Below are 288,358 nucleotides of genomic sequence, written 5' to 3'. Positions count from 1 at the left end.
AATTAAATCATTCACCAGAAGTAGAGATGTAGCTTAGTAGATAAGGTGTTTGTCATGCAAGCATCAGGAGCAGAGATCAGATCAGTAGCTAGGCATGGCGCGGCGTGCATCTATGCATAGTAGCCTCAGTACTAGAAGTGGAGTTAGAAGGTTCCTAGGGTTCATAGCCAGTTTAGCCAGAGTGAGCTCACAGTTCAGTAAGAAAACTTCTCTCTAAATAAATAAGAATAAATAAATAAGTAAGATAAGATAGACAGACAGCTAGATAGATAAAATGAGCCAGGTAATTGAGGAAAACACCCAATGTCAACCACTGGCATGCACAGGCAACTGTGTGTGCATGCTCACATGTATACACAAGTGGGCACACCCATGCATTACTCAAAACAACAATAGAAATGTGGAAGGGGAAACAGTAAACTCTGCCTTCTGTACATTTGTGGAAGGTACTGATGAAGATGCCTTTGTGAGGTAGTCTCCTTGGAGAGGAAGCTGGAGAGAAGCTGTTCCCTTCAAGCAGTCCATCCTATAGACTGGAAGTCTTGTGCTTCCTCCAGGAACACAAATGGAATTGGCAAACATATCCTCTAGCAAACTGCACACAACAATAGCAACCTTGACCTAAATCCAAGACTGTGATATTAGCTTCTTAATAGCTATGTTGCAATTCCAATATGTAACAACTCTTCTGGGTCTGCTGTGCAATATGCTACCTTCTAGAAGCCACTGGAGTGTATTACCTTCCATGCTTCCTTTGCTCTATGATCTGCAATTTTGTATAAAGTGAAGACTCAGTTCTTAGGAGGACCATGAACTCTGACTTAATTAGAGGAAATTAACTTATAACATCTTTTTTTTACATATAAGGAACACCAGAGTGGGAAGTAGGAAGGCCCTGAACCACCATACTCTATTATTTGCTGATTCCCTATGGCACAATAATTATTGTTTGTGGGATCAAAATTGCTTAAACTGTATTGTGAGCAATGTGCAGAAAATCTTAGGTTACACCATTGAAGAAGTTTATTAGTAGGAAGAAAAAGGAGTCTAACAATAGAAAGATACCCTTGGAATGAATTAAAAACAAACAAACAATAGTCTTGGGTGATAAATCGAGAAATTATGCTCCTAGTCTAGATATTTTAATATATCGGAAAGAATATCATAATTGCATTTTGTTATGTATTGTTATTATTAAAGATTTAGAGCAGTAAAAGCAGAAATAATTTTGATTTTATGAAAGTTTATTTTATTAGGTAGTAATATACTTTCAGTGTATAATAACCTCACAAGTATATTTGTGAGCATACTAAAATGAGACAATTAATTTTCTCCAATTATCTCCCCTGCATTTTACAGTTATTTAGAGGAGTAAATATATTTAAATTATGAGAAGATGTGAAAAATTATTTGAACAATGCATATTGAAAACATTGCAACTTTTACACAGCCTTAAAAATGAATTCATTAGTACCTAGAGTTAATGGATTCTAAGTCAGTTTTAATAATTTGTTTGGTTTCTATTGATGCAAATAAGTACATTTATATCTTAATAGATGTAACCTTGAATTCAGTAGTGCTAACAACCATATATGGCAATTTGATCAATATGTAATTGTTCAGAAATGGCCATTCAAAACAGAAATATTAGTTGCGTCAATATGACATTTTTTAATTTGAACATCACTTTGTTGACTTTCAGTTATAAAAAATACAATGATTGTCCTCTAATTGATCCTCAGGTTTCCAATGTTTAAAAGAATTTATCTCTTTATTTCTTCCTTGACCAAGGTATCATTGAGTAGAATATAGTTCAGTTTCCACATGTATGTGGGTTTTCTGTTGTTTTTGTTGCTATTGAAGACCACTTTTACTCCATGGGATTATTTTGGTCTTCTTATATTTGTTGAGGTCTGTCTTGTGACCAATTATATGATTGAGTTTGGAGAAGGTACCATGAGGTGCTGAGAAAAAGGTATATTCTTTTGATTTAGGGTGAAATGTTCTATAAATATCAGTCAAATCCAATTGGTCCAAAGCTTCAATTAGTTTTACTGTGTCACTGTTTAGTTTCTGTTTTCCTGATCGGTCATTTGAGGAGAGTAGAGTGTTGAAGTCACCCACAATTATTGTGTTAGGTGCAATGTGTGCTTTGAGCTTTAGTAAGGTTTCTTTTATGAATGAGGGTGCCAACCAACAAATGGGGAAAGGGTATTCACCAACCCTACATCTGATAGAGGGCTAATATCAAATATATACAAAGAACTCAAGAAGTTAGACCCCAGGGAACCAAATAACCCTATGAAAAAATGGGGTACAGATCTAAACAAAGAATTTTCACCTGAAGAAATTTGGATGGCCAAGAGGCACCTGAAGAAGTGCTCAAAATCATTAGTCATTAGGGAAATATAAATCAAAACAACCCTGAGGTTTCACCTTACACCAGTCAGAATGGCTAAGGTCAAAAACTCAGGAGACAGCAGGTGTTGGCGAGGATGTGGAGAAAGAGGAACACTCCTCCACTGCTGGTGGGGCTGTAAGATGGTACAACCACTTTGGAAATCAGTCTGGTGGTTCCTCAAAAAACTGGACATGACACTTCCGAAGGACCCTGCCATACCTCTCCTGGGCATATACCCAAAGGATTCCCCGGCATGCAATAAAGACATATGCTCCATTTTGTTCATAGCAGCCTTATTTATAATATCCAGAAACTGGAAAGAACCCAGGTGTCCCTCAGGAAGAATGGATACAGAAAATGTGGCATATTTACACAATGGAATACTACTCAGCAATTAGAAACAATGAATTCACAAAATTTTTAGGCAAATGGTTCGATCTGGAAAATATCATCCTAAGTGAGGTAACTCAATCACAAAAGAATACACATGGAATACAACCTCTGATAAGTGGATATTAATCAACCCAGAAGCTCTGAATACCCAAGGCACAAATAGCATAACAAATGACTCCCATGAAGAAGTATGGAGAGGGTCCTGATCCTGGAAAGGATTGATCTAGCATTGGAGGGGAGTATCAGGACAGAGAAAAAGGAGAGAGGTGATTGGAGAATAGGTGGAGAGAAGACGGTTTATGGGATATATGGGGAGGGGGAATCTGGGAAAGGGGAAATCATTTGAAATGTAAACAAAGACTATCGAAATATATATATATATAAAAGGATTTATCTCCTCTGATGTACTTTTGGCAAATGTAAACAATAAAGTGTTATTTCTAAAATGAGGTCATGTTTAACTTGTAAGTGAATGAGGAGGAAAAGCACATATACTGTTAAATGCATACAGAAGTCTTGGAACAGAGGGGTTCTTCAAAATCGCTGGGTTCCCCATTAGCAAGAAACAATAAGCTATCAATGAGAATTGAACTACTTTTAATATCTCAAGTGGAGACAATTGTTTCAATACATCCAACCATGCATAGGCAAAGTTTTGTTGACTGTCAACTAAATGCCAGGTATGCACCATAGAGTGCTGGTTCAGTGGTGAGAGATACACTCTTCCAATCTATGTCAGAGACATGAAGGAAGTAATAATTAATTAAAGACAAAGCTTATTTGAGATCATACATTGAAGTGTAAACAATGAGAAAATAAAGTTGTTGCAGTGTTAGGATGATGCCACTGTTTAATAATTCATACTAACAGTATACAGATATCTTTCACAACATATTGTTTAACTGGTGAGTAAATAACATTCTTCTTAATATCAGAAATCACTAGTCTGAAAATCCTAATATCTTACTGAGGTTATGCTGAGAATTTTTGTACTATGGCGAGAATACCTAAGAAGAAGTCAATAATCTTTGGTAAAAAATGAATATACAATTGGGCAAGTTATAACTATCATTTGTTCAGTAATTTTACTACTATAATACATTTCTATATTGCTAATTTAGTAAAGTTTTTGAAATTTCCAATCTTCTGCCATGGAACTTAGTAATGATATATCTCTCTAACTGAATATCTCAGTATCTGATTTAAATTCTGATTACCTTTGTTTTTAGATTATTTAATATTCTCATTTGTTTCTAGGGAATTTCCACTGATAACCAACATCTCTCTACTTTTTAAAATATTTTTATTTTCTCTATTCTTTGTTTACATTCCAAATGATTTCCCCTTTCCCAGATCCCCCCTGTGTCCTGGATTTCCTGAATATTTTGGATCACAAGCTTTTTGCATTTTGCATTTTCTTTAACTGTTGAGTCCATGGTTTCTATGGTATCTTTAGCATCTGAGATTCTTTCTTCTATCTCTTGTATTCTGTTGTTGATATTTGCATCTATGTCCCCTGATTTCTTCCCAAGGTTTTCTATCTCCAAAGTTGTCTACCTTTGAGTTTTCTTAGTTGTTTCTACTTCTAATTTTAGATCCTGGATGGTTTTGCTTAGCTCCTTCACTTGCTTGTTTGTGTTTTCCTGTAATTCTTTAAGAGATTTTTGTGTTTCCTCTTTCATGACCTCAGCGTGTTGACCAAAGTTCTCCTGTATTTCTTTAAGTGATTTTTGCATTTCCTCCTTATTGGCTTTTGTATTCTCCTGAATTTCTTTCAATGATTTTTGTGTTTCCCTTGTAAGGGCTTCTAACTTTTGATCCATTTTCTCCTGAATTTCTTTAAGTATGTCCTTCATGTGTTCCTGTACCAGCATCATGATGAGTGATTTTAAATCCAAATCTTGTTTTTCTGTTGTGTTGGGGTATCCAGGACATGCTGTTAAAGGAGAATTCGGTTCAGATGATGCCATATTGCCTTGATTTCTGTTAGTGACATTCATGTGTTTGCCTTTGCCATCTAGTTCTCACTGGTGTTAGTTGGTCTTGTTGTCAATGCTGGACTCACCAGTGCAAGCTGCCTCTTCCCAGTTGGCCTCTGGTGCACAGCTGACCTCCTGCACTGCCTGGAGACAGGGTGCTGTGGCCCAGGCTGTTCAGATCCCAAAGCAGAGACCTGAAGGCTTCAGCCTGGGGCCTGCTGGACTCACCAGAGCACACTGACTCCTCCCAGCCGGCCTCCTGGGTTCCCCTCTAGCCTCTTGCAGGGCCTGGAGGTGTGGTGTTGTAGCCCAGGCTGTTCTGGATCCCAAAGCGAAGCGGAGATCTGAATGCTCCCGCCAGAGCCCTCAGGACTGGAACCTATCTCTCTACTTTTAACTATTCTATAAACTTAGTAATATTAGAATGACTTTCTTGATGCAGAAGAGAGAAACATATCATGCTAAATCCAAAGTCTCACAATACTTACAACCAATTTGTATTATCACTGCTAGTAACTTTTTATTGGCTAATGCTAAAATTCTTGAAATCTGAAATGTTTTAATAAAGACTTGAGTAGACTGTCAGGCTAATTTATATTTGATATTGTTTAACACAACCGATCTATTGGTACCTCTTTGTTCTAGATATTTTGACATGTGCACAAACCAACATAAATATAAAACCAATTTCACCAACACAGAAATTTGTCTCTGCCATTTTTGAATGATTAATCTTTTGGTACAATGACTAATTCTCTGCTTGCCATTATTGATTCCATCTATATGCTATGTACTCTGTAGAGATAAAAGTTGTGCCAGTGCAGTATTTCTCAGAATGAAGTATGTAGTACATAATAATTTAACATGCTTGTTTTTACTATATAAGCAGTATATATCAATTCAACATGCTTGCTTCTATTATGATAGGCACCCAATGTCTGAATATAGCATATTTGTTTACCAGTTCATTTCTGATGCCTACTTCAGCAATTTCCCATATTTAACTATTATTAATTCATCTGACATTCACATAATTGTATAAGTAAATATATATTTAATATAGCTTAATTTGCTCTGTATACAAGCCTATCAGTGAAATTTCCAAACTGTGGCAGGGTGGCTACATCTGAACACTCCTAGAAACCATCTTGTATAATGTTTTCAAGTTTCTTCATATGTTTTTTTCAAAACCTAGTACTATTTATTCTAGCCATTCCAGTGAATATGGGAGAGTTACAGCTTGATTTGTAATAATAAGTAATAAAATTGACATGATAACTGTGACATGTAATATGACTGGTGGCTACTTTTACAAACTAAAAATCTAATGTCTTTGGTATAATTTTTTGGTTACTTATTTTAATAGACTTAGAAATATATTACATATGGAATTATGTATATATACATTTGGAAAATATGCTTTATTAGTTTTGCATTACAGGAATTATTTTATTTGGATGAAGTCTAATTTTTTTTCAATTTTTTTTCATTGCTAATACATTTTGCGTTCAGTTTGAAACTTTATTTCCTGTGAATACATTGTTGTTTCTTTTATTAAAAAAAACAGGGATGGGATAACAAATCTGTGTAAAGTAGGTAGGAGTACGGTTTTCATAAAGATCTTCAATTAAGGAACATACCAACTGCTAAAAACAAATATATACATTTTCACCTGTAAATGTGAATGTCTTCACAGATGGCTTATTGAACAATTTGAATAGATGTATTTTTGAGTTTTGGATTTTATTCCATTGACATAATTATAAATAATCATCCAAATATTATGCCATTTTAATTAGTGCGTTTGTATAAACTATATGAAACACTTCAACATCTATTTAAAGATTCAAAATTTCTGGGGCTGGAGAGATTTCTCAGTGGTTAAGAGAACTGACTGTTCTCCCAGAGAATCTAAGTTCAAGTTCCAACACCCACATGACAGATCACAACTGTTTATAATTCCAGTTCCAGGGGATTTGTCACTCACACAGATACACATGCAGGCAAACTGTAATGTACACATAATAAAAATAAATTATTTTCTTAAAATTTCAAAAAAATTAATGACTTCTTCAAATATTTTCATGTGTTCAAAATTATTTTGCATACTAGATAGTCTGTTATGAATTTTAAATTCAGTCAAATTCTCAAGAAGCTATTGCATTACCAATTGGAACTGAAAAGAATATATAGACAAATTTTAAGAAAACTGACACTTCTTGAAATTTAGCATTGAAATCCAAAAAGTGTTATTTCATTCCATTTTTTAACTTTTAAGTTTTCTACCAGCATTATAATACTTTCAGTACATAGTTAATAAACACATTGTTTTGTTTTTAGAGTTTTTATGCTTGTCACAATTTTCTAGTGACCCTTTAAAACATTTGTTTCCAATTATATGCTACTGGAATAGTGAAAGTTAACTCTATAGTTTTCTATTTTTATTAGTTTGAATGAAAATGTCCCTCATAGGCCCATAGGACATAGTATAATTAGGAGGTGTGGCCTTATTGGGGTAGGCATGGCCTAGTTTCAGGAAGTGTGTCACTGGGGGTGGGGTGGGGGTAGGCTTTGATGTTTCAAAAGCTCAAGACAGGCCCTGTGTGGCTTTTTCTTCCTGCTGCCAGTAGATCCAGTAAGTGAAATGTTACTGTAAAAGTAACTCTTATTCTCCAAGTGCAATTGTTGTCTCACAGGCTTAATTCTGAATAAGCTCACCCCTTCCAGTTGTTTCTGAACTCACTGGCTGATTCAACTCAGCTATTCATGTTCAAACTCCTCTCCAAGCTGACTGATTCAATCTAGTTTCTCTCTTGACTTCTCACTGAATCACTCGGCTTGACCTCGAACTAACTCTGGTGATCTGTTCTAATCTACTGTCTCCTTCTGTTTCATTCTGTCTTTTCCTACCATCTGTCTTTGTAAAACTGCTTCTCTCTGCATGAACTGAATGTCTCCCAGTTGAACACACAAAACTGAATCATACAGAACTGAATTCTATTGCTCTCACTGCCCTTTGAATAACCTCTCTTTTTTGTCTGTTCTCATCAAAGATGTGTGTATCCTAACTGAATCATTCTGTCAGGTTCTTCTCTGATTCATCATTTTTCTGCCCCTCAATTAGACATCACTTTCAAACATGGCTGTTTCTTTCTACAAGCTAACTTTAGTTACATTATACAGGACTGAAGGTGTGTACTAAAGGCGTGTTTGTATTCCATACAGAGGGATTAAAGGTGTATCATTCTAGCCAGATCACACAGACTTAGGATTTTGGACTTTGGATATGATCCCTTGCTAGAGCAGCCATGCTGATGGATCAAAATTTCACTACAAGAACCTGTAGCTGCTTCTCCAGCACCATGATTGATTTCATGCTGCCATGCTTTCTGCCATGATAACAATAGACTAAACCTTGGAATCTGCTCTAATTAAATGCTTTCCTTTATAGGTGTTGGCAAGATGAATTAGTCTCTTCCAGTAATAGAAATCCTATCTCAAGAATTCACTTGCTCATCTAGATTTTTTGTAAGTTATTTTTTTATCTTTCACTTCATTAATATACATTTATTTAAAATACTTGTTTCCTGATGGTTATTTTTTTTAATTTTCCAAAAAAATTAAATTTTCCAAATTTCTAAATTTCACTTTTATTAGTAGGAGTACTTGTATGACTCATACCATTCTACTTGTATTGGCACAAGAATATTCAAATATTAATTCTAAAAAATTGGTAAAATTAGTCAAACTCATTCTTCACGAGCCAGTCACTCTACGTGGCCTTAACGTAATGACCAGACATTGTTTGAGGTACTTTGCATATTATTTTCTATTTTCCAGAGCAGAAAATTAAATGAGTTCTCTGAGGGTTTCATTGGTAAGCATGCCATCAGCTCTACTGCCTTTGGGAAGCAGTACTGATTCTAATGCTGAGATATTTAGCTATAATTTTTGATTATTATATATTACATCTAGACCTTGTACATAACTCATTGCTAAAGATAGTCTAGTTCATAGAAAGTGAGTTCCTTCCCCAGCATGAGAAAGAAAGTCAATCTACTATATATTTATTACCTTTAAAAAATTCTTTTTGCCTTCCTATTATCTAAAATCAACTTAAAGTAAATTTGTATTATTTCAAGTGAAAAATACATATTATCTACAAGACAATTACTTTCCCCCTTGTTTTTGTTGAAATCTTAGCACATAAATAATTTAAGCATTGATGGCATTTTAGGGTGTTGTAAACTCTCAAACATATATGTGAGAGCCCACAAATTGTATGTTTTAACAGTTTATATAAGCATGGTTGCTAATTGAGCTGATCTATGTATTGATATTGTTAATAAGAGACTATATGAATCATGATAAACTGTATACAAATTGGTAATTTGTGTATACTGTAGATGAGGGGGAGGGAAGGGGGCTTATGCGACTTTCGGGGAGTGGGGGACCAGAAAAGGGGAAATCATTTAAAATGTAAATAAAAAATATATCGAATAAAATTAAAAAAAACAAAAACAAAAACAAAATTACCAGACATCTTTTTAAGAGGTTGCATAAGTTTCACCAGGCTACACTATTTAATTGACATCTCAAAACATTCATCATGTATCCTAAATTCAGAACTTCTTAAATATGCTGTAGATATTTTTATCTTGATAGTATTGTAAGAAAAAAATATTTTTATTGTCTATGTCAATGTAGCCACCATAGGCTTTTTGCCTCTACTTTAGAATATGAACCTACAGTTGTTTAGTTCACATTTATACAATTTAAATAATTTGGCCAGGAAAGGTAAGATGGGTTTTTTAAATGTGACTGTGTTGAATACAGATGAAAAGCTTCATTTATTTTAGTTTGAACATGAAAGGTTTCCCATAAGATTGTGTAGTACAACACTTGGTCAACACTGGTGGTGGTGTTATGGGAGGTTCAGGAAACATTAAGAAGTAAAAGCTTACTGTAGAATGTGCTTCTTTGGAGACAGTGGGTATTAATGTATTCCTAGCTCTGTTTCTTACTGTCTCTCTGCTTCAACCACTTGCTGCCTTTCCTTACCTGCTACAAATCTCCCTTAAGATGATGGAGAACAATCTTCCTGAATTTATATGCAATGTTAAAACTTTTCTTTATAGAGTAGTCTTGGTCAAAGTTGTCACAGCCAAATATATACTACTTAAGGAACAACTCATTGTCTTCTTTGAACAATGTTCTCCCATAAGACATTATTTTTGTCCTTAAAATATGTATGTAAACATGTTGACAAGTCACATTAAATTATTGAGAAGTCACACATTGAGAAGATATGTCCTACACATTGATTTTCAAAAGAAGTATTATCAACTAGACATTTGTAGGCTTTGGAAAGATGTTTTCTTTGTAGACAAAAAACTTTAATACATACATACATACATACCCACACACACATGTTGTGTGCAAGTATGTGTGTAATACAGCTTAGACTTGTAATAAAGGTTTCACATGTAGGACAGGTAATATCATGGAAAGTTACATTGATTAATATGTTTTATGCCAAATTATTCAGTATTTTAATATGCTAATATGCATGTATATTTCTAAAAGGGAGACAAATAAATTTCCTAGTCCAAACAGCATTTATTATGATAAACATTTGGCAGAATGCTTTATGATTTTTTCTATAGGTTTAGTTTTTCATATAATATTCAGGAAGCTGGTAACATATAGATTTTATATAAATAAAGAAATTCATATTAATTTACAAATAATTTTGTGTCAAGTCCTAGTTGGCTGGTGTTCCTTGGAAGTTTTGATAGGGAAAGAAGAGTTTGTTTTTTGCAATGATGACCTTAGTAGATTGAGATAGTCCCTGATGAATAACCATCCATTCTTTGTATCATTTAACTAACTCATTTTTAAAGTGAACATTTAAAAGAATATTGATAGAGCATGCAATTGCATGTGAAATTTACTTGTCTAAAGCACAACCATAGATACCAAAATATGGGAAAATTGCCAGGCTGTTTTCAAACAGAATCTTGTGAATTGAGAGCCTTTTGTAATTTTGTAATCTGTTATAGTTAGAGAAACAAAAATTAACAACAACAATTTAAAAACCAGATTGACAAATTTTCATTTCTCTGGAAGTACAAGAACAATTGATTCATCATTTGTTTATGAGGAAAACATGAAAAGAACTGAATTGATGGCATTCAGTTTTAATTTTTATAAGATACACACACACTATATATAAGTATATATATATACATATATATATGTTTGTATATATACATATATATGTAAGTATGTATACTGATAAAATCTTCCTCAATATAATGCAGGGGCCCTGTTCTCATTAAATTCTAATAAGGTATCCTGGTTTCTCTTTGCTGTATTTTAGTACACCATAGAACAATTTGAGGGAAACATATAATAGAAGGTATTATGGGTCAAGAACTGAATGATAATTTTTATTGAATCTTGAAATAGCATTGAATTTTAAAAATAAAAATAATATAGCACATGACATAATCAGAATAAATTTGGAAACCACATGAGAAAGAAGAATGGAAGAAATAACTGGGAACAAAAATATTTACAATGTTTCATATCTCAAGTAGTAGACACCAGAACTGAGCCAGGTAGCTGGGCAGGAGGTTTTGCAAAGGGAAATGACAAAACAAAACAAATATTCAGTGGTAGACAGAGAGGGTCAATGGAACTAACTAACAATAGCTTTTAAACCTCAATAAAAGAGAGCCATTTCATATAGGAAATAAGCATGAAAAAAAGCCCTTTGTAGAGAGAGAATAATCTGCTAAGGATGACTGGCAATATCTGACAAATTAGAGAAAGTCCAACAGAAGGTGGAAATGAGGACCTGTGTTATCCAAGGCAGGTGGTTAATAAGTAGGAAGGCATGTGTCATCAGCAAGAAGACGTGGTTGCTCAGTAGTAAGAGCTGTTGAGTCTGTAAGCATTTGTGCTTACATATGGCATATAAGCTATAATAGGGTGTGCACCACTAGATTAGCTATCTTGCATTGATGAAAAGTGATTAACTTCATTCATGGAACAAGATCATAGAAATGAGAAAGAATCTGCTTTGGAAATATTTGTCTAACAAGCTGAGGAAAGTGGATCCAAACAAGAGTCTTCAGAGAAAACAATTAGGAAAGGAAGAAATAAAGGTTAGTAAACAATGGAGCCCTGTTAGCATTTATATACAGAGTAGAAAAGACAGCACAATTAATTACCCGTCGCACTACACTTACCATATGTTTGGTGACTTGTCTCCATACTGTCCTGGGAGGGAACAAGTTAAAAAGAATAACGTGTCTTCTCTCTGAATGTTTCTTGAAATATTTTGAATCCTTATGTATATGAGAGATTTAAAATCTGGATTGATAAAGTTGTGATTTTTTCTATGCAATCACGTGCCACAATTCAATCATGTGTTATAGTGCACTACATAATTTGAAGTAAATTGGTTTCTGGTTTGTCATGATGTAAATGAAGCCTAAGTTTGATCAACTTCCCCCAGCAAAGTGAGGGAAGATTCAAGACTTCATGTTGACTGCCACCTCATTCGTTATCTTCTAATTCCTTTACTAATATCTATTTTATTCCTGCACCTTTGGGTGCAATGGCTAGCTACGGTTCACTCAGTACTACTCTCAGTTTACTCCCATAGTCCATCAAATGACTGGCTCCGCAGCCTACTAGAGCCTATATAACATTCTGTAGAAATTTTTCCTAAATAATTCACCGTCTGCCAATTTCCCTCTAAAACATACCAAGCTCAGATAACTTCCAAAATAATAGCTTTGTTGTAATTTTTGCAATGGGGGTCATCAACCCTTTTGTTGGATAATGGCTGATCATACATATTATCGTAAAACTCTAGTAACACATCTGCCAAGATTCCAGAATAATTGCTTCAATTGAAACCTCCAAAGCAATTGAAGATTAAAATTGCCCTCAAACAACCTTCTGGTGAACTTAAGGTTTACTCAAGGAGGACTTCACTGAGTGCCCAGGTCCTCACAATCTTTAATGTGCTTGGCACATCTTTTCTGAAGACAATCTAAAGCATCTGGATTGATTGTGAATTATAGTAAGCATATACTTTTCAATGTAGGTAATGCCATCTGAACGATATCTGGAATTGGACCTTACTATTGAACCCAAGAATCTGGCAATGGAAAGTAAAATGATGTCGGCACACAGTATCTTTGCTACAAAATCAGTTTGTTCTGCCTATTAATACATATTTAAAATTTATTAGTTTCTGCTGGTATTTATCTAGTATACTCACTGAACTTGAAAGTGGCATATCAGGTTTTATCCAGGTTAGCAAATTAAAGATTTTAATGTATGTTGCTTTTCATGTATACCCATAAGCTTGTTAATGAGATTATAGATGACACATACACATGTAGTTATACTTACACAGGTGTGTGTACATGATGCACTTGATGTTTATTTTGCATGCTCTGTAAAATTCAACACCATCGAATGGTCCTATAACACAGTTGCTGAACCAACATCTTCCCATTCCAATGTCATATCTGGATATATTAAATATGGAAAAAGAATGAGGCTATTGCTAAATACTTTGCATGGTATTTAAATTGTAGAATACTTTTAAATGAAAGTCAATGGATACTGCTAATGTCAATTCACAAATTTGGACAGCAATGCCTTGAGAATATTTTGCAATTTCTATCTAACCTCAAGCTAACTGTAACAAAATGAAACTAAAATTCTCTTGCACCAATTCCTATGACCAATGTTCTACCAATGAAAATTGGTTTCAAAATGATTTTCAGTGTGAGACTAGATTTTAACTTTGTGGAACCAACAGAAAAGTACTAACCAACCTGATTGGGATTTGGTTATTACATCATATCTCTTTACTTTAACCCTAAGAATTATATACATCAGACATTTATCTTGTACTAAAGATTTTATATGCATTTTGAATGGATTTTTCTTTTAATCATCATCAATATCTTGAAGTGTTATGCTATGATTAACACCTTCACTTTAAAGATAGAATAGATTTCCAAGGAGTTAACATAATTGCCTAGGATCACATTGTTGTGATCGGGAATGCAATACTCAAATACATGTTTGTCAATTTTAAAGGCATTGTCATACATGAGAATATTCAATTAAGTTGTCTGGTAGAATTTTTGGTGTCACTATTCTTGATCTTTTTGTTGTCTTATTGTTCTAGCTAGCCCTTTGAGTACTATATTGAATAGATATGGCGAGAGTGGTCATCCTTGTCTTGTCCCCAATTTCAGTGGAATTGCTCTAAGTATGTCTCCATTTAATTTGATATTGGCTGTTGGTTTGCAGTCAATGGCTTTTACTATGGTTATCTCCCAAAAATACTTTTAGCATGAAGGGCTGTTGTATTTTGTCAAATGCCTCTTTTGCATCTAAGGAGATGATCATGTAATTTTTTCCTTTGAGTTTGTTTATATAGTGGATTACATTATTGGATTTTTGCATATTAAACCATCCTTGCATTCCTTGGATTGAAGCCTACTTAATCGTTGTGAATGATGGCCTTGGTGTGTTCTTGGATTCAGTTTGCAAGAATTTTATTGAGTATTTTTGCATCAATATTCATAAGGTAGATAGGTCTGAAGTTCTCTTTTTTGGTTGGGTCCTTGTGTGGTTTAGGTACTAGGATAACTGTAGCTTCATAAAATGAATTAGGCCGTGTTCCTTCTTTAAGGCAAAGAGTATAGTAAATAGGATAAATCAAAAGCCAGATAGGTAAAAAAAAAATCTTCATTTGACCCCATATCTGATAGAGGGCTAACATCCAAAATTTATTAAAAAAAACTCAAGAAGTTAATCACAAAAAAACCAAACAACCCAATCAAAAAACGGAGTATAGAACTAAACCAAGATTTTACAACTGAAAAATCTCAAATGGCTGAGAAGCGCCTAAAGAACTGTTCAAATTCTTTAGTGGTCAGAGAAATGCAAATCAAAATGACTCTAAGATTCCACTTTACACCAATCAGAATGGCTAAGATCAAAATCACAGGTGACAACACATGTTGGAGAAGATTTGGAGAAAGAGGAACACTTCTCCATTGCTGGTGAGATTGCAAACTGGTACACCCACTCTGGAAATCAATCTGGAGGTTCCTCAGAAAATAGGAAATGGATCTACCTGAAGACCCCACTATACCAACTCTTGGGAATATAGCCAAAAGATGCCCCACCATCGCACAGGAGCATATGTTCCATTATGTTCACAGCAGCCTTATTTGTGATAACCAGAATCTGGAAACAACCCAGATGTCCCATGACAGAAGAATAGATACAGAAAATGTGGCTTATTTACACAATGGGATAGTACTCACCTGTTAACAAATGAGGACATCCTGAGTTTTGCAGGCAAATGGATGGTACTAGAAAATATCATCCTGAGTGAGGTAACTCAGATCCAAAAGGGCATGCATGGTATGTCTTCACTAATAAGAGGCTATTAGCAAAAAAAAAAAATACAGAGTACCCAAGATACAGTGCACAGAACTCAAAAGTCTGAACAAACTGAAGTGCCCAAGTGAAGAATCCTCAGTCCTGCTTGGGAGAGAGAAGAAAGCAACCACAAGTGGGGAGGGAGGGAGGAATCTGGGAGAGAAAGTGGATGGGGGAGGTTTCTGGCAGCTGGGGGAGAGGGGAACCTGACCTGGTATTGGGTGAGGACTGAAGCCATGAGGGCCAGCAGAAAGAATGGAAACTGAAAACCTCATGAGATAGGAAGTTGAAGGACCCTCCAGAAAGCGCCAGAGACTTGGCAGATGAGAGAATCTCAGGACTCAGAGGGAGGGACCTTAAATGAAATGCCAGAACTTACAGCCCACCTCCATCAGGAAGACAGGAGGACATCAAGTGAGGGAGAGGAGGGCTATCCGACAGTTACAACTCTGACCCATAATTGTTCCTGTCTGAAAGAATTACAGGGATGGAAATGGAAAGGAGCCTGAGGAAAAGAAGATCCAGTGACAGGCTCAAACTGGGATACAGCTCAAGGGGATGTCCTAAGGCCTGACACTATTACTAAGGCTATGGAGCGCTCACAAAAAGGAACCTATCATGACTAACCTCAGAACGAACCAACAAGCAGCTGAAAAAGTCATATGCAGATATTTGGACCCAACCAAAGGACAGAAGCAGCCGACCCCTGTTGTTGAACTAGGGGAGGCTGAAGGAAGCTGAGAAGGGTGACCCTGTAGGAAGACCAGTAGTCTCAATTAATCTGGACCCCCCTGAGAACCCACAAACACTGGACCAGCATACACCAGCTGATATGATGCCCCCAACACACATACAGTAGAGGACTGCCGGGTCTGTGTTCATTCAGAGATGATGTACCTATCTCTGAATAGACTGGAGGCCCCAAGGAGTTTAGAAGTCAGGAGAGGGCATGGGGACATCCATGTGGAGGCAGGGGAGTGGGGAGAAGGAATGGGATGTGGAACAGTCAGAGGGTGGACTGGGGTTGGGGGGAGAATAAAATGTGGAGTGTAAAAAAATAAATTAATTAAAAATAAATAAATAAATAAATAAATTATTTAATTAAAGGAATAAAAAAGAAAATGCATTTTAAAATCTCAAATATTTGAAATATTGCCCACAGAAAGATGATGAAAAGTTATATAGCCACAGAGAAGAACTAGAAATCAAGTTTAACCATAACACCAAAAATAAGATACATTTAGTATTATTTATGTGTTCTTAAGATAGCTGTTTGGTAGGTATCAAATGAGCCAAGTCCTACCAACACATTGGGTCTGTTATAGCAAAGTATTGATTTTTTCCTTTTGCTTTATAGTTTTATGCAAGTTCAAATATTCTCTCTCAAAACCATATGAATTATAAATTAAAATTTATAAACAAAAAACATATTGAATAAACAACAAGAGATTGAGATGTAAAATCTGGTCAGTCCAGTAAAAAAAGAAAAGAAAAGATAAGAAAAGACAAGAAAAGAAAAGACAAGAAAAGAAGGAAAAGAAAAGAAAAGAAAAGAAAAGAAAAGAAAAGAGAATGCCTGTTTCAAAGTGGTGTTTCTCTTTGTAGCTGATTACAATACTTTATTACTTTGCTAGAGGGCTTCTCTTTTCTGCCTCATTCAAGTTCCTTTACCTTTCAAGACCCTATTTTGAACAAAATATTCTGTAGCAGTCTCCAAATGGCTTTTATCTACCCCCAAACCAGCAGTGCCTGGATAGAACAAGGAATAACATTTTACCCATGCTTCTTTTATTTATTACCTTCCTTGTACTGTTCTTACACAGCACGTGATATGTTATAATAACTAGTGAGAGCAATTATCTCTCTAGTAATTATAAACCAGGTACAAGTAGAAACAAGTCTTAAATAAAGTTGTATCTTAGGGTATTTAAACAAAACAAAACAAAACAAAGCAAAACAAAACAAAACTAGGCATCAGTAAGCACTCTACCAGTGAGCCAGACCCAGCCCTTCCATAGCCTTACTTAACATTGAGTGAAAAGTTTCTTAGACAACACTTCCATATTTTCCAGTAGTTTCCATATTTCCTTTTGAGAATGAGTTTCATAAGCTGAATTCTCTTGTATTAAGTAACCCAATTCTGCATCATTTCCTGTTGGAAGTGCTCCCAACTTCCCATGAGGTTTTACCTTAATAACTAGATGCTACTTTGAAAGAGCTGAGAGTAGAAAATCAAACATATTCAACTTAGACAATTTCCCAGCTTAACCCAGCCTGCCTTAAAGATTCTCAGACCATTTACATTATCCCACAGTGGCTGTGTCAGTGAGGGGGAAAAAGAAACCTAAGACAGTCATTTTCAAAGAGAAAACGATTTTCACTTCTGTTTTTAGAAGGTTAGCCCATGATTGGCTATCTTCAGTGCTTGGAGGATTAGAGCACTGTGGAGCATGCTGGAGAAAAAGATGTGCTGGAGCAAGGCTTCTCACTTCTGGTCATTGGGAAAGGGGAGGTGATAAAAAGGGGGGCTAGATGTTGAAGATAAATGTAGTCTCAAGAGCATGCCACTTATGATGGATAAATGCATTAGATCTCAACATGCTAGTTTTTAATGATTGCCCAAGTGCTCAAGTCTGGACCAATCAGTAATCTGATGGTTCATATGCTCACAGAGCACAATCACTCATCCAAAGCATCAAGTTCAAACATTTCTGTAGTGCAGACCCACTCATGAGTCTTCAGAGGGCATTCTTAGTTCAAATTGGAACAGTCAAGAATGTCTAATACGAAGTCAATTTTATGAGTTGCCAAATGCCTCAAACTTACTGAATACTGAGTTTAGATTGAAAGGTTAAATGGTTAAACTATGAAGTCAAAAATGTCATTCTTAATTTAGAGGAAGCATTTGTAGAGTTCTTTCTGTCCTTCTTTCTTTCTTCCTTTCTTTCATTTAGTACATCAGATAGAATTATTCCTGTTTAAGAAGCATTCTCATTCCCCAAAAGACCACCAAGGAGCCAGCTCTGTTGCAATAGTACTAGGGTCTTTATTGAAGCTCGAGCTTGGACTTAACCACTGTCACAGTCCAGTAAAAAGTATCTAATGCAGAGATAGTTGATTCAGTCTCCATCACTGGCATCAACAAACCAAGCATCCTCAAAACACAGGTGCAAATCAATTTAACAGATGATGCTATACTGGACCTTAACTGAGACTAGGGATACAGGTTCATAATGAAGTTCATTTATGAAAACTATAGAAAGAAGGAAGCTGAATTGATCCAATAGCAGATGAAGTTTTCTGAAGGTTACAGTTGAGTCACTCTGATTACAACAAGAGATACACACATGTCAGCACACTCTGGCAATCACAGAGTCTTAAAATTAGAGCCCCCAGCTTTGAGATCTGCTGTGGTTTGTTTCACCTGTGGAAATCTAGCAGTGATTTGCACAGTTCAAATTGCAGTTTGAAAGTTCTGTATCTGAAATCTGAAGGAAGTCATATTTCCCTATTTTTAACTAAAACTGAAACATGAATGACCTTCAAAGATGATTTCTAAAAACAGAAATTGAAACAAGATCAACTTCATGTGATGTAGGGACCAGACATCTCATAGAGTAGACATGTCAAGAATGAAGATTTGGATTTGAAAATTATCTCAACCATTATCAGAGACATAGGTGGTAAACAGTGACAGAATATGTTGGAGAGGGAGAGCGGATTGGTGAGTGGGGAGCACCCTCATTGAAGCAGGGTAATGGGGAAAAATATAGGGGGTTTAACTGGGAAGGGGAATAACATTTCAAATATAAATAAATAGAATAACGAATAAAAATAAAATGAGATAAAATATAATGTCAACTTAGTATTATACTCCTTTCAGTCTGTACTAAAGAATGAATTAATATTTGTAATAAACAAATTAATATTGTAATAAACATAGATGCCTTTGTTAAATTTTCCACTTCACTTTACAAAATTTCATTACATTTTACTCTCTCTCTCTCTCTCTCTCTCTCTCTCTCTCTCTGTCTGTCTTTCTCTCTCTCTCTCTCTCTTTCTGTGTGTGTGTGTGTGTGTCTACACATATAAGTGAAGGTGCATATTTTCATGTTGAAGATATTTTTCTAACTTCAAATTCTGTATATCTTGATCTCTGATCTCGATTGGTTGACTTTTACATTATATATAGGCTAGTCATCTAGCTTAAAGGTTCTTTAAATTAGATCACAAACATTATCACTGATTTATTAGAAAGGCTGGAAATCCTATTCACCCATCATTATGAGTTTGATTTTTGGAAATCAGAGAACTGATCTCAAATGCCAAAATCCCTGTCTCTGAATGTCTGTTCAGTTATTTTCAGCCTAACTGTAAACTTTAATTTCTTTCCAACAGTGTATATGGGGTATAGTTACCCAGAAAATTTGTTACACATTATACATAATCTTTTGTGAACATGCCCATGGATACATACCATTCTTTTTGGAAAGCCTTACTTCACATATTAGATGTTAAATATATCTCAGAGTAGATTTAGTAATTCTTTAATGAATAACTGTAAATTTCCATATTAGTTTCAGCCCATGTAATACACGAGGGCAGATGACTTAGGCATTAGACTTCTAGTTAAGATGTTGACTTCCTGGTTATGTCTATTACCTTATAAACATCATCACACTCTACTGCCCAGAACACAGTCAAGTCTTTAATGAGGCTCAATAATTATTGAGAAATTGGTGAATAAAGACAAGACCACAAGGAGCCATTGGAGTAAAGCAGATCATAGTTTCTGGTATATATAGATATAGATGCAGATATAGATATAGACAGAGACAGAGAAAGAGACAGATAGAGATAGAGATAGATAGGTATATAGGTATATATAGATAGATAGATAGATAGATAGATGATATAAAATATAGATAAATAGATATATAGATGATATATAGATATATAGATACATAGATGATATAAAAATAAGTAGAGGATATATAAATATATAGATATATAGATGATATAAATATAAATAGATGATATATAGATATATAGATAATATATAGATATATAGATATACACATACATATTGCTATATGGAAATTTATTTTACTTCCCTTTGAGTTTTTCCTTTATAAAATATTAACTTTTCAGATGTGAGTCAGTGACTGAGGCAACTATGTGCTGAGAAGCATTGCAACACTTGCAGGTTCTTGTTTGTACCCTAAGTTTGACTGAGAAAGCTTCAGTGGAAATGTATTCTGTTAAGAGATTCAGAGGAAACACGGATTTAATGAAGATAAGAGACATTATAGAAGGACTTAGTATTTGATGTAAGCCTGAGGGCAAAGACATGATTCAATGTGAAATATTCATTTCTGCTGTTACACAACTATCTACATATGATATCCTTGAATATATCTCAACAAGTACACACCAATATCCATATACCTATATCTCTATATGTATAGAGATAGTTTTGTGTAGAGATACCAATGCTCATACATCTTTCTCCAAATTTCCATATATACCTATTTATATGTGTAAGATAGATGTAAAGAGATCTATTTTCATAAAAGACCACAGATACAGAGAAAGACATAAATGCAGAATAGGCATGTCTATAGTTATGTTATTCAGAAATACATTTAACAATATAAAGAAGTCTCAAAATGTCATTCAAAAATAGGTCAGCAGCAAGGTCAAAAACCCTGATAACTAAGATATTTTCAAGTCTAAATATACCAACAAAAATCATGCAACATATGAGTTCAAAGCACTTCCCAGAATGATAATGCTCCCTCTGTCACAGACATGCTAAAATCAGAATTAGCATCATGTCTGACACTTGGAATTTAGGCACAAATTTCTTTATTCAGGAGAATAACAGAATGTGTGCCTCTAAGCTAAGTTTTGCCAACTCTGCAGTCAATCTGATTGTAGCTCTGAGAGTACTTGAAATTCCACTGGTGATGCAAGAAGAGTTTTCTGCACACAGCATCCAGACCTCCTTCATTTGACACGTCAGAGCAAGCACGACAGCTGGTTTACTAGTGTGTTTTACCAAACTGTGCTCACATAAATGTAAATGCTGGCCATTCAAAGGGGTATGATTTACTTTCGAGGGAGAGATCTCTTACAATTTTTGGCTTCAGCCCAGGTTTAGCTCTTGTGTAGTGTGTCACCTTAATAAAACCGGATACGTTGCTCATTTCCTCCTAGTTAAAATCAGGGAGTGGAGTTTTCTTCTCAGTTCTTTGGCATCTTGCTATGAAAAATAATACCTGACAGAATCAAATCTGGAAAAAAGAGCTTGGTTTGGCTCCCAGTTTTGAGGCCAGGACTTCACTGCAGCAAGGGCTTCAGGCAGCATGTCCCAATGCATCTGCAGTCATGGAGCAGAGGGTGGTGAAGGCTTTGGCTCAGCTGCCTTTCTTCCTCTTATTCAGTCCAGGAAATTCCAGCCCGTGGAACGTTGCAGCAGATGGTCAGGTGGGCCTCACGCCCATTCACCAAGTATAAATAATCAGTGATATCCTAAAAGGCTTGTCTCTTACGTGATTCTAGATCAGATCAAATAGTGTATTGAGGTTATCATTCTTTCCTTCTCCCGGACACACACCAAATGTGAATATAATCTTTCTTTCAGATAGCACTTATAAATTCTGTGAACATTCTGCAAGAACTAAACTATCATTCTGAAATTGACCTGTGGTCATATGGCACTTTAGGAGATGTAGTATTCTAATAATTGAAATTTTTTTAAACAAAATGAGATTATATAAATGAAATTAAAATGAAATGAAGTTATAAAAAAGGAAACATAAACATGGACATATTCTTAAATACTGAGCAACAAAATTTCATGGAAATAATAAATCATGTTTGTCTACAGGAATTACTTTCCTTGGTGAATATATACTGTTAGATTCTTGGACATTGGCTGTGACACATGGATTAATTAGACTTTCTTTACAATTTTAAGTTGTTCCTTCCCGATAATCTCCCTCTTTCAGAAATGTCAAAAGGATGCTTAAAGATAAAATATAAACTCTATTTAAAACTATTTCCATTGACATAACTTAGCTTCATAACTTTGAGATGCCTTTATGACCTTGGGATCAGCTATTAATCAAGTATTAAGTATTTTATATACCCTTTCCCTTTATTACAACAGGCTGATCCATTTATTTTGCCTACATTATAAGTGTTTGTTGTTTGTAAATTTAATTTTAAAGAGGCATTTATTAACTCGGGGTCTAGGACATGGTCTAGCCAGGATCCTTCCCCATCATTATGCTGCAATCTAAATCGGACTCCTACTATTTTTGTGGCAATATTAATCAGTTCTATTTTTAGAACTGATTGCAATGAAGAGTGATTTAAAAATGGTATCAAAGATCCTGATTGCTAAATAAAATTGCAAATTAGATGCTGAGTCTACTTTAAGCAAAGACAACTTTTTATGGTTTCCCAGAACTCACTGCTTCCAGAAAACTCCCCAGGCAGTGTTATTGTCATTGGGGAATAATTCTTGACACTGGAGCTGCCTGTTTCTGTGACCTTGAGCAGATCAACTAGCACATAGCTTTTTTAAAAGTAGCTTTTCTTTATCTATAATAATGAGATCACATTGTCGGTCCTGTTTAAAGTCACAAGATTACTGAAATGCTACAATGAGAAAGATTTTGTGGAAATTATTTCTAAATCATAAAATGATGTTGGAGATGTTTTGTTGCCCTGATTTAGTTTTAAAAATACCAATCAATAAAATCACCTATCAAAAGTCAAGTCTCTATCTAGTACTAATATATTTAAGGAAGATCATAAGTAATTTTTTTCCAATAATAAAATGAGTTTTCAGATGAAGATTTAATCCCCAAAGCATGTAGTGACCTAGACCTTGAACAAGCATGAAAATCTCTTGAGCATTAAACTTTTCACTCAAATATGCAGATATTACCTACTTGATAATTGATTACCATAGAGTAAGTTAGTTTGAGAATGCAGAGACCCTTGCAGCACTCACTCTGTTTGCTTCGCCAGTCTTACACTCCAGCTCAGCATCTTTAAGCATCATTGTGAAGTGTATTATGGTCTCTTCCAGAAACATTTGATGCTTAAGTAGTTCTTGGATTCAATTTTCTTTCATGTTTGTAATTAGCTGATGAACTAGCATATTTCCTTTTGACATTTTTATACATTCTTAATTGGAGTTGAGCCTTGCCCACCTCTCTTCTCTCCTCACACTTCTCCAACTAAGCCTCTTTATTTCTCCCTCTCATAAATCCATTTCTAGTCTCCTGGCCTCTGTTCGCTTCAGCCTCACATAAATACACACATAGAATCATTAGAAGCTAGAAGCTGCAGGTGTGAGAGAGCATGTAGTGTTTGTCTTTCTGAGCCTGGATTTCTTGAGTCAATGCAATATTTTCCCAATTCTACACAGTTTTTCCTGAAAAAAAATTTCATGCTTTAATTTTTCTCTTCACCTAAATAAAAATTCAATGTGTTTTCATTTCAGCAGTTTTATTTTCCATTCATCTGATGCTGGGTTCATTTACTTGTTATTGTGAATAGAACAGAAATAAACATGATGTGAAAGTATCTTGTGGTAGGATGGAAAGTCTTGTGAGTGTGTGCCTGAGGTGGTGTAGCTGGGTCAGATGATAGCTATTTATAGTTTATCAAGGAACCTCTACACTGATTTCCTTAGTGGCTAGAGCAGTTTTATCTTCCCACGTAGAAAAGATACATCTATTACTCTTTCTCCATACCATACCAATATTTGATTTCTTTCTTCTTGATGATATAGTTCATATAGTGAAATCAAACTTCAAATTAGTTTTAATTTTTACTTCCCTCGTAGATAAGAATGTTTAACTCTTTAAAAAAAATATTTACTTGCTATTTCTATTTCTTCTTTTGAGTAGCTGTAGCTGAATTCATAAGACTACTTTGGAACTAGACTGCTTGTTTTCTTATTGTTTGGTTGTTTCATTTCAATGGTGCTTTCTATATCCTAGAACTTTTTTTTATAAATACGTAGCTGGAAAAGATTTTCTTCCAATCTGTAGTGTGCCTTTGCTCAATTAACAGTTCTGCTGTATACATTTTTCTAATTTTTATTAGGTCTCATTTGTTGATTATAGGCCTTAGTTCCTGAGTGAATGAAGTTCTGTTTTAAACAGCCCTTACCCTATACCTGTATCTTGCCATACAAAGTTCCCCAGAGTACTTGGGGGAAGGGAAAATGAGCACTGTCCTCTATGCTAACACTACATAGTATGGTAGTATGTACTCACCAACCAGAAGCAGAGAGGATGATTTTATCGTATATGTTGAATGTAGATTTAGAAATACATGTCATAAGACAGATTACAAATGTTTTATCATATATTTAAGATTCCCCTGTGTGTGCTGCTATCTCATTTAATATGTTTAGAACACAGACATTTTTCTAAGGTTTTATTAATCTAAACTTTCAATGCTTTCACCTGTGGTACAGAAAGCTACATAAACCCAAAACTTGATTTTTAGGTTGTTTGTAATATTAAGCCATAATTTACTTCTCCTAAAATATTTGAATATATATATATATGCCTAAATATACCTCTTATTTATATACCTTGTTCAGGAATCCATTTTCTGAAACTTGATGGCAGTTATTTAGGTTTTTATCAGCCATCCTAGATTGAAGATCTCAGCTCTGTATTTGTTTTAACTAAAATAATGGTACACATGATATTCATAAAGCAAGAATGCCAATATTTATAATGCTGTACAAAAAATAATAAGCGTATTCAACCATGGCATCTATGAAAATTAATGGGTTCTATTTATTTGATAATGTCTCTACTTTTTATCATTTCCCTCCCTCTGAATAACTCTAGCACAGGCTAAAAAATGAGCCAGATGAGGTTATGTGCCACCTACATATGCTATATGGCACATAACTGCAATGTCTACTCTGATCAGGGAACAGACTTAGTGGGTAATAGGGTCATAAGCGAGAAGACAGTGCTGTGAGGAAGTTAGAGATGAGGGAAGAGGGAAGAGGGGAGAGTAAGAGGGGGGGGAAAACTAGAGGGAGAGACAAGGAGAGAGAGAGAGAGAGAGAGAGAGAGAGAGAGAGAGAGAGAGAGAGAGAGAGCGACAGGGAAAGAAGGGATAAGGTACCTGCCACTTATTTACATACTAGAAGTCTAGTCAAGCTCCTATACTGTTACTGCATAGAATAAGCGGTATTCTTAGCCAGCTGAAAATTTGGTGTTTTAAGAGCTGATATTTTATTCCGCTCTAGCAAGCTTCTTTGTATTTTGTAGCATGCCAGCTTCAGGAGCAGATGTATTTAACCATGGTCCCGTTTTAACACGTGCACTGATTTGAGACAGCAATACTTGGTTGCTTTGCAAAGTACTATTTTAGGGGTGTGGGCATAATTGGATATTCAGTTTGGGGCAGGTGTTATATCTCTGACAGCCTTTTCTTTATGTCTTCCTCCCCCCATTTTTCATAAATGTATCTTGTGGAATAAAATTCTAGAATTCTGGCCTCAAGAGCCCAGCAGTTGTCAGTGGGAGAAGGTGTGGGTGGGAACAGATGTATTTTTTTAGTTGTCTCACTCAGCACCCAGAGCATGACTCCTACTGTTGGGATGGATACCTGTGAGCAGTGAGCAGCCTTCTCTCTGGTTTCTGTGCTTAATTTACAGACTTGTTCAGCCTGAATTTAGAAAAAACCTAATGATGCACAATGAAGACTCAAGAAAAAAAGATCAAGTTCTCACAGTAGCTGCTCGCTAATTAATCCCTGTGATTAACCACCTGAGAGAATCATCCAAGAATAGCCATCCTATGCAGTACTTTCTGGGTGCTGGTGTTCTCTCTCTCTCTCTCTCTCTCTCTCTCTCTCTCTCTCTCTCTCTCTCTCTCTCTCTCTCTCTCTCTCCTATCTCTATCCTTCACTCTCTCCTTTCCACCTCTCCTCCCTGCTCTCTCCCTCCCTCCTCTCCCTCCCAAGCTATTCACAAATAGAAGCAAATAGAGAGTATTTGGAACCCAGTACTTGACAATTTAAAGATAATAATCAAGACTGTAATTGTGTTAGTGAATATGTATGTGTATGTGTATGATGTATATGTATATATATGTGTGTATGTGTATGTATATGATGTATATATATATGTGTGTAATGTGTATGTGTATATGTATATGTATATATTTGATTTGCAAGGAAGGAAGACAAGACATAGTTTCCATATTCAACCTTGTAATCATTTTAAAATTGATCAGCTTAGGTATTTTCAGATGTATACATAAAGACTATATTAAGTTGATATTTTTCTTAAAACTCAAATTTCTGGAGGCAGTAGGATAAATTCTAGATAGCATACTCGATCTTACTGTAAAATGTCTACAAAAGTTGAAATAATCTTTCATGTCGGTAAATACTGGTTTAGCTTATTTTATACTATCTAATAAAAATTTATTAGATTAATAGTCTAAAATTTGATGCTAGAGGTATGGCTTGAATAGATGTGTGCACTATACATAAAATGTTCTGATTTGCATGAAGAATCCTCTATGCCATAGATACTATGTTATTTCATACACTCAGATGCTTTATATGTATCATGTTATATATGCATATTCTTGTCTTAAGGTTCTTCATCAATTTCCTCTGAAAATAATCATAGAGTCCAATGATTACATTATAATGATTATGTAGGATCTGATATTCTGCCAGCCAGAAATCTCTTAGAGGATTTCATTTTACATCATTGTTATTATTTTTCATAAAATGTTCCTGTGCAGAGGCTTCAAATATGGGATACATACAAACCTAAAAGTATGCGATAACTTAAAATAATAAGATGTAGTGGTCTTTTTTTCATTTCTAACATTTTATGAGTCCCCTTTCAACTTTGGTACAGTATGAACATGAGACTAATTTATAAGCTTTCTCAACTACTCAACCTTCAAATAGCAGTGCCTCTTTGTGGAACTCATTAGAAACATTCGATGATTCCATTACTGTGGAGGAGTCCTTACTCTTCGTAGCTCTAACTCTTCCAAGAAGATCAGGAATCCCCTTCAAATATGCACACTGCTCTCACTCGTGTAGAACACAATGGCATCCTGTGGGAACACACAGGAAACAGCCCATTTTTTATTCAAAAACTTAAACTTAACTATGATAGATACTCATGATGCAGAGCCACACCTGGCAGATAGTAAGCGCTTAATGTTTGCTTAACAAATAGCTCTGATTTATCTCCTTTCAAAATGCTAACTCCACATCCTAGACTCTAAAGGAGAGAAGGAGGCAGTTATTTCATTTATTAGTCGTAGATAATTGCTACTGATTGAATCTCAGATACAGATATTTAGACATCTCAGAGTCGAATAAGGGGAAATAGTCAAGGCATGCCTTTTCTCTAACTCCAAAAGCTAGTAACTCACTGAGAAAATCACAAGTATGCCTTCGCTATATGAAGAAATAGGATGTGAGAGGACTTGTGTAGCTCCATCCTAGACTTCTCTAGTGGCAGTTCATGGAATACCTATTATATCTTCGGTATTCACCCCATTCAGCAAAGGGGAAAGCTAATATATGCTGCTCAATATCCAATGCTTGTACAATGACATGAAACACAGTCTTCAATCCACACCGAGGTTAGAGCAAGGTTACCAAAAGATAATTTTTCAGAAGACTTCACTACTTGTGATGTTATCACCTGAAATACAATTTCAGAAAACAGTAGCCTTCATAGATCCCAAACAGTATGTGTGCATGCACATGAACATGTGCATGTGTGTACATGTGCCTCATGTGTGTGTATGTTTGTGTGGGGTGTGTGTGTGTGTGTGTGTGTGTGTGTGCATGCATCTGAGAAAATAAAAAGAGGAGGAAGAATTTGTGGTATCTACTTAAATCTTAGTATTTATTGACTGTACTTTAGATACACAGACCCAGAAAGCAAATTGGAAAAGGAAAGATAGCCAAGAAATAATACTGTCCTTTGACTTCAAAACATGATACTTGCCAGCTCTATACTTCCCTTTTAGAAAGAAAAGAATTAATAAGGGGAAATTGCTGCAGTCTTTCTTTTTCAGCCCTGTGCAATCTATTTCTCTAGCTGTGTGTCAGTTTCCAAGGAAACCAAAGTAGATTCACATTTGATTGGCTGTCATCTTAGACTTATCATGAGAGTTTTTGAGCACAGTGTTAAAGTGGCATAGCCCTAGATGAGTTAGTACAAAAATATAAGTGCTCTCTCTGCTTTCTTTTGCAATCAAATGCAAACTATTCTAAGTTTAAGGTGACATCTGGTTTCTGTAAGATCTGTGTGTGGAATTTTGAGGACACTACTAACTAGACAATGTAAAATCAAATGTCCACACATGGTATGTACACAGTGATAAGTGAATATTAGCCCCAAAGCTCTGAATACTCAAGATGCAATTCACAGACCACGTGAAGAAGGAAGTGTGGGTGCTTTGGTCCTTCTTAGAAATGGGAACAAAATACTCACAGGAGCAAATAAGGAGACAGAGTGTGGAACAGGGACTGAAGGAAAGGCCAACCAGAGACTGCTCCATCTGGGAATCTTATCTCTTAACCCAGAAACCATTGTGGATGACAGGACGTGCATGCTAACAGGAGCTTAATATACCTGTCTCCTGAGAGGCTCTGCCAGAGGCTGACAAATACTGAGGAGAATGTTTGAAGGCAATCATTGAACTGAGCACAGGGTCCCCAATGGAGGAAATAGAGACAGGACTGAAGGAGCTGAAGAGGTTTTCAATCCCATAGGAGGAACAATATCAACTAACCAAATCCGCGAGAGCTCCCAGGATATAAACTACCAACCAAGGAGTACACATGAAGGGACCCAGGGCTCCTGCTGTATATGAAGCAGAGGTTGGCCTTCTCAGGCATCAATGGGAGGAAAGGCCCTTGATCCTGTGAAAGTTGGATGCCCCAGTATAGGGCAAGGAGGTGGGAATGGGTGAGTGAGTGGGTGGGTGGGGGAATACCCTCACAGAAGCAGGGGATGGCAGATGATATAGGGAGTTTCTGGGGCCGGGGGAGAACCGGAAAAGGGGATAACATTTAAAATGTAAATAAAGAAAATATCCAATACAAGAAAAAAAGAAAGGCAGAAGAGTCAGTTTGGGAACTAACGCTACAAAAGTAACTACCAGCAATTGAGTAAACCTGCAAAGCTGGACAGCTGGTCCTGCACAGGGAAAAGCTCACTGATTGGCTGTCCAGTGTCAAATAGTCAGTCTTGAAAACATATGTACAATTAACATTATATGGACCAAAACCATTACATTTCTGATTATATATTTATGTACAAACACATACACGCACACACTAACACTTTATACAAAATCTTCGTGGATTTGAAGGACTGCAAGGAAGGGTCTATGGCAGGGTTTGGAGAGAGAAAGAGAAATACATTTAAAATATAATCTCAAGAACAAACAAAAACAAAGGTATTAACTCAAGAAGGGAAAAAAAACAAAAACAAAACAAAGCAAAACTTACATGTACCAAGCTGCTTGTGCATGACCATCCAATTTTAAATATTCTAAAGTAAAATACATTTGTAGGTTTCCTAAGTGTAGAGTTCTTCCAACAAAATTCTAATTTCCATAATCCATTTGACACCATGTTCCAGTTCTCTTAGTTCCCACACGAATCCCAAGCATTTATTTTGATTTTCCTCTCTTTTGTCACATATTTCAGGCCACCACCATTTCTCTATGAGACTTCTAAAAGATCTCCTTAATATTATCTCATAAATGGTATGCTTGCTCTCTAAAATGTACTACTTAAGGAGGGATAAGTCATTTTTAAAAATTTTTAATGTAAGCATTTGAAAAGCAAAATGCATATTCTAAGAAATGCATGGCCATAAACTTATAATTCAATAGGATTAATGTTTATTTAGACCATTATCAAAGTTGATATATAGACTATGATATATAGAATAATAAAAATTTTTCTCTAGTTTCTTCTACCCATATCACTTGGGGCCAACCACCATTTTCATTTCCTTCACAAAAATTTGCTTTTGCTAATTTCAAATATGACCTAATAAGATGAGATCATGGAATTTTGTCATTTTGACTCTGGGTTCTTTCTTCAACAAAACATTTTGAAGTGCAACCATGATTTTGCATGCCTCTTATCTTTGTTATCTTTAGTGTGATACACTATGCGATCAGAAGATGTACATAAATCTGCTCACCCATATCAGTTTCTTTCTCTTCCTTTTGAGTTATTTCCTTTTATTTTATTTTAAAAGACTTTTACATTTACAAAAGATTTGGGATATTGTAAAATGACTCTCCAAATATCCCACATCTAATTTTTTCTATTACTACATAACTTATGATAGTAGATCATAGTGCACAGTATATTTTTATGATTAATATATGGATTCTGATAATCAAGTTACTGAAAAGTCCCACATGATTTATGTGTTGTGTTCTTGAATTTGACTAGTATCACTGTTTTTGTTTCAGGATCTTACCTAAGATAGCACATGTCCTTTCTTGACACGTAAAAAAAAAAATGGGCTTTTGTTGGTTTGATGAATTTGAGAATTTTGTGCTATATTGAAGAGGCATCCTGTAGAACATCACTGAATGAATTGTGTGCATGTGTGTGTGCCTTGCGTGTCATGTATTTTATGTATGTGTGTGTGGTGTGTGTATGTGTGTGTGTGTATGTGTGTGTGTGTGTGTGTATGTGTGTGTGTGTGTGTGTATGTGTGTGTGTGTGGTAATATGTGTGTGTGTGTTCCATGTTGTGTGTGTAGGTTGTGTGTTCTCTTCTTGTAATGATACTTCTGGTGCTGAATCACAGAGCAGAAGTGTCATTGTTCACATATCACTGGCTGGTGGAACCACAGCAGAGGATTCCACCAGCCTGGAAGCACTGTGCATCCAAACTGTAATCACTGCCTGAGGTTCTGCTGGTCAGTTTTATCCTTCATCTGTGTCCTCCCTTTCCCTCTTTTATCTCTGTCTTTGGAGGGAAATCATTATGTGTAGCTAACACTGGGAGCTGAAACCTTTGAGTCTCTAAGTTGAAGGTAGAATGTCTACATAAGTCAATTGGGATTCTCCTAGAGTGCATATTTATCTATTCCTACTTATTCTTTAACCACATACTCACATAAGGATGCATTTGTTGATATTGACTTCATATATTGTATTATAGCCCACTTTTCTACTATCTGTTTCTTGAATTGTTCCCTCTTTGGCCTTGGGAGTTTCCTTCATTCTACTCTGTAGCCTTTGCCATTCTCTACTTTACTAGTGTGAGGTATTTCTTTTCATCTTGTCCTGAAAACGTCCTTGCTTTCAGGCACCACAGAATAGCTCATCCTCATCTTGCATATGCCTAGTCCCAGCCCTGGATCGGGCTTTATTTTAAAAGAGCTGTACATTTTTACTAGAGAGCAGTCTTAAAAGCCAGGAGCCTCTGTAAACTTCTCTGAGCATTCTTCAGAGTGGGTGTTTCAGGGGGAATATTTTTGAGGTGATACTCAAGGTCACAAAAACTTTTCCTTTGTGTCTTCTTAGAGCAGTTTTGAAGTTTTGGTTTTCTACTAAAACCCACAATGCATTTTAAATTAACCTTGTGCATGGTGTAATATCTATGATTAGGTTTATACTTCTTATATAGATGCCCAATTGTAATGTCACCATTTGTTCCAAAGATTATCCTTTCTCTATTGAATTGCCTTTGTGTCTATTTAAAAACGAAGCTGACTAAATTAGTCTTTTTCTGAGCTATTTTCCTGCATTGATCTATGTCTATTCTTTCCCTAGTTACACGCTGCTATGATTATGGGAGCTTTAGTCAGTCCTAAAAGTAGGCCAGTGTCATCTTCCAGTCTTGTCTCTATGTCTCACTGATGTATTATCCATTCCAAACTATTTTCCTTTATATATATATATTCAAAATAGCAATTGTCAATATCTGGAAAGTGACATGCTGGAATCTGAATGGAGATAATAATGAAAATATATGCCAAGTATATATCTGACTTTCTAGATATCTTCTGATATATGTACTTTGAATACCATGCAATTTATTTAGGCTGAGGGTTCATTCATTGGCGTCCTTACTCAAATATCTACTTAAAGATCTTCTGCACACATTGTTAGGTTTGATATATATGTGTGTGTGTAATATATATATATATATATATATATATATGCAATATATGTAATACATATATAATATATTAATATATGTAAATATATAGTTATATAAATATATCATAATATATATTTGGGTTCCAAATATATATGTTTGGTATATATGTCACATTTCTTATAGGTTGTATATTAATGCATCTTAAAACTTAAGTAGTGTCAACATTAATCATAAGACTCAAAGCACCAGCTCTTTATGTTGGCCTATAACACTCTGTCAGTACTCTACACTTTTCTCACATCTGGCCACCCACTGATCAACTCACTTCTATCTCTACACTCTCCATCATCAAGATCTTGCCCTAGGGCCATGGCTGCCTGAGTTTCTCTTCATAGAGATTTCATCTCTCATTTTGTCCCTTTCACCCTTCAGGACTCAACTCAAATTCTGCATGGCAGAGTGGCCTTCCCTAATTTCTATATATAATATAATGTGAATTGTACTTTCTTTGTTGTTGTTGTTGTTTTAATTTAACCTTATTTCATGATCCTCCAGATCCATTGGCATTAACTTGTCTATTTGCTAACCTTCCTAATAATTATGTGTCTTTAAACAAATAATATGTAAGATAAATAACTTTAGGGACTCTACCTTTTGCATTTAATATTATATTCTTATTGTTTATTATCATGTCTAGAATATAGGAACTTATTTAACTATATTAAAACACCAATTTTAACAAGAAAATACACAAGTGAAATAGCTTAACTTCAGAGCAACCACCTTTGAGCTCCTAAACTAGAGATCATTACTCTGCTCCTCGAATCTCTCTTAAGTTGTATTCTTTCTTACATGGCTATTCATTCATGTGGCTTGACACGTGTTTTATCTTCCATTATACATCAAAATCACCAAAAGCAAAGGTTAATTTAATGACCAACTTAGTCTATGTCCATGCTTCCTGAGAGAAAAATCATACTTTTCACATATTTGCCTAGTTCATTAAATATATAGATATTCTGGTAAATGAAAGACCTTGAATCTGATACAAATTTTATCTATTAGTTGTTTAACTATTGGAAAACTATTTACCTCAGTAGCATGATTTCCAGTTTGTAAAATAAGGGACATAGAATAGAGTGAGTACTACTACTATGCTTTTGTAATGAGTTTTGATATTTCAACTGGACCCATATGCAATTTTTTTGTATATGGCACCCTGGTGAGTATCAGGATACTCCGGATGGCAGCTAGAATCTGCCTCTTTATTGAAGAACTCCTCTTCAGCTTTCTGTGCTACGACAGTCTGTGAACTGAAAGAACCAAAATCGGTGCCTCCTCTTCCTGGAGGAAATACAGAGTTAGCAAGGATTAAGTTCTCTCTTTTACATCCTGACTGCTGCCTCCCCTCTTGATCACTGCCTCCCAGAATCCATCCTCCCCTTCTGAATCCTTCTCTGAGTGAGTGGAGATCTCAACTCAGTATCTCCCCACCCTGGTACATCAAGTCTCTGCTGGGCTAGGCACACCCTCCCGCACTGAGGCCAGACAAGGCATCCCCTCTAGAAGAACATATCCCACAAACAGGCAACAGCTTTTGGGGTAGGCCCAGCTCCTGTTGCTCAGGTCCCACATAAAGAGCAAGCTGCATGCCTGCTACATATGTGCGGGAGGCTTAGGTCCATCGCATGTATGCTATTTGGTAGGTGGTTTAGTCTCTGAGAGCCTCAAGGGTCCAGGTTATTTGACTCTGTTGATCTTCTTGTGGAGTTCCTATCCCCTTCATTGTCCTCACTCTTTTCCACAACTTTTCCACAAGAATCCTCAAGCTCCATCCACTGTTTGGCTGCGGGTCTCTGCATCCATCTGCAGAGTGGAGCCCTAAGAGGAGAGCCATCCTAGACTCCTGTCTGCAAGCATAACAGAGTATCATTAATAGTGGTAGAGACTGGTGCTTGCCCATGAAATGTGTCTTTAGTTGGGCCTGATAGTGGATATTGCTTGGCTGCTCCTTCTGTCTCTGCTTCTATCCTCTGTCCTTGTATTTCTTGTAGACAGGATAAATTTTTGGGTCAAAAGTGTTGTAGGTGTTGTAAGTGTCTTGTAGACAGGATAAATTTGGGGTCAAAATGCCTATCGGTGCACAGGCATTCCTACCTGGCTATAGGAGGGGACCTCTTCAGGTTTCATATCCCTAATGCTGTGAGTCTCAGGTAATGTCACACCCATTGATTCTTGGTGCCTCCCCTATCCCAGGTCTCTGACATGTCCTTAAGATGTCTCCCATCCCCCTATAGGGACCTATAGTGGGGGCTCAGGATCAGGTGTGGGGTGGGACATGAGAGAAGACCAGATGACCTTGAGAATGAATGGAAATCTGCAAAGTTTTAAGTTCTTAAGTCCTGAAAATGCACACAACTCTGGGTGAGTCTTACTGGGTCCTCTTCTGAAGGACTTAGTTTAATAGTTCCCTCATTGCCTCCTCATTTTATTTCCTTCAGGAAAAATACTTTAAAAAAAACAGCACTTTTGTATAAATGTTCAAATCAGAACCACTTCTTGGGAACTCAACTGGACTCTTGAAAAAAACATGAGAATTTATGGAATAAAATGGCTCTATTTCAGAAAAAAAAGTGAAGATACTTTTGGAATGCATAGCTTTCGTTGACCAAAAATATCAAAGATGACTTTATATTCTAAAATATATCACACCTTCAAGACAAAAGTTTAGTAGGTGTCTACTGTACACCTGGAGTCATATTAATGCCTTGTGATCTTGGATGAAAACCAACCATCAGGTCCTCTCGAAGCATATTTTCAGATGGAGAAGGGTGATAATCAAAGATTAAAAAGACAAGGTCTTAGGGATGGAAAGATGGCTCAGGAGTTAAGAGTGTACACTGTACTTGTAGAGGACATCAATTTGATTTTCCATAACCCATGTTAGGTAACTTACACCTGCCTGTAACTCCAGCTCCAAGGAAGATCTGATGCTTCTCGCCTTGGTGCAGACTCACACAAATTGGTGGGTACCTACACATGTATATATGCACATGTATGTGGAATTTAATAAGAAAGTAAAATATTTTTAATCTAGGTGATATTTTCTTACATAATTTCAACACCTATCTATAGGTTCATTATGTCTTGGCTCTTTTTTAAAAGAAACTTTTCATAAGAGAAAGAATAAAAAAAATCAGGAAAGTAACTGTTTGAACTAAAAGTCACCTTGGAGTGTGATTAGTTGTTTTTGGTAAGGGATTTTATAAATATTTACACTGTAAAATGAAGCATTTTGAGTTTATTCCATGCAGCATATTTTGATGGTGTTTTTCTTCTCCTCTAATTCCTCCCAGGTCCTCTATATCACCCTACCCCCCAAATTTATGTTGTCTTCTCTTTAAAATATCACAAAGTCACAAAATCAAAAAATCAAAACAAACAGAAAACCAATGAGAAAAAATATCAGATTTAAATAGAAATGATTTTCGTGCATGCATGGAAATCAGGAAATCAGGAAATCAGGCTTCTGCATACATCCAATGCATGCAAACACACACACACACACACACACACACACACACACACACACACACATACACACATACACACACACATACACACACACACACACACACACACACACACAAAGCATGGAATATGTTTTGTGTTAGTCAAGTACTCCAACCTAAAATTCCTGCCCTAAAATGTAGTTGATATTCCCAATTACACCCTCTTGGGGAAAATTGATTTCACATTTCCAAATAGGTATCAATTGCCAATAACTTCTTGCTCGGAGTGGTACCGTGTGTCCATCATTCCCTTTTTAAAGAGATTTAATGTTTCTCTTCTGTCTTCTCACTCTCACATTCTCTAGCTCTCACTATAGCTCTCTCTCTCTCTCTCTCTCTCTCTCTCTCTCTCTCTCTCTCTCTCTCTCTCTCTCTCTTGTGCATTGTCTGTACAACTCAGCAGAATGTTCTGTAGTTACATAAGCAGCATTATCAGAGTCTTAAATCAGAGCAAAAACAAAACATCTACCAAAAAGGACCAAAAGAAAAAAAGCACAGCAAAGTCCCTGAAATATTTTCTTTCAGCTCTTTCACAGGTGCCAATGTGGTTATTTTACAACTCATGCCCCTATCATAAATGTAGTCTTCCTGACAAAGCATGCTTGATAAGACAGCTGGAGTTTCTTGGAGAATGTTGACCATAGTAATTACTAGACTTCTAGCAGCAGCTGTAACTTTATGTTGCTAGGATAGAATTTAACCCCTACCTAAAGTGATTGTGAGAAATTGATGCTTTATCATATTTTCCTAATGTATAGCAGTATTACAATGTGGAAAAACATGAGTTATTTAATTGGATAAAATTCATAACAGTTCTCACCTTGACATCTTGGATTCAAAAGCTTGGCAGAAATATTTATGTTTATGCAACAGATAAAGAGAAAGCGATTTTCTTTCCTGGTCTGCTTGTCCTCACTGTGGTTTCCATAGTTTCAGGTACTTAGCTGACTTGGTAATCAGCAAAAAAAGCTGGTTTGGGATAAGATTAAGACTGACTCACTTGCTTCTTTAAGCATGTTGGAGGTAACACATATTAAATACAGGGATTTCTCTAATCCCAGATTAACAAAAGTATATTGAAGACCATGTCTCCTAATCATCTTCTAAATTATCCCAAGCCTTAGACTTACAAGAGCCAGCCACTAAGTCAGTAAGTATTTAGGAGAATCTCCTGCTTCTGAGTTACCACACGAATGTCATGAAAGAGTTTCCAAGAAGTACAAAGCACAGCTGATGCCTTCAGACTGTATTACAACCCTGAAAAATACAGAAAAATACAAAGAACAGGGATGTAAGGCATAAGCAACATTACACTCCAAAGTCTAGTATCTGGTTCCCATACAGGATGAGTAACAGTATTTAACCTAATGATGCAAACAGCATTGTTGGGAAATTTTGAAAAGACTCTGTGATGTTCTAAATAAGTAACTTCCCTTCTTTCATAGACAAGATTCTCTAGTTTCTGTAACAAGTTTAGGAAACTTGTTTCTCCAGTGAGTTTGAAAATTATATTATTAGGGCTCCCGTGACCAAGGATACTAGAGTGGGTAGACTCCTCACAATTCTAGCCCAACCCTTCTCCACATAGGTTCTCACTGCAGGATGCTTCTTGAGAAATCCATTGATGGCTTTATCATTGAGTTAGACTGTAGAACAACAAAAGCTGTCCTAGGATCTAATTTTAAATAAAGGTACCCCCTAATATGAGGTTTCATCCAGTACTGTGCATCTTCAGTGAAATAGAGGGGGGCAGGTGGCAATAGAGATTACTCAATCATATTAACAAAAATCATATTAACATCTCAATGATATATTTATTGTATATATATATATATATATATATATATATATATATATATATATATATATAAAATAAACCAAAATGAATCAGGCCAAAAGCATATAAGTATTACAGCTCCTCTGTAAGACTGTATTTGTCTGTTTGTCAAATCATAGGTTGCAAGCAAGAGCTAGCACCAACTCCAGCCATGATGTGTGGGAATTTGATAAAGATGTTGTTTACTGCACCCATATCACTGACAAGTGAGAGCAAGCCTGTGTTTTCCCAAGATTCTCAGGTGTTTGGATGTATGCAGAAGGCTGAGAATCATTGCCATGGAAAGCAGAAAGCTCAACGTCAAAAGAGAGTAAGCAGACTACTTGATAGAGTATTTGTAGGAAAAACAAAACCTGTGGATTTCTCTAGATGACTGATCTGGACATTTGAAAGACCTGAAAGCCATGCTTCAAGACAGGGAGGTGATGGAAGTAATCAAAAGTGTGCATAGGGAGTAAAAACAACAGCAGTAGAGGAAAGAGTCTGGGGACATAACACTTCAAACTTTCAGTGCTAGATCATTTTCATTGCATAAACTTTTCCAGGCTGATGTGTGACCTAATGTACTAACATGATACCAAGTTATTTCTGTTAATGACTTAAAAGAACAATTTTAGCCTTTGTGGCACTGAGTTCTACAATGATTCAGTGGGAACCAAACTCCCAGGGTAGAGAACATTCATTGTTTACCGCCAGCTAGAGACTGTCACCAAACAGACAGAAAATGTAGGGCAAAGGAGGCCCTGGGAGCACATTGTTCTGAATCTTTTTGATTCTTTAACACCACAGTTGCTAGCCCGCTTTCACCTGCCCTTTGGCAATCTCAGCACTTGTTTGAATTCTTCCCTGAAGGGGACCAGGACAGGGAGTGGAGCAGTAGCTGGTTGCCCGCCTCAGACAAGCTCCCAGTTAGGTGTTTGCACCATCACTGCACATTAAGATCACCTAGGAGCTTTCCAGACTTCTTACACTAAACCAACATTACAGCTGGTGGCTTTTCCTATCAGGCAGGTCTCAAGAAGCGAATATATTCCCAAAATTCTTCCATTTGTTTGTGTGGAATAAAATGTAATATTTGCTCTCCATTGTCTATATTATCTATTAAAGGCTGAGAGATATGTTTCCTTTGGATTATGTATTAAGTCCACTCTGATTTTTCCCTCCCCCACAGATGAACCACATACAAGGTAATAACTTTGCCAGTACCCCAATATTACAAAGCAATAAACTGAGACTCACCAAAAAAGAAAATACTATCATTTGTGTTTATTCAATTAGGACATTGTCTATCCAATTTTCTACCTAAGAGGATGACTTTCTAAGAATATGTCCTTTGATTGAAGCCATAAACTCTGAGAGTAGCCTATAGATTTATTCATCCCTCCCAACATGACCCACTGCTTGGGTATATATTTAGTATTATGAGGACAATGTATGCAAGGACTCAATGTATGTGACTGTTTAAGTTGGTTTCAGCATGACTGGTCATGTCTAGATGTCATCAAGACAGAGCATATGGACATTCAATGGCTGGTGTTCAAAAGATCTAGCCAATGACTCAATGACTATGTAAATAAATGCAGAGGCATTTCATGTCATTAAGTCTATCACCCACCATTATACATATTGCTATTTTGAGTAGCCACGACCTGCTACTGACTGCCTCAACTGATGCTTGACAAACTTTACTTGAGGTATGTGTTCAGTTTGTTTCCAGTCACTCTTCATCTCAAGATAGAGTTGGTTGGTGTTCTACTCACCAGATACATCTCCCTTTTTCTTTCTGTTCCCCTCTCCATTTCAATTAGAACAACATCACTGCTATTTTACGCCTAGATTTACAGATCCAGGTTCCACTGTGAATGCAATTTCTTCATAGAACTTATCCTGATCTCTCATAAGGAATTGCTCTGGAATTTTGTCTTCCAAACACCTCCCTTTTCTTTAACTCTCAACTCACCCTCCTTCTCCCTCTCCCACTTCTTCTCCCTCTCCCCTCCCTCCCTCCCTCCTTCCCCCCCCCTCTCTCTGTCTGTCTCTCTCTCTGTCAAACACACACACACACACACAAACACATACACACACAATACTCTACATTGTATTAAGTTATACTTTTGCTTATGCAGAAACCAATTCCCCCCTAAAATATGTCTTCCTTGGAAAAACAATATCTGTTTTATCAGAATATCTTTAGTGTCTAGAAAATATCTAGATCATGCATAGTAGGATCTTGGTAAAAAAAAAACATTGAATGTCAATAATGTTCAATAATAATTAGTTAATAATTAATAATTACTTTTTAAGTTACTTCAATTCCTAAATAGGCCATTGGATGTGCCTGCTCTGCCCCACCCCGCCTCTACGGTGTTTGGCCTACATAGGTATACCTGTGCATGCTAGGGCTTGTGCACAAATGTATGGAGGAAGGAAAAGGACTACGTCTGAAGTCAATTAGTTTCTTCAGTCATTCTGCACATTAGTTTTTCAGATAGGGCCTCTCAAAGAACTTGCAGCTCCCTGACTTAGCTAGGTTGGCTAGCCAGTAAACTTCAGGGTCACCTTGTTTCAGCCTCTTCAGTGTGAGCATTGCAGACCCATACTACTGCATCCTATGTTTTATAACGGAGCTGAGGATCTTAGCTCAAGTCTTGCACTTCCATGACATTGACCTCTACAGGAAATCACAGAGAACAGGTATCAAATCAACCATACTCCTCAAATGCAGAAAGTACCAGGAGAATGAGAGTTTCTTTTGAGATAAGAACATTATAACATGAGCAGGTAAACTATTGGTTAAATATTTGACTCCAAATGAACTTCCTGCAAATGATCTTCCAGGAGCCTTTTCTTCAGGCTAATGCTTAAACATATTTAAATTGTTTTATTAGCATTTGTGGGAAGGTGATATTCAATGATCAGTGTCTACTCAGTATTTATTGCAACAGCTGACCCCGTTCAATGGAGAACTGGTATGTTCTTACAAAAACTTTAGAAGATATTTTTCTCTATATGCCACATCTCATTATGCCTTTAATCAATTTAATTCAAAACAAGTAATGGAAATATTTACACCATGTTTTTGATATGTCACATCTCTGTTGGAATGAAGAAGTACAAAACCTATTGTATGAATAAGAGACAGAAAAGCAAGCAAGGCAATGGAACATCATGTCATAAAGTGAGTGTCCAGGAACAATTAAAGGCTGCTCTTTGGGCTCCAGAGGGTTATGTGGCTTAATGACAGGAGGACGCAGTTCCTCTGGATTCTTATTTTTCTGTTCACTGGCTCTAGAACTTTCCCAGTACACAATAGTAATTGCCTCAAAGAGTTGTAAAAATGTAAATGTGTGATGTATGTTAAGTATCTGTTAAAATAATTCTCAGGATTGGGCAACACATAATGCTGAAACAGCAACCAGGAAAAAAAACTCATTGAAAGAATGGAAATGCAGTTGCTCCCACAGTATGACATTTTTATTTCAGACTTAGTGTGTCTGATGTTCTGGATGTTCTTTGAAGAAGATATGCAAGGTATATTAAAAATTTACATTCCAATGCAGGAAGACAAAGAATGAGTAACAAGAAAAATACAGTCCAGATGAACAGACATTGGATAGCTATAACATAAAGTCGAGACTAAATGGTACTGGCCCAGGAAAAGCCTATCTAAACAAATCATGCATAAGATTAGATAACAGTGGGAAGGTGGCCATAGGAGTATCTGGAGGGAGCTATCCTAGGCAGAGGGATAGGACAAGACTCAGAAGCAAGAGCGCTGAGGTGATGGAGTGGCCTCTGTAGATGGACTGGGAAGGAACAGAGGAGACTGAGTTCTGGTCAATCTGGGATGTAACAGAGTTCATGATTTGGATTGGATGCAGTTGTGAAGTGTACTAGAAGCAACAGTTAAAGCAGCAGATACAAGATGCAAAGCAGAAATCCGAGGGCAGGAAATAAGACAAGGACACATGAGCCTGGCTGAAATATAAAGACATCATTTATGTGATGTTCTCAGAACGGGGCTTAAGTTTTAGGCAAAGGGAATTGGATGTCATAGTTACTGGTTATTCTTCAAAGGGCCCGAGGGCTGCCAGCAGAAGTCCTTCATGCTTTCTAAGGTCCTGGAATGCTTGTTTCTTCCACATTTAGACTTTCTCATTGGCAACGTCTTAGAAACCCTTACACATTAATTCCTACATTTTGGATGTAATTTATATAGTACTGCAATCTATAATTCTTTGTCAAGAATCTGCTTAAAGCACAAAGGAGCCACAATCTGCTTTTATTTACAAGTTTATCAACATACCACATGCATGCAGTACCCAGGTTCCCCAGAAGAGGATACTACACCCCTCAGAAATGGAATAAGATGATTTTGAGTCTCCCCTTCAGGTGCTGGGAATCAAAACCGGATCCTTGGGAAAACAGCTAGTATTTTTAACTTCTGGGCCATCTCTCTAGCTCCCAATTTCTGTTTTCAAATAGTCCATTTAAAAGTTTTTACCTTACTTAACCAAAAGTCTCCAATCTATGTTTATTTTAACAGTATACTTCGTTCAGTGAAGAACAGATGTTTTCCCTCAAAAACTTATAAAAAATATTTTAATTCCTTAATAGTTTGTTTGGGGGTGCTCTTTTTCCTCACTCCTGTGTCTGTTTATGCATGTATATCCTATGTATACATGTAACATGTGTATGTATGTATAGCTATATGTATGTAAAGAGTTTTTTTCCCTTACCAGTTTGCCTTGCATTTTCCCCAATGCAGACAGATCAATTATATTGTTGATGAACAGGACCATTTCTCAAAGAAATTTCTAGTGTCTTTGAAGCTTATAATATACGTGGCACATTGAATATAATGTTTACTTCCTTACCTGGCATCTGACAGCACTCTGCGGCTCTTATAGTCATAACACAGGCTCTTCCGTTCCGAGCAACCAAGATCTCTTTGACCCCTTTACTATTTGAGAAATCCTGGACTATTATCTTCTGAAAGTATGCAGTGTTGAATGCTGGAATCCACCCAGATTCCAACCCAGCTGAGGCACCATCTCAGTTCACCTATCATTATTGTGTAATTATAATATCTCATTTTTGGTGTTGTATAAACTTTAGTTGGCCTTTAAGCATTTCGTTAGTTTCCTCATTCAAAAAGTATGGGTGACAGTTGCAAGCTTGAAGTGTTAATGTGAGGACTTGGTGAAGAAACTTCCTCTTGGGCACTCACTGTGTCTAACACACTTAAGACCTTGGGCATTTGGGAAGTAGTAGAAATATAGTTTAAAAACTTAAAAAAAAATAAAGGAGTGGTAAGAGAGCGAGAAGAATGGGAGACAAGAAATGGAGAGGGGGAGGGAGACAGAGAGGGTAGGAAGAAGAGAGAGAGAGAAGGAGTAAGGGGTTTAGTTAAAATATGGACCTAAGGAATGTTAAAAATTGTAATTTCAAGAAATTCTGACCTGGACAGAATTTAGAAATTGACCTTTTTATTTTATTCTATCATTGCCTACTAGAAGTCTGTTTATTATCAATAAGAGAAATAGAGTGAATTTGAATGGGGAAAAGGTGAAGAGAAATTGGGAGAAGTAGAGAGAGGTCAACTAGTATCAGTATATTTTATGTGAGAAAAAAATCCATCTTTAAAAAGGCATTAAAAAAGAAATCATCCTAAAGAAAAACAATAACAAGTAGTCAAAAAGATGTATGCAAGTAAAACAAACACAAATTGCTTCACAATAACAAGTAAACAGTGACAGCAACAAAAACAGAAACTTACCAGTCACTTTACTTCATTAGGAAACCTTAGGAAACACATTACATTACAGCTTTGACAGCCAAAACTAAGTTGCTTGAGCCAGGTTCATACTCTGTGACTATTAAAACCTAGGGAACAGCAAATGCTTACCAAACAGAAAAATAAAATAAAATAAGATAAAATAAAATAAAATAAAAAATAAAAAATGAAGAATATGTGAGTTTTAGAAACTGATGGAAGTTTCCTCCCAAATTATAAGGCCTTAGATCTATTTCTCTAATAATACAAATTCTAGCTGTCGCTTAAGGAAAACTCCAGCCTCTCCGCTATGGAGTGTTTCTGCCTTTGTTTCTGGCTCGTCAACGAACTTGTTCCATTCCATTCAAAGGAGTCCTTGCCTCAGTGGAAAAGGACACACACATGGATTTTAAGAGGGTCTCCTTCATAGGATCTACAAAGACAAGAATACACCGCAAAGCAAATTTAGCCGGAGCTCTGTCCTGCTGTGGATTGTAAAGAGCGAAATCATCTGCCCTCGGGATTCTCACTCATCAGGTTGTCTCAGCAGAATCGCAATCTCAGAGGAAGCGGGAAGAGGATGAGATCTGAGAAGTGACAGAAAATGATTAGTTCCACTCCACAGATGCAGGATGCCGCCGCCGACAACCAAGTCAAGCATCTCACTTGTGAATTCATCTGTGAATGTGTCTGTGATTTGCACCATGAGTAAAAAATGAAGAAAACATGAAACATACTTCAGGACAGTAGCTGATGGTGAAAAATGTCAGCAGGCTAAATTTGACCTTTTGTGTTACTTTCTAACTGTTGAATTTGCAGACCTAGGATCCCGCCCCCGACACACACACTTTTCCCCATTCAAGGTTCCACTTAACTTCCTGTTGATGTTAACTTTGCTCCTAAAAATAAAACAAAAGCAGCAAATTATGATGACTCAGAGGTTTTAAGATCCATTTTCCTTTTGGCCCTTTCCATATCCAAGCTGTTCTGCATTGCTAAAAGCCTCTGCCTGGATGCAGACTGGATGAAAGTGACTTTTTTCCTGTATTCCTGCCCAGTTCCTGGTGACCAAGAGAAAGATACTTAACCTCAATATGTCTGGTTGGTTGGTTTTGCTTAGTGTGTGTGTGTTTGTGTGTGTGTGTGTGTGTGTGCATGTATTGTTTTTTGTTTTGTTTTTAATGTTAAAGGCAGTAAAACAAGTCCCTGAACAGTGTAGGATACTGATGTCTCTATTGGCTATACCAAAGGACTCATTGACAACACCTAAACCCTTGGGCGAGGCTGCACTCTGACAAAATGGAAGTTATTTTTCTTTAACTTTTTAAATTAACTTTCTTCATGTAATGTTTTTTCATCATGCTTTTCCCACTCTCCACATTCCTCTCAGATCCTTCCAGTCTCCCTATCACCAAACTACATCTACACCCTCTCTCTCTCTCTCTCTCTCTCTCTCTCTCTCTCTCTCCTCTCTCTCTCAAAATAAATGAATAAACACAAGCAAAAGACAAAATTACGAACACAAACAATATGATGTCAAAAATTATTATGACCCCCAAAACATGGAGTTTGTTTTGTGTTGGCTAACTACTTCTGCATATGATGCCTGCCCTGGAGTATGGTTGATAAACCCATGACACTACATTGGAGAAAACTGATTTTTCTTTTGTCAGCAGATATTAACTGCAAATAGTTTCTTGGCTATGGGTGAGACCTTATATCCACTTCCTTCTCTCGGTGCTGAGACCCCAAGTACCTTGAAAAGACTTAAATAGTAAAGCAAGAGGTAAGGCTGCCTCGGGCCAGTCCCATACTTTTCACACATCCACTTTATATCACAGAAGTTTCCACCTGCATTTGACCTTCTCATTTATATTTAAGACAACAGAGAGTTAGGAGATTTTTGCTCTCTGGTACCCTGGCTTCACCCAATCATACAAGACGTACTAAGACTCAGCAACTAGCTCTGTTATTTTATGTTGGGAATCTTAAGAAGGACCAACGATGATGCCTTCTTTTCCAGAAATGACTGGTTTTCCCTAGATACACTTCAAACTAGTCTTAGATTCAATATCTTCACTGAGACTTTGGGAGAGATATTGCAATGTGGAGGATAAACAAGTAATGGAGGATGGAGAAGATAAGTAGTTAAGAACAGGTCTTGTATACAGAGTCTGATCCCACAAGGAGACTCCGAGTGTAACTTGTTTATATACCTTCCTGGCTTGTAGAATATGATAGATCCAGGGTGCTCAGGAAGGCAACATGAATACTGTCTTCTGCTGTGTAGCCTTAACAAAAGAAGAAATACAAAAACTAGCCCGTTTGTAGATGCACACCCAGTGTTGCTAGGGATCTCTTTAAAGTTCCCATTTTTGAGGAATGAAGTCATAGGGATTACATTAACCCACCAATGGCTGCTGGAGGCTCATTCCAAATCCAGGGCCTTTACTTCCCATCTTCAAGTGTTGTTATAGATGATGGATACCTAATTATTCTTCAAAGGTTTGGATACTTTTTCTTCTCTTCTCCAAGGAAACCCCAAACCTTAAGTTTCAATCATAATAGTATCTTAGTGGTTTATTTTTTCCCATCCCTTTTATGCTCCTTTTCCCATATCGAAAAAGGAGCAAACAAGCTCTTATGTTCTATATAAACTTCTTGTGAAGTAATAAAATAATGAGAGGAAGATAAGTTACATTCTTACAGGTTCATTCTGATAAATTCTTAACTGCTTTACCATGGTAGGTTGTTTTTTTTTTTTCTGTTTATTTGTTTGTTTGTTTGACAGCACTGAGGATTGAAAGCAGAACCTAAAAAACACTTGGGGTGTGCTCTCCTCTTATCACCTCCCAAGTTATCGTTCTGATTTGGAAAGGATCTGTGACCTAAGATTTTGTTCATCAGTTGTGAAATCTTATGCCGAGGTTACAGTGGTATAAGAGGCCACGTCATACATTAAAAATGTATGCCCCACAACTAGGGATGAGAAACACTACTGGTAGATGTTAAGAAGGGTTTTTCATGTTTGTTTTTGTTGTTACTTGTGAGACTTTACTGTGTGCTATCTGGTCCTTTTAATATTTTTCAGGTGTATTGCTCTTCAATTTGTGATTCATTCTTATTGTTTACCTTTTCTAGGGTGGCTCTGCATGCTTCCCTTACAAAATGGAATATCTGCCAAAACATGAATTAACTGCTATGGTAAAAGTCATCCTTATTTCTGATTAAAATAAAGAATGGTAAACATTTTTAGGACTGAATTCCAGAACACGTTATCTGTCTACACAATTTGTAATCACCTGAGTTTGAACATCCTATACCTTCCGCGTTTTTACCATTGTTCATCTCTTCAATATATGCATATACTACATTCTTGCAAAACTTATTCGAGACTTTGCCATAGCCTACTCATCCTCAAGGTCCATTTTGAAAACAGTTTATTGTCTGTTTAGTCTTTTTCATTTGTTCCAAAACCACTCTAATCTCTTTTCTTATATCCACCAAAGACTGTATTCCTTTTGATTTATAGTTTCCTTATGAAATTAATATCTTGTTGTTTATACCATTCATGGTGACTGTCTTACTCTTGCTGCTGTGATAAACTCCTTAAGGAGAGGGACACTAATTCCTGTCTTTGTTCCTTAATATATACAAAGAACTCAAGAAGTTAGACCCCAGAAAACCAAATAACCCTATTAAAAATGGGGTACAGAGTTAAACAAAGAATTTTCACTTTGTTTTAATTTTAAATTTCAAACAATTTAAGATGGCTAAGAAGCATCTTAAAAAATGCTCAACATCATTAGTCATTAGGGAAATGCAAATCAAAACAACCCTGAGATTTCACCTTACATGGGTCAGAATGATTAAAAACTTAGTAGACTGGAGGTGTTGGCGAGGATGTGAAGAAAGAGGAACACTCCTCCACTGCTGGTGGGAATGCAAACTGGTACAACCACTCTGGAAATCAGTCTGGTGGTTCCTCAGAAAACTGGGCACGTCACTTGTGGAGGATCCTGCTATACCACTCCTGGGCATATTCCCAGAAGATTCCCCAGCATGTAATAAGGATACATGCTCCACTACGTTCATAGCAGCCCTATTTATAATAGCCAGAAGCTGGAAAGAACCCAGGTGTCCCTCAACGGAGGAATGAATACAAAAAATGTGGTATATATATACACAATGGAGTACTATTCAGCCATTAGAAACAATGAATTCATGAAATTCTTAGACAAAAGGATGGAGCTGGAGAACATCATACTAAGTGAGGTAACACAGTCTCAAAAGATCAAACTCACTAATAAGTGGATACTAGCCTAGAAACTTGGATTACCCAAATCATAATCCACATATCGAATGATGTCCAAGAGGAACAGAGGAGTGGCCCCTGGTTCTGGAAAGGCTCAGTGCAGTAGTATAGAGCAATACCAGAACAGGGAAGTGGGAAGGGGTGAATGGGGGAACAGGGGGAGGGAAGAGGGCTTATGGGACTTTTGGGGAGTGGGGAGCCAGAAAAGTGGAAATCATTTGAAATGTAAATAAAAAAATAAAACATAAAAAAAAAGAAAATTCGCAGGTTCATTGAGGCTCAGCATATTCATTAAGTTGCTGAACTAGACTTTTGAGGCCTCAAAGATATCATTGTTTAGAGAGAATGTTCAGGATCATCTCATATCTGTGTCTATTGATTGCCTGCATTGCTGACATTTGGTAATCACAGGTATTACAGAGTTAGAGGAAATTTGCTGCACTTTAACTCTAGGAATTTGTCTTAGGGGGCTTGGTTGTTAAAAGCATTTGCTGCTCTTGCAGAGGACTGGGTTCAGCTGATATGGCTCACCACCATTTCGACCTAGGGCATGTGATGCCTCCTAATGGCCTCTGTGAGCACCAGAGCACACATGGTATACATTTATGTTGGCATAATGCACATGCACATGAAAAAAAGCAATAAACAAGTCTTTATAAAAGATGGGAACTTTGTTATGGAAATGACAGCAAGTTCCTGCTCAAATCAATGCAATGGTTCAGCTGTTTGCATGTTACCTACATTGGTTTGTCAAATCTTTTATCTACTTTGCTAACTATATTGATTTTTAACTTTTTTGTTTATAAATGAAGTAATAGCTACATTTTAAAAATCAGATTAGAGAAGGCAATGGTATAAATATAACTAAGATGATAAACCCATTCATTGCTTTAACATGTGAACAGTTAAAACCCTCAGTTAAAATGGACAGATACGTCTTAGAACAATCTCCACAGCATCTGACCTTCCATTGAGATGTCCTTGGCGAAATAATCAGAACTGAAAGTTGAGACAGTTTTTCTAGTTTGTTGGATGATGCAATTTGAATTCCTAAGCTTGGAATGCCCAAAACCATCTGGTAAACCTGACACAGGACACATTGTGGATTTCATTATGCTGAAATGTATAGGATTCCCCGAAAGTACTCCTTGCTCTTGGTAAACGAATACATCATTAGTTCCAACAGTTAATCACATGGCTGAACCCTCATCAAAATAATTATATTTAAAGATATATACACTAACAAGTCGTTGTTGTGATTTCTGTTTGATAGAATGTAGTCATTAAGAAAGAAAAGGCAATGATGTGGGCTCTCCACCCCCCACACAGCACAACTCAGGAGAATGGCTTTGACTCGATGCTCTTAATTGTTTATCTGAACCTAAACTTACATCCATCCTCTCAGGAACTAAGAACAGGCATGACTTCTTGCAGTTTCTATGATCTTGTTAAAACAAATGGAAGAGAGCAGGGGATGACACAACTTATTCATGATGTTACAGTTAAAGAAAACACTCCTCTACCCTTCAACTGTTGCCATTGCTTTTGGCTTAAGGTTTTGCTTAATCAGAGCACTGCTGACACCTGCCCAATATTGTGAATTTGAGGCAATATTAGAGCCCTGCCTCATATTGTTGAGGAAGAATTAAAATGGAATGTGGATTCAGTAGGAAAAAGCATGTCAGGAAATGATAGTTGGCATCAGCAGTGACCTTATCCTGACTGTAAATAACAAACATGAAGGATTATTTGGTTGTTTTTTTTTTTTTTAAGGTAGGTTTTTTTAAGACAACTCTGACAATCTTGAAACTTACCGTGTAGACCATGACCTGGGAGAGCAAAGGGTTTAAGAAGCTCAGTGCTCACCAAACAGCCAGTGCGAGTGAATTGCTTATCACTAGGTTAAGTAAAAAGTCCTGTATCAAACTAATAATAATTATGATGAAAATTTTGTAGGATAGAAATAAGTGGAGAAAATAGCAAGGGCCACCTCCAGCCTCAGCTCTTATACATGTGTGTATTTTGTATACCCATGCACATGCACCCCTAAAGAGTATCCCAACTTTGGGAATTGAAAAACCTGTTAATCTTCTCAGCTCTGCTGACTTGAACAGCTGGTGTTCATTGTTAGAAAAGAACCTAGCTACAAATGAAGCCAACCCTAACAAAACAGAATTGAAAAATTAAAAAGTAATCAAGGTACTGAGTTTACCTTAAAGTTATAAATGACATTTAATGATAATTTTGTCTTACCTTAGAAATTTGGATTTTTGTTTTTATCACTTCCAAAACCAACAGCACTGACATATGTTTGGGAAATTTTCACAAGTAATGAATTGTTGGTGGTCATCCTAGAGAAAGCAAGAGAGTAAACAAGAACTCGGGAGTGTATTAGTGATGAATCATTACTAGTTTAACTAGCAGTTAAAACTGTTGTGAACACCTGATACACGTTAGATCAGTTCACTGGTCTTGGTGATGAACAAAATGAGAAGAAAACCGCAATATGTTTAGCAACAGAGCTTTATTGATAAAGTACTTCAGTCATGAACAAACTTGGCTGTAACATACCAAGTTAGGAAGAGATGCAGTCTGTCTGAAAATAGAAATCCTGGAACTTTTGATTTTCCAATGCTGGACTTCAAACCAATAGCCTTGCATGTTGTTTGCTAAGCACTTTACTACTAAGCTATATTTCCAACACATCTCCCAGTATAAATCCATTAAGTTCTATTTTTGTAGGTTTCTTGACAAGCACTACAAAGTATATTTAATATAATTTTTCTATATTAACTATAACTGGACTATTGAAGGCAAAATATTAGATATTATAAGCATTTAACTAAACAGTTACTAATTTCAGTACCATATGGATTGTTTTCAGTTTTCCCATGTATAAACCTCTTTAGCCTGAAACATGTTACATAGATAATTCATAGAGATCATGTCCTTGCCTAGGACATGTTAGGATTACAGGTGTACCCCATCATGCCAAACTTCAGCAGTTTCTTTTTATTTTGGCTTGGCTAGCTTTATCTGAATTTGTTTTGTTTTTGTTTTTTGAGGTATAATTTTTCTGCTAATTTCTTGAACATAAATAAGCACTTCCAACTTTAGTTCCAACAGTCTGATTTCAGCTTTAACTTCTGAAAAAAATACATACACACATTTTCCAGAATTCTGACATTTAGTAAGCTCTCAAAAATTTTAAAAACATTAGGGCTGTTAGCAATCATAGCCAGGTAGAAGTACATCCCAAAAAAGGAGAGAGCACTAGAAATTCCACAAGAGAACATTATCGATGTTCTGGAGAAATTCATCTTAAGTACGGCAGATCACCCATATTTAGATACCTCTCCCTTGCTAGAGATGAGATGTTAGAGGGAATGTAAAATATTTACTCCATGGTTCTTCCATGTTGCCACATCTATCAGTTTGCATATGTACACTAATAAGGGACTTCTATTTATTCTCCCCATTCTGGTTTTGAGAAACAGTGGGGAAAAAAGAACTTCCTTCCCATTCCACCTATCTCTAGCACATGGCATATAGTGTTTTATTATTGCTGAGATTTATGTGAATATAATTAGCATCCCTGTGGTGTCAGACTCTAGGTAATTTCCTCATTGAACAATTTGCCTCCATTTGAAGCATCGCTAATTTTATTTCCTACTTTGAGGTGCACTTTGCTTTCTGTATTCTTTAAGATCGATTAATCTGAGGTGGTGCTTAAAGGTTTCCTACTTTAAAATATGTCTCATAACTCAGGCCTCACCTGGTCGTTTGATTCGTAAAGTGCAGAGACCCTCTGCTGCTGGAGTTGAGATTTTATTTCAGTTATATTAACTTAAATGACGAGAAAAGTTGAGAGCATCCAAAGACAGGAGTTTCCTCTTTCAGAAAGGGACTTAGTCCTTGAATATGTTTTTTTCACAAACTGTGACCCTAATGATACTGACTTCAGGACTAAGCTCATCCTCTGAGGGTGAGGAAGGGTGGGACTGGGAGGAGAGGAGGAAGGGTTTTGTGTCCAGCTGTAAAGCAAATAAAGTAATACATTAATGGAGGGAAAATGCAATGACATGTCCGTTTCTTCCGGTCTAAGAAAGAGGAATTACCTAGTATAGACATGTTGTCAGCACTGAATAGATTCCCTTTCATAAAACATTTGGAATAATTTTTGACACAATGAGCTATTCTATTTTTTTGGTCAATATATTCTTAAACACTTTAAAGTGATTTATAGTTTATTGTATCCATATAGTTTGCCCAAAGCAAAGTTCAATATTGAATCCACCTGTTGAAAGATATTCAAAACAGAATGAGCATGGAATTCTTCTTTAGAGTAAAAATATTCTTATTAGTCTATAAGCTTAATTCACACTTTATGGTATTTCTAGAGAATTTTCTATTTATGTTTCAGAAAAGACAAGGTTACCCAGAAAAACAAACCAGATGTATTGATTAACCAACATAGTTTGGAACCATACCACATGAACTCATTTAGTCAGACCTATTGACACAAAAAAAATAAATACAAATGCATTTGTATGTGGGATACATCGAATGATTTTCCTGTGTGTGTGTGTGTGTGTGTGTGTGTGTGTGTAGTATGTTTTTGTGCATGTGTGCCTGGATAAACCTGTTATTATGTGTTATTTCATGCAGGCATGTGCCTGAGTCAGGGCACACTTGTAGAAGTCAGAAGATTGGTGGAGGTCTGGTACTGACCTTTTACCCCATTTGAGACACACCCTTTGGTGTTTTGCCGCTACATATGCCAAGCTATCTGTTCCACTGACTTCTATTACCATTTCAAATTTCCCCAGAGAAGGACCAGGATTTCAAATACACTACTGCACCTAGTTTTACATGGGTTCTAGGGATTTGAACTCAGATCTTCATGATTCTTTTTTTTTTTAAGTATTTCTTTTTTAAAAGTAGATGTATTCTTTATTTACATTTCAAATGATTTCCTCTTTCCTGGATCCCCTCTCCCTGAAAGTCCCATAAACCCTTTCCCCTTTGCCTGTTCCCCAATCAACCCCCTCCTGCTTCCTTGTCCTGGTATTTCCCTACACTGTTGCATCGAGCCTTTCCAGGACCAGGGCCTTTCCTTCTTTCTTCTTGGACATCATTTGATATGTGAATTGTGTCTAGCGTATTCTGAGCTTCTGGGCTAATATCCACTTATCAGTGAGTGCATACCTTGTGTGTTCTTTTGTGATTGTGTTATATCACTTAGGATGACATTTTCCAGTTCCACCCATTTGCCTAAGAATTTCATGAATTCATTGTTTTGAATAGCTGAGTAGTATTCCATTGGGTAAATATACCACATTTTCTGTATCCATTCCTCCATTGAGGGACATCTGGGCTCTTTCCAGCTTCTGGCTACTATAAATAGGGTTGCTATGAACACAGTGGAGCATGTATCCTTATTACATGCTGGGGAATCCTTCATAATTCTACAGTGCCATTTTTCCAGACCTGAAAAGAGTTTTTTATTAGGTGTGTGTGTGTGTGTGTGTGTGTGTGTGTGTGTGTGTATTGTAATCAATTCCTATTTTAATGTCATAATTGTCCAGGCAGCCATATATCTGATATTGCTTTATTAAGAGGTCCAAGTTTGTGCTGTGGAATGCCATGAAACTAAGAAACATAATATCTGTATTTGTGTGTGTGTGTGTGTGTGTGTGTGTGTGTGTGTATACATATCACACGCTATACTTTATTTCTATATGTTACTGAGGACTGTTTCTGATCTTCAATATTGTTAATCTTATAGACATTACTTAAAAAGATGGATCAGTATTCAGAACTGAAAGCCATTATTCATTTTACAAACATAATTATAAATTCAAATTTTCAATGCCTTAGCAAAAAACAAAAACAAAAAGCAAAAACCAGAAACAAAACAAACAAACAAAACAAGCAATCACTGTCATTAAATTTTCTTCCTAAATCATAACGATGTTTCCCCAGTATCCAGCCAGAAAGAGTAACTTCTAGAACATCCAGGTTTTCTGCTCTGGTCATTCTTCATGGGTTAGGCTCATGCTCCAATGACCTTTTGCAATCATTCACATTGTCTTCAGTCTTATAGGAATACTAGTTGGTTCTAGAAGAGAACACCAACAAATCAAAGAATAAAAAAAAAAAACCCATACATTCTTCAATGTCTTGTTTTTATTCAGAAAGATAAAATTAAAATGGGTAAAATATAGCCAGGCGGTGGTGGCGGACACCTGTAATCCCAGCACTCTGGAAGGCAGAGACGGACAGATTTCTGAGTTTGAGGCCAGCCTGGTGTACAGAGTGAGTTCCAGGACAGCCAGGGCTATACAGAGCAACCCTGTCTCAAAAAAACCAAATCCAAAAAACCAAAAAAAAAAAAAAAGGATAAAATATGTCTATAATTGCATAGCAATACATTCAAAAATAAAAATTAATAAAACAAGAAAGTATACGGTTTCAAGAAGTGTGTGATGCTCTGGCCCCAGCCTAGCTCTCAACTCTCGATTCTCAGCATTAGAGTGCAGAGAGCCAAATATACCCAGGACCTCTGATTGTAAGATGTACTGAAACTCAGTCGAACAGAATGTATCACAACCAGCATTTCTTGACTTTCGCTACCACCCGGTAGGCCAGACCAGACATCTAGGAGTCACCTCCAGATCCTTCTAACCGCCATTCTTCAGATCCCACCTGTCAGAAAGGTTAGGCAGTTTGTCTTTAAGATGAGAGTGACATGTTTGTTCTTATCATCACCATCTTAATTCAGAGCAACATCATCTCTCATCTGCATTCACCCCTCAATTCTGACAGCTCCCTTTCAGCCACACCTGTCATTCTCCACGGTGGTTAAGATTCATCAACCACACTTCTGCTTCCAAAAGGAGCCATATTCCCATTATCTCTTCAGTGGCAACTCCTGCTCTAACCCTCTAGTTCTGCTGCTCTTTCCTCAACTCTGTATCAGGATAGCTTGTCTTTCTCATCATTAGTTAAATTTGCTCTTCCCCTATTTCATTCCTATGTAGCACCTGTTTCCTCCAACTCTGTCTCTTTCTCACCACTCCTTAACTTCTATCATATTCCTCCCTGTTATAGGCCCTCTCCCTTCATTCGTGCCTTACTGTTTTGTTTGGTGACCCACTGCTTTTTAAACAGGAATCACCCCTATGGCTGCAGGTTCATTATTACCCCCTGGAGTTTAGTAGGCTCACTCTTTGGTATCTGAGGGAGATAACTTTACCTGCTCAGTAATCTGTCAGTTTATCCGTAGTGTAGCAGAGTAGATCAGTGTCCTATATGCCCTGATTAGAAATTATCTATTGACATGCCCAGTATTGTTCCAACTCAGTGTGGCTGAGGCTGCTGTGAGCTTACGATTGCAATGGCTGTGTCCTGGCCTAAATAGCATTTTGCTCTCTTCCTATCTTCTGGATCATGAGTTGCCTTAATTACCTCTTCTTGTAGTGTTAAAAGTGTCCTGTTAAGAGCTGAGCATTCAACCATCAGTTTAGTCTACCATCTTGAGCAGCCATGAGTCTCCAAGTTCACTGCCACTCACTGCTATGAGAAGCTTCTGTATGTCAGGGTGAGAGAGATGCATTTGTCTATGGATCTAAACATAATCATCTACACTGCCACATCATTTAGACAAACAACCGGGGTGAGGTCCCTCAAGGTCTATTACACCTCAAGAATCATTTTTAACCAAGTTTAAAATAGTAGGCATGCATGCATCCCCTCTTATGGAGTGGGCCTCAAATATAACCTAAAGTCTTTCAGTCACCCCAAAACAATTGTCCAGCTATTGTACAAGCAAGATCCTCTTGCCTGATAGGTTGGCACTATAGCTCCTAGGATCCATGGCTATGTGCATAACACCTCTAGGTTCTATGGGAGTTAGCCAATAGGATTACTTAGTTTAGTTCCAGCCCAAGGAAAACTTATCTTTCAAATTTCATGCAATGAATCATTTCTTCAGTTACAAGCTTTACCTACATCCTCACAGTGAGTAATCACAAACAATAGACCATTTCATTTTCACGTGTTCAGTTTGAAATCATTTCTATGATAATCATTTGGCATATTAGAATATACATTCCAAGAGGGGTGAGGACCATATCTGTATTCAGGTCATCACTGTCAATACTCTTCAGATAACATTTATCCATAATGAGGAATAAATAGTACACAGAAGAGCAATAGACAGCGGATGCTTGTTGCCACTTCACGTTTATATACTAGAGACTCAGAGATGACTGTGAAACCATGCCTCCTTTGAGTTCTGACATTTTGTCCATGAGTTCATAGTTTGGATCTTGGACAATGCTCTCTCTCCCCACTGATCCATATAACTGCAGATTAAATGTGATTTTTCTTTTTCCAGTGTTGTATTTTCCTAAGTAGCTATACCAGCAAATCTTCCTGAGAGTCTCAGGAGTACAATCTATTTTAGGCATGCCCATCTTACACCTTATAAGTAGAATAAGCATATTTTTAATATTAGTCTCTGTAGTCATTGATAAGAGATGCCCATGGAAGCTATCACGTAGAGACAAGTGATCTCCTTTCATCTTTTAACATTCCGTCTTCTCGTCTTGTCATCGTCTAAAATGCTCTTTTTATTTTCTCCAAAATGGTTGCTCTTTTATTCTCCTCAGGCAAATTTATAATAATTGCATCTGATTTGTGTTCTTCCAGTCTTGGAAGATGACTGTCACTCTGCCTTGTTTGCTTTTGGGTCCATTCGTTAAAGATTGCTAATATGTGCTAATCACATGATAAATGCCACTCAAGTGATTACAACATTCGGCATGAACCCAGTGGAGAAAACAGTATTAACATTTATCTAGATTAGGTAAATAAAGGAGACCACAATTCAGAGTCATCAGTGTCTTGCAGTTATTTCTAGGTGTTTGAGAAGATCCATTCATAATAGATCTTCAATATGAACTTATCTAATCATTTATTGGATCACTACAATTATTTTGGATGGATATGAGAGTATTCTGTGATTTGTTTACTGAACTTCATTCTTTCAGCTCAAGCTAGAAAACCTTCCTGAAGGTGATGGACAGATAAGAGGATTAATTGATAGAAGGAAGTCTGTGTTTGAAGATATTTTTGGAAACAAAGGAATGTTCTAAGACTTTATAGAATTATTGGCTACTTTGGGAATCTTTCAATAATTTTTGGGTTATTGAAACATACTTTTCTCTTTTCATTACATTTAGCTTGAATATTACTCTTACTGTAAGAGCAAAGAAAAGGAAGAGAAATCTGCAAAGCTCCACAACAGTGTGTGTGTGTGTGTGTGTGTGTGTGTGTGTGTGTGATATGTCTGTGTGTGTGTGGTATGTGGTGTGTGTATGTATGTGTTACGTATGCTGTGTGTGTGAGTGTGTGTGTGGTGTGTATAGTAGATGTGTGAGTGTGTGTGTGGTGTGTATAGTATATGTGTGAGTGTGTGTGTGGTGTGGGGTGTGTTTGTGTGTGTTGTGTGTGTGTGTGTTGTGTGTGTGTTCTCTTATAAGCCTCCAATCTTACAGATAGTCATGCAGTAGTACATCCAGTAGCACATCTGTACCATGTTTATGGTGCCTATGCTTAACCTGTCTTTAACCTAGAAACTTCCCCAGACTATTTCCCTCTGATTTGTCTTCTACCCTAGGGAAAGTATCAGATTCCCGCTGGCAACCATTCCTTCCACAGTTCCCTTGGAGTCACCTCTCTAAGCTGCCCCAGAATAATGATTCTTAATGTCCCAGGGCATGCACCCTGCGGGTGGGGGTGGGGTTATATACTATGTGGGTCAAGAGGGGAAGCTGGACCCGGCTAAAGAGGGGACTAAAAACCCTCATCTGAAATCCTGCAGCGCCAAGCTAGCTGCGAACCCTGTGAATCTGGTCGCTGCTCTCACCAGAGACCTGCCAACCACCAGCCCATTGTAATCTGTGAGCTTTTCCATCCCGCAGGAGCCATGGGTGGTTGGAGGTCCCCCGCGTGGTGCAGGGAGCTAGCAGAGGGTGAGGTCCTGATCTAAGAGTTGAGGTAGTCTTGTCTAAGAGTTAGAAACACTGCTTTAAAAGCACAACTCACTTTCCACCCTTCTCCACCGGAATGACCTTGGACATGTTCCTTCGATTCAATGTGCTAGATTCTAAACCCATAAAATGGGGTCACTAAGGAGTCAACTTTGAGCTAATGTTGCTTTAAGCACGGCTTTCTGCACATGGTAGGCACTCTCGGTAAAGGAAAAGGCTCAGTAGTAGATTTAGGTTGAATACTGGGGTCCAGGACCCAGTCGAGGTAGTTGAAGCACCCGCTCTCTCCCTCCCCTTCTCCAGGATAAACCAGGGAACACGACTCCTGGGCATCCCAGTCCCGGTGCTCTCCGCATCCTCTTCACCCCGCCCCCCACGCGCACCCCGAGAAGAGGAAATGATTTTTCCTATGAAATGAGTCTGGATCTGGTGTCCGTGCTGAGCTTGGAGCAGGAGGGAAGGGGGCAGTCTTGGGTCCCCTCTGGCTAGGAAAGGGAAGAGGGAAAATTGTGGTGTGTCTATAGGCGACTTGGTGGCTCAGACAGTCTCGGGGTTCCTTCCCTGTGCCTGCCTTCTGTGAACCACTTGGGTTGGACGCAGAGGTGCAGCTTCAGCTGGCCAGAGCGGAGCGGCAGGGGGTGCAGCTCTGTTGGGCCACAGTAGTGGGCGGCGAGCTCCTGCTGGTGAGGTAAGGAGTGGTGGGTGGCAAGGACTGTGATCGCACGTGTCTCCAGTGTGTGCGTGTGTGTGTGTGTGTGTGTGTGTGTGTGTGTGTGTGTCTGTGTGTCTGTGTGTATGTGTGTGTGAGTGTGAGTGTGTGTGCCTGTCGTGCGCGTGCGTCCGCAAGGCGTGGGGGGCCAGAGGAGCGCATCCCACCCTGACACCCGCCCTCGCGCTGGGTGCCTTTTGGCCCCGCACCTGTGCTGGAACGCCTGTCACCCTTGTCCCTCACACCCCATCCTTTTTGTCCCTCAGTCACACACACACCTCATCCTGACCACTTATAATTTCCCAGTGCGGAGTCAGACCCAAACCCAGAGAAGCCTTTGCCTGACTGCTCCCCTCGCCCCCTCCCCCTCCTGCTATAAATAGCTGGACTAGCGGGTCAGGAGCGTCACAGCGCTAGAAACCAGGACCCCGAGGTTTTCTTCCCAGGGAACAGGGGGCAAAGGGGAAGAAGGAGGAAGAGAAAGAAATCACTCGTGAGTAGTGAAGAAATAGCTCGCCCCTTGACTCCCAGGAAAAACGAGCATCTTTGAATTCCTGCATCCTTCCCCTTCTCAAAGCCATTCCGATTCTTTCATATTCACAGTCCACTCCCCACCCCACCCCCCCCTCGCTCAAATCCAACGTTTGCTCAGCACTCCTCCCATTGGTTTTTATTCTCCTCCTCGGACTCTGGTTCCCACTGCTCCCCTCCCTACCCCTAGCGCTCCCACCCCACCCCCACCACCTCCGCTTGTCCCAGGCAGGGGATTGCTATTCTTAAGGAAATAAAGTTCAACTCCTTGCCCCTTTCAACCGGCTTAGATCGGACGAGGACGGGGTTTCAGGACCCCACTCCTCCTTTACACCCTACTCCTAATTTTCCTTTTAATATTTAAGGACACACACACACACACACACACACACACACTAAAAGCCCACCACACCGTGAGGTGCAACTACCTCCTAGAACAGAAACTTACCAGACGCTCTGGTTGCTTTTGTCTTAAAGAAAGAGAAAAAAAACCAACGAAGATTTTACTCTGGATGCATTTCTGGGGTAGTAGTTTAATATTATTCAAACATGTACATAATACACGTATATATGCTTCTTTTCCTTTTTCCCCTTTAATTTTTTTTAAACAAGGAAATCTCGGTCCCCGGCAGCCGCCGCTGCCCCTTTGATGTTTTGGTACGCCGTGCGCATGCGCTCCACATTAGAATTACTGCACTGGGCAGAGTAAGTTGGATCTCCTCTCTTCAGTGAATCCCTCAATCCCACCAAAAACTAAAGGGATGTGGAGAGTCCGGAAAAGGGGCTACTTTGGGATTTGGTCATTTCCCTTAATAATCGCCGCTGTCTGTGCTCAGAGGTAAGTGTTGCTTTCCTTCTCACTTGTCAGGGCTCTGTCTGCATACCTCTCTGTGAGCAGGGCTGTTGAAGATGCCGTGCTGTCTTCTTTATTCATTCCTGGTTATTGTCATTTTTTTCTTTAGTGTCAATGACCCTAGTAATATGTCGCTGGTTAAAGAAACGGTGGACAGACTGTTGAAAGGCTATGACATTCGTCTGAGACCAGATTTTGGAGGTAATGGGATTGCCTTGCAAATAAGAAACAGCCCAGTTCCAGCCTAAGCTGTCTTTTGGGCTTTGTGTGCACTCTCTTTCCTCTCCTTAGTTGTGGGTGCATGTGGTGTACGAAATGTTTCCCTATTTTTCCTTGCTGACGAACAGGTCCAAACTTAAGCCAGTTTGTTTCTGTCCAGCACTGGAGAGGTCTTTCAAGAAGACCCCCTCAGAGTGCGATCACTTCATAACCGCTCTCCTTCTCCTTCACCGTGATGCATCTTTGTTCCCAGTCTGAGGTTTCTTGAGATACAAGCTTCTTAAGTTTAGTTAACGGGCTCGGTCGGGGCTGTCTTATAATGTATTTTTGAGGACACAGTGTGCAGGCGGTTGGCTGAGAGGTAGCCTCAACTCTCCGTGCCCACCTACTTCAGAAGAGTTCTGGCCATGGTTTAAAGTGGCTCGTGTCGGGATTCTATCCAGCCCGCTATCTATCGAGAATGGCATAGGGGAGAAGGGGGGTTGAGAAGAAAGACAGCAGAGGAGAAAGGGCGTCTCTTCCTGGAGTCCCAGCTATGCTAGTGTGGCCATCTAATTTTGCTCAGACTCTTAATGGAGCTCAAAGAGTTAAAACCTACACACAGAAGTGGGTGGGGAAAAGAAGGAGGGGGTTTCAATGCAATATACACAAATCCCTAGGGCTAAAACTCTCTTGTGTTGCTGTGAGTTGTAGGAATTCACATGCCGAGACACCAACATGTGTAGACACAGCTGGCAACATTGTCTGACCAGCACATGTGTGCATATTCCTAGAAGAGTATCCCTACATTCCTACTGCAAAGATGTAGGAAAGTAATGACTACGTGGATTAACTCTACAGAGGGGGTTTCTTTAGAGTTCCCAGTGACAACTCTTGGTGTGAATGACTAAGTTCTGAGAAGTCACATGACTGACCATCTTGGTTTGCAGGTCCTCCTGTGGCTGTAGGAATGAACATTGATATTGCCAGCATTGATATGGTTTCTGAGGTCAATATGGTGAGTACTAATGCTCATAGATATGTCTCTGTAATGGGGACTGTGTGGGCGTTGTGCAGTCACTGGGGTGGTATGCTTGAATATATTATATGCATAATGTGGAGACAGTAGAAAGGTGTATTGATCTGGAATTCATGGTATGTGTAATTAGAGAACAACTCCTGTTTTTCTTTTCTTTCTTTTTTTTTTTCTGCACTTTTTCCAATTTGGATCCAATACATAGTGAGTAAAGTACCTCACATATTCACTTTTAAAGGCAGAAATATGCTGGAGGGCCCCTGCAGAAGCTATGACTCTGACAGCTTCTTAGCAGCCTGTTTGTGGAGTTACAGTTCTAGGTTTGGGGATCAGTCATGGTAAAAGGAGGATCTGAGTGTGACCAAAAAAAAAAAAAAAAGTTACCAGGAAGTCTTCTTACAAACCAAACTATCACAGAGTAACTAAGTAATTAGTCCTGGTATGTTGATACCCACTTGTTGCTATAGGAAATTGCCTCCTAGTACTTAATGACATTTGACATCTCTGCCCCCCCCCCACTACCTTCCATCTTGTTTAACCCTTTCCAGTGAGGTGAAATAAAAGCTGGCCATTCTCTATCCAAAAAGGCAAGCTTAATACTAAGTGTACTTTCTTACTGTTCCTGAGACGCTAATCATTATGTGTACCAAGCACATACAATTTATTGACAGCCACACTTAGTCTTTGGACAAAGAATAAGAACTGAGAGGGGTGGGGGTGGGGGGTGGGAAGAACCGGTTTTCTCCAACAGGGAAGCACTTTTGGGGGGGTATGCTTCATGCAGGAGCGCCCCCTGCTGCCCACGTTGGAGCACTGCGGACATATATGACAAGGACAAGTGTTCCAGATTACCCTACTTAACTGGGGACATTTCTACTGCAAATTCTCTCTCCCTCTCTCCCTCCCTCCTTCCCTCCCTCTCCCCCCTCCCTCTCTTTCTCTCCCTCCTTCCCTCCCTCTCCCCCTCTCCCTCTCTCCCTCTCTTTCTTTCCCTCTCTCCCTCCCTCTTTCCCTCCTCCCCTCCCTCTCCCTCCCTCTCCTCCCTCCCTCTCCCCTCCCTCTCCTTCCCTCCCTCTCCTTCCTCCCTCCATCTTCCTTCCCTCTCCCTCTTCATTCCTCTTTCCCTCTCTCCTTCTCTTCTTCCCTCCCTCTCTGTTTGTCTCTCTCTCTCCTCTCCTCTTCCCAGAAGTCTATCTAGATAAACTGAACCTTATTATTCCAGTATTCCTTTCAGATCTGATAGCACATAGCCCGTTTCAGATTGTTCTATGACATCCTCCTGTCTTCCTGTCTTGAGAGTGGACAAATAATTAAAGAAGGAGATGAGGTGTGTAAGCTTTTATACAAACACTTCTAAGCCAGCCATTGGGACATAAAATTTAGGGCATACTAATTAACTCAAGAATTTTCAAGTATTAGGATTTAGCCTGGTTCTCACCTCAATTTAACAGAAGTTCTCATATTCCCAGAATTCAAAGTGGCAACTAGCATATTAGTTACAGATGCTGGACAGTAGCACTCTAAAGGCACCATAAGATTGTGACCATTTTACAGAAACTGGGGGTGGTGGTGGTAATCTATTAACTCATCAGTGGTTTAATAAGAGAAATTTTATAATCTAATAACTGGAAATGTTTTTATTTTATGATACACAAACACAGAAGAAAAATAATATTGGATAACTCAGAAAGACACAGTAGGAAATTCCCCGGTGTAAATAGAGAATATGTTTATTAAGAAATTAATTTCTCAGATATGCAAATATTTTACTTTTGTGAGATTTGAGAAGTCATCCATCAGTTTACATATCTGAACTTCAACATAAAAATAGAAAATCTCCTAATCTGGGTACCTCTAGAATCCCAGGTACTTGATTCTAAATTGAATTTCTAAGGTCAATTTTATATAGAAATCAATTAAGGTTTTATATTTTCTACATGTACTTGGTCAGAATCATATCTCATTTATTATTTTTAATTTTTTCTCATCTTCTCCAACAAAGTTTTATTTTACTAACTGCTTTTTAAAGGCATCACAAAATATTTCACAGAAAAATATTTATAAGATAAAGCTAGGCTCACAAAATGACCCCAGGTTACTACAGTAGGTTGGAAAGGACTTGGGGGTATTATATTCTTACATGGCCTAGAGTGGAAAACCTTTGGTTCTCTTCAGAAACTTCAACTGACATTTTTGACCTGCATGCACCATTTTTGAGAGAGATCAGAGGTGGACACAATGCCAAGACCTGCTAGTCAAAATATAGATCCAGCTGAGGCAGGGTGTAATCACTTTGAGCTATTTCCTGTTGCAGAGAAGTCATGGGATGTCGAAAGTGCAAAAATAAATGTCAGCTTGTAAATGGGACAACACTGTAGCATTAATGATTTGAAGCAGGTGTGAAAAATTTCAAGCCAGACTCCTTTCTTAGCTTAATGCTGACACCAGTGCATTGGTCCAGCCACCCTTTGGGCTGTCAGTCTTCCTGACCTAAAATTAATCCTCCAAAAACTGTTTTGTAATACATATGAACTACTATCTTGTTTCAAAATATGGTTATTTGCTTGGAAGCAACAGATGAGTTAGGCCCCCATGGTAACTCACTATAAGACATGTATATTGTACAAAGGCCTACCAGGGTTAGTATATTTAGATTATATTGATTGTCTAAAGAATGTTTTTTAACTAATGAAGTGAAATCTCAAGGTTGATTAATACCCACATTTGCTCAATATGACTTGTGAACTATTGTCTCTGGTAGCTGTAATTTATTATCACTGTGCATCTGCCTTTCAATAATGATGTTCCCTCGACCATTCGCATATTCAAACTGCAACAATATAGGTGTGTATTGATGGGGTTAAAAAAAAGAACATATGATACTTGTAGAAAGATCTAGAGCTGGATCAGGGGTGGTCGGTGCCACCTCCATTTCTTGGTCACACTGCAGTTATTCACAGTAGAAAAGGTCTTTATTTCCTTAAATGTCAAAGGAAAGTATAGTTCTTTTCTACTATCCTAGATAACTACCAGGATTCATAAAATGACATTAGTTGCATTAGACAACGAGGGGTAAAAAACAGGCAAACATTCATTGTACCCAGCATCCATTCCTGCTGCTTCCCTGTGTTCATTTTTAAAAGCCATGAACCTCCTTAAGTCTCCATTTCTTCCTGGTTGAACTATACAGAATATGCATTAAGAGACTTCCACCTACAAGTTACACATACCTCTAGTTACAGTTGTTTGTTATAGTAATTGTTGAATACGTAAAAGTTTCAGGAAACTTTGAAATGCAGAAAAATCTGAAAGAAGTCCAAAATTTCTAAATAGTGAGTCATTCTGAGTTCTTTGGAAGGTGGTAACAGTGTGGCAGTTTCTCCCTGTGAGTGACCGTCACCCAATGGAAGATCTTTGGACACCACGATCTCAGTCAGAATGCTGCTAAGCAGGAAGCTTGGCTCTAGAATGAAATATTTTTAGATGTCTTGGTTAAATTGGCAGGAATCTTTTTGTTAAGATTCTTTGATGAAAAGTGCATTTTACGATTCAAATTTGGCTCTGAGAATTATGGACCAAAATAGCTTTTTCTTCATTTGAGGCAGATTCTTCATTTTTGAAATGGCACATTTGCCAACCAACTGAAGCAATATTTCACTTTTCAGGAAAGAGTTCTAGTAAACACATTCACAAAATTACCTTTTTTTATGGAATGGCAAATGGAGAGAAGTAATGCTTTAAAAATATACAGATGTTTCTTGTATCACCAGCTGCACAGCTTAAAATTCCATTCAAGGAATAGTTACTTAGCAGTTACTATAAGCAAAATGTCTAAGGCCTAATGGACAGAGCAACAAAAAATACCACCCTACCTCTGACCACATGTAATATACATTTAAGTGTGCATTAACCTTCAACTCTGCCTCAGGTTCTGACATTTGCTTAGAGTACATCCAATCTTTTCTTTCCTGCCTTTGTTGGGCAGGCAAGCAGGTGCCTAGCGGTCTCTGTCTTCTATCAGTTTTTTGACACAATGCACATTTAGTGTTTGGTATGTCAAGTTGGCTTATTTGCTACATAGTTTGCCTGTCTGCTTCTATAATATTGATGAATTACATCAAACAAATAATATTGTCTCTGATAATATGTGAAGTTTCCAGCACTGAAAGGAGAATTCATTGTCATAACAGAAATTTGCTATTAACTGTCTACAATCTATAATGCCTATGTGGCGAAATACAGCATAGCATCATATCATAGGGCTTAATTTGAAGACATGCGCCATTTAAAATAATGTAGACTGAATTCCAATGTCAAGCTGTAAGTACTTTGAAGGCTAGAACATTATAAAAATATAGAATAATGATGAGTTACATAGCTGATGTCAAAATGGAGGCTAGAAATCTGTGGATGGGTGTTCCAAGCAGAAAATAAACCTGATGTAGATGAGAATATGCAATGGGGAAAGAAACGGTATCAGTTTGTTAGTAGCTTGAAAATGCTGGTGTGATCCTAAGGAGAAGAGTCAACAGTTGGCAATGTAGCCAAAGGCAGTGATCAGATCATATAGAGGTATGTGTGTATGCATTCATGAGTGTGTGTCTGTCTGGTCTGCCTGTATGTCCATCCGTCTGCCTACCTGCCTGCCTATCTGCCAGCCTTCCTGCCTACCTTACCAATGAGTTTGCTCTCTTTCTAAGAGCTTGCAAAAATCTAAACAGAATCATACAGTGTGATTCGAGCTCTAGAAGTTGGTTTTGAAATCAGGAGGTAAACAGGAGAGGAGTAAAGGCTAAGGTAGTAGAAGACAAGAAAGCTAAGCACAAAGGTGAGGGAGCACTGTCGAGTTAAGATATGACTGAAATGGAGGAGATATAAAACCGACATACTTACAGATCAGGTGTGATACGCTTTAGACAAATACTAAGATTTTGATGATGTCATTTATTGTTCTGGAGAAGATCAGAATGGTGGTGAAGGTTGGAAGGATGATGTTATAAACTGATGGCTGCGTGTTTGGCTTGAGCATTGCTGCTTTTGCATTTTCTCTATGTATGTAGCCTTCAAGTAGGGGTAACTAATACGTGATCTAAAAATGGAAGCCTACAACAGAGAAAGAAGACTTGTGTCAGGTAAATGTATGAGGAGAAAATTTAAAAGGAATTAAAAGATAGCTAAAAATGGAGGTCCCATGAGCACTGTCGTTTTTGTGCCAGAAGACAAAAAGGACTGAGAAAAAAGAATGATGGGCAGCTAAGGAACAGCCAAGAAGTAAGTGATGTAAGAGCCTTCAGCTAATGCCTTACAAGCTGATGCTCATGAGAGTTTGGATGAGAAACAAGAGGTCCATCAAGATCTGTGTTATGGAATCACATTCAAAAAGTCGTGAGTGTTGTTTGCCAGTCACAGTAATGGGAATCTATCAACAGAGACCAAGAAGAAACTGTTTAGTGATTGGACACCAATTGCATGTTTGAGGAGAAGAAATTTGCTTAAGAAGTAGCCATTTGCACTTTAGAGAAGAAATACCCTTCAGGAGGAAGAAGGTGGGAGATTAAAAGAACAATATAGGACAGTATGAGAAGGTAGATTTCTTTACTGAAGACTTCCATGTTCTCTGTACCAGAGGAGACATTATCTAAATGAGTCAGAAAAGACAACATGGCTGACGTGGGGTGCATAGGGAGCTCTCTAGGCTAACGGGTTGGATTGGCTCTAAACAGATTATTCATAGAAAGTCATATTCCTCTCTTCTTTTTTCTCTTCCTCCTTCTTCCACACTTCCTCTCTACATGTTTCCCCATTTTCCTTCTTCCTCCTTGCTTTCCTCTTCTTAACATTCATCTTCTTTTACTCCACCAACTTCTTTCTCCTCTGCCCTTTCTCTTTCCTCTTTCCATTCCTCTTCCTCTTATTCACATGCATTTGCATCCTTCTTCCTTCCACCTTGTTTTTCTTCTTCCCTGTTGTCTTCTTTCTCCTTTTCCTCCACCTCCTTCACCCGTGCAGTGTTCAGCAGCCACTGTCATCATCACTGTCTCATTAATGTGATAAAAGAGTTACAGCTGCTATTTACTAGGTTCTTATGCGGTCATTGTGTTGTGTTATTTCTCATTATCTCATTATCAAACCTCTTCTAAAAACTGAGGTCATTATAATCAGCTAATTTATGAGAAGACAAACCTGAAGTGCAGAGGTGAAGAATGGCTTTTTCAAGGTCACACAGGCAGCAAATAATCACCTTCACATCTCTCAATCTTAGCATCTCATTTAAACTGTACTTTTAACACAGGAAAGTCTACCTATGATAATTTCCTTTCTGCCGGCATATTTGTATGGTTTTGTTTTTAACTCACGAGAAGTGGTAGCAGTGGTGGTGGTGGTGGTGGTGGTGGTGACAATGGTATGTGGTGTGATGTGGTGTATACGTGTGTGTTTGTGTGTGTGTGAGAGTGTGTGAGTGTGTATGTGTGAGCAAGAGAGAGAGAGAGAGAGAGAGAGAGAGAGAGAAAGAGAGAGAGAGAGAAATTAGTGAACGAATTAGATGAGCCAGTTATTTATAAGATGTTACTATTATTCCTTGTCTTAGTTTTAAAACACCTCAATTTTGAACAAGTGATTCCTTCAGTCAGGTACTTTATCCAGTGTATATCAAGATTCGTCTAAGATCTCCAGCAGTTGAGGAAGCCGATTGTGTGATTAATTTCTTTCATTGCTAATGAGTATCAGTCATCATCCTGTCTAATTTTATGGTGGCACTTCAGCGATATCAATCAAGCGATCATACAGATTACTAATTTATGATGAATAATCATCACTGATGTTGCCGACTTACCTTTTATCAGCCTTAAACTGTTTTAAAGAAGTTAAATTGTAGGGAGGCACTACAGGAGAACACCATCACAACCGTCGGAATTTTAAATTCTTCCTGTGTTTTTGACCAGCCATTCCAATTAATAATTCCCATTTTAAGATCTATTTCTTCCAGCGCATCAGTTATTGCTCTTCCTTGGTGGTCAGCACAGCTTTACTTGAATGGGAGATGAATTAAAGATCTGATTATGGGCTTACTGAAAGCAGATGGGGAAGGCCCTCTTCAATGTCATAATTTAGAGTTACATCCTATATGTTTTATTTCCTTCTAACCCATTTCACGATGACAGAATTCCTACAAGAATGTAAATTAGGAAAAAAATTGTTTGTGGGAGGAAGCATTCATTTTAACAAGGGCACTTTCTCATTTTAGACGCTTTCAAAGTATCTGAACTCTGGCACTGCTGGTATGTGGGGTCAAATATCACTCGGTTGTTGAGGGCTGCTGCATGTACCATAACATGTTCAACAGCCTCTCTTACTACTACTTATTAGATGCAAATGACAGCCATTAAACAATGGGAATCCAACGATGTCTTTTAGAATGACTGGTGTTGAGAACAGCACGCTTTTCTCCCAGCAAGTAAGGAAAAGCACTGCTCCTAAGCCATGTTCTTCTGTAGTTAATGGCTGATCTCATTTTATTTTAAGAGTTTATTGTGGGTAAACGATTTAAGAATACGAAAAAAAACCCCAAAACATCTGTTTTCTTGTTAATTCTTTAAAATTGTTTTTATTTGGGTTTATTAAATTTTAATTCTTGTTCTTATTCACAGTTTGTACAAGACTCTTAGTTATTTTATAGTATTATACTGTGCATCTTAGTTTTATAGGGCATTTTAATTTGCATTTATGTGCATTTTAATTTCATAATTTACAATTATAGTAACAAAAATACATAACATCACTGTCACCAAGGCAAACGGGTGTGTGCATTCTTTCTTTTTTGTTTTTTATTGGTTGTTTTATTTCATTTCAAATGTTGTCCCCCTTCTCGGTTTCCCCTATGAAAAGCCCCCCTCCCATCCTTCTTCCTCACACTTCTATGAGGGTGCTTCCCAACCCACCCCCCCCCTACTCACTCCAGCCTCACCATCCTAGCATCTCCCTATGCTGGGGTACAGAGCCTCCACAGGACCAAAAGCCTTTCCCCCCATTGATGCCCAACAAGGCCATCCTCTGCCATCTATGCAGCTGGTGCCATGGGTCCCTCCATGTGTACTCTTCGTTTGGTGGTTTTGTCCCTGGAGGCTCTATGGTATCCAGTTAGTTAATATTGTTGTTCTTCCTATCAGGTTGCCCTGCATTCTTTCTATAATTTGTATGATGTGGAAATATATCAACATAATGATCATTTACCTGTTACTCATTGCCTACTATTAAACAAAAAATCTGTCGTATCTATTTTATAGAAACTTACAATTATGGCAAGTGACTAAAAAAGGAGCACATAATGTGTTTTCTCTCTTATTAATAATGATATGCAAAATATGCAAAAGAGAGCACTGTATTAAAATATTAATATTACCTTGACTCATATCTGCACAGCTATGACATTCTGAGTTTTTATAAAATTACCACATTTTGGGTGGTGTAAACATGCACTAAAACTGAATATTAAGAAAACATTAATATTTATGGATTTCAAAGAATATAAAACAAAAATTCATAAGATGTTTCTAGCTACGCATCTTGTTTGCCAAATATTTACTATATTGCATTACTTTATCATGTTGTGTGTTACTCAAGGGGATAAATGGGTTGTCGCAATCTATATGGATAAGCCTGGAGAGGTGTTTGCCTGTTGGCTTCTGATGATAGTTTTGTTAATGTGCTTTAGGCATTTCTATTGCCAGCTCTCATTTCCTTGCTCTGTAAGTTGGCACCCAGTATCCATTTCCCTGCCAAGAGGTCTTCACTATAAAGCAATTCTTAGGCAATTGAAGATGAAATAAATTTCCTTCTAACACAACAGCAACAATTAAATTAATGAAGTTTTAAAGGTGGATCAATGTATATCTTAGGAAAGGGATATATGTGAGTGAGCCAGAGAAGACAACTAGAGATTGCAAGGCCAGCCTTTGCAAGTACAGCAGAGGCATGACTATCCCCAGATGTGCAACCAGTGAGGGCTGAAGTTGTTGGGGGCATAGAGAAAGCATTGTCATTGTAGCCTTTTGGAAAATATTCCTTAAGTGCTAACTGAAGAAGCACCTTATAATTGGGATATATAATAGGTACTGAAGTAGATTTTACATCAGGGTTAAGTCTTTCTCTACTATATAGAATTCATGTTGAATTCTATAGTTGAAGTTGAAGCTGAGAGGAAGACAGAGACAGGACTGTTTCAGATGAGGAGATGGGGTGCAAATATGCAGTACAATGAAGTACTGAGAGTTTACTTGTGCTGTGATCCTTGAGTTTTCCTATGTTAGCATTCATGTCTTCTGAGTCTGTGCCCAGAACCCAACTTAGTAAACATAAAGCAGAACTCTGCATGTCTAAGAGCTCTCAGAAATCATAGACTCACATACTGTCAGGGGATGATATTCTTGTAGAAATACTGTCTTAGTAAAATTAGAAGTAAATTTGATTTTTACAATCAAAGGAAATGGGAACTAACTGACAAATTTCTAACTGTGATAAAGGTTTTGGCAACAAGGTATAGTGCTCTTACCAGAAGATCTGATTTTAGTTCCCATATCAAGTAGCTCACCATTGACTGTAACTCCAAGGTCAGAGCATCCAATGCCGCTGACCCCCTTTGGCACTTATACGAATGTGACATATCAACATATAGACACACATACCACATTATCTTACATTTAAATAATGCAAGGTCTGGCTGTTTGAGCACCTAAAAATCAGTAATTCAACATCCAGTTTGTTCAAGACTATTAAATAAAAACATTTTAATATGTCTGCCTATACGTTTTTATATCACAGTTGCATTCTTCAGGTCTGCATTGCAGTGATAGAACACCTGAGTGAAGCAAGAGTTTTATTTTGGTTCCTGGTTTCAGGTGGTTTAGTCCACTGTCATTGGACCTTGATGTTTGGGGCCTCTAGTGGTCCAGCCTTCCATGGCTAGTGAAGACAATAGAAAACTCTTAATCACCTCACATCAACTGAGCCCACCTTTATCTCCCTATTAAGGCCACACCCCTAAAGACCAATCTTCCCTCTAGATCCCACCTCTTTAAGGCTCCACCACCTCCAGTTGCCACCTTTTACTGGCGAGTGGAATAGGTAAATTCAATTTGTAATTGTGTATCTCAAAATTATTAGTGTATAAATACTTACAGTGATTCTATATCTATTATGAGTATATTTGTAAATATTTTATATAACACTGTTTTATCTAAGTATTATAAAATCACTCCCATATATAAATATGTACACTTTACATATTGATATGCAATGAATTATGTCTCTTTAAATCTGCTAATTAATAGATTTTGATACTTTGACCCATCACTTCATTTGATAGGAAGAACTGACTATTGATAATTATTTTAACTTTTAATCTTCTATAATAAAATGTTTAAAACTCCATTTTACAATGCCAGTTTCATGTTCATATATTTTCTGTGAAATCTATCCCTTATATTTATTTTCTAAAAATATTACAATTTTATAAGTGGGTTCCTGGTTTTATAAGGATCTCATAGGTCTACATAAGTAGATGAGTAATGACCTTTGTTAGACACATGTGAAATACATATATGTGTGTGTGATACATATATATGTGTGTGTTATACATATATATGTGTGATACATACAAATATGTGTGATACATATATATGTATATATATATATATGTGTGTGTGTGTGTGTGTGTGTGTATGTGTGTACTTGAATACACATATGTATTAATACTAATGTACTTAAAGCACTTTATATGTAAGGTCATAATTTAGTAACCAAAATTATAGTTTGTGATTTTGAATATCTCTACACAGTATTTTTGAACTAGTTGTTTTGGGGTTTTACTGAGTGCATAGATTGTATAGAAAGATGATTTTTTTATCTAAATTAGAAAAACACAATTAACCTAATAACTGAAGAGATAATTGCTCATTTTACAGATGCCTGAACTAAATTCTGAGTTATTAATTTGTCCATAGCCACAAGATGATAAAGACATCACTGACATTTAACACCTCAGGCTGTTTGACTCTAGCATTACATATATGTCAATGTATGCATGCACTCATATATTATGAAACATACTCAAGTATGATATTTACACAAGATTTTGTTTTTGAAGAGGTACAATACATTTGCTCTTTTCATTTTGTTATTATTTTATTGTTTTTTGACTTCCAAAATGGGAATCATTCATAATCATGTAAAATTCAAGATCTTTTTTCTGCATTTTTTTTGTTATGGGAATATTAGGTAATTGGACTTTAATAGAGAAAATTAGCAATTTAATGTTTTATATGACTATATCCACATTTTCCTTACCTTGCAGCTTATAATGTCTGAAACAGAAAAATTATATTTTTGATTTGTCTATTTTTTTCTTAGAAATCAGGTTTTATTTGAAGCAAAGCTTTGGCTATTCTTGTTTCTTGAGACTGTAGTAAGTTAGACTGACAAAATCTGTGCAATGGAGCACCTAGTCATTCAGCCAATCACAAAAATCAATCTTTAAACACTGACATTTTTTTCATGATTATGCCGAGATTTCAAGAATTACAAACTTGTCTTTAATTCTTTTATTTTCTCTTCTGTGCACTTGCTCATTTGCAAAGGGATTAAATTAGAGCTCTGTGCTTGCTAGGTAGGCATGACCTATCACTGAAATGTATCTTCAGAAATTATTCTCCTCTTCATTAATCTTGAATGAAATGGACTATGGGTCATCATCTTAAAGAAACACCTCAGGCAAAAATTCCAGCATGACAAAGAATTTTAAGCATGACTGAACAGCTGTGGAGTAGTGGGGTTTAGAATCCGACCCCCATTTCTCTATTTCTTCTTCAGTTCTCTTTTGCTTGCTGGTTTTATGCTGTTTTGTATTAAAATGAGGCACAGATAGGAGAGTGGGAGAGATCGAGGGAATGATGGAAATAGCAGGGTTTTGCCCAGGAGTCTGTAGCATGTCTTCCCTACCTGAGAGAAAGAAAGCTCATGCTTTACACTAGAGCTGACCTCTGCTTGGTATAAAATATAGAAAGTATGCAAGAAGGACTATATAAGGATAAGGCAGAATTGGCTTTTGATTCGCCTCTTTCTTTCTTTTTCTTTCTTTCTTTCTTTCTTTCTTTCTTTCTTTCTTTCTTTCTTTCTTTCTTTCTTTCTTTCCTTCCTTCCTTCCTTCTTTCTTCCTTCCTTTCTTTCACCTTCTACCAATGACTCCATGCCCACATTTCACCCTTTTGAATTTAGATGATATAGAATGATATGAATTCAACTATATGGTATATGCAGATTTTCTTTGTTCTTTGAAGCAATAATGGCTTATTTTTAAAAAGCATTTTCATCCGAAAGAAAACAAAAGGTTCACTTGGAAGATGAATTACAATTTTGACATGTAACTGGAAAATGATTATGACTAATTTTATAACTCATTTAAATAAGAAATTTCTACAAAATGGTACAATTTTAATATAGTTTCTTATTTTCAAAGCAACCTGTGCAATCAATTGTACATTCTCGGTTTATGAATGGGGTCTGAGGGGGAGGAACACGAAGCAAGGACCTAGTTAGAATCAGGACAACACAGTTCTTTTATGATGCTCCAGGAAGAAACCAAAGCTTGACTCCCCGAAAGGTTTTGCTAAAGATAATAGAAAAAATGCTCTATTAATTGAGTAGATGTGCCTTTGCCATAATTTCCAAGCGTGGTGGGTAATTCACAAAACTGAAACAAATAGAAGACAAAAAAAAAAAAATCGAAGTCTGTCACAGTGTGAAAGCATATAGGCTCAATGCTTTAGATATGATTTCTGTTAGTAATTATCACTTTCAGCATCAGTAGGATTTGTGAGTAAATTGGAGATTATGATTTATATTTTCCTTAGCGCTTGTACATTAACTTTTATTCCTGAGAAATGAATCTAGTTCTTGCTGAACACAAAAATGTGCTCAAAAGAAAGTATATGCTAATCCTGGGAATTAAGCACAAAATTAGATTTTGATTAAATTTTATGAGAGACTTTTGGAGCAAAGAAAAATCAGCCCTTGACATCACACTTGCCATTTCAATGAGATGACACCTGTCTCAGAACGTTCTGCTGATCAGCCTTTCAGTTTCTGTGAAATAATAGCTACACGTGCTTTGACTCAACTCAAGTCTTTAGTTGGAACAGACTCATTTCTAAGTTCTGAGAAATGTGTTACTCAAACGAAACTCACCTTATATCTGTATCTTTAATATACTTTGTCTAATTTCCACATACATTGATAAGAACAAAATCAGGAAAAATATAGTTTGTATATACACAAAAATGCTTTGAGTATAAATATATTTTTATAATTGCCAAATTATGTGTTGTATACACTGATTTAGAAAGCAAAGTCTTTCAATAAAAATCTGCTATCAAATTTAAACATATTTTTCTATACTTATGTAACATTATTTATGTCAAAAGGAAGATATTAGAAGCTTCAACTTCATCCTGGAATTTAAATCATGGGAAAGAGCTCTTGAGTTTTAGAAAACTTTTTTTCTATTTGGTAATGGAGGAATGAAATGTGTAAGGTAGATTTAATTTGCCTGTTACATTCTATCTATAAATCAATACACACAATTTCCCCAATATTTTATGACTTTTTAATGTCTGATTTTTTTCTTCTAGCCATTCAAACAGTATTCTGGCTATAATAAAATAAAGATAAATGCAGATGATTTCAATTAGCAAAAATAAATATACATTCCTCAGATTTCATAGAAATACACTTACAGAGTTAATAATTAATAGATTTACTATATGAAATAAGGTATGACTGTATTATCATAGAAATTCTAATCTTTGTATAGAATTTTATTACATATATGCACTGCATTTATAAAAATCAATCCTTCATGGATGCTACTTATTATTTGGACAATTTTTGTTACTATGAAATAAACTATATGGAATATTTATATAGATTTACATTATATACTTGTAAATTATTTTTCCTGTTTTTAGATTTGTAATTTTTATTTTTCCTGTTTTTAGATTTGTAATTTTTATAGTCATTAATATTTATCTATATTTGTGCTAGTAGTAATTTTTATGTTAAAGATAATGAAGCACCTTATGATAATTATTTGAAATATATTTTATTTATTTGAAAATATTTTATGCTCACTCACTCATCATTTATATATATACATATGTATATATGTGTATGTTAAATTTCATTATCTTAAAATATTACATTTTTAATAAATATTAACTGTTTTGAATTTTCCTTTAGAACAGATTAGGATGTTTGTTTCATCCACCCCTTCCCACTTCCCCATTCTGGTTTTGCTGAATACTGTTTCACTGAGTCTTTCCAGAACCAGGGGCCACTCCTCCTTTCTTCTTGTACCTCATTTGATGTGTGGATTATGTTTTGGGTATTCCAGTTTTCTAGGTTAATAACCACTTATTAGTGAGTGCATACCATGATTCACCTTTTGAGTCTGGGTTACCTCACTTAGTATGATGTTCTCTAGCTCCATCCATTTGCCTAAGAATTTCATGAATTCATTGTTTCTAATGGCTGAAATGTCAAAACATCTCAGAAAACTTGCCATTTAGCTTCGTTCTTGCTGCCATTTCTTTTCCAGCCTTTGGTGAGGTACCCATGATGCCACTAATTAACTTGAAACCATCACTGACCCTGGCACACACACATCTAAAATTTTGCCCCCCTTTTAGGGGAAGCCTATTATTAATCAACTTAACTGCATGAAAATATCATTGTTTAATTGTAACTTCAGTCTTCTAATTTGTCTCAAATAACCAGCATGCATTGCCACTGAGAACATGGTCTTAATGCCCCTTGTATTTCCTTTAACTTCTTGTACTAAAATATGGCTTTGAAGTAATGGCTGTTGTGTAAATTGTCCCATATGTATCCCTTATATTGTAAATTTGTTGAAAACAAGAATGTTTATGGATATAATAACCATGATTCTCACATGTTATGTCTATGTATATTAAAAGGGTCTAGGAGTACATGTGTTTCATTTGCACATTATAGAGAGGAGATATTTTCTGCTTAAGTAGTTATAATCAGAACACTGAAACAGTACATCTAGAACCCTGTGATCAAATATTTTCTTGTCTAGTTCTTCCATAGTAATGGCTTGGCAAGATTCAACACTAACACAGAACTGGCTTGCATCCTGACAGCTGGTGACTTAAAAATGAGGACATAAAATCTCTCCTATCACAGTAGTCTAAGGCAAATATTGTTTGCCCATGTTTATTACCATGATTTGCCAGTCTGACTTATTGATCTGTTTTGATGGTCATGTTGATCTCTTTGACAAACGATTTCTTGAAAATGCCACAAAACTGAAGAAAACCCAACATGTAATTTAGGAGGTTTAGATTCTCTGATGGTGGAGTAACTTTCTTCTTGGTTAATCAAAAATGTCTTTGAGAAAAGGACAAGAGATTAGAAACTATAAAAAGGCATTCCTGGTGTGTGTGTGTGTGTGTGTGTGTGTGTGTGTGTGTGTGTGTGTGTGTGTATGTTCCCTTGTAAGTCTATGAAATGCTTAGTCTCTTTTTTATATATATTTTTTTAATTCTCTGTGGATTCTATAAAATGTATTTTAAACTTCTTTATTCTACATCTCCCTGTAACTCCTCTTAGATTTAACCCAACTCCCTACATACCCCAACTTTGTGTTTTCATTTTTGAAAACAAGATATTTAAGGTAAAATTTATGCTGCCTTTATACTGCGTGGTTGGGGGCTATCCACTGGATGTGGCCAATCTACTGCAATCACACCTTTAAAGATAATCATTCTTCTTCTTCTTCTTCTTCTTCTTCTTCTTCTTCTTCTTCTTCTTCTTCTTCTTCTTCGTCTTCGTCTTCGTCTTCTTCTTCTTTTGATTTATGATGTTTTATTATGCATGCTAAGCAGGCACTAGGCCATGCCCATAGTGCCTTCACTGTGTTTTTTTTCTTTTTTTTCTTTCTTTATATATATATAAGTTTTTTCTATATTCTTTTTTTGTTTTATTCGATATATTTTTTATTTACATTCCAAATGATTTCCCCTTTTCTGATCCCCCACTCCCCTGTTTACAGAAAGTCATTCTTCTAAGTGAAGCCTTCTGCAGGCAATACCTCCTCCATCCGCAGCGGGGCAGGGGGTACTATCCTTCTAGCCATGCCAGACTGTTGAGTGCCTTGATCTTGTGCAGCTTCTGTGCTGGCAACCAAAGCAGCATTTGCGTTTATGACTGCAGTGGTCTTGTTTTTGTCCAGTTCTTCCCAGTCTTAGAATCATCATTATTATTACTTTATTATTATCATCATCATCATCATCATCATCATCATCATTAATTTTTTTTTTACAGTCCAGTCGTTGCCTCCCCATCTTGGCCCACCTTCCCATAGTTCCTCATCCCATTCCTCTTCTCCCCTGTCTCCAAGAGAATGCCAGGCCACCCTACTCACTGAGGCCTCAAGTCTCTTGCAGGTTAGCTGCATCATCTCTCACTGAAGCCAGACCAGGCAGTCCTTGTTGTATAGGGGTCGTGGCCACAGACCAACTGGTGTATGCTGTCTGGTTGGTGGCTCAGTGTCTGAGAGATTCTTAAAAATCTATCTTCCCCTCCTACTATTGTCTCTGAGCCTTGAAGGAAGGCTATATAGATTCCTTTTGTGTGGCTCCTTTTGTGCTCCTTACATTTGTGTGGTTCCTTTTGTGCTCCTTACATTTGTTATCTGAACCTTGACAAGTTGTGAGTTTTTGTGCTAGCTACTGTCCACTCCACAACAAAACATCTCTGATTATGTCTGAGTTACATTAATCCATAGGTATAGAGAAATGAATTTACTATGTGCAGGCAACAAAATGAGGATGAGGAAGATAATAATAAAACAATAGGTTAGGTTTATACTGGAACCAGTGAGCTCTCCAACCAGGAGTTCTTAGCTGGGTTCTGTTATTAAACTCATAGTCCTACCTAGCTGTGCAGGTCATTGTGCAAGTTCCCAAAGTTCACAGCTGGGTAAAACTTTTTAATGTGCTTATATACACACATATTCTACACAAATTTCCAAAAATAAAATTTTAATGATTTATTTATTTTTATTGTATAGAAATTGTTGCTTTGTCTGCATGTGTGAGTGAGTTTCAAACTCTCTGGAACTAAAGTTACAGACAGATGTGAGCTGTCATGTTAGTGTTGGCGATTGAACCTGAGTCCTCTGGAAGAGCAGCCAGTGTTCTTAACCACTGAGCAACATCTCCAGGCCCAAATACATTTATATTTTTTTTTAAGAGAGAACTAAAGTAAAGAGGAAAAAATGAGTAGTGTATTTTAGAGTACATGCTTTCTTTGCACTATTAATGGATATGTTCAAGCATTTCTATTAAAACCTGTCTTTTTCATATGGAGGACTGAACATTTTCATTGCTCAGATCCAGAACTTGTTACATTTAAGGTCTTATACTTATGAATTATTATATCACAATGGTTAAATCTCATTTTTATACAATCTGGCACTGATGTTTAGCTCAGTTCTTTGATCTCTTTTGTAATTGTATAGAGTTTAAACACATAAAGCTTACCACTTGCCTAAAGGTGACAGGTCAGGTTAGAGACACTAGATATCAATTATAAATCAAATTTTAAAGAACTCTGCATCATCTGACGTCTCTGAAATACAGGTAAGGCACCCTGTATTTTAGACTCAGATTTGCTTTGTACTTAATTATGGGGTTGTAGGACCTGCCAGTGTATGGATTCTTTTGACATGGTTAATATTTTTATCACTATAGTGATTATAATCAGTAAAATCTTAACTCATTGCCCATTTAAATTTGATCTCACTGAGGAAATATCACCATAGCCTTTTAGGCTGTACTTGAGAAGTCAGCACCTTTTTGTCTCCTTGACTATTCTATCCATATGCCCAAGTAACTCAAATGAATATGATTCATGATTGTTACATAACAAGTGAATTAAGTTAATGTTAGAATAATGTGCCATCTCTTTCATTAGTGCTGTTTGTGCTCAGAAAGTTATAGTACTACCAAATTATAGTTTCATCTAGAAGTTATCATCGCTTACTCTCAACCAGCAATTTTTCTGTAGGATGTTTTGGTTCAATTTGTGAACTTGCCTTAGAAGACTTAGTGCCACGTTAGCACAGTGTTTCTTTGTGTATGTAAGAATCTGAGTGTCAGTAAAAATGAGAGTCATTTTCATGGTTGGCCAGCAGATCCACCTGAGGATGTTAGCCAGCAGCATCAATTTGAAGCATGCATGGTGAAATTATCACTAAGATTATAAAGGAAACTAAAATCAGAGCTACACAGAATACTTGGTTGTACATAGAACATAGTTTGATAGGGATTACCAGTGAATAAATATGACCTAATATTTCAGATGTGAGAAAAATGAACTATTCCATTACAATACTTTCAAGTTTCTTTTTATTTTATTTTCATTTTTCCTTTCCTTCTTTCTTCTTCTCCTTCTCCTCCTCCTCTTCTTCCTCCTTCTTTGGTTTGTTGTTGGTTGTTTGATTTTGTGTTTGAGATGGGGTGCCACTATATATGTATATACATATATACATACATATAGACATATATGTATATAGTTTTGGTTGTCTGAAAGCTCACTCTGTAGAAGAGCCTGGCTTCAATCTCACAGAGGTCCACACACCCCTGCCTGCCCAGTACTGGGTTTAAAGGCATGCACCCCCAAATCCAGGCACCTTTCATTTCCTTTTTTAAATGATGGGTATTTTTTAAATTGGCCAGTTTCTTATAAGAATGAAATGCAACATAATCTGTATTTTACTGCTGGACCAGAATTAGACACATATTGTGGTTACTTCTACAAAGATTAGAAGTCAAGTTTGTTTCTTAAAACTAATAAAGGCAGGTTTTGTTTTTGTTTTTGCTTTTTTGTTTGTTTGTTTGTTTGTTTGCAGAGTAGAAGCTTTTCCTTTGATTTTTTTTAAACATTGGGAAGTAAAACACTGCCCTTACATATTGGGCCATAGAATGTTTTACTCTGCCAAATGAATTAAATAACTTATTAGACTATCAGTTTTCTTACCAGTTGTATAACAGCAAGAATGGTATGAACTTCAAAAGATTATTCCCCAAATTAAGTAAGCTAATATACATACAAGTTTTATTAAAGTTTCTATATATTATAATATGTCTACAAATAGCATCCATTAAAATATGACACACTGGTAGACTTGCTGACACATGCCTTCAAGTCCTGCACTTGGGAGGCCAAGGCAGGAAGATCTCTGTGAATTCAATACAAGCCTGCCAACATAGGGAGTTTCAGGGCAGTCAGAGATACATACAGTGAGACACTGCCTCAAACAAAACCAAAACCAAAAACCCAAACTATGGCTCACATTAAATGTTCATGATTCCATAAGAATTTCAAAACACACTGACCTCAGCCTTAGTATATGAGCAGCAAATGGAGACAATGATATCCTGAGCAGCACATGGATGTGAATGGACAAAGGATGCATTCTGTAGAGAGCTGCTGGAGTCGGACCCAGTAAACCTACTTTCTAAATTTATCCTCTATCCTCACCAGTGTCTGACCTTGAGTTGGTCTTTTCTTTTTCTTTCTCTGAGCCCTTGTTCTATTTCTGCCTGCACATAAAAGGATTAGATTAATATGCTATACCAGTTCAGGATATTTCTTAAAAATGAATAGAAAATACACTTTACAAAAATGTTAGATTGTCTTAAAATTTTAAATTAGTAGTCATACACAGGCAGAACTAGGAAGACAAAAATGCATTTGTTATTGACAATGAAAAGGAAGATAATAAAAGGTGATATGCTGTCCATTAGAAAATAGGCTGTTTCCTCCTGGATATTTTGCAGTTGTTTTGTAGCCATGTTTTGTTGATTCCACAAAGCTTCAGCTGGCTAATCCTCCTAAGGTGTTCCATCTGCAGCAGTCTGTAGGGAATTGGTTAGGTGCTAATATTTCCATATGCTAATTCAGTGAATGGCTGAAATGCAAAAGAGGATGCTGTCTCTCCTCTCAGCTCTGTGTAAGGTTCATTCTTCCTGAATCATACCTGTCTAACCGTAAATGTGTGGTAACAGGACATCAGACATAAGAGCTTTGTCTTCAACAGACCGAGTTCCAAGGTTCATGTACAGAAAATGACACCCCCTTTTCTGAGAAAAGCACAGGACTTTACCCTGGAACATGAAGGCCCCCTGGCAGCTTTCTGGCATCTCATTTCCATGTTACAGGGAAAATAAATGAACTGATAGGTCGTTGTGGTGAAGTTGTAGTCTCTGAATCTCATGGAGATAGTTACCATGATCATGTTCAAGGCAGGAAAAATAGTAGAGTCCAAATTCTCAGAACACGTGACCCTTTGTACCACAGAGGTGTGATTTACTCCTTGCTGAGTCAGTTAGGGTGCTGACATTACCAAGTACCACACTAGTTACTCTTTGCTGAGTCAGAGTTAGGATGCTGACATCATCATTTCTCAGATGAAATGATTTAAACATGGTTTTTCCACATGCATTAGGACCACCACTTTTTGAACATCATTGCACTTCACCGTTGTGATTTCCTGCTTGGTTATAAACACACACAGCAAGAATTATTGCTACAGTTAATCTTTTTGAAAGCAACTTTATATAATCTGTTTCCTCCATCATCTTTGAGAGGTGAACCCAAGGATTTACCCACCTTGTTCCCTCCATTCTTTCATGATCCTAAGAAGTGAATTTTTTAGATGCTAGTAGCGTTTTATTACGTAAATCATATGGCTACTGTTGTACCAAACTTTTCTCCAAGTTACATTTTAACAGTTCAGCTGGGCCTGCACATGAGAGGTTATCATGACTGGGCTGGTTGACCTCTGATAGTTCCCCAAAGAAGAAGATGTGGGAATATCACAAGATTCTCAACAGTATCTATTCATCTCTTCAAACAAGTTGTTTACATATAACCTTCAGGTCCTAGGGAAGTGACAGTATATGTAGAGAAAGGACTAGCAGAGGTGACTATTGATATGGCTATGGGAAAGTCATTATTATTGCTAGGTGAAGAATTTTCAGTAATGTATTTTAGTCAAGAAGCACACATACTCTTGTAAATGGTACATTATCTGTGTTCTATAAATAAACCTAATGAGCTTATCAATTCCCAGAAAAACTATTAGTGAAATCATCCCTCAGTTTGTTGTTGAGACCTTAGGAAGTAAATGTTGTTTACATCTCCAGGGAAGACATTTTAGCAATAGTTACAAATTAGTTAAATTTGAAATATAATTCTGATTTTCCAAACTGAGGCCTAGTGCTGTGCCTATTGATCAGGAATCAGGTCATAAGAAGTACAGCCAATTTTGTTTATAAATATTAAGAAAAAGTGATTGATGAAGTTTATTGAGAGCATTGATTAGCTACTTGGAATCACTCTTAATTCATTATTTTAAACAGCTGTTAAACCTGACAGTTACTCCTAAAGGGGAAACTGGAATTTGCTAAGCATCATTTCATTTTATTGTTCTTGGTAACTTGGAGTACCCAGTAAAACCAATGGTCTTCTGTCTCCTTTATTCATATGAGATTTGTCTAGGTTCAAAGAACTGACACATTTAATCAGGCATCATAAATCTTGGATGTTCTCAGTCACAGCTAACAAAGTAGAGCCCCTCAGACAAGCTTAAAAAAATCAGTAAATATGATTTGTTATACCTGTTTCCTAAGCAATGCATTGCAGCAGCTATTGACTTCTGGACAAAGTTTATTGATCGGTGAGGTCTAATGTGGAAATCTGTGATAAAGATTTCAGCTATGCATGTTTCTCATTCATTTAATGGAAACAAATAGGCTCTACCAATATTTCTGGAGTACACACACACATACACACACACACACACACACCACACACAGACAAACACATACATACATGCACACACATTTATACACATATGTGCATGCACACAAAGATATATACACTCCAAATATGAATATACAGACATACAAACACACAAACACATCACACACATAAACACACATAATTACACATACTCATATCAACATACACAGTTGTTTATAGTTAGCATAGTTCATTTATCCTACTGATATAAGAACACTTAGGAAGAATTTTTCACTTTCATAGTTTATGGTCTGAGCCCCAATGAGAGTAATTATATTTCAAACACTTGTGCACTTAAAAAGTTACATAATGTCTGAATCTTGGTGTCCCCTGTCAATATTATTCTCTAATAAAGGTTCAGAGAAAGGAAATAAAATATGACCAGCAAGTAACTGAGTCTTAAAAGTTGATTACACTGAAAGCAACAGAATCTCTCCATTTTTTGATTAGCTTCATGAAGATGTGTTGGTAAGGCAGGCCAAAAAAAAATTAGCAGAGGAATGTCATTTTGCAAGCATTACCAAGTGCTAATCCCTTTATTATATGAAAGCAGAGCTGAGTATTAATGAGGTAAATATTGAAGGTTATCGGTAACCTAAGACAAATCTTTTGCCATCCAATGCATATGAAAATATAGCCATGTTTCTTGAACTAACCTTAGAGGCAGTCATAAATATGTTGCATTCTTGTAACTTATTCACATGAGCCAGTTATTTCTTCTTTAAGGTGACAACAGTGTTTTCCACTCTCCTTGACTGTTCTTCTATTTCATTTGATAATAAATATCCTCCAAGTAAGTAGTACAGTTTATGCTCCATTGTACTTAATATCAGCATTGGTTAAAAAAGCAAAAACAACATTGGGAATAAATACTGAACAAAAAAAATAGTGCATTAGATCTCACTAAAAATGTCGAATGTCTTCCATTGTGCAGTGCCCTTGCTCTGATTGTTGCAGGATATCTTAGAGTTCCCCACTTCATCATGAGACTTACGGACTAAAAGCAAAGTAGAGAATGGCTTCATAAATTTTATCTGACATCACCTTCAATCCCTCCAAATAGCTCATCATCTCAAATGGATATTATTATTACCATTTTACAGCCCCTAAAATATTTCTCAGGTTTTAAAAAATTTAGTGTAAATCCTTTAATTTTTGTTCCCTTAAAATTTTCTAAGTCATTTATTCATGGCATTTGTTCCTTTAAAAATACCTTAATCTTTAATGAGACATACAGAACAATTTTTTAAAATATTAAACTTCAAAAAATGAAAAATGTTTTCATTGTAGTATCTTCATTGTATTCTAAAAGCTTCACCAAATGACATGGTGATCTTAATGTGAGATGGAGGCTCATAAGGCTGTGTATCTAGAACGGAGCAACATAAAGCCTTCTCTATAAATGTGCTGTTCTGTTTTTAGTAAGCACCTTCTTGTTCAGGCAACAGTAATGCATAGCATAGTGTTGCTAAACAAAGCCAGTATGAGTCACAAGATAAAAGAATGAATATAACAGACAGACGCTTGGGGAGTCTATAGGTGTGAATGGATTGATTTCTATTCTCTTACCTTCATCTGTGGCTCATGATATCCAGGAGCATACCTCTAATCTGGCTACTTGTCTATTTGCTAGATCCTGCCAGCACACAGCACTTTCCACAGTAGAGCCGTCCAAGCTTACCCTTTCTGCATAGCTGCCGAGGTGCTCTCTGCAGCATCTTCATTACAGCATCGTGAACTTGCCCTAAAGCTTCTTTCTCTTCTTTGTTAACCTTATAAAACTCAATGGATGTTGCTATGGTGCAAGAAACTGCCAACATTCCTTTCGGGAGTTCGTTTGAAGTTAATGAGTTCCACTTTGAAGTAAAATCTAATATCGCAATGAAGTGTTGTGAAGTGTTGCAGGCATGGTGCAGTTTGGGTTGCAGGTATAATGATGGGTTTCTGATTTCATTCATGAATGACCACTAGTAATACATCTTTTCCTGTATTAACAATTGATGTATGTAGTTAATAATGTCTTCTTGGTGCAACCAGAGGCTTTATTGTCTATTTCATTACTCTGTAAATTGAACATCCCCACAGCTCTATGGTTAGATGTAGTAAGAGGACCTTCTGGACAGATTAGTGCATGCATGAAACACTGCATAAATGTACAGAAAGCTTCAGTAATAGGCACCATTGTATGGGCAGACTTCATTGCCTCTAATGAGTTGCTTAACATAGTGATATAGTTGTATATTTTCAGTTTAAACAGTGAAATGAGCTTTTTAGTATGTTAGGGCAATTAGTGACACCTGCAAGGGCTTAAAATGTCCATCCATAGTGGTTAAAATTTGTCAGAAAGCTCTTCTTGTAAAGATGCATTAAAACTGAGCATCTCTTGATTATTCATCCTGAGACTGGGTTTTTTCTTAAGTCTATAAATTATAAGAAACTACGGCTTATGTCTTATCATTATAATTTTCCCAGTGCAGGGCAGTGGTGGCGCACACCTTTGATCCCAGCACTTGGGAGGCAGAGGCAGATGGATTTCTGAGTTCGAGGCCAGCCTGGTTTATAGAGTGAGTTCCAGGACAGTCAGAGCTACACAGAGAAACCCTGTCTCAGAAAAAAACAAAAACAAAAACATAATTGTCCCAGTTCATGATTTATTTTGTATAGATTATTCAAAATAATTTGGGAGAATAGTTAACCCAATTATTTTCCTTATAAAAGCACCTTAGTGTTCTCTTGTGACAAAACTAGGAATCTTCAGTTTTATTTTTGTATTCTGTGAGTTGTTTCTCTTAAACTTTTTTTTTTTTGCTTTTGTAGTGTGTGCATCCTTTAGAGTCAGTCAGTTTGCCACTATCTGAGCAGCATGAGTACAGAGCATGGCACAGACATTGGACCTTTCCATTCCCACCAGCATTTGTGTCACTCCTTCCTCAAGTTTTTTTCTAGGTCATTAAGAGAGTCATCTGCACAGGTGTGCATATCTGTATCTAACCTCAGTTGACTATAGCCAGAATCATCAATGAGAACAGCAGATATCAGTACTTACATGCCAAGTTGAAGTTCATCCCCCTAAGTTGAACTCAACATTTCTTTGCTGCACAAAATTATTTGTAGAGAAAATTTCAAACTTTAGCTCAGTACAATTCAAATAAACAATCACACCCTATCAAAGCCAGTTTTCTATGATGACAAAGGTGACAGAGATATTTCTTCCAGCATTAGAGCTGAGGTATTTTCCTAGGTCCATGGGTAAGACCACCAAAGAGGGAGAAGGGTTAGAAATGGGGTTTTTCTTCCATCCAGCAAAAGCAGAAATAAAAATGCATAATGGGCTGCTATTCATCTTCAGTTTCAAATCAGTCACTTGAGAAAACTCACGAAAAATCTTGAGAAAATAAATTGAGTCACAGACAGCTAATAATACTTTCTTCCAATATCTTTCACTGTGTCAATGTCTACCCTAGACATTTGTGTCTTCATGGCTTAGAAAATACCCAATGCCTAAGAATTTAGTCATAGAATAGAAAAGGGTAAAAATGCAAACCAGACAGACGGGTCACCTTAGAGACATGGTGAAGTGAGGTGTTTGTTAATTCTCTTGATGCAAAAATGAGTTATTTCCAGAAACAGAAGTGTGCATAAATCTGAAAATTAATATAATCAAGTCAGTGGATGTTTTCTTCATCATCCCTCTTGCTACCTCCTAGGTTTTCAAAGCAGCCACTCTACCTTGCTATGCCACTGTCCACACATGTATTGAACACAATTTGGGAACAATATAAACATGCAGTTTCTCATTTAAAGTCTTTTATGACCCATGCTGAACATAGATGGGATAAACTCTTGTGAGTAGAATGATTACACTGAAAACTTTTTAAAGATAAAAGTGTATTCTTTTGATTACTTCGCACACCCTACTAAAACCATTGTGGTGTCCAGGTGTTTCAGGAAAAAATGTTGAAATTGTATATTGACAGATTGAAGATTGTTTGGTCATCTATTAAATAACCATCTCTGGTGAATTTCGTTGCTTTAAGTAGGTTCACTGCTTTCTTCTTTAATGTAGGGATAGATGTGATTGCTTATGGCTAGGGTGAGGAATCCTGTGTCCTTAAAAGCAATGGAATATGTCATAGTTAAGTTTAGATTAAAGTTGCTGGTCTATTGCTATGAAGATGCTAAGAGCAAGGCAAGTTATAAAAAAAAAGAATCCCAATATTGATTTGTTTCCATTTTTAGAGGATGAGTCCGTGACTGTCATGGCAGGAAGCATGCTAGGTGGTAGGCTTGCATTGCACCTCATTGCACTGGAGCAGTAGAGAAGATTTTATATCTATGTCTTCCACAAGTCAGAAGGGGAGAGATGAGAGAGACTGGACCTGGCAAGGACTTTTGAAACTTCCAAGCCCGAGCTCAGTGACGTACTTCCTTCCACACAGCCACTCTCTCTAGTCCTCCATAGACAGTCCGTCAACTATGGAGCAAACATTTAAATATGAGCCTTTGGGAGGCATCCTCACCCAAACCCACCATATTTACCTAATTCCTGAGTTCATTGTGATGACTAAATGAAAGAACTAATAGAGATTTTAGGACAGTTGGAAGTGTATATTATATAATAGATAGTAAACATTTTGATGGCCATCAAATGTGATCCATTAGTTAAACTTAGTCCTTAACAATGCAATAGTTGCTAGTTTGGCATATGGCTCAGTGCATCAGAAGACCTGCAGCTCAAGCTCCCATATGAAAAAGCTGAGCATGGTCGCATGTGCACCTATAACCCCAGCATCAGGAGGTGGAATGAACAGGATCCCAGGAGTTCACAGCCCAACCTAGTTTAAGCAGTTAGTTTCAGGTCAACAATGGGCTCTGTTTAAATATGTAATGCAGAAAATGAGAAAGTAGCCTTAACCAATGTTCTCTTTTTGCATCCACATGTGAATGTAGGCATATGCTTTAGAATACACTTGTGTATTCTCACCCACATATACAGGGAGATCTTGATTGTATCCAACTGCATGCAAATTTACTAGGAAATATGAATTAGAGGGTAAGAGATGAAGTCAGAACAGCTATGTCCAGTCCACTAAAAATGTCAATGACAAGACTTATAGACATGAAGGTAGCCTTTCAGAGTCTTCCTCACTTTCTGCGGCATCTGCCTAATGACAATTCCCCACAAAGCAGCAAGGAGATGAGTTGCTGTGGATTCTGGCTGACTTAATTATGCCAGGATAAAAGTACATTTTCCTCATCCACCTTTGTACCACTGTATGCAGTGTGAATTTCTGCTTTACTTATATTCTCTGCATATGTTTTCTGTTTTCTTTTGTGTATGTGTTCGGTTGCTCAGTTTTGGGTTTTGAGACAGGATCTCCATACAAAGCCCTGGAAGTGACTACGTAAACCAGGCTGACACATAGAGCTCACAATGATCTGTGCCCCTGCCTCTGCTTTCAGAGTGCTAGGATTAAAGGCAGATGCTACTAGGACGAGCAGTCTGTATGCATGTTGATCTGTCTTAAATAGTTAGTTGACAATTACATTCTTTTTTTTCCTTCTCTATCTCTTTTATTTTGTTTGTTTATTTGTTTATAACAGGGTCTCGGTGACAATGTAGTCCTTCCTGGCTTGATCTCTCATTGTAGAACAAGCTAGCCTTGAACTCACAGAGATCTGCTTGCTCTGCTTCAGGCGTGCTGGGATTAAAGATATGCGACAACAAACCTAGCCTATTCATATATATATATATATGAGACAACCTTAAAGAATTTCAGCCACTGTAAGAATTCTTGACTATGTTTTATTGCTATTTCTATATTGGCATCTAACCTTTAACTCTAAGAAGCTTATTTAATACATTTTCATAGTAATTAAAAATCTGTGAAGTTTAAGGAATCATAATCCATGGTGAAATTAGTGTGATCCGTGAAGCATATCAGAATGTAAACATCATTTTTTTTCTCCACTCAACTAAAGGAAAAATAAAGCCAGAAAATATCCAGTAAACTTGAATTTTCAAAGCTACCCTTGTATGCAATAATCTACTCATTCGTTTTTCCAAATTAAGCAAGAAAAAAAATCCGTCTTGCAATTTATCTTCTGGGTAAGAGAGAACATATTTTTTCTCTTCAAACATAGGCCCAAGTTGCTCACAACAAGCGAGCTTATTTTACTTTTGAATTTCAAATGTGTTTTTGCTTCGCTTCTTCACTTCTATTTAGTCAAAGTGTTTCAGAGAAATTTCAGAAAAACCTGAAGATTTTTCACATAGATATCATCAGAATAATATTTAAATAAAAACAAATCTGCCACTAAAGAAAGAGACTGACTTTAATGGCTGAGCTCATTTTGCACAACTTTGTCTCTTCCCTTTTAAAGTCACATTTCAGATGAACTGGTAGGCAGTTTAAATTAACTGTCCTGCATGGTATGTCTGGGTCCATTGACAACACTGATAAATGATACTATAGCTATTCTTTAATGAGCACTAGACTTGATAAGATCTTGAGATGGCATACATTTTTCTCATTTAAAAGTAATTAACAATTGTGATAGAAAACCCAAGAACAGAAGATAAACGTAGTCCTGTAAGATAATGCATAGAGTAAACAGAGAGGCTAGTTTGACTCAAATCATAACAACATTCAACATGATTGAAGTTCAGAGTGGAATGTAGATGTTAAACGTGGCTGAGATATCCTGGTAAACTCAGAGTACCACAGAGTATAAAAGGCCACGAGTTTCCTGTGACTGTGTCCTATGGTACATGTTTAGTGATCAGCATATTTCTATAACTGCTTGTACATGTATGTGAATACTTCTGTGAATAGGGCACATTCAAGCCCCATTCTCTTTTTTTAAATTTATTCAACAGATACACATTAACCACTTGCTCTAGAGAAAACACTGTATCCTGAGGACCAGAAGTAAAAATGTGAACACACTCAACTAGATGCTTTTCCTCCTGATGTTTACCCTAGTGTAGGACAATGACAGTAATCAAGTCAACCTGCAAATAAGAACCTGACAGAGTGTTCTGTAAAAGAAATAAAGGGAGAGAGAGAGAGAGAGAGAGAGAGAGAGAGAGAGAGAGAGACAGAGAGAGACAGAGAGACAGAGAGAGAGACAGAGACAGAGAGACAGAGACAGAGAGACAGAGAGAGACAGAGAGACAGAGACAGAGAGAGACAGAGAGGCAGGCAAGCAGGAAAGAAAGAAAGAAAGAAAGAAGGAAGGAAGGAACGAAAGAAGAAAGAAGGAAGGAAGGAAGGAACAAAAGAAGGAAGGAAAGAAGGAAAGAAGGAAGGAAGGAAGGAGGAAGGAGGAAGGAAGGAAGGAAGGAAGGAAGGAAGGAAGGAAGGAAGGAAGGAAGGAAGGAAGGAAGATAGGAAGGTGAATTCATGACAGTACATCTAAGAGATGGGGAAACATTTTGTAGAAGGAGTGGCCTTTCAGAGGTTGCATGAAAGCTAGGCTGTGAAGGGGAGCAGGGGAAAATGGGGATGCCTTTTGGAAGAGGCTAGGTAGAGAGTCAGCACACTGGTCTAACACCAGCATTCACATTTGTAATTTCTGAGGCAAGTGTCAGGGGCTGAAAACATCATTGAGCTCTCTAGAGCTGTAACTGTGAAATCCTGAAATGAAATTGCACTTAGCTGAGATTTCTGGCACGAGTAGAATACAACTCCACCGAAAACATGCTTCCTCACCTCAACTGAAATGCTGCACCTAAAATTCCTAACTCTGAAATGAATTTGGTTTGGGGAAAGCAACAAAAGAATGAGAAAGCCAATTTTTGCACCTCATTGGTCATATTCAGTCCTGTTGTACTTTGCTGTGGGCATGATTTCTGGGCAATTTCTACCAAGAGTCAGTTTGAGTTCTATAGAGTACTTTGTTGCAGGAGGCCAGAGATTCAAGATATGGAAAAGATTAGATATAAGTACATATAAGTAACATATAATACATATAAGTAATATTATACAGACTGAGTAGGTTTTATTTAGGAACATGAAAACATATATATGCATGTAGTAGCAATGAAAGAAATCATAGATTTAACATGGAGCAAGAGGTATAGGAAGGTATGGAATGGGGAAGTTAATGTTACTCAATGTTACTTAAATGTACCTGTATTTCAGGCTCACCCGTTTGGTATTGACAGATTGACAGATTTGCTCTTCCCTGGGGAAGACCATTCCTTTCTCTCCGAGTTCCTTAGTTGCCTGTAGTTCTTTGTGTTGTGTTTTGGCTTTGTGGACTTTCACTTGTCTACTTTAGCATGTCTATTGGTGTCATCCTTGCTCAGTTCACGATAAAAGCATTTTTAAATTTTAAAAATGGAATTATATTGTATTGTTTATATTATATGTATATAATTTACTCCATATATGATATATATACCATATATGTGATTCTCACTAGCTCAGAATATGACCTTAATTATAAATAAGGTCTTTTAAAAAAAAGACTAATCCAATTAATAGGAGAGGAAGCCATAATACAATGTGATATTATACATCTTTGGAATAACAAGTACAATAGAAAGAGGTGATGCAATGAGAGGTTTGAAAAATACTTAGAAGGCTGAGTCAGAAGGGAATGCATGCCATAAATGCATATATAAGCAAATGGTGCAACTTGGTACTGTAAATGCAATCATTGGGATGAATGTGTGTCCAGTCCAGAATGGATTCTGAAAAGGAGAGCACCTGCATCACTGAGGATGACAGGCAAGAGTTTCCTAGACTTTGATGATGGAGCTGCTTTACCTCATGCTAAAGAAGCAGTGGCAGCATGATTCGAGTGCAAGAAAGCACGTGGTTGATGTGTAGGTATTAAAACTGAGGTGATATTCATGAATGTACATGCCAATTGAAATTTTAGTATGATGTACACAGAGCAAAATCATTGTAGCTGTCAAGTGATTTCATGACACAGGATACTGGGTTGATTAACGTCAGTGCTTACTTAAGTTAATAGTATATTAATATTATACATTTATGGGTATGTTTATTGGTTGGTTGTTAGGCTTAAGACACAGGACATGTTACGATAAGCATGCAATGTGTCACTGGGACAGAACCCTGGTTCTTATAGTTAAAACATGCTTTGTAGATGCTATTCTAATATTGGTTTCTCAGGTATATTAATCAGAGTGCATTTTATATGTAGTGTAAAATTTATGAGTTTGAGGGTAATGCAGAGTGAACAAAATGAGGAAGATTTATGTAGTGTTGCCTCAATTCTTTATATAGCTGTCTATAATGGAATTAAGCATTGCTAGTTTAAAATGGAGAAGCAGAGCATCTTCAAAGAGAGAATAGCTTAGAGGAAATTAGGTTGTTCTGGCAAATTATCTCCACTTTACTTACATAGCATTGGAAGTACAAATTATCATGGCTTTTTTATATATAATATTAGCATAGCTTTGTGCTTCTGAAATCGTGGATAAAGATGACCATCTCAAAGACATGTACAACTAATGAATAATATATAGAGAGAATACTTCTGCCTACACTCTTATGAAATGGTGTCATGGAAAAATACATGGTACTTAGAGCTTTGTGTAGCCAGCTGCATGTTGCTTAATTGTGTGGCTTACATGACAGTAGTGGTATGTGTCTGATGTCTCTTTAGAAATTTCAGGACTTCATTTTCCTTGATGTAAATGAAACTTTAAATTACTTCCAACAGTCTTTTGTCATGTCCCCTTAGTTGTTAAGTGAGACTTTGAGAGGCAAGCTTTGTGTAGAAGGACAGGGATTGAATAATATTTTAGTGCCAAAAGATAATGTGGCAGTCAGACATTGTATGTCATGGGTCAGAGTAATTGGTGTCTAATCACATCCTCCACCTCTCAGGCATCATTATAAAATAGGGACAATATTGGCACACCTGTGAACTTGTCTTCATCTATGTGCTACTAATCTCCCCATCGAGACACAATTTTGTAACAGCGTGAAAAGTGACATCTAATTTATTATATCTCAGGGGTCTAATAATTCTTTGAGCACCCTAAGGTTTTTAATAAATATGGTTTCATATTTTTCTACCATTTGTCACTGCTCCTTATGAAACCATCCCAAGGTTAATTAATTTTGCTATCTGTGGTGACTAATGCTGTTTCATATCGGACACAAAACTGGTAATATAAGAAGGTTCTCTTCCGACTCTGCTCCACACTTTGTATCTCCTTCTGTGGGTATTTTGTTCCTCCTTCTAAGAAGGACTAGAGTATCCATACTTTGTTCTTCCTCCTACTTGGGCATCATTTGATATGTGAATTGTGTCTTGCGTATTCCAAGCTTCTAGGCTAATATCCACTTACCAGTGAGTGCATACCATGAGTGGTTTTTTTGTGATTGGGTTCCTCACTCAGGATGATATTCTCCAGTTCCATCCATTTGTTTAAGAATTTCATGAAGTCATTGTTTTTAATGGCTGAATAGTACTCCATTGTGTATATATACCACATTTTCTGTAGCCATTCCTCCATTGAGAGACATGAGTCACCAAGTACTCCCAGAGCTCCCAGGAACAAAACCATCAACCAAAGAGTACACTTGGAGTACCCATGGGCCCAGACACATCAGCAGCAGAGAATGATCTTGTTTGACACCAAATGGGGGAGAGACCCTTGGTCCTTGAAAGACTTTATACCATAGTGTAGTGTACAGGACTACCAGGGCAGGGAAGTGGGAGTGGGTTGATTGAGGAAAGGAAGATGGCTTACTGGCTTTTCAGGGGAGGGGGGAACCAGGAAAGGAGACATTTGATGTGTAAATAAATAATATACTTAATTAAAAAAAGAAAAATGAAAAAACAAAACAAACAAAAAACAAAACAGAAGGTTCTCACCTTGAATGCTGGGTACTTTTTTACTTTTGTATTTTAAAAGAAATCCAGGGCCAAGTCTCATAGGGAGTACAACCATTGTTGTGCAAGAGTTAAATCGAGTAACAGAGAAGATAAAACTATTCACCAGGGAAATATTTTTCTAAATGTATGAAAATGTTCTATGTAAGGATGCTCCTTAGAGTTATCAATATTAGAAGAGAAAATGAAAATAATATTAAAACATGTGATTCAATAAGAGCACTGATAATAGCTCAATTTATTATAACCCTCTATAGATCATAAAACACCACTTGATGATACAGAAAATAGTTATGCTATAGCTGAACTTTAAAATGTAACAAAGTAGCATGTACAATGTGGTCATAAGTTATTGATATTTGTTTTTTAGAGAGTTACAGGACAGTTTTTGACATCAATGATTAGTAAGACGTAAATTTTACTTGAGTAATTTTACACTTATTCATTCGTATTATCTGTAGCCATTATGAACAGTTTCTATAAAAATCAATATATGCCTTTGAATTTTTCAGAAACATATGTTATAAACAAAGCAAATTGAAAAATTAGCAAGGAATGAAGTGCTACTGTGTAACTGTTCTACAGGTCTGAGTGACTCATTACTTTAATCTCCTAAAAGTCCTTTAGAGAGAGCATTGTGGTAACTACAGAGAGGAAATTGGAATCAGAGAGATTGCATAACCTTCCCAATGTTTGGTAACACAAATAATAAAAGAGTAAAATCTGATCATGCTTACATATCCTCAATTTGATTTTTTGTGTTTGCATTTTCCTTCCAATAAAGAAATCTTTTGCTTCCAAACAGGCCAAGGGTCTTAGTATATTTGAGTTTTCTATATGGTTGAAGCAATGGTTATGACTTCTATGATGTCTAGTAAGGGATGGGAATATGAATTCCAGTTCACTATAGACAATATCATGGGAAAATAGCAACACTATATTAAGAATGTATGCCAACTTATCTGCCTTATCTTTCTATATTTTCCAACATATTTTATAATGCATAAAGAAATGGTGCTCAAAAATCTCTTCCTTATATGTGTTGACAGCCCCTGAGACCATATATTCCTTTTTGACTGACATTCTTCTTTTAAAGTGACTTTGGCCTTAATTTAGCTTGTAGCATATTTTAAACTTCACAGATATTTTCAGAGAGATTCCCCCATTTGTGACCATAATTCTAATCAAAGAGTCTTTAAAACTATTTAGCCTCTGGAGTATAGAATCCATTATTTTGAAATGTTGACATTTAATATCTTGAGGGTCCCTTGCTAAAGAGGATATTCATCATATTAGAGGAAAATCACCTTCAGTTTTTTTTCTGAAAAGAAATAAATCATAATGAATCCCTTTAAGCATGTGAAATACAAAGCTTTTTTCAAATGGCATTAAAATATTCATCTTTCAATTGTTTTACTGTTATTTCCTTTTGTGAAATTTTTTGTTATTAAGTTTAAGCAGTGCCTTAGTTGTTGTTTTAGGATTGTGAGGAGACACCATGACCACCAAGAGACCAAGGTAACTTAAAACAGAAAGTATGTATTTGGGTTCTTCCCAATTTTAGAGGGTTATTCCATGTTCATCACCATGGGAACTATGCTGGTAGCACACAGGCATAGTACTGGATCAGTAACTGAGAGCTTATGTGCAGGCAGAAGAAAGTAATAATGGGCCTGCCTTGGGCTTTTGAAACCTTAAATCTTACCATGAAGTATGCACTTTCTCCAACAAGGATACTTCCTAACCCTTCCTGAACATTCGACCAGCTGGGAACCAAATATTCATTGATATGACCCTATGGACTTATTCTCATTCAAACCACCACAAATGGAGATCGATTCTTCTTTTAGTATTGCTTTCCACACACAGGATTTGAATATGTATGGACATCATAATGAATAATTGCTTTTCATTAGATTATGACTTGTTTTAAGAAAAAAATAGCAGTTTTTAAAATTAACTATTTCTGATCTTGAACCTAAATATACTAGGTAACTAAAATCAATAAGAAAGAATTTTAGGTAGAATTTATTTTATTTTACATCTCATACACATGTGGATTATGATGATATTTATCCTCTTTATTGTTTGAAAATCTTATACATTCATACAGGTCCCGTCTTGCACATAATAATCTTTCACTTCCTCCCTCCAACCCACAGTCCTTGCTCAACTTGTCTTTCTTCCAACTTCAAGTCTCCTCTTTCATTTTTATAACCCACTGAGTCCAATTAGCACTTCCCATATGTGCATGGGTGTGGGGGCCATTCATTGGAGAAAGAAAAGCCTATCCATGGCTGTAGCCCAAAGAAAAGTGACCTTTCCTCCCTGAAGAGCCATCGGTTATCAATATCTCTTCAGTTATGTGTGGAGCATCGGGAGCCCCCACCTCCCTCTGTTCTGGGATATTTAATTGGATTGATGTTGTGCAGGTAACCTCAGGTTCTGAAGGTTCCTCTGTGCAGCAGCTCTGTCCTATCCAGAGGCGTTTGGAGGAGGTATTGTGACAAATGCCCATGGCATGTTTCCCTGCTGGCTTTTGATTTCTTAAAATAGTTCTTTCTTTTTTCTTTAAATGAAGACAGCAAGCAGAATTCAAAGCCTGAACATTATGTGCTGCCTAGAGAATTATCAAATAGGTCATATAGAGAAAAATTTAGGTTCACTAAAAAACCATTCACATTAACATCTACTTCCTATAGAAAATTGAACTCATTCTTCCTTCCTAAACCAATATTGCAGGTGCCTTTATCCATCTTATGAGCACATATGTAATATATACATGCATATCAGCAGACATGTCTCTGACATTAGATACATAAATGAAGTCACTGAAGATTTATGTTTCATATCAAAATTAAAGTGCTCTGGGAAGACGTTGAATTGATAGTCTTAATCTCACTTCTGTAATATAACCTGGTGGCATTAGAAAAATTTTGCATCATCAAATATAGATCAGGCTAAAGCTACATGAAACAATTTATTAGTTTATATAACTGTCTTAGTTTTGGCTTTATTTCTGTAAAGAGACATCATGACCATGGCACCTCTTATAAAGGAAAACATTTCACTGGGGCTGGCTTACAGTTTCACAGGTTTTGAACATGATCATCATGATGAGAAGCAGACATGGTGATGGAGGAGCTACAATACTAGCAAGTATGGAAAAGGGAAAACATATATTATTATTTCAATAGATGTTATTTTTTTCTGTAGAGGTGGCCAAATACCACAGAACTATAAAAAATTAGGTTTGCTATTTACAAGAAGTAACTAATTAAAATGGTAATAAAAATGGCTGGAGAGATAGTTCAGAAGTTAAGAACACTGGCTGGTTTTCCAGGGCTGCTGAATTCAATTCCCAGTACCCACATGGTAGTTCATAGCCATTTCTAATGAGATCTGATGCCCTCTTCTGGCATGCATGCAGACAGAGCACTCATATATATATATATAAATGATATAAAAGACAACTAATGTTGATTTGAATATCCATACAATTTTCATTATAGATCCATATGTTTGTAAAGGGTAAGCTCAGAGTCTGTTATGTCAAAGAGTAAAAAAATGAAAACTAATGATTCTATACACTGTCCTAACTCTGACTGGTCAGTACTCTGAAGATCCTTACTCACACTCCTTGGATTTAAATATTAATACTGTTATCTCCTTCATCTACATCCCTGACAGAGTTATTTAATCTACTTGATCTTTGATTTTTCTCACCTATAAAACATCAAAGTTCTGGCAATGTTCAGCCAATGAGACTATGAATGAAAATTATACAGTTTAAAATTGTAAGTTACCTGGCATGAATACATGCTAAGAAATGTTTTATGTTCTTGTTTTATATCATTTTTGGATTTATGGTAAAATGTTTTAGAAGATTTATACATAATTTTGAGGATCCCTCAATGTTTTCACATTACTCCATCATAGATCGTCTATGCCGAAACAGGGCTGGTCTTCTTTTCAGGGAACAAATTGTGATTAGAAAGTCTATTACTTACAGGTTTGTCACTCAACTGCTATTCATCCTTAACATGAATCATCTGTTTATTTGGATAAAAAGAGATTGTTTCATTAGAGTCCATGGCACAGGCACCAAATAGTAATCACCTTGAATGCCAGAGTGTTTTGAGTTGATTTAGAAATCATGTCTGGTCTCTAATAATATGTGCATCTCTTGACAGAAAATCAAAGTATAGTTACTTAACATAAAGAAACAAAATAATGACCTTTGTAACACAACCATAAGCAGGTCCCTGGCTCATGTACCCCAAACATGTAGGAATATTTCCAAACTGTCATGTTATCTACTCCTTGTATATACAGGATATTGTCTTATAGAATTTGTAAATATTTTGTTCTGAAATGAACATTATGAAATTAGTTATGAAATTCAGATGAATATGTTTCACATTGAAGTGGGATAAAGCTTTTATGCATGCTATGAGTACTGAGTAAATTAGAGAAGAACTTAGAAGAGACAATATTTTTTTTTTCATTTGAGGATAATAAAATAATAATGGTATTGTACAAAATCCAGGCAATTTTTCCAATTTAGAGATTTCCTTAAAATATTCTATGATCAAATTCAACAATCACAAAGTAATTATAGTAGATGAACCATAAAGTTTTCATAAGCAACTTTTGAGTTACAGTACATACTCAGTGATTTCTTGCCACACTGTCACAGCTGCAGTGGTACAAGGATGAATGTAAATAGAAAAAGAATAAGACAATAATGAGAAGAAGCCTTATATTTTTTTCTGACGAGCTCAGTGGACAAAGTTGGCTATATCTAAAATCTACCTCTGGGGCACAACCTGCATGTTCATATAAAGATGTAAACAGTATATCCTGACGCCATTGGGGCCTTGATGCCTAAAATTCTACAGAAAAAAAGTAAAAGGAAACTACAAGCAAAAATATAAATCAATTCATCTAAGATTATTTCCTGTCCTCTTTCTAGAGCCCCCCACAATCCATCCCAAGCATTGTAACACTGGATGCAATAGCGTAGAGAAAGGTATTGCAGAATGATAGTGGTTCTATTGCTCAGTTATTCACAGTCACAAGAGGCTATGGTAAATGCTCAAATACATTTGATTGCATAGGCATGCTACCTTTGCTCAGTACCTGTGTCACAAGCATCTACACTCAGTGAGTGTTCTATCATAGTGATAAACGCTTCTTCAAATGGTGAGCATTAAAAATGTGAGAGTGTGTGCACACCATGATTGATCTTTTGAGACCGGGAAAGCGAAATCATTTGAAATGTAAATAAAAATATATAGAATAAAAATATGCGAGTGTGTGCAAGAATTTAGAGTCAGCATTGGTAGAATTCTCTTCATTTATAATTACCATGTGTTTAGCCAATATTTATCAAGTATCTGTTAGCCCCTAGGAGGTTCTCTGTTGCTTTGCGATATCTCCAGAAATACTTTCTAAGTTGGGCATCCAGGCTACAATTTTACAGATAATAAAATTGAAAGCCTAGACAGTGAGCCCAATTTATGTAACTGAAGATGAGCAGACTCAAGTCTTTGCTCTTGCTAAATATGTTCTGCTTTGCCCACCTTCCTGTGTTGGCAGGTAGTCAAAAAATCCATAAACGTTCTTCTCACGTAAAGCCCTATTCCCAAACCTTCCTGCTTAACTGCATCGAACGAAAATGCATTTGTTTATTTCCCTTGAATTGAAAGGTTTTAATCACATATATTCACAATTTAACATGTATGGCATTTTAAGAAGGGGCAATGACAGTAGTGGGAAATTGTAGTTGTTCCCCACAACTATTTAATATCATATTTTCTTATCCAGTTTGTCCTGTTTAACCACATTGGGAAAATATATTGTGATGTTTTGTCTGGGAATACAATGTGTGTGTGTGTGTGTGTGTGTGAGTGTGAGTGTGTACACTTGTGTATGTGCATGTGTGTATGTGTATATGTGTATATGTGGTTTACTCAATGCACTTAATTAATTTCAACTGCATATAAGTCTATGCACCATTGTACAAGTCTGGGGATTGTGGCTAGAAGGAGGCTTTGGATCCCCTTGTTCGCCATCTATGTGCGCACTGGAAATTAAACCCAGGGTCTCTGGAAAAGTATTTAGCGCTCTTAACTACTGAACCCTCGTGTCTGTCTCTGTCTCCCAATAGGAAAGCACAGAACAAATAATGATAAGGATTTATCAGGGAAATTTAAGAGAAACATGTTCTTAATCTGAAGCACCACTACAGTGGTTCATTCTAGAAGGAAAAGTAGTCCCTTGATATTTGTACAATATGAGAAGGGAATGTGGATCAAAAACATGGAACTGACTTGAAATTTTTTGAGGCCTGACCCAATCTTTTTGCTGAACTGAAAGAGCTCATTCTTCATTTTTTTTCCTTCTTGAAAATTTGTATAAAGAATTCTCAAAACAGTGTCTCTTTTGGTGTGCTTGCTCTGTGCAATGATGTTCAAAATTATTTATATGAGGTAGTTTATCACAGTGACCTTCCAGCACTTTGGAAGACAGTAGAATGCTGGTGTCAAGCTGATGGCTTTCTGAAATGAATATTTATGATCTCACATATGGAGGAGGAGGCTTGAAAAGATAGGACTGAATGGGAGGGAAAGAATCTCTCTCTATTTTAGGGTTGCATAATAAAAGCCACCAAGTTAATGTATAAATTCATGCATTACACAGCCGACTTCACATGCTGCAAGTGGGTGTTCTTCAGTTGATACTCTGTCCTTCAAAGTAACCTGTTGTATACAGCAAAGGCATTGTGTTGTAGTCACATGAACGAGGCTACGAGAGTGTCATAGATCGTATCAAACTCTTGAGAGTGTCATAGATCGTATCAAACTCTTTCAGTATTGGGTGTAGGGAGTTAAAATGCATTCCATCTCTATTGACAAGATGCTTTTGGGTGTGCAATTTCCATGGACATGGAGTTGCTGCGAAATATATTTGTTTCTGTATATTTTTCCATTGTGATAGATAAAAGGAAAACATGAAACTCTGATCACAGGAATGATGGATTTGTCTATGCTGCCTCTTTGCAGGAAAAAAACACCTCTGGTTTTATTTTATCTTCATCTAATAATCATATATATATTTTCAAAGTTTAGTGTAGATCTATCTGTGACTATCTTAAAGTGATCCAAGTATCAGTCATTTGGCATGGAAGCAGGCAATAACAAAAGCAGAATGTAAGCAGGCTTCTATAAAAGAAGAACACATTGTCTCACTAACCAAAATGAGCAGGGATTGCTTTGGCCTCGGACATGACTATTAGAGCACCTAGACATTTTCGAAAGGCATTATCTGCAGTCAGGGCAATCAGCCTTCATCTCTTGACAATATTCACCCTTTCTCTTTATTTTAGGAATCTGTTTTTCAAGGGCTGCCCTTCTCTTTAAGAAGTAAAAGGCTCTAGTCTACCAAGGAAAATATGTATTCCAACTTCCTAGTCCAATAATTGTGAAATAGAGTCTCATTGACCTACTTTGAGTCATAATGAACATCTCTGAACCTGGATGATGAAATAATCTAGCTGTGTCTTTATTGCCTCGATACTTAGTTGGGTTTGTCATGATCTCAAGGAATTCTTTGGGTTTCAACATCTAGAGAGTTTGGCATCCACAAAATATGGACACGTCACCCTTTTATATCCAAACTACTGTGCACATTGAGTATTGGACATCTATAATTAGAACACCAGAACCAGAAGGATTACCAAGTTCAGAATTGTTGAGCACCTAAACTATACTACTAGCAGAAAATTTCACTCTAGACTACAAGTAACAAGTCACAGTTAAATGTCCAGTAAAGATATTATGCACAGAGCTGAGGACACTGATGCACAACTTAATTCTCAGAGCTCAGGAGAGTGAGTCAGAAAGATCATACCTTCTGTGTGAGATAGAAGCAAATATAAATGGAATTTTTGTCTGAAACACCAAATCCTTCTGACCCAAAGTATGTCAATCAGTACTGTCCATTTCATTCTACGCATTAAGTTTTTGTGATTTTTGTTTTGTTTGGTTTGGTTCTTGTTTATTGTTGTTATTTTTAAGTGTCTGTGTGTGCCAGTGTGTGGGTTTGTGCATGTGACTGCAGGTGCCTCTACAGTCAAGATACATCAGATTCTTTGGAGCTGGAGTTCTAGATGGTTGTGAGTCACCTGGCCTGGGTGACCTCAGGACCCACCTCAGGATTTCTGCAGGAGCAATGCATCCTCTTAATTGCAGAGTCCTCTTTGCAGCCCCTCATTTTGACTTCAGCATGTAGCTGTGGCAGACTTGGCTGCAGAGAGTTCAGAACTCGAATTCTGTTTTAATGACTATTTCCTTATATCATGAACTCTTACTTTCCTTATTTTGTAACCAGAAAAAAAGGACAAATTACTTACCTGTGAATTTATTAATATGATTACACAAAATACATTAAATAAAACACTGCATTTTGTATATAGCAGTGTTTTGTTCCATGTTGGTTAGAAAAAAAGGTAATTGTTGCTTATTAGTCAATATATACTCACAATGACCTGCTGGTTTAGATGAAGGCTTGTCTTGTTTGTGTTTCTTCTAGTATTGGTATCTGCGTAGATTTATTAATGATTAGTTTCACCCCAGATCCATATTCTGCCCTTGCCTGTGAAGGTTTTCCTTTCTACTAAAGCTGCTTTCTCCATTTGGATAGCTGTAATTTCCAGAAACATCTTTTCAGTTGATGTGACTGCAGATGCCTGTACCGTCCAGATGCATCAGATTCTTTGGAGCTGGAGTTTTGAGGCCAATTTTTCTCTGAGAACAAATAACATTAGCCATGGTACTAAACCCAGAGCATTTAGCATTTTTTTGTGAAGTATCTTTTCCCCTCAACAAATTTCCCTGTCTATATTTTAGTTATACTGTTTTTATATTATATTTAGAATTGTTTCATATATCATTCTATTTCCAACAGTTATTGAAATACACATTCTATGTCAGTCATTGATGATACTAGCATATTTTATTGACCACTATAATTGGGAGTTTTGGTAATTTCCCACTCTAGTCAGAAAAAAACCCAAAGCAAAAAAATATATCATTCATAAAACAAAATTTCCTGATAGGGACCACAAGTGACTTTGCAGTATGTATAATAGTATATAACTGTGGATTGTGTTTAGTCACTGGAGTTCTCAGCAGATAAACTGAAATATGACCAAAAAAATTCTATGATTTCTTTCCTTAAAAAGTGAGGTACAACCAAGCCAAGGCCAGGGAAACTGGACTCAGGGTTTTACACTGATATATTCCCAGACAGTGTTATCAATTTCTTGCTGTGTGCCATTTTCTGACAGTGGTAATATAGACTGCACACTTAAAGCATGATCTCAATTTTGTACAATATAATGTATTGGAGCAGAAAGCACACAAGACATAATAAACAAACACTGTTCTAGGAAAAATATACAGTTATCACCACAGTGTGGTAGAAGATATCTAACTTAGATTTGAATGCAGACAATGGAGACTATAGCAAATGTGTAGAACCCATCATTAAACACAGACTTTATATCACATGCCATGTGGTTTAGGACCTAAAGAGTAAATAAGAATTGCTTGAAGGAAGATGGTAAGGGAAGAGTGATATAGACACGAGAAATTGATTGTGAAAAAGTCTAGGTGTTAGGAAGCCTAGAAGTCATGGGAATTAATGGAGATTAATATTTAGAAAACATTGACTGGGGCATGGCATCCACGTTCAGTCTCTGTTGTTGTAATAAAATATCCTGAAAAAAGAACTTAGATGAGTAAAGGTTTAGTTTAGCTCCCAACCCAATGTTACAGTCCAGCATTGCAGCTAGTCCTCCTGAAGGAACATAAGACAGCTAGTCTCAACACAGCCACATTCAAGAACAGGGAGAAAATGAATGATTATGCACTCATGTGCTTGTTTATGCTTTCTCTGTCTTTATGCTTTCTAGGTCACCCTATCTAGGGAATATTGCTAGGTGCACTGGGATGGCTATTCCCCTATCAATTAATCAATTGATCAGCTAACTAGGACAAGCCTCCAATCAGGCTGTCAGGTCAATATAGAAGGTTTCTCATTGAGAGTCTCTTTCCAGGTAATTCTAGGTTGTGTGAAACAGACATTAAAACAATCACAGAAACATTACTCCAGCATTTTAAATCTGTCATGAACTCTCTAGATCAATACTGAAATAAGTTTACAAAAAAATGAGATGCAAAAAATGTAATTTGAGGAAGTACTTTGGTAAATGTGTGGTAAATATTTTTCAGAAACAAGAAAGATGTTATGATGAATTCTAGTTCAGGTAAGAGAACGGATGGGAACTGAGTTGGGATGAAGACACTTCAGTTGATAATAGATGCTGAACTACATGAATGTCTTGTGCAATTTGCAGGATTTAAAGCTATGTTGGTGTTATATACAGCCCAGTAAACCCATAAAACTAGTTAAATAAAAATGATTTCTCATTGCTTTTAAGACAATACATTATGAAGGAAGGAGGTTGTTGACCAACATTGATTCTTGTGTGAAACTTTTCCAAGCTGATCACATCTTGTCCTTCCAATAGAGGTCCTTTCTCAGTGGAGGAGTGGTCCTTACAGCAGTCTGTAGAAACAACCACAGGAAATAAAATCTCATTATGCTCCTGATTCCATTCATTTTATCTCTGTGCCTTAATTTATGCAAACTGTCTCAAATTACACACCAACTACTTTTCAAAGGGAGAATCAATGTTGTATACACCAGAGGGTGGAAATCACAGAGAAACAGCTTTCCCCCAGTCTTAGCCACCCAACAGTGCTGTCGGCTTTGCCAGGTAGAGATTTCATTACTGGAAGTATCCAAGCAGAATTTGGGTTACCATCTGTCATGGATTTGGGAGAAAGAATTCTTCCATTAAAGAATCAGGTTGAGAAAAAATACTTCCATAACAATTCCATCATTTTAACATTTAACTGCAGTTTCTTGTAGGCAAACTCATAAATTTCTATTTCTCCATTGTTTTATGCTGTGTGTTATAGTAGTGATGATTTCTGTCTTTCTAATAAAGTATATTTATTGTTATGTTACACTAAAAATTTCCCAATTTTTTCCTGAGTCTGGGATTTTTCCTAGCTAGAACTCTGAATTCAGTGTCCTGAATTAGAGCATTTGAGGTTTATTCATTGTAAGGGAATTTTTATTTACTTTAATTTTTAATCTTATAATGTGGATCAAGCATGACCACACCTAAAAGCCTCATAGAATACATTGTTGTCTTGCTCTGATGTCACCTACTTAGTATTTTTTTTTTAAATTATTGAATCCTTTCTGAAACTTATTCGGGATTATTGTTGGGGGTGATCTCAAACTAGATCCTCTATTCAGCCTTGACACTACAACAAAATAAATAAATAAATAAAACATAAAAATAAAAAACAAAATAAGTGAAACTATCATTGGTAGAGTTCACAGGCAAAGACTACCTGGAATGAATAGAATCTCATTACGTACCTCAGAAGCATCACTGGAAAATGACAAAATAGGAAGGGTCATGCTTGCTACAATGTGCCTCCTTTTCCAAAATAGTCTTTGAAATTAATTCCACCAGTATAGAAACCACTTAACTTTGTTTATTTTGACCCTAAAATAATAAACCACTTTGCATCTTTATGGAAACAAAGGTGAATGTAGTATTTCAATCACACACTTTGCACATGATATAAGTTTATTGAGAAACATGTGATTTGAACTATGGCTTAGAACACATTGTGTCCAGATTAATAATACATGTGGAAACTCTATAAAAACTCAATTCTATTTGAGTCTAGTGACCCGCTGCCTAGATTTCAAAATCCATGGTAAGTAGAGATTAAATATGGAAAAATATACTAAAATCAAAGTTAAAATCTTCTGGATTTTTTTTATTTGAGCATTATCAGTGTTAACTTCAGCTGTCAACTTGATACTAACCAATAGTTACCTGGTAAAGCAGATTATCTACTGAAGAATTACGTCCATCAGATTGACCTGTAACTAGGTCTATGCGGTATTCTTTTTATCACAATTAATTTGGGCGGACCTATAGGTGGTGCCATCCCTAGGCAGGTGGGACTTGGCTACACTAAAAAGTTAGTCAGGCTTAAGCCAGGGAGAGCCTCTGGCAAGCAGCATCCCTCCCTGGTTTCTGCTCCAGATTACTGTGCATCTCCAGGATCCTGCCTTGAAATCTCTCATGACTTTCTTTGATGCTAGACTGTAAGCCATAAGATGAAGTAAGCCCTATCCTCCCATCTTAGTTACTTTTTAATTGCTATGACAAAACACCATGACAAAGGAAACTTATAAAATAAAGGATTTGATTGGGTTTACAATTTTAGATGATTAGAGGCCATGATGGCATAACAAAACCATAGCCAGAAGCTGGAAAGAACCCAGGTATCCCTCAACAGAAGAATGGATGCAAAAAATGTGGTATATATACACAATGGAGCCATTAGAAACAATGAATTCATGAAATTCTTAGGCAAATGGATGGAGCTGGAGAACATCATACTAAGTGAGGTAACCCAGACTCAAAAGATCAATCATGGTATGCACTCACTAATAAGTGGGTATTAGCCTGGAAAACTGGAATACCTAAAGCATAATCCACACATCAAATGAGGTACAAGAAGAATGGAGGAGTGGCCCCTTGTTCTGGAAAGACTCAATGAAGCAGTATAGGGCCAATCCAGAACAGGGAAGTGGGAAGGGGTGGGCAGGAGAACAGAGGGAGGGAAGGGGGCTTATGTGACTTTCGGGGAGTGGGGGACCAGAAAAGGGGAAATCATTTGAAATATAAATAAAAAATATATCGAATAAAATTTAAAAAAAAACCATGGTAGCAAGAACATTAGAAAGATCACATATTAACCCACAAGCAAGAGACAGAGAAAGAGCGTATTTGGCATGGTGCAAATCTTTTGAAACCCCAAAGCTCACACACAGTGACATTCCTTCTCAAACAATACCAATAGTTCAATCAAGTAGAAACCAAGCATTCAAACATATAAGCCAATGGGGACCAGTGTCATTCAAACCATAAACCACCCCAAGTTGCTTTATGAAAGACAGTTTATCAAAGCAAAACAAACAAAAACAAAGACAAAATTGAATTAGGATAGCGATCTTCATTGAATCTTATATGTCTATGTGGCAGATTATTCTTAAATATACGTATATATATAGGTACCTAAATGAAATTATGTCATCCTGCCCATTTCTCCAGAGATTTGCTTCTCTAAGACCAGGATTTAAAGATTCAGCACAAGTTAGGAGAAAAGGTATCCCCATATCTTCAGTAACTTACATAACGGCACTAAGATCCAATCGTATAGAGAAAGGAGATTCTGAATAAACATATTGAAGAGTTAAAGATGTCCCTTTCTACCATAAGATAATCTTAAGAAAAATAAATTTATCACAATTATTTATAGCATTATGATGTCTGTGTTTGTGTACATGTGTGTGTGTGTCTGTATGTCATATGTCAGTGCATGTTTGTGTAGGGAAGCAGCTGTTCATGCTTGCCCTGGTAAACATGCAAGGTCAAAAGACGACATAGAGTAGATTCTCTCCTTCCACCATGTGTGTCCAAGAATCACACTGCTATTTTTACACAGCACTAAGCACCTTTACTGGCTGAGTCATTTGCAGGATGAATATCACAATTGGCCCTACTATGTGAAACAAACAAAGCAACACAACCAAGAGAGTGTCATGTACTTAACGTTATTTTGGTAGGCCTCAATTTTTAGAGCACACTGTTTTATTTTCTAAATTGCTGAATCCAAAGCACACATGTACACCTCATCTTGAGATATGTGTTTACATTGCCAGTTGAGGACCTGCATCCCTGCAAGGTACAATGGTGTGTGAGATTTCCTATTGACAAGGTTACTGCTCACGAAGAACTTGACAATGAAGGAGTCTGAGATTTGGAAATGTAACACTTTGTCAAGGTTCACCATGACTTTGACTATCCACACAGTTCAGCGTAGAATTACAGGCTTGAAACTCAGGGACCTTCCTGCTGTAATATTGGCTTTCTTATGAAGATTCAAAGATTTCGGACCACTGTCTACCTGGACATTTGCTCTGGAGCCAGGAAAGACAGATATTTACTTTGGCTCAGTACTGTTACCATTGTGAATTTCAGGGGCTTACTAAGGACAGAGCATGGGTAGATAGCTCTGTCCTCAGAATCCATCAGATCAGGTTGTGCCAAAACTTCTGATAAGACTTTAAATCATGTTTTTATTAATTTTTCTTGAATGGATTAAAGATAATCATGGATAATACCAGCTTTAGATGGAATAACTGGTTTATTAGCTTGTCTGTTTCGTCTATAGATAAATATTGTGCTACTTGGCAGAAAACAGAGAAGCAGAAGGCTGCTTCTTCTCTAAGAGCAAGTTGTTATGGGTAGAAGTGGGTGATATATATTTTCAAGCTGTCATTTGTAGCTTTAGTTAGGGGAGCTAGAAATTTATTGTGTCTAAGTGACAAATTGATTTATCATATGGTCCTAGTAAATTCATAGTGATCACGTTTCAGAAATAATACGCCTATTAAAGAAAAATCGTTGGAGAGAATCTGGGGAAAATGGTCTGACTGCATGCTTTGGCACTGATTGAGTGAATGAATGGTGCCTTGGGAATAGAAGCCAGGCCCGAGTAACTGCTCTCCCATCCACCAATCAGTTTATGACCTGGCACAGAGTAAGAAATGCATCCTATATCACCTCTTTATTTTCTTCTTCTTTCTTTTTTAAAAATTTGAGACAAGACATTGCAATGCTGCATGCATGTGATCTTCCCGCCTTTGCCTCTTGACAAGATTGTGATAAGAGGGCCCAGCTCCCTGCATTCTTTATCAGTAATCTCCTTCACTTGCATAGCCATACTTAATGTATAATTCAACTTTCCAAGTTATCGTTAACCTGTGTTTTCATGAAATGTCTGTTACACAAATTGTTGCACTTAAAGAGAAGCTTTAAAATACATTTGACATGTGATTTGATGCATAATATGGAACCACAATTTTGTCAAAGGGAAATTTTTAAAACACACACTTACGTTCCTGAATGTTTATGTGATTTTTTTCAGGTCTTATGTTTCTATTAGGAATAGAGATATGATAAATTTACTGTTGTTTAGAAAATAAAATAAATGAAGGCCAGAACCAGACTGCCTTGTTTGCAGTTCTGCTTCAATGAACTATTAAATAGAAATTTAACTACAAAATTCCTTTTAAATGTGCTAAAATAGAAGGCCATCATATATAAAATCAGACCTTAATCTTTGGTGTGTATCTTAGTGATAGAAAGCATCGCATTCCTTAGGAAGGATGCAAAAGTCCCTGACATGATCATATTTGTCCTTTCTGTGACATTTGAATAAATGTTACCTTTAGGAAACACACCTTGCAATAAACTGTTTCAGATCTTTAGAGGAAGTAAGAATTAAGAAATAAACATTAGTAAAGACATAGTCATGGGTGTCTTTGATTATGGTTTAGAATGAGGAAACCATTTTCTTTTGTTTTGTTTTCCTTCCTTCCTTCCTTCCTTCCTTCCTTCCTTCCTTCCTTCCTTCCTTCCTTCCTTTCTTTCTTTCTTTCTTTCTTTCTTTCTTTTACTTCCTCGAGACAGGGTATGTCTGTGTAGTCCTAGATATCTTGGAACTCACTCTGTAGTCCAGGCTGGCCTGGAAATCTGCCTCCCAAGGGCTGGGATTAAATGAATGCACCAACACTGTCCGGCTCAAAACCATTTTCTTTATAAGAACATTTCAAGTTTGCAGAGGAGACTGCATACTTTCCTTAGGAGAGACCACACTGAAAGTTTTAAGAAATCAAGTTATCAAAAACTTAATCTTAGCATGACCTATGAATGTTATCAATAAATAACAACTTTTAGTAAATAACATAATTATTTTTTTACAGTCTAGACATTATCCTCCTTCCAGCTCACCCTCTGACTGTTCTTCGTCCCATACCTCCTCCCCCATCTCCAAGATGATGTCCCCCGCCCCACCCCCAGCCCACCAGACCTCTCTGTTCCCTGGGGCTTCAAGTGTTTGGAGGCTAAGCCTCCAAGTGCATCTTCTTTCCCTGGGGTCAGACCAGGTAGTTCTCTGCTGTATATGGGTTGGGGGCCTCATATCAGCTGATACATGCTGCCTGGTTGGTGGCTCAGTGTCTGGGAGATTTTGGGGGTCCAGGTTAGTTGACACTGATGGCCTTGCTATGTGACAGCCCTCCTCCTCAGCTCCTCCCAGCTTTTCACTAATTCAACCACAGACATTTCCCAGCTTCTGTCCATTTGTTGGGAGTAAGTATCTGCATCTGACTCCTTCAGCTGCCCATTGAGCCTCTCAGAGGGCAGCCATGCTAGGCTCCTGTCTGTAAGTACATCCAGCATCAGTAATAGTGTCAGGCCTTGGGACCTCCCCTTGAGCTGGATCCCAATTTAGATCTGTCACTGGACCTCCTTTCCCTCAGACTCTTCTCTATTGTTGTCTCTACAGTTCTTTCAAACAGGAACAATTCTGGGTCAGAGTTTTTGATTATGGGATGGCAACCTTTCCCCTTCACTTGATGCCCTGTCTTTCTGCTGGATCTGGGCTCTACAGGTTCCTTCTCCCCAGTGTAGGGCAGTTAATCTAAGGTCTCTCCATTTGAGTCCTGAAAGCCTCCAATCTTCCAGGTCCTCCCAACTCCTACCTCCTGAGGCTACCTATTACCATTCTCTACCTTCTCTAATGATTTCATGATAGCAAAACTTAGAACACTGATGACAGGCATGTTTGTAAATAATAAAGGACTATGGCAAGATGACCAGGGCATGTGATCCAAGAATTATGCTGATGCAGAGCTTGAACTAAGGATTGTGATAAGGGTTATTAGATACATTATGGACAGAATGCTACTAGCATCCCCAGAAATATTAACCTGTTTGTACATCAGTGATTTCTTTTTTTCTTTATATGCTTCTTTTTATTTTTTTAATTTATTTTTATTGAATATTGTCTTCATTTACATTGCCAATGGTAAAACCTTTCCTGATATCCACCCTCTCCAGAGACCCCCCCAACACCTCCCCTTCCTCCTTCCCCCTGCCTCCATGTATATATGCCTCTCCACTCAGTACTGAACCTGTAGCTCAATGTCACGTAGGGCCTAATTTATAAAAGTCACCTTTCTTTCAAAATCTAATCATCTGCATTTGTCTTCCATCTTGGCCCATCAGGTATTCCTTTGGAAGCACTGACTAAGCGTTTTCTTTTTGCTCCAGCCTCAGTGTGCAAACTGGCCAAGTTCTCAGCCTCAACAAGCTTGTCGAAAGTGCGAAAACAGAGATATGTCCTTATTTGAAAATGTCCTTTCCCTTTAGAACTGTCAGATCTCCTCAGAAGCTGCCGCTTCAGAGAGAATGAGCCTGGCTCATGCTGAGCTGAACAAAAATAAGCACCTGAAATATTGAAAAGTGACTCCACGGCACTACTTGTCTGTCAGATTTCTTACCTTGTTCTAATTTTCATATAGAGTCACTTTGAGCATCAAAGAGAAATACAAACTGGGAAATTAGGATTAGATGGGCTCTGCTAGTCACTGTAATTGTAAAGAAGGTGAGAACTTTACGAAAACATAAAACATATATGAATTCATTATCATTGGACATAGAAAATGTTCATGAAAACTGATCCACTTGTCTCTCTAAAGTCTTCTGTGGAATTATTTCATAACCATCAGCTTAAAGAACCATTAGAAAACACCACAAGAAGCATACCATAAGTGATCTAGTTTGATATGCTTAAAATATATACCTCTGGCAAGTGTGTTATGAGCATAAAAATCTATTTGTAAGTGTTGATGGTTTAGATTTAAAAGATTTCTTTTGAGGCCAGCACCACATGTGCCACAGCTGGTCAAAGTAGCAATGTATGTCTTTGGATATTGAATTTTCATTATTCAAAAATGAAATGGTTAAAAATTATTTTAAGCATGACATCTGACAAAGTTATAAATGTCATTTCTTTGCATTTCTTCCATTTCAGGAGACTATATCAATTTAATGTTTTCTGAATTGCCATGATCAACCTTAATGTTATGGACCTGTGAGAATACAAGTGATATTAGTATTCAGGGTGTTTTGCTTGCTTCTCTAAGACCACCCATTGTGCAAATGCCAAGAAAAATGTTGACCTTGGGTTCTCCTATAGTTTCATTACAATAATTCCTGTTGAAAAACTACAAGATGCCTGGCATGGTTGTTAGCATCTGTGGTCCAAGTAATCAGAAGGCTAAGAAAGATGATCACTAGTTTAGAACCATAATTTCCTACATAGAAAGGATATTTGCTATAAAATACACAAATCCAAACTTATTAAGAAAGGGATTGTTGGTTTGTGATGTAATTCTTTCCCGGGCAAAAACTGAACCATATATGATAATGTACCTAATACAGTCTTTTAAAGTGGTTCTTAGGTCAGTCAGTAGATGTTACATCAACATTACAGTGCCAACAGAACTTACCATCTGATAACATAAACAGATTTTCACTCTCTTCTCTGCATCTATTCTATCTTACTTCTTGAGGCTAAAGGACTTGTTTGAATAAAACCATGAAGTGTATGACTTCTTGATATTGGGTTATTTCACTAAGTAAGATGTTCTCACGGGTTCTCTATGGTGTACCATGCATTAGGGTTTCTTCCTTTCCCTAATTAATACTGAATAATTTCCTATGATGTCTGTGTATATTCTAATGTGTCCCCACCATCTCTCTCTCTCTCTCTCTCTCTCTCTCTGTGTGTGTGTGTGTGTGTGTGTGTGTGTGTGTATGTATGTGTGTGAATATGTGCTTGTGTTGAACATTTCTTTAGTTGCTTCTTGGCCATTTGCTATTCGTCAATTGAGAATTCTTTGTTTAGCTCTGTACCCCATTTTTAATAAGGTTATTTAGTTCTCTGGAGTCTAACTTCTTGAGTTCTTCATATATATTGGATATTAGCCCTCTATCTGATGTAGGATTGGTAATGATTTTTCCCAATCTGTTGGTTGCTATTTTGTCCTATTGAGAGTGTCCTTTGCCTTACAGAAACTTTGCAATTTTATGAGGTCCCATTGGTTGATTGTAGATCTTAGAGTATAAGCCATTGGTATTCACTTCAGAAAAATTTCCCCTGTGCCCATGTGTTTGAGGCTCTTTCCCACTTTTTATTAGTTTCACTGTATCTGGCTTCATACAGAGGTCCTTGATTAACTTAGATTTGAGTTTTGTACAAGGAGAATAAAATTAATCATTTTGTATTTTTCTACAGGCTGACCACAAGTTGAACCAGCAGCATTTGTTGAAAATGCTGTCTTTTTTCCACTGGATGGTTTTAGCTACATTGTCAACGATCAAGTGGCCATAGGTGTGAAGGTTCATCTTTGGGTCTTCAATTCTATGCCATTGATCTACCTGCCTGTCTCTGTGCCAATGCCATGCAATTTTTATCACTATTGCTCTGTAGTAGAGCTTGATGTCTGAGATGGTGTCTCCCCCAGAATTGAGAATAATTTTCAGTATCCTGGAGTTTTTGGTTTTTCCAGATGAATTTGCAACTTGCTATTTCTAATGCTGTGAAGAATTGAGTTGGAATTTTGATGGGGATTGCATTGAATCTGTAGATTGCCTTAGGCAAGATGACCATTTTTTTTAATATATTATTCTTGCCAATCCATGAGCATGGAAGATCTCTACATCTTCTGAGATCTTCAATTTCTTTCTTCAGAGACTTGAAGTTCATGTCACTTCTTTCACTTGCTTGGTTAGAGTCACACCAAGGTATTTTATATTATATGTGACTATTGTGAAGGGTGTTGTTTCCCTAATTTATTTTTCAGTCTGTTTATCCTTTGAGTAGAGAAAGGATTTGTTTGAGGTAATTTTATATCCACCCACTTTGCTGAAGTCATTTACCAGGTTTAGGAGTTCTCTGGTGGAATTTTTGGGGTCACATATGTATACTATCATATCATCTGCACACTCAAAGAAGTAACCCACTATAGATATGACTCAAAGAAAAGTACACATGGTCATCTCATTAGAGGCTGAGAAATCTTTGACAAAATGTAACACCCCTTCATGATAAAAGTCTTAGAAAGATCAGAAATTCAAGGCCCATTTCTAAACATAGTAAGAGCAATATCCAGTAAACCAGTAGCCAACATCAAACTAAATGAAAAGAAACTTCATTTGGTGGGTTACGTTGATGGATTTCCATATATTGAATCATCACTGCATCCCTGGGATGAAGCCTACTTGATCATGTTAGATGATCACTCTGATGTGCTCATGGATTCAGTTTGTGAAAATTTTATTGAGTATTTTTGCAATAATATTCATAAGTGAAATTGGTCTAAAGATCTCTTTCTTTATCGGGTCTTTGTATGTTTGAGGAATAAACATAATTGTGGCTTCATAGAACAAATTGGGTAGTATTCCCTTCTGTTTCTATTTTGTCGAGTAGTTTGAAGAATATTGGTATTAGGTATTCTTTGAAGGTCTGATAGAATTCTGAACTAAACCCCTCTATCTAGTATGGGGCTTTTTGTGGATGGGAGACTTTGACTAACTAGTTCTATTTCTTGAGGTGTTATAGAACTGTTTAGATGGGTTTCTGATCCTGATTTAACTTTGGCACCTGGTATCTGTCTAGGAAATTGTCCATTTCATCCAGATATTCCAATTTGGTTTAGTATGGGCTTTTATAGTAGGATCTGATGATTTTTTTTGAATTTCCTTGGTTTACAATGTTGTGTCCCTTTTCGTTTCTTATTTTTTTTATTCGATATAATTTATTTACATTTCAAATGATTTCCCCTTTTCTAGCCCCCCCACTCCCCGAAAGTCCCGCAAGCCCCCTTCTCTTCCCCTGTCCTCCCACCCACCCCTTCCACTTCCCCGTTCTGGTTTTGCTGAATACTGTTTCACTGAGTCTTTCCAGAACCAGGGGCCACTCCTCCTTTCTTCTTGTACCTCATTTGATGTGTGGATTATGTTTTGGGTATTCCAGTTTTCTAGGTTAATATCCACTTATTAGTGAGTGCATACCATGATTCACCTTTTGAGTCTGGGTTACCTCACTTAGTATGATATTCTCTAGCTCCATCCATTTGCCTAAGAATTTCATGAATTCATTGTTTCTAATGGCTGAATAGTACTCCATTGTGTAGATATACCACATTTTTTGCATCCACTCTTCTGTTGAGGGATACCTGGGTTCTTTCCAGCATCTGGCAATTATAAATAGGGCTGCTATGAACATAGTAGAACATGTATCCTTATTACATGGTGGGGAGTCTTCTGGGTATATGCCCAGGAGTGGTATAGCAGGATCTTCTGGAAGTGAGGTGCCCAGTTTTCGGAGGAACCGCCAGACTGATTTCCAGAGTGGTTGTACCAATTTGCAACCCCACCAGCAGTAATTTGGATACATTCTCTGTGCCCTCTGGTTAGTCTGGCTAAGGGTTTATCTATCTTGTGGATTTTCTCAAAGAACCAGCTCTTGGTTTTATTGATTCTTTGTATAGTTCTTCTTGTTTTCTACTTGTTGATTTCAGCCCTGAGTTTAATTATTTCCTGAATCTTCTCTTCTTGGGTGTACTTGCTTCTTTTTGTTCTAGAGCTTTCAGTCGTACTGTCAAGCTGCTAGTGTATGCTTTCTCCAGTTTCTTTTTGGAGGCACTCAGAGCTATGACTTTTCCTCTTAGCACTTCTTTCATTGTGTCCCATAACTTATGGTATGTTGTGCCTTCTTTTTCATTAAATTCTAAAAAGTCTTTAATTTCTTTTTTTTATTTCTTCCTAGACCAATTTATCATTGAGTAGAGTGTTGGAAAGTTTCAATGTGTATGTGGGCTTTCTGTTGTTATTTTTTTTTTTTTTTTTGTTGAAGACAACTTTACTCCATGGTGACCTGATAGGATGCATGGGATTATTTCAATATACTTCTAACTATTGAGTCCTGTTTTGTGACCAATTTTATAGTCAAATTTGGAGATGATACCATGAGGTACTGAGAAGAAGGTATATTTGTTTTTTACAATGAAATGTTCTATAGATATCTGCTAAATCTATTTGCTTCATAACTTCTGTAAGTTTCAGAGCATCTCTGTTTACTTTTCTTTTAATGATCTTTCCAGTGCTGAGAGGGGGGTGTGGATGTCTCCCACTATTATTGTGTGAAGTGCAATGGGTAGTTTGAACACTAATAAAGATTCTTTTGTGAATGTTGGTGTCCTTGCATTTGGAGCATAGATGTTCAGAGTTAAGAGTTCAACTTGGTAGATTTTAATGATGATGAGAATGAACGTTCTTTATCTTTTTTTTTTATATATATAACTTTTGGTTGAAAGTCAATTTTATTCGATAATAGAATGGCTACTCCAAGCAGTTTCTTGGGACTATTTGCTTGGAAAATATTTTCCAGCCTTTCACACTGAGGCAGTTTCTGTCTTTGTCACTGAGGTGTGTTTTTTATATGCAGCAAAATGCTGGGTTGTATTTATATAAACATTCAGTTAGTCTCTATCTTTTTATTGGGGAATTGAGTCCATAGATGTTAGGAGATATTAAGGAGAAATGGTTATTGCTTCATGTTATTTTTGTTCTTAGAGGTGGAATTATGTTTGTGTGGCTATCTTCTTTTGGGTTTGTTGAAAGATTACTTTCTTGCATTTTCTAGGGTGTCGTTTTCCTCCTTGCATGGGAGTTTCCATCTATCCTATGTACAACTGGATTTGTGGAAAGATACTGTATAAATTTGATTTTGTCATGGAAAATTTTTGCTTTCTCCATCGATGTTAATTGAGAATTTTTCTGGATATAGTAGCCTGGGCTACATGTGTGTTCTCTTAGGGCCTCTATGACATCTTCCTGGATCTTCTGGCTTTTAGAGTCTCTGGTGAGAAGTCTTGTGTAATTCTGATAAGTCTGCCGTTGTATGTTATTTGACCTTTATCCCTTACTGCTTTTAATATTCTTTGTTTTGTGCATTTGGTGTTTTGATTATTATGTGGCAGCAGAAGTTTCTTTTCCAGCCCAGTCTATTTAGAGTTCTGTAGGCTTCTTGTATATTTATGGGCATCTCTTTCTTTAGGTTAGAGAAGTTTTCTTCAGTAATTTTGTTGAAGATATTTACTGGACCTTTAAGTTGGGAATCTTTGCTGTCTTCTATACCTATTTTCATTTGCTTTGCTCTTCTCATTGTGTCCTAGATTTCCTTGCTGTTTTGCATTAGAACCATTACACCTTTTGAATTTTATTTGACTGTTGTGTCAATGATTTCTATGTTATCTTCTGCACCTGAGATTCTCTCTTCTCTCTCTTGTATTCTGTTGGTAATGGCTTGCATCTATGATTCCTGATTTTTCTCCTAAGTTTTCTATCTCCAAAATTGTCTTCCTTTGTGATTTCTTTATTGCTTCTATTTCCATTTTTAGATCCTGGATGGTTTTGTTCAATCTCATTACCTGTTTGCTTGTGTTTTCCTGTAATTCTTTAAGGAATTTTTGTTTCCACTTTAAGAGCTTCTCCCTGTTTACCTGGGTTCTCCTACATTTATTTAAGGGAGTTATTTATATCCGTTTTTTTTATTCGATATAATTTATTTACATTTCAAATGATTTCCCCTTTTCTAGCCCCCCACTCCCCGAAAGTCCCGCAAGCACCCTTCTCTTCCCCCTGTCCTCCCACCCACCCCTTCCCACTTCCCCATTTTGGTTTTGCCGAATACTGTTTCACTGAGTCTTTCCAGAACAAGGGGCCACTCCTCCTTTCTTCTTGTACCTCATTTGATGTGTGGATTATGTTTTGGGTATTCCGGGTATTCCAGTTTTCTAGGTTAATAACCACTTATTAGTGAGTGCATACCATGAATCACCTTTTGAGTCTGGGTTACCTCACTTAGTATGATGTTCTCTAGCTCCATCCATTTGCCTAAGAATTTCATGAATTCATTGTTTCTAATGGCTGAATAGTACTCCATTGTGTAGATATACCACATTTTTTGCATCCACTCTTCTGTTGAGGGATACCTGGGTTCTTTCCAGCATCTGGCAATTATAAATAGGGCTGCTATGAACATAGTAGAGCATGTATCCTTATTACATGGTGGGGAATCCTCTGGGTATATGCCCAGGAGTGGTATAGTAGGATCTTCTGGAAGTGAGGTGCCCAGTTTTCGGGAGGAACCGCCAGACTGATTTCCAGAGTGGTTGTACCAATTTGCAACCCCACCAGCAGTGGAGGAGTGTTCCTCTTTCTCCACACCCTCTCCAACACCTGCTGTCTCCTGAATTTTTAATCTTAGCCATTCTGACTGGTGTAAGATAAAATCTTAGGGTTGTTTTGATTTGCATTCCCCTAATGACTAATGAAGTTGAGCATTTTTTAAGATGCTTCTCCGCCATCTGAAGTTCTTCAGGTGAGAATTCTTTGTTTAACTCTGTACCCCATTTTTTAATAGGGTTGTTTGGTTTTCTCGAGTCTAACTTCTTGAGTTCTTTATATATATTAGATATTAGCCCTCTATCTGATGTAGGATTGGTGAAGATCTTTTCCCAATTTGTTGGTTGCCGATTTGTCCTCTTGATGGTGTCCTTTGCCTTACAGAAACTTTTACATCCGTTTTAATGTCCTCTGTCATTGTTATGAGATGTGATTTTAAATCTGAATCTTGCTTTTCCAGTGTGTTGGGGCATCTAGGACTTGCTTCAGTGGGAGAACTCAGTTCTGATTATGCCATCCAGCCTTGGTTTTTGTTACTTATGCTCTTGTGCTTCCCTCTCATATTCTGGTTATCTCTAGTGCTACTTGTCTTTCTGTCTCTGATTGGAGTCTGCCCCTCCTATGTCCCTGGTTGTGTCAGAACTCCGAGTCTAGCTGTCTCTGTGATTCTGTGATTCTGTGATCCTGTGATCCTAAGATCCTGGGTGTGTCAGAAATCCTGAGAGTCAAGCTGCCTCTGTGATCTTGAAATCCTGGTGTGGCCAAGCTCCTGAGATCCTATTGTGTCAGAGGTGCTTGCAATCAAGCTTTCTCTGAGTGTTGCAGGGGTGGGTGGGTAGTCAGATTCTTGGAAAAGCTCTGGGCACAGGGGCAAGCTGAAAGGAACCCGTGCTTCTGGTTGGGGGGGTGGGTTATGCTGGTATTGGGAAAGATGTTATGGCCTCAACTATGACCTTGAGTGTGTTAGAGCTCCACTGTACCTGGTGTGTCCAATCTCCTGGGAGTCAAACTTCCACTGAGATCCTGTGATCACAGCACCTGGGAGTTGGGCTCCTTCTGGGTGTTATAAGAGTGGATGCAGAGCCAGCACTCCAGGTCTGCTCTGGGTACAGTTTCAAATTAGAAGGAACCCACATCACTGGTTGGGAGTAGGTTTCTGCATCTCTGTATTCTTGGGGCAGGGGTTCCCACTTATTCTGGGTGTTGAGGCAGATATTGTGGCCTCCTCACCTGTGATCCTGGGCATGTTCTTGGCTATTTTGTCAACATCGAGAACATGATTAAAAATATCCCTTAAGTATCCTGCTCTCAACTACTATAATTTCATGATACTGGTGGTCATATTTGTATTTATTTGCATGATATGCAAGCATTCTAGCAATGGATTAAATTCTCAGATTCCTGCTTTTAGCTATTTCCACATAGAGAGTTCCTAGATTATTATATATTGATATTTTCATTCATTCATTCATTGGAACTGTTATACTTTTACCATAACATCTATACCATTTCACACTATCATACAAGAGTGCCTTCTGTTATCTATACATCTATAGCTTATACTTTTTCCTATATGTTATTATTTGTTCTGTGTTTTAAAATTTGATTTTGTGTCTAGTTGACTGTTTATCTAGCTCTTATCATCAGCTACCATATGTGTGAAGTGACACCTTGGTGTGATGCCAATTTATAGTGTGATGAATTTCATCATTCCTTTGTAATTTTGTACATTATTTTGATAAAATACTTTGTCTTTCTCTTATGTCATGTTGTTGCCTTTTCATTGTTGAGTTCATTACTATGTTTTCAATGTTATCATCTTATTAGGCACATGAGTGACAAACATTTTCAACACCATAGTTTACGTTTTTTATTTTATAGAAATATAACTGAGTAGATGTGCATTTTGTATTTCACAACTTTTCCAAATTAATAGTTCTCACAGTGCTTATCAAGTAGTCATTTATACACAAGGAGAATGTCAGTAATGTAATTCTTTCTCTTTTGGAAAATAAATGTCATTTTAATTTTCTTTTATGGAATGGCTCAGGTTAGGACATCCAGGAGACATTACAGTTTAATTCCTATTGGAGTGAGGGAATCTTTCAATCCTTTTAAATTTCAATTTAAAGTTTGTTTTGTACCAGATACTGTATTTGCCTCTACACAGGAATTATATCATTCAGTATTCAACACAGTCTTATGAAACAGACATTCTTATTTTCTCTTGTTTTATAGATAATTACACTGAGTTTTTTTGAGATCCAGGGAATTATCCAATAGTTTCTAGGTCAAGAAACTTGGAAAAAAACCTGAAATTCTGACTCAGAATAAATATGCTTTGATTCTTTTTTCCATTATTTCTGTGGTTTTCTTTTCTTTTTGTTTTATGAGAATGTCATGTCTAAACTCACTAAATTTATATTATTTGCAACCTCATCTTGTTCTTCTTCTCCCTTTTATCTACCTTTCCATTCCCTGTCAAGTTCATAACCTCTTTTATAATTTCTCTCTCTCTCTCTCTCTCTCTCTCTCTCTCTCTCTCTCTCTCTCACTCACACACACACACACACACACACACACACATATACACACACACATGCACACACACACACACACACACACACACACACACACACACACACCACCTGAATCCACTTGGTATTGCTCCAATGTACATGTGTTTTAGGATGACCACTTGGAATTTGAAACTCTTTCTGTGAGCTCATCCTTAGAGAAAACTAATTTTCTCTCCCTTGGTAGTTATTACCTGCCTGTAGATTTTCATCGAGGTTGAGGTCTAGGTCTTATGATATATCCTTCATTCTTTTTGGCACGTGGACTGGTGTGGTTATCATGCAGGTCTTGTTTAGATGATCACGTTGTTGAGAATCCATGAGCACAATGTCCCTCTCATGATTAGAAAACACTGTGGAACAGCAGCTATATTGTTCCTCTGGATCTTACAATTATTCTGCTCTACCTCCATGATCACTCCTGAGCCTTGGATGTAGGGTCTATGTTGTAGATGTACCAACTTGGCCTGGAAAATTTATTAAAATATTTGACCTGTGTGGATCTCTGTAATAGATTCTAACAGCTACAAAAAGGAAATTTCCATGATAAAGTTTGAGAGCTGTACTTACCAGTGTCTAGCATATAGTTAGAAACTATTTTGATTTAGGGAAATGACATTTGCAAGTTCTATGACTTCTCTAGCCATGCAAAGTCAGTTAATTTACAGTTACAGGTATGCATGCATGTCATTATATTAACTGGGCCTTCAGTAGAATGAGACAGCTGTTGGTTATTGCCAAAGACATAAGTGGTGCAATTGCAACATGAGAATATCTTGCCAGGATGATCCTTATTGTGCTTTGAAAGGATTACAACTGGGGAGAGCTAGCAATTGTTTCTTTCCATTCACAGTTTGTATAGAACATTCTAATATGTAATTTTAAATAAACTTATAAAATATGTTTGTCTATGGATTTTTTCAAATACTATTTCTACTCTATTTTCACATTTTTGTAGCTCATTTTGTTTTGTTTGGATAGGGTTTCATTATGTCTTTAAAGAGCCACCGCTGGCTTGAAATTTATCTGTATCCAAAGTTGGTCTTAAACTCATGGTAATTTTCATCCTTTGGTCTCTTAAGCACTGGGAGTCTTATGAAAATGAAAAAAACCCTCTGATTTGTAATGGATACATAGTAAATTGTACTTGTTTTCACATATTAAAATATAAACAAACTCTAATATGTCACTTGGCAATTCTCATGTCTCAAGTCTCTCATGGTTTTTCTTCAGTCTTGTGGTTGGTGATAGTCCATTCTGTTTTTCTATGGGCATGTTAACAGAGCATAGGAAGTGAAACAGGGGAGATAGAGATAGCATTTTTTCACTCACAGGAACCCACCAAGTTAAGAAGCTAAAGTTAAATGTGGTAAGCTATGTTCAGGATCATACAAATGTGTTTTTTTCTTTTAATAAAATATTCACTTTTAACATGGAACCTTATTCATTAAGCAAGTGAAGTCTTTAGCCATTGTTCCTGTGATCTTAGAGCATGAAGTTTAATTTGTTTTATCTTTATAAAATTCACCCCATTTTTCCTCATTCTTCTCATCTTGAATTATTGCATAATGTCTTAGTTTCTGATATTTTATAGATTTTCTACAAATGACTTTCAATGTATTAATTCACCCATCCTTTAATGATGATAATAGAAAATGTTTAATTAAGCAGTTTCATTTTTAGCTGCACAAATATCAGAAACTATACTTAAACTAAGAGAGTCTTATGTAGCTTCTGATGGGAAAGCATGAAGAGACTACTACTCATTATGGATAGGGTACTGGCTGACTCAGTGCATTCCATTCAGACAAACTTATGAGTTTACTTGGGTTACTGATAAGGATATGGGTAACTGTAAAGTTGCTTGATAACCAAAAAGCCCTTACATAGGTGAAAACTTGTGAGAGTAGCATCCCTAGAGTTCCTTGCCCAGACAGTGAACAAGAACATACATACCTAAGTCTATTTTTCCTATTCCCTTAAATATATTTGCTACTTAAGAGGGCCCTTATAATCATTCTCTAGCCTTTTACATTTTAGTGAGTTCCTGTGACTTATTGGAAATGCCAAGAAGAGAATGTTTTAATTTGAAGAAATAGCTATGCAAGAAACAGGTGACTGAGTTTAAATAAGAAATTTGCTTAATTACACACTAGAATTGTTGTATTCAAAGGTAATAATCTACACAACTTTGAAAATGTTGCATTGTCACAGATGAACATGTTTGAGTTTGGACAATTCCTTAAGTGTTAGGGTCTGATGTGATCTTTGTTTTTCATTATGAATACAAATTACAGAGCCATGAAAAACTCACTTATAAATAACTTTTATTTCAGAAGTTATGCTATGTGAGTGAGTTGATTATTATCTCACTGAAATTACTCATTGTGGCCAAATAATGTTAATTACTTTAAGCTAACTATCCTGTATACATTGCCCCTTTAAAATCATCAAATTTAAATATTTTATTCTGAAAACACACCAGTTCCTCTATGAGGGATACCAGTTTAAGTTAAGTATGTGTTAATTTATAAGGAACATTTTGCTAATTGAATTGCTCCTCAGAAAGCTAATTATTATAGATAGAACTCTGTTGCTGTAGTTGTTATTTGCTTTAGTCTGTATAATCTAATTGAATTAAAGGAGTAACTTTTTTGTATAAATTTGGTCTGTGTGTTTTCTGACACTCTTATATGTGCACAGTTACATGTTCAAAAACCAAGACGTGCCCTTTGCCCTCATTATTATGACCAATAATAGTAAGACATTAAATGTGAAGATTCATAACTTTAATTGTTGTGCCAACTATAACTTTATGTAAGTTTAATAAATTGTATGACTTTGGGGCTGACAATAAAAATGTCATATTTTATGTATGTTTAATATTTTTAGTTTGTAATTACTGCATATAACTGTATATTCATACATTGTTTTAATGTTTTGCACTTTAGACAGTGAGTAAGAATAATGAAAACAATATGGAAAAATTGATTGGAGTAAAAATTTACAGTGCCATGGATAGTTTAGATTGGTGAAGTAGTAAGAGTGTAGACTACATACAGGTCAATGAAATCCATACACAAGGCATGGCTTTGAAAACCTTTTACCTATTCTTTCCCAAATATATCACATGGAAAACTTGGAGACAGAAATAATAAGGCTCCTATAACAGACAATACTCACAGAACACTAACTTAGTCTGAGTCAGACATTCTGCCAATCTCTTTTCATATGTGAACATAGTAATAGAAATATTGCTTCTCCGTTTCTAATAGATCATAATATCTCAGACAGTTTGGGTGTATACCGAAATCTTACAGCAGCTAGTATGTGATGAATTCATATATATGTATGTGTGTGTATGTATTCATATTCATATGTATATATATGATATATGACCATATATATAACAAATCATATATGTATATATAAAACCAATCATATTTGTGTGTGTGTGTGTGTGTGTGTGTGTGAACCAATGTACAATGTGCAATGTCAGGTCAGATATTAAGCATGGGTATAGGCTAATTATACTATAGAATACTGCAAAACAATAGCAGAGAAAATTAGGGTAAATTCACATTGATAAAGAATAAATCAGCCGGGTGGTAGTGGTGCATGCCTTTAATCACAGCACTTGGGAGGCAAAGGCAAGCAGATTTCTGATGTTTGAGGCCAACCTGGTCTACAGAGTGAGTTCCAGGACAGCAGGGGCTATACCGAGAAATCCTGTCTCGAAATAAAAAAGAATAAATCATACATAGAAGGTATAATTTCAGTGTTTACTTTTTTAAGGGGAATCCAGTCCTTACTGTTGTGTCCATCATATGTTAGAATAGGAACAGACATAGGCAGTTAGTTTTATCTGCCTGTTTTGAAAATCTATCCTTTCAACTAGACTATCAGTAAGATGCAAATAAAACAGGTAATAAAATGAAAAACGAATTAAGCAAAATAATGGAGAAAGTCATTGTTGTGATAGTGTGCATTTTGGTTTCACAAATAAGAAAGTAATTCATCCCTTCTGAACTTGGCTGTTCCTTATGAGTGATATTGGTTCCAGTTCCCCTGCCCTAATGTTAATAATTTGCCAATGTAATTTTTAACAATATATATATTTAACTGAATGACTGTCTATAGTTAAATTTTCATCTAAGAAGTTTTCATGCTTTACAAGTTTTTATATAGTGGTGTATATTTTATATCTTTTAATTTTTTACATCTTACAGTACATAAGGTTGTGAGGTTGTTTTTTTTTTATAATTTTAAACATGTATTGCCACCAATATTTCCAGGTTAAATATCAAAAGATACAATTGTACAAAACCTTGAGAAGCTCATTTTATAGAACATATCTTTCAGTTGGGAAGATGAAAATTACAGAGTTACCCCAATAAATGAGTGTAATTTCGTAAAAAGTCAAGTGCATTGAAAATAAGAGCTTGAGTATGGTCTACTGGGGAGTCAGTCAGGCTTGCTAAAAGTGTCGCTGAGCAGTTTTGAACATTGAATTGAGTTCTTGCCAGACATAGAAATGTAGTTTGTTCATTATCTGTTAAAGATAGCATTGACAATCTGAAAGAAAGAATTTGAAGTAGTTTCAAAATAGGAAAAGTCAATATGAATGAATGTTTAATAATTTGATGTGTGACAGAAAAATGATGGAGGAGAGGCCAAAGAAACAGGGTGTGTCCAAGTACGTGCAAGGCTGTGGAAGCAGGTTAGTGTTTCATTCTAAGCTTTTAGTGAAAGCCTTTGGAGCTGTATTTTATAAGGAAGACATATCTATGTGTATTTCTTCCTATTCTATGGAGGGCAAGCATGAAACATGGAGACAGTGGTAATGGCATTGGGATAACTTCCTTGTAACAGCAATTTGCCAACAACCATTAAGACATACCAAAAGTTGGCCAAACTAGAGACTTAACAAAGTTGCTATAATATTTGTAATGACAACTCAGCATTTGGCTTTTTTTTCCCCTACAAATACTTCTGGGGTTAGAGAGATTGCTAGGCAGTTAGGAGCACACACTGCACTTCCAGAGGACTCAGGTTGGGTTTTCTCAGTAACAACCTCTTCAGGCACCTCAAAATTCACTGTCACTCCATCTCCAAGAGGGATCTAATGTCTCAGAACTGCTTTGGGGTCTGCAATCATGTGCACACACCCATACACCAAAACATGCACATACATACTTTAAAACAAACCAAAAAATGTAGTAAAATATATCATTAAGAGTATAATACTGAGAAAGAGGAATTATATTTAGAGATTTCTGTGCATTTTCCTAAGAGACCACAAGAAATTCCTCTTGAATTCTCATTTGCTAAATGTGTGCTAAATATTGTCTTTGTCTACATGAATAAGATGCAATTTCACTCATAGAGATCACAGCCTATGATGCTAAAAAATGTATGTCCTGTATATAAATAAGTTTTATACTTATAATGTTTAGGATAATTTACACATCACATGTCATATTTTTGCCAAAACATGGGGTTTTAACTGTAAAAATTATTTTGCATTTCAACTTTTTGGAATTCAGTGGAAATATAAGAGAGAAAGATGAAAGTGCCTTCTTTGTTCTCCCTCAAATTAATGAGCTATTTCCCAAATGAAAGTAAAATTGACAAGTGTACATGTTGAATATGCATTGCATATTCAAGAAACATGTATTACATTTAAATAAATCATGCAATTTCTTAATAATGGGGTTTTACTGCTTTCCTGATATTAGAACCATCTTAAAGCAGGCAGAAGTTTAGATTCTCCATTCAGAACCTCAGTCTTGGTGTATTATTCTCTAGAAAAAAGTAATAAACAATGATTATCAGACATACTTGTTTCTGCTACTAGTAATTAAAAGAGGTTAGGTTGTTGTTTTTTTCAAAAATCATAAAAGCTTTAGTGAAGAAAGTGAAATAACTCTGAAAATATCTAATTTCAAAGACAAAGCTATTATCTATAAGAACAAACAAACAAGATTAGTCACTGAAGCTCGATGGTCTAGGGTAGTAACAGTAATTTTTAAAGCTTACAAAATGTTGCTACAGTAGAAAAAGCAGATTAATCCCATGTTTTATCATTGATGAAAATATATCTTTATGTCTTCCCTTTAAAGAAGCTAGCAGATGCTCTTACATGCTCAAAGGACTGACCAGACACAAATTAAACACACTCACTCACTGATGGGTTCTCCCCAGATACAGAAAAATTAAATGGTAAAAAATGAAAATATATTAGTGATTTGCCAAATGAGTGACTGTGGTTTAATAGCAAAACAAAGGAAAAGATTCGATGACTAGCAATGCCAGCTTCCCCTGAGAAGAAAAAATAAAGAATTAGAAAGCCACAGCTGAAAAGGCAGTAAGGGGGAAGACAGAAGCTTTGTGATAATGTCTGACTACAGACACAGGAGTGGAACCCACAGGCTTGACCAACAAGAAACTTCAGCACACAACTGAGCAAAGACAACTGGCTGGATGTAACCAGAGCAGTGGCCCATCCACTGGTAGAGGGGAAATGATCCTTATGGAGAGTCATCTTGTGTGATAATCAGGATAATCAGGACTGTATGGACACACTGTCCAAAACTGTGTAAATCAAGTTTACTAGTCACACATAGTGAAAAATCCAGACAGAATGACATTCAACTAACCAGAAGTTGTCAGAAGCATCATCACAAAAAATAATGAGACTAGTGAACTCTTCCAGATTAAAGAAGTTTAGAAAGTAAAGGTGGTAACTTGAATGAATTCTGAACTAATTGATAGCATTCAAATGAATTAATTTTCTTTTGATAATTTCATATATGTGTGTGTATTTATGCACTATATAGTATATATATAGATATATAGTGTATATGCAGTGTATATAGTATATATGTACACTATGTATGCTGTATACATATGCATGTACATATATATATAATTGACAAAATAAAGTTAATTCATATGTGTGTCATAAATTGTATATTAGTTTTCATTGTTGTGATAAAATACCATAACCAAGGCAACAAATAGAAGAATGTGTTTATTTAGATTTATGGTTCCAGAAGGATTAGTCTATTAGTGTTTATATAGATATTCCAGTTGAATTGGATAGTTGGTGTAATATTGTGCGTTCTCCAATTGATTCCCTTGGTTTTTTTGCTTAAAATCAAGTGAACATACTGGTGTTTGTAGTTATTTTTAGACTTTCATATTTAACTCATCTATGTTTTTGTAACCATCCCCATTCTGTGTCCTTCAACATTGTTTTACCTTTCTAAATTATTTTGACTAGTACAAATTATTTGGACTATTCTTATTCCTGTGTTTTGATATGAATTTTAACACCATGTTAATGTTTTTAAAAGACCCCCCATATGTGAAGACAAAATTAATGTTCCTATTGAATCTAATCTATGTGTTAATTTCAGGGGAGATGGCAGCTTAATAGTCACACTTAAAGTCATGAATACATTATTTGTGCTGTATCCTTCCAATTCTGTGTGTGGGCATATGCACACTTCATGTGTGTTAGTTCAATAAAATAAAAAGGAAGACACCAACTATAATAACAATATCACCATTGTAACAATTGTGCTTCAAATTCTTTTTTAATCTACTATTTTTAACTTTACATAATCATAATAGATAACTTCTTTCTTATTATTTCTATATTTTTTACTTGCAATTAGTGGGACAAATAACCTTCAGTACAAACATCAGTTTGCACAATATTGAAAGTAATTGGTTTTAGTTTTGACAATCTAAATCCGTATTTTATGGAGATGGTCTGGATTGTGGTCAAATTGAGAATTTCCTGTTCAAATATAATTGGGACAGCACCTCTTGATTAAATTCTAAATGATACAAAATAAATATGAAAGTTGAAATAATTTATCTGAGGTAACAGGTAGGTAGATGAGAGGATAAACTTTAGGAAAATTCTGCCCTCATGTGTGAAAATTCCTCCTTCCATGATGGTGCCATGGTGTATAATTTTAAGATAACTGAAATGGAGGCTGACATGCTAGGTCAGAAAGTGTCCAGGTGCTATTTGGAAGTACTTCTTAGAAGCTAGTGACTTGAAGATAAATAACAGGAGTTAGCAAGTAACATACGATCACTACATTACCATTTATTTGGATATGTGGTGAAGATCTTTTCCCAATTTGTTGGTTGCCGATTTGTCCTCTTGATGGTGTCCTTTGCCTTACAGAAACTTTGTAATTTTATGAGGTCCCATTTGTCAATTCTTGCTCTTAGAGCATACGCTATTGGTGTTCTGTTCAGAAACTTTCTCCCTGTACCGATGTCCTCAAGGGTCTTCCCCAGTTTCTTTTCTATTAGCTTCAGAGTGTCTGGCTTTATGTGGAGGTCCTTGATCCATTTGGATTTGAGCTTAGTACAAGGAGACAAGGATGGTTCAATTTGCATTCTTCTGCATGCTGACCTCCAGTTGAACCAGCACCATTTGTTGAAAAGGCTATCTTTTTTCCATTTGATGTTTTCAGCCTCTTTGTCGAGGATCAAGTGGCCATAGGTGTGTGGGTTCATTTCTGGATCTTCAATCCTGATACGTATCAGTTGACCAATAAAAGCCAGCTCTTTCCAATTTTGATTAATAGAAAGAAAGCTGATTGTCAAGGCAATGTTTGTAGTTTGACTTTTAATAGAATCAATATTTTCTTATTCTCAATATTAATTTCCCATCTATTTTAATTTCCTGCTTTTAAGTTATTTGTGACACAGACTTATGAAAACTATACAGGGTATTATTTTGTAGTATTGTAGTTCCTGACTCTCCAGTGCTGTTTCAGTTAAGCCAGAATCTCCTGATGATCTTGACACTAACTCTTTCTCTGAACTAGAAATTTGCAGAATAATTTAGGGCAATGCTCAGAGTGATCCATTGAACAGACTTTCAATGAAATTTTCAATTTCATCTGAAATGCCTTTAGAACATTAATATATCTGTATTGTTAAAATAGATGTCTGGTGGTAAAATGAGATGCTGTTTGATGAAGCAACATCTTGAATAGTTCATAGTGAGAAGATGTGCAAAACCAGAGACTTATTTAAACTTTTTGTATACATGACATGCTTATACTTTTCTTATAAGTGTTCGTAGCATATATCATGGAGGCACTGAATTAGGACACATACATCCCAACCAAGTTTGGAAAAACTCAGGAATTGTGAAGACTGAATAGCATTTCTTATATACAGAATTATCCAGCTCTGGGCATAAATCCCAGAGGCACGATTACAGCCCATTCAGTCATTCACTATTTGTGCCTTGGTGCTGATCTAGCTTCTCAGGCTTCTGGAATGATTAAGACACGACTCTCATTTTTTTAAAAGCCCTCAAGTAGGTCATTGTGAATTAATTTTAAAATAGATTTGTAATTATCTCGTTTCAAATGAGTATTTGGTCCTCTGGTTCGTCATTCAAATGAGGGGGAGAGAGCAATTCCTTTGTGCCCATAGGCTTCTAAGGGATCAAGGCTGTCACAATATATATGTTAATGCCTTATTCATAATATATTGCTTCATGTGGTTTACAAATTGCATTTGCATTATTTATTTAATTTCCATAATAGTTCTGATTATATTAGGCATATATTACGAGCTCTGTTTATACTTAATCAACTCAGGCAAAAAGAAGTGCTGTAAGTGTGTACCTGATAAACAACTCATTTTTCTAGACTCATTTCCATCTCCCATCCTCCTAGACCTTTTGGTTGGTGTTCTTCCTCCCTATTATGACTCACTTTTCTTTGGCTCCATTTCCAGTTTCATGAGCCTTGTGTGTTTGTGTGTGTCTGTGTGTGTGTGTGTGTGTGTGTGTGTGTGTTTAAGATTCATGTATGAAAGAAAGCATGAAGAATTTCTCTCTCAATGTGTGGCTTCTTTCTATTAACATAATTAGCTATCATTTTTTTCTTGCTAGCATTGAGTCTTTCTTCCTGGCTATAAACTCCCACTACTTATATGCATAACATGTTCTCATTCATCCATGTATTGTCATCCAGGCTATCTCAATTTTGTAGCAATTGCAGATAATACCAACTATATATCAATGTAGGGGTATCTCTGTGGTAGCACTTGAGTCTTTCTGGTATGACTACAAATTGGACAGCTAGGCCATAAGGTAACTATATTTTTAGACTTTTGAAAAACCTCTTTAGTGATAGCTCCAGTGGCTGAAATAGTTCACATTTCTCCCAAAAAGTACATTGGGTTCTGCTTTCCCTTTATTCAACATTTGCTGTCATGTTGTAGCTGGGCATCATTAATACCCTTCTTCTTCTAAATGGTAACTCTCATGGGATTGCTCTGTTCTCATTCTTCTTATGTGCTCTGTCTGTCATATGATAATGTGTTTTTCTGTTCACTAAAAAGGACAATTTCTTTCAAATGTTAGGATTGTTAGAGACTCCCCTGTGCTCAGAATGTTCTTCTTAGAGCCAGTGTTTGGCCTTTCTGTCTCTGTACCATCTCAGCTTCTTAGAGAGGCTTTCCTCTACACCATCCCAGATAAATGTTTTTAAATTTGCTGTACTTTCTTTGTGGACTGCGACATTATTTGACATTCTTTTCCTTTATCTATGCTTTGTTTGTAAATTCCCTTAGAGCAGGCTTTTGATCTATGTCTCAGCACTGCCAGCCACATACCGGGAACAAATTAAACATTTGTTGAGTGAATCAATGCATGAAATCTTAGATTTGATATGCTAATTATCTCAATACTGAGGAAAACAAGGGCCTATCCTTTTAAGTTTGTATTTGTATATTACCTAAAATAATCTTAGGCATTCTACTTTGTAAAACAAAAAATTAAGTTATTTAATTATTCTTTGATATCTATCTTCCTGCAAAATATAAGAAATTTTGTGTGGACTGGATGTTTTCAAAGAATGAGTTAAATAAATGAATGCATTCCAGGAGTCTGTGATGATACAAAATAACTATATTTCTTCTCCCATCCACAGGACTATACTTTGACTATGTATTTTCAGCAAGCCTGGAGAGATAAGAGGCTATCCTACAATGTAATCCCTTTAAACTTGACTTTGGACAATCGAGTGGCAGACCAGCTCTGGGTGCCTGACACCTACTTCTTGAATGATAAGAAGTCATTTGTTCATGGAGTTACAGTCAAAAACCGTATGATTCGACTGCATCCAGATGGCACTGTCCTGTATGGCCTCCGGTATGTAGTCTGGATCTTAAAATTTAACTTTTCTTGGAAACAAAAAGTTCAATGGCCTGTTGTCAGTGGATAAATTGTGCTATTTTCTTTATTGCTTCTGCAGTTCTACTAAAAAAATAGTTAAATCTACTATCAGGAAAATATCTGAGAGCTTTGGGCACCATGTGTACAAAGGACTTAGCTCCAGCTAAGACTAAGTTGCTGTTGTGTCTTCTGAATTATCTCTCAGTATCAGCTGCTGCTGCTAAAGCCGCTTTCTTTGAGGAATAGGGATAAAGAATATCAAAATAGCTGAAGCACAGGATCTCTTGAAAATTGGAAAACAGAAAGCCCTGACTGTTGAATGTTTGGACATGGCAGATGCTCCTGGGCTGCCGAACTGGGTCATAGTCCCCTGGTGACAGAGAGGAATATCATGCCCTCTTGTCCTCCAAGGAGAAATCTGACTTGCAAATAAATATCCACCTCATGTTTATTAATGGTTAATTTACACTTTTAAGTGTACTTACAGAAAAGCATTGCAATACCAGGCTATTTGGATGGGAATATTTTATAAAAAACAAACTAGTCTAAATTTAATTAAAACCAATGGATGGTGCTTGAAAAATAAAATACATTTTTATTGTGAAATGATTTCAAGGTAAATATTTTTATTTACATGGTAGAAAGAAACCCCTCTAGATGTCAGTGTTTTCAAATGCCTCTGATCTATTATTTGGAATGAAATATTTTTTATTCTAAAGGTATTACAGGGTGAACATTTTCTTTGCATGAGAGATGGAAACCATTCTAAATGTTAGACTTTCCCATTGTCTCCAATCTGATATTTTGTTTAAGCATGTGGCTATCTTGTGATGATGATGATGATGGTGATGATGATGATGATGATTATGATGATAATTGTGGTAGTGGTGGTGGTGGTGGTGGCAATGGTAATATCCATCATTGGATCCTTCTCAGATGTTAAATGCCAAGCTAAGTGTTTTCTACATATTATGCAATTACCACCTCCACACCCTATCTTCTTTTACACTTCTTGGTTTGTGTTATTCATGACTGCTGTGGTCTGAACATATTGGATGGAAATTAGCAAAAAAGACAAAAGGTGGGTTTCAAGTTATATGTCATTATGACTAGCATGACAAAGCCTCACTTGCTGAGATAGTCTGTTCTACCTGAGGCACAGGTCACCCTTTTCTCTACACATCCATGTTGCAGCTAACTATATGCCTTTGTAGCTATCTTAACTGTCAGGTCAGATGTTGTGAAATTACAGTAGCTGTGTTTAAATAACCCTTTCCTTTTCTTAATAACAGCCCTGAAGTACAGGAGTACTGGGGCTGGCAATTTACATAGATCAGGAAGAAGCTGTAGAGATATCATGTTTAGTGAACAGGTAAATTTTTATATGACTTCATAAGAAAAAAACAGCAATATGCTAAGGTTGTTAACATCTAAGGCAAGACTAAATCTTTGTTCGTGAAATTGTGAAACAGGAAAAACAAATTCTAAGTGGTTTATTACCAAACCTAAGGCTGCAAAAATTATAGCCACCACAAGTGGTAAATATTAGTTAAAATAAGTCATGTGCTCTAGATGTGGATGGTAACATGAACAGAAATAGATCCCATCTGACAAGAGTGTATTGGGTGTTGTCTGAGAAACACTGAGCCTGTACGAAGACGTCATCAAAGAGTACCAAGAATGCCAACAACCCATGCAGTGAAAGTGACAGGGACTTGCAAAGGTTTAGTGATGGGTTTGACTAAGACATGTCCCAGAGAGGATACACTTGTGACAAGGCATCAGCTCTGATTCTTAAAAAAAAAAAAAATTAAAAGAACTGATTAAAGAGAAAAATGTGCTACAACCACTGTTTACTTGCAGTGAAGCCTAGCTCTCCTATAGGATGGCACCCAGAAAGCCCAAATTCATAAGTGCAAAGGATGTATGAAAGGACAATTGGACTCTGGTATTGTACAGTATCATAGTGTTATGCCAGGGAAATGTGAGTGATCCCCAAACACATACAGAGAAATCAATCTGATGTCACTCACAGCAGGGACTTTATTCTGTTTGAGCTAGCTAGCCTCCACCCCTCCGCCCAGTGCACTACAGTCACACAGGTCACTTTTGGTGGTGGGGGAACCCTGAATGTCTATGGGACAAGGCTTTATAATAAGAAGAAAGCAGGGAATACATGTGCAAGCATCTAATTGGAAAGCTACTGTGACCTTTAACATAATTGGCTTGGTGCTGGGACTCCTATTACAAACTTAACTTCTGCTCCCCTCTGCATTGGTAGCTGTTAGGCAGGAGGTGAGCTTGTAACCTGAGGAAGCAGGTTTATTGGGGGAATAACCTGGAGACACTGGTCTTGTTAAGGGTGTAACCTGGAAATGCTGGTTTAACCATGCATTAGCCTCGGGGATTAGCCACGAGACTGGAGATAGGCTTGGATTTTGTTGGGGGGAGGCAACTTGGAAGCTAATGCTAGGTACCAGACTGTTAGTTTACCCAAAGTCAAACTTAGATCAGGTTCTCTAAAATGGAGTCTGAACTTAAAAGATCTGACATCTCATCAGCAGTGGATTTCATAAGGAGATAGCATGCACACAGGGAATGATCTACAAAGTCACTGAAAAGCACAGACATATTATATCAGAAAGCCAAGGTAGGTTTTTTCTTTGCATGGTTTTTACTATTGCCTTTAAGCAGAATGTAAAATTACCTGGAAGAGGAAACGCTAAAGTCCTATTAATAATACTCGATGCATCTGGGTTTTCTTCATGTCTGCTATATAAATGGTTATGTACAAGATACATTTTTACTTCTAATACAGCTTCTAAATTTCAGTTCTTGGTCAGAACATGGGTAAAACAATCAAAGAACATTTTTATGGTGTTTGATTGAAGTAATCTGGATACGGTCCAGTCATGGGAATACGTTACTACTATTGATAAAATAACATTCATTTAGCCGGGCGGTGGTTGTGGCGCACACCTTTAATCCCAGCACTTGGGAGACAGAGGCAGGCAGATTTCTGAGTTCCGAGGTGAGCCTGGTCTACAAAATGAGTTCCAGGATAGCCAGGGCTACATAAAGAAATCCTGTCTCGGAAAAAAAAAAAAAGAAAAAGAAAAATAACATTCATTGAAGCTGCAACTGATGAGTTTCTGAAGTACTTCATGGATGAAGCTGCAAAGAGATGTAGAAGATTCTAATTGGTTTGGTCAGCATTATTAGAATCATTTGTGGAACATGACATGTTTGTAAAAAAGGACTTTGTAACACACTTGGTAGAAAGCTGGGATACCATACAATATGCTATCAAAAAGTGGTAACAAATAAATGAGAAGAATGTGTGCTGACTGTGTAGGAAGAATAAAATAAAACTGATGGGTAGGTAAAATGTATCATGCTAGCCATGTCAGAATGAGGAACCCAGTGTCGGGTATAGTACTGTCTGCCTGTCATCCAGTGCTGGTATAGTTAGATAGCATATAGAGGCAGGAGAAGGACTCAAATGCTCTGGTGTATGAAGCAGTGAACAGCAAGGAGACCCTGCCTTGGTAGAAGACCAAGGTAAAAGACTGCCACAGTACCAAGTATCGGGCGTAGGCCTGGGGGATTAACAGAATACACAAACACGGGTCATTCTGTAAGGAGAATGCCAAAGCTTTTACTGAGAGACCAGCAATATATAAACCAGAGGCCAGGGAAGGCAACAGGAAAAAACAATTATAGCCATAGGTCAGGCACCTGGGAAGTCTGTACCACACCGGGCAGGAAGGCAGGAATCCTAAGCAGGATGTTTTGCTCTCAAGAAACCTGTGCAAACAGCTCAGCTGGGGGTGTTGAGCCAAGCTTGCTGGTTCCCAGCAAAAGACCAAGGTAGAAGATGAAAACTTGTGCCTAGACGTATTGTGACCTCCTATTGAAGCCATGGGACAGTCAGTCACCCTAACACACATAAACATATACATCATACACACACACACACATATATATCATATATGTATGTTATATATAATAATCATAATTTGCACACACAGATTTACTGTTTTCTCTTGCTTCTGCTTCAGAATGTTTATCAATCTCTTGTTTATTGGTATTAAGACAAATAATTTTCCTGGGTGTAGTAATCTTGGATGCAAGTCTCAGAACTCAAAGCTCCTCTGTTTCTCCAAGGGATTCTAGTTTTTAGTGTTTCCATTGAGAAGCCAGATATTATGATGCTGCTGACTTTCTATATGCCTTAAGCCTTCTTCTCTCTTGAAGTTTCCAGTATCCTTTTCTTGTTCTGTGTAGGATAATATTGCATGGATGTTTTTTCTCTGTTTCTATCCCCCTTGGTGTTCTCTATGCCTCTTAGGCCTGGATGGGCATCTCATTCAGAGTCTGAGGAATTTTCTCCTGTTATTTTATTAAAAATACTGCTTATACATTAAACATAGAATTCTTCTCCTTATTTTGTGTCCATTATTCAAAATTCTATCTTTTCATATTGCACTACAGATCTTTTTTTTATTAACTAAAAGTAATATTTTAATATGACAGTGGATACGTTTTGCTTCTACTGTAGGCTGTAGGTTTATTTTTATTGTTTTTATTTATTTATTTATTTTTTACTCAGATGCTACATTCTTTTTTTATTTGATATATTTGTTATTTACATTTCAAATGATTTCCCCTTTTCTAGCCCCCCACTCCCCGAAAGTCCCATAAGCCCCCTTCTCTTCCCCTGTCCTCCCACCTACCCCTTCCCACTTCCCCATTCTGGTTTTGCCAAATACTGCTTCACTGAGTCTTTCCAGAACAAGGGGCCACTCCTCCTTTCTTCTTGTACCTCATTTGATGTGTGGATTATGTTTTGGGTATTCCAATTTTCTAGGTTATTATCCACTTATTAGTGAGTGCATACCATGATTCACCTTTTGAGTCTGGGTTACCTCACTTAGTATGATGTTCTCTAGCTCCATCCATTTGCCTAAGAATTTCATCAATTCATTGTTTCTAATGGCTGAATAGTACTCCATTGTGTAGATATACCACAATTTTTGCATCTACTCTTCTTTTGAGGGATAATGAGTTCTTTCCAGCATCTGGCAATTATAAATAGGGCTGCTATGAACATAGTAGAACATGTATCCTTATTACATGGTGGGGAATCCTCTGGGTATATGCTCAGGAGTGGTATAGCAGGATCTTCTGGAAGTGAGGTGACCAGTTTTCCGAAGAACCGCCAGACTGATTTCCAGAGTGGTTGTACCAATTTGCAACCCCACCAGCAGTGGAGGAGTGTTCCTCTTTCTCCACATCCTCACCAACACCTGCTGTCTCCTGAATTTTTAATCTTAGCCATTCTGACTGGTATAAGGTGAAATCTCAGGGTTGTTTTGATTTGCATTTCCCTAATGACTAATGAAGTTGAGCATTTTTTAAGATGCTTCTCTGCCATCCGAAGTTCTTCAGGTGAGAATTCTTTGTTTAACTCTGTACCCCATTTTTAATAGGGTTGTTTGGTTTTCTGGAGTCTAACTTCTTGAGTTCATTATATATATTGGATATTAGCCCTCTATCTGATGGAATGGTGAAGATCTTTTCCCAATTTGTTGGTTGCTGATTTGTCCTTTTGATGTTGTCCTTTGCCTTACAGAAACTTTGTAATTTTATGAGGTCCCATTTGTCAATTCTTGATCTTAGAGCATACGCTATTGGTGTTCTGTTCAGGAACTTTCTCCCTGTACCGATGTCCTCAAGGGTCTTTTCCAGTTTCTTTTCTATTAGCTTCAGAGTGTCTGGCTTTATGTGGAGGTCCTTGATCCATTTGGATTTGAGCTTAGTACAAGGAGACAAGGATGGATCAATTCGCAATCTTCTGCATGCTGACCTCCAGTTGAACCAGCACCATTTGTTGAAAAGGCTATCTTTTTTCCATTGGAGGTTTTCAGCCCCTTTGTCGAGGATCAAGTGGCCACAGGTGTGTGGGTTCATTTCTGGATCTTCAATCTTGTTCCATTGATCTGCCTGCCTGTCACTATACCAATAACATGCAGTTTTTAACACTATTGCTCTGTAGTATTGTTTGAGGTCAGGGATACTGATTGCCCCAGAATTTCTTTTGTGGCTGAGAATAGTTTTAGCTATACTGGGATTTTTGTTATTCAGATGAGTTTGATAATGAGTTTGCTCTTTCTAACTCTGTGAAGAATTGAGTTGGGATTTTGATGGGTATTGCATTGAATCCGTATATTGCTTTTGGCAAAATGGCCATTTTAACTATACTGATTCTACTGATCCATGAGCATAGGAGGTTTTCCCATTTTTTGAGGTCTTCTTCATTTCCTTCTTCAGAGTCATGAAGTTCTTGTCATACAGATCTTTCACATGTTTGGTAAGAATCACCCCAAGGTTTGTGGCTATTGTGAAGGGTGTCATTTCCCTAATTTCTTTCTCAGCCAGCTTATCCTTTGAGTATAGGAAGGCCACTGATTTGCTTGAGTTGATTTTATAACTTGCCACTTTGCTGAAGTTGTTTATCAGCTGTAGGAGTTCTCTAGTGGAGTTTTTTGGGTCACTTAGGTAGACTATCATGTCATTTGCAAATAATGATAGTTTGACTTCTTCCTTTCCAATTTGTATCCCTTTGACCTCCTTATGTTGTCGAATTGCCCGAGCTAGTACCTCAAGTACAATATTGAAAAGATAAGGGGAAAGGGGGCAGCCCTGTCTAGTCCTTGATTTTAGTGGGATTGCTTCAAGTTTCTCTCCATTTAGTTTGATGCTGGCTACCGGTTTGCTGTATATTGCTTTTACTATGTTTAGGTATGGGCCTTGAATTCCTGTTCTCTCCAAGACTTTAAGCATGAAAGGATACTGAATTTTGTCAAATGCTTTTTCAGCATCCAATGAAATGACCATGTGGTTATTTTCTTTGAGTTTGTTTATGTAGTGGATTGCATCGATGGATTTTTGTATATTGAACCAACCCTGCATTCCTGGGATAAAGCCTACTTGAGATCATGGTGGATGATCGTTTTGATATGTTCTTGGATTCGGTTGGCAAGAATTTTATTGAGTATTTTTGCATCGATGTTCATAAGGGAAATTGGCCTGAAGTTCTCTTTCTTTGTTGGATCTTTGTGTGGTTTTGGTATCAGCGTAATTGTGGCTTCGTAGAAGGAATTGGGTAGTGTTCCTTCTGTTTCTATTTTGTGGAATAGTTTGAAGAGTATTGGTGTTAAGTCTTCTTTGAAGGTCTGATAGAATTCTGCACTGAAACCATCTGGTCCTGTGCTTTTTTTGGTTGGAAGACTTTCTATGACTCCTTCCATTTCATTAGGCATTATGGGACTGTTTAGATGATCTATTTGGTCCTGATTTAATTTTGGTATTTGGTATCTGTCAAGGAAATTGTCCATTTCCTCCAGATTCTCCAGTTGTGTTGAGTATAGGCTCTTGTAGTAGCATCTGATGATTTTTTGGATTTCCTCAGTTTCTGTTGTTATATCCCCCTTTTCATTTCTAAGTTTGTTAATTTGGATACTTTCTCTGTGCCCTTTGATCAGTCTGGCTAATGGTTCATCTATCTTGTTGATTTTCTCAAAGAACCAGCTCCTGGATTCGTTGATTCTTTGTACAGTTCTCTTTGTTTCTACTTGATTGATTTCAGCCCTGAGTTTGATGATTTCCTGTCTTCTACTCCTCCTGGGTGAATTTGCTTCTTTTTGTTCCAGGACTTTCAGGTGTGTCATTAAGCTGCTAGTGTATGCTCTCTCCATTTTCTTTTTGGAGGCACTCAGAGGGGCTATGAGTTTTCCTCTTAGCACTGCTTTCATTGTGTCCCAAAGATTTGGGTATGTTGTGCCTTCATTTTCATTAAATTCTAAAAAGTCTCTGATTTCTTTCCTTATTTCTTCTTTGGCCAAGGTGTCATTAAGTGGAGTATTGTTCAGCCTCCATGTGTATGTGGGCTTTCTGTTGTTTTTGTTGCCATTGAAGACCATGCTTACTCCATAGTGATCAGATAGGAGGCATGGGATTAGTTCAATCTTCTTGTATTTGTTGAGGTCTGTCTTGTGACCAATTACATGGTCGATTTTGGAGAAGGAACCATGAGGTGCTGAGAAAAAGGTATATTCTTTTGCTTTAGGGTGAAATGTTCTATAAATGTCAGTCAAATCCTATTGGTCCAAAGCTTCAATTAGTTTTACTGTGTCCCTGTTTAGTTTCTGTTTTACTGATCGGTCCATTGAGGAGAGTGGAGTGTTGAAGTCCCCCTCAATTATTGTGTTAGATGCAATGTGTGTTTGAGCTGTAGTAAAGTTTCTTTTAAGAATGAGGGTGTCCCCTCACTTCCAGAAGATCCTGCTATACCACTCCTGGGCATATACCCAGAGGATTCCCCACCATGTAATAAGGATACATGCTCTACTATGTTCATAGCAGCCCTATTTATAATTGCCAGATGCTGGAAAGAACCCAGGTATCCCTCAACAGAAGAGTGGATGCAAAAAATGTGGTATATCTACACAATGGAGTACTATTCAGCCATTAGAAACAATGAATTCATGAAATTCTTAGGCAAATGGATGGAGCTAGAGAACATCATACTAAGTGAGGTAACCCAGACTCAAAAGGTGAATCATGGTATGCACTCACTAATAAGTGGTTATTAACCTAGAAAACTGGAATACCCAAAACATAATCCACACATCAAATGAGACACAAGAAGAAAGCAGGAGTGGTCCCTGGTTCTGGAAAGACTCAGTGAAACAGTATTTGGCAAAACCAGAACGGGGAACTGGGAAGGGGTGGGAGGGAGGACAGGGGAAGAGAAGGGGGCTTACGAGACTTTCGGGGAGTGGGGGGGCCTAGAAAAGGGGAAATCATTTGAAATGTAAATAAATTATATCGAATAAAAAAAAAAGAATGAGGGTGTCCTTGCATTTGGCGCATAGATGTTCAGAATTGAAAGTTCTTCTTGGTGGATTTTTCCTTTGACCAGCAAGAAGTGTCCTTCTGTGTCTCTTTTGATGACTTTAGGTTGAAAGTCAATTTTATCTGATATTAGAATGGCTACTCCTCATTTCCTGTGACCATTGGCTTGTAAGATTGTCTTCCAGCCTTTTACTCTAAGGTATTTTTCATCTTTGACACTGAGGTGTGTCTCCTGTATGCAGCAAATTGTAGGGTCCTGTTTCCTTATCCAGTCTGTTAGTCTATGTCTTTTTATTGGGGAATTGAGACCATTGATGTTAAGAGATATTAAGGAATAGTGATTATTACTTCCTGTCATTTTTGATGTTCTTTTTATATTTGAGTGGTTATCTTCTTTTGAGTTTGATGAAGGAAGGTAACTATCTTGATTTTTCCAGGGTGTAGTTCCCCTCCTTGTATTGGAGTTTTCCTCTTATTATTCTTTGCAGAGCTGGGTTTGTGGAAAGATATTGTGTACATTTGGTTTTGTCATGGAATATCTTGGTTTCTCCATCTATGGTGAATGAGAGTTTTGCTGGGTATAGTAGCCTTGGCTGACATTTGTGTTCTCTTAGAGTCTGCATGAGATCTGCCCAGGATCTTCTAGCTTTCATGGTCTCTGGTGAGAAGTCTGGTGTGATTCTGATAGGTCTTCCTTTATATGTTACTTGGCCTTTTTCTCTTACTGCCTTTAATATTCTTTCTTTGTTTAGTGCATTTGGGGTTTTGATTATTATGTGGCGGGAGGTATTTCTGCTCAGGCCCAGTCTGTTTGGACTTCTGTAGGCTTCTTGTATATTCATAGCCATCTCTCTCTTTAAGTTAGGAAAGTTTTCTTCCATAATTTTGTTGAAGATATTTGCTGGACCTTTCTGTTGTAAATCATCACTCTCATCTATACCTATAATCCTTAGGTTTGGTCTTCTCATTGTATCCTGGATTTCCTGGATGTTCTGGGATACAAGCTTTTTGCATTTTGCATTTTCTTTGACAGTTGAGTCAATGGTTTCTATGGTATCTTCAGCATCTGAGATTCTTTCTTCCATCTCTTGTATTCTGTTGTTTATATTTGCATCTATGGCCCCTGATTTCTTCTCAAGGTTTTCTATCTCCAAAGTTGTCTCTCTTTGTGATTTCTTAGTTGTTTCTACTTCTGTTTTTAGATCCAGGATGATTTTGCTCAGTTCCATCATTTGTTTGTTTATGTTTTCCAGTAATTCTTTAAGAGATTTTTGTGTTTCCTCTTTCATGACTTCTGCCTGTTGACTCAAGTTCTCCTGCATTTCTTTAAGTTTTTTTTTGCCTTTCTTCTTTATTGGCTTCTATCTCTTAGGCCTTATTCTTCTGCATTTCTTTAAGTGTTTTTTGTGTTTCCATTATACGGGTTTCTAGCTTATTCATGTTCCCCTGTATTTCTTTAAGAGATTCATTCATGTCCTTTTTGTGTTCTTCTAGCAGCATCATGAACAGTGATTTTAAATCCAAATCTTGTTTCTCTGGTGTGTTGGCATAACTAGGACTTCCTGATGTTGGAGAGTTTGGTTCAGATGCTGCCATATTGCCTAGATTTCTGTTAGTAGCGTTCCTGCGTTTGCCCTTTGCCATCTTGTTCTCTGGAGCTAGTTGGTCTTGTCTCTGGCTGGTGTTTCAGCTTCCTTAGAGGCTCATGGGCTATTTCTGCAACACTGGATGGCAGATTGCTGATGTGCTGTACTCCACTTGGGTGCTTTTGCAGCCCTAGTGTGTTTTGCCCCAGATTGTGACTGTGAACCAGATGGTGCCCGTTTGCTCCTTCAAGGAGTGCTGAGCGGTGTATGCTGCGGGGACCTTTTATGCATGCTGATCACTCTGCTGGCCAGGGGAACTCCCAACCAGGTTGGTGCATACAAGGCTAGCCTTGCTGCTCAGGCCCTGAGTCTAGGCAAAAGCCTGGCAGGCCAATGTCTGAGCAAAGTTCCCCTCAGCTGTGAGTGTTGTTGGGTCTGTCAGGTGGCCAGGATGGCAGCATGCGGGCTCCCAGAGAGTGCTGGGAGAGTCTGCTGGGCTAACAACCTCCTGGCCGGGTTGGCACACAGATGGCCCACCGAGCAGCCCAGGGCCTGGGGGCAGTCCAGGGCCTGACCGTCTTAGACCCCAGCTATGTCAGCCTTGGGCTAGCCTGTTAGCTGGTTTTGCCTGCTAGGACTCTCTGGCTTCCTGTAGGCAAAATGGCGAGGGAATGCGCGCCGGCCCGGGAAAACAACCTCCTGGCCGGGTTTGCACACCGGTGGCCCCCCCGACCAGCTCAGGGCCTGGGTACAAGCCAATGCCCATCGGGCTTAGACCCCTGCGATGTTGGTCTCGGGTTGTATTTGCGTACCTCAGTCTGTCTGATCTCTCTGGCATATGAGAACCAATATGGAGGCCTCATAGCTGACTGGCGGGAGGCAGGGTTCTGATGTGGCTTCTGTGTGGTGACAGGCGCCATAAATCCTCTGCTGCTTGCAGCTCGGCTGGCCAGCGATGGCCAGTGGTCGTGGGTGCAGGGTCTACCTGGACCCTGTCAGCTTGGTTCTACTGCTGATGGCCCTTCCTCTCGACCAGCTGCTGCTGCTGTTGCTGCTGCTGCCGCTGCTCCAGCGATGTAGGCTCTCGCACTACAGATCTTTTGAGTCCACTCATTTTTATTTTAAAAAGTCATTGACTTCAATGGAATGATAGAATTCTTTTATATTATCCTCAAACTCTGATGATTTGCCTACCCTAAGATTCATTTACTGTTGAAGCTTCCCAATGAGATTTTTATTCAACTTACTGAATCTTTTTTATTTCTAATATCATTTCCATTTGAGTTTTATTCAGTATTTCAAGTTCCTTAATGAATCCTATTTTCAATCTTGATTGATTTTCTTAATTTATGCAGCTGATTGTGTGTTTTGGAATTAACTCCAGAGATTATTTGCCTCCTCTTTCAATTCATTCATGAACTTATTTGTGTCCTCTTTGGAATTTTTTGTGCATATTTTTATTTTGCATTCTTTGTCTAGAATTTTGTCTGAGTCACTGTCCTTGGCAGCCATCTCTATGTAACTGTTAACTTTTTGAGGAGATATTTTATTTTGGTTCTTCTTGCCACTGGTGTTTGTATGTTGGGATTTGTCAAGATGGAGTGAGTTGAGACTTTTTGTCATACTGCAGTTGACTGAGTGAGTGATGTTTAACATCCCCTTTGCTACTTAAGTCTTGACTGCACTCAGCATTGCTTAATGTTCACTTCTGATGGAACTTGGTATTGACCATGGGTCAGGTAAATGAAGATGATCATAGCTTTGTTGAATCATAATTTGCACACACAGATTTACTGTTTTCTCTTGTTGAAGGTATGATCATGGTGATCTCTGACTTCATAAACCAGAGTCTGTGCAGTGTGGCAAGGAGTTGTTCCAGGACAGCAGTTTCACATGTCCACTAATCTTCAGAGCCTGGTTTCATAAAGCATTGTGGGAGAATGATAGATGTTAGGGATCCTGTGACCTCTAAACTCACAAGCGATAGTGTTTAAAGAGTGTTATGCATGTGTGACAGATGTAGATGGTCATATCTGGATTTTTGTGGTGTTCAGGGCTGAGAAGGTCACTCGGGCAGGGAATAGGCAGGAGTAGTGGCTCTTTCTCCAGTGGCGTTATGAGTCTCTTCAGTGAGTTTGCTGAGTGTGAAAGTGTGCCCCAGAGACTGTAGCTCTCTGATGTGCTTAAGCTTGATGTTAATGGAACAATGGAAGAATGTATGAGAGGCAGAGTGGAAGGAAGGACTGCTTACCTGTTAGGACCACAAACAAGCAGAATGGAGATGTGTACCTCAGAGGCTGAGGGTTTGAAAAACCCTTTATGTGCCTGTGACTAGTGCTGTCAGGGAGGTGTATCTATATGCCAGATGCAGCAGTTCTTGGGACTGTTTCCTGTGATGGCTGTGCTGGATGACCACATGTTTGACCGAAATGTGCCCAGAACAGGGAAGAAGCAGTCCACACTCCTGCCAGTCTCATGATGAGATTTTGGGGTTTGGACATGGCTCAACATCACTCTCCAGGCCTGTTCTCCTCAGTGGCACTTGCCCTTTATGCACCTAGAGCAAAGGATCCCAACCTGTGGGTTACAACCCCTTTGGGGCAAACAACCCATTCCCAGGTGTTACATAGGAAACCTCCTGCATATTAGACATTTACATTATGATTCTTAACAATAACAAACTTACGGTTATGAAATAGCAACAAAATAATTTCATGGTTGGGAGTCACTAAGACATGAGGAACTGTATTAAACGATTGCAGCTTTAGGAAGGTTGAGAATCACTGACCTAGAGGCAAATGGTTTGGGCTTGTAACATCTCTCAACTGGATGCCAACTGGGCAGCCTGTACGTCTGATAGTAGACATTTATTATTCTTCCTTGTCCACTTTCAAAAAAGCTCTGGACACAATAAACAATCTTTTGAATGCCTTTTTGAATTCATAAAACTAGCACTTCTGTGCAAAGCAGGCTCATTAATTTTGTTTGTTATCTCAGTTGCAATATTAATCAGCTGATGAAATTAATAGAAAGATTTTAAAATACATTTTTAGATAGTCCTTGCAAATTTTTGGAAAAACAGAACAGTTTCCGCTGAAAACTAGCACATGCCTGACACTCTATTCTTATCTTCCGAAATCTTTTTTGAAATAGTGAAATAAATTTGGTTAAAATGACCATTGTTAGTAGTGAATATAAATAAAATAAAATGCTTAGCCCCTCTTACTACTCATCTATTGCCAATCCTGTTATTTTTCATTGCTCATAGTCTGGTAAGAACTTTATTTGGAATCAGTGTGAGGAGAACACTTAGAATATTATTATAAGTGTCCAGGACTCACAAAAAGCTTTATCATGTAGTATGATAGACTATGTATATATTTACTTATTCAGTACTAACTAAGTCCTGTTATTTTGTCCATATTATATGAAAATAAAACAAAGGAACCTATAGAAATTTAAATAGCTAGTTGTCTTAATGCAGAAATATTACTCTTTATTCTTCGCTCCCATCTTTTGTGTAGTGGTTTCATGGTGAACATAATACTTGGGAAATCTTGGAAAGAACTTAGAAAGAATGGGAGAGAAGAAAAGATAAATGGAAATCACTTTGAGTAATTGGTAGGTAGAGACTTTTCTTTCACATGATGAAATAAGGCCCTGAGAAATTTCAGACATGATTCTGCTATGGAATTTCACCTTGAGATCTCAATCCCAGGATTTATAGGAGTTATCGGATGTTCTAGGATGACAATGATAATGAAAATGATGATGGTGGTGGTAGTGGTGGTAATGTGTGTGTGTGTGTGTGTGTGTGTGTGTATGTGTGTGTGTGTGAGCGTAGTCTATGGGAAAGCGTCAGTAATGGTAGAGTCTCATTGTGAATAATGAAAACTGAAAGGTACTAATTCAAGCTCAGGAAGAAATCTGAGAGCCAGGCAGTTTTATAAATCAAAACAATGACCAGTGAACTTTGCAAATCAAAGACTTTGAGCTGAATGTCTGTGGCATAAAACAAAAGGATGCGCAAACCCCAGCATCCAACCCCTCCTGGCAGGATAGAAGGAGAGACCATCAGCCACAATGTATGAGTGAACTATCATAAATTAGAATTCAGTGAACCTTTCAGGTATTTAAATCATTGCAATGATGACATCAGTAGTATGATGGGACCCCAGTGGAGGAGTTAGGGAAAGATCTGAAGGAGCTGAAGGGGTTTGCAACCCCATAGGAAAGACAGCAAAACCAAGCAACCAGACACCGAGAGCTCCTAGGGACTAAACTACCAACCAAAGAGTATACCTGGAGGGACCCATTGCTCCAGATCCATATGTAGCAGATGATTGCCTTATCGGGCATCAATGGGAGGCCTTTTGTCCTGTGGAAGCTCAATACCCTAGTGTAGGGGAATTCTAGGATGGTAAGGCAGGAGAGGATGGGTGGGCAGGGGAGGATACTCATACAAGCAGGGGGTAGGAGGGATGGGCTGGGGGCTTTACAGAGGGGAAATTGGGAAGGAGAGTAACCTTTGAAATGTAAATAAATAAAATAACCAATGAAAATAAATTATAAATAAAAAGAATGTTACATACATATAATTTACATACTAACTTTCTCAAAATAGCATATTTAGTACATTTCAAAGGCTAATGAATAATTAATTAGAAGCCAGTCAGCATTCTAGTCTGAAAATTGAAAACTGATGACCAACTCAATCATTTATTGAAATGTTTGCTAAATGCTTGTTCTATCTCCTCAATGCCTGTAGTCCTATAATTTTGCTTATGTATGCCATCTATACTTCTAAGAAATATCTCATTTGCCTGCAGCAATGTTCAAGATATCTGAGCTCTACCAAGGGCATCAGTTGTCTTTGAAACATAAACTCTTCTGATGAATTAATTATAAGGCCGAATCAAAAGCGTCACATTCTGATTTACAAAGGAGTCAACCCATGTTATCAACGGGCAACAACTCTTTGGAACAACTTATATTTTCTTGAAATCATACCATCAGCATTGAAATTAATACCAATTCATTAACATTGCTTATAAGAATGCTATCATATTAAAAGCTCTTTAACAATAAAAGAAAGAAAACATTTTTAAATTATGAAATTTTATTTTTATTTTTGAATATTTAGCAAATATATTTAAGAAAATGAAATGACCACTTGCTCTGTATTTTCATTTTAGAAAAGTACATACATAGTGTTCCACAAAAAATAGATTGTTAAACGTCTGACATGGGAATCTGTTTCTTAACAATTCACCATAATATGCAAAATAATAATGCATGGTTTATGTGAATAAAGTACTTCTGAAATTCATTTTATATCCACTATAGGAGATGTTTCATATGTATTTTTTATACAATATAAGATATGGTTTGTGGGTTTGATTGAAAGATGAGATATGAGGTTGTTTATATAAAATATAGGATGTTCTCTGAAATCTGTTTAGTACTTTAATGAGAACCTTGAAAGGCTGCTTGAAATACAACTTAGAACCACATAGCTGTGTTGTTTGTATCTGCAGGCTCTCTTGGTAAAGAAATCACTCAGAATATTTACTGAAGCCTGTGGTTGTTTATTTTATTTTGTTTTGTTTTAGTGACAATATTATATAAAGAATGGCCTTCTTGCTTTGAGTAGTAGCTAGCCCATCTAAAGATATGTTCATCTATTCTCTATTTGTCTGTATGTAGACATAGGAGTCAGTTTGACAATGCTTGTCTATACACCTGTCATAGGTAATATTAGATCAGAAACTTGTCACTACTAATTAAAGTTCAAATTCTTAAAGAAAGATCTAGCAGGCACCAGAAACAATAATTCTACACCCCCCCCCTTGCTTTGTAGGCTCTGTCATTGGGAAAATGGCAAAAAAAAAAAAAAAAAAAAAAAAAAAACCCTAATGTTAGTGTCTTGGTCAGGGTTTCTATTCCTGCACAAACATCATGACAAAGAAGCAATTTGGGGAGGAAAGGGTTTATTGAGCTTACAATTCCACATTGCAGTTCATCAGTAAAGGAAGTCAGGACTGGAACTCAAGCAGGTCAGGAAGCAGGAGCTGATGCAGAGGCCATGGAGGGATGTTTCTTACTAGTTTGTTTCCCCTGGCTTGCTCAGCCTGCTCTCTTATAGAACCCAAGAACACCAGCCCAAAGGTAGTACTACCCACAAGGGGCCCTCCCCACTTGATCACTAATTGAGAAAATGCCCTACAGCTGGATCTCATGGAGGCACTTCCCCGACTGAAGCTCCTTTCTCTGTGATAACTCCAGCCTGTGTCAAGTTGACACACAAAACTAGCCAGTACAGTTAGCCTGTAATGAATATAGGCAAGTGGGGAATTATTAATTCCATCTTCACTCTCCAATATAGCACAAGATAGTTATCACACATAGAAATGTGGTCTATTAAACATTAATATATCAATTTTAGCTTAGTTCTCCTAATTGGTTTAATTAATTTTCACACAGATATTGAGTAATTGTGTTTTGTCAGGCTGAACAAAAGGGATTTTATTAAGGATATCAGTCTTCTTGGCCAGAATCAGAGAAATGATCATACAGTCCCAGGACTCAACACAGAAAAATAATTTTAGAGGATTTTACTCTTAAAATTGTTGCTGTTTAAAGAATCTCTATTTTAATTGTCTTTTAATTTGTTCTTAATTTGCCTCTGCTTCATGGGAAAAATGAAATCCATAGGGCATTTTAGATGGAGCTTTTAAAAAACTGTGTTTAATTTTTTAAAGTAACAGTCTTCTTCATCATTTTCATATAAGATAAAATTGTTTAGGTTAGAGGTAAATGTATTTAGAAGTAATTTGTAGCACCTGTAAGTTCACTTTCAGTGGTGGTTTGAATGAGAAGGGCCTCTATAGGCTCATATATTTGAATACTTGGCTCCCAAATGGTGGAACTGTGTGGGCACAATTAAGAGGTATGACTTTGTTGGAGGAAGTGTGTCACTGGGCCTGGGTTTTAAGGTTTCAAAAGCTCATGTCAAGCCAAGTCTCTCTTCTCAGCTATGGATGCACTGACCCTCCAAAAACTTTAAGCAAGCCCCCCAGTTAAGCATTTTAATTTAAACATTTCCTTGGATGTGGTTGGTGTGTTCTCCTAGCAATAGTACCCTAACTAAGACAGCTTCTTTTTAAAGGCAGATGTAAAAAGAGAACAAATTGCCTACTCTTATGGAGACAGTTGTTTGTTAGAAAGCACAATATATCCCCAAACACCGAACTTCCAATGCAAGGATTGTTCTCTGTTCTGCTGTTGTTGTAGTTGCCCCATGTTCTCCTTGGATGACTTAGACTAAAATTTTTTGGTTAACATTACCAAATAATTCATATCCAAGTCAAGAATAGTACTCAGAATCACAGGGCTCTGAAGACTGAGAAGCAGAGACAGCATGTGGACACAAATTGTTGTAACATTTTGCTGATGTTTTAAACAAACAAACAAAAAAACAGTGGAAGGGGAAAGGCAAGTCTAGCTACCTCACCTTTCTCTAAATCTTTCTGGCTTATCACACCCTAGTTGTTAGTAAGTCTCCTTTATTCCACCTACATTTGTCCCTAGAAACAAATTACATTATGTCCACTGACTTTAGTGGAAAGAAATCTGGATATGAATGTTTGCAGCGTCAAACTTTGTCTCTGATACAAAGCAGATGTGTGAAGGTGAGACTTGCAGGAAAGAGAGATGATCAGAGCCTGGTGAATTCTAGGAAGCTCACTCTAAATGGCAAGGATCTTGTACTACAAGCCCAAAGAATGAACATGATAGCATCATTGATGTGCTAAAGAAGAAAGGCACTAACAATATGTAAATAGGATCATAAAAATATCTATGACTCATATTGTACATTTATGTACTATAGTAGGCCAATGTTCTTTTCACAAATTCAGTGGTAGAACTCCCATGCCCTTCATTTCTTCATGAATGAACCCACTGGGTCAATAGAATGCCTCACACGGTGAAAAGATGTGCAGTGTTTATCTTATTCTGCTTTATTTTAAGCAACATGTCTTCCAGAGATTGTTGATACTACATTAGAGAGTCCCTATTCCTTTTTAAATTTTATTTTATTTTATACGTATTCATGCTACATCCCCCTCTGGGCCACTTCTTCTAGAACCCTTCTCTAATACCTCCACACCTTCTTCTTCCATGGATATCTCCCCCACACATACTTCAACTCTCTATGATGCTAGGAACTTCCTCTCCCACTGAGGCCAGTCAAGGCAGCCAAGCTAGAACATACCCCACATCTGGGCAACAACTTTTGGGATAGCACCTGCTCCGGGTGTTTAGAACTCACATGAAGACCAAACTGCACATTTGTTACATACACATACAGGAAAGCCTAGGTCTAGCCGATGTATATTTTTTGGTTAGTGCTTCAGACTCTGAGAGCCCCAAGAATCCAGTTTACTTGACTCTATTGAAGTTCCTATCACCTTTGGGGGTCTCAATCCTTCCTCCTAGTCTTTCATAGGAGTCCACAAACCCCATCCACTATTTAGTTGTGGGTGTCTGTATCTGTCTGAGTCTGCTATTGGGTGGGACCTCTCAAAGCATAACTTTCTTCTGTCTACAAGCATAACAGCATACCATTAATGGTGTTAACGAATTGCTGATTGCCCTTGGGATTGGTCACAAGTTGGACTGGTGATTGGTTGGCCATTTCCTCAATCTCTGCTCCATCCTCCATGCCTGCATTTCTTGTAGACAAGATACATATTAGGTTGAAAGATTTGTGGGTGACTTGGCATCTCTATTGCTCCACTGTAGTTTCTGCCTGGCTACAGGAGGTGACCTCTTCAGGTTCCATATCCCTAAGAGAGTGAGTTACAGCTAAGATCATCCTCACCAACTCCAGGTCTCTGTCTCATCCTGTGGATGCCCTGACCTCCTCACTACCATCAGTCATAGATTTCCATTGATTTTTATGGCCATCTAGCCATCTGTCCTGTCCTTGCCTATACGTGATATTGAACCCCCATTCCTCTCTGCACTTCTTTCCCAGTTCCTTCCCTCCATCTACCTCTTATGACTATTTTATTCTCCCTTATAAGTGAGATTCAAATTTCCTTTCTTGGTCATTCCTTCTTGTTTACCTTATTTGTGTCTTTAGATTGTAACATGGTATCTATTTTCTGGATAATATTCACTTGTAAATGAGTAAATACCATGCATGTCTTTTTGGGACTGGGTTACCTCTCTCAGGACAATATTCTCAAGTTCCATCCATTTCTTTGCAAAATTCATGATGTCATTGTTTTTAATTACTTAATAGTACTTAATTGTGTAGATGTACTACATTTTCTTTATCCAGTCTTCAGTTGACAAACTTCTAGTTTGTTTCCAGTTTCTGGCTATTATGAATAAAGCTGCTATAAATACAATTGAACAAGTGACTTTGTAAGATGTTGGAGCATCTCTTAGATATATTCCCAGGAATGGTAGAGCCAGGTCTTGAGGTAGAACTATTCCCACTTTACTGAGAAACTGCCAAATTGATATCCAATGTGGTTGTACAAGTTTGTACTCCAACTGGCAATGAAGAAGTTTTCCCCTTGCTCCACATCCTTGTCAGCATGTGCTATCTTTTGAGTTTTTGAACTTAGCTGTTCGATGGATATAGTATGGAACCTCAGATATTGTTTGATTTGCATTTCCATGATTACTAAGGACTTTGGACATTTACGTGGTTTTTCAGCCTATCAAGATTCCTCTGTTGAGAATTCTCTGTTTAGTTCTGTTCCTCATTTTTAATTGGGTTATTTGGGATAAAGGTATCTACTTGAGATCTTTGTAAATTTTGGATACTAGCCCTCTGTCAGATAATAGGTTTATTGAAGATATTTTCTCAAGGCTGCCTATTTGTCCGATTAAGAGTGTCCATTGACTTACAGAAGCTTTGAATTTTCTTGAGGTCCCATTTAAAGACTATAGGTCTTAGAATCTGAGCCATCGGTGTTCTGTTCAGAAAGTTGTCCCCTTTACCAATGTGTTCATGGATATTTCCACTTTCTCTCCTAAGGAATTTAGCATATTAGGTTTTATGTTGAAGTCCTTGATCCACTTGGACTTGAATTTTGTGAAGGGTGATAAGTATTGATCTATTGCCATTCCTGTACATGTAGACATACAGTAAGTTCAGCACAATTACATGAAGATACTTTCATTTATCCATTGTATGATATTGGCTTCTTCACCAAAAAAAGCAACTGTCCATAGGTGTGTGGGTTTATATTTGGTTGTTTGATTCAATTCCATTGATCAAAGTCCCTGTTTCTATACCAATACCATACAGTTTTCATCAATTAATGTTTTATATTTTAGCTTAAGGTGAAGGATGGTGATTCCTCCTGAAATTAAATTTATTATTCGGGATTGTTTTTGCTTTGTGGGTTTTTCATTTTTTTCCATATGAAGTTGAGAATTGTTCTTTTAGGGTCTATAAAAAATTGTGTTGGAATTTTGACAGTGAGTGATTGCATTGGTTCTGTAGGTTGCTTTTAGTAAAATATCCACTTTTACTATGTTACTCCTACCAATCCATGAGCATGGGTTTGAGATTCTCACCAGTAAGTTTAGGATCAACATTTACAATGAATGGGGAACTAGTGAGTTCAGAGCCTCTAATAATTACCTCTAATATATGGGTAACTAGGCAGATTCCTTCATGAACCAGACTATGGGGCAAGATTCAAAAGAACACTGGGATAACTATTAATTTTTATGGACTGAATAGTGATGTTTGTTTCAGCCTTATTTCTTTATGGAAGAGGAAGGAAGAAAAGTAGAAATGATCGAATTTTTGTAAATTATCTCTAGAAAATTACTTAAAGAATTTAAGAAAATATTTCACTCGGTCATTTTGCTAACCTGATAGGGAAGAGGTTTAGTCACTTTGTACCTCTTTATGTTGGAGGCCACAAATAAAGCAAGCCTTCTATTTAGAAACTAAACCAGTGTAAAAGGTTAATGACTCAAATCTCATTTCCCATAACGTGAAATGCTCAAGCTGTTTTACTTTGCAGAAGGAGCTCATTATGTGTATTCTTATGGACAGAATAAAAAGGCTGTGCAGTGCTAAATGGCTATAAATCTTTAGAGAGAGAAACTAATCCCGAGTTGGATTGTTCCCACTAGCTGTAATGGTGGAAATAATTAGGATTTTATATTGTAGGAGCTGTAATAGGCTGACAGCTAAGGGAAACCAAACAAGACAAAGAACAAAGATTCTACAGATGCCAAAGCACTAGGAGGTGTCTGGCTATTAACAAAGATCCATTGGAACAGCCATATTGCAATGTTCAGAACATGGGTTTGGACTCTAATGCCTTGTTTCAAGGCCACTCAGAGCCACAGACATGTTGTGCTCCATCTTCTAAGCTTCAGATTTCTTATCTGTAAAATGGCATTTAATCGTTCCTACTTTGAACTATTATTGAGGCAGTTAAATGAACAAATACATGTAAAACATTTAGCAAGTTGTCTGGCAGGTAGTGACTTAACTATAAGATAATTGTTACTATTAGCATTTTTGAAAGTATTTTACTTTGAATTATTATGTTGTAGTTCGTGCTGATAAGGTGGGAATAAAATGTGGCCAGAAGGAAATACATGATTGAATATTTATTATTTACCCACAAGATGCCAGTGTTGGGCACACACAAAGACAAATGAACCCTACAATACAGGCCACTTACAAAATATTGAAAATTAAGAGGGGAAGAAAACAAATAACAAAGATAAAGAGGGGTATATTAAGAGGTAGACTTTATGTTCAAAGGCATAGGAAAGTCACATAACAGATAGCAGTGTGGTTGGAAGCAACAAATCATTTCATTTTTAGAGAGAAGGGTATTCAAACAAATTCAGTGTATTGTTCAAAGAAGCACTATATTTGTTAAAACTAGAAATAGCTTCAATCACTGTTTGACTCTGGAGCCTAATCCTTCATACTTTAACAGGATTTAGGAGAGAGAAATAACTTGGTGCATGTACTGGGACATGAAAAAAACATGTAAAGATATACTAGGGATTTTCATGAAGAAGTTAATGCACCTATTGAATTTGACAGGCTAAACTGAAGAAATGTCTCTGGAGTGCTCAAAATGGAAGCTGGAGAAAAAGAAAAACAAATTTATATTTTGATAAAACTTTAAGCAAATCCTTGACCTCTCCATTCCTATATCCATCAATTTATCCAGTTGGAGTTCTGGTAATCTCTAGGTGGGTGTTGCTCATGTAGGAATGGTAAGCCAAAGACAGTGCCTATTTCCAGACACTTCTTAGACTGATGAAAATATTAGGATCATTTACAATAAGTATGATGAATACGAGGCTTTGGAGTTATGAAGAAGTCAATGGAGACAAAAGACCAGAGGGATCTCAGGATGACTGTCTAGAGAGGAGAGGTGGGATACTGCTTTAGAGGATGACACTTACTTAGAGAGGTTATTATTGAGAAAAACAGAGAGCTCTCTGGATGAGTTCTGCTTAGAAACAACAGATTCTTACAGTACAGAGGGCAGAAAAGCCACCTGTGCCTAGGGGAAAAGGCAAGTAAAACTACATTGTCCACATTTTTCTAGTCACTGTCTTTCATGCCATTATGTTTAATGCTCCTAAAATAATTCATCATTTTAGTACTACATTCATTAGATAATTCCTACTAGAATAGCATCCCTAGGTGGGCATAGATTTCTGTTATGTAACCCATTTTAATACCCCAGCATCAAGTGCATGTGTGTCCCACTGCACCCAACTACAGATGTTAAAGTAATGTATATGTGGTTTATGTGCCATTTAACAGGAATAGGAAAAGAGATACAAAATTAAATTGAGATTATTTATAACCCAATTATCAAAGATTATCATGCTGCAATGAGGTGAAAGATAATTTTATTGTCCTCCCTGTTTACACCGCTGAGCATGTCTCTTTATTGAATAAAAGACTATACTAGTAGTGACAGAATTCTTCATGCAATATGTACTCCAGTATATTACAGCAATGTTTTAAAACAAAGTAAGATCTGCCATTACTATTGTTCAGCTTCCCAAAGTTCAATTTACATGTGAATATGAATTGCCTGTATATTGATTTCCATTGACAGGCTGATATTTTATGACACATAATATTTTCTATCAATAAAATACTTTAAACAGTAGACAAACTTATCAACGTTGAAAGTTGTACAGGTAAAAATTAGGTATCTAATATCAGCCTCCACCATAAAGTAAGCCAATGAGAGAATACTTTCTAACCAAATCTTTAAAAGAAAATGCTTTAAAAATTCAATGGGACTGGGTCTAAGAGTAGTAGACCTTGGTACATTCTTTGTATAACAATTAAATACTGTATGGCTAAATTTTATGACTGCTAAGTCATGATGTCATGTAGTTTTCTGAGCATAGAGTATATCTTTGTCATCTAGATTATTCTGCCTATACTCCAGTGTGTGTGTGTGTGTGTGTGTGTGTGTGTGTGTGTGTGTGTGTGTAAAATTACTCAGATGCCCTCTTCTCAGCTTCTGTCCATATGATAGGAGTAATGCTGGTAGTTTTAGAGTTAAGTGTCCTGTGTCTGCTCTACCACAGGGTTTGGCCCCTCAGGGAGGCAGGACATGGGGAGTTGACCACACTTATCCTCATGCTGTCCCAGGGCAGGTGTTGGGCTGTAGGGAAGCCATTGGACACTGCTTGGGCAGGGTAGTGCAGTCTGAGGCACAGGATAGCCAGAGCTGACTCAGGAGCCCCTGGGCCAGATCATTCTCAGCCTCTCAGGCAGGTGTCACCAGGTGCTGTGGAAAAGCTCAGAATGAAGTTGGAGCCCACGAGCTGGATCTACCCTGAGGCTGAGGGGGAAAAGGGGAGAGTTCTGGTTGGTCTTGCGGAGTGATGGGGGTCCTTGGCTCTATGGACTTGGTGGCATGGCCTGGAGCACAGAGAGGCCTTCTATGGGAGATTAGACAGTGGCTCTGTAGGCAAAGGCATTCTCCATGGCTTCCCATGGCTGATCTTGATGAAAAGAGTCAGTCCATGGCTTTAAGGCATTTATGGTCATGGCAGAAAGTAGATGAGTAAAACCATACTCCACTTCTCAGGGTAGGCCTGAAGCTAAATACCTTTTGCAGGGAGGAATGTCTGGGAAGGAGAACTTATTGGCCAAGCCTCCAGGTCTTTAGGTACCTAATGAAAATGGAGCTCTGTCTTGAGCCTACATGACAACAGGCCACATCCTCTACCTATCCTCTGTCTTGGCTCATTACCCTTACATGTCTGAAGGCCACAAATCTATGGGGAGCTGCGACTAGTGACAAGGGTCTGGAGCCCAGGAACCAGGTGAAGTGCCTACCATCCTTTCAGGGTCACTGGGGTTTTGTGATGTGGCTCAACAATGCTACCTTTCACAGTCCTACAGGTAGTGGAGGGTCATGAAGAGAAACTCCTATGTATGGAAAAGTAAAATATTTGTCCAAACAATATTTTACCAAATCTTAAGTTTCTGCAATCAATGTCAGGGCTTGTAGCTTCCCCCCACCCCACCCCCACCCTCAGATCCACCCACACTCCCCCACATATACTTTGGACAATTAAATGCACCAGTAAAAAAGAGGCTTATAATATAATAATCAGTTTCAGCTTAGTTCTTTTCTTTGACTGATAGTTGTAAGATCATATTGAATGTTTCTGTACCTCACTAATACCATTAACTAAATATTGATTTGCAGATCCTTCTTAAGTTCTAGAATGCCTAAGCACCAAATGTTAGACATTAGATGAACCTCATGGTCAGTCCTTTTTGATAAATAAGTAGATTTGCCATGGAACAGCAGGTGGATCTGCTATGACATACCATGACATGGCAGCAGGGAGTGAGAGGAAAGCAAAGGGAAATCATCAAAACAGACACGAGTGCCTACTAAACTCTAGTCGGAAGGAAAACAGAAGTTACTGTAAGACACCATGTTCCAAATAATATGAATGGAAGGGTATTAGTATTCTAGTTCTGAATGAAATTAGGGTCCTTAAGTTGGATTTAGTTTGCCTGTTTATTGAGAGAGTCACAGACATCTCAGGCAAGGACGATGTTGGTGCTCCGATGTGCCTTTCTGGCAATTGTGCTGTGTTTGTTTGATGCCCAGGCTTCTGGGCTTCCTCCCAGAATAAATGAGCTGCTTGGCTCAATTTCATCCTTTGTAATGTTTGAAAATTATGAAAAAAACAGTGTGCCATCATTCAGTGGCAACCTTGTTTAATTACAGAAAGCTATTTCATGCTTGCAGCATTTCATGTTCTGTAGGCATGGATAGAAGGAAGTGTAAAATATACATAGGCAAATTCACAGTAGATCATTTCTGTACTTGCTGACTGCAAATACTTGATGGAGGGATCTGCTGCCTTACCACAGGGCATGTCAATAGTAGATAGTAGAATGTTAGGGGAGTTGAATAATACAAGCTTTGCTTTGCTACAATCCTGGTCCTTAAAGTGAACATAAATGGGTCAGGATATCTTCAGTTCCATATGCTTCAGTTCCATATCCTCATTTGTTTTTCCCACTGCTGAAAATCAGTGAGAAAGGGAGCAGGAGAGAGAGTGGAGAGAGAGAGAGAGAGAGAGAGAGAGCAGGAGAGGGAGAGGGAGAGAGGGAAAGGGAGAGAGAGAGAGAGAGAGAGAGAGAGAGAGAGAGAGAGAGAGAGAGAGAGAGAGAGAGAAATGGGGTTGCTAGACTCTTGACTTTTCTGGACAGAGCCATGTGCACAAACAGATGGTGAAGTGTGTCACAGGGCTTGAGGGAGACACCAAGATCAGAAAAGACGAGTGAAATGAACAAGAAATACAAAATCATAGGCTAGCAGAAGGAGTGTGTGATGCTGAGCATTCTTTACCTCATGACCCAGGTCATGAGCACTAAGTAGCTCATGGGGTCTATGCTGCTTCAGGACCATGATGCTGTGTGTACAATGCAGGCATATTGCCCAGTACAAGGAACACACACTTTCCTCCATCTTTCTGTGCCAGTGGGTAGAGATTCCTGGTGCCATTAGCGTCAAGTCTGTATGGCAGATAACAGAGTAAGATTATAATGTGGTCACTGAAGAATAGTGGTTTTATGTAATATCAGCCCAAGATTCTCACTGTAAACATGCTTCCCAAATTTATCAAAACATGGACTTTTGCTCATGATATTTTATGTGCTTATTTTTTCCATGCAATTCTTTTCTTTTTCAGTCGATCAGTTAGCTCATAATTAATGAGTATCTTTCATTTGCTACACACTGTGCGAATTGCTTTGTGCACCTTTACTTGTAGGTGCATAAATAATTTTATGCTAGAAGAAAAGGAAAACAGAAAATTTAAGTAATGCTCCTAAAATCACTGGTAGAACTGACTATTGGCCCTATGCCTATTTGATACATAGCATCATAGCAACTACTTCATATTTCCTCATTTACCCTTATCCTTCTGTAAAATTTTTAATTACTATTATTAATGGACAAATAGTAATTTTTACATTTGAATAGTCATTGCTTGAATAACTATCCCATAGCTATAGATGCATGTTATAGAGGCAAATATTTATGACTTTAAATTTAAGGCATTATTCTGATCCTGGAAAGGCTTGATGCAGCATTGTAGGGGAGTACCAGGACAGAGAAATGGGAGGGAGTAATTGGGGGATGGGTGGAGAGAAGAGGGCTTATGGGGCATCTGGGGAGGGGGGAACCGGGAAGGGGAAAGCATTTGGAATGTAAACAAAGAATATAGAAAATAAATAAATAAAAGAAATATCATTCATCATTGGTTTAATAGAAAAGATTGCCATAGCATGGTTCCTGTAGGTCCAGAGCATATGGTATAATCAGACTGGTAATTTAATTCTTGTTATCACTATTAAATGTATATTTAAGAACATGAGGCACGGGAAAATTATGTGTTTATTTTTAATTGTCTATTGGGTTAGTGTGCCACAATTTCTTTATCTATTTTTCAGTTGATGGATACATAGGATGTTTTCATTTTCTAGCTAGTGTAAGTAAAGCAGAAATGAATATGCAATAACAAATATCTCTGTTGTAAGATAAATCATCATTTAAACATAGCCCAAGACTTTTATAGCTAGATTATCTGATAAATAGAATTTCAAGGTTTTTGAGGGAAATCAGTACTGATTTTCAGAGTTGTCATACCAGTTTGCACTCCTATTAGCAGTGAATAAATGTTCCCATTTCTCCACACCCAGGCCAGAATCTGCTATTAATATCTCTTATCTTGGCCATTCTGACTCAGGTAAAATGAATTCTCAAAGTAGTTTTTAATTTGCATTTCTCTGATGAATAATGATGTTGACCTTTCTAAAAATAATTAGTAATTTATGTTTCATTTATATAGAGATGAAGCATATTATTGATGACTATTAATTGATATATAATAAATATAAAAATAATATATTATAATTTATATTAATAATAATAGTAACAAAAATAACAGCCATCAGTCAGCAAGGGAAATGGAGGGAAATATGAGGCATTAGAGAAAGGACCATGAGAAAATTTACAGAGAGAATATGGAAGAGGGGAGGAGATAATTATATTTTAATTTAAACATATTAAACACACTAAAATAAAATTTCCTTTTTTACCTTCTCTCTTTTCTCTCCTTGTCTTCTATCCCTTCTCCTGCCATTTCTTCTCTTCCTTCATCCTTCTCCTTCCTCCCTTGCCTCTTCTCTATCTTTATTGCTCTTCTTCCTTACTCTTCATGACAATGCTATGTTGTTTTCTAGTTGCCAGGATATATATCTGAACATCACAGGAGCCAGAACAGGAAAGAACTTAGAACAAGAACTACTAGAAGAAATGACTCCCTAATGATTACACCTTCAGAGTGTCTGTCATGAGTATTAGACAGGAATTCCTCCAGATTCTTCAATGCATTGCTTTTCACAGAAGTCTTTGATTATTTTCGCTACTGTATAATTTTCTTCCTCCAGTTAATATTATATGACAAGAAAGCTTCCGTTTTATTCTTTTCTGCAGTACCATTTTTAAGAGTGAATGGTCTGCATTATTTTTGCATAGTGATATAGATAGATATGTATGTAGGTAGATAGATAGATAGATAGATAGATAGAGAGAGAGAGAGAGGGGGGGGTAGATAGATATATAGATATAGATATAGATATAGATTAGATATAGAGATAGAGATAGAGATTGGATAGAGATAGAGATAGAGATAGAGATAGAGATAGAGATAGAGATAGAGATAGAGATAGAGATAGAGATAGAGATAGATATATAGTTATAGATATATACATATTACCAATCTTTTTCTTGGGATACTTATGTAGGTTTTGGCATTTTACTGTTTTGATGCAGTCATTAGTATCTTATGTGGTGATTTTCCATTTGTATCTGCAATTTCTGAATTTGACAAATTTTCTAAAATATGTACATTGTGTAGGGCACCTATTTAAGGTCTGAAACACTTGACACAGACTCTTACACTGAGCTAAATTATCTCAGCTCCATTGCTTTTCAGAAGAGAGAAGATATCTTAGACTAAGTATAAGGCATTAATGAATATGAACATTCAAGACATGCAAGCTCAACATGGGCTTGCGGTTAGCAGTAGAGTGTTGGCCCAAGATACACATGGCTGATATTTACATTTCTACAACAAAGTAAGATTGTGCAGGGTTGTGAGGGTACATTTAAAGGCTCTTACCATCTATTCATCTCTGTAACATGTTACTATATTTATGAGTAAACTGACTTCTTACCTTGGTAGCCTGCTGATTAATCCAGAGAAGCCACATGGGGAGAACTCTGTATGGCTCTGAATTTACTGACCTGATCACGTGGCATCTCAGTTTCCTTTCCTATCATTGTGATGAAGCACTCTGATATAAGCAACTTAAGGAAGAAAAGATTTATTTGGCTCATAAACCTGTGTTATAGGCCACCAGTGTGGGAAAGGAAAGTCAGCAAATAAATGAAGTTTCAGGCCATGGCATATCCATAGCCCAGAGCAGAGGGCGATGACTCAATGCACACTCATGTACAAGGGTGCTCAGCTCACTTTGTCATTCTTGCACACTTGCGAATCCACTTCCACCCACAGTATACACACCATCTCACATCTCCACGTATATGGCCATAGGCTAACCTATTCCAAATAACTCCTTGCTGGGACTCGTTTGCAAGAGATTCTAGACTGTGGCAAGCTGACCATTAGAACTAACCGCTACTGGTGGTCGGGTGTGTGCTCAGCCATTAAGAACTTATTACTCTTGCAGAGGACCTAGTTTTGATTCCTAACACCCACGTGGTAACTCACAAGTGTGTGAGCTCCATTCTCAGGGGAACCTCAACCTCTTTTGACCTCTTAGACCACCAAACATGTCCAATATATTTATACATATATTCAGGCAAAACACTCATACATATAATAAAAGTAAATGCACTAAGTATCTAAAAGAATGAATCACCTTCACAGATTTCTCATTCTCCCAATTGAGCGTCTTTCCATTTCTTCTGGATGGTATCTCAGACATCTCTTTCGTCTTTGCATATCATTTCCTTAGAGAAAGAAGTATACTGAAGTATCTGCTATGTAGTTAACATGATGTTTATGTGCATACGAGCATGTGTGTGTGTGCATATGTATGTGTGAGTGAGCCTGTATGTGTGTATGTTGGGGAGCAATACTGGGAATGGGTCCATATAAGGAAAGAAAGAAATATTCAAGTGAATTAGAGCTTTCATAAAACAGAGGAAAGAGACTCATATTGAGGGAGCTGTGTGCACACCAAACAAAAATGAAGGAGAGAAATGACTTTCCTTGGGCTGCACTGCAGTGTGAGTGAGGCATGAGAAATGAGGCAGGCTAGACCAGAAGAAGAGCTTGTCCTGGACAATATTTAGGTCTTTAAAATTAATCTTTGAAGCAAGGGAAACTGTTATGAACTTTAATCAGAAAAATTCATGCTCAAATTTGCATTTACCATTTTTTATGACTTAGAATACATTTAGAGCCTTGCAGTTCTTAGGGCATAAATACAAATAGCATTTATCATTGCAATGACATTTTCTGAAGTGTTGGTTTCATACTGTTAGCTGATGAATGAAAATATTTTAAGTATTTGATGGGATAATATAATTTTGTTCAGTTCATTAGCTGAATTTAGCTCTGAAAATACCCAGGGGGATATCTAATTGTGCTTGTTGCCTAAATCCTTAAGACATTTTCTTAATATTTTGAAAATATTATGGATATTTAGAAATATTTAGATTTATAAAATATTATGGATATATAAAGCCATATATAAATATATATATATATATATATATATATATATATATATATATATATATATATATATATATATAGTGTTAGCACAGAGTAGGGGGCTAAAGAAAAACCATATGGAAACCTTTTTGTTTTATCAGTTGTATGCACACACACACACACAGACACACAAATATGCAGACACACAAATATGCAGACACATAGTTTGTCTGTGTGGGTGTGGGTATGAAAGAAGGAGAGAGAGAGAGGGAGAGAGAGAGAGAGAGAGAGAGAGAGAGAGAGAGAGAGAGAGAGATCCTAAAGAGCTTAATTGAAATTATCATACATAGGGATATTGATTTTCCTAGAAGCTATAGCTTGTCAAACTAAAAGCCCAGATGCATGAGATACCTACCCTCAAGATATTGTTTGCGAATATCTCTACTGTTCTCCATTGCCCACCAGATCTTGATGCTCTGTCCATTTTGCTGAAAACAACACATTCATTATTAATAAAACATGGATAAATCAAACTTGTACTGGCCAAGAAGCTCCGACTTTTCTGGCTAGCCTTTCATACCACCAGAAGAAAAGCCATCAGTGGTTTTATTACGTCATAAACATGAAATTTGCAATCACAACTGGCCTGACAATAAATGTCCATTGATATTTCAGTGTCACAAATATTATGAGATAACCAGCCAATTTCCAGTTGTATTGAAGACTCACTCCATGGGAGGAAATACATACCCAGTATTATACACCTTACCTAGAACCTGTGGTTTTGGAGGTTACTGAAAATTATTGGATCAAATTACCCTCTAAATATGTATCACAATACCCATTGTAAAGTGTTGCAACTGAGTCCTCATTGAGAAGCTTTCTAGTATAGTGGTTAAAGAGAATATATTTCTATTGAATTCTCAGTTGTAAATGTTAAATAGATCACATTTCTTCCACAAAAGGATTTGGGAGCAGCACAGAAAGGAGACAGAAAGACTGTAAAAAGCCACAGGTTGGAGAGAACAGAGACAGTGTTATCTGTATAAGATGGGACTCAGGTTCTTGTGAACTCCCAGTAGCTATGGTTGCCCTCACAAGACCAGTTAACATTCCACAATAAATAAAGAAGGGGCTTGCCAACCTCTGTAACTCTCTGAGGAACCATTAACAGTTGGTGTCTACTAGATGAGGAGACTTGGTTTTCTTTAGGAGTACAATCTCTAGTTTGGATAATTTGATAATACATGAGTGGATGACCCTCTACTCATGTATGTAGGTGGCACACATGGATTCAGTGGGTTATAATAAAAAGATAAAAGAAGACATAAAATTAGGAAGCAGGGTCAATATGGAGGAGTTAAGTGAAGAGTGTCAAAATACATTTCTTCATATATGAATTTCAGAAAGAATTAATTAAAATTTTACCTTAAAATTATAGATAAATGGATAGATAAGTGATAGAGGATGATGATAATAGATATATGGATAGATTAGATAGATGAAGATTAGATAGATAGATAGATAGATAGATAGATAAATAGATAGATAGATAGATAGATAGATAGATAGATAGATAGATAGATAGATAATCTCAAAGATTTTTACCGTAAGGAGAGTAAGAGACCATTTACCCTGAATTAGGTGCAATTGGCTGGATTTAGGGTATCCCCAAATAATATTTCTCAATGGACTTGCATGAACTTTCATAGTCACAGAATAAAAGAAAGTAATAAATCAAGTACTATAAAATACATCAGTGAGTTCATTGGGTAGGTAGCCACAGCAAAGAAGGAACAATTTTATTTTTTATGTTATTTAATGAAATTATTCACTATTGTGCAAGTGGAAGTTAGTATTCTGTTAAATTAATAAATTCCAACAATACTAACTTGTTAGTTTAAAGGATGTTAAGTTATATACAAAAGTGGGAAAGAGTTTCTGTCAAGGACACTTAAGACATCTCAAGATTATTTGGCTCCTTTTCTATAGTATTTTCACAATCAACATCATGAAGTTTTAGCTAGTTAACTAGTCTTCAGAATTTTTTTAATGAGAGGAACTTATTTATTTTCTTTTTATTAGATATATTCTTTATTTCAAATGTTGTCCCCATTCCTGGTCCCCCTCCAGCCTAAAAATCCCCTAACCCATCTCACCTTCCCCTGCTTACCAATCTACCCACTACCGCGTCCCTGTCCTGTCATATTGTGGCATCTAGCCTTCTCAGGACCAAGGGCCTCTCTCCTCCCTTTGATGAACAATAAGGACATCCTTTGCTGCATATGTATCTGGAGCCATGGGTTCCTCTATGTGTACTTTTGGTTGGTGTTGGTCGGTGGTTTAGTCCCTAGGAGCTCTGGGGGTAAATGGTAGTTCATATTGTTCTTTCTATTGCACTGAAAACCCCTTCTGCTCCTTTGTTCTTTCCGCTAGCTCCTCCACTGGGGGCCCTGTGCTCAGTTCAATGTTTGGCTGAGAGTATCTAAGGTTTCTCTGTGTAGTCCTGGCTGTTCTGGAACTCACTCTGTAGACCAGGCTGGCCTGGAACTCAGAAATCTGCCTGCCTCTGCCTCCCAAGTGCTGTCATTAAAGGCATGTACCATCACTAGGTAGAGACATCTAAACAAAGCATTCTCAAAAGAGAAAGCACAAATGACTAAAAAAAAATACTTTTAGATATGTAAAACATCCTTAGTAAGCAGGAAATGCACCTCAAAACTATTTTGACATTTCATCATATACCAGTCAGAGTTGATCAATAAAACAGTGACAGATCATGCTGACTGGAGCCAGCTATAGCTGTCACCTGGAAGACTCTGCTAGTGCATGACAAATACACAGGGGGACACTCTCAGCTAGCCATTGAACTGAGCTCAGGGTCCCCAATGGTGGAACTAGAGAAAGGACCCAAGGAGCTGAAGGGGTTTGCAGCCCCATAGAAGGAACAATGATATGAGCTACACAGTTCTCCCACAGCTCCCAGGGACAAAACCATCAACCAGATAGTACACATGGTGTTACCCATGGCTCCAGATGCATAGGCAGCAGAGGATGGCCTTGCTGGACATCAAAGTGAGGAGAGGCCCCTGATCCTGGAAAGTCCCCATACAGCAGTGTAGGGTAATACCAGGACAGGGAAGCGGGAGGGGGTTGATTGGGGAACAGGGAGAGAGGAGATGGTTTATGAGACTTTCAGGGGCGGGGGAACCAGGAAAGGGGAGTTCATTTGAAATATAAATAAAGAATATATCTAATAAAAAATAAAAAGATTTAAAAAACAAAAACAAAAACAAAACAAGGAAGAGAAAGAGCAATTCTTTCCAAATGCTACATATTGATTGAAATCTCTTTGTGTAGGTCTTCTTTTATCCCTAGGATTTTAGTAAGTTGGCTGAGATAGTCTAGTAATGGTTTTATGATAACACTTTAGTCATTTTGCCTTTAGATATACTTCCATATACATTAAGAAAAGCTGCAAAGCTGCAATTGCTTTGAAATGCAACTGTTTCATTAAAAACATCACCAATTTACATATAGTACTTTTGTTTGAGCATGTATAAAGACAAATAATTGTATATTAAATATGCTTTTAGATATGATATTCACATGGGTTCATCTTTTGGGGGAGGCAGATAATAAGTAGTCAGTAGTCTTGGAATTAAATTCAACAATGTGGAAGGAATGCTTAATTGAAAGATAATCAGAAATTGATAATAGAGAAAACATTAGCAGAAATTTTATTCTTTCCTTGTATAATAGGTGACATCTATAAGATAATTATTAAAACATCACTAAGAAATTAGTAAAAAGTGGTTTGGCTATATCACTTTGAATATTATACTTTTGTTTCTTATATTTTTGCTTGTGAGCCTACGTTTTAATAGCTGAACTAACTCTCCAGCCCCTCTTGTTCTCATGAATCTGGGCTAGTTTTCTGTTATTTTGACAAAATATTTGAGGCAGTCCACTTAAAAGGTAGAAAGGTTTATTGAGTCTCATTTTTGCCAGACTGCAAGTTGGCCTGGAGGGTCCAGCTCTGTAATGCCTGAAGCCTTGATTCTAGAAATCTGAGATTACCTAAAGGAATTTTTATTTTCTGTAATTATACAATGTTCCAATAACTCATAAATATATTTATTTGACTAAAATGTAATAATGTAAGATAAATCATATTAGTCTTTTCCAAACTTTCCTGTATGTGCCTGTGAACAATGCGATTATCATGACAATATATTCTAGTTTTGATTACTTTTAATTTTTTTAAATAATTTTTTCTGGAATTTTTTTAAAGGTTATCACAATGCACAGTGGCCACTTTCACCTCCCATATGTCTGCCACCCTTGTCCACCTTCACCAAGGCCAACAAATGCCCCTCTCACTTTGATTTCTTTTCATTTTATTTTATGCTTCCAGGTGCTACCAGTTTCATCTGGCTGAATGTGGGTTTATAGCTATGTGGTGAGCTCAGCAATATGTGTTCAAGTAGAGAGAGTGAATCTCCTTTTCTAAGAGTTTACCAGTCACCAGTAGTTCAGGGTAAATGCAGGGCCTCATGAAACTCTCCTTTCTTATCTAGTGTAGAGAGGGATGGATTTCTGTCAACCTACTGCAAGTAAGTATAACGAGTTGATGATTACAGTGTTGTATTGGGTCTAGAGAATTGCACTGTTCAGGTCTTTTCCCTATTTTCCAGCTCTTAGGCATTCTGTAAACCTTCTTCCTCAGTGGAACATTGGCCCTTAGAGGGAGTAGTGTAACTTAGCTGTTTCAAAATTATTGCTTATTCTCTGCCTCTTGGGTGGCCATGAGTCTCCGAATTCACTGCTCCATGCTTTATTAATAAACTGTTATTATTGTTGTTATTTATCTTTTATATTTTATTTACTCCACACCACTTAGTTAAGATCATAATAAAGTGTAATTTATAAATGGAGGGTGTCCGTCAGTATAATTAAGGTTGTATTGAAAATTCATAGATGTGCTGGCTCTCTCTTCACACTGCCCCATAAATGCTTTACCTCTAAAGAGAATATGATTGGTCTTTGGTCACATCCAACTGACTGCCAATTAGGGCTAACCACTTAGACTATCAGAGGCTTATTTTCCTCAAGTATAAAATTACAGACTATATTAAGTGCTACTTAGCATTAGCCCTAAGAACTGATCCAATTTATGTTTGTTATTTTCTTTGGCCAACATAACACCTTTAAATACTATTTTCTTTTATTTTGTAATTGACTCTTGTTAATTTTACACATAAAAGTGATGTATTTAGATCATATCCACCCATCCATTAACCCACAACTCCTCCCAGGTCCCCCCACATCTTCACAATTTCATGTATTTCTTTTTTAATCTGGGATCCTCTGAGATCCCAAATAGTGCTTCCCATCTACAAAAGGGTATAGGGTATCATAACCTGTAGTTTAGTCAACCAAAAATTGGCTACATCATTAAAGAAAACTGATTTATTTCCTCTCCCCCAATATCTATTAGCTAGCAATTACCCTTAACTAGATTGAGGGAGGGGGCTTTTCCTTTTCATACTGAAATGTTGATTGACTTGGTTCTGTGGTGGACACCACAGCTGCTGTGAGTTCTTGAGTGCAATGGCCATCTCATGTTCACAAGACATTAATTTGCAGCCATCTGACTCTTCCAATCATTCCATAGCTTTTTACCACATTATTGCCAGAGCCTTGGTGAACGATATTTGTCACACATGTCCTGTTTGGAGCTAAGTACTACAAAGACACTTATTTCCTGAAGAGTGGTCCAGTTGTGAGCCTCTGTATTAACCACAAACCACTGCATAAATGAGCGTGTGTGTTGAGAGTGAAAGCTGCACCAGTCTATGTGTCTTAATTAGGGTTTTACAGCTGTTAACAGACATCATGACCAAGGCAAGTCTTATAAAGAACAACATTTGATTGGCACTGGTTTACAGGTTCAGAGATTCAACATGAGAGTATGGCAGCATCTAGGCAGATATGGTGCAGGCGGAACTGAGAGTTCTACATCTTCATCTGAAGGCCACTAGTGTGAGATTGACTACCAGGCTGCTATGATGGGGGTAATAATTAGAAGGAACCTTGATGCTAGGTCCCCTTTGCAAAATGATAGTAATATGGTCTATGACTTTCCAAGCAAAGATTCTTGCACAGGCATGAGTATCTTTCCTCCTTTTGGGTAGGCCTTACAGCCTGTTGAAAAGCTGTGGTTATCCCCATAAAAGTATGCTTCAGTTTTAAAGTTTCTATTGCTTGTTTATTTCTAGGAAGTACAATATAAATACCAGGAGCATTGAGTTCTTCATGCTATGTAGAAAGTCTCTAAGTGAGAGGGTCTTAATATCATCTATCACTCTATTTTCTTCTCTCAGTATCTCCTATTGCCTGGTATTTCTGCCACGCTATATTAAACCTTTAGATATGCAGCTATGTTGACAAACCTCAGTAGACCCTGCCCATTTTCTTCAGATAAAATCCAGCTAAAATCAAATTAACAAATATATGCTGCCACTTTAAATAATTTACACATTTCCTTCAGCCTTCAGTTGCTATAAATTAACAGGTAGAGAGTCTGTCTACATGAACCAGAAAATATAGATCATCCTTGCACATGAGTTCCTCCCCAGCTCATCATCTTGACAAATGAGCCTATTCTGTACACATCATCTCCAGGAAAAGAAGCCTGTTTATCCACCCTGGAGAGCCATCGCATCATTTACAGCTCTACTGTCGGCAGAGTCATCTTTCTCTTTAACCTAAATCCTCAGCGCCCTTCATGGTAAAATTTATGGGTAAGCCTTTTTTGTTTGGTCCACAGTGGATCATGTGAACAGCTGATCATTGCTCCACTGAGACCTCCCCATGAACGAAGATGTGTATCGTCCATCAGTCTTCCCTCTCTCCAGGGAGAACCACAGACCTTCTCCTGCCACACGGATGCATGGTTTTTTGGGTTGTAATATCCAGTCACACTTCACACGATCTTGAAACCATCTATCTTTTCTTCTATTTTGAGAGAAGGAGAAGAGTCAGAATTACAGCAAACACAGAGGCAGAACTAAGAGGGAGGCAAGATCAATCAGGGCAATTGTTCGTCAATGGTGTCAGACTTCCTTTTCTCACAAGCCTCTTCTAATCACACAATGGGGGGAAATAAACTTGACTCATGACTTTTCTCTACTGATATCATGCTTTTAGTTCTACCTTCTTGGGATAAAATATGAAAAATTTCCCCTGTATCTTTTTGTAATGTTTTAAAATATTTTTGGGGAACTTTATAATTTCAGAACATAAATGTTAGCCAGCACACTTTTTTTTAACTTGGGGGATTATTTTCTGAGATTATAATATAATTACAGCATTTTCTCTTTCCTTTTCTCCCTTCAAACCCTACTGTATATCTATTTTTGCTCTCTTTCAATCTGTAACCTTTTATTAATTGTTAATAAATAAAATATATGTATGTATGTATCTATATATATTCTGAAACACACACATATATACATATATATATGTATTTCTAAATACATATATAAATGTATTCCAAAATGCACACACACACACACATATTTTGCATAATTTGGAATATATATATATTACAAAATAGCATCTGCTCAGAATGTATAATGTTGCCTATATGTGTTTGTTCAGAGCCAACCATTTAACCATATAACTAGATCTTTGTGATCGTGTCAGAACGAATGCTTCTTCTGTTCCCAGCATTTTATTTTCTTTGCCTGGAATTGTTTCGTAGCCTTGAGGTCTCATGGGTTTACCTACTCTACCTAGGAAAATCTATTGGCCTCATTCTGCATGCATTCAGCCAATCATAGTGGGACTTTATGGCTATGGTTTCTCACATTATGAGGATACACTATCTCACAGCAGACTCCCTTATTTTCTGGCTCCTGAAATCTCATTCTTTGGCCCAAGACCATCTGTAAATAGTCACTGTATAGCCCAGACTGGCTTCAAGTGCATGATAATCAACCTGTCTAATGACTGACATTTTTTTTTTAAAAATCCCTATTTGTGACCCTTTTCTGTTTCTTTGAAATTCTTCCTAACATACAGTTCCACTTTTCTTTGTTTCATGCTTCATCTTATTTTGCTTTAATTAATCACTTAGATAAGTTTATTGCAAGCAGAGTCATCATTTGAACACATGGCAACTATTTTCCTTTCTCCCTTATTTAAAAAAAAAAACGTCTTATTAGACATGTTTTTGCAGGGACTAGCAGCCACTGAACATTTTCCATAATGAAACAACATATGCTGTTGTTTTCACTTGTCGCAAGCTGTAAGGGGCTCTCTTAATTTCAGTGGCAAAGATATACACACCCTAGCACTCCTCAGTTCAACCGCCTACCTTTCTAAGTAGATGAGTGTTTTGAAGAAATTATTTCTACAAGTCAGACGCAAGCATCCTTACTGCTTTGTGGAGTGGTTCTATCTCACAGGATGATGACGCATTCGGGGGCTGCAGGACCATTCTTGGTACCATTTTTCTTCATAGGATGTTCAAGGTCACACAGCAAGAGACAATCATGAGAGAAGTTAAGAAATAGTCCCAAAGTTTCAGAAGTTCCATTTTCTGTTATCTTCTCCTGCACCTCTGGATAAGAAAAGTTTGCTCATGTCTCAAGCAGCAAACTCCATTATCAATTGTGGTGCAGGGATCGTGGTTTCTTTCATGATTCTTTAAACTCACCTCTGATCACATTCATTATACAAAATGGTCTTGAAAATTACAAGACCAAATTTCTGGTCTACTATTGAAGTTTGCATAGTGGGGACTTGTGTATCCCAGGCTGCCGTTGAACATCCTTAAGTGAGGATGACTTTTCCTTCAGGATCCTCCTGTCTCTATTTCCTGGGTTTACAGAGGACACCACAATACATGGTGTGCAAAGTTCCGTTCTAGTACATGCTGGACAAGCATATCAAGAAATGAAACTACATTGTCTGCTCCATCTTTATATCATTTGTACACAAAAGTACATATTATATCTGCATTAGTAATGATGAGGATCTCAATTTACCTTTGCCGCCACTATTTCTCACCCTGGAACAACATGACAATTTGTCAAGAAAATAATGACGCCACATTGTTTTGCATGAAAAAAAATGTAGTCTGTGTTCTAAACATAAAGAGTATATCAATATTACGTTTTGATGGGTTTAAGAGGTCAGTATAAAATTTGAGCATATAAATCAAATATGGTGATTTTGTTTTTTTTTATTTATTTACATTCAAATATTGTCCCCCTTCCCAGTCTCCCCTCTGAAAACCCCCTCCCATCTCCCCTCTAAGAAGGTACTCCCCTACCCACCCATCCACTCCCACCTCACCCTTTTATCGTCCCCTTTCAATGGGGCAACAAACTTCCACAGGACCAAGCATCTTCCCTCCCATTGATGCCAGATAAGACAATCCACCCATGTATACTCTTTGGTTGATGGTTTATTCCCTAGAAGCTCTGAAGTGTCCAGGTAGTGGATGTTCTTGCTATGGGGTTAAAATACCCTTCAGCTCCTTTGAACCTTCCCATAACTCTTCCATTGGGATCCCTGGACTCAGTTCAAAGTTTTGCTGTGTCTGCATCTGTCTTAGTCAGGTGCTGGCAGAGCCTTTCATAGGACAGCCCTACTAAGCTTCTGTCTGAAAGCACTTCTTGGCATCAGCAATAGTGTCTGGGTTTGGTATCTGCATGTGAGATGGATCCCAAGATGGGTCAGTCTCTGGATGGCCTTTCCTTCAGTCTCTGCTCCATTTTTTGTCCCTGCATTTCCGTTAAACAGGAACAATTCTGGGTTAAAAACTTTTGGATGGGTGTGTGGCTCCTTACCTCAACTGAGGGCCATGCCTATCTCCCAAGGGTGGTCTCTTCAGGTTCTATTTTCTTTCTGTTGGGTATTTTGGTTAGTGTCATCCCCATTGGGTCCTGTGAGCCTCTCACATCCCTGGTGTCTGGGACTTCCTAGTAGTTCTCCCCATTCCCCATCCTCCACTGCTACATATTTCTATTCATTCTTCTGTAGTGTTTATTTTTCACTCATTTGGCAACAAACAAAGGCATTCTACACAGAAAATGGCAGAAACCAACATGCAAGGGAGAGAAAGCTCTGTGAAAATAGATTTCATAAACTATCAAGAATCTCTATGAACAAGAGAAATAAGGACACTTCCTAAACAATACTGCAAAGGACAGGAAGAAGTAATTTAAATTAAAGAAATTCAAACTGATGTTAAATATAGAAAGAAAATCTGATAATCACAGCTTTCCAAAGACAAAATGGTTTCCTTTCACAGAGTTTGAATTTCAAGTCCCTGGAGATTTGATAGGACAATAATTATAGAGATCACAAAGAAAGGACTTGTTCATCTAAAGGGCAATTGCATGGATATCACTCAACCCGGGTCTTTCTTTCTTTCTTTCTTTCTTTCTTTCTTTCTTTCTTTCTTTCTTTCTTGCTTGCTTGCTTTAAAAATCCATAATTACTTGATGTTTTGCTCATAAACATTTTTAATGACATGAAACCTATTGAAGTGCATGCACCACAGTTTTGACAACCAGTATCTCCAATCCATGGAATATGGTAAGGGTTGTGTGCATAAGCAAATGTCCTCACTTAAAAAAGAATAAAAGGTATTCAGAAAGAAGGAATGCAGTTCAGAGCCAGTAATAGTACTGTCCTAGCCCCAAGCAGAGAGAGAAAATTATCTTTAGAACATTTATCGGAAGAAATGATGACTATTCATTGCAGAAACAAGGAAATTACCAAAAAAATAAAAAATAACAATCAGCTATATGTTTATTTCTTTTTAGATTAGATTTCTTGTGACAAGGTTTCATGTAGCCCAAAGAGGTCTGGAACTCTAGCAATCAACTATATTTTCATTGTTTTTTAAATTGGATTTCTTGTGGCAGAATTTCATGTAACCCAAAGAGGTCTGCAACTCAACGTGTAGCAGCAATTGGTTTCGTACTTTTAATCTTCCTACCTCCACCTCCCTTGTCGAGAATAATACTTGTGTACCAACAAGTTTAGTTTTATGCAATGCTGGGGAAAGAACTCAGAGATCTGTGCTTGCTAAGCAGGTGCTCTATCAACTCATCAATGTGCTACACCTCTTTTATATTTTTAACTACTTCAATTGATATAATTTCTTTATTCTTATTATTAATCATTTTATTCATTTACATTTCCAATAATATTCTTCTTCCTGGTTACCCGTTCACAAATCCCCCTTCCCATGCCCCCGTCCCCTTCCCCTTTGCCTCTATGAGGTGCTCCTCCACCCACTCACCCACTCTGTCCTTGCAGATCTTGCTATAATCCTATGCTGGGGCATCAAGCCTCTACAGGACCAAGGGACTCCCGTCCCATTGGTGTTAGACAAGGCCATCCTCTGCTACATATGTATCTAGAACTATGGCTCTTTGCTGGTTTGGTCCCTTGAAGCTCTGGGTGGTTCAGTCAGTTGTTCTTTATATGGGATTGCAATGCCCTTCATCTTCTTCTGTCCTTTCCCTAGCTCTTCTATTGGGGTTCCCAGGCTCAGAGTGATGTCTGGCTGTGAGTATCTGTATCTGTATTGGTCAGGTGCTGGTAGAGGCTCCCAGGGAACAGCTAGCTATATCAGGCTCCTGTCAGCAAGCACTTCTTGGCATCAGCAACAGTGTAGGGAGTTGGTGTTTGCAGATGGGGTGGATCCCTAGGTGGGGTCCTCTCTGGATGGCCTTTCCTTCATTCTCTGTTTCACATGCAAACATACACTGCCTGTACTGCCTCTTTACCTGTTTGCTTCTCATATACCAAGAAAGATTTCTAGTGTTTTCCATTCTTCTTAAGAATATTTTACCACATCATATATGTGTCTAGATCAAAATTCAGCTCAACATTCACATATGTGTGTTTACAAATATACACACATTCACATATGTGCACACATACAAATATATACAAAAACCTTTCTGTCTTGCCAAGTCACAAAGTTTGTTCAACATCTCTGTGTATCAGTGTGATCTCACCCTAATTCACTAAGATGAAATTTCAGGAGCCAAGGTATGTACAGTAAGTAGGTCTTGTTTGCTGTTGTCAAACAATCCTTCAAAAATGTTGAACCAGTTTGTATTCCAACCCACAGCATACAGGACTACATTTGTTTCTATGCAGAGTCTAGATATCATTATTTGAAGTTTTGTGGTGATTATGTTAACAATAATAACCATGGCTTTGCTATACATGTGTGGTTACTACTGGTATTAATCATTCTTCTCACAGTTTTATAACTATTTATATAAAATCTAGAAATAGTAAAATGTACCACATAGCTAAAACTATTTTGCTGTTGATGTCAGGTGGCAGAAAGCCCTGAGATGGTAGCATGTATGGAGCTTTTTTGAATCAGAAATGAATTGCCAGTATGCTGCACAAGATACCTCATTATAGATGCAGATGTAGCACATGGGAACTATGCATGATGATATGAAAACAGTGGGTCACTTAGAATTTTTGGTCTTATGAATTCAGCAAGTTTCTAAAGAATGGGAGAGAGTTAGGAGATGAGAAAAATGAGGCAAAGGTGTTTTCCACTTTTGTTATGCTTGCTTGGAATAGTGTCAGCTGTGAGAGGCTGGTTAAGGCACCTTCAGCCCTACCACAGACAATCTTGCATGTTTCCAGGGAGAGCAGCCATGCTAGCATTTCTGCCATCTTGCATAGAATACAATTTGAAGTCTTCCTTTTTTAAAAAAAAAAAAAAAACCTTCATCCAGCCTCTCTGCATAGTTGATAGTCCCAAATAAATATCTCTCAGTGTCACCTTCTAGAGGACCTAGCCTTGGTTAGATTGGAAAATGCCTGAATCTATGGGGAGAGAGAGAAACACGACAAATAAACACCCCAGAATTCTAATAGTGATAGATAGTCTTAAAGGAGGCAGGAGTGGGTGGGTGGGTGAGAGCCCTCTTAGAGGTAAATTGGAGGAGGGTGGAGTGGGAGGTTGGTGGAGGGGAGACCAGGAAGGGGGATAACACTTGAAATGTAAACAAATGAAGTTATTAATAAAGAAAAAAGAAAAAACGCAGGAGGCAAAGAGCACCATGTTAGCTGGGCAGTTAGAGGGCATCTTAGTTCTGCCTATGATGAACATTTACCAGAATGACAGGTAAGAGATGTCTCCTTTAAGGTAGAGGGAAGGGATATTCATTATCTTACCTCCAAATTCTTAAGGCAGAGAGCTCCAGAAACGAACTGTTCTAATTTTTGACAGCATAACTGTTAGCGCCTCTGATCTTAAATACATTTCTATAATGTATTCTATCAGTCAAGAACCCAACAGGAAACAGATGGTAGACCAAAAGTGGGATAATTTGAGGAGGCAATAAAAGGACTATTTACAAAGAGATTAAAAAACATTCCTCCCTAACTACAGGAGATCAGCAGGTTGACATTAAGCGCCCTAGGATTCACTTTTCAAAAGAGGAGGGAGGACTGGATGGCCCAGGGGTCCAACAGAAAAGGAGGTCAGCATCCCTGGATTTTAACCTCCCTCTGATCTCAGTTTCATGTACTGCTCTCCATTCTCTATGCCAGACAGCCAAGCTTAGAATAGATTGGGAAGTCCAAAGAGACTAGTTTTTCAGGAAGACAAAATTCAGAGATTAGGGTTAGAGGGTACAATCAGAGAAGCAAAAAGAAGACGTTCACCTGTGTAGTTTGCATTTTAAGCTGTACTTGGAGGGGACTAGAAAGAAGTGAGGAGACACAGCTGTAGTTGGAGGTTAGTCTGTTCTAGGCAAGTCCTCACACATCTGTTAGCTATTTAAAAATATAAATAAGCTGACTGTGGTGGCCCAAAGCTTTCAGAACTCCAGAGGTAGAAACAAACCTCTGTGACTTTGGTCTTTACTTAACATTTTCTATATTCCCTAGGATTGCATAGGGACACATTGTCTATAAATAAATAAGTAAATAAGTAAATAAATAAATGAAGGAAGGAAGGAAGGAAGGAAGGAAGGAAGGAAGGAAGGAAGGAAGGAAGAAACCAATGAAGTGTTCTGAAATGGTAGATTTCTGGTGTGTTATGCAGAAAAAAAATAGTTGATTATTTTAATGGGTATAATGTCAAAAGCACCCAGTATATTGAATCATCATTTTAAATTGTGAATAAAGTTCGATTTTAAAATAATTCAGAGTTCCCAGTCTTATTGTATGCCCTTTTAAATAAATCATAGTTCCATTATATCTCTTACTGTGATATAAAATCAGATTTCAGTTGATCAAATGATGATCAAATTATGAGATGTTTACTTGTCCTTGTGCTTCTCACTTCTCTTGATGTAAATTTTATAAAGAAAAAATAAGACTCTAAGATAAATACAGGATTTTTAGGTAAGACTACCAAAAATGTAGTATAGGGAATAGAACAGAAGGCAAATAAGATCCTAGTTGGCACATTTGTATTAATATTTGTGATGAAGTGAGCTTTATGTCCTCACAAAATGAGAGCTTGCATGAGACTTCTCATTGCATTGCAGAGACAAGCTATTTATTTAGGAAAATTTCTTAAATAATAGTGTCTGCATTTGTGGCAGAGACCTGGGTAGCCCTTTAATGGTCACAGTATCTTTGCAGAGCATAAGATTACAGAAAATTGAAGAGTCGCAGAAGGCCAAACATCTGCAGAAGAGCACAAATAGCTCTAATCTGAAATGCAAGATTTATCAAATGGGAACATGATTGCCAGCAATCTTACTTTTTTGGGTGATTACAAAGTTGAGCATAGTAGTGCATGTGACTCTAAAAGGGGACTTCAAAAGAGCTTTTCAAAACAATTACGCAAGAGTCTTGGAGATTTTTAATGTAAGCACAAGGCCTTTAGAGAGACTAGAAAGACAAACAAAAAAAGTGGGGAGGAGCTGAGGAGGACCTTCAATCAGAGGAGAGAGAGTTTTGACAGAGACTCCTTAGGGAGATGCTTGTATTTACTTGTCTGGGATGGGCTGATCTACATAATTGAGTAAAACAGAATAAACATCTGTGAAATACAACATTTGCATGTGTGGGTAAAACAGAATTACACCATCTCAAGGTCATACCATGAATGTATGAATACAGGATCACAGATCGAGTAAGCTCATTCTGAATGTATATAGCAGACTTCTGAAGAACCCACGCCATACTGTCAAGGTTATCTATCAAACTTAGTTGTATCTTTCTTAAATATGTGGACTGGTAAATCAAATGCCTGCCATAAAAATTCTCCCTGTTCTACTATTCACAGTGTGACTCAGAAAACATACTCCACTCTTTGTGTCTGTTAGATGAGAATAATCATTAGCCTTAAGAGAAAAGAAATGTTTCCACAGTATTAATAGCATCTATAACTTATTAGTAGCTGATCAATTAATATTGTGTGGGGTTTTTTTACATTAGAATTCCACTTAAGAAATCATCCACCTCCTTTATCTATATTCTTTTTAAGCAACAAAATCTAAGAGCTGATTGCAAATGACTTAGTGTGAAAGTTGATTTTGTTTCCCAACAAGAGTGGCCATCAGATACAGAATGATGTCAAATATGGTCATACACTAATAAAGCCACAGTTAAAGAACTTTTTTATTATATATTTTTATTTTCTGTATTCTTTGTTTACATTGCAAATGATTTCCCCTTTTAAAGAAAGAGAATCATTTCTCATGCACTTGCAGAGCCTCCCAGATGACAGCTATGTCTGGCTCTAGTCAGCAAGTACTTGTGGGCCTCTATAATAGTGTCTGGTTTTTATAACTATATATGGGATGGATCAATGGGTAGGGTAGTCTCTGGATGGTCTTTCCCTCAGACTCTTTTCCACACTTGGTCTCTGTATCTCCTTCTGTGGGTATTTTGTTACCCCTAAGAAGGACCAGAGTATCAATACTTTGTTCTTCCTTCTTCTTGGGCATCATTTGATATGTGAATTGTGTCTTGGGTATTCTAAGCTTCTGGGATTACATCCATTTATCAGTGAGTGCAACCATGTGTGTTCTTTTATGATTGGGTTAGCTCACTTAGGATGATATTTTCCATTTCCAGCCATTTGCCTAAGAATTTCGTGAATTCATTATTTTCAATAGCTGAGTAGTATTCCATAGTGTAAATATACCACATTTTCTGTATCCATTCCTCCGTTGAGGGACACCTGGGTTCTTTCCAGCTTCTGGTGACTATAAATAGAACTGCTATAAACATAGCAGAGCATGTGTTCTTATTATATGTGGGAGCATCTTCTGGGTAAATGCCCAGGAGTGGTATGAAAGGGTCCTCTGGTAGTATTATGCCAAGTTTTCTGAGGAACTGCCAAACTGATATCCAGAGTGGTTGTACCAGTTTGCAATCCCACCTTCAGTGGAAGAGTGTTCCTCTTTCTGCACATCCTCACCAGTACCTGCTGTCTCCTGAATTTTTGATCTTAGCCATTCTGACTTGTGTGAGGTGAAATCTCAGGGTTGTTTTGACTTGTATTTCCCTGATGATTAGGGATGTTGAACATTTCTTTAGGTGCTTCTCAGCCATTCCTTAGGCAAAAATTCTTTGTTTAGCTCTGTACCCCACTGGCTAGCCATTTAACTGAGCACAGGGTCCCCAATGGGGGAGCTAGAGAAAGGATCCAAGGAGGTGAAGGGGTTTGTAGTGACATAGGAGGAACAACAATAAGAGCCACCCAGTACTCCCAGAGCTTCCAGGGACAAAACCATCAACCAGAGAGTACACATGGGGTTACTCATGGCTCCAGACACATAGGCAGCAGAGGATGGCCTTGTTGGACATCCACGGGGGAGAGGCCTTTGGTCCTGGAAAGGCTTGATGGTACAGTGTAGGGAAATACCAGGACAAGGAAGTGGAAGAGGGTTGATTGGGGAACTGGGCCGGGGGAGATGGCTTATGGGATTTTCGGAGGGGGGAACAGCAAAGGGGAAATCATTTGAAATGTAAATAAATATTATACCTAATAAAAAAGGAAGAAAATCAGATGAGGTCATTGAAACATTTTATAATTTGAGTTAATATCCTAATCCTCAAATTTAGAATTTCTCTGTGTTGAAATTTTAATTTCTTTTTTGGAAAATCTCAAAAATTGATATATGCTTGGGTAATTGACCTCGTTAAAGATTTTATTTTCAGTGAGAGAGAGAGAGAGAGAGAGAGAGAGAGAGAGAGAGAGAGAGAGAGTAGGTTTATGCCCATAAGTGTAACACCTACAGATGTCAAAAAAGGATTTGGAACCCTGGAGCTAAAACCACTGGCAGTTGTGACCTACTAAATGTGCCTGTTAGGAACTGAATTCTGGTCGTTGGCAAGACCAGCCAAGACCAGAAGTTAAGTACATACTTAACTTCTGAACCATCTCTCCGTCTTCCTATTTTAAAATTCTTCATTTTCTACTGAGTATTTTGTCTACTAATGCCAGAATGCCTTCTTTTTCCCTTGCAGTTATAATTGGTTGTAGGTTTTGAGTAAATGGATTAGTTGAACAAACAAATCACAGCATGCATTAGAACACCGTGTACAAAACATAGTTCAGGAGAGCACATTTGATATTTTATCAATGATATGGATAAAAACAAATTTTCTTGATGAATATAACATCATCTATTAAAGAAATCAGAGTCACTTTAAAAAATCACTTAATTTATATGCTTACTATCTCTGTTTGAGACTCTCAGACTCTCATAGGTTATACATATGTGACTATGTTTTCAACTTCCCAGTCACCTCCTAAAGAGTCTCCTGCAAGGTGTAAGTTTTGTCACACATATTATGATTCCAAGTGCTTCATCTTGAATCTGGAAAAGTGCCACTTACTTGTGCTTTGTAGTCATCTTTAGCAGTACTCATATTTTGAGTGATATTTGTGCACTCCAAAATTATAAAAGCTATAAAAATATAAATTATATCTTTGATACAAATATTGGGTTAACTTTTGTATTTCTTGATTTATGAATGCTTTTAATGAATCCTTAGGCATTGCTGGACATTTAGTTTTTTTCTTTTGTTTTAATTTTTTTTGCTCTATGCTAATATTTTATGGTACAAGGCATATAGATCGATAGTAGCTGATGACTAAGGAAGGAAAAGTGTTATTCACCATCTCTTGCTCCAAATAAAATGCAGGCCTTTCTAAGTGAAACTTTCATTCTTCAAAAGAGTTTAACTCTGTTGATGGTGTTTACAATTGAGGACGCTCCAATCATAAGGAAGGTGCATTCTGGAGGTGAACTGACTGGTTTGATTAAAAACTAAGGCTGTCTCCATATTTTTAAGTTTTAAAACTAAACTAGTCTGCATAATACTGTTCATGTTTTCAGGGTTGACCATTCAGTATTAGATAATCAACTGGTGTGCTCTTTCCATGGGAAAATTATATCTCTCCTCTCAGTATTCCTGAGTTGCCTTAGTCCTCTGTGAAGGGTTGAGGCCTCTTGAGTTTTTTCCCAGTCCAATTCAGCATGTCTATTAGTGTAGTCTTTATTCAGCTCATTTTGAGAGTTATGTTGATGAGAATTTATGAATGTAGTTTCTGACGTTAATTGCTAGGAAACACAATCTCACAGAAAATTCTCTGATCCCCTGGATCTTGTGATCTTTTACCAGGGCATTTTTTGCAACCGGTTGTAAGTCTCTCTTCAAAGAAACCTTGTAATTCTATTGAGTGATTTATGGTTCATTAATGGTGCTAAGAATATTCATTAGAACTGAAGGTGTATCTGTTGCACTGCTGTGGAACCTCAGACCTATTATAAATAAAACAGACATAGATGCTTGCTTACTGGCCTTTTTGGATTGGGATTCATCACAGGGAACTTTCTTCACTAAAATTATTTTAATTATTAAATTTATATGAGAGTTCTTGGAGGAGTTATATTTGACTCTTAATAAGCATCAACTCAGAATTCTTAATTTGTCAATCAGTGCTTACATTGGATTGTGCTTCTCTATTTTGTTTGGTGATTTATTATTATTATTTTAATTGTGAGTTAGTTGGCATGTGTCAGGGACATTTCTTTTGAATACAAATTAAGACAAAACATGTGATTTCTGAATTCCATCGGCACTTGGGAACTATCTAGGTTTATACTTAACAATGTTATATATTTTTATGGTATAACTCTTATATTCATAGTTATCATCCACACTTATTGATAATGGACACACATGGGCATTTACATTTCATTTGGGCAAGCAAGTACTTTTTACTTTTCAATGAAATGTGGTGAAATGGGTTGCCTTGATATCTGCCCATTGCAGACTAATACAAACGTTGCAGAGCACTGTTTAAGTTACACATCCCTTTCATTTATCATCCTACAGCCAACCCGGTTGGCAAGTATTTCCAGTAAGCATAGAATGCCAGTGCATAATCAGAGGGGTGACTAGTTCTTGTAGTCATGATCAAGATTTAAAAATGGATGGTTTTAGTCCCAGAGTTTTGAATTTACTCCAATAGAAGACCCAAAGTGCAAACATCAAATATAAAATATCCATAGGATCTACTAGCTTTCTAATTTATAATGTTAAAAAAGACATAAAATAAAACAATAAATAATATGAATATTATAAGAAAAATCCTTTGTTGTTGTTGTTGTTGCTATTGCTGCTGTTGCTGTTTGAACACCTTGTGTAAGGCAATCTGTAAGGCCTCAAACTTACTACATTTGATCTTAAACTTTTGATTCCCCAGCTATAAGTCCTGTGTTATATGGTACTGGGAATTGAACCCAGGCCTTTATACATGCTAAGTGAGCATTCTACTGACAGATTTACAGTGTCAGTCATCCCTCATTTTACTTTACTTTGAAAACATGAAGAAAACACATTCTTTTTGTAATAGCATCTGTGGATTTGTTTGTCTTCATGTATACAGAATAGTTCATGGTTATTAATTGTTAAGAATATCTATTAGCAGAAGTGTGAACTACAAGCTGTAGTACCAATTACAAACTTCACCTCAATTACACAGCTGGCTTTCTGCACTTGTTTCTCTTGGTTTTTTGAAATTATAGTTATGTCCCTGTAACAGTCTTCCCTTTCATACTGGTTTACCAGACTAAGCAAATTATTTCCCCTAGTTCCTAGGGAAAAGAATCCATACAATGATTTTCCACAACAGCATTGGGGTATGGTATATGTACAATTTCCTAAATTTCATTTCCTTTTTGTAATCTGTCGGTTAGAGGCAATTCAGAGTGTATCAATTTATACTATCACACAAAATTCCAAGAGGAAACATTGGGCCAAGAAAAAAATCCATCCAAGTGTCATGTTATAAGAATATTAAATGTGAATATTCATTTTAATGTAATTTGTAGAATTTAAATACAACATAAATCTCATCGAAAGCTGAAACAGTCAAATTGATAAAATAACTTTAAGGTAATTTTCTTCATGTAATTTAAATTGATTAAAGTCCATTTATTGTTCAACCTACAAAAGACACATCTCTAACCTAAGACACAGGACCATTTTCAGCCAAAACAGAAGTAAAGCAATAAAATATTCTTCCAAATGCAAAGACATAATGAGTAAATCCAACTGCTTGCCTCATTATAAATTAATGTTTTTTATCATTCAGCCAATATTTGTTGAACGCCTTTGCCCTGAATTGAACAGAGTCTATGCCCATAAGCTGCTTAAATTTTATTGAAAGAAAAGGACCCTTCTGAGAAAACAATTAGCGAGTTAATTCCAGATTTTGGTAAATGCTTGAAGGTAGTGAACAGAAAGCTACAATGGAGCATGAGTTAAGACAGTCACCCTGGATAAGCTGTTCTGGAGAAGCTTCTCTGAGGGGGAAGGATTGAGTGACAGAAGAAGTGGGGAACAAGGGCATGTTATAGACATAGAACAAAGATAAAGGTGGAAAGGCATTGTGGAGAAACACAACAGGAGAGGCTAATAGGAAAGAAGGAGAGAAACATAACATGTGAAAGTCAGCCAAAGTCAGAGTGGATTCTCTTAGAATAGCCATTATATTTTTAACAGATGAGATGTACTTTGTGTTTTTGTGTGGAGGATGGAATCAGGGACACAGATGGAAAGGTCTGAGGCCCAGCTCCTGCACTGTCTTGTAGGAGAACCAATTGGGACAGACTCATAGGAGAAAGTGGAGTAGTAGAGAATTGAGGCAGGGTGATCTGCAGGACTCACTAACTAAAAGGGAAAAAAATCAACAAAAAACCTGCACTTGGAAGCATTTTTGAACTAAAGAAATGAAAATTTAATTTAAGAAACATCATTATGAATAACCAATTATATATTCCCAGTCTACACCTCCAGTTGTCAGATTCACCCAAGTATCTTCCCGGAATGAGGCTACGTGGATTCTTGATTTATTTCCACATGATATAGGTGCAGTTTGGAAAGTATAGTCTATGCTATTTTCTCCAGAATAGAGCTATGTCTCATTTTTCTGTTTCTAGCTGAGCTCCTCACAATTGAGCAAAAGTAGGTTGGTCAAATCCAAAACTATGAACTTCCATTCTTCGTGCTCTTTCTAAATAGCCAAGAAAGCATCAGATTATTTAGGACAAAATGATCAGGCATAGATAGAAAGCTCATGTGGGATGTATGTTAATGAGGATGGTTACAAAGTACAGTGTGATTTTTAAGCATGAAAATGATGGATCCAAAGTAAGCTTGGTGGAAGATCAGACTTTATCTTCTTGCAAACGGATGGAATAAAGCAAAGGTGAGAGTCATTGGAAGGTTTTGCCTCCACTCCTAGTCACCTGCGATACAACTAGAACAAATTCGCCCCAAAGGCATTCTGGAGACTTGAAAGAACTGCCTTTGAAACAGACTTAGGCTATTTTGGTTGAAGTCATTAGTGACCCACTGGATACTTCTATAATCCAATCTCTTCAGAAGCCAGAAGAAGAATTGTGAAGGAAAATAGTTTCCACAAGATGATCACTCCCGTTCTGGATGCTTAGGCTAGAACTCAGTCTCTAAGAGGGCTATTTTTTTTAAAGATTTATTAATTAAATATGTAAGCACACTGTAGCTGTCTGTTCAGACACACCAGAAGAGGGTGTCAGATCTCTTTTACACATGGCTGTGAGCCACCAAGTTGTTGCTGGGATTTGAACTCAGGACCTTCAGAAGAGCAGTCAGTGCTCTTAACCGCTGAGCCATCTCTCCAGCCCATGGGCTATTTTTTGTTTCTTGTTTTTCTCTCTTCTTCACTTGGTTTTAAGCACTAACAATTTATATTGCCAATTCTCTTCTAGAATCACAACTACAGCTGCCTGCATGATGGACCTAAGGCGGTATCCACTGGATGAACAAAATTGCACATTGGAGATTGAAAGCTGTAAGTTCTGTAGATCCAGCTGGGCTGGACTCCTGGTTTGAGGCTCACCTTAGGCACAGGCCTGCTAAGCAGGATCATACCTCAATCAATGATCTTAGAAAAGTTGTTAGAGGAGTATTTGAAATTTGGTTCAGGCAAACATTGACAGATTCTCCCCGCCTTAATGCTGCCACCTTCTTACCTGTATCTCAAAATCCTTGGGAACATATTTAGGGAAAAGTGCGATTTGTTAATGAAAGCAGTACTAATGTCCTGGAAGGAAATCACAGACTGTTCAGGCATTTGGTTTGGTATGAGATTGGTACAAAGGGTTAAGACAAGCCTGAGAAAAAATGTGAAGGTGACAGCATGTGATAAAATGTCCCAATTGTCTTTGAAACTCATAAATGTTATCCCTTATAGATGGTAAGTGAATGTAGAATGTGGCCACGCAAAGTGACTGCATTAGGAAGGTCGGGCTATGGATTTTGTGAGCTTGTTTTTGCTTTGAAGCAGGATTATCTGTGTTGGAAACTTAGCTTCTTGCAGATGGCCAAAGGCCATACAATAAGCAAGAATTTGTGTGTGTGTATGTGTGTGTGTGTGTGTGTGTGTGTGTGTGAGGGAGAGAGAGAGAGAGAGAGTTCGTAATGTGTTCATTTTTTCGGCACCATGGATTTCATGACCATGAGTTAGCTCTGCCCCTCTTGGGGGAGGGGCTAAAATGCTGCTTCTGTAATCTTTCTGCATTCCAGATATCACAAAGAGCTGCTTTAAGGGAAAGGAGGAGCTTGAGTCTGCTTTTTCCACTTTGTATCTTATCCCAGTCCATAGTTAGCAGTAGACAATTTTAACTCAGTGTTCAGTACAGCAAGAAGATGGACTCTGAGATGTTTTCTGCTTCTGAGAAATATTTTAACCGTGGCAAGCAGTATGAGTCCAAATTCACTGCTCTGAGCAGACAGAGCATTTATGAAACTTTATGCATATTTTTTACTCATTTTAAAAAGACAGCTTCTAGGGGTAATTAAATTTGCACATACTTATAAAGAAACTAATTGCATGCTTGTATTCTAACTCATCATTATATCCAAATTACGTCTTCATATTATAAAACTAGTTAATTTAGCTGGCCTATAGGATTGTACTGATTAATTTTATGTAACTGTCTTTGAGATGGCACCGCTCATTACATGTGCTTAACTTATGGTACAATATTTCTCAAAGACCAAATTTTTAGGCAGTTTCAGATGCTTGGTGGGAGGATTTCTTGGAAAAAGTTTGCTTTGCTTCTGGGAGCCTTTTATTTTATTATGATTATGTTTTTGGAAGTAAAATTTTACTGGACTCATAAAGAATCATAGTTATGCATAGATTGAGGAATTACAGAGATTTCACTTCAAGTTCTTTGTTGTCTTCTCAAAAACAAAACAAACAAAAACCAAAAAAGCCTGGTTTGTTTTTGAAGAAGGAATACCAGCAGAAACAGGTAGCACTCAAGGGTTAAATTACAACTTGAAAATAGCAATTTTTAAATTTACAAATATATTATTTCAATTTACGGCCTTCATTTCTATTTCTAGTTGACCAGTGAAATGGAGTATTGATAATATTTTTGTCTTTATACCCAGGGAAACAGAATCAAATGGGTAAAAATGTTATATTTCTAGTTTCCTTTAGCGCCTAAAAATTGCAATAACTTGCTGATATAATCTTAGGCCATTGATATGTCTTGGGGAAAGACACTGATATTGGAAGACCAGATTAAATCATCCCTTTTATCCATGTCCCATTTAAAATAGTCTGTTCAAAAGGGAATTGGTACTAAAGATCTATACATACTGCTAATCATCGTTGTAGAAAATGAAATATGATGCTGTTTTAACAATGCATGTGATATGAAAGCCTGTTTATTTTTACATTTTTATGAATATATTCAAATTGTATCCCATAAGCAAGAAGTTTACAGATGGTGCCTGACGGCTCAGTCATAACCACCTTAGCCAATTGTTTCCTTTGGTAGCCCAGGGAATCATCAGACTCTCTTTTGCTTCCTCTGTCCCTTTCTTCCTCATCATTTTTTCTCTTCCTGTCCTTTCTCTTCTTAACTCTCAAATCACAATGGCCCCAATACTAATGCTAAATTATGATGATCTATCAACATGTTGACAACAAATATCCTGGTTCAGTAGAGAAAGCATAACCTGTGTCTAGAATGCTTGGAGTAAGGAACTTAAAAATGAATTCATATATCACCCATCCATTCATTCAATCATTAATTAATTTCTTCATTAAATACTCTTTGAACACTTAATTACTTACCATGCATTATAATAAGCTTATGAATATAATGAAAAGAATAAAATATATTTTTAAGTAAAACAAATGATACTTATAACAAGTCTTAAAATTTAGCTTGAGAATATTAGGTGGTCAATATGGACTATCTAGGTCATGGCTACTACAAGGTCAGCATCACCTCATAATACATCAATAATTATAGAATGGAGGGGGTACACGCAGATGGGTCTTTGGGCTAAACTGATACAGTGATGGGGGCTATTTTGGAATATAGGTAGAATACTCATTATAACTTCCTCAGTGAACTAGGCAAGTAGCAGCTCCTGTTCTTCAAATTATTGTTTATTAGTCATATAATACTATTATGTTTAGAGATACTGAGATAAACAAGGTACCATTTCTGTGCCATGCAAAGACTAATGATTCTCTAGACAACATCACCATTGATATTATCAAATTACTCCTAGAATATTGGACTCGATTAAACACACAACTCTTTGTGAGAGAGATTTCGCAATTAGAACTACTGAAGAATATGTAAATAATATACAGAACAGACAGCTGAAAGACACAGTTGAAGAAATTGGATTTGGAGTTGTGCAGACTCATTTACCTTGAGGAAAGAACATTGGGGCTGGGAGGGATGGATGCAGCCTTTAAACAGGATAGTTGTTTTTCAGATAACTACTGCAAGACTTCCTCTTAAGAACCTTGACTGTATCTGACCTAGAGGGAAAAATAGACCAATGTTAAATGATGCCAAAAAGCAATTTAGGTCAGAAAAGTTAAAAAATTAAAAAAAAAGAGAAGAAGCTTTAAGCAATTATAGCTGGTGAAAATCAAATGGGTGGCAGTATTTTGCAAGACTTTTTACTGGGCATGAAGAAATTATTTTATTGGGAAAGTGATGAGATTAAATAGTTTCTAAGTAGCTGTGGATTCAGGGTTACTTGGCACCAGCAAAAGCTGAAAGAATTTAATTAAGGGATGATAAGGCAGTACTGGTTTATGTAAGGTTGCAGAGCCCATCTGCTTATCCCACTAGGAGCAGTGCTATTTAGGAAAAGATAAAAATCGCATCCTTGCTTCAAGTCTGTGTTTGTGTGTGTGTGTGTGTGTGTGTGTGTGTGTGTGTGTGTTTGCGCACATGTGCACGCGTATGTTTGTACTTGTCTACTATGACTCAGTCACGTTTTTTCTTTTCACAAATTTTTCTCATAGGAATACATTTTACAGTTGCATCTGTGCAGAATTAGCTAAGACACTAGTAAGACCCTATGTAGATGCACTCTTTTCAAAATTCTCTTAGCCCTTTCAAATCTGTTCCTCCTCATAAGAGAATGTATTTGTGACCATTTGTATCTATACTGGACAGGGAGAGGTGGCGATATATAAAGGAATAAACTACCGAAAAGTTTAAAGGATACTTGAATTATTTTCAGTTAATATATTCCTCCACTACTCCAGTAAAGCCTAGTAACAATTATTTACCCAAGAAAAAGCCAAGAGCATTGCAAGCGATCACTCAGTCATTGCATAATATTTAGCTGGCATTGCTGTTTGGGTATGATAGTTTCAGAATTTTATCTAGGCTTAAAGAAAGCAAGGCTGTGTCTTCCCACCCTTGCTATATTTGATATTTTATTGGACTATGGTCCAGACAAATAGTTATCAGTCCCCAAGAGTCATAGATAAGTCTTACACACATCGTTAGAATTTAAGCATCTTGTGCAGATATTTCTGACTTTGATGTTTGAACTTGAATTCTTCTGCCATTCAGTTCTGGCAACATTTGAAAACACCACCTTGGATGTGAAGAGTGTATCTTAACCTGGGTGAAAAACCCTTTCACTCAATAAAGTCTTTTTAAAACTGTTATTTCTGTTTTAAATAAAATATGATTTATATGACCATGTCTATTAATAAACACAGTAATTTATTATCATGTACTTATAAATGTACATATGCTTATGAATATATTATGTAGTCATACTTTCCAATATGATATATAAAGTTAAATTCGTATTTAGCAAAATGAAATCAAATTAGAGATTCAATTTATTGTTTACACTGTGTTTATGCTGATAAGCTTAGTCACTGTGTAGCTGGAAGATGACGCCATATTGGATGGAGAAGACAGTTAAGGTATTTCTGTCATTACACAGAGGTTTATTGAAAGATACTAAAATATAAGGTAGATTCATATAAGTTCAGCATCCCCATTACAAAAAACCCATAAAATTTAATATATTTTGATTCTGTTCCATGGGGTCTACACATATCTTCCAGGCTGAGAATTTTACAATATCATTTCTTCACACTATTTCCGCATGGATGATGAGATTTCATGATAATATAAACCATAGGGCTGAAAGAAGAAAGAATATAATTACAAATGGAAATTAAAATTCTCGTACCCACTATACTTTCGAACAGATCTGGAGCAGCACAGGGTTTCTGTTTGATAATGTGTCAGCACCTGCCAAGGATTTTCTACTCTCAAATCTTATCACTTGTCATATTCTCAGAAACGAAGAAGAAAATGCTACATTCATTATATTCATGTCTTCAGGTGTCTTTGCTTTGTGCAAAAAAAAAAAAAAAATCACGAAAATGGAAAGGAACCTGAAGCACATTAGCATTCAAATGATAATTGTTATATTTGCAAAGGAAAACACTATTTTATTAATCCTAATGGGGTGAATATAAATAAAGCCTACTTCAGTGTTATGAAATTAGTACTTTCAACTCTCGTAATTGAAGTCTTACTTATTCATTCCATTTACCTCAGTGCATTATTAGGCTCTTCCTGATACAGTGTGCTAAGTAAAAGGTTATAGAGGTTGTAGTATAGCAGGGCTGCTGCTTGCCCACAGGGCACACCATAGGTATGTGTTTGGTTTTCTTCTGGCATCAGTCAAGACTCATGTGTATCAGAGCTGCTTTTCGGCAAGCAGACATTTATCCACTGAGGATAACATTATTTAGTGACGGAATTGATCCCCTATTAGATTTTCATCCGATAATACTTGAAGAATTTTATATTATTTTAAGTACTATAATACAAAATTATTTTAAGTACTATATAAAATGTGAACATGCTGAACCCAGTGACTTCCAACTTTGAACTCTAAAGCCCATCCTTAGTGAGAGGCTTCCAGAGTCACACACTCCTCTGGCTGTGTTTGCTAGACAGAGCTATTCAGGTTAGGAAAGGGAAGAATGACAAGGATCCAGACTTCAAATTGAAGCATGGTTTAAAGGAGAAAGCAAGCTTCTGGGTCTCTCGGGACGCTGTGTGTTCAATGGTGCATTGCTCAGAAAGGATGCTCTGCCCAGAAATGATGTTTTGACCAGAAAAGTGGCATTGAGCTGTTCTACTTTTTCAGAATCCAGTGCCTCCCTCTTCCCCAAGATTCCTGCTCTCAGTGTGTCTGATGCATTGAGCACTGAAAATGCAGTGCGGGTCCTCAGTGCTCAAGATTCATGGGTAAAGGGGGAGGACAGCTAACCTGTTTGTTTAGTTTTGTTGTTTCTGGCTTTTTTGTTGTTGTTTTATTTAGTTTTGATTTGCTTTTGACTAAGGAGTCGTGTCAATGCTGCTGCCAGTGCCGTGGAGAGTGTTTCTTCCTGGCTGTCCTTCAGTTGATACTCCATCAGTCAGGATTAGGAGACACTGGCACAGCTGTGGGTTGCTTAGTGGCGAGGGTGAAAATTAGAAACATGATGTGAGTCTCCTAAGCTCTACCCCTAAGCACACCCACAGCCCTTCTCGGCAGCACTTTCAGACAGTGTATTTTGTTTTCATTTGACAGTTGCAGCCCACTGAACTGTGACGCATCAAAATTTGACTCACTGCATTACCTCTCCAAGATTTTTTTTCCTTTTCGTAGGCTTTAAATGATGATGGTTTTTTGAAAATCAAATCTCTCTCTTCCTAATGGCTTCCAATTCTATTCCCTATGCCAGTGCTAATCTCTGTGACACCCAACCTAGTGGTTATTATTTAATGACATTTCACCATAAGCTTTAAGAATCACCATATATCAAATAGTGCCTGTTATGGTTCCTGCTGTCTAGACACAGACCTGACTTCACCCAATCTCCTATGGCAGCTGCTAATACCATCTGTACATATAAAGATTTAAGACATTTGTGAAGTTGAGTGGTATATCTGTGTACATATACACACACATACATACATACATACATACATACATACATACATACATACATACAAAGTTGGATATATAGATAGAAGCTCTCAAAGGCCAGGAAGTGAATGTGTTTTTTAAGGGTTCATCACAGCAAATAGAACTGGGTAGCTAGGTTTTAAGGCAGAAGAGGTTAATTGGACTTACAGAATTCTTGACAGGACTGGAGAAATAGAAACTAGGCTGAGATTTCTGATATGACTCCCAGAATTGCAGCCCAGCCTTCTGTTGCCAAAGCACAGCTGCTCATGGGCTAGTGTGACTATCTGATGAATGCAGGGGCTACGACTCAGCCACTGGACCAGAACTTCCCTGCTTGTTATGTTATCTGTGCCAAAGTCCTAGAATCTGTAAGCTGTACTTCTCTCTCTTAGTCCAGCTCTGAATTCAAGTCTAAGCAACACATGTGATTGACAGATCTCCCACCTCACTCAAAACTGTAGAGCAAAGCGAGCTGGAGAATGCAGTTCTCAGTTAATCAACTGCCAATCTGAAGCAGTATCTAAGCCCAGATGTTACCTCAGTTGGTCTGCTGTTAGAGCTCATATCTTTAAATGCATAAATTTATTTATTATAATAAATAAATAAATACAATTCATTATTTATATCACTAATACAATTAACACACTCCACTATATACAGAAGCATTTGTACCTTTATTAAATTCCATCTACCCATTCGTGTGCTTTTAGAGGACATTAGATACTTTCATCTTTTTCTTTATAAATTAATAATCCCATTCTATAATGTAGAATTCACATCCCTTGAAAAGCCAGACATTCACAATCTCCCTGCTTTACAACCATAAGGTGGATGTAGATAGAATACCACCAGTCATATACTTTTGAGTTGTAGGTGAATAGCATGAGGACAAACAGAAGCATGGCATCTGTGGAGAAAAGCAGTGACAATTTGTATGTGTGTATCACTGTGCTCAGTAGTCCAAGTCCATGGCATCTACAGAGAGGCCCCGCTTGTAGCGCATTGGCTGTGGTGCAAATGAGGAGTCTGATCTTTCCTTCTGCCTGCATAGCTTAATGTTATTAAGTTGTCATTAGTATCTTGGTATTAATATATGTATGGATCTCTTAAATGATTCCTAGTCAGTGATTCCCTATTTTTTTCTGACAATTAGAAAATAAAAGTCTTATTTCTTACCAAAATAAAGGCACTCTATAAAATTAATTGATTTCAAATGCCCCTTGTAAAAATCCTGTTTAAAGAAAATATTTACTAAAGTTATAAATGCTACAATAAATTACTGCTTTGAGTAACACTTAATAAAATTTACTGCTAAATTATAAAATTAATTAACAGAATCAGGAAATGTACTTCTTGGATGAACTGCCCTTAATGGAATGGTGATGTATATTTTCAATCATAATTGTATAGCAATAACAAATAAGCACAAGAGCATATAAACTGCTACAATATGCAGGAAAGCTGTTATGTGAATTTATCTTGCAGTTCCGCCCAGCTTTAACTTTTAAGGACCATGCTACATGAACAAATTATGCCTCGCTTCTCCCTGTCCTTGTCTTCCTTGTTCTCTTCCTTCTCCTTGTCTTCTCCTTCTTACCTTCTCTTTCTTCTTCTCCTCCTTCCCCCCCCTCCTGTCTCCTTCTTTTTCTCCTCCTTCTCCTTCTTCTGTGAGACAAAGTCTCACTTTATATCTCAGGCTCGTCTGGAACTCATTATGTAGCCCAGGCTGACCCCAAACTAACGGCAATCTCCTGCTTCAGCTTTTAGGTTTCAGTATTTCAGGTACGCAATATGACAGTTGGTTCAGTGTTTTCGATTGTGAAGACACATCATCAACAGCATAAAAAATAAATCCTTAAATTTAGCAAAAACGTCCCCTTTAATTTGACATGTAGAAACCAGCAGTTTCCACTCAAAATACTTCTCTGTGTTATGTATTTTATCTAAGTCCTCTCCTTGGTCATCTCACATATTTCTTGTAGTAACCTCGTGAACAGGGACCATGTCACCTCCTATATTTTTTGTTGTTGTTGTTGTTTTTTTGTTTTTTTGGATTTGGGTTTTTGGAGACAGGGTTTCTCTGTGTGGCCCTGGCTGTCCTGGAACTCACTCTGTAGACCAGGCTGGCTTCGAACTCAGAAATCCACCTGCCTCTGCCTCCCAGAGTGCTGGGATTACAGGCGTGCTCCACCCCCGCCTGGCCACCTCCTATTTTAAAGACAAAAAACAATGGTTAAAGAACGAACGTAACCAGACCAGAAATAGTTGAAATTGAAATTAACTTCATTCCCAAAATGTAACAATTTTTAAAATGTTTTCCACATTTTATTGAAATGTAAAAGGCAAATCAAAATTAAATATCCATACTGTATAAAAGATGAGGTTTTGATAAGTTTATAATTATATTCTGAGATCTAAGTCCCTCTGATTATTCTTCTGGTAAAGAACTCATGGTCTGAGATCCAACGCCTATCAGAGATCCTGATATAATATCATTTTATCAGCTGTACGTATGATATTCTATTGTTTTCCTGGTTAGTTTTTGTATCAGGAAGAGCCTTAAATTGTAGCTTTGACTTTTATTCAGGTGAGCTTTTATTAGAATTTGGCACTGTCGAAATGATGATATTGCTAGGCTTAGCAAATGTCCTGGCCTTCGGTCTTCTAAAAAGTGAACCTGTATGATAAGATTTACATGTAAAATCATCTGGGCCAAAGTTTGCTTTTCAGTAAGTTTTTAGTAAATTTAGAGTTTAATAGCTATGGGTTTTTAATAGATTAGGTTCTCTTTTCTTGCAAGAAGTTGTATATTTCAATAAACATATTTTTCCTTAAGAATCAAATTTGCATAAAGTTTCTAATTGTATTTTCTTATCATAAAACTCATGCTTATGAGATGGCTGCTAATAGTCCCTTTCCATTCTTTGATAGTGGTATCCTGTATTCTCTTTGCATTTAAAAATAGCTGGGTGTTTGTCATTTGCTTTAGTGTTATAAAAGACTTAGGCTCTGGCCATTTTCTCATTTTTCAATCTGTTCATGGCCTTTGGATTTTTCTGTCTATATACCATTTGCATTTTCTCTCTTCATCTTTTCCTAGCTTTTTTTTAAAAAGGTGAAACCTTGAGCCACTGATTGAAACTTCTCCCCTCCTTCAACTCTTCCTAGGTCCTCTCCACCTTCCTTCCCACAAGGATCCACTCTCTTCCTGTTTTTCATTAGAAAAGAACAGACTTCTAAGAGAGAATATTAAACTATGCCAAAACATAATAAGATGAAAAAAAATCCTACAATGAATTTTGACAGGACAAGCCAATAGAAGGAAAAGATCCCAAGAGAAGATTCTCTGACAAGAATCAGAGGCCCACTTGTTCTCACACTCAGGAGTCCCATAAAAACACTAAGCTGGAAACTATAATACATATGAAGAGGACCCGGTGCAGACCCTGTGCATGCTACCTCGGTCTCTGAGTTCATATGAGCTTTGCTCATGGTGATATAGAGGGCATTATTTTCTCTGTGTCCTCCACTCCCACTGTCTCCTACACTCTTTCTGCCTGCTCTTCTATCAGGTTCCATGAGCACCATGGAGAGGGAGACATTCCATTTAGGGTTGAGTGTTCCAAGGTTAATAATTTATAAACATGGCACTCCACAATTTAGTTTAGTAGCCCACAGATACCCACTCCGTTTCCTCAGCCTTCTGCAGTAATTATAATGTACTAGCCAGGAAAACACAATTAGGTCCTAGGTATTAGGGCCACAAGATGCTTCTACTGCAAGACACAATCTGATCCATTACTGCCTCAGAGACAACTGATGGACAACCAGGAGGCGTTTGTCATGTTTTGGTAGTATGATCACTTTTGTTTCTTGCCTCCTAGTCTTCAAAAGTGAAGAATATGCCATCCCATGTTGCTGATATCTGCTACCGTGTTCTCTGGATCAAGACCTGTTATAGAAACAATGACATTTTTATTTTGATCTTGAATATACAAAAAAAAAAAAAAGAGCAAGTATCTGTCTCCTTATGCAACAAACTGTGTGCTCTCTGGCTTGCTTCCCCACACTATTCTTACATATTAATTGCTATTCATGGTGATGTTTTTTAACCCTTATGAGAATTCAAAATTTGTGTTGAAATTGAACAAAACCTGATTCTACCCTGTGAAAATCAATCACATTCAACTTCCTCTTTTCTGGCCTTACACCCCAAGCAGACCATCTCAGTAATTAAAGAAAGTAAGTGGAACCTCTTTTGCAGAGCATCATTCACAAACACCCCTTTGAATATCACAGAATTTCAAAAACGCAGATAGCATTAAAATGGTCCATGAGTCTAACAAAAAGGAAGATGGGATGATTGGACACAGTTTGCCATTTTAAAACAGATGCTCCTGCCTGACAAAGTTAGTTGAAGCAAACCTGTCAAATGTCAAAGTATAGAGTATTAAAATTTCAATGAAATGTCAGGAGAGATGGGAAAACCAGTGAATTTAAGAAAACCTGTCATGAAGATGGCATTACATGTTTCTCTATGCCTGAGTTTGGGTGGCATATGGAAGTTTAAAAATATAACCTAATGATGCTTCTTTACAGTTATAAGTTTACATAACCTAATTGCCACACCACTGTCACTGTCGTTTTATTTGTTGGGCTAATGAAATATGTGTTTCCTTAGCTGCCATAAGTTCTGTCGCATAGTAATGACAGGTCCCGAACTGTTTCTATTATTGACTCCTACTTGAAACCAAGACAGACTGTGAAATTGTTCTCCTGGCTGCAATGGGTATACCAGTTTGAACCACCTTCATAATATGGAGATGCAGAGCCAAGATTGATTGGCGACAATGCTGAAAGCACCTTGGTTATGGAGAGCATGATTAGCAAGAGCTGAGAGTGAGGGAGTGAAGAGGGTGTGGACGGCCTGGTTGCACCTTAGAATTGTCAATTTTCAAATTTAAATATTTTTCATATTTTGAAATAGTATCAGTTTTGCAAAATGTTACGAGGAGGAAGGAAGGAAGGAAAGAAGGAAGAAAGGAAAGAAAAAACCCCACAAGCTAACTTTGTCTTTGTGTTTCACTAGCTTTTCTCTGAATATACTTTTCCTATTTGAGGCTCCAACCCAGACTCTTTGGTATCATTCTTTGGACTCTTGCACTGCAGTTATTTTGAGTTCTAATTCTGATTCATGAGCTTAACACTTAAAAAGACTGGTTACTGTCCCAGCACTCGATAGAGAGTTCCCTTGGTCTTAATTTGACTGATACTTTTTTCATAAAACTGGCCTACTCAAATGCATGATGTATTACCTTCAGAAGAACATAAACTCCAGCAGAATGGACTCAAGGGGAGCAGAATAGAAGACCTATACTAACATATATACGTTTAACTGTGTAAATTCCAATACAAGCTCTTTGAATTATCTACTATTTGAAGCAAGGCTGTAAGACTTGATCATATACAAATTTAATTCACATTTTCTTGAAAAGAAAACAGCTAGGTACTATGATATCTATATCCATATAAACATCCTCATCCGCATCCAATTCCGCTTCTGCTTCCTCATCCGCATCCATATCCATATCTATATCTATATATTGCTTATTTTCCTTGCCAAATGATCTTATGGAGTAGATATTATTATCATTATATCGCTGTTGAGGAACCTCCAGTTCAAGGGGAGTTTGGGGAGGTTTCCAATGTCACAGTTCTCACCTATGAGCTGCATGCTTAAACTGAGACCTATCCGATTCCAAAACCAGTGCACTGAAAAATAAAGTTGGTTCCCATCTGGTTGCTTCTTCTTCCTTTGAGAGAAAACCTGGGCCATTTTATTATAACGGTATATTCTAGAAGTTTTTGAACTATCATAGAAATTTATATTGGTGAAAACATTCACAACACAAGTTTTCACTGTTGTTACAATTAAATGCTCTCAGCTGATTCTTTAATCCAGTCTTTCCTTTTTATGTTTCTCATCTCTCCTCTTTCTGGAACTGTTCTTTCTCCTCCTTTTCCTTCTCTGTCTCTTCCCCATCTCCTTTTCTTCTCTCTCTCTCACATATGTGTGTATACATATATGTACATGTATATGTATATGTATATGTATATGTATATGTATATGTATATGTATATGTATATGTATATGTATATATATATGCATTCCATCTGGTATTATGTAACTGCAAGTGAAATAATAAACACAAAAACCATGCTTAGAAAACACATCTTATTAGTTATTGAAGTTTCTTGTGCTTCAACACCAAAGTGATATTTGTCAGAGTCTCAAGGCTCTATTTATCGCACTGTTAACTGTACAGCAGGAGAAAGATTTGGTGAATATATTTTGAAAGTTTAATTATGCACAGTTTTGACATGCTTAATAACCTAAGATCACTTTTGGTGCACCTACTAATTTGGACCATCTGGATGATTGCAACCCATTAAAATTATAATTCCTGTTAGCTTAAAATCCAACTTGGAGGTTTCGAATTCTGGAAAGGCCCTCAATGTTTGATGTTATAAATGCACTGAATTGGGAGATGAATATTCTCTAGTTCAGCTACCCAAATTTACAGATAAGGAACCAATACTTTCCAGGTCACTGGTCTGGTTAATCACAGATTCAGGACTGGAGCTTCTGTATCACGTGTTATTTTCTCCTTCACATCCTGTGCTTCTGAAAGAATGCAGCACTCTCCTCATTAAAATAAAGCTTTCACTTATTCTCACTTCCCACATATATTATATGAGTTTTATGTATAATTCTATTTACATTTTTCCCAAAGATAAAGTGAGATCATTATATTTCAGAATATAGGAATTAATCATCAACTTGTCATTGAAGAAAAATGGTATATGGTGGTGCCATGCTCAGAGGATTTAGGTTTGGTAATTCAGGATGTTCAATGTTATTTTATTTGCTTCAAAAATCATCCCTAAAAGGCCTAGAATTTCTGCCTTACAGGAAATTTTTAATAGAATATAAATTATTAAATTCATAATAAACAATGCATCTCCCATTATCTGTCTTCTTGGGGCAAAATTAATCAAGGATGTTGTATATCATAAGATAACTTTTATGCTCATAAAATGTGTCTGCATAATAAAAAGCCAGTATCATAACTAAATTATCCCTCTCAGTTTGAAAAATGTGGATCACTTAAAAGTAATGAATTTGTAAAATGATGTATCTTTAAACTGTGACACAAATATCTTAGCTCACTCATTACAAAAACCTTATTCTATTGACAGTTTTGATGTATATATTTTTGTCTGTCTTCTGTACTGACTCTTTCAGAAACATTTACACATTTTGGAATCAAGAGTAAGACAGTCCACTTACACTGTCTTTATATTTTATATAAATATATTACTGGTTTATAAATTATTCATGGATACTTTAAGCATTTAATAAAAGTTGTAGGCAGAACATTGAGTAAAAGGGTGTGTGTACTTAGCTTATAAGTGCTAAATAATAATTTTCTTATCTGTATTCTGCATCACCTATGTTTCAGACTGTGTTCTTCAAAAACTGTGGCTGGCTTTATGTGCTAGGATCATAAAGTATAGTTGCAAGTTAATATTTAAAGCCCTAAAGATATAATAATTATATATGTGTATATGCATACACATGTAATTATTTCTAACTTAATTTTTAAAACACAGGGATTTGAACACCCTTCTAGTATGTTGTTTTGAATTATTCATAAATAATATATCTAATTTGATTTTAGAATCATAACTTCTCATTTTTTTGTTTTAACCACAAAGTTCTTTTATAAGAGAAACAGGGAGACATAAAAGATAGATTGACAGAGATATGTTATATGTGCTTTGTACATGAAGAAAAAAATGAAGATATTTAATTTACATGGTAGATGATTGTTTGTGATACAGTTAACCTGCATTCTCTGTTTTCAACAATGTAGTTAATACATATGTTCATTGATACTATAAAATCCTGGTGGCTGGATAAGCAAAAGTTTAAATAAAAATTTACAGATGAAGTTTAGAAAACTGTTGTATTACCCCAATAACTTCAAAGAATGCATGATGGACAGAGGAAAGGAATCATTTGTATAGTTTATGCTCTGGTGTAAAATTTCTCTATTGATTTCATAATACTTTTCTGCTTTTATCAACTCCTGTGGGTCAAATACAGAATTTATTTTTAGAGGTTTTATTTTGAAAAAATATCTTCTCTCCCTACAATTTATAAGATTTATTTCAAAATCTATGCACCATATGATTGTTAATGTGAAATGATTGAATATTTTTCCCTGAGACAAAATTCTTTGATTGAAAACTTCTAAGAGAATTATTCTATTGATCCTCAGAAATTAGGGTATTTGAGAGAGGGAAATGCTTCCAAGTATGCAGGTACTCACTTCCTAAAGGGAGATTTGATATGTGGCCAAGGTCCTACCCCACACCGAAAGTCCAGTGTGGGAATAAACAAATCCTCTATAGCAACAACTATGAGGTAATTGATCCCCATGTTCAGAATGGCCAGTTCAACATTTTTTTGTTGATGGTAACTCATACCCCTAACAACTATAAAAGGCACACTCCATACCCATCACCACTTTCTGTGAAATTAGACAGAATATTATATTCACCCTTGACCATCCTTCACAAATATAAAAACTAATATATTAAATTCTTTTATAGCCACCCCTTACCATTTCCCCAGGGCTCAACAGTGCTGATATTATTTGTCCTTTACTAACACATCCAGTGATGCTCTTCTATATTTATTCTGTATATATCATGGATATCCAGTAGTAAGAGATGTCAGTTCAATTCCAAACACAGTACAGTCACATGAGGTGGTGTAATATATTTAAAAACTGTCCTATGGATTAGTTATTTCCATTCTCCAACTATTCACTCATGCTTTTTGTTTTGAGTATAGTGGTTCTTAAGTCAATGAAGGTTTCAAACTTAAGAACATTTTCTTTTATCTACATTTTATTTCCCAGAATATTCTCCTTAACACAACCTGGCCAGTAAGTAGATAACAAAATATTTCCAAGTATCAAAACTGATTCAGTCTGACCTATGAAGAATTTCTCTAATGAAAAACCCACTGCACATTTCAATGAAAGAAAGACATGAGGTAAAATTTGGGTAGAGAAGGGGTTTACAAAGGAAGGCTCATGAGATATTTTTGTAGAAGATGCTTCAAAACTTATTGTTGTGCCAGTGTTCAATTGGGAATATATGCAGAGTGGATAAATATGGAGATATTTCTGGCAGATATTTGCATTTGGAGTGAAATGGAAGGATCATTGCAGCCTTTGAGATGAGGATACATCTTAAGAAAGGCCAGGGAAAAATCAGAGACTGAGCTTTCTGAAAGAAATAATGGATGTTTTACACAGAAGTTTCCAGTGGGGCTGAGGACTACTTATTCAGCAGGTGATTTCTGGGATATTTTGGGAAGAGGAAAGTACATGGGCAATAGGTAAATGGCAACTTTGATAGGTTGGCTTTGGATGTCAACAGAAGGGTCAGAGCAACTATAGCACAGTGATCCTGCCCTCCTGTTTTACCACTCCAAATAGTAGACATTAACAGACAGCTGTCTCCTCCCCGGACCCCTGAAACTGAGTGTGAGGATGTTTACCTAAATGACCTCTGCATGTGAGATTGTCTAACCTGTCCCAGTCACCTCACACAGGCCTGGCTCATAGTTAAGTACAGGATAGATAGCTGTTGTACAACTGACAAGATTATTTCAAGTCTTCTTGTCCTGGCAGTGGCAGAGTTAAACTCAGGAGTTCAAAGTGTATTAAGAGTCAAATATACTCCATGTGAGGATTCATGAAGATCTAAGATCATATCATAGTTATATTAAAAATTATGGCCTTGTTATATAAGTTGGTGCTCTAACTGAATATTGGATGAATGGCTAGATAAGTAACGGGAAATGAATATCAATGAAGAAGAATGGGGCAACTTCAGAATTTTAGGGTGTCTTACTCTAATTACACCAACGGTAAAAGGAGAAGCATGCTCCACTCCACTCTACACTCATAAATGCACAGATTCATGCAACAGATGAAATATATCCTCATCGGCATTGTAACAGATTAAAGGTAAGATATTTTTAATCTTTAAGAAAAATGAATTTTTGTTCTGTGTTTAGCAGTTTCATTTTATAATATCCTTTGAAATAGAAGTTCAGAACCTTAATCACTTATTTGGACATAGTTCCTTTTAGGGAATAGTTCTTCAATTTCCAGAAACATGATTTTTTTTAAATCAGTATTTGAGACAATCATATGATATCTTCCCAAGTAAAACTCTGTGTGTGTTTGTGTGTGTGCGTGTGTGTGTGCATGTGAGTGTGCATGTGAGTGTGCATATGTGTGTGTGTGTTTTAGCAGGCTTTGCATACAGACTCTGAGTTATGTTGAAACCTATGAAGTCTCCTCATAGTACTCATAACAAGCAAGAAGATTATGGTAGGGGAATTTTTATGCCAGATATTTATTTGATATTATTAAACAATTCTTGTTAATTTCTTGGTGTAATAATATTAGTATTGTAAGTTACTACCTCAAAATAACCATTGCTATGGAAGATGACAGGGTGTAGATTAGAATGCCCTTCTACAATATTCCCCAATGATGGGTGTTTAACTTATAAGTTGACTTTCAGTATATAAGTAGCCACTCACACATGGCTCCTGAACTCAATTGTTATTGTTTAATTTAATTTTAGCTAATTTTACTTAATCTGTTTTGACAAGCAGCTTGTAATAAACAATCTTTCTCTACCACTTGGAAGTATCTCTCCCATTCTTCACTCTTCTTTATTGGTTTCATTTTATTGTACTTTATTTATCATATGCATGAGAGCATGCATATGATATTTCTCTTCTCTCTACCCTGGTAGGAGTGTGTGTGTTGTGTGTGTGTGTGTGTGTGTGTGTGTGTGTGTGTGTTCCATGATTCCATGGTGCAAGGGTGACTGACAGTCAGAAGACAACTAAACTTGAGTGATCCTTTGTTCTTATCATATGAGTACCAGGGATCAGAATTGGATCTTTGAGCTCAGTGAAAACATCTTTACCTACTGAGCCACTTCACTGTCCAGTTCCATGTTTGCCCCCTCCTACCCTAAAATATTCTGGACTATATGGAAAATGTAATATATTCATTATGTGTACAACAAAGCTAAAGCTAGATTGAATGACTCAAGACCACTTCCTTATCATGTGATGATGTGGAAATGTAATAAGCAGAAAGTCCTAACATGAGCCAGATGATATAAGCTCAGTAATATCAATGGATGAGAGGGAGCACTGAAAATTATGTATATAATTCCATACAATGTATACAAATATTACCTTAATATAGCTGTGTATGATAGTCTTTAAATATATAAGATATAATGTTATATTTAGTAGACAGTAGACAAAAACTGAGTTCCAAGTGTTTAATAGCATAATTCAAAGTGCAAAAGTAAAAAACCCTAGAAGTATTTTTTGGTATTTTTCCAAAACGCCCTCTCCCCAGCATAGTATCTATTTAGTTTTAGCTTGGTGCCTCACTAAAGATATTGCTGTACTTGACTGCTGGTCTGAAGAGATACAGGACATCTTTCTTTTGAATATCCACCAAATATTCATTAACCCACTTTTGGATTAAACCTCTTCCTTACCCACAAGACATGACCTCATCCCAAAGCATGTTAATTGTATTATAATGTATCTTTGCACTGAGCAGATGAAGTAGCCAGACAAACTGTGTTTTCAGTATTATCTTTAAGAAGGGCAAAAATTACTAATCATTCTCTCATTTTAAAGCATCATGGTGATAATGCTGTTGTGGTGCTGTGGTTGATAGCAATGAATTTTCCTTATTGAATAATGTCATATCTTAAGATTACACATAGAGTTCTATAAATTTACTATAGTCTTAGGGGTAGCCATCCTAACACCTATCTCAGAAGTTTAGAAACTAAATCCCAGAATGTATATATGGTTTTCCCCGAGGTGATACAAATGGTAGTTTTTGAAATTGATGCTACATGATACCAAATCTCATGCTTCTTCCACAGCAAAGTTTTCAATGAAAAACAAATACTTGCATATGGATGATTGAGTATAGCTTTGAAACCAGCATTTTTGAATACACTTTAGCCTTTTTAAATTGTTTCCTATTCAGAAGCTTTGTGATACGGCTGTTGAAGTCAGGTAAACATCTTATTATTTTAGACCATGTTATTTGATGTCTTTCCAGTAACTCATTCTGCATACCCCAGCAGTCAGTAAATCTCACTTCTTTATCACCTTGTAGAATCTTGAAAACATTGACCTCTTGTCACAAAGTTTCTTAGCACCGCCATTGCATTTACACTGCACTGTCTCATCTAACATTCTACTCTAGGAGCTGTTTGGTTCCCCAGGAAGCCTGCAGCAGTTGTGCCTTCAGAGGCTACATTACTTAAACCCTGGTTAGACTCAGTTCTCTAAACCTCTTCATGATACAGGAACTCATATCCAACTTCATATCCACACTAGACAAGTCTCTACCACTGAACTATACTTACACCCTCTACTTTCTGATTTTTCATATTGTTTGTCGAGGAGAGTCCTGTGGAGATGTAAATGAGTCAGCCTTGCTCCAGAAACAGGATAGGAACCAATTCCCCTTGGTAGTTGCAAAGAAGCTCAATTCTCAACTCTTGTTGTATTTGTTGCTATTTGCAAACACATTTGCATATAGAATTGATGCAATTAGGTTATAAATAGAGATTTTGACATGTCAAAGAAAAAATAAAAGAGAGAAAAAGAAGGCTTAATAAATTCCAGAATTGTGGTAAGTTCTCGTGTTGACCTAGTTTTCATAAAATAATGAAAGTTGCTTGTTCTACTGACAGTTCGCAGTTCTAATGGTAAATTAAGTTACTAAAGAATTTAAGTTTTGTGGAAGAAAATTTCATCATTGTAAAATTGTGGAATAAAGCCAACTTGATTCTAACAATAACCAATTCTAGTTAAGAAGCCATGTTTATTAATGAGCAATCCACTTGGACCACACACATACCCTGGAGCAGAAATATGTGTTTAAAATGGAAAGCTATAGACCATTATTCAACCTTAATAAAACAGACTCCAGGGAAATAGAACCATCTGCACAGCATTTAAGTATAGGTAGAAAAGTCATTTGTAGGGAAATTGTAAGATAAACTCTATAAAGTAATAAAATATTTATTAATACTCAAGTATATTACTATAGCTCAGTGTACTCTCTCCTTCAATTTGCGCATCTCCCCCTTTTCTCAATTAATATTTTCCCTTATGTTTTATCTCATTTGCTCTGAAGGCAGAATGTAGACATGTCTTTCACACTGTAAACAATTCACTGACAAATTCCAATTGCCACCCACTCTAGAATTTGCTTGCAGAAGTCCAAGAGCACTCAACTGTAGGTCATATTTCAGCAAAGGCAGTGAAGCTCAAATGGAGAAGTTTGAGTTACATTGGCTAGAGAGGCTGGTTGGAAGTGGTTAGAAATAAAATCCATTGCCAGACTTCTTGAAGTCATGTCTACTCTGGGATGATCCTCAGCGAGAATGCTTGAGCCCTTCAAAGAGAGCCAGTGAGACTGAAATATAAGAAAGTACAAGACTCTGTTATTTAAAACATCCTAATAGTATCTTTTAAATACATTGTTCTGTTTGCTATGAGGCTCTTCAAATTTTACCTGAAATATTCCAAGTGGTCAAGGTGGGAAGTGCACTTCTGCATTGCTAAAGTACATCCTTAGGACTCAGGAGAGGAATATTGAGGGGGTATGTTTGCACGGCCCATAAATTCGATAGCAGGAAAAGATACTGGATGCTTCTGTTGACCACTACTTTGTGTTGGTTTGGGTTTTATTCATAGTACTCAAATATGTCTTGTGCTGCCTATACTACTAACCATAATGGGCTCATGTTTTAAATATCTCCCCTCTACTGTATTGACTCCTCAAGTCCCTGTCTCTCTTGTTTAATAACTGTCTTTCCCTATCACCTGTGGAAGGGTTAGGGAATGGGACAGATGCATGCTTTCAGGAAGACAGAAGAGTGTTGCATGTGTTTCAGTGTGGACAATCAGTCTCACTTCTATGATCATTTAAATCAGATTCTAAGGGAAGATGGTCGTACAAAGAGTGGTGAAAATGTAAATATTTATTCTATCTAGTCAGATCACTTTTAAAAACCACTTCTCTGGATAGTTTCAAACTATACTTTTTGACCAGATATCCCATGACATACTTAAATATATTCTGAACCCAACAAAATTCCCATAAACTTTTACAGATTGAAGTCACTTATGCCTGATTTCATTTTAAGGGCTATCATTTTTTCTTGTAATTGTAATATATGTTATTCAAATGAATGAACATAGGTTGAGTATTTTTTATTAAATTTTTATTTATTTATATTTTGTGTGTATTGGTGTTTTGTCCCACATACATGCCTGCTATCCATGGAAGACAGAAGACTGTGAGCTGCTAGGAACCAAATCAGGGTCCTCTACAAGAACAGGAAGTACACTTAAACATTGAACCATCTCTCCAGCCTCTTTTGGACCATGTTTAAAACATGTTAATAGATATATCCTTCAAGCCAGAGTAATTACAACTATGTATATAAAGTATAATAGCAAAATAAAATTCATTTAGGGAAATAGCTATAAATTAGGCCCAGAAGTTCTTATAAAAGTTTTTCATCCTCTTACCATAATAAATACACACTATGACAGCTACTACTTCAAAACACAAATAAACATTCAGTAAAAAGTTAAGTTTTTCTAGAAATATACAAGAAAAAAATCTTCCTTTTTTGTGGGATCCAGTATGTTCATTTGGGATATTTAAATACAGGTATCCCAGAGATTAAAATTGGTAAGAAATGAATGGCTTGTTGGCCCAGACTGTTCACTTTCCATCATACTGAAGACTGTCCATATCTGGGGCTGGAGAGATGGCTCAGCGGTCAAGAGCACTGTCTGCTCTTCTGAAGGTCCTGAGTTCAAATCCCAGCAACCACATGGTGGCTCACAACCATCCGTAACAAGATCTGACTCCTTCTGGGGTGTCTGAAAACAGCTATAGTATACTTACATCTAATAAATAAATAAATCTTTAAAAAAAAAAAGACTGTCCATATCTTACTTTCTTGTTTGATACAATAACATTTGATTGAACATCTTGCCAGTCATGTGATTATTCAGGTTTAGCAGAACCACACAGCAATGCCGTCTTGACTCTAATTATCCTTCCATCCTGTCATTCTTTGTGGATGACAACATAGAGTTTCTTTTTTTTTATTTGATATATTCTTTATTTACATTTCAAATGATTTCCACAGAAGCTTAAATAATATTTGAAAATACATAAAGTCAGGGATGAGCACTCCAAAGTTTCTTCTTGGAGGCATGTTGATCATTTGAATGGATCAGTCTCTGTTTTAACTGGAGTCGACAAGAAGAAGCTTCTCTGAAGAGAGCTGAAATATGCACTGACCTATGGATATTGTCTCATTTAGGGTTTCAAGGCTGTGAAGAGACACCATGACCAAAACAACTTGTATAGGAAAACATGGATTATAGTTCAGTCCATTATCATCATGGTGGGAAGCATGGCAGCTTGCAGGCAGACATGGTGCTGGAGGAGCCATGAATTCAACATCTTCATTCAAAGACATCCAGAAGACATCCAGACATCCTTCCTGCCCAAGGATGAGCTTGAGCATAGGACTTCAAATCCTTCCCCACAGTGACACACTTCCTCCAACAAGGTCACACCTACTTCAACAAAGCCATACCTCCTAATAGTGCCACTTCCCATGGGTCAAGCATTTTCAAACCACCAAGGGTATAATAATAAGTTATTAGTCATTTTAATACTATGTGTATTTAACATAATAATATATATTTATGTTATTTAACATAATTTTATATATATGTGTATACACACACAGACACACACACACACACATATATCACCCCTCACTCTAGGGCCTAGGGGTATTTGTAGAAAAGGGATTGAAAGATTATAAAAACTAGAGACAACAATAAAGTTCAAGGACATTAAGGTGCAGTCGGGAATATAAACTCGTGGTAATTATGACATCATGTCAGACCTGTGCTATCTAGACCCAGACAAAACCCTGGCATAGAGGGACAGAGTTGATCATGAAAATCTTACTACTAGCTGAAGCTGATGTCATTTGATAGTTACTAGGAGAGGGAGAGTGGTGTGACTTCTAGTAGATCAAGCAATCTCTAGGGCAAATCCTTCTCTCCAAAGAAGGTGGAAATCATAATTGGACTCAATGAGTTTTTAAAAAGAAGAAGAGAACTGAAGTTGGGAGGGTAAGGAGGCAAAAGTATTGAGAGAAATTGAGGGGTTAAATGCATTCAAAATGTATTAGATAAGATTCTCAAAGGATAAATAGTGATTTTTAAGAGCATAGAGCTATCAAGCCTATTGTCTTAAATATTTAGAGTCATAGTTCCCAGGTTTTTCATCCTTGCCCTCTAAAATACAATGTAATTTCAAAAAAATAAAATGGCTGATTTCCAAATGAAAAATTCTGACTCAGTTTTCTACCTTAAGATACACTGAGACAAATTATTAGAAAGGATTATGTGAATTGATCTGCAAACACAATTCATAATTTCTGTGTAGGAAGATAATTTTTACCACTAAATAACTGACTCACCAATTTAACAAAAAGCTTTTTGTATGGGAAAAAAATTATGTGACAGTTCTCTAGGCTCCTACACCATAAATGACTTAGCCCAAACCATAATTCAATTATGTATTGAGCACTTACACTGAAAGATTTTCTAAATTATCTGCCAAAGTACAGTGTCCCCCCCCCACTCCTAAGAACTTTATCTAGCAGTTATTCATGTCCCTTCAGCAAGCATTAGCAGCGCCATTTAATTTCATTTTTTAAGAGACTTCACACAGCTAAATAGCAGGGAAAATGCTTATCAGATATAGAGATTTCAGTTGCATTTCCTCTTGTGGATGCCATCTTCGCAGCACTAGGTACTTAATCACTCTGCATTGACAGGGTATACTATATTTTTACCACCATAAATACTCAGTGGATATAGAAAGCTTATTTCAGATACCCAGAACTAATTCTTAAACTCAGCAATGGTAAGTAGTACATTTAGGAAGGCAGGTTAATTATATACCATCTTTGTTCCTTCTTTTTCTTAAAAGGCTTTCTTAGATATGAATGTTACCCCACAAATACAGTGACTCTTTAGTCACTCAAACAAAAAAATAAACACGACGTTATTCTCATTAGTAAGTTTTAGACATCATTTACTAAAACATCAGGCTTATGATCCTGACTTTATCTATTTCAAGACAAGGATTCTCTGTGTAGCTTTAGCTCTCCTGGAACTCTGTAGACAAGACGGGTCTCTAACTCAGTCTCTAACTAACCTGCCTCTGCCTCCCCACTCCTGAGTACTAGAATTAAAGCCATGCATCATGATACCTGACTGTGACTTTGTTATTTTTAAATGCTTCATTTCAAATAAAGGAAGAGGTAGTAAAAATAAAATTTATCTTCATTTGTATCTCATTACTTAGGCAGCATATTCAAATAACACATCTTAGCTGTTCTCAGATACATGTCTGCCTTCTAGTCCTGGCTTCTCTTTCTTCACTCTCTTCATTCACAATGTTTATGAATAAACAATTTCTGCTATTAATATCAAGGCCACCTTCTAAAAATTTTGGAAATAAAAGTACTGTTTATTGTATCCAAAGTCATCCCAACAAACACTTCTATAATATAACCTGTTGTTTTTTACCAGTGGTGGAACTCACCGTGGTTATAGTAGTAAATAGAGTGCATTGGGGAAAAAAAAGCATGAAGCTGTTTATTCTGTTTTTATGAACATTAAAGATAAAGATATTATATTGTTCTTGACATTAGTCACACCCAGGAGACAATCTAACTTTCTGCAGATGATTTATATTTAGATAAATTTCCATATTTTATGCAGCAGTACACCTAGATATCCTTATATAAATAGCAAATGCAATGAAAACCTTAGGCATTCCTACAATGCCGGACCACCAAATATTCCTTTATCATTTCTTATATTCCTTTTATTCTGATTAACTATGCTACATTTATGGAAGATGATTTGTTATATTATATTTGTGTGTGTCTCTGTCTGTCTGTGTGTGGTGTATGTGTGTCTGTGTGTGTCTGTGTGTGTGTGTGTCTGTGTGTGTCTGTATGTATCTCTGTGTGTGTGAATATTATGGTCCATATACCTCCGCTGGGCCTTTTTAGGCAGGCATTATGTCTTGTCTGACAATGGTTGGATTTATCTAAATCCTAAGAATTTATTAATAACATGGCAGATTCTAGCATACTGAGTTCCAATAACATCACGTCTATTATTAGCATAAAGGAAGGCTAGTAGGTGCTCTATCCAGCTTTATACTTTTATACCTAAAAGAAGTTAATTGCTTCCCCCTTCCTTTTATTGTAGTTTTATCTCTGTCTTTATCATAAATTCCTTTGTGACACTCAATAAGTGACTTAAAATTTTAGATTTGATTTTTTTTAAGTGAGCATGGGTGGAAATACAGTGCTAGCACAGTGCTTCTATAGCATGCCGGAGACATTGGGTTCCAACTCCATGTTACAAAAATTGATCAATCAATCAGTCAATCAATAATCAACCGATTTATACCTTTTCTATTTTCAACTTTTTATAATGAGTTTCAGAATACATGGTAAATTTGTGTGGATTTGATGGAGAAAATAGCTAAAGAAAAAAGTTATCAACACATGTGACTGCATCCAAGGATATTTTTCATCCTGACTCTTGAATAAATAAAGCAACAGAAGATTAGAGTGAATGATTATATATGCACATGATACTTTCTAATATAAGTCAACTTAATACTTATACTAAGAAACCTCATTTTTGTCATTAACTGTTACTGACAACAGAGTTACAAATTAGTGAATGCTTTAAACTCCAGGCTATTTATCTATATTATTTTATTTAAAGTTCATGATGGTTTTGTGTTGGCCATGTTTTTATACAGGAGAAAACTTAAGGCAAGAGACAAAGCTCTTCGATTCCTCTAACTACAAATGATGAGGATGATACTGAAAACCAAGTCTGGTTCAAAAGTCTTACACTTCATCTCTGTTAGAATATTGTTTGTCATTTTTGAAAGTATTTTTTAGTGACAGATAAATGGGAGCTGCCACTTATACAAAGGCAGACTTACAATAGCACCAACAGCCTAGGGGTCAGGAAGGTCATATCGATTAAGGGAAGAAGCAAACATGTAGACAGTATCTCAACTGCCTCTGAAAATGACACCTTCAGTTGTGCCTCTTGGCTTCCCAGAAGGTGTACAAAGTCATTGTTACTAAGATTCTCTAGTTTTTCAGAGAAAAAAAAGTTATACTTAATTTTCATGTGAAATATGAAAATATGAATATTTTGAATAACTGTAAAAACACTGGATATCTTCTGATTAGGGTGTTTAAGCCATTGGGTTTATAAACAGCCATTGGATAATTACTGTGTGCTGTAGCTTATGTTATTACCTGAGAATTGGGCAATGACTAGTATGGCTGTTCATGCATTCAATTACCTTCTATAGTACTAAAGGGCTTGAAAAACAAATACTTAGTATCTAAACCTCATTTGCATTCCTTACAACTCATCCGGGTATTCTAAGGAATTGTAAAACATTGAAAGTATTATTTTCCTACTGTAAGGGTCCATGATTCACTGAAGAATGATACTTCGGTCTCAAATAGTAAATGCAGAGTGTTTTATTCTGTAGAAGGCCAGAATGCTAGGGTCTCCATTACCAAGATAGAGAGACAAACAAGTGAACTTGTAGGTCTGATTTAAAGCACAGTAGGGGATTCTGGGGTAGGTGACATTTAACTTAATCCATTTCTAGGGACATTCAATTACTGGGGCATAGGAGCTGGAAATAGTTGCTAAGGAAGTAGCTGAGGAAGTCTAGAAACTGCTGCTGACCCATTGTTCTTGCCTCAGGCAAGGTGGCAGGGCAGTTTTGGAGGCCTGGTCTTGCCTGGACTTGCCTGGACTTGCCCAGTCCTGAACTGCCAATTTGAAGCTTGCCATGGAGTCAGCCTAGTTCTCTTATTACCAGGAGTAGTTATTCATGTATTTATGCAACAAGCCTTCACTGGGCTCTTACTGCAAGATAATCTCTATTCTCAACAATGGAGCATAACAATTAAAAAGAGATTATTTGCAGTGAACTAATACACTGTTTATAAGAACACACAATAAATCAACAAATATATAATATTGACAATAAGAATATATACATGAAGACTGATAAGAGTGGTAGGAAAAAGAAAAGGAACAAAGAAAAGATGGCTGACATGCATTTATACATGGTAATTAAGGAAGGCTATTCCAAAGAAGAGGAATTTGAGTAATGACTTGAAGGAACTTAGTCATGTGGTTAAAACAAACATTTCTGAGAAGGAAAATAGTATAACTGTTTCCATCCCACCCTACCTGCTGCTGAGGAATATAGTTTTGTTGATAACCTAGAGTTGAAATTTGTTTGGAAAAGCACAGTTTCTATAAAAAATAATTGACTCTTGGAGTTTATCTGGAAAGAAATGGCAGTACTTTATATTTATGGACATCTTGAAAAAAGAAATGAAATAAGGGTAAGTAGGTGAACACAGTTTTATTCAGAGAGGTGGAAGCCACCATGGGAACTGGGCTGTCATAAAAAAATGAAGGTTTTCTGTTTGGAGCCTGTTGAGTTTCAATTGCTTCTAGATATCCCAATATAGATAAAACTTCATGACCATCATGATGGTTCGTGAATGCGAAAGGGTGCTAAAGAAGACTGAGCTAGAAATGAGATAAGAAAGGAGATAAAAGAGGGTACTCAAGTAAGTGGCACAGACTTTAAGGACCAAGGTTTAAAGTATGTGCATTTTAGTGATAAAAATAAATAAAAATTTGCATACATTTAATGAAGACATTGGTGATATACAAAGAAGAGAAAGATAAATGATAATGATAAATCATAGGTATAGAAAGATGGTAATGGATAGAAAAAATAGGTATACATAGATGCGTCTAGATCCTATAAATAAGAGGGAATTTTTATAGCTCTAGATATGAATGCAAATGTTTGTCATCTTTTACTAGGTGCTTTACTGTCTATATTTTTCTCAGTGTCTTTCCAAGAGATCTTTTTCTCAGGCCCATAACTTGGAAATAAAGCATTGTAAACAAAAGTGATGTCAATAGTACTAAAGCTTGAGGAGGGTGGATATAACCCTCTTAGCACTCCAGTAATGCCCAAGCCTAACATGCTGTCAGAACTAAATGGAGGAAGAGGTGAGGGAAATAAGGAAAAATAACCCAGAACTCTTGGATCCCCAATGTGCCTGAACACTGCTTTTGTGAAAAGAAACCAGAAACATTGCTTTTCTTACTCTGTGGAATCTACAGTAAAGCAAGCACCAGCATCTGAAGTCTCAGGAAGGTGTGCTGAGCAGTGACTCTTTAATCACCCTGGATACTAAGGGTGATTAAGGTGATTAAAGTGATTAAAGGTGATTAAGGCTCACTAGATCTTACTTGGCTCTTCTTCTGGTTTGATTTTGAAAACAAATAACAGAGGTGACTAGTCCTCACTAGTGTTAGCTTCATTGCCAGCCCATCCATGGAGCAAACCAGAAGTGCATGGAATGATGAATTGATATCTACAACTAGTAGAAGTTGTAACTTTGCCTGAATGATATTAAATGGCTGATCTTGCCAAACACCTAATTGAAAGGTGGGAAAAATAGAGGACAGACACTTTGAATGAATGATAACCAATAGCAATTATAAAGTGTAGTTTCTCTAGGCAAAATGATTTACAGAGTGTGGTCACAGAGCTTTTGATACACATTGGTGAATGGGAAAACATAGAGCTTTCTAAGTTCCTCCTTCTAAATAAACTTTTCTGAGTCATATAGCTCTTTTGAAATAATTTTCATTCTATTTGACACAGTCCAGGTACTCCAAACTAGACTTCAGTTTAGGCTTTATAAACAGTATGATCAATAGATCAAGTTGAGCTTAAGGACTCTTAAGGAAGAAAAGCCATGGACATGAAATGACACTTGCTTTCATTCACTTTATTTCTCCGTTGTAGTAAGTCATTCCATTTTACCTGTGCAAAATCCTTAATTTTTGCTTTTTATTAAAGAAAGAAGAAAGAAAGAAAGAAAGAAAGAAAGAATGAAAGAAAGAAAGAAAGAAAGAAAGAAAGAAAGAAAGAAAGAAAGAAAGAAAGAAAGAAGGAAAGAAAGAAAGAAAGAAAGAAGAGGAAGGAAGGAAGGAAGGAAGGAAAGAAGGAAGGAAAGAAGGAAGGAAAGAAGGAAGGAAGGAAAACAGGTGATTTTAATAGAAAAAATAGCTTCCAATACCAAGTAGCATGAGCTAAGCTTTGTCTTTGTTTCTTCTTAGGAATTTCCTTCAAAACGTTTTGACCTGATAAAAAATTTTATTATATTGAACATTAGCCATCACTGAGATGATCAGCAAAAATGCTTAAAGATTCTCTTTACAATCTGGTCTGTATAAGGAGCGGAAGAGGCTGAGGAGTAGAAACAGCTTTAATTATGACAAAAAGTAAAGATCTGAACATCCAGAGAACTTTCCTGGTCGTCACTAATTACCATGACAAGTTCACAGCACAAAAACTGTGCGTTTGTTTATATGTACGCACAGACTGTGTATATGTCATGTGTGTACGGGTACCTACAGACACCAAAAAGGGGAACAAAGTTGGAGATACAAGTAGTTGTGAGGACTGGAAACCAAACTCAGGTTCTCTGGAAGAGCAGCACATGCTTCTCTGTGTTGAATCATCTCTCCAACATAATAATAACAATTCTAAATCAGTATTAGCATATTTTATTGTAACTATTTTAAACATACTAAATTGTAATGAAGCCATCTATATAATTTGGCAAATCTATTCCTAAGGACAAAAATAAATTTACCATAAGAATAGCATCTCTTGGGCTGGAGATATGGCTCAGCTGTTAAGACTGCTCTTCCAGAGATCTTGAGTTCAATTCCCAGCAACCACATGGTAGCTTATAAGCATCTGTAATTGGATTTAATGATTTTTTCTGGTGTGTCTGAAGACAGCTGCAGTGTAGTCATGTACATAAAATAAATAAATAAATCTAAAAAAAGGTATAGCACCACCTCTTATCAACCTGCAGGCTTCTTGGCAGACTGATTTGCCTCACTTCAATGGGTAGTTTCCATTCTCTCTGTCTCTCCCTCCCTCTCTGTGTGTCTGCCTATCTCTGTCTCTGAGATATTACTCATTCCTTATACACTGATAGAAAATTCTAAACTTCTCTCTCAAATTATTTCTTTATTTCTTTTGCCCTCACGTGTACGAGACATTCACATGATGAATACAATGCTAATGCATATTCTTATCCACAGAGTCAAAAATAGAACTGCCATTTAAAGCATTATTTAAAAGATAGTTCCCTTTAAAACTTTCTAATTGATAAGAATTCAGTGGTCTCACGGCAGGAGCTGCCAGCTTTCCTGCAGGAAGTCTATTTCACGGCATAGATTTGGGCATGTTGTATCCGCTCACAACCACAGGAGAAAAACTAGGAGCTTATCTGAATTTCTAAATCAACTTTTTCTAATAATAGGATCTAGAAAAATCTAAAGGTAGAAAGCCTAGAGGATAGAGGTTAACAAATGCAGACCTGCCTACAGATTCGGGACCCATAAACATCTACGTAGATAATCAAATGTATTCCAGATCTGATTATAATGAGGCCATCCATAATGATTTACTTGCTTGGCAGAACCCTACGTTATGCTATCAGGCATTATTTTAAATGTAAAAAGAGTATCTCAAGTTGGTTGAAAAACCACAATCTGTTGATCAACGTGGAAAACAACATAAATGATAAAACTTCCTACCCTCCTTGTTTGTTAGAGGCAGCCTTACTAGCAGGGTCTATGAGCCTTTCTCCCACCAGCAACCTTTTATCCATATTCAAAGATCCATATGTGAATTCCTTCCCAAGAGCAGGAGTCAGATCAAATCAGCAAACAGTTGGTAGCTCTGGTAGTTGGAATGAGAAGGCTGCAATAGCCAGTGCTGTGTGAACGCTTTTTTTTCCAGTTGTCTCCTAACTTGGCAGTTCATCTACCTTCCTTTAGATTCTTTTCTTTTTTCACTAATATTCTCTAACATCTTGCTCAATACATTTCCCTAAAATCTTACTTTCTGTTACAAGTTACAACTTCAAAAATTACATCTCCCCCCGCCCCAATGCAGTTGAATTAACAGTTTACCCTCATACCAAGTAGTATTTTGGTGGTCAAACTCAGAAAAGGATCGAGACCTTATAGGTGTGTTTGGTTTTTGATGGAAAGCCCTCTGATAATTTTGTTTCCGGATTTATCTATCTACCTATTTATTTATTTACCTATACTTTGTTTTCAAATTACTTTGAGTGGTACTGGAGAGATGACTCAGCAGTTAGAGAGTATGTTTGCCAAAGGAACCACACTTGATCCTCAGGACCAACATGATAACGCACAGCCATCTGCCTTGACAGCTCCACATATGACTGCTCTCTTCTAGCCTCCACAGGGACCAGGCACGCACATGGTACACAGACACTCATGCAGACAACACACATAAAGTAAAATTCTTTAATGAAAATAAAAACGTTCTGGAACATAAGTCTGGGAGACCGGAGAAAGAGAGAGACAGAGAGACAGAGACAGAGAGGAAGTGCCCAGTTTGGATTGTGTGCAATGAGATCACCAATTGAATCACAAGTGTGAAAGAAGCTTAGGCTCACCCATGTGTGTCAGAGACTAGATTTGGGGATGCTGGCAGAGAAGGTTGAGTGGGTTCTGGGGAGGCCTTTCTAAATTATTTTTATTTCCAGTAAAATATTATATTGAGAACCAGTGAGATGGCTTTGGGAATAATGGCCTGATGACTTGGGTTTGAGCTCAGGACATACTTGGTGGAAAGAGCGAGCTGATTCCCACAAGTTATCCTCTAGGCACCACACCCAATATCTGTTATAAGCTCACACAGTTATGTGATAACACACATGTCAATTTATAAATAAATACATGTAAGAAATGTTTTCTTTAATGTTTCTTTATCTCTGAAGGGGACATTTAATACTGTAAAATGCTGTTCTTTACTTCCTGGTGTTAACATCTTGAAGCCACGTTTGATCTTTAAATGTGTATGTGATTTCCACTGAACTTTGAAGCATGTGGTAGTTTTTTTTCTGACACTTGAAATGACATTTAAAGTTAGACTTTAAATAATTTGGTTGCTGAGATACAACCTATGACAAATATGTATTTGTGTATTATGAAATGAGAAGAAAATTTAAATTAAATATGGTAAAACAGAATTTGTTTGACATGGAAAGGCTGTTGCATATGTGAACCACACACAGTGGCCACGACTAAATGCACAAGAACTTTAAATCAATCCAGCCAAAATCCTGCATGGACAATGGAGTGGTAGCAGTTGGTTTTTTGGTTCAGTACATGGTCTTTTACCCATCCATACAGGACAGGGATGACAGAGAAAGGAATGGAGGATGGACTAAATAAAAACTCATTATATGCATGTACAAAATCAGGAAATCAGGGCTGGAGAGGTGGCTCAGTGGGTAAGCACACAGATTACTTTCCCCAAGATCCTGAGTTCAAATCCCAGCAACAACATGGTGGCTCACAACAATCTGTAATGGGATCTGAGCCCTCTTCTGGTTTGTGTCTGAAGACAGCTACATACTTACATATAACAGAAATCAGGAAACACCAAAAGAATGATCAAAATGCAAGAATTTTTAATTGCTATATTAGATAATAATTTCTATTCACTGCATTCAGAGAGAAATGCAATGTTGCAATTTAACAATACGTTGACTACTTTGAGTGTTTCATAGTAGTAACGCTATTTAATTTTCATTAACTTCCTAGTTTGTAACAACTCTCATGGGAAGCATTTTGTCATTTATTCTCACAAGAGACTTATATAGTTGGGAAAAAACTGCAGAATTTTGATATTTTGTTTTGTTTTATTTTATTTTAAATCATATACAGAAACATCCATATATATATATATATATAATTGAAGTTTTATGAAAATTACTTTTATTTAAATAACTATAAAAGGTGACATTTGAAATTTAACATAAACTATAGACATAAAGACACTTCTAATGCGGACCTTAAAAGATTAATAAATCAGGAAAGGATTTGTTGTCTCTTAAAGAATTCTTTTTCTCTTATGGTACCATGTCTTACAGCAATATCTAATTATTGAAAAGGTTGAATTTTTAGAGAAGTAGTTTGTCAACAAGTTGTAGTAAGACAGACTCATGTGTTACTAAGCCTTGATTTCTTGATTAAAGCAAAGCACCATTTATGCATTCTTAAACACACACACACACACACACACTTTGAATGAAGAGTAAATTAAGCATCTACCACATACTAAATAGGAGAGTGATGATTTTTATTCCTATTCCCAAGGCGCCCAGATAACTAGCACTGGGATAAGGAAAGAGAATGTGGTGAAATTTGATCACTGTTGATTTTCTTCAGGTGATGTCAAATGATTGGTTCTAAATTTGTAGTTCTTCATAAGCATTTACTTGAATGAGATTCGAGTATCCAAATGTGGAGAACAATCACTTTCCTATTTCATAACTAAAAGCAACAGAGCAGAGGCCCTTAGGTGGCTGAGGGATAATAGGAATTCTCCGGCCATTGCTTCTTCAGCATGATTCTGTGCTGGAGCACACTGCCAGTCAGTCACACTTTTCATTTCAGTTGCAGTTTTAAAGAGGTTCCCTTTCTGTGGCTGTCATTTCCCTTCGAAATGGTTTATTGTCTTCTCGGGAATATAGGTTTCTTTTTATAACATCGAATCTCTGGGGAACTTGGCAGAATGGCATGCTCCTTAACATAAAAGCGACAACTTTCTTGTTTGCAGACTTCTCAAAAGAGTTGAGAACCTACTACACATGCTCGCTGAGCAGTTATAGTGCCTAGGACCTGCTCAGTGCACATGGATGACCTGGTGAAGCAGTAATATTATCCACAAAACGTCTGCCAATGGTATAGCATAAGCAGATTCAAAACAAAGAGAAAAATAAAATGTCTGTGTGATAAATTACCAGCATCTCCATCACTATAGAAGATCCTCATGGGAATCTTCCTTGAATTTTGTTTGTTTGATTTTTGGCTTTTTCGTTTTTCAAGACAGGGTTTCTTAGTGTAGCCCTGGCTGTCCTGGAACTCACTCTGTAGACAAACTGGCCTTGACTCAAAAATCCGCCTGCCTCTGCCTCCCAAGTGCTGGGATAAAAGGTGTGAGCCACAACTGCCCGATGGAATCTTCCTTGAACAAGGTGAAAGACCGGTTTCGGAAAAAGCATATTTAGGAATATGTACATTCCTATATGGATACATTCACATATACATGTAAAATGAAAATTAGAGGAATAGAAGCCAATATTTTTAGAGTAAGTGGCTCTGGGCATGTGAGAAGGGTTGGAGAGAAATGATGTAATAGCTTTTAGTTTCAAAATAAATAATTTTTCAAAAAAAAAAAGAAAAGGAAAAATAAGAGATGGAGACACACATACAGAGACCAGAGAGACAGAGGCAGAGAGAATACTTCTTTATTTTTATTAATCATTCCATTTGTTTACTCTCAAATGATATTCCTCTTCCCAGTTACCCCTCCACAAACTCCCCATGCCACATCTGCCCTCTCTCCCTCCCCTTTTCCTCTATAAGGGTGCTCCTCCACCTACCTACTCCTGCTCCACCGCATCTGTATGCTCCTACACTGGGGCATCAGTCCTGCATTGAGATGGGGACAGGATGATCTTGGGAAGTAGAGAGAAGGGAAAACTGGGAGGGAGAGAGGAGGGGGCAAAAATAAGGAGGTGCAGTATCAAGTACCTGAGGGGACAGGAAATTGAGACTCTAATGTACAGGGGATAAAACTTATTTTGGAGCTGAATTAGCACCCAAAAGAAGCATGGTCTGCTATTTGTTGGTTGTCTGGAATTGGTATCTTTTTTTTTTTCATGTAGTCTCACTTTTCATTGTTTAGGGAATGATGACATAAAAAAAAATGCTCATGTTTATTGCAAATGAGTGTCTCCACTTACATCCATTTTCCAGCAACTGTCACAATATTTTTCTTCTCTGTGGATGGAAAAAAACCCTACTGTATATGCATAATATGTTTTCATCACCCTTTCCTCTATTGTGAGATCTCTAAATTGGCTCCATCACTTAGTTATCGCAACTAGTTATGCAATAAACATTGATACACAAATACCTCTGAGTGATTTGGGCTCAGAATGCTTTGAATAAATACACAGCTGTGGTAGAGCTAGGTCATATGGTATATCTATTTTCAGAGTTTGCAGGAAATGTAATTATGAATTCGATAGTGGGTAAATGAGAAAACATTTCCATCATCAGGGATAAGGGTTCACTTTTATATATATCCTCACTAACATTTGTGTGTTCTTTTAAAATTAGTTGTAAATTTAAATGATATAAAATAATTTACGTATTTATCATGTATGGCATATCACTTCAGTATATATAAAAATTAATGAGCAGTTCAGTGTATTTGTCCTGTCCATTTCTCAAGCATACATATTTTAATTCCTTGGACTATCTATGAATTAGTGGAAACTATGGGCTTATGATATTTTTTTTCTGGTTTCAGGAGGAGGCCCTATGCTTCATACACATTAAACAACTCCTCAGTTTCTACCCTTCTGTTTCCTGAGCTTGCCATTATAAACTCTGTTTCTGGGTATATTTTAACCACCTCATGTAAAGGAACCACACAGTGGCTTGTTCACTCCATTTTGTGCCTGGTTCACTCCACTAAATACAATGTCCACAGGTTCATCAATGCTGTTGCATGATCATCCTTGTTTTATGGCCAAATAATCTCCCATTGCTGAGTAAATTGTATCTTCTTCATCTTTTTTTAAATTTATTGATATATTTATTCACATTTCAAATGATTTCCCCTTTTCTGGACCCCCACTCCCCGAAAGTCCCATCAGTCCCCTTCCCTCCCCCTGTTTTCCCACCCAACCCTTCCCACTTCCCTGTTCTGATTTTGCTCTATACTGCTTCACTGAGTCTTTTCAGAACAAGGGGCCACTCCTCCGTTCTTCTTGTACCTCATTTGATGTGTGGATTATGTTTTGGGTATTCCAGTTTTCTAGGTTAATATTCACTTATTAGTGAGTGCATACCATGATTCACCTTTTGAGTCTGGGTTACCTTTCTTAGTATGATGTTCTCTAGCTCCATCCATTTGCCTAAGAATTTCATGAATTCATTGTTTCTAATGGCTGAATAGTACTCCATTGTGTAGATATACCACATTTTTTGCATCCACTCTTCTGTTGAGGGATACCTGGGTTCTTTCCAGCATCTGGCAATTATAAATAGGGCTGCTATGAACATAGTAGAGCATGGACATTTTAATAGTTTTCACATCTTGACTATTATTGAAAATGATGCAATGAACATAACAAGCAAAAATCTCTTCAAGATACTGATATATGTAGATGGTGTACATGATGTATGTGTGTGCATATGCATATATGTATATACATATATGTAGTAAATCATATATGTGTTAATTTTTTAAATTTCCATCCAGGTTAATTGAAGAGATTCAGGAGGGAGGCTTCCCAATCAAGCCTGCTTCCCTGAATTTTATCTTCAGAACCTATTTAGAGAAAGGAAAGAAGTGACTCCTGCAAACTGCAGACCTTCACATAGGCATAGTTGTATAAATGCACATATACAAACACACACACCTACACACACCAAGATAAATAAATAAATAAATAAATAAATAAATAGTCAGACATAATTTTAAAAATTAAAAAAAAGGAAAGTTACTTTACTGCAAGTCATATATAGTTGAAGAGTCCTTTTGAAGACTATAAAAGATTATTCTTCAAATTCAAATGATATTTATAAAAATCAGCTTTGTGATATGTAGTAGTCAGAATTGCTAACTATATGTTATGTAGAAGCACAATACCTTTATCTTCAAAATAGGCCATTTTAAACCAGGAAGAAGCAAAAAGTAGTTTGATTTTCTAAGCTTAGAAAATAAGTTCCTTATTAATAAGATTCCTGACAGGATATACAATGTAAATGTTGAGGCAAAAATAATAGCACAAATAATAATCCTCTTCTTACTTAAGATATAGGTAGAAACATATAAGGAAATATAAAATGAATAAATAGGAGAACCTTGAACCCATTGGCCCAGGAGATGAGTTTCTGAATAGAATGTCAATAGTGCAGGCATTGAATCAATAATTAATAAATGGGGCCTCATGAAACTAAAAAGCTTCTGTAAAGCAAAAGACGCCATCAATAGAACAAAACAGCCTACAAAATAGGGAAAAATTTTACCAACTCTACATTCGATAGAGGTCTAATATCCAAATATATTTTAAAACTCAAGAAATCAGGTAGCAAAATACCAAATAATCCAACTTTTAAAATGGAACATAGATCTACACAGAGATTTTTCAACAGAGGAATCTCAAATGACTGAGAAACTCTTAAGGAAATTTCAACAGGCTTAACCATCAGGGAAATGAAAAATCAAAGCTACACTGAGATCCCATCTTATACTTGCAAGGATTGCTAAGACCAATAAGACAAGTTACTGTTTGTGCTAGCAAGGACGTGAAGGAAGAGAGATACTCCTCAGTTACTGGTGGAAGTGCAAACTTTTACAGCAACTATGGAAATTAATACGGTGGTTTTTGAGAAAATTGGGAATCACTCTACATCAACAACCAGATATACTGAGCTTAAGCATATAAAGGATGGTCCATTCTACCACAAGAACACTTGCTCAAACACGTATCTTAATTCATAATAGCCGAAAACTTAAAACAACTTAGATGTCCCTGAAAACTGACTGACAATATGTTCCCATTGCTTTGGACAGCATACACACAGCTCACTGAGAGTAGAGAGGTTAAGCGGGTCCCTGCATGAAGCCTCCACCCCTGTGTCCTAGTCTCTTTGGCATGGGAAGGTACTCTACAGACTATGGAAAGGGAAACCTGAAAACAAAACCCATCCATAAAACCCTTCACCTACAATATGTCCTTCCTCCAAGAAATACTAGGGTAATGATGCCATAGATGCAAGACACTAGAGAGAGCCTATGTTTGATACTGCTTGAATAGCTAGGAATCAGAGACTGGATAGCTTAGAGAACAAGGGGAGACTGGACAAAACAAACCCAAACCATCCACCACCACCAACAACAGCAAAAAAAAAAAAAAAAAAAAAAAAAAAAAAAACCAACAACAACAACAACAAAACCAATGAAATGATTCCTGATGATATTCTGCTATACATAGATTGGTGCCTTGTCCAGTTAACATTAGAGAGGCTTCTTCTGGCAGAATATGGGAGCTGGTATAAAGACCCAACCCTCATTATGAGGAGAGAATAAATTAGAGGTCTCCATTAGGTTCTGTCAGAGATAGAAGAACACTGCAGAAGAGGTGTAGAGAAGATTCTAGGAGGCGATGGAGAACTCCAGGAGAATATATGACCAAGTGAATCAACTAAACAGGGCACATATGGGCTCACATAGACTGAAGTGGTGAATGTGGACCTGCTAGGGTCTGCACCAGGTGCCCTGTGTTTATACCTTATGGTTGTTATCTTTCTGTTGTTATGGGGATCCTAACAATTGAAGCAGAGGGTGTGTCTCTGATGCTTTTTGTCTGCTCTTGGGACTCTTCTTATTGGGTTGCCTTTTGCAGCCTCGATACTGGGGGGACTTTCCTTTTTGTTATATTGCATCGCGCTTTCCTCTTGTTTAGATATCTTGTGGAGGCCTGCTTTTTTCTGAAAAAGAAATGGAGGCAGAATGGATCTATAGAAGAGGGGAGGTTCTGGGAGCTGGAAGGAGTGCAAGGAGGAGAAACTCTGTTTGGGATGTATTATATGAGAGAAGGATCTATTTTCAATAATATGTATAAGTATATAAATAAATAAATAGAGTAATAGACATATTTTCTGATTTTCCAAAATCCAATAATTTATAAGAAGGTTGTCATTATAGATGTTAGAATGTCAACATTTTGAAATGTAGCATAGAAAACTGAACAGAAAATCTGTTCAACTTATATTGGTAAAACTGATTATATACTAGAAAACATTGCAGATAACAAAAGGGGAAAACCCTGAACACTATGTCATAAAGTTTTCTTACTTCAGTATCAAAACACTAGAAGAGTTTAATATAGGATACATGAGGAGAATTCTACAATTAAAAAAATCAATTACCATCAAATAATACTAACATTTTTTAAATAGAAATACAGATTACCATGCACAAGTATATAGACACATAAGCAAAAAGAATGAATTGTGAGTCATTTCCCATTCAATACACACTGATGAATATGGTAGTAAGAATAAAATATAAAATAAATCATTATAACAGAATTAATCATATTCTAAGAAATGTTTAATGACCGATCATGTATTACATAGCGAAGAAAAACTATGTAGTCTTTAATCACTTCATGACACTGGCTAATATGCTAGGCAGAGAAAAATAAATCTCCAAACCTGGCATGAACAGGGGCTGTGTGTGCTGTGCTCAGTGTTAGAGCATTTGGCTAACGACTGCCTGGCACTGCTTCCCTTCCCGGCACTGAGAAAACCAAGGTGCTTTCATTCCCTCCCCTCGGCTTGTTAAAATTTTTAACAAAACACTGAATATTTAAAATCCATTTCCTTTAGAATTGTCTTTGATTAAAATTACATTATGATGGGAACAGTACAAACCTTTGAAATTATTCAAAAAACAGCATGTCTCTGTCTTTAAGAACATAACTTTTTGTAACATTCCCTCCAGCCTATATTTGGCACACATAAGCCTGGATCCATAAATATAGCTGATGGCTCCCAGATAAAAGAATGAAGGATTATTTTACCCCAAATTGCTTCATAAGCCTCAGAACGAAGAAAATAACAAACAAATTACAAAACAATCCAGAGATCTGGGATGATATCACAGTGCGGTTCTCTGAGTGTACCCTGTCTGTAAGCAGGAAAAACTCAAACTTGTCGTTCTTTTCTTCACTTTTAAAATGGAAACTCTATTTCTTAATTATTATTTTATTTATTTACATTCTAGTTGTTGGCCACCTCTGTCCTGCCTCCCACAGTTCCTCTTCCTCCTTGCCTCAGAGAGGGTGCTCCCTCCCCTCCCACTAGACCTTCCCCTTCCCTGGGGCCTCAAGTATCTTGAGGATTGAAGGCATCTTTGCCCACTAACAGCAGACCAGGCAGACCTCTACTGTATTTGTGGCAGAGGCCTCAGACAAGCTTGTGTATGTTCCTGGTTGGTGGCTCAGTCTCGGGGAGCTCCCTGGGGTCTAGATTTGTTGAGACTGCTGGTCTTCCTATGGAGTCGCTCTCCCCTTCAGTCCTTTCCCTAATTCAGCCATAGGGGTTCCCGATTTCAGTCCAATCGTTGGGTGTAAGTATCTGCATCTGTCTCAGTCAGTTGCTGGCTGGGCCTCTCAGAGGACAGCCACGCCAGACTCCTGTCTGTAAGCACAGCATAGCATCAGTAGTAGTGTCAGACCTTAGAGCTCCCCACATACCCACTAGCCATGAGAAAGATCCCAAGTTGAGCTGGTTATTTCTTCAGTATCTTCTCCATTTTTGTCTCCACAGTTCTTTTAGACAGGAACAATTCTGGATCAGAAATTTTGACTATGTGTTAGTAAGCCTGTCCCCTCACTTGAGGCCCTGTCTATCTCCTGGAGGAACTCAGACTCTGAGTTCCAGCTCTGTTCTAAAAAGTAACTTGTAAAATGATGAGACTGTCAGCTCACTTCTCAGTAGCAAATGTCCATACCTCTATCTTGCCCAACCATGGACCAGGTCAGAAGAGTTCTGTAATCATGTCCTTAAGTAGTCCAACTGTATCATCAGATTCAAAATTCCTTCTAGACTATGGATAAGGATGATCATTAGACGTTAAATTTTGCTATCATTTTCAATAAAATTAAATTTTAGTCAGTGTTCATTTATAATACATCAGCAGTGACACTGCTCAAGTTCATATCCAAATAAAGTCCTTGCAATTACAATTCTTCCGAGTAATTTTCATGTATAATTTGCTTTCATTTTTATTTTTTTTATAATTATTATATTGAAAACTATCATCATGTTTTTCTTTAGATTTCCATGCAATATGAAGGAAAGCTGATTGTTTATCTTAGTGTGGTATTGCTTAGGATTGCTTAATCTATTTAATCTAGTCCTGAATGTTTTGCTGGAGGAATTTTCCTTCTCAGGCTTCTTTGCAGGAATAACTCTTAATTTCTCACACTTGTATGATTTTACTTTTGTCAAATATACTACCTATTGAGAACAATTTTTTTAATCAAGAGAAGCCTGGCGCTGGCTTGTCTTGCTGTTGCTGCAACTGCCTAGGTTAAGGACATCAGCACAGCTTGCAAAATGATGGGTCATGCGCTTGTTCTTCTTTTATAGCTTATTAGCTATGCTATTTCTATGAGAACTGGTTCCCTCATACCTGATAGTCAATTATTTTATCATATTAGGAACAGATAAGGCTCTATATGCCTTTCTATATCAATTTTCCAGCTAAAGAGCTGATATCCCAGTATCCTGCAGTGATGACCACAGGAGGGTATGCGTTGAGGGGTGTATTTAAGCATTTTCTTTATGCATTGCATATTCTTCATTTACTGATGTTGAAGCCATTCTTTAATGTTTGCCAAGGGCCTGTTTGACAACTGACCCTTTTTGATACAAATCTAGTGAAGTTTGCTTCCCTTTCAGTTTACAGTTCAGTGTTCTAGCTCTTCACTTTCCCAGATGAAAATCTGCATTTTTCTAAATAGCCACGCTTGCTTCCACTGAGAACCAAGGCTAGCCACCACAAACAACAGCGCTGAGCACTTCTGAGACTTTTCAATACATTGCTGGAGGAGATGACATTTTTCATTTTTTTTTTTTTTACGAAAAAAATATCATGAGGTGTTACAAAGTGGGTTTTTTTTTCTTCTTTTATCTTTTATTTATTGGTGACTCTTTTTCAAAATAAAACCACAGTTAATATCTTTGGTATTGCATAAATTTACATGGGGATAAGGAAAACTTATCTAGAAAGGTTCTTATCTAAATACTGTTCTGAATTGTGTTACTACAGCTAAGTGTGCTAAAAATTCAAAAATCTTGTTATTAACATCATAGTAATCATTATCCTCCTCATATTTTTTTACATTTTTATTAGATATTTTCTTTCTTTACATTTCAAATATTGTCCCCTTTCCTCATTCCCCCTCTGAAAACCCCATCCCATCCCCCATCGCCCTGCTCACCAAGGCACCCATCCCCCCACTTTCCTGCCCTGGCATTCCCCTCCACTGGGGAACTGAGCCTTCACAGGACCAATGGCCTTTCCTCTCATTGATGTCTGAAAAGGCCATCCTCTGCTGTATATGTAGCTAGAGCCATGGGTCCCTCCATGCGTACTCTTTGGTTGGTGGTTCAATCCCTGGTAGCTCTGGGAGTACTGGTTGGTACATATTGTTGTTCATTCTATGGGGCTGCAAACCTCTTCAGCTCCTTGGGTCCTTTCTCTAGCTCCTCCATTGTGGACCCCATTGGTTGGCTGTGAGCTATGGGTATTTTGATCCCCCTTCTAAGGAGAAACATTATCACATTCTAGTAGCTGTACCTATGTCCCTGTCATTCTTACACTCCAGGTGAAAGAAACTGTGTCTCTTGGATAGTGGCCCTACCTATACATGGAAGAACTGAATAGAAGTTCAGTTCTATGCTTTGGGGAAACATTTCAGTTCAAACATATCTAAAGAGTTCTTAACAACTAAGAAATCAAATTGATATTTACAGAAATCTATCAATGTTAAGCAGAGGCTTTAAAAGTATAAATTTTACCATCGATTATGAGGGATGATGTGAACATTTCCAAAATTGTGAGTATAGGTGTGTCTGTCTGTCTCCCTCTCTCTTCTCATATATACATGCATGTGTGTGTGTATGTATGTGTGTGTGTCTATCTGTGTGTGTGTGTCTGTGTGTGTGTCTGTGTATGGTGCACCTACATATCTGTAACCATTAGATTAAGTACACTTAAATGTATGTGAATCTGTTAAGATGCAATTTAGATATTCTTTCTTCCAGGGTATGAAAAAAAAGGACACTCATAAAATCATGTCCTAGATTTTCATCATTAAAACATCAGAATAAAAAGTTGCCACCCACAGATATCCCAAGAGGCTAAGCTGTTTTCATGCAGTTCTGTATTCTGGTCTTAAACGTTTTGGACCAGGGAAGAGACCCAGATGAAGTAGCTTAAGCAAAATACGGCGACTAGTCTATTTGTCTGCCTGATCACAGCTTCCATCTATGTCATTGACTTTGCCAGACAAGCATGTTGTACATGCTTGATCCATTCATTCTAACTCTGTCTCTGTCTCTGTCTCTCTCTCTCTCTGTCTCTGTCTGTCTGTCTCTGTCTCTCCCCCTTCCCCTCTCTCCCTCCCTCCCCCTCCCCCTCCCCCTCTCCCCCCCTTAAACCTACTCCTTTCTCTTACCTTCTTACTTCTCAATACTTCCTCTGGTGCTCTCCTAGCTTTCTACCCAGCTAAGGAAAAGGAGTCATCATGAGAGGACTTAGAAACCTCCCACCCTGCACCTACCCAGCCACCAGCCTCCTCACCCACATGCCACCTTCTCCCTGCTGTTGCAACACTTCCTGTATATAAAATTTCTTCTTCTTGCCCACTCAAGGGAATGTCTCCAGCCATTCACCTTCTTTCCTACATCAGTTCTTATTGCTCCTCTAACAGGGTTAGAAATACACTATTTTTACTTATAAAGAAACTTCTTTATTTACTTAAGGAATACCCTTAGCTACAATGGTCACTTTCCCTTTTGCAGCAAACTCCTATTCAGAAACTCCAATGTTTCTTTTACATTGTATTCTAAATCTCTTCCAGTATATCTTTCCCCTTGACCATGACTCAAGCTGAGACTACCATGGCTGTTAATGACCTCAAATAAACACTTCAATTCTCTTAAACGGCATGTTTGAGGCAAATCATTTAACACCATTGTTGTTGGTTTCCCCTCATTACCCATTCTTGCTCTGATGACATTGGTGATATACTCTCTAATTTTGTCTCTTCCCACTTTTTCTTATTCTTTTTTATGTTTTCTAGTTTCTATCTTACATATCACGGCTAAGGCTGCACACACATAAACTGAGCACTCAATTTTTTGGTAGCACTTAGATTTGGCCTAGTTTATATTCACGCATTATCTTATTAGGTTGCACATCATTCAATATAGTCAGTGTGCTGATTGTATTTGAGTGCTTGTCTCTAGTCCAAACATTTTCCATGTACCTAAGTTTGTGTAAACAGGTCTGAATAAATCTGTAAGACATGAAGCATTCCTGGTCTCAGTGTTCATTCATCTTTGCATTTGTTCAAGACAGAAACCCTTTGGTGCCGTAATAACGACACTCTGTTTCTTATGCCAGAATTTGTTTGATTCATCTATAGTTTCAGTTTTCAATCTTTTCAATCCCCTGGATTAGGCTTCTTTCTAAGTTTTGAGTCTTTTATGGATATATTTTTGCTAGATTTTATTTTCAGATAGTGTATTGTTCACCTGAAGAAATTACTTCTTAAAACTCAGACTTGGTATCTTGCATCATTTATGAATTTATCAATTTTAAGTGTTTACATGTGTAGGCATTTGTATATATATATATATATATATATATATAAGCATTTATGTGTATTGTGTGTCCACACATTTGTTCATCTGTGTGCATGCAAGTGTTTATGTGTGTCTGTGTATTATGTGTATGTTTATGTGTGTGTGCATGCATTTGTATGTGTGTGTGTCTGCAAACAGATATTATTTTAACTCTTATTTTCCAGTTAAGCTAATTCATTTCTATTTCCTGCCCAATTGCTTTGATAATGATTCTCCAAGTACTATGGAAGCAGCTAGAGTGATCATCAGTCTCTTGGGATCTGAGTGAAAATGGTTTTGACTTATCTTTGACTATAAAGTTAAGTGTGGTGTGTCTCAGATTTTGTTTTTGTTTTTGTTTTGTTTTTGTAAAATTACTGTGTTAAAGCTCACTTTTCTATTGAAAAGTTCAGCTTGATTTCCAGTGTTTACTTCATAAATGGATTGTTAACTTATTTATGACTTACAGATTTCCCTTAAGCCTAAAGGCTTTTGGGGGGATAGGGACATCCTTTTGGAGACAGGGGAGAGGAATGAGATGAGGAACTGTCAGAGGTGGGTGATCAGAATGTTCTTAGGACTAAAGCTACCTTCACAAGAGTATCAAGAATTATTTGCCTCATTACCCCCATTCTTTCCTGTAAAGACAGTTTCCAGAGGCATTAAGCAATGGGTTACTGCATTGGAAAAACAAAAGTATACTTAGGGATCCTAAGTATATTAATCTATTGACATGGAAGAGATGAACCAAAATTCAAAATAACACTTTCCATAATCGTTTGTGTTTAAAATGTATAATTTGTCTTTATACAAATGTTATTTATGTTAGCAAGTGATATGACCCACCATTATTAGTTTCACATAGTTAATAGCTAATAATGATAAATGTTTTTAAATGTTCATTTTAATTCGTAGCATGGTGAATATCTGTAACTATAAGCCACACAAATAGCTATTAGGGTCTTCAGTGGTTTTGCAGAGCCAAGCCATTTAGAAACCACCAAAACTTGAGAACTGCTGTTTGAGGAAAATAATGCTTTATTTTCAGATGTAGAACATGAGCTCTGAACGCCATACACCATATATTCTGCCTTCACCCTGCTATGCTTTTTGTTTGTTTTGTTTTTTGTTTTTTGTTTTTGTTTTTGTTTTTGTTTTTGTTTTGGTAGCAGAACTGTAACAGTAATGTAGGTAGGTGTTCTGGTTCGTGTTAGATGGTCAAGCCTATAAGATTAATAAAAAACAGTTGGAGATTCTCTGAAACATTGCTTAGATATGACTCTGAACGTCATTCTTGATGGGAATGTATATACCCACCCTACATCATCAAGCAGGAAAGAAAGTTTGTTTTCAGTCTTAAATTGGATTCATTGTTCTCTCTTAGTTTCTGCTTCTTAAAAGCTAGCCTAAAACTCAATGGATTAAAACAAAAAGAAATCTTTTGTCACTTAAAAGACTACCAATTAGCTGGGAGGTTCTGTCAAGCTAAGCCAAGCTTGGCTCATTTTAGCTGTGGCCATGTATGCATCTATTGTCCTCAGGCAGGAAGGCTGGGGATTTGCTGTCTGACTGCCATGATAAAGGGAAGAGTTCCTCATGCCCCATATTATCTAGCAGGCTGTCCAACGCCCGCTTCCATGGTGGCGGCAGGAAACTCAAAGAACAATCATAGCTACAAAGTTTCCTGAGACTGAAGCTGGAGCTGCGTCAGCAATACTGCTGATTAAAACAAGGATCAAAGACAGCTCAGATTTGGAGTACAGGGAAAGAATCTACCTCTTAATGGTAGAAGTTATAAACTCACAAAGAGTGGATACAATGAAAATAAGTTAATTACGAATGTCCCCAGCTGACCCAATATTCCAGTAAAAATAAACCAAACTATGCTCTAAAATGAAAAAAAAAAAAAAAAGAGCCCAGTATAGTATCTCTACAATGTTACATAATAAGTCAGACATATGGCTTTGTATCATAATGTGGGATGGCAATTATATTGACCAAGTGGATGGATTCTTTATCAGCATTAAAGAGGATTAGGTTTAATTCCCATTTCTGATACTAGGGCAAGTAAGTTAACCTCTTTAAACTATAGGCTCTTTATCTATAAAATAAGGAAAATAACTTGTGTGTCAGAAGGTTTATTAAAGACAGGATGAGGTGATGCTTAGGAAAGGCTTCTTGAAGAAAATGCTTTAATCACACAAGCCAGTGGCTGTTTTATAAAGCCCCTTCTCTATCTCTGTTTAGTGAATTCTTCCCAGCTCCCTCAGACCAAACAGCAGTGCCATATTTAACTGCACACATCTGTCAGCATGAGTGGCATGTAAGCCAGCATGTAAGCCAGCGATCTCTAAGTCCTCCCTCCTGCTGTGTACATAAACCCTCTTACGGAACATAAATCCAGTCCATCTCAATAACTGTGTACTAAATATCTGATGTTTGCCATCTTTCATTCCACTTTGTGAATGTAAGCAGTGTATTCTCTGTTTAAATAAGATCTCAGATATGAGTGATGGAGATACTGTCTGTGCCAGATAACTTAGATTAAACATATTGAATGCTCTTCTATGTTATGCAAGTACAAATATTGTAAGAAGAGCATTACTGGTCAAGCTCTATCCTAACAGTCCGTGGCATAGATTAACAGCTTTTCTAGATCAAGTATCCTTCAGTCTGAATTGTCTTCTGCCACCATTTGTATTAGCAATTCTCAGCTCACCTTGTATCCAGGCAAGGATACATAAAAGTGTGGGTTAAGATGGAAAGATCCATATTGGTCTCTGACGCAACCAGCTGGGCCTTTACTTCCTTTGTCACCTCTTATTAGGAAGCAGATGGGTTGATGTCACAGTTGATGGCACGTTATTGCACAGCTGTGTGCATCTCCTTGCTCATTCAATTGGCCTTGTTAATTTAAACGTCTTCCATTATCACTCTTGAGTTAGCACATTCGTCTCTGTGACTATTTCCATCTATCACAAGGGAGCATTATTGTATTTGAGCTGCAGCTATTGGATCCCTCTAGGTCCAGTGGCAGATTGGTTCCCAAAAATCTATCAGCCCAGAGAAAATCATTACTAGAGTTCTGAGCCCTTTCAAAGAGTACATGTTAGTTCACTCTAGGAATGACTACACCTATTAAAAACCCAGAGCATCTGGAAATTTGACGAAACACGACTACAATTTGATAAACTACTTCTTTAGATCATTACCAACAGTACTGGCATTCTTTTAATGACTTTAAGCTAGAAGGATGGAACTTGCGGATCTCAATCCACCACTGACGCTCAGGCTGGTAAGTTTTCCGTTCTGTCACTCAGCAAATGGTTTCTGGGCGTCACTGTGCTCAGAGAGATTTGACAAGTCACAAGTGGATAAGGTAGTACCATACTGATAATTCAGTTCACCCAGGTAGGACAAGTTCTGGCTTGCATTAAGACCTGCAAAAAAGTAGAAGAAAGTTAAGAGTCAGGCATGCTTCTTGATAGTCTGGTTACTGAGGCCAGAACATCCACAAAATTCTCTAATACAGACTTGACTTAGCTGAGAAAAGTATGGTGGAAGACACTCAACCAGTGTGCTCTGAAAGAAAGCTGCAGGAATGGAAAGTGAGAAAGTAATAGAAAATGAACGTTTGGGGGAAAGAGGGACATTGAGATAGACCATTTCAGAGGGCTGACATGAGCTGGAGACATGGCTCAGTGGTTAAGAGAACACAGACTGCTCTTCCAGAGGTCCTGAGTTCAAATCCCAGCAACCACATGTTGGCTCACAATGGGTTCCAATGCCATCTTCTGGTGTGTCTGAAGACAGCAACAATGTACTCAAATAAATAAATAGTGCTAACATTTAGACAGTAGAAGTCAAGGGTGAATTACTTCAAATAGTTGAGGTAACTCCAATCAGGTCCTGCAGATCAAATAGTTCCTCATCATTCACAAAGAGTATAGGCCAAAGATGAAGAATTTGCAAGATAGAATATACTAATATAAGGCAGTAGGTAGAAGCCATAAAATGTGTAACAGTCCATGATTTGCCAAAGAGTGATATTCCAGACTCAAATAGCATGTAAAGGCAAGTAGTGTTTTATTCTGTAGAAATTCAGCATGCTGGGATCTCCCATAACCAAAAAAGAGACACAACCAAGTAGGCTTGCAGTCCTGATTTAAAGCATATTAGGGAATTCTGGAGTAGGTGACCTTTATCTTACTGCATCTCTAGGGAAATTTCCATTACTGGGGCATGTGGGCTGGGAACTGTTGCTGAGGAAGTCCGGAAACTGCTGAGGACACATTGTACTTGCCTCAGGCCAAGGGTTTGGGCAGCTTCTAATGGCAGGGCAGTTTCAGACTGGCTGCCTGAAGCCTGTTTTGTTTTGTTTTGTTTTGTTTTGTTTTGTTTTGTTTTGTTTTCTAGTAACTGACTTACCTGGGATTGCTTGGACTTGCTCTGCTCTTAGGCCTAGTCTCCTAAACTGCCCATGTGAAGCCTGTCATGGAGTCAGCCTAGCCTTCTCAATGTCAATTTTCAATGTGACAGATGGGTTTTCATTCAGTTTTGAACCACCTAGACAGATAATGCAAGTGTTTTCTCAATTTTTCCTTTCCATATTGTTTTGCCAAAGCACCATTAACTTGTTTTCATTTAGTTTTATTTACTATTCTTTTGTATTTTATTTTCAGTTCTTCTGTCTCTGTTATCTTTGAAAATGGTGGTCATTACATAGCCCATTCTAACCTCCAGCATGTAATCCTCCAGTTTTATATTGTGCTGATATTACAGAAATGTGTCACTATGCCTGGCTCTAAACCTCTTTTAACAAAAGTAATACTAACCATCTGTGTGTCATAAATGGAAGGAAGGGGAAACATTTGAAAAGTTGCTGATGGTTCTGAAGTGAAATATAGATAAAGCTGTTTTTCATTAGTGAGAGCCTCAAAGTTCTTGAACTTATGAGGCTAAACATTGAAATCAAATTGGAATAGGTACAAACTTGTGCTAGGATTTTGAACCCAGAATCCTTCCTTCTCTCTGTAGTATTACACACTGATAAGTTGTAGACAATTAAATGAAACCAGGTCTCCAGTCAGTATACTAGAATTGTTTTCTAGTATCTGTCATAAAACAGGAAAAGTTACTTTTATATTTTTGGGTCCAATAAAACTTTTGTTTATCAGAGATCAAGTTCTTCAGTCTATCCTGTTAGATCCAAGTCATTCCTTACCTGGCTATCATAGCAGAGAGAAATTTCACCTTGCAAAATCCTTTAATCCCTTGCTAGATTAAGGATGTTCTGTCAACAGAGAGCATCAGCTCCCCTAGAGCTTTGATAAAAATGCAGAACTTCAAGCTTCATAACTAAATCAAGTCTGCATTTTAAAAAGATTTCTGGGTGATTTCTCTGCACATGGAGTTTGAGAAGCACTGGTCAATTTTTTAAACCACAACTTTTCTGAATCTCCAGAATTATTTTGAGACTGAGAATTCCTGAATTTGGACAAATAATGTGTTTAGATCTGAACCATTGCATTATCAACTTTTCTCTCCAAACACAATAAAAACATTCAAGTAATGCAATATGGTAACACTTCCAAAACTTATCACAAAATCACCCTGAACCCACATGGAGATTAAAATTTATTGTTTTACTAGAGGTAACAAATTTTAAAGTCCATCATTTGACATTTTACTTGAATGTGATAGATTTTATAGTCATGTACTTCATAATAGTTAAAATTTTATGAGTGATAACACACACAGACACACACACACACACACACACACACACACACACACACACACCATCTTTGACGCAGGAACAAATGTTGGGCTATGACCTGTGATAAACTTCCTAAGCAAGCACTACACAGTCAAGGCTGACCTTCCCTCGGTCAATTATTTTGAACTGTTTGAAGTATAGAAATGGTTTCACAGCAGAACATTTATGTCTAGCTTTTCATCTAAAGAGCCGTGAAAAGAATGTGATAGAGTCAGAGAAATCAGAGTATCTCAGCAATCCCTATTGTTGAGTTTTAAAAAGCCATGGCTTCCTCTTAAAATTTCACATGACTCTGACATGGATACTACACTCTCTTGTACATTTGCGCAACATTTAGACCCATCTATATGGTGAATTACATTCTAATTGTAAGCTTCTCATTATGTTCACTGAATTTAGGAATGAGAACTGTGATTAAGACCATTTCCCTGTGCCACACCTCTGACTGCTTTGCTCCACAAAAAAAGCACCTCTTTTTATTGAAATTAATTTCATAGAAATTTATTTTTGATAAAATAATGTTTAATCTACTAAAAAAGATTACTAAAGAAGCTACTAATGTTTAATCGTCTAATGATTTCATAAGTCTTCTCCTGTGCTTCACTGGAGTGCTTGGTGAGCATTATTTAGAGGACTATTATGAATTCCCTACAGTGTGTGAACTATTCCCATCCAGCATTTAATGGAACGATTGCATCTGGATAGGCATTTGTTTGTTTGTTTGTTTTTCCAAGACAGGGTTTCTCTGTGTAGCCCTGGCTGTCCTGGAACTCACTCGGTAGACCAGGCTGGCCTCGAACTCAGAAATCTGCCCGCCTCTGCCTCCCAAGTGCTGGGATTATAGGTATCCGTCACCATGCCTGGCATTTGTTTGTTTCTAATCAAATAAGTCTCAGCTATGATAAGGATAAGTAAAATTAAATGGGTTATTTACTTCATGGTTTCCTTTCCTTTACTGTGTTAAATGTTCTGTGACAATAGACAGTGGCCCAAATGTGCTATTATTCTCCAATGCATTGATGATGGAACCTTTTTCTATAAAGTTCATTATAAGAGTAATGTTTCTTAGAACAAAAGTAAAGATATGCTAACAGCTCCTGAGAGACTCATAGCAACCACATGAAAACTGAATAATACTAGGAAGAAATTACACGCTAAATCTTTAGAGATGAAGGGTTTGATTTGGGAAACTTTCGAAGTGCTATTTTATAATCCTGCAAGGCATCTGGGAATTTGAGTTCAAAATGGTCCTTAATATGATTCTGTAACAAATGCACTTGTATCAAACTCATGTCTACTGTGAGCTGCCCAATAACATTGACCTATGATTTTCATTCATTGCCAACTTGTGGAAACAGGATATTACAAATAGGTTAAAACAACTGCTCTATGCTGATGGTAATGATAGATAGAAAAGAAGGTGTAAATAGAGATAATCCTTCAGAACGTTTATCAATTCAACTAAGAAACAAAGCTTTGATGAGTTATGAGAGGATGAAGGCACTTTAATTTCCCTCTATCAAAAGTAAATTGTGGCTCCTTGCCTGGGCAGCAGAGTAGAGTTGGCCCTGGTTATGCAGGTGAGCCATCACTGAGGGCATGAGAGCAGTAGAGCTATTTCTGCTCCTTGCCTTCTGCAGCACTCTGGAGAGCCAGCCCTGCATCTAGCCTGGAAACCACACACAGTAGTGTGGGCACTGATGGCATGGGCGACAGAAGAGCCAGCCCCAAGGGCATGTGAGTTGGATATCTAACTCTGCCCTTTGATAGCTCTGCCCTTTGATATCTGTGGCATTGGATGGGTTAGCCAGAGAAAGACAGGAGAGGCCACCCATGTGGTATAGGTACAAGAGAGCTGGCTGGCTGATCAGTTCAAATACCTCTCAGGCCCAGATCCAGGGCTTCAAATTGGCCTACCCCAACATCTACCCTATGCATGAACTTCTGGAGTGTGGGAAGGGGCCAGTGCTACAAATCCAAAACTACAGGATCTTCATGACGCAGGGTCACAACAGAATATCTGTAAGAAGTCTCAATCAGGTTCCAGTATTGATTATGTAACAGAAGCCAGACCTAGGATACACTTCAATGAACATTTGCAAGCAAAGATGTGTAGACAAAAGGAAGTACTATAGGACACACTATGACACACTACATCGCCCACAAAATTTCCTTTCTCTTTTAGAAAAGGAGGTTGCAAGGATAGAGGTCCAGTATGAGGGGAGAGGATGAGGAGATGAGCGGGATTGGGATGTATATGAAATTCACAGAGAATCAATAAAACGATAAAACAAATTTAAAAATGGTGGTATCAGCAACCTTTCTCTTATCAGCGTTCTCATTAATCTCTATGGCTTAATTTCTTGAATAGGGTTATATTTTTGCAAAGTGAGCTTATAAAATTGAATATTTATTTAAGAAATAACAAGTAGATCTGTAGCTGACAGTAAAGAGAGTAAAACACTTTAAAATGCCAAGTTGTTGTAGAAAAATAATGTCACACTTGTAAGGATAAGCTCAGTTATTATGTATTTGGGTTTGAAAGTGGCATTTCCACTCCTTAGATCTTTAGTAATACATTTATTTGCTGATATTTGAAAGCAAAAGTGTCTCCAACTCATAACTCCTATATACTTATTTATAAATATACATATTTGTACCACCTGATTGAAAGTGATGTGATGGAGCGACTGCCTATGCCTATCAGTTTCTTTTTTCCAGGTAAATTGTAATGAATCTGTGCTTTGTGTATTCATAGGCCCTCTGAATTTAGTATGTAGGTTGTGCTTTTGATGTTACAACCAAAAATAACATAATGGCTCAGATTTAGGAATTTCATGACTGATATATGAAAGGTAAGTTTGTTTTCCGAGACATTAATGCAGCACTTCAATCCAAGGCCACCTTCTGATTCCAAGGTTCCTTCTAAACGGAACCTAATTATTTTCATTATGGATGTTATGAAAGTCAAGTCATGCGCATTTACATACATTTTCTTTTAGTTTTTAATCACTCATAGAGACTGCTAAGCATTTCTCTAGAGAAAATTCAAAGTAAGGAGAAAACTAGGTCTGTTTTAAACCTATCCTACACAGTATATCAGACTGTCTTTTTATCTTGGCTGCCCTAGCTCAGTGAGATATGAATATGATTGGCCTTTCATCTTCAGAAACAAGGGTGGGGATGTTAGAATGCATTTGTTTTTCACTTGGAATATTTTAGCCTGCTCTAACCAAAATGATGTCAAGACAATTTGGCTTTTGAAGATTAGAAGTAGCCAAGAAATATGATTAATGTGCTCTATCATCGTGTTAGATTCTAAAATCATGGGCATCAAAGTGACCTTTAAGTACTTGACTTCTAATTTCCAAGCCTTTAGAACAGTTCTAAATGCAGTCAAATCACTCATTTTTCTAATCATGCAGTCCCTGTGTCTGCTCATAGAAGCACAAAAGATGGCATGCAGCGTGATGCTATCCAGTTGTAATTCTTCATATATTTAAATTATCAAAAAAGTAATAGTACTCCTTCTGTATAGTTATATAAAGTATGGGAGAAGAGTCTGAATTTCTTTACAGGTGTAACTCCTAGATGGAAAGCCTCACTCCACTAGCGGACTCCACCTCAAGAAATATATTGATAGCACAGTTGGAATTGATGGGTTATCAATTTTAATCAATTTTAAAATAAACAATTTTAAAGTAAAACAAGAGATCATAAAGTTATAGAGGTGGGTATTGGAGGAGATAAGGGGAGGAACTGAGGTAAATGTGATCAAATTATATTGTGTGAAATTTGAAAAGTATTAAAAATTTAAAAGAAACTCAAAAATGTTTGCTTTTCCACATAATGCACCTCTAAATGTAAGTATTTTTTATTATCCTAATTCATATATGAGAAAATAGAGAATAAATAAAGGAAATGTAATTTTTGCAAGACATGGGGGAAATATATAACTAAGAAAGACTGGGTAACTAACCTTTAATTATTCTTATAAGATTTGAAAATCCATTTGGAAATTATTTAGTATATGACATAGGTATAGCCAGGGTTTGTGTATGTGAGAGAGTGGTGTGTGTGTGTGTGTGTGTGTGTGTGTGTGTGTGTATTCATGATGTATAAACACCTAAATAGATCATCATTATAAATAACTGTCCACTGAAGTCAACAGGTGCACTAAATCAATATGTTATTAATATAATTTCACTGAGTACCTTTCCTCCAGCAAGCCTTACCAGGCAAACACTGTCAAACACATAGATATGGTTCTTCATTATGTTTCCACTAGGGGAACAAATGGCGAATAAATCCTATGGTATTTTGTTGAAATGCCTCCCATTTTCTAATTAATTCCTCTGCCCATGGATGTGTAAGATTCACAGTGGTGAGTGCAAAGGTGGTCAGTACTGAGGAAGGGAGTGGGGCAGAGAAGAGGCTGGAATGGTCCTCAGTAACTCAGCCCTCACCCTCTGTATGGGAACTATTTTCTTAATATGTATTTTTATTTTCTATATTCTTTGTTTACAATCCAAAAGCTTTCCTCTTTCCCAGTTCGCCCCTCCCCATATGTCCCATAAGTCCCCTTCTCTCCATCCATTCTCCTATCTTTCCCCCTCCCTTTTCTCTGTCCTGGTACTCCCCTACAATGCTGGATCAGCCATTAGATAGTATGGGAACTATTTAATGAGTGCTTCCTCCTCATCATCTTGCTTTGAAGTTGCTTGCCCTTAATTTACATTACAAAATGGGCACTTTGCCTCTTTTTAGCATAGTGTTTGTTTTATGTTCCTTAGCAACATTGTACAGTGGGAGCATTCTATGTTTGGAGCAAAATGGCAAAAGTTTCTTTATTCAGTCACTTGCCAGATAGGTGACTTTAAACACATTACGTAGTTTTTCCTTGTCTTAGATGTCTCTGCCATCAAGTTAGCATAAAAATAATTCATATACAATATGGGCAGTCAAACTTAAAATAATGTTTATAAATGCTTCTATAAAATAATTATTGTAAATACTGATATAAGTATAGATAATACTTTTATTTTAGAGGTTTTAGTGAAATAGAAGACTATATTTAACTTGGAGTTGATAAATCCTCTTCCTTGTGTGCTAGACAAGTGGTTCTTAAGGCTTCCACATACTACCCAAAATGTAGTTATCCAAGATGGAAAGGCAAAAAGCAAGTCCCTAGGTCAAATCATCAGCTCCACAAGCATCTTCTGCTCTTGGGACATAAACCCAGATTCATTGTTCTTGTGGCTTTGCCTCTCAGTAAAAGGCTACTATTTACTATCTGCCTACCAACCCTTGATGAGATATATAAGTGATAATGACTATTTTCTAGACTCTTTCTGTGGAGACTGATTGCACTTTCTTATTTCACAAATAACCCTTCTCATGCTTATATATGGCAAATCCAATTTTAGGATACATTTCTAAGTACCTGGCTTGATTGCTTCTAAAAACCACTGCTCTTTCTTTGATTGTAAATTGCTTTTATTAACGACCCTGAACTACCTCATGAATGAGCAATGTGTATAAAGATCAGACAATAAATAAACTGTACTTGAGAGACCAGTCTGGACCATGAGTTCCCAATATCAGGAAATGTATAACCTTCAAACAAATGGGGTATAAATTCTCTGCAGAGAATTTGTTTATTGTGTCATTAACTTATCACTTCGCATGTGATTAAAATATTCAGATTTATTTTCAAATCAAAGTTTTATATCAAAACAGACATTTCATTTTAAAAGATCTCTAGATGAGCTCGTGCCAATAAAATATAATCAATTAAAAGTTCACAATTGTGTTTCAATAGACAAACGGTGTTTGAAAATATACCACTATTTTAAAAAGCTCATCCAAATCCTACACTGTGGAATCACTCACACAGATGCTTATTGAGTTATGCTTACAAACCCTGTACTTGCACATCAAACAAAAATGGATATGCTATTAAGAACAGAGGAACTTCAAATGCCCTTATAGTTGCCATCATAAGAACTGAACTGTAGGCTGTGCAGAAAACAGAGATGGCTCAGTGGATAAAACACTTGCAGTGCAAGCCTGGGGCTTCAGTTCAAATCCTCAGAACCCAAGTAGAGCTAGATGATGGCTGTTGTGTCTGTCATTTCAGAGTTCCTTTGGTGAGTGAGAAATCAGACTCGGGAGACTTCCTAAGTGTTCATGGGACAGCTAGTTTGGCATGTGCAGGAGCAAAATAAGAGATACTGTCTCAGACAAGGAGGAAGTGTAGGAGCCCTCCCTTGTGTAGTAGCTATAACGTGGGTAAAAACAAAACAAAACAAAAACAAAAAACAAATACCAGTTTGTTCTTCCACCTTCATACATGTACCACATGTGCATAGAAACATGTACATATAAACATGCACACACAGAATGTTTTAAATGGCAGCTTTATACTTTATTTGCCTCTGATTTTTACAGACTTAACCCCATATTTTTCAAGAGACAGAGCTGGTTTATTGAACATGATCTGTGAAGCTAAGTGTTAAATGGCAGGTATTCTGGTTATCTGTGTCACATTATTTACTAGAAAGCCAAAGTCAAGGATCCTAAAAGCTCTTTAATTTCTTTTGCCAAGTTTAAAATCAAGAGGACAATCCCCAGACTTATAACATTCAGCTATGCCAATCCAATAGATTTTTGAAGACACGAAGGTGATATCACTTCACATGCCATATATGAAGATATAATGCATCCTTTTTGCTTGAGGGATATGTTTATGGCTAGTCTAGATGATGAGTCTATTAATTATTAATATATACTAGATTCTGTTGCATATATCTCTGAAAGTAGTCTTTTTTTCTTTTTTTATTATATATATTCTTCATTTAGTTTCCAAATGTTGTCCCCTTTCCTGAAATTCTCATAACCCATTTCCCCTCCCTCTGTTCCCTAGTCAACCCTCTCAAGCTTCCCTGTCCCAGAATTCCCCCACACTGAGGCATCAGAGCCTTTCTAGGACCAAGGGTTTCTACTCCCTTTGATGTCCAACACGGCCATACTCTACTGCCTATGTGTCTGGAGCCAGGGGTAACTCCATGTGCACTCTCTGGATGATGGTTTTGTCCCCAGGAGCTCTGGGAGAACTGGTTGGCTCATATTGTTGTTCCTCCTATGGAGCTGCAAACCCCTTCAGCTCCTTGGATCCTTTCTCTAGCTCCCCCTTGGGAGACCTGTGCTTAGTTCAATGGCTGGCTGAGAGTGTCCCCCACTGTATTTGTCATGTACTAACAGAGCCTCCTAGGTGACAGCTATATCTAGCTTTGGTCGGCAAGTACTTGTGGGCATCAATAATAGTGTCTGGGTTTTGTAACTATATATGGGATGGATCACTAGGTGGGATAGTCTCTGGATGGTCCTTCCCTCAGACTCTGCTCCACACTTTGTTTTTGTATCTCTTTCTGTGGAAATTTTGTTCCCCCTTCTAAGATGGACCAGAGTATCCATATATTGTTTTTCCTTATAGTCTAATATAAACTGCTTGTTACTCTTATGGTTTCTGTGTTCGTAATTACAATATGTCTTTATTATACAAAAGCCTTTCACCTGAGAATATCCAATGATGAGCAAGAGTGACCCAAATTATGGTTCAATAGAGGGAAGCATGCTTTGTGAATGTTCTGTGCATGAGTAATATATGCTATCCATCCCTATCTACTAGAGACTATTAAAACCAGTTGAATTTGTAGGGATCAAAAAACTGCAATTGAGAAAAATTAGATTTTATTTTTGGAGATGTCATATATGAAAAAGTACATTATTTCTTCATGATGACTTCTTTTCTGACATGAAACAAAATATTTTATAGTTCAAATCATCTGTGTTAGAGGGGACTGACTTGAGGTAATTTAGCACTAAATTAATCCCTTATGTTTTTACTTCTTTTATCATTTCTTAAGCAGAATGTAGGATCGTATGATACGTGATTATGTTTCATATGTAGGGGTGATTCACAAGCAGATTGATGTACCCCATGTGCAGCACTTCCTACTTGTAAGAAGAGGATTCTGTTAATTTCCCTAAGCCTTTGACACCTTGTTGGGTCTAGGATACCTCCCTTATGATGAAATTGTGTGAGGATGAAATGCTTCAGTAGACTTCAAAATGCTTAGATTGATTGCTACTTCACACATCACACTATCACTGTAGCTTCGTGCTCATGCAAGTACAGCTTTTGCATGAGTGGTTCTTCTATATGTTTGTTTCTGTTTTGAACACTCATGTGTGTTTCCTCTTACAGATGGCTACACAACTGATGACATTGAATTTTACTGGCGTGGTGATGACAATGCAGTCACAGGAGTGACGAAGATTGAGCTTCCTCAGTTCTCTATCGTAGATTATAAACTCATCACCAAGAAAGTTGTTTTCTCTACAGGTTTGTATCAGGAGGATGATTTACTCAAAAAGGACTTTATCCCATTTTTTTTATCAGATGGAAACCTTGATATGGATTTTGGGGGTGAGAGCAGCAGCTCTGTGTCCTAGAAATTAGCAGAAGAGAAGCTATGCTACAACTCCTATTTCTCAAAAGGCACCTTGTGCCATTCAGAAACACACAAGTGTTTTCTGGAAGGCAGTCTCAAGCAGAGCCCAACCTTCTTCTTCTCTGTTCATGTGCCAGAGGAAAGATGGATTTTAGAGATGGAGTGTAGAAAAAGCGAGGGAGGAAAAACTGACTCAGACTTAGGTGTCTCAATTTTTTTAAAAAATCACAGTTTAAAAAAGCATTATAGTTTGCCAAGAGCAGTTCATTAGGCACCTGGAGCTGAAGCATGACATCCTCAAAGGAAGCAGCCTAGAAAGCCATGTTTTCCTTAGAACAGGAGAATTTCATTAGCTCCAGCTTTTCTTTGTGCTGACATCTTCCAACCACTGTGATGACATGGACCCCCTTACCTCCAGATCTCAGGCATCTGTGCTGTTGTGGGTGGCTGCATGAGTTTCTCTAAGGATGATGTGGGAAGGCGTTCACTTGCTAGAGACTGCTTCAGTGGAAGTAATAGGCTTGCTGGAATATTCCTCTTGCTGTTTTTCTTGTTGAAATATATCCAACAAGAACATAAATAACTAACTCCATCACTGTAGATTCGGAGAATCGCCTTTCTGCCAAGGATTCTGATACTTGGAGAGCTGTAAACCACTTTCAGCAAAAGCTGTGTTGTGACTTAGTAAAAATACAAAGTTAGCTCTAGCTTAAGAGGGGTGGAAAATAGCCCAGAGGCTTTCTGTAAGCCTGGGGTTTTTAAATCCCTATAACTCAGTGGAAAGGATATCCTTCTGAAAATATTCACATTGTGTATATACTAAGACATCTAATGATTTAACCCAAGAAAACTAAACAATGCTTTCTTATAAACAGCAATAATATTATCTTTCCTGCTTTTTACAGTGTGAACCTTTCACACTCCAAGATAGTATACTTATATATGTCTTCTTGGTAATGTTAGCTCCCCAGAACTACGTAGTCAAAGAACTCATATTTAAGAAACTTGGAGGAGCGGGATTGTCTTGTTGGTTCAACTTTTTTCGGTAGCTTAGCACATGCTAAGAGCTGTGTCTTTGGCATGATCCTCATCCTTTAGTTTATATCTCATGAATCTTACTTAAAGGTGGTAATTCTCTAAATTTTCTTGGCTACTTTAGACTATAATACAAGCAATTTAGTTGCTAAGGAAAGAAATGGCTGTACACAGTGAAAGACACCTGGGTTCTGATCGCAGGCTGAAAATGCATCCTGTGGTTTCTGAGGGTGTTTGTTACTGACACAAGGGCCTTCAGCTTTATTCTTATATTAAAAGATGAAAAATTATAGGGCAAATGTACTAAGAAAGAGTTGAAATAGGGAAACCAAGTGACTGTACAAATTGTGTTTTTTCCTAGTAGTTGCATAGAATTAATATCTTTGGTCTAAAACATGAGGCTGATCCAGAAGAGGAAGGGTTCTTTAGTCACTGGTAAGCACAGGATGGATTCCACACTTGAGAGTTCTGCTGCTCATTAAAGCATCTGGGATCGCAGACTAGAGTTAGAATGAAAATGCCCTTCACCCATAGCGAAAATTGCATTTAAGAAAGAAGTACAAAGTTCTTATGGGCTTTTAATGGAAAGTACCTTATAAATATTGATAATGATGATGTTCTCAAATTGCCTTTCTAGGTTCTTATCCCAGATTGTCTCTAAGCTTTAAGCTGAAAAGAAACATTGGCTACTTCATCCTGCAGACATACATGCCGTCCATTCTGATTACCATCCTCTCTTGGGTCTCCTTTTGGATTAACTATGATGCTTCTGCTGCACGGGTTGCATTAGGTAGGCCATCTGCAAGCTGGGGAATCCTCTCTCCTCTTTCCTTTCTCCCCTCTCCCTCTCTTCCTCTCTGCCCCCTCCTCCCAAGTGGTGTGTGTGTGTGTGTGTGTGTGTGTGTCCAGAATTTTGTGATGTATTAAGTCTGGAATTTCCCTATTACAAGAGTTCAGCTATTAGACTTCTGTGATATGATTCAGTGTTAAATCAATTAAATACAAATTAAAGCTCTTCCATGTCAAAATTAGTTAAAGGTAGAGCTGTTGTTAATGAAATTGGTTTCATCAGTTTGATAGTCTTATCAAAGCATATTTTGTGTAATAATGCTTGCGTAATTGCTCAATTTGTCTCCATGCCTCTTCACCCGCAGAATGCTTCCTTTTATCCCCTATCTCAGCACAGAGATGTGCTACATAACAAATATATACATAAACATTTTTCTAGTGGTTTATTCATATTTCAGGACAGCATGTAGAAGGCAAGAGACAAAAGAGTAAGAATGCTGGGACATCCTTTTTAGTCTTAGTTCATCCTCTGCCTAATTTGTTTTTCTGTCAGAGCATCAGATGTGAATAAATCATATTTAGTAAACATTTTATGCAAATTGTATGACCTCTTGCACAGATTTCTCTATTTATATTTCCTACTAATCCATTTTAAAATTGGGAGTTGTTTGGCTTCCTCATAAGGTCCCGATACAGTCATTACACTCATAGAAGGGCCATTCGTTTTTCATTCAAAAACATTTGCATCTAACATGTGCTGACACAGCAAGGTTCTTAAGACGCATTTCTCCTTTTCTGAAAACTACATTCTAGCAGCAAATATAGGTAAAAGTCTTAAGAGCAAGGAAATGGAAGCCTCCTCAACTTCAATCAACAAACCAGATAATGGAAATGTGGTCCATATACATGATGGGATTTTATTCAATTGCAAAAAAGAGGAAAATAGAGGAAAAGTAGACTAATTTGAAAATTATATTAAGTGAAGTTCTCAGAAAGAAAAGTTGCGACATTTTTTAATCTTATGGGGACCCTAACTTTGGATGTTTATATGCATATGTGCATGTATGTGTGTGGATGAAACTGGAAAGGCAATCATGAGTGGACAAAAAAAGGTGTTGTGGAAAGAGAGGGAGGCACCAGACTTCATGTGAAAGCAAAAAGGTGGGCGCTAGGGTGGATGGCAAAAGTGGGACACATGGAGAGAGTAGAAGATGGGCCATGAGGAATAAGAACCTTGTTTGAAAATAAGGTAAAATATTATAATAAAACCTAAAAATTTTGCATGCTAATTTTAAAAAGACAAAACCTTTTTAAGAGAGAGACTGTGAAAAGAGACCAAAGGTTATGACATAAGATGAGCCTGCAGAGAGAAACAAGGCAAGCATTTTGTAGTTCTGCCTGGGTGTGTCACCACGTTGAAGGCTGACCTCACACAGAAGCTGTCACAGGAGAAAAGACTTCAAGAAAATCAAGATCTAGGTGGTGACTGTCCAAACTCCTCAAAAAGCTACTGGGCTAGGGGAAAAAATGGGCATGTCAATGGGACCGACCCCACAGAGGACAGTTTTGAGAAAAGTCATAGGGAGTGATGATAGGAGCTGGGAAACTAAAGACTCCACAAGGATTCAGGGGTGTTGTAGAAAGCTTTGCTTTTATTCCAAGCAAGATAGAGACACAAGCAGGAAAGTGATAGGGACTTAGTTTCAGTTCTCTGGGGTAGTATTAGAGGATGTTACTTTAGACTGAAATGAACTAGGATGGGAGGCAGGAGCAGTGAACTCAAGGAATGAGTCAAGTCTCTGTCATGTGTGTTCGGAGACGAACAAAAACTACCTGTGTAGACAAAGCACACACATACTTTCTGTTTAGTTAGCTTGGTGAAGCTCTCCCCTCAGCACTGAAAGACTCATTGGAGAAAGGTCCATATGTATTCATATCTCAATGCTGGCTTATGCAGGGCTTATTGTTCATAAAATGCTAACAAGGAAATGGAAACAATATACTGTGATTTCATAAAGTAAAGCAGATCTCTATTGTGTGTCTATTTCTCAAACAAGCAATTTATTGATGCTTTAAAAGAAATGTTTAAAATATCTTTGCATTTGAACCACTTATTACTAGGTATACAATTACCTTCAAATGGCATTCAGATTAATTATTAAAGTCAGGTTTAGTAAGTGTATACTAAAGTAATACCTGTTGTAGAAATGACAGGGAGTAAAATGAAATTGAAAGGGTTTCAAAATGACTCATACAGAAGAATATCTGAGGTCTGTAAGGAAACACTTTAACTAAAGTCAATTGACGTCCAGACTCATGTTTGGGTAGCTACACATTCACGAGCTCTATGTGAGTTCTGATAAAAAAACAAAATAGAAATCATTAATGAGACAGGATTAAAAAAGAAAATTACACTGGAGAAGTCTTTGGAAAATGAAGTTCAAGTTTTGAGATGTGATTGTGAGTTGTTCAGGAGAACTGAGGAGACCTCAGTACAGATGGCGTCAGTACAGCTTCCCATCTGTGTGATGTGGCCTCTGCCTGTACTTTGTTTGCTCATTACAACAAAGTTGGGACCGCAGCATACCACGTGCTCTGAACTCCCATTATTTTTTCCTTCCAATGTCAGCTCTGAGACTAACTGCTCTCTACTCTTAGAGATACCTACTAACTAGACAAGCAATTATAGCCTCATCTAAGGCCACATTTCCAATAAGGACCACTGGAACTGATTTGTGTCTCATGTCTGTGTTATGCATTCAGCTGCCCAATTCACAATCATAAGTACTCTAGTTTCTGTTTCATTAACACTCTACCTCTGTCTTTCAAATGTTTGTACTAGTTGGTATATGTTATCTGCATAATGGATTCATAGATCTGTGAATACTCTTTTAATTTACCTTTCCATTATTTATATGGATTTTCATGGAAACATTTAACCTAGTATTCTTCATTTCTGCCTTATATTGCATTCCTTCTTTCCCATGCTGCTATCAGAGTGATTTCTTAAATTCAGTATATCCATTTTTATGCTTACCTGTCTCCTTGTAGCCAGGTTTGGGTGTTATCTTTAATTAAGCAGGCTTTTATTTGACCTTCATTCTTCAAATATTTATTTGAAGATCTTGAATCTTATTAAAGAGCTGTGAATTCTCTGTAATCCAACCTTTACACAAAGTTTTCCTACCCTTGACATCCTGGGGTTTGCTGTAACCTTTTGTCTCTAGTCTCTGGTTGATTAGGCAACACCCACTCATTTTTCAGAAAGCACCTTCAAAAAAATCTATATTCCTGACACTGACATATCAGGAATATGAACTAGGATCCTCTCTATGCTAATTTTCTCCAAATATTTTTTTGGGTTTTTTTGTTTCTTTTCTTTTATTTTCTAAATTCTTTATTTACATTCCAAATGCTTTCCCCTTTCCCAGTTCCTCCGACCCCATATATTTAATCCACATTTCCAATTCTCTACTTAATAAATAAATATGAATAGAAAAATACAATTAAAGGATAATTTCTATAACAATTCATGTTCACTGTAAGTTAATTTATACATTTTTCCAGGAAGGGTCCCTAGGCTGATTTATAATAAATCTCTATCAAATAGATACGTATATAAAATAAGCTAGCTTTTCTATCTATCCTGAGAACAGTGAGGAAATAGTAATGTGATTACATTTTTTTTCTTTTCTTTTTTTTTTCAGGAATTACAACTGTCCTAACTATGACCACGATCAACACCCACCTCCGGGAGACTCTCCCTAAAATCCCCTATGTAAAAGCCATTGACATGTACCTGATGGGGTGCTTCGTCTTTGTCTTTATGGCCCTTCTGGAATATGCTTTGGTCAACTACATCTTCTTTGGGAGAGGACCCCAGCGCCAAAAGAAAGCAGCGGAGAAAGCTGCCAGTGCCAACAATGAGAAGATGCGCCTGGATGTCAACAAGGTACACCTACAGAGAAATGGGTTCTGTTGCTTAAACTCAGAGGAATCCTGTGGAACGTGATGGAGTAGCTAAGACACAGGAAAACAGGGCATAAGAAACGAAACTGTAATTTTATTCCAAAATTCCGTAAGTGATAAGTGAGAGGCAAAATAGTCTCCCCAAACATATCACCAAGCTCTTGGATACCCATTTTTTAATACAAAGGATGCTCAAACTTCTACATAAGTTGTTTTCCTATGTATGAGAATCACCTAATTAATTTACTCTTCTCTTCATTTAAATTTATTTAAAAAGAACATTTCATTTTATCTTACTCAACAGTGCTTGCTGGTACCTCACCTTAAATATAAAATAAAATTGCATTATTCAACTGTCGCTTATACTAAATGAAGGCCCTGAACCTTAGATCTACATTCTCTTTGGTTTAAAATAAAAATAAACAAATTTAGAAAGATGTTAATTTACCTACTACCAACAACCTGAGTTTTTTTCCCTTCTGAGTAATCAGAAAGATGAGAAGTAGGGAAAGTAGAGTAATTCTCTCAGGTGATGCATGTTTGCTTAAAGCCTCCTTCATGTTCTTATGCCAGAGCTCTTCCCTGCATAAGGGCCACACACACTCCCACCCACCCCCGTCTTCATTGAGTGAAACAGGATCAAGACATCCTATATAAGTTTGTTTACACAGTGGGTTATTTGTTTTTGTTTTTCTTGAAATCAGTTTTTCATCTTGGTGGGATGTCCAGAAGACAATTTTTTAAAGACTGAATCCTGGGTCCCTCGTAAGCCTGGACATAATATATTTTATAGGTTCATTAGGTTATTCTTATTTGGAACCCATTTTAGGAATAATCACTTTGAGGGATTTGGGCCACAGTCTCAGTGGAGGTGAGCTTTTTGGAATCAAATGTAATCTCACATGGCTTACTATTGTAGAACTTTCTGCCTTAGGCAGAATACTTATGAAGATATTTCTTCATATTCCATGTGTCCTAGTGTTTATGATAAAACATAGAATAGGGAACTCATTAAATAGTTCATACTGATGTCCTGGGGAGAAGAAATGTGCTTAAACGCCCTGAACTTATAAACCCTAACAATAATTAACTAAGACACTGATATGTTGATGTCTTCAACTTCTTTTTAATTCCAAGGATAGAACTCAAGTAATCTCCACCATTGAAATTTACTTGTAGACAACACTATGGAAGCTTCTGAGTAATGATCCCAACTTAACCAAAGATATATTTGTTTATAGACTATTTTTAATTAAAAACATCTTTTTCAGAAAATATTTATAATGATTCATTTTATATGTAATCTATGAATGCCAATAAGCATTTTAGTCTAGGAAATGTCCATTTATTCCCAGGGCTTGGGTATTCTGTAGCTGGAGTATTCTTTTGGCTGCTAGACAGCAATAGTCAGCCTATTGGTATATGTTTCCCAGGTTGACAAATGAGAGTATCTTCATGATTCACCAGATAGAGTATCCTAAGTAAAGAAAACAGAAAGAAGAATAAATAAAAGTGTCTCCTAGGACTCTGAGTTTGAAATGAGTTTAAACAATTGCCTGATGCAAGTCTGACTTAATAAGATAATATCTGATCCCTTTTCACCTCCTCTACCTGATCTTTTTATACTAATTTGCATTTAAATGATAAATTTAAGATTGAGGCTGTGAAGATTTTAAATAAATGGAACCTAAAGAGCCTTACAAAGTTTTAAAGTCAATTGTTTCCAGATGGAAGCAGGGAAAAGCTCATGGGGTAAGTACTTTCTGATAATGAAAAGCCCGTCTTCCTGGCTAAGCATGGGCACAGTGCAGATTATAGCAAAACAAGAAATGCAGAAGAATGATTCCTTCTAGTACTTCATTGGTTTCCAAAACTGGGAATTTTATCCTCTATAGAGGTGACAATGCCTAGAGACATTTTTGCTTGTCAAATTAGGAGATAGTGGTTGCTACTGGTATTTCATATGTGGTGGCCAAGGATGTTAGTAAACTTCCCACAGTGTCCATGACAGCTTGCCCAAAGAGAAAGAATCATCTTGACCAAAGTACCCAACCTTCTTACTTCAAACCTGAGAGACAGAGCTCCGCAAATAATACATTTGATATTTGAGTTGGGTTTCATTACTCTTTGACTACATGGTTTCACTCATTTTTGATTAGCACCCACCCACCCCCCAAAAAAGATATCAAGTGCAATTTGACATCAAATTTTAAACCAATCAGGTTTAATGTTTGGCCCTATGTGACAATAGACAGAGTTAACCTGTCTGGCTTTCAGTATTTCATCTATTAAACAAGGTCAATTCTTTTCTCATAGTGTTATCATGAAAATATGTGAAGATTATTGTGATATTGTGAAAGGAGGATAAGAGAGTCCTCACTACCTAACAGTCATTCATTAAGTATAATATATTAATAAAATTGATATTCTTATGTATGTTAAGCACTATTGCTTTCACAGGCAGATAGGACAACTGCATTCCTATCCTTTGATTTTATATTGTCCAATATCCTCAAAGTACAGTACCTAAAATAGAACATATGTCAGGAATTACTATGACAACAAGGGAATGAATTTTTCAGTGATTATTAGCACTACAATCTACACCAAAACTATTGTAGCAAATTCTGCCAGACATTTTATAGGGCAGAACATTTGACATCATCCTGATTAGATTAAGACAAAAAGGATGCCTATGTAGCGGTTCAGATACTGACTTTCCTTTCACCCAGCACAAAAGGTCAGAGAAGATCCACACTGAGTTCTGATTATGTAATCCTTTCTTTTGTGTCACTACCATGCATAGTGCCACTATTTTTTTTATCAGAAATGTCCATTTTTTTCAACTGTAATTCAAAGGTTATTTTCCCCCCAAGATTGGACCCATAATCAGCTAAGTATTGTTATCTCCCATAACAAAAAAAGAATCAGCTGCTAGGAGAAGGATTAGATTTTTTTTTCCTGCTCTGATGACTTCCTAAAAAGGGAAGGACTCCATCTGATCAGCTGTGGTGATGTTTTAACTGCACTGTTGCAAGGTCAAGGTAGGATGAGATGGGGAAGGTCAAAAGGAGAAGCATACAGTAACTTTCACATTTTCTTTTTTTCTCTTTATTAGCTACTGTTAATTTTGTGAAAATATATTTTAGCTTTTAAAACATGTTGCCATCCTGCACTTTAAGCAAATCAGAAATGAATGATAATAATAAAAAAAGAACATGCAGTCACCACAATTCCATATAAAAGTTAACCAAGGCCCCCAGACCTACTCTGGCATTCTCGGCTGTATGTAGTGTACATTCCACAATGCTGACCAAAACAAAGGAAAATGGTAACTCTCTTTTCCCTTTAGTCCATCTGAGCGATCATCAGTTTACTTAAACACAGCAATCTGCACATGAGAGTCTATAACCGAGTGTTTCTTTTCCCTGCCCTTATGTAACATTCTAAACAGTAGAATACAAAGTTTAAAATCAACTTCAAACCAACATAATCCCTGCTGAAATTTTCCCAAATGTCCTTTGTGGTAATTTAAAACATAGAATAGCTTCCAAAAATGAATAGTGAGAAAAACATGCTACCTCTATCTTTATGTGAGCAAAGCCTGTTTGTTCATGTGAGACAGAGAGATAGGTAGGTAGGTAGATAGATAGATAGATAGATAGATAGATAGATAGATAGATAGATAGACAGAAAGATAGATAGGATAGATAGATAGATAGATAGATAGATAGATAGATAGATAGATAGATAGATAGATAGATAGATAGGATAGATAGATAGATAGATAGATAGATAGATAGATAGATAGGATAGATAGATAGGATAGATAGATAGATGATAGATAATTGGTAGATAGAGAGATAGATAGGTAGATAGGTAGATAGATAGATAGATAGATAGATAGATAGATAGATAGAAAGATAGGATAGATAGATAGATAGATAGATAGATAGATAGATAGATAGATAGGATAGATAGGATAGATAGGATAGATAGATAGATAGATAGATAGATAGATAGGATAGATAGGATAGATAGGATAGATAGATAGGATAGATAGATAGATAGATAGATAGATAGATAGATAGATAGATAGGATAGGTAGATGATAGATGATTGGTAGATAGAGAGATAGGTAGGATAGATAGGATAGATAGGTAGATAGATGGAAAGATAGATGATAGATAGATAGATAGATAGATAGATAGATAGATAGATAGATAGATAGATAGATAGATGATAGATGATTGGTAGATAGATAGAGAGATAGGATAGATAGGATAGATAGATAGATAGATAGATAGATAGATAGATAGATAGATAGATAGATAGATAGTGTGTGTGTGTGTGTGTGCGCGCGCGCGTATTTCTTGATAGAATTTGCTTTTGCAATTTTTCACTCCCTGTTTTCCTAATGACTGAAGTTTTCATTGGTTTCCCAGCTTTAAGCTTTATGTGGCTTCCTGACTTCTTTTTCTGCCATTTACTAAGTATTTGCATATTTGAGAATCTAGTCATTCTTGTCTTTTCAGTCTTGGTTATTGCATACTTGAAATCCCTCCAAAGATCTTTTCATATTGAGAAACTTACAGCCATCAGTTTTCTAAATAAAACTCTTCCCCAAAGTACCCCCATTTGATGCTATTTATTTGCAGTGGGGTGTTGTGACTCTGTATTGTCCTTATGCCTGTGCTGGATCTTTTATAATGCAAAGCTCCTTAGACCTTTTCAATGCTTAGAATTAACTATTCAGATTCTTTTAAAAATCGACTAATCAGCATTCTCCCATTCTTCACTAGTATTGGTCTTTTTCTTTTTGTTTCCCAAAGACCAATAGTTTATATACTCCCAGTCCACCTGAACTACAGGTGCCATCCGTCAACTTAATTAGCACATTTTCTACTTTGTCTTCCAGATTTTTTATAAAGATATTAAATCAAATGGGACCCAGTATCTATCCGTGTGGGACCCTACTGGAAACCTCTCCCCAACTAGACGGACTACCAATTACGATTTCTCTCTGTATACAGTTAGATAGACAGTCTTTAATCCATGTATTTCTATTTCTGTTTGGCAAAATTTGTTTAGCTGTTCCCATTGACCTAATGTCTGGCATCTATGAAGTGAATCCATAGGCACGTGTGCACAGGGATCTTAGTCTAAGAAATTTGCTCTGAAGACCTACTTGAGTCTTTGATATAATACAGCTGCAGTGGACATAAGCCTTAAGAAATTATTGCAGTATTAGAGAGCAAAGCAAGCAAATTGCATTCAGATATACCTGTTGTCTGTGTAAAGAGAGTGCATTATCATGATCTATCTTGGGTTTGCTTGGTTTTGTTGTTGGGTGGTTTGAACAGCTATAGGGAGTTAAATGTTTCATCTTTGTTGTTTAGAATATGGGAATTCAGAACCTTCACGTTCTGCCCAAGATTATTTTATTTGTAACTAAGATTGTTATATTTCCATCAAGTCCTTGCTTTATTGTTATTTATTTTCTAATGAAATATTATTTTGCCAGGCCTTACACTATTATCATGAGAGAAAATGTCAGTAGTTGAAAGTTGAAAGTTGTGAAAACTTGCGGCTAACCAAATCTTACTTGATTTGTTTACTAATACTTAGAGTCAAAGTTTGAATCCTCATGTGCCTGTGACCTTAACTGGCTGACAGTCCATTCTATTACATTCTGAATGAGAGGAAGAGAAGGAACACATTAATACTCAGCCTTCCATATGATCATCCACCATTAATCTATTGACACATTTTGGTTTTGTGTCTTAATGTCTATTTCCTAATGGGGATACATTGATACTGAGTGCTTTTCCACCTTTTGTGTGAGGACTTAATGCCCAGTGGGTTCCTGTATTGTGCCTTTTATCTCGTTCTTCCTTAATTTGATGACTGTGGCTTCAAAAGTCTTGACACTTTATTCTTTTGCCCTTGTGCACAGGAACAGATTTGGGTGACTTATTAGATGTTGCCTTGGTTGATAGTTAATTGCTTTTCTAATTTGTGTAGTTTGTTAAGTATTTACTCAAGAAATGGTAATAGGAACTGGGATCAAGGGCATTAGAGAGTTTGTCAATAAACTTTTGAATCTTAATCTTTTCAAATTTTGCAATCTATCATGTCCGTGCTTTCGGGCTATCATGAGTATATTGTTTCACCATGATTTTTAAACGTCAGTGACTTTTGCTGAAAGTAGACTGGTTTGATCCAGCAAAGCTCTGAGAAAAATCATTTTGAATGAAACATGAGAGAAGTTGGTGTATTTTATAACAATGAAAACTGTTGCATTTTTCTCAAAAAATAAAAAAACAAATCAAATCATTATGATTAATCTGATGACTAGACAAAGCAGCAGGAAAATTTAGACCATCCCCTCACCATGAGAATATTTTGAAGAAATTTTGCCTCTTGTGTGCCAACACAAAAGATGGCTTTAAATGATGGCTATGTTCTTTGACCCAATGATCATGACACTTGTTTTTCAAGATCTTCTGTTACATATACCTCATTACGGAGAATGTTCGACAATATACATGGAAGTATGAAGTTTAATATTTGTCTCTGATTTTGTGTCTTTTGCCAGATTTGTATTTTTTCTCTCCTCTGAGTCTTCATTATAAGTTTGCACTTAGAATTTCCAATATAAATTAACATTCAACAATTTAAACAATGAACTTTTATTAGAGATGTAGTATGCTAAATAATCAAGGTGTTTCTGGCAATGACAAGAGTCAGGAGAAAGGCTATATTTTAGGGTCAGACTGAAATGGACTGGTCTTGTCTTTCCAAAGTGTGTGGCATTGGATATTTTAATGTCTTAAGGTCTATTATGGGCACTGAAGTCATTGTGGAGATGCTAAGATGGTGGAGATAGTAATACTAAGGTCATACATAACCAGACAAAGATCACTCAGTTAAAATTGGTAAGAATATTGGAATGGCGGCAGAAAGGATGTATCTTTTTAAAGTTTTTAAACTATGAAAAACATCTGTGTTCCCATATGCAGGCATAACCATTATTATCACTACCTTGGATTCATACTTAGTGTTTTATATACACTTGTAATGTGCTACCACTGAATGGATTGCTGGTTTTTATATTTTCAAATATGAATCAAATTAATGACAATGTTTTACTGACTTCCAAATCGTAACTTACTGCACATAAATTTGATATGCATGCATTCTTAGATGTGTAAATTGTTCCTGAGGTGTGTCTTCTATACACAGCTATAAAATAAGCCTTATATTGCTGGCATGCTTGTGTTTTGGCCCAGAATGATACAATATCTATTTACACATTACTTTCTACAATGATCTGTATGTAGTTTGCTCAGATATTGGCACCATATAAGAATGTACCATATGTGCATTTCCCCTCTAAAACGAGAAATAAAGAACAACAATAACAACCGCAAAAATAGAACATGCATGTCTTACTATGACCAATTAAGTATTAGAGAAATGGATATATCAAATAATTCTAGATTCATTTTATCTTCTCTCTGTCTAAAAATTCCTAAAGAATAAACCAGCAATTGAAAAGTAAAACAAACAATAAGTAATAATACTTATAAACTTAAGTTCTGCACAGCAAAAATGTGCAAACAAAGCCAGAGATAATGTAAGCAGAGTTCAGAGAAATCTACCCCAGGTATAGATAGGCCAACAGGAAATCCGAAAAGCAACATTTGAATGAAGGTGATGAATGCAAACAAGGAAACTGCATAGAGACCCTGGAAGAGGTTGGTCAAAAAACAGTTCTAACTGAGAAAAGTTAATCTCAAGATTCACTTTTGTGATAAGATCTTCTATGAAAATTACAATGGAGGGCGGAAAAGATTAGAAAAGGGAGAAAGTTTAGATTAAAGGGAGAAACTGAGCTTAGTGGATTCAGGTACTTTATCCAAGGCTGATTACTTGGATTTAATCCCAAGATCCATCTGATACAAGAAGAGAAATGATTTCCACAAGTTGTCCTCGAATCACCTCAGACAAGCATGCATCCATATGTATGCACATATACAGATTCACACACACACACACACACACACACACACACACACACACTTACAAATCTGAAAGCAAAGTGATCTTTCTACAAGCTACAAGTAAGTATGCAAAGTGATCTTTCTGGAAGCTACAAATAACTGTGCAAAGAATGTTATATTTGTGTTAACTAAAACTAAAAAGGTAACCCTGACTAAAAAACATCTAGCCCATAAACTTTCCACAATAAATCCTTTCAAATATTGAAATGTAGTTACCTTTAGTGATACTAAAATTCTTGTTGGATGTAGCAGGAAGGAAATTTTCAAGTGATTTAGATGCTCACTACAAATGAGTGATACAAACTCCTATTAAAATTCTATACAGTAAGCAATAGATCCACTTCAATAATGAATATCAATGCAGAGAAAAAGCATTGAATAGAAAAGACTGCTCATAAAGCATCAGCATTTATTCTTGGCTATAAATGAAAAATAACTTGTTAAACTGGAGATCAATTAGATCTCCAAATGAAGTTAAGATTAGCCCAATCGTCTTTAACTTCTAAACAAAGATCAGCAGCCCTGTCATGCTTCTGGAGTTAGAATGATAGACACTTAATATGAATAATCACTTTCTCATCCTTACTTATACATGTATTTATCAATAGATGAATATTTTTGCAGTATTTATTTTATATTTATAGAAATTCTGATTCTAGAAAATGAGACAAAGTTTCTATCATCAAAAGGGGGAAATTTTCCTGAGAAAACTCTGTAAGGATTAGAAAATATGTATTAAATAAAAGAAAAAAAGAGAGAATACTTTCCATGAGCAGTTCTGGGAATCAAGAACTGGCATCAAATTTTTATTAACCACCTTCCTAATGCTATTAAATTATTTCAAAACAAAAATACAATATTTCCAGTAAGTTCCTTCTCATGTTCCTAAGGAAATTCAGGACTGTTTCAGCATCTGTTGCAAAGATATGTGCCCGATAGCTTGATACTTATTTAATTTTGGCAAAGGGTGTCTACGGAGACATAACAAATCTGGGCCCTGACATGATTTTTGAAATCTCCCTTGACGATAAACAAGCTGTCTGTTTTCCTCATAACACTTCTACCTGCTCTGACTGCAAATATTTCTGGAAGTTGGACAGGCTTCCTACCCTGAGTCAAAGTACACCTGTGGGTTGAAAACTCTGTGTCAGGAGAGGAGAAGCCATCCCTTCTCAGCTGCCTCCTGGAGAGCACAATGTAATTTCAAGTTCCCACATGCAAGCATTAGTTCATGGACAATTTTAACTTTCCTCAAGCAAGGAACAAGGACTATTGTTATTGTCCATACTTATGAAAACTCCAATGTGATAATGTAATACATGTATACAGTGTGTTCTGCTTAATTTAAAATAATTAGTATTAAGTTAATTAATGTTTTAAAATTTAATTCTAGAAACCTCTGGTCCTTCTATTTTTGCTCTTCCTATAATATACAAGGGGATCATAAATTGATCAGATCATGTGGTAAAGAGTATTAGAGCTCCTTCCTTCCACCTACAAATATTACCCATTATCTAACTCCAATCTATTGTCCTCTACACCTTACACCTCCATAGTCTCTAGGTTTCACAGTTCTCTACTCAGATGGACTATTATTAAGTCTCAGGTATTATTTAAGAAACTGGCCTACTGCAAGCAAACACATGAGTAGTTTCCCCATAACAATCTCTGACCTACACTTTGTTTCTCTTCTAATAGCCTTTGGCAGTCTAGCATGGAGTATCTCACAAAGAATACAGATTTGGAGAGAGCATCACGAATGTGATGATTGTTCACTAAATATTTACCAAATGATTACTCCTAGAGAGGATCATTCTCTATTTTGATGGCTTAATGGCACAGAAATTTCTAGATTGGTGAATCCAGTTTCACCTTGGATTGGAGACAGCCCATAGCTCAAGCCCCAAGACTTGAATTTTAGCAGTGTGTGCATGGAGTGGAAGCCAGTAGAGCTTCAAAATCCCATTTGCACTGAAAGACTTATAGCATTACCATGGGATTGTGATCTTAAGAATTATACGGAAAGGTGGGTAGACAGTTCTTGGAAGAGCATCTGGTGTTTGCAAGTGGTCACTGTGACATTTTGGAAGAACAGGAGAACAGAGTTGAGAATGTTTTATGGTGTTAAAGTTTACTTCTGGATTCAGTGCTATCATCTCATTAGGTCTACTGGGCTTTCCCCAAGGCTCCTGTAATATGATTCATAGTATTGGAACTCAGAATGTGCTGTACATTAGTTCATTGACTACACAGGTAATGTGTGCCTTTCACTTTCACAGGAAGGAAAAGCCACATTTAGCTATATGCTCATGAAAAACATTACAGAGTAAAATGTAAATTTTAATTCTAAAAAGAAAATTTAAAATAGGACTTTGCACCTTTGTCCAACATGGCTGAATGTACCAAACATGTAGGAACAGCATTTCACTCTAGGAAGAGAGCTGAAGGATCTTCTCATCATTAACCAAAAAGATGAATGCATAAACAGAAGTGACCAGTCCAAGGTCACACAACAGTTACATTGCCTCCTCCATAGCACTGTCTTCTATTCTGTGAGTTAGAAGTGCATAATAATTTGATCTGCATGGTACCTGAATCTCTTGATTTCAATAAAAAAAAAAATGCCTCTGAGAGAAGTGACTACACCGGATAGCATTCTGATACAATAGAAACCATTCTACCCCCCAGGCTGGACCACACTGTAGAAATGGGCAAATTATCTGAGTCTCAAATATTGATATCTCTTAAAAGCTAATACTCACTAAGAGCTGTGCAAACTCAGAAGTCAGTTGAACTCATCTACCTGAATCATCTCCTGTTATCAAGTACCCCAAAACACAACTACATAGAGGGTCATCTTTAGGCCACAACATTTTAATCACCAATATGCTAATAAATAACTCTTAGCTCTATTTCCACCTTATTGAGTCAGAATTTCTGATTGCATGACAAGGTAAATTTTAGCAAACTCCCCAAAGAATCCACATGACCACAAAAACATAAGCTTGTACACTTGCTATATAAACCCTTCAGTGCCAGAAAAGGCAGTTTTGATCAAAGTAAAGAAATTCATATTCATAGTTCATAACATAAGATGCTAACATTTAATTTGAACCTGGGTTCTTTTGCTTTGAAAGATTTCAATATTTTACCCAGAATACAGATAGGATTTTCTCCTTTGGGGAAATAGGAGGACATCAGCTGAGCACTGTGTTCTGCCATATATTCTAAATTTATGTATTTTTTCTTTCATTTCCTTTCTCTGTGTTTTAGAGTTTAGCAGCATGTACTATCTGCCATCATCTTCAAACCTCCAAGTTAGGGGAAACTGGGTGTTAGAACTAGCACAGGGATATTCAACAAGACTGTGTAAGCTTAACAGCAGTTCTAAGGGGCGAGTCCTGAGGAGACAGAGTAGAGGGTGCATTTGGCAAGTGTTCACTAGGGTAATTCACCATGTAATTGGCCAAATGCACAAAAGCCATTAGACCACAGCTGAGTAAGAAATCTTTGGCTGCTGTAGAGTTGATAGCTCCCTCAGCAGATCACTTTTTCCTGGAGGGTTTGCACAGAACCACACTTATGAGTAATCCACATGCTTGAGTCAGAAATAGCATATGTATGTGTATTTCCAAAGCCGCCTTTAAAAAAATAGATATCATTGACTTTTAGAAAGTCAAGTAACATGGATAGGGCTAGATGATTTATCCCATTTTTATCTCGGTCTTTAATATGCATTCAAGGAGCCTAAGGATCCTGGTAGAGTACACACTCTTCATCTGCCATGTCTAAGACTTGAGATTCTGTAATCTCCACACACTTTCCAGTGATGCCAAAGCAACTGATCCGTGGTTCCTAGGAAGTAGCAAGGATCTAACTGAGGAAATGCAAGTGAGTAAACTGGATATCAACTCTGGATGACTCACGGCTGCTGCCTTGAGAGCTACACTGAGGACACTGCAATAGGGTCCAGAGTCAGCTGGTCCATTAGCGTTGCCTATCATAAACTTCAGAATAGACTACATCACCTCTCACATTTGTCTCATGTAACATACAGAAGCCGAAGCCTAGAGATTTCAGGGATTTATTCAGGATCCCATAGAAGCCAGTAAGTTATTGGGCTAGGGCTATATAAAGCTAGAATGCATGCCTAGATTATTTTCTATCTCTCTCTGAGTTGCACATTTTAATCACAGATTGCATGTGAAGCTGTTTTAAAATAACTTTCCTCTCACTTCTATAACTGTTGGAACCACTCACAGAATCTAATTTGGATTCGTAAAGCCAGGGGACTTTGTGTTGCTGAGTCTCTGAAACAGTTCTGAGACAATTCTTTAGTGAAAGCTAAAGAGCCTCGCCTGTCTTCAGTTGTCTTGTTTGTGAAATTATCAGATGATGCACACCTAATCTTTCAAGTTCACTTCGATGTTGTAGAGAACTGCAAGCTAGACGATCTGAATACACATTTAATTTGTTTAAGTGACTCAAATAAATTCAGGAAAAATTCATTTAAAATCTTGAGAGGTATCATTGAATTTTCCTGAAAAGATTACTACTTTTAGCCCTGTAGGGTACAACAATCCCAGAACTCAGGACGCTGAGTCAGAAGAATAGCTGAAAGTGTAAGACTAGCCCAGCTTACATAGGGAATTCTAGGCCAGCCTGGGCTACAGAGTAATGACATGCCTCAAATACACACACACACACACACACACACACACACACACACATGCATGCACACACACACACATGTACGCACACACATACAATTAATCAAATCGTGGGTAAACTCTTATCTGAAGAGATGCTAATTATTATAATGAAATTCTTGTGGTTTTCTACCTATGCTTAATGGTAATAAAGCAAGAGGAAGGGAAGTGTCAGGTCAGGAAATCCCAAATCTTACATAGAAATACCTTATGCTGATATAAGACTTCCATATTAGTAAGAAGATTTTCTATTTCCTCTTACTCACCTAGAAAGAGAGAGGGACATTGCCTTTGTATGCAGGAGCCTACTAGGAAGGAGCCTCCCTTTTCATAGCTTTGTCTCTTCAATTGCAGCACCAATCACTGCCAAGGGGAAGGGGAGGAGGAACAAGTTTGGTTTAAAGCCATCGGCCTCAAAATTGGGACAGGAAGTCACTGCTGCTCCCTAAGAGAGGAAGTATAGATCTGGAATCTCTACTAAAACACTACATAGAAAACATTTTAAAAATAGTGTCTGACTAAGTGAATCTGTAATTCTGAACTTTTTTGTGGACTGTAGACATTGCAAGTAATGAGTGCCTTGGAAATGAGGGCCATTTGTTATTGCCTAATTGCATGCCAAACAGGCTGGAGGATCTACGGTGTTAGTGAGCATTCCGCTGCCTTAAAGTCTAATCTGAAACAAATCAACATAAAAGGACAAAAAGGTCTATTTGCTTTATGTTTTTACAAGTTTAATCCATACCTCCTTCCTCCCATTTCTAGGAGGAGCACATCTTCCTCATGCTCAGAGCAACTTGGCACAGTCAGGATTTTTTAACAGCTATAAATAAACAGGGGCACTGCACTAAGGCAGTGGTTCTCAACCTTCCTAATGCCATGACCCTTTAATACAGTTTCTCATGCTGTGGTTACCACCCCTCCAACCATAAAATTATTTTCTTTTTTACTTCATAACTGTAATTTTATGTATTACATGTCATTAGGAATAATAATGCAAATATCTGTTTTTAGATGGTCTTAGGCCACCCCTGTGAAAAGGTTGTCCTACTTCCAGAGGAGTTGCAAGTCACAAGTTGAGAAACACTTCACCAAGGCGGCAGCATTCCCTTCATGAGCACACCCACAATGGCCTAGGACCTCCTAGAACGCCAAACCTCCTAACCATTCAGTTGTTTTGCAATAGCATCACAGGCTTCAGTCTAAGCCTTTAACATGTGGGTCTTTGTTGGACAGTAAAGATATTAAGATATTTCTTAAATACTATAAATATGTCCTAAAATAACCTCAAAACACAACTCCCTCATTTTATAGTGTATTAGTTCTTTGGAAATTCATACATAAAGCAGTGGGTTTCATGGTGTTGTTTCATAGATTCTTCAGGTCCTTTTGGTACTTGTTCCCAAGTTCCTTTTCCATCCTCTACATCCTCCTGATAGCTTGCTGACTCGCTCAGCAGTCCTACTTCTGCTTTAGTGGCCTATGTATTCTGTCGTCTCTTCATTCCTGTATTTTAACAAGTAGGACATTGAGGCTCAGTAGAGCTGAGGAACTAAGCCAAGATCACATAGCAAGTTGGTAGATGAGCAAGAAATCAAAGCTGTCTCCCCAGCTCGCATTTGCAAATGTAGTTAACTATATAAATGTTCTTGTCTCTATTCGAATTTTAAATGTGACTATACAAAGAGCATGCACAGAATGTGAATTGCATATTATCATTATCATCATAATGAAGCTGTCTTTATTGACACATTTCATTTGCAAGAAGAGATACTTATTTTCCATATATAAATGGAATAAGAATGAGTCTGAAAATTTAATTTTGTTGATGGGTGCAGGCTGGGACTTCTAAAACTTAGACTAATCCTGTTGGCAGATAATGAAGTGGAACATTTCTAGTCTTGTTCTCTGGCCATTATAAGGATAAAAAAGCAAAGCCCCCAAATTACGAGCCAGGAAGAAGCATGAATGACAGTCTTTTGCTTCCTGTGACCACTGAGGTTTTAACTTTAGATACCTTCTTGCATGTTGAATCTAAAGTTTAAGATAGAAAGTTGTTGGGTTCAGTCTTTTGCAAATCTTGCTAGAGTAATTACATTAGGTATGAGCTTAGACATCAAAGCCTATAAGTAGTCCTCTGCGTTTATACTTAGGCAACACACACACACACACACACACACACACACACACACACGCACAATCAACAATAAACACATTTTTAGAAATACAACATATTGATACCATGAATGAATATGCTAGAAACCAAACTGGACTTTTTGCTTTTGGATAAAAGCTAGAAGTTAGTGACAATTTCCTCTGATTTATAATAGAGGCCATGGGTGAATTTCTGTGCCCAAACCCACCTCATTTACTTATGGGAAAGTATCAATCAAGGTCAGTTTTAAAACCTAAGGATAACAATCCTAAGTTCTTCTCTCAATGGCCTAGTTTAATTGAAGCTACAAACTTGAAGTTAATTATGACCTTTAAATAAACTTGAGATTTGACCTAATGAACGTATTACTCATTTCTGTAGATTGAAGATTATGACAGAGATGGGAGCATGGCTGACAACACTGTTTATCCCTCTTACTCATATACCCTATTACTGTATTTGACATGATGTGTGCATCCCAAGAAAAAATCAAAGGCCCTCTTCAAATGCAGTTTGCTATGTTTGTCTTCCTTACTTCTGCATGCTAAAACCACACAGTAGCATGTTTCTAGCCTTAGGAAAGTAAACCAAAGCAAGTGTTCTCTGTGGTCTTATTTGGGTAGCTTAAATTGGGAAGTTGTGAATTGCAAGCTATATAGTATTGGTAAAAATCTTCAGGAATTTGCCACCCATAGTGCTTTGGGGTAGATGAACCAGTTAATGAAAAGTTTAGATCAGTTCACTGATTCTAGCTTGAGGCTTGTGTCTGTACAGCAAATGAAAAGTGAATTGAGAACCATTTGTCTCATTCTTCTGTTGAGCTGTTATGATTGGATGTGTAAATTCTCAAATCCATTTCCAGAAACTTGCCCAAATCCAGTCTCTAAATGACACAACAGTGTAAGCCTGTAGTCCCAGCTACTTGCCAGGCAGGAAGAATTCTTAAGGAATTTAAGGTCAGCCAGTACCAACATAGCTATTCTCAGAACACAGGGTTTTGAACCCAGGAGAGTTCATTGTAAAAATATACTCACTTACCTATACTACAGAGACCTGTAAAAATCAAAAGCTCTTGCGAATGCAAGAAATGATGGTTGTTCATTATACAGTTTCAATGTTCCTTTCCTCAGAAAAATTTACTCTGATCCCTATTGCTTTTTCCTCTACAATGACAAATTTACTTACTTTCAAATTTAATATGTACTCGACTAAATTAAAACGAGGTACCAAAAAAGAAATTGACCAACCTTTAAAACTTTATTCAGTGTGCACTTCATTGTGGTCTTATAATATAGAACACAGCAATTTCACTGTGTTTGTCTCTCTTCTAACTTTAACATCTACTCTTTGATCTCAACCCAAATATTCTGTAGAAACACAAACCAGTTATCTGTAATTAATATGTCATTCTCCAGGTAGAACATGACATCGTGCTTCAGAAAATACCAATTAGTGTCTGTAAGGACAGGTTTAAAAAGTCCTTACAAAGCTACCAAAAATCAAGAAAACTAGTTAAGAATCTCTAATGGGAAGGAATCCTACAGAATTTGCTTTTATAATGATCTACACAATGAGGAGATAGTACTATTCTATTGGGTTGTTTATTTGTTTGTTTTTTAAAAAATCTATATGTAGCTCGGGCTGGCTACAACCTTCGTTGTTCAGCTGACCTTGAACGTGTGATACTACAAGCTCTCAGTCTTCTGAATGTTGAAATTAAGACTGTGTTCCACCACATGATGTCAAAGACGAGATTTTCCCTTGGCTCTGATTTCTAGCATCACTCCGTATACTAAGTAAAAAAAAATGCTAGTTGATAATATTAAATTAAATGCAGCTACGAGAAAAATTTGTATTAATGAAGTCTAAGAGGAACACTTTATACCACTTCTGAGTACTGAACACTCACCTGTAATTTTGACTATTAAGTAATCCTGTAACTTTTATTTAGATTCAACTAAGGTAAATTATCTTTTAGTCTAATTCACTCTAGGACTAACATCATCATATTTTCCATTGTACCTGCTTTAAGATTTGTTCGGTAACCACCATAAACCAAAATTAAATGAGGGATCTAAGATTTAATATAACTATTGAAGAATCAGCTTAGTTTTATTTTGAATGCCCATTTGTACTAGTTGTAGTTGTGAGCAGAATGGATTCATAACACTGAGCCTCAGACATTTCACCTCTCCTCCCTTGAGGGGTATACAGAATTGGTGAGTTTACGAAGCAGGTTTGAACCTAGTGAACTGCCAAAGACCAGCTTTGGCACCAGACAGTAAACTGAGGCAGGTAGCTGATGAGGGGTCAGTGTTGAGAGCAACTGATGTAGGTGGATACAGATATGTATAAGGACTGCAGTGGATGGAGAAGGAAAAGGGGAGTTCAAAAACTCCCAGGCACACAGAATGGTTGAAGCTAGGACAAGCTCAAGCAATTTATTTCATTTCTTAACCCTCTTTTATACCCCTAGATACAATGTTTTCCTCTTAGGAATAAAATTACCTCATAGCCACAAGTTAGACATTTTCCAGAGATAATCACCTTAAAAACTTTCTTCAAAAACAGATCAAAATCATGATACAAAAGAAAATTACAAGAAAAGGTTGATGACATATTTTTTTACATGAAACTCATATCTAACTAAAAAATTCTCACCTATCTTTCTTTCCAAAAGCCATAATGACCTCAAAGCAGTAATTTTTAGTCATTAATTAACAAAGTTTAAACAAGCCAAGTCTATACTATCAAGTTTTTCCCTATGCTTGGTGGATGACAACATATATTTACTAAGGAGCAAATCATATTTCTTATGTCTTATTTTGGAAGTTCTGATCAGCTAAGCTGGTTAGTCATCTGTTTTCTGTTCCTATACTCTTAATGGAATTATTTGCTCTTTACTAAAACCTTATAATTCCCTGGTACATATCAAAATCCTGTTACCAAATTTCTAGATCACAAGGTCAAAGAATTTAAGCCAACATAGAGTGTATGCTTACTTTGATCATTAGCTTGTCCCAAGTCTGTTCTTCCCTCCTCTACATGTATGTGCTTGTAATGCACCAATGCTCACTGTATTCCTTTTCTAACTCAAGAAGCTCTTGTCTATTCTATCAGGAAGGGCACACTTTATTCTTAATTCTAATTTAGATTTTCTCTATCAACTGTCCCACTTTTCTTTTAAAAAAAAAAATCTTTATGTTATTTTTTGTCAACTACCCTAACATCCCAAAATTATTTAAATCCAAATAACCTTTAAAAGTTACTTAAATCAAGTCAGAAATTCCATAAAATCATTAATTCACCTAGACAGCATTTTTAGTTTCATATCCAACTACAAAGAGCTTGCCTAACAAAATGGCCAAACACCTAGGAAGTAATTATACCAAGTGATAGTTAGTGAGGGTCTCTTGGTGTCCACTCATATCATCCCAAATAAATGAGGAGTGGGCCATGAAAAACATGAGAAAGTACATCCATATGTGGCAAGAAGCAATCTTGGGACAAAGTGTCTGGGGACATGCCACACCAGAGCTCATCCATTGATGCTGAGCAGGATGGAGGGGCCATCTCCAGGGCGCTCACTTGCCCACTGCAGCTCTTCCTGCATGAGGTTTCACTAGTTCATCTAGATTTTTTTTCTGGCAAAGACCCTTTAAGGGTTTGAGCATGATGTCATCTGTCTATGATTTCAGAAAGCCCCAGGAGAAGATAGGAAGTCTCAGAACAGTAAATAATAGAGATGAAGATGAACATGAAGGAGGAAGAGGGGGAAGAAGGAGCAAGATGAGGAGGAAGAGGATGTGTTGAGGGAAAGGGGAGGGGAGGAGCATGAAAAAACAAGACAGAATTAGGAAAAAGGAAGCAGAGTATGGCTGGGAGCACAAGGGGGAGGAGGAGGACAAGGAGGAGTTGGAGGAAGTGAGGAAGATCTGGAGGAGGTGGAGAGGAGGAGAGGGAGCAAAAGTCAAAATAAGAATCTGCTTTCGTTGCTGAAGCTCATGTTCTTGCCAATCCTTATAACTTGGCAAAGGGCATTTAATCTATGAGAGTGATCTAAAGGGTAAGAATGTCAGTTCTGAAGACACCCATGCCTATCCTGGGGTTCACAGATTGATTGTGTAGTGATTGCAAATGTTATGAGGCCTGTTACCATTTCCTGGGTACTTTAAAGGGAATAGACCTGTTCCTTCCTGTCCTGAGTTCTGCTTCTGCTTCCTCAGAAAAGATCCACCTCCCACCCCCCAGAAAACAAGCCATCCTTAGATCATTGCATTTATCTGCTAACCCGATGGCATCTTTTTGTGAGAAAAACTGAAATATTTCATCTGATGACATTAGGACCAAAGCAGGTGATGATCATAAGGAATGATTGGACGGATTAAAGATGCTTAACATAAAAGCAGTTTACTAAGGAAACATCATATCCAATCCAAAAATAAGAATTATTAAAGTTACAATAATTAAGTACCACTGTATTTCAAAGATGCTGAAATACATTTCATACTTTTTTTTACTCTGTGCTAAAAATAATTAACACAGTACGTATTTTTCTAATTACTTATCAAGACCAGACAAAATTTTAAGCATGTAACTACTCCTGAAGTAGTCATGGATTCATTTATGATACAAAGGGAAGTTCTAGTTTGATGGTAGTAACCAACTTAATTAAAGAAAGCAGATCTTATATTCGTTCTGGCTTTTGTTACAAACGACACCTTTTTGTCACTGTGGTGTGTATTTGGGGGATGTTGTTATTGTTGAGTCCACAGACAAGTATGGCTGTAGAGCAATTATCACTTAGCACCTGGTTGCTCCCATGTAATAGGCCTCCACAGCCTGCCTTAGGAGAGCTTTCAGACTTATCTAACTCTGTTAGCGATTCAGTATACCATGCCTTGGTTTGGGTTTTGTTTGTTTGTTTGTTTAAGTAATTGTGGCATTTTTTTTTTCAGACAGCCTTAGGGTTCTATAACTACCAACATACAGACAGTGTCCTTTCTCCTGTCTTGAAGGCAAGTTTAGAGAAGGAGAAAAAAAAAATCAGTGAACCTGGAGTAGAGAGTTAGTTTCCCCTAGCCCACCTACACTTTCTGGTCAATACAGGAAAGCATGAACAGATTGCGCAGTAACTGTGTAGCAATTAAATATGTTTTAAAATGACGGAAAATATAGAGGTAGAAAGAGAGAGAGCAAAGAAGGAAAGAGAAGGAGGAAGGAATGAAGGGATGTTGGATATGTGTGTGTGTGTGTGTGTGTGTGTGTGTGTGTCTAAATTGAGACAAAAGCTACCTAGATATTGTGATGTATTCTTCCCACATCCAGCCCCAAATTCTAAATGCCAACTTTGATTGCTGTTTCTTTACTCACTTTGGTTCAAGGACTTGAAGAATCAACAGCATTGGCCTTCACTTGCACTGCTAAAATCCCCATTACACATTCTGCTTGGTTGACCTTTCTTTCACTTCACAGAATACTTAGCATGTGCTAGGTATTTTCGGAGGATTTCCACCTCCAGAAAGAGTGCATTGGCTATCCCCAGGTGCTTAATGGTTCATTGCCTTAGCATTTCAAGTCTCACAGGCCACAGTGCCATTTCATGGAAGATAAAACAAGATCTCCTACCCTCAGTAGGCCCAATGAAGGAAAACTATATAGTTAGAAGCTGTTTCTATCTGCAATTTCTCATGAACTGGATAATGCCAGTGGCGAACTGGATTTTAAAGTAGCTCTATTCGCCTTTGTTAGGTAAGCTGGCGATTCTATTTTGCCAGTGAGAGATGCGATTTGTTTTTCTGTATATGACTGTAGTCATAAGGGTGTCTTTATAGATCATACGTCAATTATAAACAGGATCCAGGAAAAGAAACAGTGAGTCTGAAGCTAAATTTGAAATTAAACAATCATTTTATAAAAAGTAAGTCACATTCTTCAGAGGTTAATGTATTATTACTATTATTAAAGAAAACAGCAAAATGGAATCCTTTAGCCTGTCCTGTTTTCTTTCTTTAAAAAAAAATGTTGATAAACAGACAACAGTCAAGAAACAAGGCAGTATTCCAAATATCCTGAGTTCATTTACCAGTGTCAGTGGCAGCGTTCCCTGGGTCAGTCTATAATCCGTGTCAGCAGATGTGTCTCTGCAGCGAGTAGGCCTTGCCAAATGGATGATATGCAAGCTGTCTTCATTCTCAGAGCATCCTTGCAGGAGAGTCTTATCTGCCTCTCAAAATCCAGCACTTGGTTCTTGATTGAAAAATGCAACTCCAGGTGCATCTTAATTTACAGACAGTGGCGGTGGATGGGAAACAACAGATTTGATTGATAATGGTAATTTTGGAAAATCTCCCCAAACAAGTGTGTTTTTAGAAATGAACAGGTGAATAAGAAGCAGAGCCTGAATAGGTGAATAAGATAAGAGCACAATGCTAAGCCACCTCCAGCAAGGACAACTCCTTGCCAATGTGTGTGGGTTTGCCCATCTCTCTGTCTTCTTTCCCTTTGTTTGTTTTTTTGCCTTCCTCCATCTTGTTTCAGCTGCTATTAAGACAATGGCTATTTGAATAGGTAGAAATACCAGGAGAGAATGGTTTCACACTATTGGTGTGTGTTCCAGAGCAATGGAGTTCACAGCAATACATTAGAGGGAAATGAGTTCTCATTCATGTCCTCTGCAGAAACCGGATTAGATGAGCAGGGTTTCACTTGTCTTCTCTGCTCTGTTGAGGAGAGACAATCAGGAAAGTTTAGAGCAGGAAAAAAAAAGAAATTAGAGCAGTGCCTTCTAATTTCTTAAAAACTATCACCTAAAGGTAGTATGCAGAGAAGGAATTCAGTGAGAAAACTTAGCCTGGAGGATTTATAATTAAGTACCTAGGAGAGGATCTTGGACCCTATTATGGTACCAGCTGAAAACTTAGTAAGGATACAGCTAGGCATATCTTTAGCCATATTCTTTATCTTCTTATATTTAAGATGGAGATATTAGTGACCCATGTTTTATAGAGTTTCTGTTAACTTGCAGAGAAATAATAATTGCATAGAATGTGGAGTATGTGGCTTACTTCCCAGAAATACTGCACAAAGGAAAGCTGCCTGTATTTCTCCAAAAGCTGCTCTTCAGAATGGTTGCAGACTCCCACCAGCCTCTTCTCTTGTCATCATTTATTTGAACCTGGCTGCTTCCTCATTTGACATCACATTGTGCCCTTCAGCTGCTATCCAAGTGATGCATTTTTTAAGCATACACCCTATATCAGAAATCCAGTGTCACCTTGGAACGTATTAGAAATGCAGACTATTGAGATGGGTTCCAGCTTTGCTGACTCAGGGATCTGAACAGTGGAAGCCAGAACTCTGTTTTAACAAGGCCTCCAGGGGGTTGTGATGTACACTTGAGCTTAGGAACAAGGGACACAGCTTCTCATCCTCCACACCACCAGGTGGGTCAGATTTCCCTGGTAGATTTAAGACAGGTTGGAGAAAGCATTGAGATACTACATTGAGACCCACAGACCAACAATGCTACCCTCTTCTTTGACTTATGAACAGTAACATTTCAGGTAACTCACTTCATTTTTCCTGATCATCTGTTTCCCACCCTCTCAACAATGCCTAGTCTAAAGTACTTTGGAAATCTCTTTCTAAAAACTTCATAACAAGTATCATAACAATAGACACCTCCAAAGGAAATGCATGATAGTCATTACTGAATTTAAAATCCATATATAAAAATGGTATTCGTTTTTCTAAGAAATTATTTATTATTAATTTGGCTTTTATATAAACAGTAGAGAATTAACAGAAATTTATAGGTAATGTGTCCCAAGTTTTCTACTTTTATCCTTTAAAATACGTGTAGAACTTGCTAGTCTCCTCAGTTGTTTTGAGGCATGACCCAGTAGGTTGGTTTCTTACATGGTTTACACCCTTTGATAAAGAAACAATAATCCATTCAAGGAAGCATACTGCCACCAATTTAATGAACAGGCTCTCAAATCTAGCAGGTCCTGGCCTCTTTTGATTCCAGTCTAAATACTAAAACTTAACACTGCTTTGCATGCCATGATCATGCTCCTGTACTGGATTACTTAATTGCAATTTGAATTATGAGAAATTCATACAACAGAAAAATGTCAGCCATTCCTTTCCTGCTCTGCCTGTATAAGGGAGTCTTTGAGACCTTTAAATGAGATGAGTCACATTTTAGTATCCCTTGAGTCTTGGATAACATAAAACACAACTTGTGCTCACTTAAGGAAACAATGAGATAAAAGGGTAGTGGAAATGAGAGAGGCAGAAATAAAGAGAGGGAAGTACGAAGGAAATAGAGAAGATAGAAGAAGGAGGGGGATGGTAAAGGAAGGGTAGATATAGCCTTTCTTAGCATCCTTGTCTGTACTGTCTACATTGTAAGCCATGAATGCCTCTTACACTTCAAATATCCCAACAGAATCTACAGATCCAGGGTCATCTGCTTCTAGACATAAATCCGCTAGTATTCGTTAAGTATATTGTTTCTGTTGTGTCCATCAGAAGACTCAGAATATGCCACTGGCTACAAAAAGGTCATATCCATTCCTCAGTCAATCACAGCATCAGGAAGATACTTACTCAAATATGCTTACACCAGGCACACAGAAACTGAGAAGAGAGATTTGGATGGTGCTTTCTCAGGTAGAAATTAGCATAAGCAGACCAGACATGATACGCAGACAAAACACAGATGTCTGCTCTTCTCACCTGAAGGCTTTGGAGTTAACACAAGTTTATTCCAGCTTTTACTTTCAGTGACACATTTAGCTCTAAGCACTCTTATCCAGTCCTTCCTCTGGATAATCGTGGAAGGCTCCAGATGACTGCCCCCCACTGATGTAGACTGGTTCCTTGCTTCCACAAGGGAAAGTGGAACAGACCTAATTCTAATTCCTGCTCTGCCTCCTCTTCACTCTTTTCCAAGTATGGGATCAGAGCCAGCTCTAAGTGGCTTCTGGGACAAATGAAAGTGTTCTGTAAATAAAATGCTTAATTTCAACTTCAAGCTGTTAGTCACTAAGTGCTCTTCTCTGTGTAGGAATGAAGGATCTGTCCTGGAAGTGAGAGTGGACACCATGGGAGTATAGTGTTTCTGTTTTAGAAAAACAAACAAACAAACGAACAAGCAACAATCACAAAAACTACCTATGCAAGTAGAGAAAGAAATCTTGGGAGCAGAGATAGAATTCCAGAAGTGTTTCAGGAGTGTTCTGCTCTTTAGAGTTATATGAAATAATTGGCTCCAATATACTGATGACTCACAAAGAGGCGAATTAGACTTTATATTACCACAAAATTAATTTCATTAAACCACCCTTTACTGAGCATCTACATTGTGCTGAGAACAATGCAGAATTTTTGAAGATATAACAGTGAAATACACAGACCTCTTTTTATTTTTCCTCAAAAAGTGTTGTCTGATAGATGACAAATAGCAAGAAAATTTGTATAATTTACTGTCATCAGAATTTTAACAAAACTAACAGATCAGGAGGAAAGACAAGCCAGGTCATCTGTCTGTGCTCTCTGCCACTGTAGTACTGACAACGTCGTTCTTTGGCCTTGGCCTCTATGCCCTATGTTTCTTCTCATTGGGAAGATGTGACCAGTTCTGTAACGTGGTGCCCTACTTTCATTTCTGATGCTGTGATAAAATATCTCACCCAAAGTAACTGATGGAAGAAAGGAGTTATCTCAGCATACAATTCCACATTAGAGTTCATCACTTGAGGGGAATCAAGGTGGGAAGGTGAGCAGCTATTACATCATATCTACCTTCAAGGGCAGAGAGTGATGGGCAAGGTTCCTTGCTGGCTCCGTTATCTTCAGTTTGCTTTCTCCTCTCTTTACACTGCTCAGGATGCTATGTCTGGAGAATGGGGCAGGGTCTTCCTGTATCAATTAACAACTGAGGCAGTTGCCCACAGTCGCGCCCACAGACAAACTTGTCTGAGAAAAATTCCTTCATAAGATTCCCCTCCTAAGTGATGCTAGGCATATTAAAATGAACATGCGTGACTGCTATGTGTAGACATGTTCGTTATCCTTTTGTTCTTTCTTCATCTCGCCCCGAAAAAATGAAATGCAACTTCTGTTCATCTCATCTCAACATGTGGAAATAATTCAGTGCAGACTTATTATAGTTAATGAAATCATATTTTATAATTGCACATATAGCATTCAGCAGACACTGAGTATTGCTCTCAGATCTATAAAGAAACCACTACTAACCAGACCAGAATTTTAAAATAATGATTTTGAAAGTTTAGCTTATATAACTGCCTGTGGCATTTTACTATAGCAGCATCAGGTGAAACCTATCCTTTTACTATCTCTTGAGATTGTTTTGTTTGACAAATTAATACATGCAAATAATGTCATAAAATCTACTCCCATTCCCTCCCCGTCCAGTTTCTCTTTTATTTCCCTACCATGTTTGGGTTCAACTGCATACTTCCCTTTTTTAAAGACATACTACCTTAGTGTTATCTGTATTTGTATGGTTGTAGGACTATCATCGTAAGTCTAGGTAGCCCCTCATGAGCCATATACCTGAAAAAAAAAAAAACTCTCTCCCTCTGCCTGAAGCCATCAATTGCTAATAACTCTCCTCAACTTGGAGTAGAGCTTCATGAGCCTCTTATGCATGCTGGATTTGGACTGAGATGCTCTTGTAGAGATCTTGTACATGAAGTCACAGCTGCTATGAGGTCATGTGTGTAGCAGCCAAGTCATGTTTGGTAAATACTGCAGCAATCCAATGCCCCAGCTTCTATAATCTTTCTATTCACTCTACAGTCTTAGTGTAGAGTGATGGGGGATGGGGAGGCAGAGTCAGTGTGCTATAAATGTTCCACTTACAGTGTAGGCACACAGATAATAAGGAACTGTGGAGTACTCAGCTATATTGAAATTTTAATAACAATCTTAGCTATGGTTTGTTGAATGCTTGCTATGAACAAAGAGAGCCTAAGTGTTTTACATATGCAGCTGCTCAGTTCTCCCAAACAACCCCAGAAAGCTGGTGTTGATATTTTCCCAAGTTGACATTGAATAGAACTGAAATCAAAGGTCAAGACTTAGTTCCCGAATGTAGCACCTAGATAAGCAAGGATTGTCATAATACGGAGTCCTAAATAGGGCACTGTATAACAGCCTGCCTTATGGCTTAAAAGAGAATGTGATCTAAGTGGTCTTTGAGCCCCTGAGCAGACCTGATGGGAATTCTCCATATTGGTGGTCTCAAGCATGGAAGCAATAGGCACTGAGGACCGCCCTTCAGTGAGGAATCCAACTTTTAAGAGTAAAGTGAAGATAAGTGTTATAAAGTAGAACTTGTAGAAAACAGGAACAGATGAAGGATAAAAATGGTCTAACTAGAATCGGCTGGGAAAATCAGAGCTATGTCACTGGACTTTAAGCATATCTCAGGGAATTACAACTAGCCTGAGTCTCTTTCCTGCCCTTTAATTGAGAAACGAATTACAAAGGAAGATGGTTGTTTCTTATTCCTACCTATTTCGTATCTCTGTAGCCATGGGTAAGGATTTTCGGGAAAATGATGTTTTAGATAAATTAATTCTTTCCTGTTATTGGCCAGGTAATTGAATCTAGACAAACAGTCATAATTTATGGTTTAAGCATTTTGAGCCAATTGTGGTAGCACATGCCTTTGATCCCCAAAACTGAAGAGGCAGAGGAAGGCAGATCTCTGAGTTTGAGGTCAGTTTGGTCTACAGAGTGAGTTCCAAGGCCAGCAGGGCTACACAGGTAAACCACGACTCTAAAAAAAAAAAAAAAGAAAGTAAAAAACAGTCTTCTAGTAAAGGGGTCTCTGCCAAAGAGTAGCAGCTTATCAGTTGTCCAGAGGTGTTCTATATGCCTCATCCGTCTCCACCACCACTTTTTCATCAGCCTCGCAAGACCTCTAATATAGAAGCAGATGATGGGGTTTACCTAGGGAAGGATCATCTCCTGAGTCTATTCTAGAAGATCAATTTAATCATATAGAGAACAGTGCTTTTACTTTTATAAGATCAGCTATGCATTTTGGAGTGCTTCCTGTATATCATGTATGGCAGTGTGTGTAAGTCAACACAGTAGCTTTTCCCTATGGCATGGTTATGTATTGTTGTTGTTGTTGTTATCCATATTCCTGGTACTCGTATGCATCTCACTATAAATGACACACTTCATGACAATCAGCTTGAATTGTGCTTTAGTGTCTACTTTCTTACATATTACCTTCCAGTTAGTTTCCCTACATCCTGTCTTAGCTCTCAATACAGATGAAGGAACATTTAGCTTTCTAACAGCTAAAAGAACAAATGGAAAACTACAGTTTGACTTGTACCCAGTTTGTGTCTGGAGACTGCCCTTGTCCTGCAGACTCTGCAGCAATGTTGTCTTCCTTATGACTTGATCCATGTAGAACACTCACCCTGCTAATCATACTGAACAGATCTTCTGAATTTGTAAATGAAAAAGAAATACATGATTAGGCACCAGGGATCATTGAATTTAACTCTTGGATTCTATACATAATAAGATAGAAACTCCCTGAAGTTACATAAATCATCCAAGAATAATTTGTATAAAACTTAGAAAAATTACATTCGATGGGTGCCAATATTCTTATAATGGTTGATACTATCATTTCACACAATTAACAGCCAACCAATAATTGATTTGGAACCTCTGTGACTACTACAACACTCGGTAATAAGACAAACATGCTGGTGTTGGAATGAGAAGAAGCTCTGAAAATCAATAAAGAAAAATTAGAATGCTAAAATGTATTTCCTGTACGGGTAAAAAAAGAAAAAAGCACAGCAAACACAAATAACAGAGAGCAGATGCAGTATTGGAGCAGCAGGGAGTGGTGAGAAGTCCTATCCTCTCACTTGTAAATTTGAATTTTTAAAAGATGAAGCTTTGAGATTTTTGTTTTCCCCAGGGACCAAGTGTCCAGGAGGGAAGTTCAGGTGAACACCATTACTTCTGTACAGAAGAAGAGTGCCTTGTGATAAGGAAGCCTTCGAGTCGTTAGTGCAAGAGTTGCTGCAGAGAACTGAGCACAACAAAAGCACCTCAGTTCCCCTTTCCTTCCTTAGACAGAGAACTAACCAGTCATCACAACCACTGCTGTGGCAGTCAGCCCTCTTGAGTCATATATTGGAGGGGGGGAAGGAGCAGGAGCGGTGGCAGAGCCTGCATAGGAGAACTCTGGTAGGCAGAACCCACAAAAGGACACTGGCAGGACTGCACACTGCACAGGGGTAGGGACAGCGGACGCCTGGGTGTGTGTAGAGCATGAGACTGCCTGCTAGCGAGGAGATCTTTGCACCGAAAGACAGGCCTTTTTTGCATGGCCCCGGTACCTGTAGAAGAAACTGCTTGGCCAAGAGGAGGCTCAATCCTTCCCTGGTGGCTGGAAACGCTGAGTCCTGCTCCATGCTTCTAAGCAGAGGGTTTTGATAAGAAGAGACAGTACATAGTTTCAATGCTTTATTTTTAGAAGTGTAGAAAGAGAAAAGGAGATAGAAAAGTAAAGAGAGAAAGAGAAGATAGAGGGATGGCCATGACATTATGGGAAGGGGGAAAAGGAATATAGAGGGGGAACAGAGGGGGGGGGGAGAGGGCAGAGAGGGAGAAGAGGCCAGAGAGAGCAAGGAGGGGCAAGAAGCCTTCTTCTGGCAACAGTCAGGTAACCAAGGGTCCAGGAAAGCCTGGCTGTAGCCAGGTGACTGGAGGGGTGGAGTCCAGCCAGAACAGAACACTGGGGGCCTGGGGCCTGGCCATAAGTGACTGATGGCCACAGGATTATGGAGTTGAGGAATCAGCAGTCTGGGAGCATAGCTCATGGGTTCCGTCCCTTGTAGAATGTTCTTCTTGGATCTCCGGAGTGAGCCTTGCTCAGCCAGGCTACAGACTGCTCTACAAGGTCCCATACTTCCCATCTTCTTTCCTTTTTCCCTTTGCCCTATCACACCTGTTTCTATCATCTTCCTGTTCATTCTTCCATTCCCTTCCCCTCCTGTGACAAAAGCTGCAAAGGATTATATTTGCTCATAGTTTGAGGTCCACAATGGCTGGAAGCCAGGGCAGGGGGAGCTGCGAGCAGCTGTTCACATGTTTTTAATATCAGTTAGTATAAGGAAGACAATATCCTACAGGTATGCATTCAGGCCAGTTTCCCAGGTGGCCCTCGGTTCTGTCAGGTAGACAACAGCAACCATTACATCCTCCCTTTCCATTTTCCTTCTTTATGATCCACACTTGTGCAGATGTTCTCAGGGCTGGGCATTTCCCCACTATGGATCCCATGGAAACTGTGATCACCTTTATATGAAAAATGTCTTGTTGGAGGCTTCAGCTTCTTCAGGTCCATTTGTCCTGATGGCAACAGAGAACTGCCTTCTTGGCCCTGCCCTTCAACCTTTAATTTTGAGAAGAAAGAGAAAGAAAGAAAGAAAGAAAGGAAGGAAGAAAGAAAGAAAGAAAGGAAGGAAGGAAGGAAGGAAGAAAGAAAGAAAGAAAGAAAGAAAGAAAGAAAGAAAGAAAGAAAGAAAGAAAGAAAGAAAGAAAGAAAGAAAGAAGGAAGGAAGGAAGGAAGGAAGGAAGGAAGGAAGGAAAGAAAGAAGGAAGGAAAGAAAGAAGGAAGGAAGGAAGGAAGGAAGGAAGGAGGGAAGGAAAGAGAGAGAGATGAGAGAGAGAAAATGTATCATTCCTTAGATTATAAATTTAATGTACGCACTTGAATTATTTTAATGCTCCTTCCCTCTTAAATAAATTGGGGATGAGAGTCAAAATATCTAGAATTTGGAAGTTCTTGGATTTTCAAAATACATAGAAAATAAAAAACTAAGCAGAAGTAGCTCAGGTGGTAACAGGGCTTGATGCATAAGTCTGGCAACCTGAGTTTGATCCCAAGAAACTACTTAAAGATGGATGGGGAGGACCAGCCAGAACGCTAGGGGTCTGGGGCATAGCCATACGTGACTGATGTGATTGATGGCCACAGGATTATGGAGTTGCGGAGTCAGGAGTCTGGGAACATAGCTCACAGGTTCTGTCCTTTGTAGAATATTCTTTTGGGTCTCCTGAGTGGCCTTGCTTCAACCAGGCTACAGACTGTCCCACACCGCGGTCCCACAATATATGTGTTTGCATTTCCAAATTTCATAGTGTCCCCAAAATAATTAGAATAGCACTGTTGTTTAGTCTACCCAGTAAGTAAAATTATACCATAAACAAATACAGAATATTTGGTAAGGGGGCAGAGATTAATTGGTCAACTCTTATGCTTCAGAATGTTTTATATTTTATAACATCTATTTCTCAAAAGGTCTTAGTTTTGAAATTATAGTATAAGAGCATCAAAATGCATATGAAAGCTAATTACTAATATGTAGTCCTTATTCCATTTTGTTTCCTGCATAATCCATGCTCACACTATTATATCATGTAACAAATTGTTTATATTTTCTATATATATCATTGTTGCCTATCATTAGCCAGATTTTTCTTATTCACTTATTATTTTATTAAGTCTTATTTTATATATAGCATTTTAATTTTCATGTTAGTAACATTATAATAGAATAGTTTTGTATTTTTAAAGACATTTTGTTTTTATTGTATGTGTGTGAGTGTTCTGCTTGCATATTATATATGTGTAACAAATGTGTGAGGTGCCCATGGAGACCAGGATAAGGCATTGACTCCCCTGGAACCAGATTTCAGATGCCTGAAAACTACCATGTCCATGCTGGGAACCAAGCCCAGGGGGAAACTTCAGATATTTTTTTCATTTCAATATCTTTTTTATTATTTGATATATTTTTATTTACATTTCAAATGATTTCCCCTTTCCTGGCTCCCCACTCCCTGAAATTCCCATAAGCCCTCTACCCTCCCCCTGTCCCCCCATCCCCCCTTCCCACCTCCCTGTTCTGGTATTCTCCTATACTGCTGCACTGAGCCTTTCCAGCACCAGGGGCCACTCCTCCGTTCTTCTTGGACATCATTTGATATGTGGATTATGTCTTGGGTATTCCAAGTTTATAGGCTAATATCCGCTTATCAGTGAGTGCATACCATGATTGATCTTTTGAGACTGGGTTACCTCACTTAGTATGATGTTCTCCAGCTCCATCCATTTGCTTAAGAATTTCATGAATTCATTGTTTCTAATGGCTGAATAGTACTCCATTGTGTTTGTCTCAAAAAATTAAAAAACCAAAAAAAAAAAAAAAAAACCCTTCAGATTATTAGATCTTTCCTCACGCAGGAATTTTTTTAAAACAAATATTTTAGAGTGGGTCAATGTGACAAATATATTTGGTGACAAATCATGTTAGTTTCTATTGTAGTCTTGGAAAATGGAATGAAATATAAAGCCCAACTTGCATATTCAGTGGCTCAAAGAAATTATATATGTAGGATTCTTGAAGAACATACAAAAATATTCTACTCAATCAATGCAAAAAAATGAATTTACTTTTTCTTGTTTTATAATTTAAAAAAAATGATGATGGGCATGTAGCTCAGTGATAGAACAATTATGTATAACGATAAAGGCTCCAGGTACAATGCCCAACATATCCAGATAGGAAGAAAAATAATAATGACAGTTTCTATACCTTGATTCTCAAAATAAATATGCTCAGTAAATATATAAGTTACATAAATGTGTGAATATAATTTGATGACTAGTTTCCTACCACTATACCATGCATAATAAAGTTGAATAGTGCATCTGTTTATGTCAATGCTATAAATTATGTGAACGGCTGGCTCTTGACTTCTATTTCTTAGCATGGGGTAAGTAGAAATTATGAAGCTGGTGCTACTTAATCTATTATAATTACATTACAGGAATCCTCTGGGACTGAGTCTATATGATCTAGTAAATGAGAACACTGGAAGTCAAATAGCTCAGAGTGGCAGAGCTGCAATTAAAAGTCAAGCATTGCGATAAGAAAGCTAGCTCTCTTTCTCACTGTGATGGGCAGTCTGTTAAGTGCCTCTAATAGTTCCTTATAGCACGAGCATTAGCCAAGGCTTTTGGTTTCAGATGTACCTTTTCTGACTCTTCCCCCTTGCAGATGGACCCCCACGAGAACATCTTACTCAGCACTCTTGAGATCAAAAACGAGATGGCCACATCAGAAGCGGTAATGGGACTTGGAGACCCCAGGAGCACAATGCTTGCTTATGATGCCTCCAGCATCCAGTATCGGAAAGCTGGGCTGCCTAGGCATAGTTTTGGCCGCAATGCTCTGGAGCGACATGTGGCACAAAAGAAAAGTCGCCTGAGGAGACGTGCCTCTCAACTGAAAATCACCATCCCTGACTTGACTGATGTGAACGCCATTGATCGGTGGTCCCGCATTTTCTTCCCTGTGGTGTTTTCCTTCTTCAACATCGTCTATTGGCTTTATTATGTGAACTAAACTACAGCCTCCCATGAGAAGCAAGGACTAGACTCCTCTTCAAACAGTTGTACAGCCTGATGTAGGACTTGGAAAACACATCAATCCAGGACAAAAGTGATGTTAAAATACCTTAGTTGCTGGCCTATCCTGTGGTCCATTTCATACCATTTGGGTTGCTTCTACTAAGCACTAATACACTAAGGTCCTCGTGGTTTTCCAGTTACAATACAAGTGATTTGTACACATGCTGGCAAGATCAAGTGTGAAGTATTCCACTTTATCAGTTTTCGTACACAGCCTGCTCAGAGGGCGATTATCTAGATTCTAGAAGATGCTAGAAAGTTCAATCACATGGACAGTCAATTCTCTGAGACACAGTCATTTCCAAATGCCCTCCATCATTGTTCCTAAGACTGGCATGCAGTTGAGACACCACTGTGCTTATGAAACATTATCTGCAATAATGCAAATATGCTAGCTACTTCAATGTGGGCTGAGACAGATGATGCTTGTGTCATGGAGTAGTGATTCTCAAGGTCTAATAGATTCCTATGCATTTTGAGCACAATCAAAGTAGGGAGATGGGACAATGCTTCAAAGAAGAGACTCAGGAATCCAGTTTACCTGGTATGTTTGATTGCCTACAGAGAACCGGCCGGCATATCTTTCAAGTGGGCCTTAGGGAGAGGAAGATTTCTGAGCAGACCATGTGCAGCAGCCAAAGTTAACATTTTGCCAAAAAGCTGTTTCCCAGGTGGTTAAAATAAAAGTTTATAGCATATAGCAGGGTCAAATGTCCAGAAATGACTGTGGTTAAGGGAAAGTAAAACACCCAAGTGTGACCCTTATCACTTGCTCCACAGCATCAAGTCTGAACACAGCGCTGAGCAGAAAGACTAGAATGAAACAGATTGATGTGCCCTTGTCATGAGCTTAGCATACTTTAGGAGGATTTTTATAAATCATTTATCTCATCAAAAGTAGCTATCAAATAGAAAAGCGGAGGGAATTAGAAGCACCTTGATAGCTTATATTGAGAATCAGTCTCACAGTTAAATACAGAGCACAGATGAGCAGGCCATTTTTCTCAGTGCCAGCTGCCCTTACATTGTCCTCCTCTGGGTTTATTTCTGACTAGAATACAGTATGATTGAAAAGAGAATTTGCTCTTTATCCTAAAGGATTAGTCATCATCTTCAGCTTTCAAAATTTCTCATTTTACACTTGGGAGACAGCCCTGGTGAGGCTTCCCTGAGACCATGTGAACTGGGTTATCTTTTGTATTCTCCAAGGCTCGTGTATGCACAAAGGGAATCTGCGGGTTGGTGGGATTTGATAATTTAAAGGGTGCTTACATTGTACATATTGCAAACTACATAATCAAGCAAAACAGGAAAAGTAGTGGACACTGGGATTCAAACAAGGCTGCGGTCAGAGAGTGTTGCACTCCCAGCTCATGGTACAGGAGCTGAGCTAACTGAGGAGCAGGCTGCTGTGATGCATTGTCTTTATTCTGCTTCTCAAATTATGTCATTGTGCATCTTTCTATATTGGCCATACATATTCTTTACAGAAAAGAGAATAGGGCAATATATTTTATTTTTTGTCAATGGGGGGTTACTATTTGGCTTTTACCTATAGAAAATACTAAATTATTATGTTTTTCTATAAAATTGACTCTGATTGGCCTTTACCTCAGAGGATAACTTTGCTACTTCTATTTTTAAAACAATCAAAATAATATTCTGTCTTCAGAGTAGGGTCCCCAGTTAAGTGTATGGTGGTCAAAGCTGCTATATTTCTGCAGATGAATCCTTCCCCTCATGATTAGGAAAAAAAAAAAGAAAACTAGTATGGTGAGCATTAGTGTGTGCTTCAATTCCAACAATTAAAGAGAAACAAGAAAAATAAATAAAATTCATCATTCATTTTCTAAATTTAACAAAGATGGGATGGTAGATTTTTGTGGGTTTTGTGTTGCTTTGTTGTTGTTGTTTCTGTTTGTTTTTGTTTTTTATTTCCCCAATCAGTATTGGGATGTCTGTCTCCTGTGTTTAATTATGTGCTTAACACATTTGAGTTTGAGTCACAGGACTACAAATCTGACTGAGGATGTTCACATGTGCTCAGAGTAAAGATTCTTTAAGTTTCTCCGGGGCTTTCCCCTACGCAATCATTTTTTTCTGAGGGGAATCACAGAAATAAAAGTGCCTATCCCTTGTCACCAGGGTTGAAGACTGAGTAGAAAAATATAGGAAGAAGCATAAACTTAATCTCAGGGGCACACCTGTGACATGCCATTCTGAAAAGATTTTTTCTAAAGACAATTCAGAGCCTAAGCCTAGGCTCCCATTTGCAATTTCCATAAAAGCCATAACAAAATCCTTGATATTCTCATTTGTGATTATAACAAAATCTTCGATGTCCAGGGAAGTCAATATCATAATTTAGATTGAAATGAAGAGAAGCAGCCTCACAGGGTGGGCTTCACATGCTTGTGACCAGCAAACAGACTTCTGGTCTAACGAATGCAGAAAACAGACAGGACCTTGCAACCAATGCCCTAGAGTGTACCATATGTTGACATTCAATATCCACATAGGTAAAGAAAACACTGATTCCTCCTGTCCAGGAATAGCAGTCCATGTAGAATTTACTTTTTATCTACATATTTAGTTGAATTAGAATGCAGGAAAGGGTGCTAGGTCTGATGAATCTGGGAAAACCAATTAGTTTGTTACCCAGTAGTCAAACTAATGGACCACCAAGGTGTGTTTTGGCAATCTTGAAATGGTATTACTATCTGTGTATACATATGTATAGTTTTTTTCTTTTGATTATACAATAGGCAGATAGCCAGCAATTAAGGTGTTTTTTCATCTTTGAGAAATTAGTAGGCAAATTCTGACTCTCAAATGCACAGTCTAAACAAAATCACTGATCTCAATCTGTATATATATATATTGTACATGACTGCTTGTAGGTATGAAATGCACCTCCGAATTGAAATCTCATGCAGCATACCCATGTGTTTGCATAGGAATGTTAAAATTATTTCTACTGCAATTTAACATCAGGGGATAGGACTCAAGCAGTGTCATCTAGTCCTTCTGTCTCTTCATTTCAACAACAGCAGTGCTAAGAAAAATAATAACAATAATGATAATAATGATTTTTTTAAAAACCAAAAGACACTACATTCTAGGATTAGGACCACACAGAAGTGATCTGTCAGCTTACAAAAGCACAAGACATCACAAAAGTGCAGTGGAATTTCTAATGGAGAAATAAATCACAGGTATTTTAAGCAAGACCTGCTTTAAATTGGCAACCATGACCAATTCCGTTTTCTGTAGGTCACTGTGTTTCAGTCTTAGAGCTAACTACATGGTCAAACACAAAAACTGAAAACATCAACACAGACAGGTCTTATAGCATATCTACATGAGTATATGTGAATATAGAGATCCGTGTAAACACACATGCATATATATGCATTCATACATCAGAAACAAAAGGAATAACCTCAAGAGTTATTTCCTTCATTGAGCCTGTAAATGAATTTTTTTTTAATTTGGCAGCCAACAGTCACCATTCTGAAATAAGTAATACAGGGTACTGAACATCTCTCTCAGCAAATCAGTGCCTACAGTTTCTATGAACATTGCACAGTTTGACTCTACAATAGTACTGTACCTCAGAATATGAGATGTTAACTAGTTTCGCATTGCTTGTCAAATGTCCATTTGCTGTCTTATAAAGGACACAGATAACACTGTCCACTGGTGATTTGAAATTTAAAAAATAAAATTAAGAAAATGGGGGGAAATCCTCTTGAGAGGAGAGAAAAAAAAAACTACCCCTTACCATGATGGTCAGGGGAATTCACAACTGTAGCAATCATGCCATTTTGCTAAGTGTACAGAATCTGTTATGTAAGCAACCATACCTTTCACTGAGCGTGTGTAAATATTTAAACAGATTTCTTAAATATTTTTAACTTCTAATTTGTATTTTACGGTAAGGCAATGTACTAATTCTGTTTATGGCTTACATTGATGTGCTACATTATGTACATAATTAAATATGCTGTAAATTAATAGTCAATAGATACAAATAATTGCTTAGGGTTTTTGTCTTAATTTTATCTATTTATTTTTTACTAAGTATGTTTACTGCAGTGCCCCAGCAGAGTAATTTAAACACCCTTTTGCATAAATGATTTGGTAATCCCAGGCAGAAGGGTTTCCACTGCTGTTTCTCGCATACAGGTATGAATACACACACACACACACACACACACACACACACACAGAGAGAGAGAGAGAGAGAGAGAGAGAGAGAGAGAGAGAGAGAGAGAGAGCATCTTCTACTCCTTGCTTTTCACTCCCATTTTCTCCCTCTCAGTGGGAAATGTAGCATTGTTTTGGCGTCATATTAACAATCAAGAGATGCTTTTAAAATGGTAAATGGAAAAAAAGGAGAAGTGGTTAGGATTAACTTAATAGTTTTCTATGCTAGAGTAAAAGAAGCCAAAGTTTGCAAACTATAGCTAGTCCCCCAAAACTAGACATTTATAGCAACTCTGCAGATAGTGACAACAAAAATTATTCATACCAGCTCCAGAAATTTGTTACATACAATGCATGCTGGAAGAGTTGTTTTTTTTTTTTAATAAATACTAGCGTTTGTCTTTAGATAGTATTATTTCTTTCAACCAAAGACTCCAGAATTATTTTTCAAAAAGAAAGGGAAATAAACAGTAAAAGAAAGGAAATGGAAAAAAAGTCACTGCTTCACACCAAAGTTTAAATAATTTTTCAAATGCAGTAGGAAGATGGTTTTAAAAAATAGAAAGGAGTCAATAGAGAGTAAATTCTGAAGCTGCCCTGAGCAAATTATTGTTTGTTTGTGTGTTTGTTTGTGTTTTTAAGTTGGAAAAAAATAAAACTTAAAATAGCTTTACTTTTGGGAAATTCATTGAGAACATTTCTCTAGATATGTGCAAGATTTTGAAATGGATTTTTAATTTGATTTAAGAAGTACTTTTGTGATAAACATCCAAAACTATGAAAAACAAGAGTTTATTTTGAGTTCTAAAACAAAATGCCACTCCCGGTCAGATCACCTACATCTGAGGACACACCCCTGTCACTCTCCATTTCAATCAAGTCAACATTTCCATCAGCTTCTATTCTTTCCCATTTTATGTTTTAGTTCAGCGATTAAGAGTCCACACACATTCATTTTAAAGACAAGTCACTCAAACAAAGTTGCCTATAATTTAAATTCCATGACACTTACAATTTTTCTTTGCATGGGTGTTTAAATAGTTCTGTTATAGAATTTTTCCTGCATAGTTCTGAACTGTCCTTTTATAAGAAGTGATGTTCTAGTGTCTTCACAATGTAGTGATTATCAGCCTTACAACAACCTTGTAGCCTTTCTGAACACACACATCATACTCACACCCCGATGGCTAGAAAACTCAAAGCACTAGCGGGACTCATTGCATCTGTTTTCACGTCTCTCTAACATCAGGACTTCTAAAAAAAAATCTCTGGGATACATGCGGTAGTAAAATTCAAAAGAGGATTATCAATGAATAGCACATAAGAATTATTTTCATGAATTTCAACTAATTGCAGCCAGTTTCAGCATGTAAATATATAATAATGTTGGCTAGTGTGTAATTCTTGAGCTAAGAAATATAAATAAAAATAAAAAAGTTCTATGTGTGGTTTTATTGTGCATGAATGTCTGTGTGTGTGCCTTATGTTGTGATAATTTCTGAGAAACATGGGATTTTATAAGCTTGGAACGCACTATCCTTCAGACTTCAAGTTTAATTTTTTCTGTGATATCCACAAGCAATGCTTATACACACACCTAG

The 288,358-nt window shown here is 37.1% G+C and overlaps 1 protein-coding gene across 3 annotated transcripts; it reads left to right on the top strand.

The window, feature by feature from the left end:
* Positions 1-60,007: 60,007 nt before the first annotated feature.
* On the top strand, positions 60,008-282,483 carry Gabrb2 (gamma-aminobutyric acid type A receptor subunit beta2). 3 transcript variants are annotated; one of them, XM_052195897.1, is made up of 10 exons: positions 60,008-60,084; positions 60,209-60,300; positions 61,248-61,315; positions 132,052-132,272; positions 185,419-185,501; positions 244,019-244,156; positions 245,938-246,090; positions 249,797-250,041; positions 258,179-258,184; positions 282,136-282,483. In XM_052195897.1, the coding sequence occupies exons 1-10, from the start codon at positions 60,008-60,010 to the stop codon at positions 282,481-282,483; spliced, it is 1,431 nt and encodes a 476-aa protein (XP_052051857.1). The 3 variants fall into 3 exon arrangements, with proteins under 3 accessions (XP_052051857.1, XP_052051856.1, XP_052051858.1); XM_052195896.1 differs by lacking the exon at positions 258,179-258,184 and adding an exon at positions 254,977-255,090; XM_052195898.1 differs by lacking the exon at positions 258,179-258,184.
* The last annotated feature ends 5,875 nt before the right edge of the window (positions 282,484-288,358 follow it).

Source organism: Apodemus sylvaticus, chromosome 10 (assembly GCF_947179515.1).
Source record: "Apodemus sylvaticus chromosome 10, mApoSyl1.1, whole genome shotgun sequence".
Lineage (NCBI taxonomy): Eukaryota > Metazoa > Chordata > Mammalia > Rodentia > Muridae > Apodemus > Apodemus sylvaticus.
This window is presented reverse-complemented; position numbering and strand designations above follow the sequence as displayed.

Excerpts from the sequence above, each read along its gene's own strand:
- Gabrb2 (XM_052195896.1), top strand. The coding sequence starts at position 60,008 with ATGTGGAGAGTCCGGAAAAGGGGCTACTTTGGGATTTGGTCATTTCCC. Across the intron at positions 60,085-60,208 it reads GCCGCTGTCTGTGCTCAGAG|TGTCAATGACCCTAGTAATA; the intron begins GTAAGTGTTGCT and ends TTTTTTCTTTAG. Across the intron at positions 61,316-132,051 it reads TGGTTTCTGAGGTCAATATG|GACTATACTTTGACTATGTA; the intron begins GTGAGTACTAAT and ends TCCCATCCACAG.